General features: G+C 44.2%; 3 protein-coding genes and 1 non-coding gene across 7 annotated transcripts in view; 1 reads left to right on the forward strand and 3 right to left on the reverse strand.

Moving 5' to 3' along the window:
• Positions 1-36,950: 36,950 nt before the first annotated feature.
• Positions 36,951-200,037, reverse strand: Vps13c (vacuolar protein sorting 13 homolog C). 4 transcript variants are annotated; one of them, XM_004662513.2, is made up of 85 exons: positions 199,904-200,037; positions 186,055-186,098; positions 182,871-182,913; positions 179,714-179,809; positions 179,058-179,159; positions 175,317-175,379; positions 170,636-170,701; positions 170,257-170,366; positions 168,042-168,101; positions 166,681-166,740; positions 164,485-164,565; positions 163,213-163,270; positions 161,487-161,614; positions 159,683-159,789; positions 158,734-158,905; positions 157,477-157,539; positions 155,012-155,138; positions 154,211-154,305; positions 149,407-149,549; positions 148,461-148,653; positions 146,103-146,217; positions 145,170-145,306; positions 144,114-144,243; positions 140,647-140,764; positions 138,262-138,391; positions 137,385-137,463; positions 136,552-136,691; positions 133,887-134,040; positions 132,187-132,266; positions 131,022-131,081; positions 129,265-129,424; positions 128,339-128,455; positions 127,026-127,129; positions 126,686-126,853; positions 125,950-126,254; positions 123,838-123,985; positions 122,284-122,392; positions 117,952-118,085; positions 116,475-116,631; positions 114,694-114,773; positions 113,817-113,876; positions 112,999-113,155; positions 110,280-110,396; positions 107,790-107,893; positions 107,247-107,414; positions 106,084-106,388; positions 104,775-104,922; positions 102,196-102,346; positions 99,922-100,031; positions 97,591-97,760; positions 94,437-94,684; positions 92,334-92,563; positions 91,030-91,122; positions 88,758-89,123; positions 88,363-88,449; positions 87,689-87,838; positions 87,284-87,548; positions 86,155-86,315; positions 84,404-84,525; positions 83,171-83,465; positions 81,193-81,582; positions 79,503-79,607; positions 77,651-77,815; positions 75,685-75,813; positions 75,326-75,459; positions 73,819-73,945; positions 71,423-71,658; positions 66,663-66,804; positions 65,271-65,411; positions 63,740-63,821; positions 63,566-63,635; positions 62,436-62,547; positions 62,225-62,338; positions 60,324-60,463; positions 57,910-57,991; positions 56,995-57,108; positions 56,069-56,144; positions 55,205-55,368; positions 54,909-54,954; positions 52,821-52,944; positions 52,269-52,383; positions 46,731-46,819; positions 41,495-41,618; positions 39,477-39,560; positions 36,951-38,871 (listed from the first exon to the last, which is right to left on the reverse strand). In XM_004662513.2, the coding sequence occupies exons 1-85, from the start codon at positions 200,001-200,003 to the stop codon at positions 38,770-38,772; spliced, it is 11,250 nt and encodes a 3,749-aa protein (XP_004662570.2). In that variant the 5' UTR covers positions 200,004-200,037; the 3' UTR covers positions 36,951-38,769. The 4 variants fall into 4 exon arrangements, with proteins under 4 accessions (XP_004662570.2, XP_004662571.2, XP_004662572.2 ...); XM_004662514.2 differs by lacking the exons at positions 170,636-170,701; positions 175,317-175,379; XM_004662515.2 differs by lacking the exons at positions 36,951-38,871; positions 39,477-39,560; positions 41,495-41,618; positions 46,731-46,819 and adding an exon at positions 47,441-51,410.
• Positions 168,404-168,510, reverse strand: LOC123464162. Its single transcript, XR_006639403.1, has one exon. It is a non-coding gene; the product is annotated as a U6 spliceosomal RNA (small nuclear RNA).
• Positions 200,038-208,826: 8,789 nt separating the features above from the next.
• Positions 208,827-209,840, forward strand: LOC101599872 (C2 calcium-dependent domain-containing protein 4A). Its single transcript, XM_012949641.2, has one exon. The coding sequence runs from the start codon at positions 208,827-208,829 to the stop codon at positions 209,838-209,840; it is 1,014 nt and encodes a 337-aa protein (XP_012805095.2).
• A 78,080-nt stretch (positions 209,841-287,920) lies between these two features.
• Positions 287,921-288,358, reverse strand: part of LOC123463938 (C2 calcium-dependent domain-containing protein 4B-like) — a 1,268-nt gene continuing 830 nt past the window's right edge. Inside the window, 2 exon segments of the mRNA XM_045159949.1 lie at positions 287,921-288,106; positions 288,108-288,358. The exon segment at positions 288,108-288,358 is cut by the window's right edge and continues 161 nt beyond it. Of these exon segments, the coding sequence (XP_045015884.1) occupies positions 287,921-288,106; positions 288,108-288,358 (437 nt within the window).

Raw genomic sequence — 288,358 nt, forward strand, 5'->3', positions numbered from 1 at the left:
CTGCAGACTGGGGAAATCTGAAGTCACAACTTTAGCTAAAATGAGAGCATGCAGCGTGAAAAAGACAACTGCATTAGGCTAGCATCCTTGAGTGTAAATCAGCCAGTGAGATTTGCTGTTCACAAATCAAAGATGTGTGAGAGAGAGCAGGAAAGGAGAAATGAGACCCGAGGAGAAAGGACAGGCCATGGTGGCCTTAGATCAAAAGCTAAGTTAAGAAGCACCTAAGGGGGCTGGAGAGATGGCTTAGCGGTTAAGCGCTTGCCTGTGAAGCCTAAGGACCCCGGTTCGAGGCTCAGTTCCCCAGGTCCCACGTTAGCCAGATGCACAAGGGGGTGCACGCGTCTGGAGTTCGTTTGCAGTGGCTGGAAGCCCTGGCGCGCCCATTCTCTCTCTCTCCCTCTATCTGTCTTTCTCTCTGTGTCTGTCGCTCTCAAATAAAAATAAATAAAAAATGAACAAAAAAAAAAAAACATAAAGAAGCACCTGAGGGCTGGAGAGATGGCTTAGCAGTTAAGCACTTGCCTTTGAAGCCTAAGGACCCAGGTTCAAGGCTCGATTCCCCAGGACCCACGTTAGCGAGATGCACAAGGGGGCGCACGCATCTGGAGTTCTTTTGCAGTGGCTGGAGGCCCTGGCGCGCCCATTCTCTCTCTCTCTTTCTGTCTGTCTCAAATAAATAAATAAAAATAAACAAAAAAATCAAAAAGAAAGAAAGAAGTATTGGCATTCAGGTCAGGCTCTGCCCAGTGGTTTTGTCTATGGGAAACAGCAGATGACGTGGTGAGAAAGCCTAACTTTGGACTCAGATGGGCCTCTTGTTTCACCTGCCCACTGTCCAGGAGACACCCGGACCTCGTCCATTCAGCTTCCCAGCCCACAGCCAGCCCCGTGGACAGCTGCTCAGGAAAGCAGAGCCCACAACTCACTCATGACTTCTTTTGCATTGTATTCTTTTCTCTAGATTCCAGGGAGGGGGAGCACTGTGCAACCATTGTCAGAGAGAGACAGTCTCCACAAGATCAGGAGCTTTCACACCAAGCCAACACACTTTCACACACAAGCCAAGAAGTGTCATACCGCCAACCGGGCCAGTAGTGGAAGTGCTAAGGTCACCTTAATGATAGGGAGACTCTCTCTGGGATGGAGATGCGTGCCCAAGAACTCCATTGCACAGCCTCCTGACCCACAAGAGAAGAAGCCCAGTGGAATATATCAGATAATACATTATGCATCCATGTATCCTATGGTTTGCCATCTGTGGCCTAGCCAGGCAGTAGAAAGTATATATATACACATATACATATCTCAGAGGCTTGGGAACTCTCGCCTGGATCAGAGACCAGGGTGAGTTTTCTACTTGGCCGTGTTCTGCATTTCATATAAAGCCCAATCTATTTCAGGTGTCGCTGAAAATTCAGGGGAAAGAACACAGGGACAAGAGTCCCAGGATTTAAACTGGCCTCACTTCAGCAACGCCTGCTAAATGATCTCATACCAACTCTTCTGCATATTCATAGCTTGTCGATGTGCAGAGGTCTCTGATACCCAAGGAAAAGGAAAAGGAGGTAAGAGAGCAAAAAGAAAAGAAAAGCTTCCTTGGGAAGCAGATTCTCATAATGTGTCCTTACTGAGTATGTCCGTAATAAAAATAAATAAAGAGGGCTGGAAGGGTGGCTTAGTGGTTAAGGTGTTTGCATGCAAAGCCAAAGAACTCAGGTTCGATTCCCCAGGGCCCACATTAGCCAGATGCACAAGAGGGCCCACGCATCTGGAGTTCGTTTACAGTGGCTAGAGGCCCTGGGGTGCCCATTCTCTCTCTCTCTCTTTCTCTCTCTCTCCTCCCTCCCTTTTCCACTTTCAAATAAATATAAATATAAAATAAAGTAAATAAATAAACATAAAGAAAGAGGGAGCTTTCTTCACACGGGCCCCTGGAGACCTTCAGCCTCTATCCTCTAATGTGTGACTTTGTACCATCCCTGCCCATCACTTCCTTGCCCAGCTAGGAATGGTATGGTCTGGAGATTGAATACATTACTCAGAAAACAAGACAGCCTCCCGAGACCAACGAGTGGTATTTAGGTATTTAGCTTGTGGCTAGAATGACAAGACAGATCCCCTAAGCAGGGGTGGGCAAGAGCTGTGGCTTGATTTCTTAAATAAATACAATGTACTATATATATATATATATATATATATATATATATATATATTTTTTTTTTTTTTTTTTTTTTAATAAAAAGGCAGCTGGGCGTGGTGGCACACACCTTTAACCCCAGCACTTAGGAGGCAGAGGTAGGAGGATTGCCGTGAGTTCAAGGCCACCCTGAGACTCCATAGTGAATTCCGAGTCAGCCTGGGCTAGAGTGAGACCCTACTGGGGGAGGGGGTGGAAGGCAGCGCTGAGCTGGTGCCTCCTGCAGGATCTCAGTCACTTGTGGGCCCCCGGGCAGATTTGATGGGCTGTGAGTTACTGTCAACATTTATCTGTGATAGCCGTGAGCCATCGTGAGGTTTAATGCACTGTTCAAATAATTTCTGATAATCCTAACTGCTCCGCAAACAGCCCTCTAATCAAAACAGAGAACATTCCCATCTCTACAGAAGGTTTGAGCGTGCCCTTCCCTCATGACCTCCCCAGCGCAAGAGGCCTCCCTGCTCTGTAGGGCGACATGGCATTCGCCCGCTGTAGACCTGTCGTATCTGGGGAGTCACAGAGCATGACCTACCTGCCTTCTTGTGCACAGCAAGGCATTCTGTAGACGCCAACGCGCCATTGCGTGTATCCGTAACCATTCTTCTTCGTACTCTAGGCTGAAGGCTGCCCCCAGAGTGCCCGCAATTCTAATGCCCAGCACAAAGGTATTTGGAGGTGAGTCTCTGAGGTGATAAGGTCGCAGTGGAAAACCTTTCACTTCATGAAAGTGATTGGTACCTTTATAAGAGACCCCAGAGAGGTCCCTTAGCCCTGCCGCAAACAAGAACCCGGTGACGTGGCTGGACCAGGGAGAAAGTTTGATGGGTAAAGTGCTTACCTCGTAAGCAAGAGGATCTGGGCTCAACGCCTGGTATCCACATAAAAATGCCAGGCATGGTGGTGTCTGCATGTCAACCCCAGAACTAGGGAGGTGGAGACAGGTGGATCCCTGGGGCTCCCTCAGGCCAACAATAATAAAATAATAAACCCCAAACAAACAGAAAAACAGCCAATGTTGTTCTCTGGTCTCAACATACATACACATACACATATGCACCCACAAAGAGAGAGAAAGTGGTTGGTTGTGAACCATGAAGTGGGGCCCTGAGCAGTCACCAGGTATGAAGCACCCCACTTTTAGACTCCCCAGACTCCAGAATTATGGGAAACAGGTTTGTCCGTAAGCCTCTGGTATACAGAATTTTACTATCACACACCAGACAGAGGATGACAGAGACATCCGGCTGGGCCACCCCGCCACTCACAAAGCATCCACGTTTGATGATCCTAAGCAAATGGAACCCCGGGCTCCCCATGAGCGGCGGTGACCGTCATGGAGGGGTCTGAGCCACCCCGCCCTCTGGGAAGCCCTAGAGCTTTACTTTCTGTCCCTTCTGTCACCGTCCTCCAAGTCATCCAAGAGCTTGACCATTTGGCTTTGTTTGGTTTTGGTTTGGTCTGGTTTTGAAAGGTAGAATCTCGCTCTAGCCCAGGCTGACCTGGAATTCACCGTGTCCCCTCGGGGTGGCCCCAAACTCACAGAGGTCCTCCTCCCTGTGCCTCCCTGGTGCTGGGATCTCCAGTGAGACAAGCAGACTCCACAGCGAGTGATTTCCTTAGCTGCAGGGAAGAGGAGGCGACGGGCCACGGTGGGCAGGTTTCCCAGTGACCCCAAGTCTCTGCTAACTTCTCCTCCCTCTCACGTTGTCTGCACACCTCAGTAGCAAGCCCACGCAGGGTTCACTGGGGGAATATGCTCCTCCAAAGCAGTTTTTAAACAATCACATTGTATGCTAACTCTTAAGAGGAAAAAGAAAAAAGAAGGGGGAAAAAAAAAAAAGAGGGAGAAAGAAAAGAGCTCCCTGCAGGTACGCCATCCTAGCCTGAGCCTCCACGACAGAATTTCATAATTAGGAAATGCAGTGTCATTTCCGAATGTCACCGCACCTTTGAGACACGGTATCAAACGGCGGGCTGAATATTTGATACCCGATTGATTTCAGATTTCGAGTCAACTGCAGGAAAATAATGAGCTGCCACTGTCCTGAGGTGCTGAGCTCAGGTGCAGAGTGGGTGGAGGGAGAGCCCTGGAAGGGACGCTTCCCAAGGCACAGCTGAGGGGCTGCTGGGCTTGGGGGGACGGGGACCCTGCCACCTCCTGTGACAAGGTGTTTCCTGGAGACATTATTGTAGAGCTCAGCCTTTATTCTCTGTTTGTTTAAATGAGTTACTTAGTGTGTGTGTGTGTGTGTGTGTGTGTGTGTGTGTGTGTGTGTGTGTCCTATGGGGGACGGCAGGGGAAGACGTCAGGTGTCCGCTATTGGCCTTTCGCTTCCCTTCCTTGATTCAAGTGTCTCTCGCCAACCCTGGAGTTTGAGCAGTGAGCCCCAGTGACTCCTATCCCTGTCTCCCTGGGCTCTGCGGTTACAGGCGCGTGTGGCTAGGCTAGGGTTCACCCTGCGGGTGCTGGGGATCAAGCTCCTGTCCTTACGCTCTTACAGCAAGCGTCCTTGCCCACTGGGCCATCTACTCTGCCCAACAGCCTGCACTGCCCTCGCCTCCACCCCTCCGTCGTCCCTAGCAGCATCGATGCCGGAAGTCCAACGGGCCACGGCCGGGACTAGAAGAGGCTGCCGGTGTCTCCGTCCCCTATCGGACACACACGCTTGTGATTCTTTTCGCTTTTGACTGGTGGTGGCCCCACTTCTGCAGTTCACCATCACCATCAGTCTCTTCCACTTCTCACCCCGCATGCAAGCGGTTCTTACCTGAAAAGGGACAGTCATTACCTTCAGTGGTTCCTGCCATAGTCAACATCCACCACACCTGGCTTATTTTTAAGTGGGTTCTGGGCCCCAAACTCAGGTCCTCAGGCCTGTGAGACAAGCACTTGATTAAGCCATCTCCCCAGCCTAAAGGACTGTAATGCCACACCTGGCATAGCATCTCAGCTGTTGGCACCCATCCAGTGCAAGGCCCATCGTGCCCCTGGCCAGAGCCTCTGTCTCGTGAGAGCCTGGCCACATCTTCCTCCTCACGTCACCCTCTTAGAGTCTGCGTCCCCTGCTCCGTGAAGGGCCCGGCTCCTCCAGTCTCCACACTCACCCTCACCATTTCTCGGCTCGCTCGGAGCTGAATGTTCATGTTCCCTGAGTCGTTAGCCAAGCACTTGGCGCCAGCGTTAGACAGCACGGGCTCCAGGGCGTGATCCTACAGCACATCACCGGGCGCCTGTGGTTGGAGGCAGGGCATTACAAACACGCTGCGGGCACGAGCTGGTGAGCCACGACACTCGTGATTCATTGTCACCATCGAGTCCACACTCGCTCTGTGAAACCCGCGCGGGCAGCGCAGGCTCTGCACAAAGGCCCCGGGGGAAAGCCAGATGCGCTGTCTGAAAGGCTGAGCGGAATTCAATTAAGCCCCAGGCTCTCCCCTCGGTGACCTGTCTTCTCCAGCCTCCTCTTCTCTTCCACGCTCCACCACCTCGTTCAAGTCACACCAACATGAAAATGTTTCTTGTATTTTATTTTTCGAGGTAGAGTCTCACTCTAGCCCGAGCTGGCCTTGAACTCACAGCAGTCCCGCTGCCTCTGCCTCCCGAGTGTTGGGATTAAAGGCATGCGCCGCTGCCTAGCTATTGTTTCTTGTAATTTTTTTTTTTTTTTTTTTTTGAGTATCAAGTTCTGGATTATCTCCACAGACTTTTGTGGTGCACGTCACTGTAAGAGCCATAGAGGACTGGACGGGAGGCCGCAGGGCAGAGGGCAGCAAATGGCTTGTTAGCACTTCCTGTGCAGAGGCTCAGCTGTCGTGGTCCCGCGGCACCGAGCGTCCAGCGAGGGTGGAGAGCTAGCTCTAGCAGTTCTCGGCTTGGGAATCTACATAGCTTCCATGACTCGAAACTCACTTTCCTTCCCTGCAGGTCAGCAATTCTGTCCTTAGCTCACCTGACTTTAGCAACACTAGGCAGGGCCCAAGCCAGACTGTCAAAAAATGATAATAAAATGCCTGGCGAGGTGGCGCACGCCTTTAATCCCAGCACTCGGGAGGCAGAGGTAGGAGGATCGCCATGAGTTCAAGGCCACCCTGAGAAGACACAGTGAATTCCAGGTCAGCCTGAGCTAGTGTGAGACCCTACCTCCAAAATCCAAAATAAATATGAAAAATAAAAACTCATCTCTACAATAGCTTTAGCCATCAGGGGAAATGTAAATCAAAATCAAAACTACATCAAGATTCTTACTCTAGTCAAAATGGCTATTATGAAGAAAGCAGGGCTGGAGAGTTGGCTTAGTGGCTAAGGCACTTGCCTGCAAAGCCCAAGGACCCATGGGCAACCCTCCAGGTCCAGGTGACACAAGTGTGCAGGGCCGCACATACGCACAAGGAGGCGCACATGTCTGGAGTTCTATTGCAGTGGCTGGAGGCCCTAGCATGCCAATTCTCACTCACTAGCTCACTCTTGCTCTTGCTCTCTCTCATCAAAAAAAGAAGGAGGGGGGAGAAAGAAAAGAAAAAGAAAAAAAAGAAAAGAAAATCAAAAGGGACTAGCTGGGGAGATGGCTGAGCAGGTAAAGTGCTTGCTGCACAAATATGAAGACCCAAGTTCAGTTTCCCAGCACCCATCTAAAATTCCTGGGACTTGCTGGCTACTGAGAGGCCCCGTCTCATTAAAGCCAGACGTAGTGGCACACTCCTCCTTTGGTACCAAAACTTGGGAGGCCGAGTTAGGAGGATCACAGTGAGTTTGAGGCCACCCTGAGACTACATAGTGAATTCCAGGTCAGCCTGGACTAGAGTGAGAGCCTGCCTCATAAAACCAAAAAAAAAAAAACAAAAGCAAATGTTGGTAAGGATGGGGAGGAGGGACGGTCTTTTTTTTTTTTTTAATTTCATTTATTTACTTGAGAGCAACAGACACAGAGAGAAAGACAGATAGAGGGAGAGAGAGAGAATGGGCGCGCCAGGGCTTCCAGCCTCTGCAAACGAACTCCAGACGCGTGCGCCCCCTTGTGCATCTGGCTAACGTGGGACCTGGGGAACCGAGCCTCGAACCGGGGTCCTTAGGCTTCACAGGCAAGCGCTTAACCGCTACGCCATCTCTCCAGCCCGGGACGGTCTTTATATGCTGCTCGTGGGCACGTGAACGAGTGCGGCCGCTGTGGAAATTGGTGTAACGGCTCCTCAGAGAGAATATGAACAGAATGACTGCACGGTCCAGCTGTACCGCTCCTGGCCCAGACCGAAGGACCCTGAGTGAGCACGCCATAGAAATCCCTACACATCCATGTTTGTTCCGCTACCTCTCACAATAGCCAAAATATGCGACCATCCTAGGTGCCCAGCAGTGACTAAATAAAATGTGCTGTGTGTGCACAGAGATTCGGCCATATCAAGGGATGAGATCACAGCATTGGCGGGAAAAGGGATGGAAATGGGGCTTATTGCATTAAACAAAATGAGCCAGGCTCAGAAAGATAAACATCCTATGCTGTCCATCCTACGTGGGATCCAGATTTTAAAGAGAGATGTGAAAGCAGAAGGAAGACCATTCAGGAAGAGGAAGAGACATCGGAGAGTTGCTAATGGGAGGGTGAACACGATCAAAGTTCATTATACATATGTGTGTATGAAAATGTCACACTGTAAGCCTAATATGTTGTACAATTAATATATACTAATGAAAAAGAGGGGGCAAAAAAGAACAGTCTCTTCAGACTTCAGATGAAAAGAGAGGGTAAATAAAAGGGGTACATTTTCTGTTCTAATTTCCTCTGTAATAAAACCTGGTGAGGTTTCTACTCAACAATTCCTACAAAATATAGATGCCTCTTCTGTTGCCTTTTTTTCTTTTTTTTCATCTTGTCACCTTGTCTCTGTTAATCTCTGGGATCCTACACATGTTTCCTGGGACTGTTTACTTATGTAAATGTAAATATGTGGGCGAAAGGTTTGGCAAGGATGGCATGATCCTCACAAGATCTTTCTGAAATGTCACCAAGAGATTTCTTAAAAACCAACCGAGTGATGGTTGCACGTCTTACCTGGTAACTACCGACCCCTCTCCCACAGAGGCGGTCCCTCAGGAAGACGCAGATGGGGACGAAGGGACACGAAAGGGTAACCCAGTGGGAATATGAGCAATTTACAATATGTTCTTATGTCCAAGTTCCCAATAATTTTCATTAAATTTTTTTTCTTTTTTTTTTTTTTTTTGGTTTTTTGAGGCAGGGTTTCACTGTAGCTCAGGCTGTCCTGGAATTAACCCTGTAGTCTCAGCATGGCCTCTAACTCACAGCAATTCCCCTACCTCTGCCTCCCAAATGCTGGAATTAAAGGTGTACGCCACCATGCCGGGGTCATTAAATATTTTTATTTACTTATTTGCAAACAGAGAGAGAGAAAGAGGAAGAGAGAGAAAGAAAGAGGAAGAGAGAGGGAGAGAGAGAGAGAGAGAGAAAGAGCCACACCAAGGCCTCTTGCCATTGCAAATAAACTCCAGACATATGCACTGGTTTGTGAACCCGGATTTATGTGGGTCCTGGGGAATCAAACTCAGGCTGTCAGGCTTTGCAAGTAAGCACCTTAACCTCTGAGCCATCTTTCCAGTCCCAGTAATTTTTTAAGTGATGAGGAATATTATTTTTGAGTATGAATATGTAGTTAAGGCTTCTCTTACCACAGTAAACACCCCCGAAATAAAGGAATTGAGAAACAGGTAATCAATCACAAAGTGTGTAGAATTCTATCTGAACATATTTGAAAAATTAATATATGATAAAAGCAGTATTTCAACTCACAGGAAAATGAGATATCCCTCTCAAAGAAAACAAAGTTAGACATCTGCCTTCTGAGGGATAAAAGATCTAAGTGTTTTAAAGCATAAATTTATTAGAATACAATGGAGAATAGTTTGATAACATTATAAGGAAGAGCTCTTCCTCAGGGAGGGCAAGCTGAAATGAGTTAATAGGTTTAACCACAATAAATTTCAAATCATACTTGTAAAAGCAGAGGAGAACAACCGGGTCTAATGCTCAAATTGTTTCTATGCCTCACGCAAAAATACTTGTAATTTTGTAATATATATATATATATATATATATATATATGTATGTATGTATATATATATAAATGTTATGTTATGTTATATATATGTTATGTAAAAATGCTAAGTAGAAATGTGAACAGAAGAAAGCCATGTGACTATAAGCAGATAAAAGCAGATCAAGTTCCTGGCGAAATGATGATCAGTGAGAGACACCCTAAAACATCACAATAGCACTTTACACGCATAGCCTGCCCATAAAATTACGATTAACTTCTACGAAGGGCCCAGGTGTGGAGACAGGAAGTACCCCGCCTAGTAGTGGCACAGGTGTGGGGAGATGGCGTGGAAAAGTGCACCTTGGGTATCAGTGTTGCAGCGCAGCTGAGGTCTGATTTTGACAATTCCAAAAACGCACTCAATAGGAAGGTTGCTTACAGAAAGGCCTGGAATTCATGCTTGGGGGTGGAGAGGCAGCTCAGCAGTGAGAGGGGCTGAGAAGGCTTCAGATTGCCTGAGTGTGGCTCCCCAGCCCGTGTCCACAATCCCAGTCCTATGAGGGGTGAAGACCAGAGAATCGCCGCGACTCACTCGCTGACAAAAATGCTGAAAATGGGAGTTCCGAGTTGAGTGAGAGACTCTGTCTTAAGGAAACAGTGGGTGAGAAAACGGGGGGGAGGACTCTGGCGTGACCTGTTCTCTCCCGGCTTCCACACAGGGTGCATCCACCTGCACACACCCCTGCATACACTGCCGAGAGAGAGGGTCGTTGCAGGACTGGGAGATGGGGGAAAGTCAGTGAAATGCTTGCCATGAAAAGATGAGATTTCCAGTGCCCACATGAAGGTGGGATGTGGCTGCATGGACCAGTAACCCCAGTACTGGGAAAGCAGGGACGAGAGATTCCCTGGGACTCACTGGCTAGCGAATTTAGCCGAATCTGTGATCTCCAACATTCACTAAGAAAGACCACATCAAAACACTTAGGTGGGGCTGGAGAGATGGCTTAGCGGTTAAGCGCTTGCCTGTGAAGCCTAAGGACCCCGGTTTGAGGCTCGGTTCCCCAGGTCCCACGTTAGCCAGATGCACAAGGGGGCGCACACGTCTGGAGTTCGTTTGCAGAGGCTGGAAGCCCTGGCGCGCCCATTCTCTCTCTCTTTCCCTCTATCTGTCTTTCTCTCTGTGTCTGTCACTCTCAAATAAATAAATAAAAAATATTAAAAAAAAAAAACTTAAAAAAAAAACACTTAGGTGGATGAGTGACTGAGAAACACCTGCATTGACCACCAGCCTCCACATGCCTGCACACATGTGCACCCACACACACGTATGAACACACATATATACATGCATATCACACACACACACACACACACACACACATGCAAAAGAAGCCATTATGATAGCAAAATAATGATGATACCAGTATAAGAATGGCAGAAAAATAGTGCAGCATTCTACACAGAATTCTATACAAAAGCTTAAAAATCGGACCAGTAGCTCTTGTAATTACCATTGCATTGCCGGGACAAAACCTGACCAGAAATGGCTGGTGGGAGGAAAGGAGTCATTTCCGTTTGCAAGGGACAATCTTCATGATGGCAGGGGACAGCATGGCATGAGCAGAGGGTGGACATCACCTCGGCCACAGCAGGTGGACAACAGCAGCAGGAGGGTGAGCCAAGCTCTCACAAGGGGGAGCTGGGCGATGACACCCCTAAGCCCGCCCCCAACAACACACCTCCTCCAGCAAGACTCCACCTCCACGTTGTCACCAGCTGGGGGCCAAGCGTTCAGAACACTGCTGTGGGCGGAGCCTTATGACCACCGGATCAGGTGAGAGAGAGGAGCCTCCTCACTTGAACTCATGTGATCCTAACCCAACCTGACACGGATGGTAAGATTATAGGACTTTTTTTTTTTTACTTTTTGGTGTCCTTCTATATTTTTCAAATGCTTGAAAATCAAATAAAATTTCTTATGCCATCACCTGGGGTTCGAAAGAGAGGGTGGTTTTTGAGCATTATTCTGTGCTGTGGCCTGGACAGTTTCATCCTTGTGATAGCCTGATGTTGCTTTCCAAATTCCGCTCTTTCCTGCCTGGAAGTGAACCAGTCTCCCCCCTTTCTCCAGAGCCACTCGTGGTCTGATTTACCTCTTGGCTCACCTTGCAGCTCTTCCTTAGCACCATGTTCCCCATGTCTCACGTGCCAGAGGGAACGTGGGGGGCCCCTGGTGGGGCTGGAACCTGCGGCAGGACCACGTCAAAGGTGCCCTTTGGGGAGCCAGCCAGCCTCCAGACCACTGTGCCGGCTGCATTCCAGGCCTCAGTGAACCAACCTCTCACGCTTGGCTCCTGCGTCTGCCCCAGGCACTAAGATGACCAGCTGCCCAAGGTTTTCCCCATTTTAGCACCCAAAGCTGCACATCCCAGAAACTCTCTTAGCTTTATGTCTGCCGAAGCAGTCTGTGGTGAGGCTTTTGGATACCTGTGGGGTGTTTGGTCTGGGCTAAGCACGGGGGACTCACAGATAATTGCAGAACACTCCAAAGCCGCAAGCCCTCCCTACCCTGTCGATAAGGCTCGTGAAGAGCCCACCCTCCCCGGAGCAGAGCGGCGCCCCAACAACAGACCTGCGGAGAACTGAGCTTTAGAGCTTCCAGGGCTCTGGATGGCACAGCCCCAGCCATCGCGCCCCAGCTTCTCCTAGCCAGGTTCCTGCCCCCCCTCCACCCTCCTCAGAGCTCTCTTCTGGGCTTAGCTCCCCGATGTCTCCTTTGGTACCTGCTAAGTTCTCAGAAGCACAGTCTCCCATCAAATCAGCCCCTAGAATCAAACAAGGCTGAGGATGCTGGGGCCACCTGAATAGGCCCAAAGTTCTAGAAGTCTTGGAGCATCATCTTGAGGGGATGGCGTGGCTAATTGGTGTTTGGTGCCAGACTTTCAGCTGGTCCAGACAGGCCTCCCCCTTGTAAACACACTTCATTCTTTAGACACCTTTCTGGAACCAGCTATTTTTAAATTTTATTTTAAAATAAATTTTGTTTGTTTATTTACTTATTTGAGAGAGAGGCAGAGAGAGAAAGAGATAGAGAGAATGGGCACGCTGGAGCCACTAGCCGCTGCCAAGGAACTCCAGACAAATGTGCCACCTTGTGCATCTGGCTTTTTGTGGAGACTGGGAAATTGGACCTGGATCCTTTGGCTTGGCTGGCAAGCACCTCAAGTGCTATGCCATCTCTCTTGCCCTCTTTTGTTTTGTTTTGAGGCAAGGTCTCATGTAGCCCAGGCTGACCTCAAATCAAGGAGAACCTTGAACCTCTGATCCCCCTGCCTCTGCCTCCCAAGTGCTGGGATTACAAGCATGTGCCACTCTCTGGTTTGTTTATGGGGTGTGGGGTTCGAACCCAGGGTTTTGTGCAGGCTAGACAAACACTTTGCCAACTGAGCCACGCCCCCAGGCCCAGACTAGCTTTTTTTGATGAGCAACCGCCCCTCGGAAGCTTGGCAGCACCCTCCCGCCCCTCACCTCATCTCCTGCATTGGTCTTCTCTCTGGTCCTCCTCTGGCCCCCTCGGCAGGGCTTCTCCACCCCATCAGTCACTAGGGCCACCTGGTGGCAGCTTCCAGCCACGGAATGCCCATGCTAGGCTCCAATCCCTCCAAATGCTTAAACCTCAATCTCACAAGAGGGAGGGCACTCTGCTCAGCTGACCCTAATGTCCAGCCAGGAACAATCCCGTGGCCACGAGCCGCACTGCCTGGTTACCCAGGAACTCTCCCAGTGTGGTAGGTAGAACACCAGCGGCGCAGTGGCTCAGCCTTGTCGCCTGGATGACCACCGGAAACACTGTCCCCACTTTTGCAAAATGTTGCCAGTGGCAGCGTTTGCCACAGGAGGTTCTGGAAGAAGGAATGCAGGCAAGATCACATAGCATGACGCCCGGCGCACGCTACCCACACCGTATTAGCTATCAGCCGCTTTCCCTTTCCTATGAGACCCTGCGCGGCGGCTGGGCGTCCGGCGAGGGCTGGGGGAGCGCAGAGCCTGCGGGGTTGGGGGGGGGGGACACGGAACCATGAGAAAAGGAGGGAGGGGCGGGGGCCCAGCTCCCGCTGAAGTCGCAGCTCTGGCTCAAGGGTGCAGCTGGCACTGGTGTGTCACCTGTTGGGGTCATTTTTCCTCCCTGGCTCCCCGATTCTTCAGGGTAACAGGATTCTGCTCCCGTCTGTAACCAGAGTTGGGGAGATATGCGGATCCATGCCTTCACAGAGGGCACTGTCAGCACGCCCAGGTTGGTGGGGAGTTCTCATTCCTGGTGGGTGAAGTCATTGCCACAAGCAAAGAAGGAACCAGAACTTGGTCTGCCAGGGACCAAAAGGCACCAGGCCAGCTCTGAGCTCAGTTTAATTTTACCAGCCACAAATTTTCTTCAATGTTGCCCAACCCGTTATGGACACTTGATGAATATCAAACAAAGGAATAACAAATCCTGGTCTTTGCCTTGCGGAGTCTCCCTTGAATACCAGCCAGGGCCGCCCTAGGCCTCTGAAAGAAACCTGCCCATCTCCTTGGCTGTCCAGCACCCCACCCAAGGGTGGAGAGGTCACAGGCTACAGTAGTCTGATCTCACTCTCCCTGGAAGCCCATGGCTCTGCAGAAGTGGGGCAGGGCCTCAGGCAGGAAGTACAGGGCAAAGACCGGGCAATGGCCAGAGATGGTGCCACATGCGACTGTCTCCATCCACAGCTAGCCCACGCTGCCCGCTCCCTCCCACCAGCCCAGCGCCTCCTCCGGCTCCACCTCTATCTAGACCCGATTGCCCCAAAACTCTCCCAGGTGTGGTCAAGTGCGTGCCTGTAGGGGAATGCCGGCCCCCTGGGTCCTCATTACCTGCATCCAGATTTATCTCACCTGTCCTTTCCTACAGCTGGTTGTGGCTACCTCGGAAAGCAGATGAAGATGGGGAGGTACGGAGGCCCTCAGTGGCTCAATGTATGCTTCCTAGGCACAAGGCCCTGGGTTCCATTCCCAACGCCACTACACATCAAAAAGAAAAGAAAACGGTGTATGATTCTATCCTAGGCACAGTAGCATGGCTCACAGCCTGAAACACTGGGGAAACTGAGGCAGGAGGGAATCTCTGGAGCCCGGGAGTTCCCAGCCAGCTTGGGCAACATCCAGAGACCTGTTGGCAGCCAGCTGTGTATCACTGATCCCCTGTTGAAACCTGGATTCCTCTACTAAAAACGAAAACATCTGGGAGCTGGAGAGATGGCTCAGCAGCTAAAGGCTCTTGCTTTAACAACCTAGGTTCAGTTCCCCAGTTCTCATCTGACATCAGACGCACAAAGTGGCCTATGCATCTGCAGTTCAAGAGGACCTGGTGTGCCCACACCGTCCAAAATAAAATATTGGAAAATAGGATCCTCTGAAAAAAATTTTTTTCCTCCTAATTTTCCTGGTCCGAATGTTTACAAGAGTTCGTTGATAGGTGACATATGTCAGTTTAAATACAGACACTGAAGGAGAAAAGATGTCCTAAAGTGCTGATGACAGTATCTTCCTGTTTTGTAACGTGTGTCACATACAAACGCTGAAATGTGCACACACACCAGGCTATAATCTCAAACCTGAGAAAGCAAATATTAACCATGTCTACCATATATATATATATATATATATATATATATATATATATATATATATATATATATATATATATATATATATAATCTATCTCAGAGGCCCTTCCAATGCCCCGGATGTGCTTGAAAACTGTTTCCACATTGCAATCTAACCTTCCATGTCTGAGTCTAGCTAAGGGCTCAAAGGTTACTTAAAACTATACTGTCTGCACTCTGCAGGGATGGAGGGAAGGAGCAAAGGAAGGAGGGGAGAGAGGGAGAAAGAACGAGCGAAAATTAGAGAGGGGCAGAAAGGCGATAGTCTTACAGTCCACAAAAGGGAGCCAGGACAGGTTGGAGCTGGCCCAGCATCTCCTAACGGGCTCTGGGGGTGCATTTAACTGAGGCCCTCCTTTTTCAGGATCCAGCAGCCCTCGCCGTGCTCCCCCCTGACGTGGGTAACTACTCGTTTCCACAAACACGGAGTCTGCTGTTACCAAAAAACTCTTTCGCTTTACAGGTGAGCGACCCTTCCGTCCTGGGAGGCGAGTTGGAAGCTGAAGTCACTGCGCCACCCTGTGGCCAACACGAGAACCGCACGCCTGATGCAGAACCAGCGAGGGGAGGGGAGGGGAGGGCGGACATGGGGACAAGGAGCTCTCCAGCCACAGACTTTTTTCTTTCTTTTTTTTAATCCATAATAGACACAAGCACCTCCTAAAACGCTCCATGGTCGCTCTATCTGGACTGGAAATGGCCTGATTTCACACAATAGCACACAAGTGCTCATGTGTTCAAAGGGACAGATTCCTCCTCTATTTCTGCCAGTTTTTTTTGTCGTATGAAAGTGTGTGGTTAGAAGCCACCCTCGGGTTTGTTCATTTCATCCTCCCGCCTCAAGGAAGGACGCTCTCAACCCATCCAAGCAAAAAAGAAAAAAAAAAATCGCTGTCATTTTATGGAGTGTCTGCAGGGGCCATCGGGGACTCTGATCACCCACACCTGTGTGCTCCAAGGTCATGCATCAGGACTTTGCTAAAAAGTCAACCCCAAATTCCCACCGCGGCCAAGACCTGAAGGCAATGCAATTACTGCTGAGGCAGGGGATGTGAGTTCAAGTCCAAATTCTCAGCTCTCCCTTGCTCTCTGGGCTTTATTGTTCCATCTGTGAAGTGGGAGGGACAATCGTCATTCTTCCCGCCCATGCCCCACATGCCTAGGAGAAGCAAATGGCCTGACATATGCAGAAATGCATTGCGGGAACACCTCTCCTGAAGGGGTCTTCGGGTGTTTCATGGGCCTAACTCACCACCCAAGGCCAGGGCCTCAAGAATGCAAGGGCGAACGGAAGGGTAGGACTGCTTATAACCCAAAGTCTTCCAGACACAAAATGGCCTGGATAACCATGACTTCGCAGTGCCTGGCACTACCTACACAAGACCATCTTAATAGGAGGAAAAGATGATGATGTCAAAATAAAAGAGACTGATTTGAGAGGGGGAGAGGATGAGTGGATTTGTGAAGGAGAAAGTGGGGGAAGGGAAGGAATTATTGTGGTTTATTGTCTATACTTATGGAAGTTGTCAATAAAAATAAAAGTCTGAAAAAAATCAGAAAACAGAACGAAGCTCGCCATTGTTAGGGGGCAGCCAGCATCTCACGGCTGGAGAAACAGAGCGGACTGGGAGTGAGGCCACTTTCTCCAGAGCCAGTGTGACCCCCCAAAACCAATCCCACTGCGGAACCAGAGGAGCCAGGGGGCCCTGTGGCAAAGCTGACCCCGGATCAGGAAGGCCTCTCTCCGGGTCTGGTTTGCCAATATTCCCCTATGCCTCCCACCAGGACATGGGTGCTTGACGGGGTTGACAATCTGGCTTTCAGGAAACGTCCCAGAGCCCTCGGGCCCATTAAAAATCCACTCTGCGACATCCTTTTGAAAGCGAGAGGCTCATGATTGAAAAGGTTTCGAGGTGCTGAAGTTCCTAACCCTGCATTCTCTCGCTGAGAATTACTTCCTGGGGGAACCCCTGGACCCCAAGCCGGACCCAGAATCCTCCGGGGGCTGTGGTTGGTGGGAAACCGCGTGTCCCAGGCCCACGCCGCGCGGGGCAGAAAGGATGCGCCTGGCTGCGGAGCGGCCACGGCGGGAGGCGCGCGCCCTCTCCTGGACGGCCTGGGAACGACAGTGTGGAGCGAGGCAGCTCCAGAAAGGGCTTTTTCCCCTTGGTTTTCTTTCCCCAGCTGCGGGATTGCCAACACACAGCTGCCTCCACGTGGACTGGCGGGCGAGCAGCCCAGGCCTCCGACAATCCAGCCAGGGAATGACCTTCAATTCACAACAAATCGCAGGAACTCTGGAAATTTTTCTGAACAGCAGCTCTCTTGCATCTCCAAAAACAACAATGAAGATTTTTTTTGGGGGGGGGGTAGTGAGAGGGGGAACCTCGCTTCCTTAATGCATTTCACACATGACTCTCCTGGTTCAGGCACTTCCAAGTCTGGGCATCAAACTCAGAGCCTTTTCAAAGAGGAGGTCTGAAAGCAAGACTAATACTGGCGTTTACAAAAAAAAAAAAAAGCTTCTCACTTCATTTGCAGAGCTTTTTATTTTTATGATTATTATATGAAATCCGTTTTGCTGCATGCATCCATTGTCTAAACCAGGTTGCACAAAGGCTCGGGGCAGATGGACAGGGTCCTGTCTTGTTGGCATGCTGGAGGTGGGCTACACCCTCCTGTCACCTACAAATTGTCTTTAATATAGAATTACTTAAGCATTATATAAGGGTTCTTATTATTGGTTATGACACACTGTTTGTAACGAATGTTCCTGTGGTTTCAGACACTGAATCAACCTATTCAGGAAGAATGTAGATATTTAACAGGAATGTTGAGTCAAAAAAAAATTTTTTTTGAGGCAAGTCCAACAGACTGGCCTTTTTTAAATGCAAGAGCAAGAGAAAGAGAGAGTTGGCGCACCAGGGCCTCCAGCCACCGTAATCGAACTCCAGGCGCCTGCGCCACCTCGTGCGCATGTGCGACGCTGCTCGCTTGCAGCATGCGCATACTTTGCTCTTACAAAACTGTATTTATTGAGGGCTGGAGAGATGGCTTAGCAGTTAAGGTGCTTGCCTGCGAAGCCTAAGGACTCATGTTCGACTCTCCAGGTCCCACCTAAGCCAGATGCACAGGTGGCACAGGCTCAAGGTCGCACATGCGCACAAGGGGGGCGCAGGTCTGGATTGCAGGGACTGGAGGGCGACACACCAATCCCCTCTCACACTGGCTCTCTCTCACTCTTGCATTTAAAAGAAAGGCAGTCTGTTGGGCTTACCTCAAAAAATAAAAATAAAGAGAAAAGGGAAAACACATCAGAGGATGCTGGCCAAATAGAAATATACATATATATACATTGATCACAAAACTTCAAATCAGAAATGTCAGATGAAAGTAAATGCCTCAGAGGAAAAGGAGAGATGGCAGACATGCAGCCAACCAAGTTTTCAAACAAAGGCGTCACATGGGTGTGAACAGAGCCTCTTGTGCAAAGCTCAGGAGTACATTTGGCAGCTTTTAAAAAATATTTTATTTATTTATTTGCAAGCAGAGAAACACACAGAGAGAAAGAGAGAATGGGCACACCAGGGCCTCCAACCACTGCAATCACACTCCAGATGCGTGCACCACTTTGTGCATCTGGCTTCACATGGGGACTGGGGAATCAAACCTGGATCATTAGGCGTTGTAGGCAAACGCCTTAATGGCTGAGCCATCTCTCCAGCCCACATTTGGCATGTTTAAGACCAAGATCAAAATGGTGCACAGAACAGTGGTAAGTAATCCCAAAGAGAAAAAGCATCATTTTTACCAAAAGTACAGCTTTTGACCCACAGATATGAAAATACAAATGGACATTCTCAAAAAAAAAATAAGGAAGGAAGGAAGGAAGGAAGGGAGGGAGGGAGGGAGGGAGGGAGGGAGGAAGGAAGGAAGGAGGGAGGGAAGGAAGGAAGGAAAAGACTTGGCTTTTCTGAAGTAAAATGCTAGCGTTTGCTGAGACATAATAAATAATGTATAAAATAACTTCAAATGATTAATTAATTTTAAACTTCACCTTTTTCTAACATTAAATGCCTCCAGTCCCAGGGCCTGGTGCTTGGTCTAGAAAGAATTTAGTTAGCATTTCTAAACTGTCAGTGTAAGAATCTCTACAAGAGACACGCATGATTATTTTCATTCGAGAAGCCGATTCAGCGTTTATAAGAGGCAACGAAATCCACCAACGCCCCGTCCACTTTTCTTCTTGCGTTATCAGCCCAGGCTTCTCAGCTTAACTGCGATGTGCGGCTGCAGAGTGTTTCAGCTAATGATTGTGCATATTTACATGTCATTCATGTGTCCATGTGCGGGCTTACTGCAAAAGAATGAAATAAAAGGAAGTGTATCTTCCAGGTTTCAAGAACAATCGCAACTGCAACGTTTGGTGAGACCTAGGTTTGTCCCCCGAAACCAGATGACCCAGGTAAGCAGACCAGAGACTGGGGACTGCTGGGGCCCCAGCCTGGCACGGTGTTTGGCAAATGGCTGGCTGTCACGAAACATTTCTGTGGTTGGCTTGTGATGACTTCTAAGTTAGAAGTCTGATCACTAGAGAGGCTTACAAAACCAACAGCTCTAAGGTGACAACTTGGGCTTTTTCGTGACGGCTCTAAAGACTTACCCTCCTCGAGGAATAGAACATCCTTCAAAATCAGCTCGGTTCTCACTGGGGACCCTGTAGCAGTTGCCTTCTCACTGCTCGAACCACACACCAGACTTGAAGCAAGTTATGGAGGGGACGAGTTTATTTACAGCTTACAAGTTCAAGGGGAAGTTTTTTAAAATATTATTTATTTATTTGAGAGAAAGAAGGAGCGAGGGAGAGGGAGAACGAGCACGCCAGGGCCTCCAGCCACTGCGAATGAACTCCAGATGCATGTACCCCCTTGTGCATCTGGCTTATGTGGGTCCTGGAGAATCGAACCAGGATCATTTGACTTTGTAGGCAAATGCCTTAACCACTACACCATCTCTCCAGCATTCAAGGGGAAGTTTTGCCATGGCAGAGGAAGCAGGGCAGAAGACAGCTGTCACATCTTCACATCAGCAGACAGCGAGTGGAATGTGAGCTGAGTGAAGTGGGACTGGACTAGAACACCCCACAGCCTTCCCCCCACTGACACACCTGCTCCAGAAAGGCCCCACCTTCCAAAAGCTCCACAGCCTTCCTGAATAGCGCCCCCTGCTGGGAGCCAAGCAACCAAACACATGAGGCTGTGGGAACATTGTACCTTCAAACCACCCCAGACCCTGGGGCTCCTCTCCTCGGCCTGCACAGCAGGGGCCTCGTTGTGCGCCCGCCTGCTGGGATAACCATGTCTCTTTTGTGCCCCCAAGTGGTGAGCCAACTGTCACATTCTCCAGGCAAACCTGACACTGGGCGTCTGGATGCCAATGCAAGTGAGCTCTGAGTCCAGTAGCTGGGAAGGAGGCAAGCTGGAAAGGGGTCTGGGAAATGAATGGTTTTTCATTTATTTTTTCATTTATTTGAGAGAGAGAGAGAGAGAGTTAGAGAAAGAAGGAGGGAGAGAGAGAGAGAGAGAAAAGGAGCACGCCAGAGCCTTCAGCTGCTGCAAACAAACTCCAGACACATGTGCCACCTTGTTCATCTGGCTTACATGGATCCTGGGGAATCAAACCTGGATCCTCTGGCTTTGCAAGCAAGCACCTTATCCTCTAAGCCATCCCTCCTGCCCTGAGCAATACTTTAATTTAAGCTAAGATTGATAGCACCCTTGTAAGAATCGGGAGACACAAGACAGAAAGACTTCATTATGATCATGGGATATGTTTACTCTTCCAGAAGTTGTCAACAAAAACGTCTAAAAAAATAAAGATTTTATTGATGACACAACCTATGTTATGCAATAGCGCTAGCTAAATGTAGATATTTAAAAGGAATGCTTTTAAATCAAAAACCAGTGCCACTGTTACCTCATGTTTGGTTCCCCTAACATTAAGCACTGTCAGACACTTTGACACACATAATCTTATTTAATGCTCCTAACACCTCCACTGAGTTGGATTATTATCCTTATTTACCATTAAGGAAATGAGACAGCTACAAAATGATTGGTCCAGGGGGCTACACGGTATGCCTGGAGGCTCCCCTCAAGGAAGTCGGGGTGCACAGGAGAAAGAGAGACCTGTGATCCTTTACTAGGTCCACACTGGTTTCCCTTGGAGGGGTTGTAGCTGGTGTTGTAAAGCAAGAAGAAAGATACGAGCTCCAGGAAGTCACACCGTGACTGTGAGGAATTTACTGTGACCCACGCATAGCCCAGCCAAGCAGGCTGCCGCCTGGTTGGCCAGAGGGACGGGAGAACAGTCGTATAAGGCCTCCACGGGGATGGAGCCCAAGAAAAGGCCTGGGCTGGGGTGTGCGCCAACTAGAGACCATGCCGCAGGTGAGCGAGCCCTGCTTCTGTATAAGAAAGCTGTTAAACCCCTCTCTGCAGCAGGGCAGAAGGAAAGTGAAATAAATGTAAGAGTTCTCGCTAGGGGACGAGACGGGAAACTCACAAGGTGAGATCAGAGCCTTTGCCTCCAGCCTGGCCTTGACAGTTGTAGTGCGGGGATCTTTCTCCAATTTTCAGCCCCACAAAAACAAGAGCCACTCTATGAGCTGTCATAAGCAGACTGTCATAGAATCCCTTGGTGGACTAGGGAGATGGCTCCGTGGGTAACATGCTGGCCTTGTAATCATGGGGACCTGAGTCTGATGTCCAGTCGCCACATATATGCTGGGCATCGTGGCTGGCTCTTGCCTGTGATCCCCGCGCTGTGGACGTGGAGACACAAGGGTCCCTACACCTCGCTGGGCAGCCAATTCGAACCTTCACTGATGAGCGCCAGGCCAATGAGAGACACTGTCTCACAGAAAGGGGCACAGCGTATGCTCACATACAAACACCCATATCCACACCATTCTCACATACACACACACACACAGTGTATCTGAGAATAACATGTCGCTGCATGCTCTCACATACAAACACACATATGCACACCATTCACACACACACACACACACACACAAGTCCTTCCATGCAGTGGTACTCCATACATCTCCCCCAGAAGAGTAAAGCCGTGCCAGGCTCCCCAGAGAACAAAGGAGAAGGGGCATCTCTTCTAGGAGGGCACATCATCTTGGTATTTTGTTTTGACAAAAACAGAGTCAAAAGAAAACATTTCTTTTGGTTTATTCATGGTAGGGTCTCGCTCTAGCCCAGGCTGACCTGGAATTTACTACGTAATCTCAGGCTGGCCTCGAACTCACAACGATCCTCTTACCTCTCCCTCCCGAGTGCTGGGATTAAAGGCGTGCGCCACCATGCCCGGCTAAAAGAAAACATTTCTCAAAGCAATAAGCTAACTGCCCAGAGCTCTGATGCTTTTAATATTAGTTAATTAATTAGATTAGCCCTGAGTCATGCTGGCTTTCAGCTATCTGGACCTCACAAGAGGAAGGCTTCCAATGCAAGCGTTTGTTAGTTGCCACATTGTGCTCGTCTGTTGACGCTCACCGGGAGTCTGCAGAAGGACAGCGCTTCCTGAGTCCAAACCAACTTCCCGCCGTCGAGAGAACCCAGTCTGGAAACACGACTTCAGCCCGAGAAGCTCATGAGCACGATCGCCAGTCTCTCAGCCCATCAGTGAAATCTAGGAGCCAATTAATAGCAGTCTCACATTCCCTTCCAAGCATCCTCACTTACCATAGAAGGAGCCATTGATAATCATACAGCATAGGAGAGATGAATCAGCTTGATCTAATTCATTAAGGTGGGACCCCTTGAGCCCTGGCAGACCAGACTTTGAAGGCCTAGTTTAAGTGACTAAAACCGTGTGTACTTGAGAGTCACGGAACCGACCTGCCTCGGATATTCCCTCAGAAACTGTATGTTGTGCTGTGCTGACAGCATTTCTATCTGGGAGGGGAAATGCCATGTTGTGCGTGGTTATGCCACACCAGACTTCTCAGCGTCCTCTTGGGTAGGACCCTAGATGCCCTAGGACTTGGTTTACCCTTCTGCGACATGAGGGGCCTCGTCTCTGAAGTCCCCCATTCCTCAGAGCCCGTGGTTCCCCATCAGACATCAGGATCAAACCCCCAACAGTTCGCTGGGGGATTTACAAATTTCAAAATCCTCTAATATCAAAAGTGTCAAAAAAAAAAAAAAAAAAAACTCAACAGTGTCTGGGGCAACTCAGTTTCTCCAGAGGAAAAAACAAAGAAAATCCATCCTGCTGTCTGGCTTCTGGGCATGACTGGCCGGCTGAGCAAAGTGTGAGTGAAGAGGGAAGCTCTGGGGAAGGGAGTGCTCCCACACCTGAACGCTGGTCTTTGCTAAGCGCCACCCATTTCTGGTCACTTTTCCCATGAGCCCTTGAACTACCTGTCTCACTAATACAGAAATTCCCTGGGCTGATTTCTCGGAAGAGCTGAGTGCCACTCTGAGATGATTAATTTCGATTGTCGACTTGATGGGATCGAGAATCACCTGGAAAGGCATATCTGGGCATATCTGAGGGAGAGTTGCTAGACTCAGTTAACTGAGGAAGGCACCCTCACCCTGACTGTAGGTGGCACCACTTTAAGAGCTGGGGGTTCCTGGACTGTATAAAAAAAGAGAAAGTGATGGGCTGGAGAGATGGCTTAGCGGTTAAGCACTTGCCTGTGAAGCCTAAGGACCCCGGTTTGAGGCTTGGTTCCCCAGGACCCACGTTAGCCAGATGCACAAGGGGGGGGCACACTCATCTGGAGTTCGTTTGCAGTGGCTGGAGGCCCTGGCGTGCCCATTCTCGCTCTCTTGCTCTTTATCTGCCTTCTCTCTCTCTTTCTTTGTCTGTCACTCTCAAAAACATAAATGAAAATTTAAAAAAGAGAAAATGAGCTGAACATAGGCAGTCATCTCTGTCTCTCTCTCTGTCTCTCTTTATCTGCCTTTCTCTCTCTCTCTTTCTTTGTCACTCTCAAATAAATAAATGAAAATAAACAAAAAAGAGAGAGAAAGTGAGGGGAACATAGGCAGTCATCTCTGTCTCTCTCTCTCTCTGCTTTCTGAGTGTGGACGCAATGTGGCCAGCTGCTTCATGTTCCTGCCACCAAGTCTTCCCTGCCATGATGGACTGGATCCCTTGAACTGTGAGCTGAAATAAATCTTTTCTCCCTTAACTTGAGTCTTGTCACATTTTGTCTCAGCAGCAAGAAAGTAAGCAACGTACCCCCACCCTGACCCACTCACCCCACCCTCCTTCCTTCCTCTCGCACTTCCCAGCCTGGGAGAGGTGCGGGCACATCTTCCAACGGTTCGTTTAAAGACTATTGGTCAACCCGCCTTTTGAGTTCCACCCTACCGTGGCTTTCAACCGGCCTCCGAAAGCGGCTGCTGAACACCTTCCCTGTCATAGCCTTTTGGTGTCTCCCCAACTCACTTGCTAAGTCAACTGCCCCTCTCTCTGCCCTGCCTGGCAGAGGTGTGCCTCCCCACCTTGTGCGTGAGTGGGCCATGGGAAAGGGGCACACACAAACAGGGCACAAGCTATTGATCAGCCCCACACCTCCAGGACGCGCCCCTCCACCTCTCCCTCCCTGCCCTTCACTTCTCATCAGCACCTGCACACGTACACCTCCCAGCCTAGGCCCTTCCTGCCTCCCTCCCATCATTCTTTCTCCAGGGAGAAAAGGGGGAGCTAAGCGGGGAGAACCCTGGCCAGCTTGTCACTCACTTGGAACAAGGGGAGAGGAAGGGGTGACTCCAGAGCCTTCCCTTGGCTATGGTGAAACAGGAAGTTCTGCATATTTTCTTTCTCTCTCTCTCTCTCTCTCTCTCTCTCTCTCTCTCTCTCTCCTCTCTGCTATTTTCCTTCCTCTTCTCCCTCCTATCTTTTCTCCTCTCACCTGCCCTTTTAAATATTAAACATTCCTAAACAGGAAGCATGGACAGTAATCCCATGAATTTACCACTTAGACTTAACGGATGTCAACAACTTGCCATCCTTGCCAACAATCTGGCTCTCTTATTAGATTTAATGAACAAGTCTTTGCAGATAAAACTGAAACCTCTCCCTCTCCCACCCCATTCCGTCTCTCAGTCTCTCACTTTCCCTTCTCAGAAATAATCACTTTCCTTAAGTTGGCATACATACACTTTTCACGTGTGCCTCATGTATTATGTGCCTTAAATTTGCATGAGCTATATTTGAACATGAACTATTTTGGCAATTGGTACATTTACCTCAAGATTTTTAGACTTTCTCTACTCCTTTAAAATCAGCGCTACATGATTTATAATGTCCTGTATAATGTAAAGGTGGTGGAAAATAGTTGCTGCATTGTTTAGACATCATGACCACAGAGAAGTCTGCACACATTCACTTAGGACAAATGCACATTTTGCCCTCCTGCATTTTTCCCTGCCAGTGGGTGAGATAGGCTGCTGCAGAACTTGGCTACACAAGGTGTTGCACAAGGGAGCCGATCTCTCTGTATACAGAGATGGGAGGCCACACACAGGCAGATGTATAGAGTTTAGTATTCACAGTGAACACACTATTTTAGGGTTCTCTTAAGTTTTTTGGTCCACTGCTGTAGATAGCTGTCACATTTTTGAAAAAAAAAATGTTTTTTCTTTTGGTTTTTCGAGGTAGGGTCTCACTCTTGCCCAGGCTGACCTGGAATTCACTATGTAGTCTCAGGGTGGCCTCAAACTCACAGTGATCCTCCTACCTTTGCCTCCCAAGTGCTGGGATTAAAGGTGTGTGCCACCACGCCTGATAAAAATTTTTAATATTATTTGAGAGAGAGAAAGAGGGGAAGACAGAGAGAGAAAAAGAGAGAGAAGACATTCCAGGGTCTCTAGCCACTGCAGATGACCTCCAGATGCATGCATGCACCATCTTGTTCATCTGGTTTACATGGGTCTTCAGGAATCAAACCTGGGTCCTTGGGCTTCACAGACAAGTGTCTCAGCTGCTAAGCCATCTCTCCAGCCCACATTTTTTTTTTTTTTTTGCTTTGATCTAGACTTTTCAGTGATCATACACTTCTTAAGTCTCCTGTTGCCACATGCCTCAGGTGTCCCTGGGCCGCGCACCTCCTGGGCACGTGTGCGCACCCAGGACTCAGCAGATGGGAGTGTTGGAAACCACAGTTTCAGGGCGTCTACCTCCCCATGGTGGTGTTCCGCTGCTCACAGCATTCAGAGAGACACTGGCCATTCTCAAATCTCCATTTCGGCCAAGCTGAGAACATAAGATTGCAGGGCAGCCTGTTGGCTCAATGGACATGTCCTGCAATTATCTTGAGATATGCTTGTCTGTGAGTTGCCTGTTCATAGCCCTTGCCCGTTTTCCTGTTGAAATGTTTTCATATTGAGGTAAGGAGTTCCTCATATATCCCAGATAGTAGCTCTCTGCCCGTCGTGACTCATCCCTCTTTCATAGCCTCTCCTCACACAGACAACTCTAGTTCCTTGACCACAGAGAGAGCACCCCCCATACATTTTTAGAGTCCATTGTAGCCAAAAGGCCAAGAAGCAATCCCCATATGCTTTTAAGTAAGTACTGCTTTGGATGAAGGTCTCTTTTTAATTAATTTTTTTAATTTTTAAAATTATTTTTATTTATTTGAGAGTGACAGACAGAAAGAGGCAGAGAGAGAGAGAGAATGGGCGTACCAGGGCCTCCAGCCACTGCAAACGAACTCCAGACGCATGCACCCCCTTGTACATCTGGCTAACGTGGGTCCTGGGGAATCGAGCCTCCAACCTGGGTCCTTAGGCTTCACAGGCAAGCAATCAACCACTAAGCCATCTCTCCAGCCCGCATTTAGGTCTTTAACACACCCGGTATTTATGCTATTGTGTAGCGTAAGGAAGAAACTCAGCTTTTCTTTTTGCCATGTGAATGCAGAAATTCCTTCTCCAAGCAACATTCACCTGCTGACTGGAAACACAAGAAGCCAAGTCTCACGGTGACGGTCAGCCACAGACAAGCACCGGGCCAGTGACCCCCGTGGCAGCCCACCCCGCCTCTCCTAGTTCCATGAGGCCTTCCTTTTGTAAGAAGGGTCTCACTTTGTGGCATAGCATGGCCTCAACTCATAAGCCCTGTCTTAGCTCCCAGACTACAGATCACAGGCGTGTGACACCACACTCAGGTGAACTGCCGACAAGCCTGGTTAAGTCGTCACGTCGGGTTTTCCCCTCCTCTCACCCTGGGCAGTCACAAAACTCTCTGTAGGTGTAGATGTAACTATTCTGAGTACTTTATATAAGAGGAATCCTACAAGACTGCGACCTGCCAGGTGTGGTGGCCATACCTGTAATCTTAGCATTTGGGAGGCTGAAACAGGATTGTGAATTCAAAGCCACCCTGGGCTGCATAGTGAAATCCTATCTCAAAAATCACATTGAAAAAAATGTGACAGCATTTTCAGTCCTGCTTCCTTCAAGCAGCCTATAGTTTTTTTATGTTCACCCATTTGTACTACTTCATTCCTGTTCACAGCTGAATATTATTTCAGTGTACGGTGTGTTTAGCCTTTCGCTGCTTCGTAAGACATTTATGGTATTGGGCCCTTTGGTTATTATGAATAAGGCAGATAAGACTGACAAGTTTAGGGCTAGAGAATTGGCTTAGTGGTTAAGGTGTTTGCCTGCAAAGCCTAAGGATCCAGGATTGATTGCCCAGTATCCACATAAAGCCAGATGCACAAGGTGGCATGTGCATCTGGAATTTGTTTGCAGTGGCTGGAGGTCCTGCCATGCCCATATTCGCTCTTGCTCTCTCTCTCTCTCTCTCTCAGCCTCATTCCCTCTATCTCTCTCAAATAAATAAATTAAATATAGTTTTAAAAAAAGACTGATGGGGGCTGGAGAGATGGCTTAGCGGTTAAGCGCTTGCCTGTGAAGCCTAAGGACCCCGGTTCGAGGCTCGGTTCCCCAGGTCCCACGTTAGCCAGATGCACAAGGGGGCGCACGCATCTGGAGTTCATTTGCAGAGGCTGGAAGCCCTGGCACGCCCATTCTCTCTTTCTCCCTCTATCTGTCTTTCTCTCTGTGTCTGTCGCTCTCAAATAAATAAAAAATTAAAAAAAAAAAAAGACTGATGGGCTGGAGAGTTGTCTTAGTGGTTAAGGCATCTGTCTGCAAAGCCTAAGGACCCAGGTTTGATTCCCTAGTACCCATGTAAGCCAGATACACAAGGTGGTGCATGTATCTGGAGTTGGTTTGCAGTGACTGGAGACCCTGGTGCACTCATTTTCTTCCTCTCTCCCTCTCTCTGTAACAAATAAAAAATGCTTTAAAACATTTTTTTAAAGACTGACAAATTTAATGTCACTTCAGAGGATAAATGAACTAGAGTATGTCAAACACTTAGAATAGTATCTGAGACTGAAATACTACGAACCAAATATTTTACTTACTATTCTTTCATTTCTTATTTTTTAGAGAAAGAATTGACACACCAGGGTTTCAGCCACTGAGATCGAACTCCAGACACGCCACCTAGTGGGCATGTGCTTGTCTCACCTTTGTGCCTCTAGCTTACGTGGGATCTGAAGCGTCAAACATGGGTCTTCAGGCTTCGCAGGCAAGCGCCTTAACCCCTAAGCCATCTCTCCAGCCGTACTTACTATTCTTATTACACAAATATCATAGTGTTACTGGTTTCTGTTTCATTCTAGTTATCTATTTCTCAGCAAAAAGTCACATGTCAATATCTAGTTTCTAGTAGTCCTTAAAATCTATAAAAGTAGAATAGAAGATAGTTTCTATTTAATGTTATTCCTAAAACAATTTTTGACTTTTCACTCTTCCACCTGAGCTTTTGGGATAGCTTGTCGAGATCCATGAGTGAATGGGGTGTTGACTAAAATTGCATAGGACTGATAGGTAAATTTGACTATTATGAGCTTTTAGGGAAATATCATCTATGAACATTGTATAACTTAATGTTTAAGAAAATGTAAACTTTGTTTCAATGTCCTATAATTTTCTCCAAAAGACGTCTGATTGTTTTGACAACAGCTTTTTACACGTCTTTGCTGCTACTGTTTATGTCTGCTAGCATTCACCAGCACATTTATTCCCATTCTGTTGTTGTTGTTGTTTGTTTGTTTACTGGTGGGGAGGCTTTTCGAGGTAGCATCTCACTCTAGCTCAGACTGACCTGGAATTCTCTATGTAGTCTCAGGGTGATCTCGCTTGAACTCACGGCGATCCTCCTACCTCTGCCTCCCAAGTGCTGGGATTAAAGGCGTGCGCCGCCATGCTGGGCTCCCCATTACTTTTTATATTACATTCCTACTCTCTTGGTTCTATTTCTTTTTCTGTTTCATGTGCATATGTGTATGCACACATGCATGCATACTAGCGTCTCTTGCCACTGCAAACAACTGCCTGCCTGTCTCTAGAGGGTGGCTAGAGGCTAACCCCATGCCATCAGCTCTGCAAGCATCTTTAACCACTGAGCCATCTCCCCAACCCTTCTGTTTTTCCGTGTGAGGGGGGTAGGGGTGTGTGTGTGTGTGTGTGTGTGTGTGTGTGTGTGTGTTTGTTTTGTTTTTCAAGGTAGGGTCTTACTCTAGCTCAGGCTGACCTGGAATTCACTATGCAATCTCAGGATGGCCTGGAACTCTCGGCGATCCTCCTACCTCTGCCTCCCGAGTGCTGGGATTAAAGGCATGTGTCACTACACCCAGCTCAACCCTTCTATTTTGCTTCTCGAAGGACATCATTCAGTAGTTTTCTTTAAAAAAAAAATGTTTTATTTCTTTGAAAGCAGAGGCAGACAGACAAAGAGAGAAAGAGAGGGAGATAGAGACAGAGAAGGAGGGAGGGAGGGAGAGAATGGGGTCACCATGGCCTCTCGCCACTGCAAATGAATTCCAGATGCCATGTGCCACTTTGTGCATCTGGCTTTATGTGGGTCCTGGGGAATCGAACCCTGGTCATTAGGCTTTGCAGGCAAGCGCCTCAACTGCTGAGCCGTCTTTCCAGCAGTCATCAGTAGTTGTACAAGAGGTCGTCAGGGACTGGCAAACTTCCCTGTGATAACTGGGAATAACCCTCATTCTGGAGTGATGGTGGCTTGGCCGATGAAAGGCAAACAGTCAGTTGCTCTCTCAGTCATCTTCCGCTGGCTCCTGGTGTGACTGAGAAGTCCGTAGTTGGGCTAGAGAGATGGCTTAGCAGTTATGGCACTTGCCCGTGACGCCTAAGGTTTGATTCCCCAGTACCCATGTAAGCCAGACACACAAGGTAGCACATGTGTGGAGTTTGTTTGCAGTGGCTGGAAGCCCTGCTGCACCCATTCTCCCTCTCTCTCTCTCTCTCTCTCTCTGCTCCTCTCTCAAATAAATAAAAAATATATTTTTAAATATTTCACTTATTTATTAGAGAGAGAAAGAGGGAGAGAGAATGGGCACATTAGGACCTCCAGCCACTGCAGATGACTCCAGACATACGCACCACCTTGTCCATCTGGCTTAGGTGTGTCCTGGGGAGTCAAACCTGGGTCCTTTGGCTTTGCAGGCAAGTACTTTGGTCACTAAGCCATCTTTCTAGCCCTCAAATAAATATTTTTCTAAACAAAATTCCCGTAGACAACCCTAATCATCGGTCCTTTTTCAGTAATCTCTCTGTTCTCCTTGTTTTTCAGTTGTGCTTATGTTGATGATGCAACCCAAGATCTCTTGAATTTTTATCTATCCAATTCTGGGTTCACCTTGTGTTCCATATCAAATCGTGTCTTCTATAAATTCTGCAAATTATCATCTCTGAGCTCCCAGGATTAGAACATGGATTAGACTGCTAGACATTCTCAGCTCTTACATCACCTCATTTGTGTCCCATGTTTCTTTCTCTGTACTGCGGGTCAAGACATGTGTTAAGTTGGGTCTACTTTCCAGTTCACAAAGCCTTACTTCTACTGTGTATAATCCATGACTGCCCAGTAGCTTTTTTATTTGTATTTTTCATTTCTAGAATTTTTTTGGTTCTCATTCAAATCTGACTATTCGTTTAAAACATGATTGTCATATCCTTTTAAAGCTTATCTATTTGATTTTTTTTTTTTTTTTGAGGGAGGGACTTTTCAAGGTAGGGTCTCACCCTAGCCCAGGCTGATCTGGAATTCACTCTGTAGTCTCAGGGTGGCCTCGAACTCATGGTGATCCTTCTACCTCTGCCTCCCAAGTGCTGGGACTAAAGGCATGCTCCACCATGCCTGGTTTATTTGATATTTTTACTGGCTGGTTCCTGGCTTAATTTCCTGGCATCCTGGCACCTCTGAGTCTGGGTCACCTGCTCAGGGTGGCTCAGGCTAGTTTCCTCATCTGCAGTGTGTGTGAGTTGCAGGAGGCAAGTATGGCCTGGGCTGGGGGTTGTCCTCAGCAAGTAGTCTTGCCGTTCCCTTTACTGGGTACCCTACTAATATCACTGTTCCCAAATTTTCCATGACTGTGTTTGCTTGGGATCTCCAATACCACATGGATATGAACTAAATCCACAAAGCCACAGGGAGGGTAAAAGTGATTCTTCTCATGGGAGACATTCTTTCTCGGAATCCAGACAAACAGCTCTCTTTGAAATGCCCCCATGCCAGTGAAAATGCTTCTTGTTCCCCACTTTCCTATAAAAGAATCTCTGGTAAGTTTCTACTCCTGACCTCATTGGGGTCCAAGGTATCATCTTTAACATTCAGTGCTTTGAAATGAAGAAACTTGGTAAATCCTCCATCACTCTAAGTTATAAGAGCCACAACACATTTATTGATACACTTTAACTTCCTCTCACTTTGTGGCCTGTAAGATTTCTTAGATCCCTGGGAGGTAGGTCACCTAGTCATTTCAAAGAAGGCTGTGTTCTACCAGGTGTTTCTAGGTGCTTTGTAAGAAGACTGTCTTTAGCGATCTAGCTGTTCACATCACCATAACAATCTGTTTTGGTTTCAAAGTTTCCTTGCTTTAAGCAGTGCCGGACTTTACATTATTTATTTTTATTCTCACACTTTATACTTCATCTACTATTACTGCAGTTCTGAACTGGGCATCTAGGTCTCAACGGACTGGGAGTTCCAGATCCCTATCCGTATGGTCAAGGGCATAGCACAGGGGAAATCGCCCAATATTCCCTAAGATTTGTATGCATGTACATGGATTTCTGAAAAGGGGTGTACCTAACTGCGGTAGACTAGGCTTCCTACCATCCATGAGCTATCTGGTCCTCACGTCTTCTTATTGCAAGATACTTGCTAGCTTGTATTTCCACCCTGTCTTCATGGGACTCGTGGCAAACCCAGCGTCTGTGTTGTGTAACACACGAAAGTCTGGAACACTGAGATATGAGGCTGTGTTGGTATCACATGAGGAACCCACACGCACTCTATGAAAACATAGGCATTGGTCCCGTTGTGATAAAAGATCAGGTAAAGTCAAGGCCCAGAGAACATGAACCTTCTCTGTGGAAGGATGTAACTTCAGGGAGCTTTCTCAAGAAAGAACGGGGTCAGATAAGGACATCTGAACACATGCATGAACAGTTATTGTATAGCAAATTCTCCTCTTTTCACTCCAGCTAAAGATTAAAAGAGAAAAGATGCCTTAATAACTAAGAACACATGCCTAATGTCTAGGAAAATTGCGAGAAAGAGGGAATAAAATCTGTTTCAAGAGGGCTGGAGAGAAGGCGTAGTGGTTAAGGCATTTGCCTGCAAAGCCAAAGGATCCTGGTTCGTTTCTCCAGGACCCACATAAACCAGATGCACAAGGGGGAGCATGCATCTGGAGTTTGTTTGCAGTGGCTGAAGGCCCTGGCGTGCCCACTGTCTCTCTCTCACTTTCTACCTCTTTCTCTTTCAAATAAATAAATATTTTTTTTAAAAAAATCTGTTTCAAGGGCTTAGTGATTAAGCATTTGTCTGCAAAGCCAAAGGACTCAGGTTCAATTCCCCAGGATGCACATAAGCCAGATGCACAAGGGGGTGCATGCATCTGGAGTTTGCTTGCAGTGGCTGGGGCCCTGGCACGCCCATTCTCTCTCTCCCTGCCCCCCCCCTCAAGTAAATAAAGTAAAAAAAAAAATCTGCTTCAAGAAACACACCCCACACTTTGAAAATAATCGTAGTCATTTTATCAATATTTGTAAAACCCTGTGGGGTTTGCAGAAAGTCATTTGCTGCCAAGTTCTTAGTTTCAGGTGAAGACACAGGATGAAAGAGTAAAAGGGGGTTTCTGCTTTTCCTAGTGACACTACCTCACAATTCACTTAGTAAGAGTCATAAAGGGGTAGCTTATTATGTCTATAGTAATGGAAGCTACAGGGTTAATTGATGATGATGGTGGTGGAGCCATTTTGCTTTACACAAGTAACTGTGTTGAGTGGAGACAGTTACTAGTGCTAGGGAACCGACAGGAAGTACAAGGCTGCCCAAGGGCCTCTCTGCCTCAGTTGGTTCAAGCAATACTTGTGCAGATCAGTGCGCCCGAGGGGGACACGCCCGAGTTTTTGGAGAGAAGGAAGTCACTGGGTATATAAGATGGCCTGAAGTTATGTCTAGCGCTGGTTTAGGTGGGGAGAGATGAGAACCTAAAGACTTACATGCTTCCTGGGTGGGTGGGAGCCACGAGGCCAGCCTTCCGTTCTATTCGGGAGTGCTCCTACATGATGTGAAGCTGAGTTTGGTAGATGGATGAAAGCCACAGAAAATGCACGGATGCTGAATATAAGGGTTTCCCAGCTGTGAACTAGTATAAATCTGTAAAATAAAGGCCCTAAATTACTTTTCTTATTGCTTGTGACAGAAGCCACTTCAGGGAGGAGAGGTTTGCTTTGGCCAAGAGTTGAGAGTCATCAGAGAAAGAAGACAAGATGGCTGGACAGCTGTCTGCGGTGATGGGAGGGTGAGAAGGCCGCTTCTCACATTTTTGTGAATCAGGAAACAGGAAGAAAAAAAAAAAAAAAAAAAAGCTTGGGCGGGCGCCACACTTGGCTTTAACCTTCAAGGCCTGCCCCCAGTGATTCAATCCTGCTAGCTGGGCCTCAGTTCCAAAGGTTCCACAACCTCCCCAAACAGCGCCACCAGTGGGGGACTGGGTGTTCAAATACCCACTGGGTGCTCACACTCAGGGTGTCACAGCCCCCCCATCTGATTTATTTTCTCAAACATGAGTGAAAGTAATTAAAATTAACCCAGTCGACATTAAATAAGCATTATTAGGGCTTCTGAGGAGGTCATTTCACGAGCTCAACAGTAACTGAGCTCTGCTCTTAGGGTGGCACGGGAGGTAAGTTCTATCACCACTGCAGTGATGGGTAATCAGTCTTTATAACCCTTACAAAACCGTGTCTTCAAGCGCCCGTTAGCTATCTGGATGGCAACAACGGCCATGCACGAGCTCCACTCTGTTTATTTGGGGTCATGTCGTCTAGTTAGGCCTTCACGTAGGAATCTTTCACGCGAGCAAGCAGTTGTCTCCTGTCGGCAGTAATTCCAGACACAATTCTAAACGTCCCCTAGGCATCATCATTATGCCAGAAACTCTCAGGAGTATGACTCCGTTATCTTGAGGGGAGAAAATGCCATTAGTAAGATTCCTCAAAAGACCAGAATCCAGGAAATCGTTATTAAAAAGGCCAAGCGCTCAGATATTAATTCACTAATTCATGCCCTATTTTTTTTCTCTTTACTATTTTTGAGACCATGAACCACCACTTGGAGTTGAATGAAGGAGGGAAGAGTTGATCAGAAGCATCAAAGTAGGCTAAGCCTTTCTAGCAGGACTGCACAGGGACGGGCCATGGGCCGCCTCCAGGACAGCTGCTTAACTTAAGTCATCAATAATGGCTCAACTCATGTGTGAGAGCAGCCTCTGGTGAAGCCAGGCCTTTCCAGCTGCCATTGAGAGCTCCACCGCGTGTTTGCCACACTGCCAGTCCACAGTGCCACGCACCACGCTTTCAATCACCACTTCTCTGGCACACATGTTCCTGTGTCTTCTTATTAAGAGCATACTTTGTGGATACATCGTGTGTTGGGACCACCTTTTCCCTCCTCTCTGACCCTGTTCTGTCCTGCCTGGTGAGGTTGCTGCTATTCCCCATGGGGTTGTGCGTTATTTATTGTGGGGGGCGAGGTCAGTTATTGGGGGGAGGCGGTGCTTCTGGGCACGACATCCCAACCTGTGGCTCTTACACTCTTTCCGCCCCCTCTTCCGCAGAATTCCCTGAGCCTTGCGGGGGGGGGGGGGGGGGGGGGGGGGGGGCAGGGTTCAAGCCTACGTCGGTGACGCTTTCTGGTCCATCTCCAGGGAAGTCACTGAATCTTCAAGAATCTTCAAGTTTCAAAGATTAACTGCTGTGGAACTAAAGTAACATGTTCATTACCATCTTAGCGAATGCTATCAACCTAGACTATATCATCACTATTGGAATTATTTCCTCACTGGCGGTCAATTTTAAAAATCCTTTCATCTGGCATAACATATTTAGTTGGCTTAAACCACTTTGCATTTCTCCCTGAGTGTCAAATCAAGTGGCAGATGTGCCCTATATGTTGACCTTAATATGAAAACAATCTGCCAGCCTGTGACATATGCGACATCACGGTCTGGAGAAGGAGTTCTAACATGCCTCAGTTTCTCTAGTATTCTGATTCTGCTAGAATTTGAGAAGCCAAGTTTAATAAACAGAGACTTCTGAGGGCACAGAGATCTACAACCCTGGGGCCAGGTGTGTTTAAGAACACAGACGTCTGAGCTCAGGAGAGGCAACGGCACTGCTGACCCACGTGGGTGCATCAGCGAGACCTGGGCCCGTATGCCAGCCACAGGCACCAGTTGCTACGGACAGGCGCGCTGACACCGAGCAGGGTAACATGAAGAACCTTGCGCTGGTTCATTTCAGATGTCACTGCCAAATGACTATCGAACATATGGATCATCTTTTGGTTTTAGGAAAGGGAATGTAGGCCTCTAGCACGTGAGAACAAAACTATGACCAAGTCGTTCTAAAGGCTTTTTCCTCGGGTCAAAGGGACACATGACGCTGGTATCTGGAGTATCGCAGACTTGTGGGTGACAACAGCTTCAGGAATGAGCTCGGGAAGAAGGCACCGTTCTTCCGCTGAAGTCTGGGCACCGAGCAGAACAGAGCTGCCTACTGCAGCAAGGCCCAGGCTCTCTGCAGTCAGCACACAGAAGCTCCTCTTGCAAGAAATCATGGTCACCCTTGGGTGAGGCCCCACCCCTTGAAAGGGCTTCTCCCCGGAGGATGGATGGCCATAGCTCCGGCTCTACACATGACAGGCATGACTCTGAGAGTCCATCTTTTCATCCTGGTTGTGCCTTAGAAAGACACATGGAACTTTGTTTAAAGAGCCCAAGGCACTGAAGACGTCAGTACCCTCTCCTGCGTACTTCAAGATCAAACACCACCAAGGCATGATGCGTCTGTAAGGAAGCTGAGCCTAGACGGGGCTTTCACACAGCCTGGGAGCTGGTCTTCAGTTGTTTGTTCTCCTTGCCCTCGATGCTTCTGTCTGCTACAGCCCCGTGAGCGTCCTCTTCCTGCAGGACTGAGGGCACCAGGAAGGAAGAGCGGAGGGGATCGTTGCGAGAGCACGGCAGAGGCCTCAACTCCAACTCAGCCACCAGTGCCTCAGGACCATGAGGTGATGCATTTGGAGCCCGGCGGCAGGGCCTGCGCTGCATTTCTGCCACACAGAGGTCTGGGCCAAGGACCTCCAGTGGGGGAATAGCCTCAGCAGCCTTGGGGACAAGCTTTCCTTAGCCAGCATCTTTTAATCCTCTTCTCATTGTGATGAGATCGGAAGAGGAAAAGGGAATAAAAAGCAGTCCAAGCCAACGTAAAGAGTATTTATTGCAAACCACGGTTTTCACACACCCAGACACTGTGCCGAAGTTTATTTCTCAGTAGTTCCTGTGCGAGTAACTGACTCTGAAACCATTTTTAAAAACACCGCAGATTTTATTACATGTTATCAAATGGGTCACTCCTGTCCCAGAAAATTGTAACAAATACAAATGTTACAAGTTTTTGTGAAGGCTCATTTGTAAGTGAACAGGAAAAATGAGTTCATAGATTTCCACCATTTTTCTTAGCTCAATGTTTTGTACATTTATTTTTATCACAAACCATAGTGAAATATAATTTCTTAAATGTAGAAAGCTCTGCCTCTACTTATGATTTGTATTAAAAATATAATCAAATACCACAAATTCTTGATTCAGTTTTTAAAACACAAAAAAATGATATACTTGCTATGCAATGTTTTATAATGCTTCTTTTAATAGACTACAATCAGTAATGTAGAAATTGGGTTTAAAATTACAAGTTTTATATGGGCCACTTTTCTCCACAGAAATGAATAAAGAATGCCATTTTAAAAGGCAATGGTGACCAGAAATGAATCATATAGGGCATTAGCTGCTGCATTCTCTTCTTAGACTAAACATGAAGCGCACCAGGAAACTTGGGAGGTTGTGAGGTCTTAACACAAGAGTCTCACCCACCACCACCCGGAGAGAAGCCGAGCAGAGGCAGCACGAGGCCATCCTCAGCTCATGGCCCAGTCAGTATCTGAAGTCAATGCCCTGAGTCAATCTAAAGAGGAGAGGAACCAACTGAGCTTCAAGGGGCAGCACATTCTCGGCGCGCAGGAGAGGGGCAAGGACCGGTGCCGTGTACCGAGTCGGCTCCGCTCACATGGCTGCTCCTCAAAGCCCACCCGGTGCCTCTTTTCCAATGCCGTGCTGTATGTAATACCTGTGTGATGCAGCAACCAGAGACTTCTCATGCTTCCAAATGAGCTCTTAACATACAAATATAGGTTGGCATTAGAATAAAATATTAATTTCTGACGCCCTTACAGTCTTCTCACTTCTAAAAGCCAATCTCTGTGGATATAAAAATATTGTATTTTACATATTTCTGAGTCCTGCAAAATGTAAAGTGCAATCTTTTCATCTGTCAGCAAGTTGTAGCTGTGCCATGTGAGCGCCTCGTGACAGAGCATGTAAATAACTCCGCCGTTCCAGGGGCGCCGCCTCAGCCTCGCACACAGTCAGTGGGGCTGTTCTCAGCTCCTCATTGTCCATGCTTCCTCTAAAAGAGTGAAAGCAGCAGCACTGTCACCTGCCTCACCAGGACAGCAAGGCTGTCATGACAGGAAAACAGAGAGCATGCCATCTCTCCACTAGTGGCTTTTCTTCCATCACCGGGTTTAACAAAATTGTTCTCTCAGCTCAGTGACTGAACAGCTGCCCAGCACCTGACTGGCTAGGGCCTCTCAAGGAGTGCACCCACTCTCCCCTCTACCACCAGTGAAGACCTGGTTAAGCACAAGCCCACGGCTTCACCAGTTAGCATTAATGCAAACATCCCATGAGAATGGAAGTGATATTTCTTCGGAGGTCTGCCCCGCTCAGGTGCAGTGTAGCGGCGGACAGCTGACATACACAAAGTCACAAAATCTAAGGTCAAAACTAAGAGGAACCAGGTATGGTGCACACCTTTAATCCCAGCACACAGGAGGCAGAGGTAGGAGGACTGCTGAGTTCGAGACCAGCCTGAGACAACATAGTGAATTCCGGTTCAGCCTGGGCTAGAATGAGACTCTACCTCAAAAAACCAAACCAAAACAAACCAAAACAAAAAACTTAAAGAAGAAAACAAGGAAACTGCAATAGTAGCTGAGAAAACTAGAACCACAACTTTCTTGGCAATTTCTCGGTTTTCGCCGGCAGCAGACTTGCCAGACCTGGGCTTATGATGGCACTTGGGGCCTGGGACGCTTCAAGGAAGACTGTTTCATCAGTTTTTGCTGCTGTCTCATCGACTGCGCATCCTCAATGGCATTAAATGCTCTCTGTAAGGCAAGATGTGTGTTAAGATTTGGAAAGACAAGCTCTGGCTCTACTGGTGGGAGAAAGGGAGGGCAGCAGGAACTGGAGTTCTGTACATGGGAGCACTAGCTAAGGGCGAAGCTGCCATCTGCACATCACACATCCACAGTGCAGGCTCTGACCCTTCTCCCTTGTGAGGCTATCCATGATGTAAAGCACACGCGTCGGTGAAAAGTTATAAGTGGAAAAAGCTTTTGTGAGAAACAATGGCCATCATCAGTCCTGGTTCAGTTATTAAGCCAATCATTCAAGAGAAGGCATGGTGATAATTAAAAACGGTTGTCATATACAAGTCTGCATTACTCAAGTAACCAACACTATGGGTCCCTCTGAACTGAAACAAACAAACAAAAAAGACTTTGGAAAGACATGGTCTTTGTGGTATTTTTCCATGCTATAGGCCTACAGTCCCTTGTCCAAAATCTTGAAAGCTCTGAAATAGCCATTGTTAACCAGCTTAATTAGTAATAACTGTATCAATAATACATAAGCCAATTACTGTTGGCTGAAAAAGAGTCTTGGTTGCCAGCCTTGAGGAGGAGGGTTTTACAAAGACCAGTTTGTTTACCTTGGCTGTGGTGGGGTCCTTCAGGTAAACTTTCCGGAGACAGCCTGGGTTGGCATTATCTTTTTTGTGGAATAGCCCCTGCTCCTGTTGCACAAGAAAGGATTTGGGGGAAGAAAATAAAACTGTGCCTTTAATTAGATGCTTAAATGTCAGCTGTACTTTATCACTGATACACTACTGGGATCAACATGTTCAAGTACAGTGGAAATGCACTGTCATGGTGTAAGGTGGAGTCTAAGTGTGAACTGACAAGATTCATGAATCTGAGTGAGTATTCACATGTATGAAATAATGGCTGTCTGTGGCCATCACCAACAGCCTACAGAAATGACACTTGATAACTCAGCACATCTGACCAATCAAAACGCACGTCCTAGCCAGGCGTGGTGCTGCACACCTTTAACCCCAGCACCTGGGAGGCAGAGGTAGGAGGATCGCCATGAGTTCAAGGCCACCCTGAGACTACATAGTCAATTCCAGGTCAGCCTGAGCTAGAGTGAAACCCTACCTTGGAAAACCAGAAATATATTAAAAAAAAAAAATAGCATTTCCTCCGCTGACAGGTGAAATCTTATATAATATAAAATACATGGAATCAATTCTCATCACTGCTGTGCAAGAACAGGGGCACCTGAGGAAACTGAAATCTACATGCAGAGACACAGCCTGTCCTAGCTTGAAAACTAGTTTCAGTGCTCCACCTCGAAATCATCTATAAGATACAAAGGTTAGGGTGACATAGCAGCTGTTTTCCTTTATAAATTTTCAATGAAAAGGACACTAATATTAAAGGACAATCATTTAAAGCCTATTTAAATCTATATAGTACATGCTTTTCAGAAAGTTTTGATAAAGGGGACAGTATCATTTTTATTTAGGAAAAACAAAGATACTGTAACAATTACCATGTGTAGAAAGACAATTTTGTAGATCTCTTTAAAGGAATGAAAATACATTTGTAATACTTAACATGACAGACCTATGCATCAAAAGCAAGAGAGTCTGAGAACCAAACAAAATATGAGGTGCCACTTCTGCTCATTACTATGTAATTAAAAGTTCTCAGGCTGGAGAGATGGCTTAGTGGTTACAGCACTTGCCTACAAAGCCAAAGAACCAAGGTTCAATTCCCCAGGTCCCATGTGAGCCATATGCACAAGGTGGTAAATGTGTATGGAGATCGTTTTCATTAGCTGGAGGCCCTGGTGTGCCTTTTCTCTCCCTCTCTCTCAAATAAATAAATAAATAAGTTCTTACTTAGAAAATAATGGGAAGAGATGCCATGAGAGCATATCCTTATTTAAAGTATATTAGCAGGGCTGGAGAGATGGCTCAGTAAGAGGCACTTGCCTGTGAAGCCTAAGAACCCATGTTCAACTCTCCAGACCCCACATAAGCCAGATGCACAGAGGTGAGGCAAGCACAAGAATGCAAATGCCCACTAGTGACTCAAGTGTCTGGAGTGCGGTGGTACTGGCTGAGGCCCTGGCACTCCAATTATCCCCCCACCCCTGTCGCTCTCTCTAAAATAACTAAAATTAAAAGTAAAAAAATAAAATGTATTAGAAGTCTATAAATGTGCAATATCAGAAGACAGATCGCTAGATCTACTATTTATACTTACTAAAGCACTCGATCTAACAGAGGCTATTTCATAGAAATGCCTAAGATTATAGCAAAATAAGAACCATATTAAAAACATAACAATAATTACCAAAAAAAAAAAAACCCCTGCTATACACTAGTGTTTAATTTCAACCACAAAGGAGCTTCCACTAGATGAGCGTCCCAATTCTTCTGGCAGATGAGCTGACGCAGGACTCTAAGCAGCACTCAGGGGCTGTCCAGTCAGCGGTGTGGAAGCTGGCTGCAGCAGTGGGCGTGGTCAGTTCAATGATAATGACGGTGAGGACCTGGATTCTACAGGACTCCGCACAGGGAGCTGTATGACAGGGAACACTGGCTTCCACTCGTCTACTGAATTCTTGGCTCTAAAGGTATGATCCCTATTTTCTTACCTTAACTGAAAGCTTTAGGAGGTTGTCATCAACACTTGGAGGTAACACGAAGTCTTCAAAGGGACACTGCCAGTCTATGGACATGTGGCCTAGGATTTCAACTTCCTTTACATATAGCACTCGCCTATTTGGCAAAAAGAAAAAACACACACAAACACACACACACACACACACACACACACACACACACACACACACACACACAGTCAGTGATGAGACAGGTCATTACTCTCTCCACACCTCTCCTGGGCAACATAGGTAGGATACATTTAGTAAATCACAAAAATTGGCACAAAAATAAGCTTCCCATTAAAACAAGAACTCCAGGTAACTGTCAAGGAAAAGCACCCGAGACTCCTGACAGCTGACAAAGGAGACACTCAGAACTTCCCTTCTGCCAGTCTTGCAGAATTCAGGACAGCTCGGAATTTTGGTTTTGTTTTGAAGGTGGCCATAAACATAAAGGGAAATCATCTTGAAACACAAGTGCGCAAGCAGGCTGGGAAGCAATAAAAGCAGAAGTCTCTGAAAACAGTTTACCTGGATTATTAATTGCTCTTAAATCAAGTCACTTATGCCTTCCTGTCAACAAAGAATGTGTAGGAAATGTCACAAACATTCATTGTCAGCGAAGACTCACTTTGGATCTACTAATAAACATCAGATTCGAACACCTTAATAGTAGTGTAGGGCTAGAGAGCTGACTTAGTGGTTAAGGCGCTTGCTTGTGAAGCCTAAGGACCCAGGTTTGACTCCCTAGGATCCATGTGAACCAGATGCACAAGGTGGGGCATGTGTCTGGAGTTGTCTGCAGTGGCCGAAGGCCCTAGCGTGCCCATTCACTCTCTTGCTATTTTCTGTCTGCCTCTTTCTCTTTCCCTCTCATGCAAATAAATAAGAATAAAATTTAACAGTAGTGTATTATGTTTCCTCAATAGCAATTTAAAACAATGAGATAAACCCCAGAGGACATGTATATTGATTTCCAGTCAGTGGTCAGATCATTATGGATACAACCACACTTGATCTTGAGTCACCAAGACTGTTGGTGGGACTGTTCGTTCATCACTACCTAGGGTGCGGGGAAGAGAGGGAGCAGGAAGGAGCAGTCTCTGCTTGAAAGGGACTCAACACCTCGAAGGAGATGAACCTGCAAACCAATGCCACAGCACGGGGTTGGGAAGGTGCTGCCCATGCAAGAATGAGGGTCTAGACAGGTCACCCACAGAAAAGCCGCGTGTGGTGGCATTTGCTTGTAGTTGCAAGGCTGGGAGGTAGAGACAGAGAGATCCCTGGGGCTTGCTGGCAGGCAGTCTAGCTGAATTGGTGAACTCTGAGCTCAGTAAGAGAGCCGTCTCAAAAGACAAGTGGCCAGTGACTGAGGAAGATCTCAGGCACTGACTGGCCCCTGACCTCCCGCATGTTCACACATGTGCATGTGGCTGGCCCTACGTACACAGCCCCCGCAAATTCAGAGCGCTGGAGAAAGGGCAGGCTGTACTGGCCAAGTGGGATAGTTGAGTTTCAGAAGGAAAGTGTTCTCTGTGAATGGGCGGTGACACTTCAGGGGACAAGAAGGGCACGCTGAAGCACACAGGGACAGACTCTCACTACACACAAAGGCTGTCCCTGAACTCAGTTTGTAGCCCACACAGGACTTGAATTGCAGTCCTTCTGACTGTCTTCCACGCAGCTGGGGTAGCAGGCCTGCACAAGTGGGCCTGGCAAAAAGGAAGACCCATTTAAATAATGTGAGGTCCGTGGCTGGAGGACCAAATACACACCCTGGGCAGAAAGCCAGCTCAATGCCAGATCTTAGAGGGGTATTTATTTGTTGTTGTCTTAAGAAATTATGACACCTACGCCCAAGCTGCAGGAAGCTACATGGTTCAATTTCTTATTGTGGTCATTATTCTTCCAACAAACAGAGGGGGAACCTCCAGGACTCTAGGCAGCATTAAGATGGAAACTACTATGAAGCCCAACCAGAAAACAAAGGCAGCCTGAGCTGCGACCGTGGCTGTAAACAGACACAAAACAGGGCCAGACTTCAGGTGGTGGGGATGCAGGCTTGAATGAACCCGGTGACTACCAGTGTGGAAAATACTAAAGCAATAAAGGTTACATATCCCTAGTATTGAGTCACCTTAAAAGTATGTACTTTTTAAAGGAATCCACCCACTGACATGGTCAGCTAAGCACAATACAAGTAATTATTATTTTGGGCTAATCTAAGGGAAACTAAAGGTACAAGCATAATGAGCAGTTACTGCCTCAAAGAAGCTTTACATTCGCATGTTAACTAAGAGCGCAGTCAGAGCATCAGTCGGTCCTCGCCCAGGACTAGTTGACCCTCTCTCTCCATAGACTTATTTCTAAGTTTGAATTCTGCATTCAGCTTTTCTTTTTTTCTTGTGGGTGTCTCTTTATAGCTTTGAAATTACAAACTGCAATCCATTTTCAAGATATATACAAAACACAAAAGCCAATTTTCTTCAGCCTACTCCACAGCCCCAATTCCTTTCGGAGACCCGGCAGACAGACTTGGGGAACACACGCCTTCCGGGCTAGGAGGGCGCACAAGGCACAGAGCGCTGCGGCCGGTCAGCACCGCTACACGCTTTGCTCCTCCTCCTTGGTGCTTGTGGCGAGACAGAACCCCACCACGAGCCAGGCCACTATGACGTGTCTCGGGTCCGTGCACGCTGCTTCAGCCTAGCCCCTGCTTATGCCTTCTAGCACACCTGTGTGCACGTGGAGTAGGTCCACCGTATAGAAGACCCGTGGCGGTGCTGAGGGCGTCTGTTGGCACTATTGATGGCTGGGTAGCAATGCCAAGGGTCACAGCCCTCGGTGCCCTCCCTGCGCCCACACACGCAGTTCTGTCAAAGACATGCCCATAGGATGATGTCTCTGTCTCTGTGCGACATCTGCTTTAAAGGCCTCTCTGGGCATGTCTGTGTCACCATTTCAATGTAATAATGGAATGTTAGTAGTGAGAAGTGTTCTGAACAGTACCTGTATCACGAAGAAAAGTGCAGTATGATGGCTGCTCAAAGAATTCCATACCACACCAATCATTACATCTGCACTTTCTTCAGTGCCTGGGGCAAGGCTGCCACTTGATGCGTGTGTGCCAGATAGATAAAGACACACCAACTAAACATAGGCAGAACCTGGAAGGGTCCCTATACCCCCATTCCTAACGCTGACATCAGGTCTAACAATGGTTAGGGGATTAAGATTCCATTTGATCTCACAGTCTGCACCTCAGATCTAAAAGTAGGGATGTTTCATTAAAGTTTCCTAGTTTGCAAGTGCAAGATGATTGGAAATCCTTCCTTCACTACTGAAGCGTCCTGAAGAACTTCATGAGATGGACACAGAAAACACAGGACTGAAGCACGAACGTCAGCCGGCAGGGTGCAGGCACCTTTGCGTCCGTTTGAGTTCTAAAGTGCCAACGTGCCAAATGTACTCCACTTGCACGCCCGCCCTCCAGAGAGCTTGTCGTCAGCAGGCAGCTGAGCACAGGACCACAGCCATCTGTGATCAGCTTAGCATGGAGCGTTTATTCCACACACCGTTTGAAACGCAGCCATTTTCCCCTAAGACCCAGAGGTGACCAGAGCCAGTTTAGAACCACTGACCTTGGAAATAAACAGATGGAAGGGAAGACCAAAGAGAGACCTAAGCCTTCTTCCTTCAAGGTGTCTGTGGTCCATAATCCTCTAAAACAAGGCTGTCTAGCTTCTGCCTATCTCCCCTAAGGCTATTTCTAAGGCCATGAGTTTCTCAGAAACTCCTTCAGCACTTCCAGTCTACGCAAGGTCTCTTTAGGCTCCCCCTCCTGCGGCATGAACACAAACGTCTTGCAACTCTCCTTAGGAATTCCACTTTCTGTTTAACTTGCTTGACTTATACTCGGGTAGCCTCCTATCTCACACTGACACTCATCTTGCCCACCTTCCTCAGGGAAGTGAACGGCCCATCAAAGGCTGCTCTAGTCTGGAGCATACTGCCATGGCCTCCGGGATGGCACTGAGCTCACTGCTAAGGTATCTTCATGTGGAAATCTTGAAGCCGTGTGCCCGGTGCTTTCACCTCGAAGGGTGACTATGTCGTCTTAACACCTAGTCGCCTCTGTGACTTTCCTTCGATCAACCACAAGGCGACCACAGGGACTGATGAGACTGCCGGGAACAGCTGCATGGCACTCCTGAGCCTCCTCTGCTGCCGGTCAGCAAGCGCAGAGGCCTGGGCTCCCCGCAAGCATCCGCAAGCCGGCAGCCCAGCTGGCTTCCACCCCAGCTGCACAACACGCTGTCTCCAAGTCTTGCGTTTCTACTCTGCATATGCCTGACACTGAGGCTGGAGCTCGCGAGTGTGCATGAGCAGCACCAGACACTGCGGTGACCCAAGGTGTGGGGCAGGGGCACCCAGGCCACAGCGGAAGGAGAACACTGTGACGACGGAAGCCTGCAGGCAGCCCCACCAGCAGAGGCAGTGCCCGCCCTCACGCGGCTCCTGTCTTCCCACAGTTCAGGCGTGCATCAAGCCTGGAAGCATCAGTCTCACTGTGGGTTCTCACTTCCTTCCCATGCGGGCATATTCATATGTCGTGGTGGGGGGCTGGGGCGGGGGCCGTAGTCGTGGGAGAGTGTGTGCCCAGCATGCGCAAGGCCCTGGGTTCAATTTTGTGAACCCAGACAGACAGAGGGATGCCGTCGTGAGGAATCCAAAGCAGATGTTGCCTACGTGCTTTGCCTTAATCCTACAAGATAGCATTTAGAAGGTTCTGAAAGTTATTCAACCACAACTGGAAGTAAGTGTGTTCCCCGGGTAAATTCCAGGACATTGGTAATCTCGTACAAACCCTTTCCTCTGAAAAAGCATCAGCTGCGTCCAAACACACAGAGGGAAGTGGCGAGCGCACACGGGAATGATTGTCCTTTCACGAGTCACCCCAAGCGCAGCTGCAGAAGGAAAGTGACTGGCGGTCGCCGTCCACAGGGGACGCGCGGTGTGTGCAGGGAGGGGCCTCCCTCGCCACCCGCTGCCACACGGGAGCTGGCCCTGAGCCAGCCTCTTAACAGGGGTCTCAGGAAACGACCAAATCGGCACTGCAATTCCATGAACACGAGCGCCTCCCCTCAAGTGCAGCTGTCCAAGTCCTCTGCCCCACGCGCATCACCCGGCTAAGGCAGGTGTGGAGGAGCAGAGCTCCGGTCAGTACCTGCTCGTGACCATAAGGACTGTCTTCCTGCTTCCAGGAACCAGACAGTGGAATTGGTACGTCTCGCCCTCCAGCTTCTTGATATGATTCTGAAAATGAAGCAAGAGTCAAGATTTAGGACATAAGTATATATAAACTCAAGTAATATTTGTAAAATAGCTAATTATAATCATATTAGGAAAAGATGTGTTAGAAAGAAAAAGCTGGAGATTTACATATTGTTATGCGAAGTAAGTAAGAATACATTATGTTTATAAATTAACTGCCACTGTTGCCTTAAAATAAAAACATGTATTAAATGCTTACCAAGTGATCTTCTGATAAATACATTTTGTTCTGCAGTGACTTAAAAATTTAAAAATATCTACATTAAGGAGCATGTGAATATATGTTAATATAAAATTGATACATAAACATATCAGGGCTTCTTAAACAGGGCACAGGACAAGGACTTCGGGATGGGTCTATGAACAGCCCAGTACAGGGTACAAATTTTGAAGTAGTGGTTCTGATGGCTTTTTCAGAAGGTAGTTCATATTTTTCCTTAGATTTCCTTGAGGAGTCTGTGATCCCTCCCTCTCAAAAGACCCAACCACTGATTTATACAGAGCATGTATTACATGTATTACACACATGATAAAATTCCAAGCCAGCTGATGTTGACTGTTTTTAAGTATCTGGTCAGATAGAATAAACATAAGTTGAAAAAATAGCACTTATATATGAACTTATATTTCTGACAAACAAGAAGCTGTCACTAATACAAATACAAAGAACTAGCATTTCAAAACAGCTGGCATGATTTATTTCTAAAGACAAATACAAGCCAAAATAATGCAAATATAAAGTGTAGCACAGTAAAATATTCTCTTTTTCAAGTATCTTAAAAACTATTGATTTGAATTAGTAAACACATATTAAAAACAAGTTTTTTTATAACAAATGTCAATGGAAGAGAATTATTAATATCTATAATGCATGATTAAAGATCAAATAGTATATAAAAATAAAATGCAGACAGGCATGCTGGATGAATAAGACCACTGCATTTTATAACTCAGAACACACCACCAGTCTTTTTAAAGGATGACATAACCAGTGTAATCATAAGCGTAGAAAGTAGACTTGATGCCATTATTTCAAGGCTTAAATACTGGGGACAGAACCCACATTTCTGGAAGACGTTGGTCTGTGGTCATCCTTTACAACCACACAAAGCTATGATCATGGAAGAGAACTCCCTTCAGAACTGAGGTCTCTTCTTTAGAATGTCTCAGAGAACATCACAGTTTTTACAGCAATGGTCAACTGTTTCACAGCTCGCCTGTGTAAATCAGCTAAAATCGTCTGCCATCAATGCCTCAATTCTTCAGAGAAAGGGGGAAAATAATATAATAATGCACTGAATAATTTAGTGCAGTTATCATTAGCTTGAAGTTTAAATGCATCACAGTGTTTACATTAGAGCTTCAAGCAGACTACTTCCTACTTCTTTTCTTGGATGCAGTTTTGCCCTGTGTGCACTTTGTCAGCAATTAGGCTATGTGCTTTGGCCCCTAACAGCTGCTCAGGTATGACTTCTCACTAGGACATACTCTGAAGCCCCTTCAGAGCCACAAACCCACTACACCCCGAAATTCGAGTTAAGGTATCCAGTCACTGATGGCAGAAGCGGACCACATTAGTAATACTCCCTTCCCAAACTCAGCTTCAGGAACGAAACAATACATTACGAAAGTCCTTTACCCATTGTTTCTTTTTTCTCCAAATCAATTGTAAGGAAGTAGCACAAGTTATAGAAAAGCAAAGTGTAGAGTGATATTTATCACAGAATTACTACTGCCAAAGTAAAATAACAGAAACTAATGTCAGAAATTGAGAATAGTCAAATATACCAAAGGAAGTTACTTCGACAGGGGATAATGCAAGAGTTAAAAAGCAAATGAAACATTTCTATGCATGGAAAACTGTTTAAACAGAAAAGGCCAAGGATATCATTTTATATCTAATATGATCTTAAGACTCTGAACCAAAATAAATATTAAATAAAACTAGGTACATGTACATAAATATACATGCATATACATATGTACAGTGTAACAGTAATTATCCAAAGAGGACAAACAGATTATTTCCTAAGAAGACACAGCATATGATTCAGGAATTTTCAAAGTGAAAGAGTAGAGAACGTGGAGAAATACTTGTAAGGGGGAAAAATGGGGACGAATAACTCCAGATTCAGCATTTGGAGCGCAGCACTATTACATGAGTCAGAGAGCTATCAATTGACGCTCCGGTACTCGGAGCTACTTACACATTTAGTTACATTTGGTCTCTTTAGGAAAGAAATGTTTAGCTATGTAGAAGAGCCTCATCAATATGTACTTCTTACCCAACTAACGGGCTGAGCGAGCAAGATGAGCAAGAGGTGACACAACCTACATTCCTCACCAGTGCCCGACACTTGTACATTCTGCTTGTCTAGCAATCATAACAGTATATTAAAAGTTTAAAGGGTTGTCTGATATATTCATAAAAACGAACAAAGCAGACAATATGACTACATCTAGCTAAAGTAAGTTTCTCCAAGTTTTGTGTTTACTGACATACAATTATAAAAAGGAGAAATCACAAGACAAAGTAACACAAGGAGCTAAGAACAACAGGCAAACAATTAGAAAAAAAAATCTCAAGTTATATGTAGGATGTGTCCAAGAAAACTAAAAATTACAACTTTTACCCAAGAATCTTTGGAAGGACAATTAGTGACACTGTTGCAGTGCACTGTAAGATGAATGGTTGTGCTTGACTCTCACAGAAAACTGTCCAAGTTGTGGCGGTTTTGCCTATCCTCAAAAATCTAGGTACAAGAAAAGCTTCCTAGCTATTATTTATAGGTTTTGCTATACTTGGTCCCATAAGCACAGAAGTCTTGTTCTGTTTTGATTACCTGGGAGAGGAACAGGATAGGGCTTGAACCCAGGACCTTGTGGATTCTAGGCAATACCCCGCCTGAGCTACATCCCATCCCAAGGACAGAAACCACTTCTTTATATCCGTTCAGTGCAGTCTGGTATTTGTGTGCCTTTTCTTTTAAAGGCTTGTTTTAAATGCAAATCACTCAATTATTTTGATAACTACTCTTTATTTGTTTTGTTTTGTGAGGTAGAGTCTCACTCTGGCTCAGGCTGACCTGGAATTCACTATGGGGTCTCAGGATGCCCTCGAACTCACAGCACTCCTCCTACCTCTGCCTCCCTAGTGCTGGGATTAAAGGCGTGTGCCATCACGTCTGGCTTGATAACTACACTTTAAAAATATTAACCCAACAGACCAGCCATGACCATCCCAATGAATTCACTGTCTTTAAATATACAAGACAATGCAAATCAAGTCAGTGCTTTGGCTCCAATTTTAGGGAGAATGTAAAAGCTGTGAATTAAGATATTGTTAAATCATCAAATTAAGTATTTCCATTTTCTAAGAAGAAATTAAAATACAACTTATTGTGAAAATTAACTATGGGGGTACTAAATTCAAAATGGTAATTGATAATTATTTTTGTTCTCGTTATAGATGATTCGAAAGGATAAAAACCATAAAGTTGGTTTTACAACAAAAAAAGGTGTTGTGCCTTCAACTACCACATCAATAATTCGGCTGATCACAGGCTCTGCCTCTACTCACAGTAAGGAAAGGCAGCTACTGTGAAGCTAGCACAGCCAACAGGGGGGCTCGACGCTGGGAAGCACTGATGCTACAGACCTGAAACGCATGCAGCACAGCAATAAAATCACGGCTGCCTACCCAGCGACTGCACTCAAGGTTAAGAAAGAAAAGACAAGGGAATTTCTGAGCGCAGGAGTTCAAATGGCGGAGTGCTTGCCTCGCACGCATGGAGCCCTGGATCTCACCCCCGCAGCACGGAGCCAGGCGGCAGGACGCGCCTGTGACCCAGTGCCTCAGAGGAGGAGGCGGGACGACTGCGAGCTCAAGGTCGGCCATCCTCAGGTACAGAGTGAGTTTGAGGCCAACCTGGACTACAGAGACCCTTTCAGAAGAGAGAAAAGAAACGAAGAAAGGCCAAGGATAGAGGGTGGGATAAGTTTTCCTCCAAATCATATGCCAGCTCTCACCTCAGGTCTAAGGACAGACAGGGCCTGATATACCAGTAATACAAACATATGCACAAGATTAATAGTCCCTTAACTTGGGTAAATTTGGAGGAGATAGGTTGAGTAGAAATCTATGTAATTCTATTGTCAAAATTCTCAAGCATAAGATATTCACTACATTGGACATTAGTGACTTTTTTAACTTTACTTGAAATATACATGAATATTCTGTAACAAAATTAAAATTTCCAAAATCACAGTAAAAGCATCTTCTCTGAGTCTACTATCCTTTCATCTACAAAATGGAGAAGCACTGATGTCCTGCACCCTGAATCATTCGTCCCTGTGTCCCCAAGTGTGGAATTATCAGATACTACCATTTTTACTTGTGGTCAAGACACTACTATGACAAATTCGGGTGAGAGTGAGAGTTATAAAGAAACGCTCATTAAAATTGACTCTCAGTCTACATCACACACAGTCAGTTAATACCACAGCTGGTTTGAGTTTTAAGGATGAAATCAAGCAGTATAGGAAACATTTACTCTTGTATTTCCAGTTCTTGCTGTGCAGGCAGAAAAAGAAAGAAAATAAAGTTAGAAGCATGCAAAAATGGTAAAATGTAATTATATACAATAAAAACCAAAGGCTAAGAATAATTTTGAGTCATCTTTATCATAAAGTCAAGGTAGAAAAATATTAATAAATTTCTACTAGGGGAAAACCAGTCAAGGGGAAATAGCAACTTTCATATGTACACATTAAATATAATAAAGATAAACAAAAATATGCATTGCAGTCTTTAATGTTTAGCAAGATTATAACAGAACATTGTCTTTTTCCCTCTCCTCTGGTTCTGTTTACCTGAATAAATCTAGATTTCAGAAATAGTGAAAATAAACTAATGTGGCTGGAAGCAGAGGAGCAGTGAAGGGCTCAGAATTAGCTACAAGGCCGACGCCAGAATGAGCCCCACTAACTAGCCGGCCGGTGCAGAGAGGAGCCCCAACTTCAATTTCCGCCTCCTCTGCACAGAAAAGACTTCACTCCTGGGCAAGAAAACCTCCCAGTGACTTTGGTTTTGCATGTCACTTCTGCTAAAATACAAAACCAACACATGACTTAACTCTCTTAGAGAAACCACCCACAACCCTTCAAAGAAGGCCATAATCACGAGCCTTAAGAACCACTCACGAGCCGGCCGTGGTGGCGCACGCCTTTCATCCCAACACTGGGGAGGCAGAGGTAGGAGGATCACGGTGAGTTCAAGGCCATCCTGAAACTACATCGTGACTTTCAGGTCAGCCTGTGCTACAGTGAAACCCTACCTCAGTACACCAAAAGGAAAAATAAAAAGAACCACTCATGAAATCCTGGCCCTAGAAATCAACCTTCCCTCCTGACCTTGAAGAACAGTGTTTACCTCAAATAAGTCATAGCCCTCGGATTCCTGCCTGTCGTACGGGCGAATGATGCCGTCTTCGTGGATCAGGCGAGGCGGACGGAGGCTACACACTTCCTCAGTTGACTCTGCCACCCTGAGTACGGCAGCAGAAGAGGAAGAAAACATGTGAGGATCTTCAAAACCAAGCAAACATGTATGCTGATTAATTCATAACATCTAATAGCAATTAGATGCTTCAAATAATTTGTCCAAAGTAAGGCACAAAGTCTGTCTGACTCCAAACCTCCACCCTTTTCTTTAAGAAAAGCCACATAGAAAAAAGAATCTAGGTCACCGCCTTTTCTGCCTTGGTGACTAGCAGTGCCCAGGGTAGGGACAAGTGTTTACTGGAATGAAAGGAAAGGAGCCATAGGCGCCTTTTTGTTGGCATTTCTAGTGGTTCCACTTTGTACAGTGTCCACAGCTTCCCATGGGACTCGCGAGCGTGAACAGCAAAGCACCCAGGCCGCCCCCCAACCCAGTATTCCGAACAACAGCCTGCCTCCTCTCCCCCAGCACACGGGCACCTACCTCTGAATGCCGTGGAAGGTGCTACTGGCCATGTCTATGATCCCGCCTGTCGGACGAGCCACCGCACCCACAAGCCCCATTCCAATGCCTTTAAAGAAGCCAGCAGCTCCCTCCTTTCTGGCACCTTTAGAAAACCGAAGACAATGGTAAGTGAGTCTGAACTCAACACAAGCCCAAGTGCTTGCTGTCTTAAGGAGGTGAATTTTTATCTTAAATTCAATTGTAACATCATGGTTCTCAGTGTGTTAAATGCAAACTCCAGGGCCTCACCCCATCTACTGAATCAGAAGCTATGGGTATGAGGCCGCAGCCTGTGTTTTCGTAGGCACTCCAGGTAATCCAGGTCTGAGAAACACTGGTCTAGGGTTTCATAGGTACTTGGGCCTAAAAGTCTAAGAACTGACCAGAAAACGCACTATCTTATCACAACCATTGAGGTCTTTAAAAATAAGTTAAGTTTACTGAAAAACTGTTGACAGATCATAAAATTTACCCATTTTGTTTATAACAAATGTAATTTTTAGTATATTCAGAGTCATACAAATAGCATCATAATCAATTTTAGAAAACACACATGATCTATGAAAGACATCTTGTGTCCATCATTAATCATCTGCTCACCTGACCCTACCCAGTTCACCTACCCTCCTTTCTGTTCCCTTTCAGACAATCACCTAGAAAGGCTTCCACGGTCTTGTCTGCTGTGGACCTTTTATGCACATAGAGCCAGTCAGTGAGAGGTCCATTAGGATGGACCTTTGGGCTTTTGTTTGTTTTTTCAAGGTAGGGTCTCACTCTAGCCCAGTCTGACCTGAATTCACTATGAAGTCTCAGGCTGGCCTCAAGTTCACAGTGATCCTCCCACCTCAGTCTCCTGCATGCTCGGATTAAAGGTGTGTGCCACCATGCCCAGCAAAGAAAGAAAAAGAATGGGCATGCCTGGGCCTCTAGCTGCTGCAAACAAACTCCAGATGCACGTGCCACTTTGTGTGCTGGCTTTTCACAGGCACTGGGGAAGTGAACTCAGATCTTTAGGCTTTACAGGCAAGCACCTTAACTGCTGAGCCATTTCTTCAGGTCAGGGGACTGGAGCTTTTTAAGTTAGTGCCATGTTGTCAAAGTTCTTCCATCTGTGACGTGTGGTGCGACTCGCCTGTCTCTGCCTGATGACTACGTAACACCCCGTGCAGGAATGCTCACAGCTTACTGCTCGTGCAGCAGGTCCCAGGCAGTTAGAAGTTCCCATTGCTACAGTGAATGACAAGGCTATGAACACTCACATGAGGTGCACGAATACCGGTTTTCAATGTTTTAGACAATCTACCTGCCCACAGAATTGCCGAGCCACATGGGAGCTGCCTGTTTAACCTTGCGGGGCACAGCCAGCACCCTCTCGTCCATGTGGCTGCACTTACTTCCTTCTGTGCTCTACAGTTTTGCTCCTACGTGTAGGTATGTAATCCATTTTGAGCTAATTGTTATAGATAGGGAAGGTGGGGGTTCAATGTCATCCCGCACATGCAGCTTTCCCGGAGGCTCAGAACCATCTGTTGAAAGACGATTCTTTGCCTCTGGACTTACCTTGACATCCTTTGCAAAGACCCACTACCGTGCTGGCAAGGAAGGGTTACTACGGGATTCCCGGTGGTGCCCCACTGATCTGCATGTCTGCCTTCATGCCAGCGTGTGTCTTAAAGACTTCTCTAGCTTTACGCTGTAATACGTTTTAAAGGGTTGGGAAATTTAAGTCCTCCAGCACTGTCTTGCCTTTGGAGGTTGCTTCTGGTGTTTTAGGTCTCTTGAAATTGCATGTAAATCTTAGATTCAGCTGGTCAGTTTCTGCAAAGAAGTCAGCTGGGTTTTGATAGGGACTGCACTGAGAAGCATATGCCTTTTCATGTGATTAGAAAATGCAATAACCCAAGTCAACTGCTACTGCAGCCAGTTTTCTGATGGCCTTGATGACAATAGCATCCCTGTCTGCCTTCCGAAGGAAGCACACAGGACTGCACATGTGACAGCGCTGGCAACCCCGCAACCAAATGCTGGACCATGCACTCTGCGAGGAGAGCAGCGTCCCCAACCTACCTTCCATAGGCTTCGTTATGATTCCCGTCACCCCGCCAACAACTCCCTGAAAGAGAAAGCACCCATGAAGTCTGCGATGGACACAAGAAGCGTAGTATCAAACCAACCACTAGGTGTATCCACAAGCACACTAGAGATGTTTTAGAAGACTTATTGACAGCATGACCCACTTGCAATAATTTTATAAATACTAAACCATAAAGGATTGGTGGGAGACAGGGCAGAAAAGCAGGTGACAAAGGTGACAATCCACTCTCAGCTCCATGTAAAACAGCTGCGCTCAGCAGGAGACGTACTCTTAAGAAGCCCTTTCCTCCTCGGGCCAGACTGTCTCCAAAGTCTTTGGGCTGCCGACCCATCTCTTCTCTTCTCTTCTGCTGGTACTCCTTGTCCATCGTAATGGCTGCCAGACCTTTCCCAACAGAGCCAGTGATTCGAGACACAACGCCTGCTGCGCCACCTGCAAAGTCAGGCACATGGGTCCTTCAGGAAGCCTATCACACATACACTCAGCATGCAGACATGCCAACCAGTACTTAAAATTCCTCTGCATGCACAAGAATGCAGAAATGTACATTTTGGCATCTATCAAGAAGAGTCAAAGAACTACTTCAAGAACATTCATTAACTATACAAAGACATGCTAAAAACCAGGAGGCAATGTGTTTTCAAAAAGAATATTAGGGGGACTAGAGGGATGGCTTAGCAGTGAAGGCGTTTGCCTGCAAAGTCAAAGGACCCAGGTTCCATTCCCCAGGACCCACGTTAGCCAGATGCACAAGGGGGCACATGCATCTGGAGTTCATCTGCAAGTGGCTGGAGGCCCTGGCATACCCATTCTGTGTCTGTCTCTCTCCCTCTTTCTCTGTCAAATAATAAATAGAATATTAGGGGGGTGGAGAAGTGACTTAGTGGTTAAGGCACTTGCCAGCAAAGTCTAAGGACCCAGGTTCCATTCCCCAGTACCCACACTAGCTAGATGCGCATAGTGGCATACGTGTCTGAAGCTTGTTTGCAATGGCTCGAGGCACCCCCACTTTTTCTCCCCCTCTCTCAAGTAACAAACAAATAGAAAATTATTAGGAAAGTAAACTTCTATGGTATATCATCACTTGTTTTCATACACAATCCTTCTATCCGTGTATGTAAGGGATACACACCTACTGTGTGTCCAAAGAGACTTCTCACTCCAATCACCAGTCCTTCAGCAAATTCCTCAGGGCCCTGAACAGCACCCTAATGCCAAAACAACAAAGGTTATCACGTAAATCCTAATAGATTTAAGGCTTTTAATATAATGTTTCAGAATGCCCATGAGGACGAAGAATGCACACAAATCTATAGGCTAGGAAGGAAGAAACAGAAGTGGGAGTTGGATAACAGCTCCAGCAGGCAGCTCAGTCACTGCTGACGACTCATGACTCCTTCCCCAGCAGAAGAAGAGCTCTGACAGTCTTTAATCTCCCTGGCACCCCAAATACTCTCGAAGCCACATTAAATCCTGGAGAACACTCACATACTTTATTGTCCACACAAGCACTAGAAGTCCTCATCTGATAGTAAAACAATTTTCAGTGTCATCTCAAGTGTTTTTAAATAAAAATACAGAAATTAGTTATTATCTACATATTATTCACCTCCTATATAAACCTAAAATAAAAATTATTATTTGTCACTGTGGTGGTTTGATTCAGGTGTCCCCCATAAACTTAGGTGTTCTGAATGCTAGATTCCCAGCTGATGGAGATTTGGGAATTAATGCCTCCTGGAGGGAGTGTATTGTTGGGGGCAGGCTTATGTGTGTTATAGCCAGTTTCCCCTTGCCAGTGTTTGGCACACTCTCCTGTTGCTATGGTCCACCTTATGTAGGCCAGAGGGTGATGTCCACCCTCTGCTCATGTTGTCGTTTTCCCCTGCCATCGTGGAGCTTCCCCTCGATCCTATAAGCCAAAATAAATCTCTTTTTTCTCACAAGCTGCTCTTGATTGGGTGATTTCTACCAGGAATGCAAAACTGACTGCAACAGTCACTAAAAGTAAGACACTTGCTTTACATATCTGTCTTGAGTCAAGAACGAAGCTAGTACCTGGAAGGGCTCATAGAACAGTGCTTCAACTCCCTCAGACAGGCCTCTGACTAATCCAAATGGGTTGCCAAGCACATCTAAGCCCAATACAAGGACATACATCTGTTTCAAGAACTGAAAAAGAAAAAAAAAAAAAGTAAATTAAGTCTTTTACAAAACTGCTGAAAGAAACAACATCACGAGGCAATGGGATAAATGATGTGGGTTTGTAAGAGTGTGAGAGGCGACCAGCAAACAAGCCCTCTATGACCTGTGCGCCAGGACCTTCCAAATCAAGGTGGCACTAAGTCTGTGGAACGTTCTGGCATTTAGCAGAAGAGTGACCTCGAACACATCACAGGTCATAGCCTTGGCCTTCTCATCTATAAAACACAAGGTCCCATCAACCTTGCATGGAAGACTACGCATACTAAATAAATATATGATTCAAAACTTAGGTGTTTATATTATTACCCTATCATCACTAATAAATTAGACAGGGAGTAATTAGTAACTCTGACCAAAAAAAGGGGAGGGATTTGTCCCTATTTGGACATACAGTATTTAAAAGTATGTACTTTAAAATGCTTAAAAAGTATATAAAAGATGGTAAACTATAGAAACAGAAATTAATCACTGGTGAAAACCACTAAGAAACACGGGGCCTGCTGGCACTAGCCTATACCCCAGCACTTGGAAGGTGGGGGAAGGATCCGGAATTCACACGGTCTTGGCTATCAAGCAAGTCTGAGGATAGCTTGGCCGATCTGAGGCTTGTCTTCAGAAAGCAAACAACAACAAAAGAAATCGACTGCACAATGAGATTACAAAATGAAGTGATTTACTTAAACTTTCCCATGCAAGACACCACCTCTGCTTTGTTGTGATACTTTATAAAATATATTCCAGATAGGAATATACTGTGATAGGAATTACCTGTTCGCTGTAATGCCTAACAACACTCCACATGAGCTGATCGCGCCTGTAAAACTGATAGCGAATTTCATAATAAGCAAGCCTGGGAGGAAAACAAAGAAAAGATTTAAGATACTAAGATTATATTCTGAATCAACAGAAACTTAAAATTTCAGTACTAGCTACTTCTAACAGTTACTTTCCCAACAATTAACTCTGTATCTGCTACATATATTTGCTTTGAAAATAGTGTTCTCACGTAGGATTTTCAGAGATACATAAAGAGTAAAACAGCTGTAAAACATGAGCCACAGGACTAGAGAGTATGGCCAAGTGTAAAACACTTGCCCAGCACAGACGAGGCCCTGGCTGTGGCCCTAGCACCAGGCACACGCACAAAAGCCAACCACACTCCCACGACACAGTAAGACATTTAAGGTTTTTTTTTTCTTTTTGTTTCCATCTTTAAATTTGTTCTTTTCTTCTCTATGCAACTATGAAATACTTAAAACATTTTGTATCCAACTTTTAAATTCAACATTATGGATTAAGTATTTTATCTTTTTACTCAAACTTCCATGAAGCCATTTGAATAGGTGTGTGACATTCCATCACGTGGGAGAGTCACAGAGAACAAGTCTTTGTTGCAAGCATGTCCACTGCTTGCTATAATAATTGGTGCTATCATGAACATTAAATGTAGCTTCTTGGTTGCATGGCAAGGTTGGTTTTTGGACTGAATTCCACCCCCCCACACACACACACACAAAGGATTACCAAATGAAAGGCAACAAAAACACTTGGGTTTGATGTAAGTATACAGCTTTCCATTCACACCAGCCATATTTTAAAAAGTGCTCATGGGCTGGAGAGATGGCTTAACAGTTAAGCGCTTGCCTGTGAAGCCTAAGGACCCTGGTTCGAGGCTTGATTCCCCAGGACCCACATTAGCCAGATGCACAAGGGGGTGAACGCATCTGGAGTTCGTTTGCAGTGGCTGGAGGCCCTGGTGCCCCATTCTCTCTCTGTCTGCCTTTCTCTCTCTGTTGCTCTCAAATAAACAAATAAAAACAAATAAAAAAAAATTAAGAAGTGCTCATTTCTTATACTCATACTTATAAAAAATCACTCTCTATAGGAGGACTATTAATAATTTAAAATACTTGCTTTGATTTATATATATTCCCTGATAAATAATAAAGCTGAGCATTTTAATATGTACCAGCCATTTTTTAGTTTTCCTTTTTTTTCAGTTATCTGAGATATTGCCACTGGAATCTTCAGGCTTTTCTGATTATTGATGGTTAATGTCGATTTCCCTATCATGTTTATTACTAATTTCCTCTGATTTTGTTTTTAGTTGGTCCCACTAAATATGCTATGAGGTGCATTAGGTTCTGTGTTGGTTTTGTCCTGTTTCCAGTGCTGGGATCAAACCCAGAACCCCATACACCTGCCAAGTGCCCTTCCCCTGAGCTACAAACTCAGCCCGAGAGTTTTAATTTTATGCAGCCACATCTATCCTGTATTTCCCACCAGGGCTTTTCACATTGCTTTTCAACTCAGTAAGACTCTATTCAGAGATCTGATAATAACTTCTTTTCTTTAAGTCTCTCAATTTGAATTTATATTTTAGTCCCCATTTCCTCCTTAAATTAGTAGTATACATGTGAAATGAAAATAATCTTAAAAGATGTTTTTGCTGCTGAGCATTCACATTTAAAAGAAAAATATGTCAACTGACACACAAGTAGTTTACCAAGCAAAATAATGGGGAAGTGCTCATTTTTATCCAATCACCTATGGACCCAATTATGCTATAACTATACCAATAGCTATCAAATGACAACATGACCACTGTGGCAGCAATCAGAGCACTGTCCAGGAAACTTCTAAAGGGCTCCAGCTTCCACAGACCTTCCCATCCAAAGCTCAACCACATACTCTAATAGCTTTTTTTGCTGAACATACAATTCAACTAATAGTTAATAAAGTGTATATGTCTGGCACACTTAAATATCTCATGGTAAATACTGAAGGAATTCTCATTTTTATATCTTGATATATGACTACATGTAAACCCCTACCTATTTCTAAATATAACTCACTAGTAAACATGACCAAGTCATAATCTACCACATTAAAATACTTAGTGCTTGTTCTGTATTCACATAAATGACCAAAGAAAACAGGACTCTCCTCACTGTCAAGAGCAAAGTAGGCATACTCCGTGAGGGCAGCCAGGACAGGCTGGACCATGCGAGCAGGAGGAGTTATCTGTTTCCTAAGCTTATCGGGAGCAAACCGAGAGAAGACACATCAGCACGGGCGTTCTAACTGGAATTACAAAGTGAAGGGTGAAGGAATTCTATAGTTCAAAACATGCACAGACTATTCTTAAAAAGCGTCCCAGCATGCTCTAGCAGAAGTCTTACTTGAATATGAGGTCATCCACGTCGGTCAGAGTAGCACCTATGCTCTTCAACAACAGGTTGACAGAATGAATTGCAACCATTTCCTGTTTCTCTTTGTCTGATTCATCACCGCCAGAACCCAAAGACAGACTCAAATGCAACTGAAAAAAAAATAACATTCAATAAATGAAAGCTCAAATAAGAACTTACAAACACATAGACCAGATCTTCTAAGACAACCAATGCACCCTTTCATTAGTGCCCTAGTATAACATTACACAGAACAACCCACTTGCTCATTGTTTTATGATAAAATATAGATCAGTCTGATCCAAAAATGGGGTTCTATTTTCATTCTAAGTATATAAATGCCACTGTGTTCATATGGAGGAGACTAATACCTTTTACAAACATGGAATAACCATTTAAAAGGAAAAATATACCAACTGGCACACAAGTAGTCTACCAAGCAAAATAATAGAGAAGTGCTTATTTTTATTCCATCACCTATGGACACAATTATGCTATAACTACACCAATAGCTATCAAATGACAACATGACAATTGTGGCAGCAATCAGAGCACTGTCCAGGAAACTTCTGAAGGGCTCCAGCTTCCACAGACCTTCCCATCCAAAGCTCAACCATGAGACTGAGTCGTGGTTTGTTTTGTGCAGGATGAACATTGGTGCAATGATGAATGGAGATGTCAGCAGAAGGTAATTCAACATGTGTACACAGGGCACGCCACTCTCTTGTCTCATTCTGTATTTCCAAGGCACGTTTCCTAACTAACACAGAGCTCAGGTAGAGTGGACATGGGGCAAGGGCAAAGAAACCTGATTCTCACTCTTCTCTAAAGTGGACTTGTACTCATGTATGGTTGGGATGCTGGGATGAGGAAACAAGCTCAGGGGGATAGCGTTCCTGCTTCCCTAGGGGGCTAAGGAAAGAACCGGTTCATAATGGGCAGTGCTCAACTTCTGGGTACAAAATCTACACAGTGCCCAAGACCAAGAAGGGGCAAATCACCAGTATCTAATCACCACGGGTCTATAAACACCATGAAATCATCTTAGGCCTCTATGCCAAGGCTGAAGTAGACTTTCAGTAAATCTTAGTTGAAGGAAATGTTTAATTCTGTAAGAAACTCATTCTCACAACTAGAAGGAAAATGTATATAATTTACCATATAAAGCAGTATCAATTTTAAACTTGATACTATAGAAATAAGATATCACCAAATATATAAATTTAAAAATAGTAATTCTATTTTATAAGTCGTCTTCTTTAGCTGAGTAGATTGCTAAATGTAAATGAAACTACCATGTTGTAAACAGTTCCTAAGAAGGTAAAGGATCATCAATATTCTAAATAGTACTGAATTATAAATCGCCCACTATTACACAAGTTTAGAGCATCTTGGTTGACGACATTAGTAAAATTCCTAGGCAGTCACCTTCCCCTGTTGAAAGCTAAAAAGAACCACCAGAGAGGGAAAAGGGAATGGGTACATAAAGTACAAAATCAGGGAAGTGAAAAAGACCCAATTTCCCACTCCCTTAGTTACTATCAAATGTGGGGAGAGGAGGGGAGAAGCCCATGCACTGGGTAGCCCTGACTTCAGCGTTTTCAGACTCTGGCGAGGCTGTTTCGCAACATTCAGAGGGCAGAGATGTTAGAGTGACACCAGCAAGCACGTCGATGCTTAATTAAGAAATCCCTTTGTCAGCTTCCTCCTGGAGTGAAAGGGTTGTTAATTTAAGACTACAGAGCGTACTCTGATGCGTCCATTCTCTGTGGGAATTATGGCTGGCATGTTTCAGAGAGCTACCTTAATTATTGCCATTAATCAAACAAAATTCCCACCAAACATTCCATGCAATGGTCACACTAATTTTTTAAATAATCATCATAACAAACCTTAACAGGAGAAATATGAAAATGTTCGAAGAAACTAAGCGTGGACATGTCAGTCATGGACGTCTCCATTAATTCTGTGTTGAGAGCATCAATATCTTGTTGGATTAACTTCACCTGAAAAAAGAACCCCACATAAATAAAGCATTAATTTTTTTTCTCTGCTACAACCATTAGCTCAAAATGGCTGATTTAATTTTTTTATTTTTATTACCCGCTTTTTTTCAGCTTCAGGGTCAGTTGTTGGGGTAAACAGTGCCAAAATAGCTCCAAGAAACCCCTGATCAACTTTAAAGGCCATTTCCTGAATGAGAACCATAAAGTACCTATGGAAAAAAGTAACATGGAAAAAGAGTTTCCATCGAAACTGGTAATTTTTGATGTTAAGACTTTAGTTTTATTCAGAAGCCACGGCAGGTTACTTCTTCGTGTCTTAAGGTCACATTACAAGACCACAGCCTGCTTGGTCGGAAGCGCTTTCCCTGTGGTGGCAGCTTCACCTGAGGAAGCGCTTCTGTGTCAGCACTTCAAGTCCCCACGCCCCCGTGACCGTGGCATGGCACAGGCCACGCGTGACGCGATGTGTCTGTCGTGTGTCATCTGCGTTCTAAAGTTCACAGCAATTGCTAAATTCTAAAGAACACAGCTCATAAATACAGGATTCATCTGTATTTCACCATTTTATGTTCTAACTGGAATTAAGTGAAGGGTGAAGGAATTCTATAGTTCAAAACATGTACAGACTATTCTTAAAATAACTATAAACATTAATAGATCAATATGCTCATTGGGAAAATAATTTGTATACAGGTCACTTTCAAAAAACTAAAATGGGGGGCTGGAGAGATGGCTTAGCGGTTAAGCGCTTGCCTATGAAGCTTAAGGACCCAGGTTCAAGGCTCGATTCCCCAGGACCCACGTTAGCCAGATGCACAAGGGGGCACACGCGTCTGGAGTTCGTTTGCAGTGGCTGGAAGCCCTGGCACACTCTCTCTCTCTCTCTCTCTCTCTCTCTCTCTCTCTCTCTTTGTGTGTGTGTTTCTGTCGCTCTCAAATAAAAATTTAAAAAAAGTAAATAGGGCTGGAGAGATGGCTTAGTGGTTAAAGCGCTTTCCTGCAAAACCTAAGGACCCAGGTTCGATTCCCCAGGACCCATGTAAGCCAGATGCACAAGGTGGCACATGTGTCTGGAGTTCATTTGCTGTAGCTAGAGGCCCTAATACACTCATTCATTCATTCTCTCTATCTTTCTCTCTCTAAATAAATAAATAAATATTTTTAAAAATAAAATATATTTTCAAAATTTTACTTTCCTTTGTATAAAGAGTGGGAATCTTTACTTACTTGAACTGTAAGATTTTACTGTATTCATTAAATCTCGTGATCACACTTATATCAATGAAAGGTTTGGGCTCTGAAGAAAAGAATAAAGTTAAGAAGTCAAGCCTTATACCAAGTCAAACAAATACCTCCAAACATGTCCAAATAAGGTATATCTACATTTCTTTTATTTTTTACCTGAATCCAAAGCAACAGATTTTGGAGGGGCCACAGGATGAAAGACGACAGGGAACATTGTGCCTGGTAACTGATTATCTACCTGGAGGAAAAAAAAAAATGCAATGGGTTTGAAACAAGCCTGACTTCAGCTTTTGGCCTCTGTGCTGATAGCACTCTTGCCAACATGGTGAACGTCTGTAAAACCTGCCGGACTTTCTGCAAGAAGTGCAGTGAGCACCAGCCCCCCAAAGTAACCCAGAACAAGAGGGGAAAGGACTCTATGCTCAGGAAAAGCAGCGTTATGACAGGAAGCAGAATGGCAATGTGGGCAGAAAAGTCTACATTCTAGAAAAAAGCTAAAATGACAAGGAGACTGTGCTGAGGCTGGAGTGTGTTGAGTCCAACAGTAGATCCAAGAGAGTGCTGGCTACCGAGAGAGGCAAGCACTCTGACACGGGAGAGATAAAAAGAGAAAGGGCCAAGTGATCCAGTTTTAAGCCAATTTTGCTACAAAGACAATAAAATGAGATTATATTCACTTGGGGAAAAAAGTACTACTTTCATAAAGACGTAGTTTCTATGGAGACGATGCCCCTGAAGCTGCACACGAGACATGCAGGGGCTTTCCAGGCCAGATGACCATGCTTCGTCGCAAGCACAAACGGTTCCCTCATAACCGCACCGACAGAGGCAGCGCGTCAAGTGCAATGCACAGACTTATATTTCCTGAGAGATGTGGGATCCGTGGTTTATATAAAATGTAAGTAGACCATGAGCATGAAATCAGAGGGTAGCTGAAGAGAATAAAACGGCCTAAATAATACTTGATGTAGAGGGAGGAGGGGAAGGAATGGGGGCAGAGGCAAATACCCCAAAACAAAGCTTCAACCAGGCCCTACTGTTTTCCACATTAGAATGACAATGGACAATCTTAGTTGGGAATCTCAAGGCAAATTGGAAGGAATATTTAAAAATAACAATTTCAGTGTAAGAGAACACCCTTAGCAGGCTAATGGGTCAAACAGTAATCTCAATAGTGACAAGGACCTTGGAACTGGTTTATGAATCCATAAGATATATGTGAGAAAGTGAAGATATATAAACAAAAAGAAGAGAGACCTTTTTTTAAAAAAAAAAATTGGACTGTTGGGGATTGAACCTAGACCCCCAAGCATGTTCCACACATACCACCTGAGCCAGATGCCAGCTTCATGCCTGGTATCCCAAAGACGCCAACTAATATAACTCACAGTCTTATAAAAACCCAAAGAAAGGAAGAGAAGAAAGTGGAAAGGAAGAGGGAAAGAAGGAGGGCGGGGAAATTTCATTTCTGATTTTCACAAAGTAGTCAAAATCTCTATTAAGGACAGTACTGTAGCCGGGCGTGGTGGCGCACGCCTTTAATCCCACCACTCGGGAGGCAGAGGTAGGAGGATTGCCATGAGTTCAAGGCCACCCTGAGATTACAGAGTTAATTACAGGTCAGCCTGGACCAGAGTGAGACCCTTCCTCGAAAAAACAACAACAAAAAAAAGGGTACTACTCTTACCTGAAGCCAGCACAGCCTGGCCCTTAGACTTCTCTGGTGAGGAGATTGCTTAAATTCAATCTGAACGCCTGACAGAAAACCTCGTCTAACCGGGCACCGAATGGGAAGGCGCATTTCCATTGGATCTTTATCAAAATTGACCTGGGGGTGGGGGGACCAAACATGAGAAACAGTACAACTGTGAGAGGGTTAGGATTTGTTGTTGTTGTTGTTTGTTTTTTGTGATGAGCTTCCAACTGCACAGCAGTACCCCACTTAAAATATCTGTTTACTCAGGACACTGAAAGAATATGATCATTATGGATTAATAAAGAGCTATCTTTTTTCTGTTTTCTTTTTCCCTTTTTACTTTGGAGACAGGGTCTGTAATAGAGGATGGCCTAAAACTCATGGCAATCCTCCTGTCTCAGCCTCCCAAGTGCTAGGATTACAGACATGAACCACCACACCTGACTAGAAGAACAATTTTAAGATTATCTACAACAGATCTATAAAGCAGACGCACTGCTTAACAGTTCCTGGAAAACAGGAATTCTGGAAGCTTCCCATTTTACAAACTGTACCTCAAATGCTTTATGTAAAAACCTTCACAGTAGCAGTCGCTTCCAGATAATTCTTAAGCAAGCTTGGTTTTATAATTAAGGCTTTGATGCCTTGTTTATATATGATGCTAATGGTATAGGACTGTCTTAAGCCCAGCCAGTGCAGATGGGTGCAGGTAAGGAACACTAACTGGAGACCAGTACAGGCGCAACCCTTGGACACAGGCCGAGAATGGCTCAAGTGCATGACAGAGGTACAGCATGCTACTATTGCATTAAAGCTGCTGGAGCCTCTAAAAGTTCAGCTTGCATGAGCCTGTGGTGAGTGGTGAGCATGCCTGTAGCGGACCCCTAGGCGCATTCCACCAGCAGTGATGAGCTGAGAGCTCAGCTGCATGAGCCTGTGCTGAGCGTGCCTTTAAGTGGACACCTAGGCACATTCCACAACCACTCAACCACACTGATGGGCTGAGCAAAGTTCATCATGAAATGCCAGGGCGTATTAACCAATATAAAGGCATTATTTGGAATACAAGAAATTACTTCAATAAACAATTATAATTTCTCCACAACTTGCTGAAAGCAAGTTCCATAAGGCTAATCAGCAAATAAAATACAGTGTAAAAATAAGGGAATCAGGCTTAAATTCTGTTTCCAAGTATACCACTTAGTAACGCTGTATTTTAAATAAAATATACTAATAATCTTCTTATAAATAATTTACTTTTAAGTTAGTTTCTGCACATTGGACATTGAAATTTCACTTATTCCCACTACCCAACAACCAACAAAATATACCTAAAACACTGCAAAACATAAAACTACAAAACTCCCAACAATTTTGCTTTACCTCGAAATTGCTGTCTAGCTTAATCCAGCCACGGTCTCGTGATGCCTGGTGTTTCTGATAAGCCTGTTCCAGTAAGAGGATCTGCTTCTGATGAAAAGGCTTCCACTTCTGTTTTGGTTTCATCTCCCAAATAATACCAGAACTAAAATAATTCAGACAGGAAACTGAATTAGAAATACACACTTAATTCTGTGGCACAGTTACTGAATGAACTCTTTCAATCTCCTGTGGAGACGATGTTGGATACAAAAGATTTTCAAAATAGAAAAACTTTTATCTGTTTGAAAGGTATGTGAAGACTGGGTGCTGGAGAGACAGCTCAATCAGTGAACACTTGCTTCATGAATACAAGGACCTTAGTTCAATCCCCATAAAAAAGCTGGGCATGCACCATCATGAAAACAAATGATCATAAATGTTGGCGGGGATGTGGAAAAAAGGAACCCTTCTACACTGCTGGTGGGAATGCAATCTGGTCCAGCCATTGTGGAAAACAGTGTGGAGGTTCCTAAAACAGCTAAATATTGATCTACCATATGACCCAGCTATAGCACTCCTAGGCATATATCCAAAGGACTCATCTCATTTCCTTAGAAGTTCATGCTCAACCATGTTTATTGCTGCTCAATTTATAATAGCTGGGAAATGGAACCAGCCTAGATGTCCCTCAACAGATGAATGGATAATGAAGATGTGGTACATTTATACAATGGAGTTCTATTCAGCGGTAAAGAAAAATGAAGTTATGAAATTTGCAGAAAAATGGATGGACCTGGAAAGTATTATACTAAGTGAGGTAACCCAGGCCCAGAAAGCCAAGCACCACATGTTCTCTCTCCTATGTGGATCCTAGCTACAGATGATTGGGCTTCTGCGTGAGAATGAAAATACTTAGTAGCAGAGTCCAGTAAGGTAAAAAGGAGACATAAAGGGTAGAGAAAGGAAGGGAGGAGGATACTTAATAGGTTGATATTGTATATATGTAATTACAATGATTGTAATGGGGAGGTAATATGATGGAGAATGGAATTTCAAATGGGAAAGTGTGGGGGTAGGGAGGGAGGGAGGGAATTACCATGGGATATATTTTATAATCATGGAAAATGTTAATAAAAATTTTTAATTAAAAAAAAAAAGCTGGGCATGGTAAAGTGTACTTTCAATATTGCACTGGAAAGGTAGAGACAGGTGGATCCCTGAGGTTCCCTAGCCAGCCAGTCTAGTGGTCCAGTGAAAGACCCTGCCTCAAAAATAGGGGCAGTACATGAAGCATGACACCCAAGCCTGTCTTCTGGGCTCCACACGCACACTTGTGTGCATACATGTGCATATGAACATACAGAATTTTGATAGGGCAAAGGGGCCTGGGAAAACGGCTCAGCAGGTAGGAGCGCATGCTGCATAAGCATGGGGGCCCGAGTTCAATCCCCTAGCCATACATGGCCATCCCTTCCTGTAACCCCAGCATTGCGGGGGAAGAGAGAGGAGGGTCGCTGGAGCTCACTGACCAGCCAGTCTAATGGCAAACTCCAGGCTCAGTGAATCTGTCCCAGAGAAATAAGGTGGAAGAACAATAGCAGAGGACACCTGACACCCTTCTCTGACCACCACACATGTGCCCGGGGATAACCGCACCCACACACCCACACACACACACACACCCCAAAAATGTAAGTGGGGTTAAGGATGAAATACATTTGTATCATACATTCTTACTCAAGAGTTTAATTTTTACTAAAGGGCCACCAGAAGTTTAGGTTTTGTGGGCTGAGACAAAATAGGGCTATTATATAGGTACTTAAGACAGCAAGAGAGAAAACAACGTGAATAAAAATTTTAACCAATCAAGGCTGGAGAGATGGCTTAGCGGTTAAGGTGCTTGTTGGCAAAGCCACAGGACGCAGGTTCAATTCTCCAGTACCCACGTAAAGCCAGATACAAAAAGTGGCACATGCGTCTGTAATTTGTTTGCAGTAGCTAGAGGCTCTGGTGTACCCATTCTCTCTATCTGCCTCTTTCATCTCTCAAGTAAATAAATGAAATTAAAAAAATTTAACTGATAAAATGAAAATATAAAACCTATGTACAATTTAAAAAACATTAATCTACTAGTATGAAAAACATACTTGTGGAGATGACAGGACCTAGCTAGTGTTCCGAATATTCCACACCTACTGCCATACCCATCTACTGATACAAACTGTGTTACACATCTTCAAAATGTCACTTCAGGGCTGGAGAGATGGCTTAGTGGTTAAGTGCTTGCCTGTGAAGCCTAAGGACCCTGGTTTGAGGCTCGATTCCCCAGGACCCACTTTAGCCAGATGCACAAGCGTCTGGAGTTCGTTTGCAGTGGCTGGAGGACCATTCTCTCTATTTGCCTTTCTCACTCTGTCTGTCGCTCTCAAATAAATAAATAAAATATGAACAAAAAGTTTTTTAAAAAATGTCACTTCATGCAGACAGTGCTGCCAAATGCTGACATCAATCTATGCAATACAGAATTATCTAAAGGAAATTATTTTGTAGTTATCTTATCCACTGCTGGGAGACATTTATAAAACTCCACTGAGTTATTCTCTGGGATAGGCTGTGTAGAAATGTCTCAGTTGGACAGTTCGAGCTGTGACATCTGCATGAAGGTCATAAAAATGCTGCGAAACTGAAGAGTGAAATCATGAGCAGGGTGGTGGTGGCACACACTTTTAATCCTAGCCGAGGTAGGAGGATTGCTGTGAGATCAATGACAGCCTGGGACTACAGAGTGAGTTCCAAATCAGTTTGGGCTAGGGTGAGACCCTACCTCCAAAAAAATAAAACCAAAACAAAACAAAGAAAAAAGAGTAAAATTATGTCACTTACAAGAACGGATGAAACTGGAGATCATAATGTTAAGTGAAATGAGCCAGAGAATCTGAATTTAAATACATATGTGACGTGACGGTTGAGGGGAAAGTAGGGAGAGATCAGTAGGAAAGAGTGTGAAGGAAGAGGAAGGTACTGGGGAGGTGAACATGATTAAGTGCAAAGATACATATACACACATATATGTGTATTTATTTGTGTGTGTGAAATGTTATGATCAAACTCATTATTTTGTACACCAAATAAAAAATAAATTTAAAAAATAGAACAGGAAAACAATCTAGACAGGTGAGAAAAAAAAAAAAAAAAAAACACATTCTGAGCCGGGCGTGGTGGCGCACGCCTTTAATCCCAGCACTCAGGAGGCAGAGGTAGGAGGATTGCCATGAGTTCAAAGCCACTCTGAGATGACAGAGTTAATTCCAGGTCAGCCTGAACCAGAGGGAGACCCTACCTCGAAAAACCAAAAAAAAAAAAACACATTCTGTTGGCAGACATGTGAAGGATAAAATGTTCAATATAATAAGCCATCAGAGAATTGAAAATTAAAAGAATGAGCTACTACTTCATGTTCAGGAGTTTATGAAGGAGAAAGGGAGGGGTGAAAAGGCACAAAACAGGGGACTTTTTTGAAGGAATGAAATCACTCTTTATGATACCATACTGGTGGGCACACATTATTAGTTTTCAGACTCACAGAATGTACAATTCAAAGAGTGAACTTTAACATAAAGCAGGGACTTTAAACAATACTGTTATCAGTATTAGCTTATCACCATAATATGCACTAGATTACTGTAAGATGTTAATGAGAAAGGAAATCATGAAATATGGATATACAGAAATTCTGTATTTAATTTTCTCTACATATTAAGCTTTTAAAAATTTATTTATTTATTATCTTTATTTATTTATTTTGATTTTATAAGGTAGGGTCTCACTGTAGTCCAGGCTGACCTGGAATTCACTATGTAGTCTCAGGGTGGCCTCGAACTCACAGTGATCCTCCTATCTCTGCCTCCCAAGTGCTGGGATTAAAGGTGTGTGCCACCACACCTAGCAAGAATTATATTATTGATTTATTATTTTAAAAAGTATTATGCCTAAGGACCCAGGTTCAATTCTCCAGTACCCACATAAGCCACATGCACAAGGGGACACATGTGTCTGCAGATTGTTGGCAGTGACTAGAGGCCCTGTTGTGTCCATTCTCTCTCTAGCTGCCTCCTTCTCGCTAATAAACAAAATATTTTAAAAATAATAAATAAATTTATTTTTTAATTATGTAACTGACTCATGCTTCCTTTTAAATCTAGATGTTATTGAGTGAACCATGCCTAAAAAGTAAGCAGCTCATTTAGACAAATTTTACAAGTTTCCCTATAAAGATCAGTCTGATAAACAGAATAGCATATGTAATATTAAAAATGTTGATTTATATGACAAAAGTAATGTCTACCTTTAGCTTAAAAATCCTACATAAGATGAAGTATAAAACCAAGAGAATATGTTACTAATGAAAACATAAATATTAATGACATATATACATATAATTTATAGAACTCTTAGGAGCTGGGAAAAGCATACTACATTCTTTAATTTTTCTTTCTTTAACATATAATTTTCAATACATTATATGCTAGTTATATTTGCTATCTCATTCATAAGCCTCTAAGTAATATGTATGTATACATACATGTACATGCATAGGTATATAATCTCCAAATATTTTCCTTATACAGGTATACACAAAACCAAAGAAAAGAATTGGTCTCACAAGTTCTAAACAACAAACCACAAGAAGTTATATGCTCATCTCCTATTGCTGCCTTCATGTGATAAGGAAATCCATGCCTTTTAAAGATCTGTGGCATCCGAGCTTCCTTCTCACGCACCTGGTGATGCCGACATAGGACACTTCCTGCTTGTTGTCGTTGTTAACCAGGGAGAGCCCGAGACTGTGCAGAGACAAGGCCATCTCCTGATCAGCCTGCTCCATTTCTTCTGCCTGCAGGGCTCTGGAGACTACAGCAACGTCATCTGTGAACAGCAGGACTCTCTGGCGTCCGTCTAGGAAGGACACCCAGTGTATCTGGATATTGGCATCATAAGGAAACTGTCCACATTCATCCTGGGGAAGAGGAAGACTCTGCATTAAACCTGTGTATACCTTTCCCTACTTAAAGTCAAGTGCTGGGAAATACTGCAAAAGCTTTAAAAGCATGACTAAAGAGGGAAAACTCTCAAATGGACATAGTGGTATAATTTATGTTAAAACAAACTATTTTTTTCTAAGAATTTCGATTAAGAGAGTTTCATGTTGTGTCCCGTGCTGTGATCTACCCGGCCAGTGCTCACTGGGCTCGAGCAGGAGCGTGAGGACTGCAAGATGACTGCGTGTCTCCAAGCCAGAGAACAGAAGCGGGCAGACAAAAGTGATTCAGGCAAAACTAACTGGCCGATTTTCATGTTCTAACGACTTTGAATACAGAAATATTTCCAAAAGTCATGATACCAACTAGTCAAAATAAACTGAGCAGGATATACGAAGTGAAATGAATGCCAGGAAACCGTGTTCGCCTCCCCAGGTCCCACGTAAGAGAGACACACAAGGTGATGTATGCCCAAGGTTGTGTGTGTGAAAGAGGTAGAGACAGACAGAGAGAACAGGTACACCAGGGCCACAGCAAACAAACTCCAGACGCATTGCCACCTTTGTGCCTCTTGCTTACATGGGACCTGGAGAATCAAACCTGGGTCCTTAGGCTTCACAGGACAGTGCCTTAACCGCTAAGCCATCTCTCCAGCCCCTGTATTTATTGTGAAGTGTTCTTATGAAGCTCATGTTCCTTGTTCCTGTTTACACAGACTAAACTGAGGAAAGACCTGTCTGGTGCTTGTCCTTGTGTGGCCATTCTTCACACTCCCTTGTCAGGCCACTTAGGCCCGGGCTAAGCTCTCTTTCTACATCCTCTTAGTAGACAAAGAAATGGGCAACTTCCTTGCCTCTACACCGTTTGGAAACCGTAGCAGACTACCTGCTACCTGAGCCTGAACGATCTACTTTTGCTCACGTCTGATGTGCAGCACCACAGAGAGCAACACTGCAGTCTGGATCCCTGGGTGTCTGGATCTGCTCGGCACAGACCGCTTCCCCCGGGTCGTGGAGACCTCCTGGAAGATGTGACTGCGGAGCAGTGTCAGACGACAGCACAGGTGCTCCTGGGGGAAGAGCTGAACACCTGAGCCAGGGGTAAGGTGTGTCAGGCAGCTGAAGCCTGTCTCCCCAGGGACACCTCCAAGGACACCTCCAAGTGCTGTCACGGGGAGACCACCCCAAGAACCTCATGCCACAAGAGCCTCAACCTCACTTTCAAAGACTGAGTATATCTTTCTCTTTTATACGCATCTAAGAGAAACATGGAGAGATGTTCCAGCCATTGTTGGCCAGTTACCATTGTAAAGCAAAAGTGAAGAGAGCCCATTTTAGCACTTTCAGACAAGGGGAGCTGACGCCCCGTGATCGCTTCCATCACAGAACATATCCTTCCAAGATCTCAGTGGTGTATTACCAATGCTAAGTTGATTCTTGCATTAAGTGGGAGGCTAGGAGATGAGTTTAAACTGGATAATTTAGCTACCTTTTTTGTCCAATAAATATTAAATTTATTATGAGAGGTAATTTACACAATTTCAAATTCCACTGCCTAGTAAAACATACAATCTTGCTTAGGAAAACATGTTCATTTGAGCCTCACCACTAACAGAAGTGTAGATTTGTTCAAAATAAAGTGTTTTTACAAAAGAAAAAAGTAAAAAAAAATAAATGAAAATAAAATAAATAAATAAAGTGTTTTTGTTCACTTAATCTTAAAATTCCTTACTTAAAAAAAGTAGAAAGTTTTTTTAACTGGTTTTTTTTTTTTTTTTTTAAGTTTTTTGAGGTAGGGTCTCACTCTGGTCCAGGCTGACCTGGAATTAACTCTGTCATCTCAGGGTGGCCTTGAACTCATGGCAATCCTCCTACCTCTGCCTCCCGAGTGCTGGGATTAAAGGCGTGCGCCACCACACCCGGCTTAACTGGTTTTTAACTGGACAAGGTGGAACAAACCTATTTTATAAACTGCAAAGAAATTATTGTGATTCAACTATGACAAAAGACCTACGTGAACTGTTTGCAATCTAAAGTTCAAAATATTTATTCTGAAAACACAACCCATTCACCCTCAGTTCTGAGAAGACCAGGTGACGCTCACCACCACTCACCCACACAGAATGCCTCAAACAGTACCTTCAACAGATCGTGTTCCCCAAGACTAGTTGCGTATCTCCACGTGAGCTTCCTGGTGCCAGTGGGATCTGCCCAGGCGAAGAGTCGAGCTTGTTGTGGCAGCAATATCATTTCTTCCTGTGACCCGCTGAAACACAGAGACAGAGATGAGATTAGAAAGCCTTGGCCTTGAGAAACCTGGACTTACAGACCACTGAGGAGAATGGCCCAAAAGTCCTACAAAAGTTCTTAGTTAATAAACCACAATGTGGATGAAAAATAAGCACCCTAAAATGCCCCACAAATTTATGTTTGAAGCTTAGGGAGATGGAAACAACAGAAGAGCACTGTTCCGAAAACTTTGGTGTGCTCTGAGTTGATGCAGGCAGAGACTTTCCGTGATGTGGACGCGTCCCCTGCGTCCTGTGTGACATGTCCACGGACAGCCAATACCGAAGCGGCAGAACTTCAGTTACTACTCGTCTTCCAAGGGTTAATCAAACGCAATGCTTAGGCTGCATTATGGCTCTCAAAAAGAAAAGGAGGCGTCCACACCATATCGACTCAAAGTGTAGCCTGAGGACTTGCAGCTTTACCTGGGGGCTTGTTGAAAATATGAATCCTGAGCCCCATTCTAAACCCACAGAATCAAAATCTGAACCTTAACAAGAGTCTCAGCAGATTTTAAAACCCATCCCTGAAGTACAGGAAGAATTAGCACGTATTAGCACAAAATCCATGCCAGGGCGAGGGTGAGGGAATAATTCCAACTAGGGAAACCATGAATGCAGATGTTTAAACTACCTTCTCTTCTTCCTCCTTCCTCTTCCTTTTCAGTACTGGGGACTGAACACAGGGCCTCACACTTACTAAACACAAGTGCCCTACCACTGAGCTGTATCAAGAGCCTTTGTGGCATTTTGTTTTTTAGAGAGGTGGCTTTGAACTTGCAGTCCTCTTGCCTTAGCCTCCCAAAGAGCTAGGATTAAAGGCTTGTACCGCCAATCTGGCTTAAAACTGCTTCCTATTCTCTAACGCGGTAAGGAGGTCAATAGATCCCCATCACCCAGCACTGTGGACCCAGCATCCCTCCACTTGGCGTCTCCTCCTTCAGCCTTCTACTAGCCCTGCCTGGAAACCAGACATGGATGTCTAGGGAGAGGGGCACTCAGCATCACCAGACAGAAAGGGAGACGCTGCTTAACCAGGCAGTCATCGTTTGCATTCTGAAACTTACAGAGCTCCCCACACCACATGTGTGTGAGTCTGCTGCCAGGTTCTCTGGCAGGACACCTGACTGAAGCGGCCTGAGATGACAATGGTACCTCTGTCCCACTTGAATGTCCATAAATTCTGCTGCAGAAATACTGATGTGCTAGATTCAAACTTTGCCCAGGTACTGGTAACAACAAACAAGTGTTTCTTGTCTCCTTTCTAAAACCTGAATGCAAAACCCAGGTGTTTCCCAGCAGGGCTGTGAATCAGTGAAGCCCATCTGAACTTCCCACGTCCCCTTTCCCAAACCTACCTCTGTTTATAGGAGAGGATGTCCCACGGCGTGTGGTTCATTATCAGGGCTGGGGCAGCGCCTTCGTGGTAATCGGAAAACGTTATGACAGTTGAGTGCTCAGCAGTGTTTACATTCACTAAGATACCTCCATTCTGTGTTGTTGTTGTTGTTTTTTTGTGGGGGGGGGGGGAGAAAAGGGACATTTAACATATTTGTTTAATCTCACTTGTATACTGAATTTCAGTTATGAAAACATAAAAGCTTTGGTTTTTGAAGTTCTTACTGGCTCTGACTTCTTAAAAATATGCATTAGCGTTAAACATGCACACAGCAGCACCTAACAGAGAAACACTGGAATTTACAATATGAACACTTACCAGATCTTCTAAGCTCAGTAAAGTGCCGTTATCTTGTCGATTATAAAAGAATGGCCTGGAAGATCCTTCAAAGCCCACCACTCTCACACAAAGCTTGCCTGACAAATTTTCAGGCCAAAATGGAAGGCACTAGAAACATAAAAGTTAGTATCAGCCTTGAAACCCTATTGTGGCAAAAAAAAAAAGACACAGGCTAGAAACACACTAGCTAATTAAGTTTCCAGTGTACATCCAATCCTGATGCAATGTCTTCACAGGTCTTTAAATGTTCTCTACACCTCATAGAAATTGTTGACTGACTGGGTATGGCAGCATTTACAGGCGGACCCAGGAGGACCTCAAGCTTGAGGCCAGCCAGGGTTACACTGTGAGATCCTGCCTCAAAAAAACTGGCAACATAATTACTTATGAAACCAAAGAAAAATCATCAGAATATAAATGTATTCATCTATATATAGTTATATAATTTCATATAAGAAATTAAAGAACCTGTTAAAAAAGCTTCAAATAACTTGCACACTTAGAAACTATAATCTTCGCCACATTTGCTTTTGTGCCTCGCTGATTCCACTTCACTGATGCACAGAGACCTTGCACACAGTGCCTCACTCTAGAATGTGGCAGAGGACAGCCATATGGACCTTGCTGTGGTCCTGACACCAAGACCAACTGCCTCACCTCATCAGACCATGGACTTCTGGGAGCTTCTGTCTCCCTACCTACAAGGCTAGGGTCTTACTTCCTGGTATAATACCAAATGTCCTAAATAACAGTAGATTTTTGTGGGCTATATTGAAGAATGAAAGCATGATTTTCAACTGTCCTGGAAGTCAGCTGCTTCGGGTGAAAACACAAAGTCAAGATGGCATACTACTTATCTTTGTACCTCACCTCGTCCCTCCTCGCTCCCTCATTCTCTTCACCTTTGCAAATCTTACTGATAAAACTGCTTAATTGAAATCTCACCTCTTCAGTGAAACCTGATGCTTTGATCTAGACCACTAATGTGAACCAAGTCAAAAACCAATGACCTTAATGACCCTGGAAAAGGAGGAACCTCTATTTTCTTTTCAGGGAAGTGAGAGGGTTGAACTCCAGTTTAATTTTCTTTTCTTTTTTCTTTTTTTTTTTTTTTTTTGTTTTTGTTTCAGGGTAGGGTCTCACTCTAGCTCAAGCTCTCCTAGAATTCACTATGTAGTCTCAGGGTGGCCTTGAACTCATGGCGATCCTCCTACCTCTCCCTCCGGAGTGCTAGGATTAAAGAGAATGCCACCACGCCTGGCTCCAGTTTAATTTTCAAGGAAATTTGCAGGTCATTTATTCAGAGATTCAACAACCACCTATTACCTGGCATATATTGTCTTTTTCCTCATGTGCTAATTTTTAGACAACTTAGGCCCTGCCAGTAAGATTATAGTTTATTGGGTATAGGTAATGATCTTGACCATTAAAATGATACACGGTGCATTATCTCTATGTACTTTTGTACAGCACATGTCTATATTTTAGTCATACAGAAAGAACCAGAAAAGGACTGTTAACCATCTTGATTGGGCTAGTGGTAAGTATTCTCAAAAATTTTCCTCTTCAAACATATACTTACAAATTTCAAAGATGGCTGTCATTTTTTTATTTTTTTCTGATTTTTGAAAGACAGACAGAATGGGCAGGCCAGGACCTTCAGCCTGCTGTGAACAAACTCCAGACTCATGCGGCCCCTTGCATGCATGTGCGACATTGTGCACTTGCGTCACTGTGTACCTGGCTACATGGGGCCTGGAGATTAGAACATGAGTTCCTGGGCTTTGCAGGTATGCGTCTTAACTGCTAAGCCATCTCTCCTTGGCTGCCATATTGTAACACAAACATATGCTAGAGTATAACAAAGAGGCATGTAGAATTCATATTAATACCTCCCTATTCAATTGTGTATTTAAGAATGAGTTATATTTTAGGAAAACTTTACCTCTGAAGAAGCAATGTAGTTCCACTTATTGGTTGGTATTGAACCATCAGAAGCAATCTCACCAACTTCTAGCTCCAAGGAGGACTTGTTTGCAATGGTACAAAAGGGAGTCAGAGTGACTATTCGTGAGAGATTAAAACTGCTCATTTTGATGCTGACACCAACCTGTGGAAAGGAAAGAAACAAGCTAACTGTGGAACATGTAATCCAATCTCCATGAAGTAGAGACATACACCATTCTCAGATGGAAAAATATTTTACAGTAAGAACTCAGGCTGGGGAGATGGCTCAATGGTTTAAGGCACTTGACTAAAAACTCTGATGGCCCAGGTTTGACGTCCCAGGACCCAGGCAAAGCCAGATGCACAAAGTGTCACGTGTGTCTGGAGTTCATCTGCAGCAGCAAGTGGTCCTGGCACACCTCCCTTCCTTCTCTCTCACTCTCCCCCCTCATAAATAAAAGTATTTTTTTTAAATTATGAACTCTTAAAGTAACAAGGGGCTGGGAGATAGCTCATCAGTCAATAATGCCTGCATGGAAAGTCTGTCAGCTTAGGTTCAATATCCAAACACCAGATAAAGCCAGATAGAAAAAGTGGCATTAAGTATCTGGTATTTATTTGCAGTAGCAAGAGACACTGTTGCACATGCACACACGTATGCAAATAATTAATTTCACTTATTTATTTGAGAGAGGAAGAGGCAGATACACAGAGAGAATGAGTATACCAGCATCTCCAAACACTGCAAATGAACTCCAGACACGTGCGCCACCTTGTGCTTCTGGCTTATGTGGGTACTGGAGAACCGAACCTGGGTCCTTAGGCTTCACAGCTAAGTGCCTTAACCACTAAGCCATCTCTCCAGCCCAAATAAATATTTTATAAAAGGAATACAAGCTGTATCCAACACTGGTCATCTTCTCACTAAAAGAACAATTTTGGTACTTCAGTTTGGCTAAATAAGAAGCCACTCAAAGAGTATCAATCATAACTCAATGGCAGGACCCTTTGTCTAGTACTTTTTTATTTTTAAATTTTTATTTATTTATATGCAAGCAGAGAGAGAAAGAGAGAGAGAGGGGGAGAAGAGAAGAGAAGAGAAGAGAAGAGAAGAGAAGAGAAGAGAAGAGAAGAGAAGAGAAGAGAAAAGAAAGACAGACAGACAGACAAAGAAAGAGATTAGAATAGGCACGCCAGGGCTTCTAGCCACTCCATCACATGTGCCCCGTGTGTATCTGGCTTACATGGGCCCTAGGGAGCCGAACCTGGGTCTTTTGGTTTTGCAGGCAAGTACCTTAACCACTAAGCCATCTCTCCAGTCCCTTTTTTAGTTTTTAATATTCCAAATGTAAAGATGAATTACAATTAGGAGGCTCAAACTTTCCCTTATAAATAAAGTTCAGATTATTCAAATTTTCAAAGTAGTCAGGTGTAAGGCTTAAGAAATGTTTAAGGTAAGCTGGGCGTGGTGGCGCACGCCTTTAATCCCAGCACTCAGGAGACAGAGGTAGGAGGACTGCCTTGAGTTCGAGGCCACCCTGAGACTCCAGTGAGACCCTACCTCAAAAAAAAAAAAAAAGAAAAAGAAAAAGAAAAGAAATGCTTAAGGGGACATGAATAGGAAGAAGACAGAGTGTGGCATGAATACTTAACAAGGTTTTCACTTCAGTGGATTCAACTCATGTGGCAAGTTCAAGCTCTGATTTGATGACATTGCTCACAGAAGTTTGCAGACCCCCTCCACCTAATCACGAGAGTTCAGATTTCTGTACATCTTAGTAGTCAGTTTGTTTACTAACATGTGGAAAAGGTGAATGGAGCCAAAAGGAATGCATCAAGCAGACACTTACCAGATATTCCATATTGTTGGCGGGGCACTTCACACACCCATAACTTCCCACTGTATCCAACGAGAAACTATTGGACCAGGCACTAGTAGAAATTTTCAATTGTACCTATACCAGAGAACACATGATATAGGAACCCTAAAATACATTAAGTTTACTTGATAAAACAAAATTGTTAGGCGGCCAGAAATTTCCTCGGTATCATGAGACATATTAAAATATCATCACAATCATGCTGCACAGAAAACTGTAGGCAACCACATAACCTAAGTGCATCTGAGGCTTGCCCACTCTCCTGAGTGATGAGTATGGTGTATTTAAAGGCATACAAGAGACCTTGTATTTTTTCAAGTTATAATGCAAAATATTTTCTCATATTGGATTTATGATACAGACAATGACATGGAGATAAAAATTCTTAAGTCTTCTCAAGTACAAGAGAGGCCACTTTACCATTATTCAGAAGACCTTAGGAAGACACTAGGGCACAGCTCCTGTCTTCAGTGAACAGACACTGAATGGAACCGAGCAGGGAAGGGCACACTAGTAACCATTCAGCCACATGGGAGCACAAAGGACTACGACTATGAGAAGGCAGCAAGCTTACCTGTAGCTCTGCCATTTAGAAAAAGTGTTACAGAAGAGATCTAGTGTGCCCTGCAGTAACCTCATCCCTCTGCACCCAACCAGGTCATGGAAAGCGTGAGGATAAGGAGAGGTCACACAGACCCAGGCAACCCCAATACCAATACCACATGCTAGCCCGTACTCTAAGCCATGTTTGTCGGCACCCTCAGACCTCCAGCAGCTGCATCACCTGAGACTGTATTAAGATGCAAATGCTCAGGCTGGTCTGCTACATCAACCCCAGGGACAGGACTCAGCAGTTTAAAACACCTGTTAAGGGGTTCTAATATGTGTGGAAATTTGATAGCCACCACTCTAAGCAATGTGACTGGGATCCTGGATTCCCTTTACATAGTCAGAAAACCTTCACAAGGATGAGGACTAAGCAGAAGGGGAAGAGGGAGTAGCAAATGCAAAAGCCTACAGGGAGAGCAGGTGGTGAGGAGGAACCCAGCCTGAGTCTGAAGAGGAAGGAGGGACCGAGCACGAGGACCAGGCTGCGGCTCTTCTCCCAGAGACACAAGCAGCTGCTCACTTACAGATGCACCAGCAGCAGCAGCGCCGAGGAGCGCATGAACCAAGCTGGTCGACCTACAAGACTGCCGGGACAGAAGCAGGTCTTCAGCCCTGGGGAATGCGAAGCTTGGCCTCAGGTATCTGCTGCTCTTGTCCCTAACATCCACAGACTGTGCACTCCTTCATGTCTCTGGACTTAATTCATACAGCAGCACTTAGCAAATGGCCACGTGTGGTGGTCTGGCAGGTGGGGACTTGCTGGAGGAGGTGCGTCACTGGGGGCAGGCTTTGGGGTGACAGAACCTGGCTCCAAGCCCAGAACTTACACCACTTCCTTTTGCTGCTCTTGTCATGCTTTCCTCGCCATGATGAAACATCCCCTCAACACCATAGGCCAGGCTAAGCCCTTTCCTGCCACAAGATGCTGCTGGTGCTCAGGCCCAGCAGTGAGAAGGTAACTGCTATGCCAAACATGGATCTAGTCTGCCAACTTACCAGATGAGCAAGTTACCTTTTTTCAAGCTTGGTCTATGAACAAGGTCATACATACCTTATTCTTACTAAAAACGTTCTTCTTCTTGAAGGAGAATAGGATGATGTCCCTGAAGTCAGCTGGATGCTTCACGTGAACCTCTTCGGAGCGATACTGGAGAACCCGAGAAGTTTTGTTGATTAACCAATAGGGACTGAAGACAGACAGCTCTACTCGGCTGCCAATCCGCCTGACGTGTACTGACAGGTCGACGGTCATCACTTCGGTGGATTCCGAAGTAAAACACACAAGGAAGAATTCAGGAAGCGTATCACATATGCGGAAATGTCCCGTCCAGTTTTTGCCCAGGTACTTGACCAGCACTAATTCCATGACTTCTCCACTGATGCGCGTGTGGAGAACGTCGGCAGCACTGCCCTCCGCCAGCTCGTGAGTTTCTGCCGTTCCCTAAGCCAGACACAGGAAGTGAAGTTTGCTGAGGAAGTTTATTAACCCGGTGAAACAGCAAAACTGATGCTTTGCAAAATGCTAACTAGCCTACCACAAGAGGGTAACCAGCAAATCTAAGTGTGTTTATTATATGTTGTAAGTTTCCAGTGAGGACTCAAAGGAAAACACTCCACATAGCCATGGGCACAGCTGTCTTCTGGCCACTAACAGTCAGAATTTTAAGAAAAAAAATCATGTTGGTGCCACGGCTCAAAGGCTGGACTGGGGAAGCACAGCTGGGCTGGAGAAGCCTCAGTGGTTCTTGGAAGCACAGCTGACGTCCATCAGAACTGTGTCATGAAATGAGTCACTTACGTGACTGGGGTCCAGTTTCATCCATGCTGTGGCTCGTGGTTCCCATAGGAACAAAACAAGGAAGCGATAGACAGCTATTCTAACAGGGTATGTAGGTGAGGTAGCAGTACTTTCAAAAAGGTTAACAGGAATGTATAGATTAGGCTGCTTACTGAAATCATTTTTGTATAAACACTTAGTTTAGTTAATTAATTTATGTCTCCAAAGTTCATTAGTAAATCATGGTTAAATAAAGAAAAGGAGTAATTTTGGTTCAAAACACTTTGCATTTTAAACCATAGAAAGTTTTTTGGTTTTGTTTTTGATTTTTTTTTTTTTTTTTTGGTTTTTGGAGATAGAGTCTTACTCTAGTCCAGGTCACTACATAGTCTCAGGGTGGCTCAAACTCATGGCGATCCTCCTACCTCTGCCTCCCAAGTGCTGGGATTAAAGGCATGTGCCACCACGCCCAGCTCAAAAGTTAAATTTTTAAAAAATATTTATAACCCTGCTACTAGAAAATGAGACTTATTTTTTCTTAAGATACATGGTAATTTATTTCCAGGAAGACCTTGTATCAAAGGATAACACTAACCTTAAAGTAAAAACTACAATAAACCAGGCGTGGTGGCGCACACCTTTAATCCCAGCACTCGGGAGGCAGAGATAGGAGGAGTGCTGAGAGTTTGAGGTCAGTCTTAGACTACGTAGTGAATTCCAGGTCAGCCTGGGCTAGGGTGAGACCCTACCTTGGAAAAAACAAAATAATAATAATAAATAAATAAAACAAAAACTACAATAAAATATTTTCTCATTTGCTTTTTCTCTCCTCTTTAATAGGGTTCCACTTATTAATAAAGAGATGGTTAAGGCTCTTCATTTTGGGCAGGTAAAGCACAAAAAGGAACAGGAATCAAGGAGGCAGGACTTCTGGGTTTTATTCCAGCAACATCACTGACCAGGGGAGGGACTTTGGATCACTCAGTAAACATTCTCTGTGACTCAGTTTCCATTGGTAAAAGGGCCTGAAGAAAAGCTGCTACAGGACACTGTCAAATCATGCTAATACACAAAGCACACAGTACGATGTCTAGTACATAACAGGTGCTGTGCTAACCCTCACTATAGTAAACACTACGAAAGTATTGTAAGTATGCTGTATTTTCAATGTTTTCAATGACCTTAACTAAAAACAGCACAAAATAGAACTAGAATTCACTTTGTGTAAAAGTCAAAAAATGCAAAATATTACCTCAAGTAAGTATCTTAGAGAATAGGGGAGAAGATTCCGCAAAGTGAGAGAAGGGTAAAGATGAATAATGTAGGCCGGATCCCAGTCTTCTCCATGGGCGCTGATATAGTTTAACTCATCAGGCAGAGCGACAGTGCCCACGATGAGCGGCAGGAAGTTGACCTCCACGGCAGGACACTGCAGCATGCACCGGACTTCCGCACTCCGGTGCAGCTCCTCCTTCCAGGAGATGTAGGTGGTGGACTCTCGGTACTGACGCTCTAATGCGCCGGCTGGCTGCACAAACAACTGACATCTACGGAAAGTGTTCAGGGACAGCGTGAGCGTGAGGGGTAGAACCTCAGAAAACCTTGCTGGTCCTAGGAAAGTAGGTGTGGTTCTTATCTCAACACGTGAGACAGACAACCATGACTGATAAGTCGAGAAGCTTGCCAGAGAAGCAGGTGACACACCTGCTTCACAGAAGAAATTCTTGGGGGGAGGCAGATACACCGTGTAAACAAGGACAACTTAAGAGATTTTCATTTCAGGGCTGGAGAGATGGCTTAGCAGTTAAGGCACTTCCTGCAAAGCCCAAGTACCTTGGTTCGATTCCCCCATACCCATGCAAGCCAGATGCACAAGGTGGCACATGCATCTGGAGTTTGTGTGCAGTGGCTAGAAGCCCTGGCATGCCAATTCTCTCTCTTTCTCTGCATCTTCTCTCAAATAAATAAAAATAAAAATATTTTTATAAAGACTTTCATTTCAATTACAAAAGCAATCTAATAAATAGATATCTTAGAAAATTCTAGAGTATCAAATATCATAAGGAGTTTTCTTCTGACAAGTTCAATGACAGTATAAATGTATTTCTGTACAAATGAATAAAACTGTACATGGCTTAAAACTGACTTTTACATAGCTCTGGATAATAAAAAAGTAAAGTTACTTTTTTTTGAATATGAAACCCCAACTTCTAAGAGTTTAAAATATACACATTTTCTTTTACATTTTGTTTTTATTATAAGCATCAACCCATATTAAGTGTACAAATTAGTATGTTGCACTATGGTATTTTCATACTCCACGCACTGTGCCCATCCACACTTCTTTTCTCCATCCTCTGGCCCCTCGCCCTCCAGTGCCCGTCCCAGCCCATAGAAGTCCTCTCGCTACACCACACCCACCTCTGCTAGGCTCTAGTGACTCTCATTCCACTTGGCAGCTTAACCCACCCCAAGAAGTGCCTACCTGTATGAATCTAAGGGGACATGGAATTCCTCTTCCGGCCTGGCAATTCCAATGCGCTCCAACAGCTTAACATTCTTAACAAATTTATAGATGATAAAAGGAATGGAGAAATGGTTTTTAATCTGTTGAGAAAACAGACATACAACTGCTTCTTAAAAATTACACATGACTCCAGGAGGCAGAGATAGGCGGATCGCTGTGAGTTCAAGGCCACCCTGAGACTACACAGTGAATTCCAGGTCAGCCTGGGCTAGAGTGAGACCCTAACTCAGAAAACCAAAAAAAGAAAAAGAAAATTACACATGACTCAAGGCCATCCTGAGAATACATAGGGAATTCCAGGTCGGCCTGGACTAGAATAAAACGCTACCTACCTCAAAAAAACAAAAAGTAAAAAATAAAAATCAATTACACATGGGCTGAAGAGATGGCCTATCGGTTAAGGCACTTATCTACAAAGCCAAAGGACTCAAGTTCAATTCCCCAGGACCCACATGAAGCCAGATGCACAAGGGGGAGCATGCGTCTGGAGTTTGTTGGTAGTGGCTGGAGGACCTAGCTCGCCCAGTATCCCCTCCCCCAATAAATAAATAAATGACTTATTTATTTGACAGAGGAAGAGAGAGAGAATGGGCACACCAGGGCCTCCAGCCACTGCAGACTCCAGACATGTGCGGCATCTTGTGCATCTGGCTAACGTGGGTCTTGAGGAATTGAACCTGTGTCCTTTGGCTTTGTAGGCAAGTGTCTTAACTGCTAAGCATGTCTCCAGCCCATAAATAAATTTTTTTAAAAAGGAAAATGTTTTTTAAAAATTATAAATACATTAAAAAGAAAAGCATAAGTACATAATTACTTCAGATCTAAAAAGTTTCCACTGGCAAATACTAAGGATATATTATGTGTGACATATGAATATTAACCTTAATACAGAAGTAACAGCTAAAAATCACTGTTATGCTCACACAATTTACACATTACATCCTTACGTGTTCGTTTATAATACTATTCATCACATATTCATTGTTCTAGAAGATTTCAGAATATTTTCTCTATGACATCCTTTCACCATGCATCATGTGACAAAACAGAAAGGAGTAACACACAGGAAATGCTTTCTGGATTATAGCTGATATGCACAGAATTAATAGCAATCTAAGAGTGCAATGTACAAATTCTGAAATCTCTACAGTTTTACCAGATATTACAGGCTAGAAGAAATTCTCTTTGGCTGATCATGTGCTGACACATACTGAAACCTATAACAATGTATAGAAAAGCTAAAATGTCTGACAAAACCTTAACGCAGAAAAGAAAATATTTATACAGATTAAAATGCTACATTTTTATTTCAGAGTAGGCCAGTCCAACAGATCATTCCAATATTCTGTGTACACGTGAAAACTACAATCTCAAGTGACGCATAAGGAGCCCGGGGTTCTATCCCACTGGAAACCAATCACAATGACAATATGCCTCGGGTCTGCATCTTTAGAAGGACATACCAAGAATTTCTCATAAATTTTAAACCTAGAAAATAACAAAAATGAACTCGAAAATAACAAAACTTATACCGGACTTTGAAAATACATAATATTACAAAAGTAAGTTAGATAGCAGAAGCACCATCAGCGTATGCACTGCTGAATGACCAGTGTTGTCGTTAAAAGTTTGCCATATCCCTGTGCTTGGCTAAAGGACTTAAAACCCTGCCTGCTGTAGACAGGGCCCCAAGTTCCCTTAGAGCATACCTGCAGAGGTGAGCGCAGGGTGACAACTTTACTCCCTTCGGTTGCATCAATCTGCACCAACACTGAGTCACAGCGACTGGCACTGGGGTTCCGTACGTTGTACAGTCGCCGTCCAGGGCGGGCAACGGGAATATTTGCCACTTCCGTATACCCATATGGCACTGAGAACATGAAAAGAAATCCAAATATTTATGACAGTGTCTTTTATGTTAGGAAAATAGTAGCTCGAAATAATAATAAGGGTATTTTCTCTCATTATTAGAAATTCAAAATGGTTTGCCTAAAATACTTGGATTAATAAAAAGCAATTGCTGCCAGGCGTGGTGGTGCACACCTTTAATCCCAGCACTTGGGAGGCAGAGGCAGAAGTATCACCATGAGTTCAAGGCCACTCTGAGACTCCATAGTGAATTCCAGGTCAGCCTGGACTAGAATGAAATCCTACCTTGAAAAACCAAAATAAATAAATAAATAAATAAATAAATAAATAAATAATGAACAAATAAAAAGGCAGGGTTGGAGAGATGGCTTAGTGCTTAAGCGCTTGCCTATGAAGCCTAAGGAACCTGGTTCAAGGCTCAATTCCCCAGGACCCACGTAAGCCACATGCATCTGGAGGTTTTTGCAGTGGCTGGAGGCCCTGGTGCACCCACTCTCTCTGACCCTCTCTATGCCTCTTTTTGTCTGTCTCTCTCAAATAAATAAATACAAATATTTTTTAGAAGCAATTACTGATATAAAACTTTTGACCTAAGCAATGGGGAGGAGTAAACTTGTTAAAACAATCCCCTCACCATAAGACACACCTACTTCCTTTTACAATTTACAATAGTATCATGACTGTATTTTAGAATTTCCAAATAGCGTTATTTTCTCTCCTCAATAAATTTTCATCCTTTTGAAACCTACTACATACTATTTAAGGGCACAGAAATAATCTAATTTTGTAGGGTGCTTCTTAAAATAATCAAGTTTAGCAGAAAACAAGAGATGAGCTATCAGCTATTTATCCCAAGCCTTGAGAAACGCTGTCTGCCGAGAATGCTGCAACAACATGATTTTACACATTTTATCAGAACTGTGGGGAGAGCACGTCCTTGGTGCGCTCATGAGGACGAACCCGGCGTACCAAAGCTGAGCGTGAGGAGGGAGCTCTCCTGGCGGCTCAGGACGGACAGCTTCCCTTGCTGCGACGGCTCCACGCTGGCGTAATCCAGCTCCAAACTCTGGCCAGCGTCCACATCAGAAACATCACTTTTCTCAGGGGTACCCGTGATCCTCAGCTTGCGACTGGGCTGCACCTTCACGGGAATGCCCATGGCATTTCTCACCGTGAAAGGAGCCCTGTCTTTCAGAGAGTAGTCGAACGTGGAGGCGGTGCCCTCGGAGAAGCCCTGCGGAGGAGACACCCACAGGACAGCACTGCAAACTCCATCCAGGAGTGCACACATGCTGACACCCATTTTGGTGGAAAAAGCGATCCCCGTTTCGTTCTTAAATGCCACATGAAATATTCCAAACAGGTCAAACATACTTTTGCTAAATTGCTGAAGACACTGAGACAACTTTTCGAGACTGTGATGTTCATGGTGTCTCCGGAGGAAATGTGAACTGCCATCCGTGCCTCAGGAATGCAGTCATCGCCAGGCATCAGACTTTTGTCCTGCGTTGGGTTCTTCTTGACCTAGGAGGATAAATGCCAAAAGCAAGCCCCAGCTAAGAACCACATTGAAAATCACAGCAGTGATGGAGTTTCTTAGACTGGCTGCTTTACACTGGGGCTCCTCAAAGTCTCCCTGTGGAAAATATTCAGAGTGCCCCTGTGACACAGTGTAGCTCAGCCACCTTTCTTCCAGGCCCTTGTCACCCATGTGGCAGCACTTTGATGCCATGGAAGCCTTGGGACATCCGTCTCCCATGCACAGATACTCAGAGCACAGCTGAGCCCCTCAGTGCTGACTGCCCTCCCCCCTTTGGTGGTGATTCAGCTCTATAACCTGCTGAAGTATCACATTCTTGAAAACTCTAGTACATACTTAGGGAAAAAAGAATAAAGGGGTGTGACGATGGGCTGGTGTTACTGTGAAGAGTCCTGACCCTCAGGGAGCCCGTCATGAGGCACTGCAGGGCACATCCTGGGACTGCTGAGCTAGAAAGGCGGCGTGAGCACTAACACCACAAGGCGCAGGCATTGTATTTACTCCTTACGTTCAGCCTCAAGTTCCACGGCTTCTTCCCCTCCACTCTTTCAATCAGGGGCTCCCACACAGCATGGGTTTCATTGTAATAGTGAACCTGAAAGGTGGAGAAGTATGGTAAATTTTTTGTTCACCTTTAATCGAGCAGTTCTGCCACCAGTAGAAAAAAATAGCAAAAGGCTACTACTGTTCTGTGAAAAGCAACATATGAAATCCACCCAAAGAAGCACAAGATAAAGTACAGTTCTCTTTCCCTCTTATTTACTGCCACAAATTACTTAGTAAGAGATTCCTTAAGAACTAACACACTTAACACGCCATCTGCTCGCTCCTGCTCCCGCCAGGCCCCAGCGACAAGCCCGTCTGCTCCTGCCTGTCCTTCAGTGCCTCGGCGCACAGCCGTACCTCCAGGGTCATGTCAGCGGCGGCAGCCATCAGAGAGGTCCAGTTTTTAATATTTCCTGAAAACGTGGCCTCTGCCAACAGTAAGGGCACAGTTCGGTGGCCCAGACCACACTCTAAGGTGACTTGAATGGACTCTACAGCCACAGCACAGTTTTCCTCTGTCGGTGGACGGTCAACCTCACTGAAGTTTTCAGTGATCTCTGTCGCCACATCCACACCAAGAAACCACGAGTTATAGTTGCTGAGAGACCTGACACCCCAGAGGTCCTCCGGGTCCTTAGCAGAAGCTTTCCCTTCATCTTCCTTTGGCTTTGGTGACATAGCAGCCATGATTGTCATCACAGTATTAAGAATTATAGGTGAAATCTTTAGAAAGGAAGGAAAAATGTGTTTAGAAAAGATTCTTTTTCAAGTAAGAATACCTATGTGCTTTCAAAAAGCTAAATATTAACTAGGTAAAATTTAAATACAACCAAGGAGAATGTGTGTGTGCATGTGTGTGTACGCACGCACGTGTGTATGCGTGTGTTTCTTTTCCCCTTAGCGATATAAACCCCTCGCACATGCTCCAGCAAACACACGCGTGCCCTAGCACTGGAAGCGAGAGCCACAGTCTCCCTCATTCTCCTACATGTGCCTTTTTTTTTTTTTTTTTTCTGAAAGCAAGAGCCATGTATTCCCAAAACATTATACAGGGCATCTTTGTATATAATAAAAGTTGAAAAGATAAATTGAATGAATAAATAATGTGCAAACATGCAATGTTGACCTAGTAATTTAACCCTAGTTCCTTGGAAAAATACATGCAAAGGGGATTTCCCTCAGTTAGTACTTCAGGCCTTTCAAAAGGGTTTACCAATATCAAACATCATCTGAGGCTATCCGGTATGTTTTAAATTCAGAAAAACCTATGTTGTTATTTACATAATGTTTCAAATGAAATCAGCTTAAACCTTAGTTCAATTACAAGTAAAGCTGCTATCATTATTGGCACAAAACCACCTCACATTCTTTCATAGTTTGGAAAGAAAAAAATTGATTTCAGGAAGTATTCTACATTTTTCATTTGTGCCTGGGCACAAGTCATTCCTTAAAAATCTGAGTGCAGGCTGTAGGGATGGCTAAGTGGTTTAGGCACTTGATTACGAAGTAAAGGCCAGGATTCAATTCCCCAGAATCCCTTTAAAGCCAGATGCAAAAAGTGGCACATGCATCTGGAGTTTATTTACAGTGACAGAAGGTCCTGCTGAGCCCCTTCTCTCTCTGTCTTTCTGTCTCTCTCTCTGTCTGTCCCTCTTCCTCTCTCTGCTTGCAAATAAATAAAACTATATATGTTTAAATCTGAATGCCACTGGGGAATACTGCATTGCCAACATTTTACACATGGGGGGAGGGTGAATTCCAATAACTTATCTCTAAAACACATCAAATTTTAAAAGCCAAATTTAATATTTAATTACACAGCTACCACATTAAGTCACGTTCCCAGCACATAAGCTGGGGACGTCATTCAGCTGGTGGACAATGTTCCCCCAGGCTCACTCCTTAGCACCACATAAACCAGGTACGAGAGCATGAGCCTATAATCCCAGCACTCAGGAGATGGATGCAGAAAAACCAGGAGTTCAAGGTCATCCCTGGCTGTACAGTAGATTCAAAGCCAGCCTAAGCCACAAGAAACCCCGTCTTTATCAAGTAAAATAAAAACATAAGTACAAATAATGCAATAGCAACCTCATCTCTCTATCCTTCCTTTCCTACTTAATCTCTGTTCACCCCTTGAACTTTCAACCCCCAACACACATACAAATGTAACAGAAATAAACCCTCCTCACTTGTACATATAAAAAGTATTCTTTGGGGGCTGGAAAGATGACTCAGCAGGTAAAGGTGGTTGCTTGCAAAGTAAGCCACAGTTCAGTTTCCCAGTACTCATGTAAAGCCAGATGCACAAAACTGTGCATGCATCTGAAATTCCTTTGAGCAGTAAGAGGCCCTGGTGCACCCATATTCCTTCTCTCTCTCTACCTCTTTTTTCCTTGTAAAAAAAATTAAAATTAATTTTAAAATTTTAAATACTTTTAAAAAACAATACAAATAAGCATTTCTTTTAATGAAAGCAAGCTTTAATTTTGGAGATACTCTAATTATTAAACATGTGATCATTAATGCTTTTTCACGAGACATCAACAATATTGTTTCAGTCACTGCAAATATATGATATGGTTATAAGAATTAAAAAAGTCACCTAAAGAATATGATAAGCACTAACCTTAATTATAAATTCTTTAACCATAATATTTATGTTTTGTTTTCCTGAGGCCCATGTACATTTTTCCATAGATAACGAGCAGGGCTGTAAGACCTAGAAACGAAAAATTAAATTGACATTTCCTTATAAATAGATCCATTACGTATATCAAGGTAATTATATATAACTATAAGCATAAGCACCATGTCTTGAGATCTGTAGCCTAGCACTAAAGTCAAAACGAGTTTTGTATGAATCTCTTGAGGGAACTCTCTTGCCCGGAGAAAGCTGTGAGCATTGTTAAAGGACTTTAAGCACTTCTCATGAATCACTTCAGTCCAAACAGTAAGAAATGACGCACAAGGCATCTCCTGTTGTTTATACATTTTAAAATGATGCCTTGCATAAATTATTTTTGAGATAACTATAAAAATGAGAAAACATCTATGGTGAAGTAGATAAATGAACAGTTGTGACAGGCTAGTCTTACATACCATAGAAGACCTTATCTAGAACCAATTTCTTCAAACCTGATGATTAAAACTATGAAGTCTATATCTTATGTATCATTATATATCATCAAAGTTATAAAATAAGCTAACCCATGGACTAAGTGGGGTAGTGACTATGGTATGGCTATTATGTTTCAAAGATGGGATGAGTTTTCTGTGGAACAATCACTATCAGGTTTCTTGGACAAGTCAAATGCTGACCTGTCACAGTCTATTTCATGATAAAGTGCAGGTGACACCTAGACTACATTTCTTCATGCAAACCACTTACCTCATGAGTTTTTTTAATTCATAAAATACTGCAAGTGAGTCAAATATTGTGTTTCTTTTACCATAAAATTATCATTGGAACATTAAAAAGTAATTGGTATAAGTAAGTTAACAAACTAAAATCATAGTTTCAACAATAATGTAAAAACATGATTTAAGTTGACTTAATGAACAGAACACAACCACCTATTTTTGGTCATGTAATTCCAGTTGAAATTTTTTTTCATACAAAGTTTACCTGTTTAGTTTTTTTTTTAATTTGCTCACTGGGTATCCATTAAGAAACAAAGAAACAGCTGAAAAAATATTAAGTTTCAGTAAAAATTCAAAAGCTGTGCAAGAGGACTGGTACGATACAAAGAAAACTCCTCTGCAGGTGGCTCCTAGCTCTGTCATGGTCATGACTAACACACCAAACGTCTTGGGGACTTAAGCCCAAGTGTACAGAGAGTAACTGTGAGGTCTCCAGGGCTGCCCCATTCCAGGAGGCCAGGAGCCAGCCCTCTACCATCCTCTGTGAAGAGGACGCGTGGGACTCCTTACTGTGGTAGTGTTGTTCTCCCTCCTCTCTCTGAGGAAAGGGCAGGCGAGCACTTTCAGGTCTCTCACAGAAGCTTCCATCATCTGCTCCAGCCTGGACGTTGACAGCGAGAGGTTACACTGGAAGGAGGCTGTCAGCGCAGGAGCGTCGGCCTTCGTCAGGTTGGCAACAAATACCACTTCCGGGTCTGTGATCACAGCCTTCAATGTCATATTCGGCCTCACAGGATCATCTGAAGAAACAATAGAGACAGAAAATACTTCAAGATAATCTTCACTGACTAAGTATTATCTACAAGTTGCTAAGTTCATCACAATATTTTCCCATTATTGTGAAATTAGTAATAACTCATCAATAATAATTTAATGATTACCAACAAATGCTGAATGTTCAATAAAATGCAACCTGAAATCTTTCCAAAGAAAATCATTCTCATTAAATATCACAGATTATCTGGTTTTGAAGGTCTTCTGGGCAGAATGAAGGCAGTTGTGGATTTAAGTACATAATGCACTGTGCTAGCTGTGACAACAAGGAGAGAACTGTAGAGAGAGAAGTCCCCAGGAGGAAAACAGAGACTCAAGGAGACGATCCCTTCCCTTGTTGGCATCAGTGTCTGCAGAGTGCAACAGTATATGTAAGCACATGATGCGCTGTGTTGAGCTACAGTGAAAAGGAGCAGAACCACAGAGAGAGAAGTCCCTGGGACAGGAATAGACTGAGGGACATGATCCATTCACTTGTTGACATCAGTGTCTGCAGTATAGATCTGCAGTATACATTTATTCAGGATATTCATGAATACAAAGATATATTACTATTTAAAAATTATTATAGGTAAATGAGAAATAATATTCTGACCTTGCCAATAAAAATTATTTTTCCGGGCTGGAGAAATGGCTTAGTGGTTAAACGCTTGCCTGTGAAGCCTAAGGAGCCCGGTCCGAGGCTCAATTCCCCAGGACCCACGTTAGCAAGATGCACAAGGGAGCCGGGCGTGGTGGCGCACGCCTTTAATCCCAGCACTCGGGAGGCAGAGGTAGGAGGATTGCTATGAGTTCAAGGCCACCCTGAGACTCCATAGTGAATTCCAGGTCAGCCTGGGCTACAGTGAGACCCTACCTCGAAAAAAAACCAAAAAAAAAAAAAAAGATGCACAAGGGGGCACACGCGTCTGGAGTTCGTTTTTAGCAGCTGGGGGCCCTGGAGCACCCATTCTCTCTCTATCTATCTTCCTCTTTGTCTCTCTGTTACTCTCAAATAAATAAAATAAACAAAAAAAAATTTTTTTTAAATTATTTTTCCAGTCTTGTTTGTTTTGTATTAGAGACAAAAAAAAGCCTCCCTCAAATGATTGTAACTTAACATAGAAAATCACCAATCTACTTGGTAATATGGGAATATAAAAAGTAAAGATGGCTGGAGGGATGGCTTAGTGCATTTGCCTACAAAGCCAAAGACCCAAGTTCGATCCCCCCAGGACCCACATTAGCCAGATGCACAAGGGGGCAGACACATCTGAAGTTCGTTTTCAGTGGCTGGAGGCCCTGGTGCGCCTATTCTCTCTCTCCCTCTCTCTCTCCCCCTCCCTCTTTCTCTGTCAAATAAATAAATAAAATAAACTATTAAAAACAACTAAAGAGTTGAAATGGCTTTAGCATCCCCCTGGGCAAGACATTTGCCAAGTCTTCCTGAGACAGTAATGAGTTAGGATGTCCAGGTGAGTCACGCTGTGTCCTCCCGTGTCCACAACTTCTCCTTCTGTCTTTTCAACTGCTCTTCAATGTGAGCACATTCTGTAAAGTCTTTTCTTTACCTAAAACGTTCCCCTTCTATAGAGCAGGTGATGAACCACTGACCCAGGACTGCTCCATGTCTGGATGGGTTAAGACTGAGTGGTACTGTCAGGGCCAGAGTAGTTTCTGGGCCCCTGGTCCAAGGTACTTCCACTGTACCTCTCTGAAAAATGTTTCTGTACTGAAGTTTTACACAGAACCGCATATGTCAAAAAGCCTAACCCGACTTTCTCCAGTTCTCTTCTGCCTTGTGTGTTAGTTTCGCTCAAGTGGATCAGCTGCGCTCTGGGACAGGTACATTCTGCTCACCTTTCTCCGCCTTGCCTCTCCCTGTGGCAGTGTGCCTGGTTGGGATCTGTATTTCTTTTGCCATGGTTTCTGGACTCTGGGGCACAGCTTTGAGGAAGAAATCTGCCACGGTCATCAGGAACTCCACGCTGGCGCACACATACAGCTTGTCAAGCACAGCGCTGACCTGACGTCCACTTGCATCCTGTCTGTAACTTACATCAATCATAGAACTGCTGCCATCTTGATCACTCTTTTTGTCAATCATCCTGAAAAACACATAGACCACTCGTTGTTTTATTGTTATTAATGAAACAAGAGGTAGAACTGTGCCTAGACAATTTAACAATCTTTTACCTTTCTGTTTCTAATCTAACAGAACATAAATCAGTGATAATTAAAATCTAGTTACCCAATTAGCAACCAAGATATGGTCCCATAATATCCAAAGGAAGAGTCATGTGATCAGTGATTATACGATATTTTATAAATACAACGCAACACTAGAAAAACACATGTGGCTGGAAACCTATTTAGGTGTTTAGTAAAACCCAAATGTAGACCATCAAAATGTAAGACAACCTCTTTACTAAATAAACCCTCCTTACAAAAATGTATCTATATAATTTGATTCCCAAAGCACTCGATGCCCAGATCAACACATGTCTGTCAGTTCCTGCAACGCTGTTGCTCATCCATTGTCGCCTGTGCTGAGAACATTAGGACAACTTGCTGATGAACACATTCATGCCTCACTACTGCCACAGAGCAGTGGGGAGCCAGCGACCCTGACATAACCTCTGCAACATACAGACTGGCTGCAGGCTAGCCTCTCTTATTCGCTTCTCAGAAAAACACAGGACTCAGCAGCATCCAGTAAATACCCAATGGAGTCCAAGTGTAAGTAGCAAGTTTTTCTGCAAATATTACATTCATGTGAGAAAATAACAGAAGCATAATTAAGCCTCTGAAGTTACATATTGCCACACTTTAAAACAGACTGATAGAAATTCATCTTTCAAAATGTTTTCATAATGTGACCTATTGTTATTAAAAATTGCAGTAATGTTTTAAAACCTAGCAAGGGACTTCCAGTTAAGATGGCAGCTTAGGAACCATACCAAAGCAGCCTAGTGGAGAAAAAGCCAAAGAATACCCAGCAAAATACACACTTTTACTAAAAAGTGAGGTGTATAAGAAATTAAAACGGCAGCAGAGAAGTAGGAGAGATCCAGGGCATCCAGAGCCCACACAGGAAGGCCTAAGTGGCCCCAGCAGCGGCGGCTTTGGCTCCAGCAGAAGCTGCTCCAGCATTGGCAGCGTTGCCTCCAGCAGCGGCGGCTCCAGCAGCGGCAGTGCCAGGTCTGTGGGGCCACAGCTGCCAGGCTCAGCTTGCCCCCCAGGAAAAGCCAGTGCCCACCTCCAGAAAACAGAACAGTGGCCCAGCGATCCAGCCAGCCAACTTGAAGCCATAGGACACCAAAGAGGGACACATAACTGAGACCAAATTCATCCAAAATAACTGGGATTGCACCAGGGAAGGGGCTCACTTGGTCACAAGCTGACTTGGAACCCTCAGCAGACCAGAAATCTTAACCTCTTTGTTGATAGAGGATCTGGTCGTTATAATACCTACTCTTGCAAATACTTGGTGCTGTCTTTCATTGAATGTATACATTGTGTAGTTATATTTTAGAATCTATCTGTATTTTGTTCCACTCAGCCTACTTGAATACTCCCATAGCAGGCAAATTCAACCCCTAGGAACATCTTTGTAGATACTCTGAGAGTGTTAAGAGCCATACCTAACACCTTAAGCTCCTACCCTGAAGATATATAACATCAAATCAATTGATACAGCTAAGAATACCCAGCTAGCTAGAAAATCCAAGCATTAACTTAACCCAAGATGCAAAAATATATATGTTATAACACAAGAAACACTAAAAATCAAGACAATATAAATCCACCTAACAGTATTAATGCATCAGAAATGACCTCCAGTGAGAACGAGTTAGAGGAAATGCCTGAGAAAGATTTCAAAAGAATGATTGTATGTTCAAAGAAGTCAAAGAACAAATCAAAGGAATCAAAGAGGAAATCAAAGGAATCAAAGACGACACAGGACACCGATTTAATGAAATAAAGAAGTCAATACAAGACATAAATAAGGAAATAGAAGTAATAAAGAAAAACCAGTCAGAATTACTAGCAATGAAGAATACAGTTAATGAAACAAAAAACTCTGGAGAGAATCTTACCAGTAGGATGTCTGAAGGAGAGGACAGAATATCTAAGCTAGAAGACCAGGTGGCAGATCTAATACAGTCCAACAAAGAGAAAGACAAACTAATAGAAAAGTATGAATGGGAATTTCAAGATATTTGGGACACTATGAAAAGATCAAACATAAGAATTCAGAGCACAGAAGAAGAATTTCACTCCAAAGGCATAGTAGACATCTTCAACAAAATCATAGAAGAAAACTTCCCCCAAATTGGGAAAGAGGTACCAATGCAGATACAGAAAGCCTTCAGAACCCCAGCCAGACAAAACCTGGAAAGAACCTCTCCTCGCCATATTATAACCAAACTACCAAACACATAATCCAAAGAAAAAATATTGAAAGCAGTTAGAGAAAAATCAAGTTACCTACAAAGGCAAGCCTATCAGGATTACAGCAGATTACTCAACACAAACTTTAAAAGCCAAAAGGGCTTGGAGTGATGTATTCCAAATTCTGAAAGATAAAAACTGTCAACCAAAGTTACTTTACCCTGCAAAGCTATCCATTCAAATAGATTGAGAAATAAGGACATTCCATGACAAAAGCAGGATAAAGGAGTATTTAAAACCTAGACTTTTAAAAAAAAGTAAAGTTCTGCCTGCTGGAAACAAGTGTGAAAAGTGTATTAGCAACACATTACCCTTGAGGACTTAATGACGAAAACTCTGACATTCTCTGACTGCTGTTTTTAAGATGTTCCTCCATCTTATTAATAAATTTCTCTTACACTTTAAAGCAGCCAAGTCTGATAAAAAGCACTTCTTCATATAACTCAAGTCAGGGAACATGACCAAAGCCAGAGATGTCTGTTGATGACCATACACCTAGCAAAGTCAGGCGCACCATGTCAACCTGAACTGTGGTCCAGCGAACACCTGTGGGACAAACCTGGAGCTTGCTCTCTCAATTCCTTCTCTGAGGTCATCAAGCGTGCAAGTCTTAAGTTTAAGGCTGACATCCATTGAGCCGTCCTTGAACATCCTCCCTGCAGACACCATCAGATGTAGTCTGAGCTCTCCGAGACGGAAGCTCTCATTATGAAATGAAAGTTCCGGGTCCTGTGGCACAGTTTTAAGCAAAATAAACAATTATCTCTAAATATTACATAATTACTTTCACATACGTTTCTGCAATCAAAGCTTAAAGGTAAATTAACTCACAAATCTTAAAATGAGTTCTAGGAAACTAGGGAGCTAGCCTGTTCAGTAAAATGCCTGCCTTACAGGCATGAGGACCTGAGTTCAATCCCCAGAACCCATGCTAAAAAAAATAACAAAATTAAAAAAAAAATTTTTTTTAAACCAGTCATTGGTAGCACACCAGAATAACTGTAGATATTTTCTGGCCTCCACATGTGTATATTAAATCACATGGAACACAGTACTACACATGTCTGTGAATACATATGTGCAAATGTGTAATCCTTGGCACACTGGTTAGACCTTTCTATTTTCTCTCATTACAGACATTATGGGGGCATCCAAATTGGGTCTGAATGTGATTATTACTGGCAAACTTTTTGTGGTTTGGTTAGGGAAGGGTGTGTGTGTGTGTGTGTGTGTGTGTGTGTGTGTGTGTATACATGTATTTGTTTTGAGACAGGGTCTCATGTAATCCAGGCAGGCCTCTATCTGATTCACTTATGTAGCCAAGGTTGGCCCTGAACTTCTGACCATTCTACTGCCACTTCCTAAGTGCTAGGATTACAGGCATGTGCTACCATACCAAGTTTATTACTATTGACAAATGTTGAATACTTTACTTACAAAGATAAAAGTAATTCACAAACTTTTTAACCATTGACAGAAATGCCCTACAGTACACTGGAGAAGGCAAACAGACTATTTCCTAACAGTTACTAGTGCAGACAATTAGGAGCCAATGGAAGCTTGCACAGTGTAACCCTGAATGTCTCTAAGCAGAATGCCATGCTGTAAGTGGCCACCTGAGAATCACTCGGGAAGTGAACGTGTGCTGATGCCTAGGACAAATGAAAGGAAGCCATCACAGCACAGCATGAGCTATGAAAAGTTGGAAATAAAGCAGTGAGAAATGGCAACACGGACGATGTCCCCTCAGAGAAGAAACCGACAGTACTCAGCACTGAAAGAAGCAGAGGGCAGCAGAATTCTAAGGCTGGGGAAGTGGCAGACCGTGGTCCTCAAGTGACAGGAGGAGTGCCTTAACTTGTATTTTCTACACGGACATTGTCTGGTGTTTGCATTAAGATCAACATCAGAACTTTGGGCAGTTTATCGCACAAATTATAGGTATTATATGAAAGCATAAATGTATAAACAATATACAAGTGCCAGAAAATATGAAGTATGAATCAGCATATGCAAATGAAAACTAACAACAGATACAACACCTGTAATAAATACAGGTCATGGGTGTTAATATATGCCATAATTTACATATGAATATTTATTTATTAAAAGATAATAATAAAATGTAACTTTCTAAAGTACTATTGATACATTATTTAGTTTTATTCATTGTGCCCCCAGGCCTGGGTTCTTCAATTCTGTGACTGAATTTCCTATTATAAATTTATTACATATTATATAAGACTTATATATGACTCTTATTTGTTCAATAAAAACACAATTAAGGGTTGGAGAGATGGCTTTGCAGTTAAAGTGCTTGCCTATGATGCCTAAGGACTCAGATTCACTTCCCCAGGACCTTCGTCAGCCAGATGCACGAGGTGGTGCATGCATCTGGAGATCGTTGGCAGTGGCCGGAGGACCTAGTGTACATGTTTGTTCTCTCTCTCTCCCTCCTTCCCCCTCCCCTTCTCTATCTGGCTCTTTCTCTCCCAAATAAATGAATATTTAAAAACACAATTAATCATTATGTATTGTGTATTAAAAATAACCATCAAAGGCTCCAAAGCTACTATTATTCTTCTTAAATTGTTCTACCTACTGATGTTCAAAATTGAACACATAATCAGTCACTCATCTACACAATTCCTCTGTTAATGGTAGATACAAATGCATTTTGGTGCTGATGTTCCCTGGAAAGAAACCCTGAATGATTTTCCTTAGCTAGGAAAACTAGCAAAGTGAAAGCTGAGGATAGGACCAACCATATTTTTCAGAATTTTATAGATATAATAAAAATTTTAACAAACATAGCAAAAAATGCTAATATTCAAAAGTGAAGTATCAATAGCTTAAGATTTATATCTAGTAAAAGAAACAGATTACATACCTGATTGACATCATTGTTATAAAGGATAATGGAAAGAGAGTCAAAGTGGAAGTCGAACTGAAGTGTGACCTCCTGGTCCATGGAAGGCTTTGGGTCTCTCAGATCTTGTTCTGATGGTTCAAACATGAACATCATAAAGCATCCAGGTAGGGTTAGTATTTCATACACCAATGATGATTTTTTACTCTGAACTTTTGTCATACTTTCTATCACATTTATATAACAAATTGTGAGGTGGTAAAAATGGCAGTGGTCACTCTTAAGTATTGAGGATAGTGTCAGAGGTGGAATAGAGGTCTTGTAAAGAGAATCACGACGATGTTCTCAATGTCCCTCCAAAGTAAGACCATTTACTGCAATTTCTAATTACCACAGCACTTTATTCCCAACTGGTTCAGTCATCTTCAAGAGATCATGACAGAAAAGTCAAATACTGCATCACACATGAGACAACTGGAAAAACCTTCTCCCAGTCGTAGATACTTTTGAGCATCTTTAATTCATCTCCTTTGTAAGAAGACCAGAATATAACCCACTAGTAGAGCCAAACCAAGCTCATCAGGCTCAGGGTGGAGCCTCGGAAAACTGACGTCTCTTATCTTGAGACAGACAGGGCAGGCAATATGGGTCCTGTGTTCAGTCCCTCTGATCAAGTGACTTGATAATCCTTTCAGAGACTGTTTCTATTTGCAGGTCATCATATAGAATGGTTGGCCCTTCAAGTTATTAGAAAAACAAGGATTCTCTAAATTAGAAAATCTTGAGGTTTTACTCAATTATTTCTGAAAATAATTTGTCTTCCATTTTCCACCATCTTTGCAGCTTGCATCTGAACACACACTTTTCCCAGATGCCACACTAACCATACAGTGAGAACCAGAAACACAGCCTCATCATGACTGGTGTAACAAGATCATTATTCACCAACATCGGCCTGACACTTGTCTCTGCACAGCTCTGGACTCACAGTAACAACAGCTTACTTTTCTAGCATTTGTCTATATCACAATACAAACCCACACTGGGGGAGACATGGACTTCATCAAGCTTATAAAACCACTGCATACCCGACAGTCACACCTGTCCATGCCAAAGCATGCCTGGCTTACTAGCAGAAGAAAGCATGTTGGTGCCACATTAACTAAGAGTCTGTCAATTAAGCCACGGCCTGGGAGCATTACAGAGCCACAAGTAAGAGCCTGAAACCACTGGTTTTAAGGGCAAAATGCTCACATTCTTTTGGTCATGTAAATACTACTGTCTCTAGTAACACCTGATACCAGTGAAGATGAAACCAAAATTAGTAGGGCACAACCGCAGGCATAGCGCTCAGTTCTCTGAGACAGGAGCATCATGGGATTTCAGCCAGCCTGGGCTACGAAGTGAAACCTGCCTCAAAGAGGAAGGGAGGGAGGAAGGGGAAATTATATTTCATATAATCTGCTTAAGAAAGCAAAAAAGAGCCTCAAAATTTAAAAACATATTTGTAATGGCTGATCAGATCAGAAGCCAAGAGGCATGCCTCTCAGGCAGGGTTTTGTTTGGTTTTTCTTTGGGGGGGGGGGCATGTCTGGGAACTGAGGGAGAAAGACCATCCAAGGGCGGACAGCCCTTCTGGTGGCTATACATAAAGATTCCAGGACAAGGGGAAAGTGGGGGGAGGGAGGGTATTATCATGTGATGTTTCTTATAATCATTGTTGTTAAAAAAAATTGAAAAGAAAAAAAAAGATAATAAATTTTAAAAAAAAGAGAGATTCCAGGAAGAAACATCCTTTTTGCCAGGCTGCCCTGGATCCTTGCTAGGAGTGCCTGCACCCAGCTGCTAACATCCTGCACTGACAACAGAACTTAACTCCGTCACCTCCAACATGGACAGAGGATTCATGGCCTCCACCAATCCCCTAGACCCCCCATGCCAGACCAGCACGGCTGAAGCGTCCCGCCTCACAGAGCTAACAGCCACCAGGCTCCCGGCCCCCAGCCTGCACACACAGCAGCCACTGTTGGACTGCCCAGCTGTGCTGTCAAAGATGATCTAATAAATCCCCTGCATACATAATTCTCTCAGTTCTGTTCCTCTAGAGAACCCCGACACATCCCGTGATAGGCAGTGGGAACGTGTTCGTGTGGGAGCTGCGGCTCCCACAGATTTTCCACGGGGAACATACAAGACTAGGTAAGTCCATCAAACACTGTGTTAGGCAGCTGAAACACTACTGAAGATGGCAGACTATCGGTTTTCAGTAATGGACACAACAGTTCATCTGTATACCTTTGAGGCAGTCGGGCCCACTCTGAGTGTCTTTCTTCACTCTTACAGCTTCCTGTGCCAACTGGGTAGGACTGGGCTGTGACGAAGCCTCCCCAAGGTTCTCCAGCAAGATCTTCATTAGCACTGTCAGGTCATCTTCACTGAGAGCAACCTGGGAGTCATCAATAATTTGTTAACAATAGTAAGAATAGAAATACTACTACTATGTCTTAATTTACAGCTTCGCAAATTCCCTAACGGCTCTTCTATCTCGAGGTGGCACATAATCTGGACCACAAGTATCAGCAGAGGAGCTTTTCACCTTCTCCAGGTGAAGCATGGTGCCCGGGGTCCGGCCACAGCCAAGCCTCGGCCTCTGGAGCCCCGACCCTTGCGGTCTGAGCTGGGACTAAGCCACTGCGTTCCTGGGCCTCACTTTCATCTCCACTCGGTTCCGCTCGCTTCTCAGCCAGAACCGCAGCCCCTCCAGCATCACTTACTTCCCTTTAAACTCAACACAGGGAGGATGTGCTCAGCTTCTTGTCTCTACCAAAAAGGAATGCAAAGAGTTTGTGTCTGTGCAGCTGCATGCTCAGTGTGCACATCTGGCTGTAACTTTCAGAGCCCAACACAGCCCAGGAAGGCAGCATCTTGTTCATGTTTTACTACACAAGGGAGTGTAGGAAAGAAACCAGAAAGGCAAGAGCTCCGAGTCAGGCAGTCGTGCACCAGCTCTGCCTGTCCCAAGCGCACAGCCATTACTAGCGTCCTTAACAAATGGCTCGTTGTATCTCTAGGAGAAGAAAGGAAGCGTCCTCCTGAGAGGCTGAAGGACGCGAGGCAGGTAGAGCCAACAGCCATAAACTCAGGGCTCTTTCAAGAATTCACCTCTGAACAACAAGGTACCCTGTGTCCAAAAACTGCTTACTCTCCTGTCTCAATGAAAACAGGGAAATATGTAACAACAGCCAACATGGACTATTTGCTTACTGCACACCTCTGCCCTCTGTTACCAGAGTGTGACAGTCGCATCTTAAATCTCCCTGGGGCATCCATTTCCACCTGTGACAGCAACCAAGATATTAGACCTGCCTGAACAGCAGTGGACTTCCCCACTTCACTTGCTAAGGATTAAAAATAGTAACTGTAAGCCGGGCGTGGTGGGGCACACCTTTAATCCCAGCACTCAGGAGGCAGAGGTAGGAGAATCACTGTGAGTTCAAGGCCACCCTGAGACTACATAGTGAATTCCAGGTCAGCCTGGACTAGAGTGAGGCCTGACCTTGAAAAACTAAAACTAAAACTAAAAAAATTATTATAATAATAATAATAATTGTAAGCCAGGCATGGTGGCACACACCTTTAATCCCAGCACTCGGGAGGCAGAGGTAGGAGGATCGCCATGAGTTCAAGGCCACCCTGAGACTACATAGTAAATTCCAGGTCAGCCTGGGATAGAAAGTAAGACCCTACCTTAAAAAAACAAAAGAAAAAAAAGGAACTGTATCATGTATTAGTGGACCTTCTGTAAGTGTTAAAGACACTTCAGAAAGGCAGCACCAGAGTTCTTTAAGGACAGTCAAACTGCCTACAGGAAACAACTTCTTGCTGTCACCTGCTTGCTATCCTTTCCAGCTATAACCAGGAGCAGGAAAAGTTCATAGACCAACACTGCACCATCAAAACTTCTGCCAAATAAACAGACTTGCCTTTCAAGTAAATGTATCTAAATAAGGAAGGGTTTCTACGCACCTCATAAATATGTGCAGCGTGTCAATAAGAAAATCCGAAACTTAAGGCTGGAGAGATTGCTCAGTGGTTAAGTCACTTGGCTGTGAAGCCTAAGAACTCATATTCACATCCCCAGGTCCCAACATAGCCGTAAGCACAGTGACACAAGAGCGCGATGTCACACATGCACATAAGGGGGCACACGCATCCGGAGTTTGTTCACAGTGGCTGAAGGGCCAGGCACGCCCATTCTCTCTCTCTCTCTGTCTCAAAAATAATAAAAAAATCCTAAATTTAGAAAAGATATGACTAAAGTATTTTGAATGAGGTATCTGAATCTCAAGTAGAATTCTTTTACAATTTCCATTAAGAATTTATTAGAATATTTAAAAATTAAGAAAAATATATTCAGTAGACCTCCATAAGTTTCATTTCAGACTTCTTGCTGGCTTCCCCAAATGTCTAATTAAAATGAAATACAGAAAATGTGAAACTAGGATGATCTGAACTGTAGTTAAGGATCCCTTTTTAAAAAAATAAATTATTTGAGAGAGAAAGAGGCAGAATCAGAGAGAAAGAGAGAGAGAGAGAGAGAGAGAGAGAGAGAGAGAGAGAGAGGGGAAGAATATGGGTGTGCCAGGGCCTCCAGCCAATGCAAATGAACTCCAGACACATGTGCCACCTGTGTATCTGGCTTATGGGGGTCCTGGGCAATCAATCAAACCTGGGTCCTTCTGATTTGCAGGATAGCACCTTAACCACTATGCCATCTCTCCAGCCCCAAATTCCTTTTTTATATACCCTATAAACTGCACTAATATCAATGACAAAAACCCATTTTATTTTCATATTTAATAACAGACACATACCTGCATAGGTTTCAGTTTTCCTTTTATTTCCATGCCTGGAATTTGCACATACCATGTTGCTGATAAATTCCGTTGTATGGACAAAAGCATATTGACTGGTTTTAAAATTTCAATATCATTCTGTGGCAAGCCAGCTTGCAAAATAGTTCTGAAAGAGTAACATGAATGCATTAAAAATAACTATGCACAGTGCATACCTTTAATCCCAGCACTAGGGAGGCAGAGGTAGGAGGATCACTGTGAGTTTGAAGCCACCCAGATACTACATAGTGAATTCCAGGTCAGCCTAAGCTAGAGTGAGACCCTACCTCAAAACAAAACAAACAAACAAACAAAAAAAGTACGTATTTTCAAATTGACATTTTAAAATGAGGACTCCTAATTTATATGTTTCCAAACTGTTTTCCTAAACATCTGGGAGCTGTTACCAGAATTATTTTAAACATATACTTTTCAGAAATCAATCCAAGTCTTGGTTGATCTGCAGAATTATCTAAAAATGTAATAACACTTTCAAAGATGCTCTTGCTGTTATCTGACTATTGCATTATTCACACTGCCTTCCACCAAAACTGCTTGGTTATTAACAGCACTCTGCCATACAATTGTCATACTTTCCTAAACGTGACTGGAATCTTAGCTCTTAACGTGGTATTAGTATTTCTCGGCACTCTGGGTAGGGGACGGGCATGTATCAGCCTTGAACGTTAAAGTAAAGGCACAGCACGAGAGCCTCAACTAGCTTTCTGACAAGTACGTCTGCTCCTCAACACGGCCAACACATTCCCTTCAGACACTTCCCTGAAAAGCCCTACATTGGGCAAGGTTTAGGAATGAGATGTATTAAATCTTACTATGAGTTAGGACGTTTCCTCCAATCTACCCAAAAAACATAGCTATGTATAAAATAAAATTAAGAGAGAAATAAACTTTTATTAAGCAAACTATAAGTATGTTTTTTAGGTGGAGTCTAACTATTTCACTCAGGCTAATCTCAAAGCTGTGACCCAAATGATGCCGCCCACTGCCTGGCACCCCAAAGGCCTGAGAGCAGTGCCATGGCTGCAGAGCAGCCCTCGTGTGGCTCAACTTCACCACAGTTCGTCTTCTTAGAAGGGGATATCACAAGGGCAGTAAGAAAGACCACCGCTCCTACAAAACCCACCACTAACCACCAACCAAGGTCCATGATTGCTAGAAATGTGGAATGAGAGTCATAAATGACCAGAATAAGAAATAACTCAGGCAAAAAAATATCTATGAAAACACTAGTTCTAGTCAGTACTGTGCAATTAACTACATACTGTACCTGGACAGCTTCAACTGAGTAAGCTGGACTTTCATTTTATCAAGGACAGGGGGGAGGGAATACTGTTCCATAGGAACCAAGCTAAATGCATTTTCAACTCTGATTAGACCCAGATCTGCTATGACTGCATTTGGGGACACTGAAGACTGGGGAATGACAATGACAGGTGCTTTCAGATAGATGTCCATCAGGAGTCGGTAGCTCTTCTGCGCCAGGTCCTTCATGCTGGAAGCAGCTCTCTCCGCAGCCTGTGCTGTGGCTGCACTCAAGGTTTCTTTAGCAGTTTGGAAATTGTTGAGAAAGTTCTGTAAGGAAAGAGCGATACAGTTAGAGAGCTCCCCACAAAGGCCACGCATTTTAAAAGAAAAGCTAAATGAAAGAGGAGAAAGCTGGGCGAAGTGGTATGAAGGCCTTCAATCCCAACAATTGGGAGGCTGAGGTAGGGGGATCTCCATGAGTTCAAGGACAGCCTAGCTACAGACTGAGTTCTAGGTCCATCTGGAATAAAGTAAGACCCTGCTCACTCTAGGAAGAGCTCTGTAACTTTCACTCACAGTTTTTCAGACTCATTTGACTTCTGTAATATATTTTCCTCACAGCTGTTTATAAATCTTTATCTTTTTTGGTTTTATTATGATATTTTCATACATATGTATCATTTTACTTTGTTCCCACTCACCACCTAACTGCCCACCTCCATTTTCCCCTTTCCCCTCATGCTGGGCCCTTTCTTTGCCCTAAATAGTTCCCCCTTCTGCTTTTGTAACACACATATTCCAATACCCGTCTTACAGCCCATTAGGAGCTATTCCTCCCCTCCACACCATGTCTATGATCATGGCATGCGTGTCTGTGTCGCTCTTCTCTTTCTGCTTCCTGTCAGCCTTGAGGGACGTAGCTCTCTCCCACCACCTGCTCTCCATCCAGAGGGTCTGCTCACCACAAACCCAAAGCAAGGGAGCCAAGCAACCATGGACTTCTTAAACCATGAGTCCAAATAAAATTCTCTCCTTTTTAAGTTGCTTATCTCAAGTATTTTGTCACAGTGATGGAAGGCTGACAAAGATAACCTATTTGTGAAGATTTTCACTACCTAGGTTCAGGTGTGTAAGCAAAATACTTAGGCCTCAATTGGAAATAAATACATATAAAAATATACTTACCAAAAGAGACATGAAGAATTTATGAACATAAACGATTTGAATACATCCCACTTTGAGACTCAGTCTGCCATCTACTTTAGACATATCAGTGTAGGCCTGCCCTTCTGTTGCACCTGGATACAGAGTCATCTGGAACCTGAAGACTTCATCTCCCAAAATGGAGACGGCCTAAGAATGAGACCATTGCCTATTACACCAAAAGAATGTCAGAATCCTCATCACTGGATCACAAACTTCATTAACACTGAATGTTCATATATGAAAAACAACATACAAATTTAAATTTCAATATTAGCTACAAACATTTTACTTGATAATATGCTTTCCTATTTCTGTAAAGTCACTGTATTAGTGGTAAGTAACTATCACTGAGCTGCTCAGAAGCAGCTTTTCCAAGTCAGTGCACAGCATCATCAGCTCCCATTGTAACAAGCCGTGTAACGTGTGTCAGACAATGGGAAAATGCATGCTGAACAAACAAAACCGCGGCATGTCCAATCCAAATAATAAACTAAGCTCAACCCAGACATCTGCGGTAATCACCTGCTTGTGGAGGGACAGGACATCCGCGTTCCTGACGATGATGTTCTCTAGTCTGGCGAACACGTCAGTCTGCCGGGGTGTCACAGAAACGGAGGCGTCCATCCCTAATGGGGACACGGTACACAGCAGCATCTGTGAGTTTAAGTTCAACAATGTACCACCCGCATGCAGAGTGGATATAACCTACTACTGGACATCTATCTCAGTCAGCTTCCATGGATGCAGGAGGTCTAACACCTTCAAGTACTATACACATCTCATATATGAAAGTTGGGAAATTTTTTTAAACTACTCAGTTTCAAAAAGTTAGTGAAATAAATAAAACAGTATCATATCCATTAGCAAAATCAGAAGCACTCATTTAACATTTGGTATTTTTAGTATTTTTCAATACCACCTCAAACACTGATTATTAGAATTATTGCTCCAATAACTAGAAATAAATGAACATTATCTTATGGGTTGTGCTGGTTTGATTCAGGTGTCCCCCATAAACTTAGGTGTTCTGAATGCTAGGTTCCCAGCTGATGGATATTTAGGAATTAATGCCTCCTGGAGGGAGTGTATTGTTGGGGGCGGGCTTATGGGTGTTTTAGCCAGTTTCCCCTTGCCAGTGTTTGGCACACTCTCCTGTTGCTATTGTCTACCTTATGTTGGCCAGGGCGTGATGTCGCCTTCTGCTTGTGCCATCGTTTTCCCCTGCCACCATGGAGCTTCCCCTCGAGCCTGTAAACCAAAGTAAACCTCTTCTTCCCAGAAGCTGCTCTTGGTTGGGTGATTTCTATCAGCAATGTGGACCTGATTGCAACATGGGTAAAAACAACTATTTCTACAACAAACTATACTTACAGTCTTCTAAGGTGTCTGTTCAAAGTAACTGATATTCTCACAAGACTGCAGGCATGATGATTGCTAAAAGTGCTCCTCTTCCCAGGGAGATTGGCCCTAGAGAAGAGCAGTGAGGAGCCCGAGCACCACACCTAGCCCCCTAAAACATATCTGCAGGAGTACGTGCTCAATGGTGCTCAACTTTCTAACCTTGGTAACAACTGCTTACTATGTGTCAGGCGCTTGTCCATACATGTGTAAATGCACAAACCTAATCCTCACAACAAACCAAACAATAACTGTTACGATCTTCATTTTGTACAAGTGGGGTAGAAAGGCAAGTTAACGTTGTTCAAGGTTAGCCAGTGTCAGGAATTGAACCATGGAAGCTGTCCAGAACTTGTGGTATAACCTGAACCATTATAAATACAATGTTTTATTCTTTCATCATGGTGAGGATAAGAAAAGAGCAAAATGCTGTTTACAAACTTATTTTCTTTACTAACTATGCACAAAAGGGAAAGCCAAAAAAAAAAAATGTTAAGCAGCTAACTATACACAAAAGACAAGGGAAAGCAAAAAAATCTCTTTAAGCAGTAATAGGGACAGTCTCCATGCTGCGTTAGGAGCATATAAACGCAGACGCCTCTCTCCCCTACTCTCTTTCTGTACAAATGATTGCAACCCAGCACTGTCTTAATGTTTTCTCTTCATTTACCTTATAGATGTGCACTAAGCTTTGTCAAATGACTTCATGATATCTATTAAGACGTTTTTACCAGTTTATCATTAAATATGATTGACTTACTAGATTCTTTTTTTTTTAAAGTCACAATGATTTACTTGGAAGTTGTCAGGCCAAATGATGAACACAGTGCATTGGGCTGTCCACTAGATGGCAGACGTGCATCAGCTAGTATTTGTCAAGCACCTTCAAAATAACTTCTACGTTATTTTTCACTAATTATTAACTAATAACGTCACCTAGAGGAACCTTCACTACAAAAAATAAGTAGTTCCACTCTCCAGACCCCATGTAAGCCAGATGCACAAGGTGACGTAAGCACAAGGTCGCACGTGCACACAAGTTGGCACACCTGGAGTTTAACTGCAGTGGCTGAGGCTCTAACACCAATTCTCTCTCTCTTTCTTGTTTTCTCTCTCTCTTTCCTCCCTCTCTCTGGTTTTTACTATTAGATATGGACATATTTTGTATGTAAACATCACATGTCAGTACCATCTTTTCCCTCCTCCCTGTTCCTTTTCTGAAGAGGCCTTCCTCATTGGGGATACAAGTCAACCCCATGGAGATTGTGGGTCATGCATTATGGGGCAGCAGTCAGTTATGGGGGAGAGGAAATTGATATTTTTTACTCTGTGACATTCGTCTCTCAGTTTCAAGTTGCATTATTCTGAACGTGCAACCACAATAATAAGAGACTGAGCCCAGATATACCTGAATATTGGAAATGCCTAAGGCACATCTAATCAGCAGTGGATCGTAACAAGTTTACTTCTAGCATCTCAAAGGATATTTGTTATGACTTTGCATAAATCTTCAATGTAAATAAGCCAAAAGATGACTCCTCAGCATAGATGCTCATCTTGCTAGAAGCTAATGAAAGGAAACAGAAGGGCGCATGCCACAGGACGATTACTCACCTCGTATTTTAATATCTGCTATGTTACTCCTCTGATCACAGACCGAGACATGAAACACATTTAATTCAGCTGTGACCTTCAAGTCAAACGCGTCCTCTCTGTGACTGGTACTGGATGCTGAAAAGTAACAGAAACCTGTGATTGGTGAGAGGCACAGATGATGCAACACAAAATAATATCAAATTTACTAAAAGAAATCCATACAATGTATCCAAAGAACCAAAAAGGTTGCTGTTAAGATAACGTAAAATAGGTATGGATTTTAACTTAATTTTCAAATGTCACTCAGACAAAACCTAGCATACTCCCCCACCCCCCACACACACACTTCAGTAGCTGCCATTAACTAAATCAAACTGCCCTATAATTTGTTTTGCCTTTTGGGAAAAACAAGGAAACCCTCTATATTCGAATTCTAGAATTTGATTAGTCAAAAATTTTTATTCTGAACTACTCATATCACAATATTAGATCCTGAATAATCAATGAACATTGAAGCAGTGATGTTAAGTTCCTAACATCCACATTATATGCCACGGCGCATATATATAAATCAATATACATCTAAAGCAGCCTAAGTGTAGACTACATGACTCCACAGACAATTCTTAAGTAGATTCACTTTGAAATGCACACTTTACAAACATAAACACTATGTGTACAAGAACAATTGAGCTAGTCCAGGTGGCACATCCCAACAGTCCCAGCACTTAGGAAGCTGAAGCAAAGGGATCCTAGTTAGTGTGAGACCAGCCGGAGCTCAGAGTGAGCTCAAGACCAGTCTCGGCTATGTAGCAAGACCCTGTTAAAAAAAAAAAGAAAGAAAGAAAGAAAGAAAGAATCACAATTGAATGAATATCCTTAAATTACTTTAGTGTAGATACGGATTAATTAAAAGTACATCTTCCTACAAAAGTATCTTACCTGCAGGAAACAGACACTTCCTGAAAAACTGAAAAAGGACGGGGTATATCAGTCCTTAATTCCAAAAACAAGTTGTTTTCTTTTTTAACGTTTAATGTTGGATAAGCAAACCATGAAGGCAAAATGCACAGAAAAACCAGAACACTGTCTCTTTGGATTAATATTACTCAAAGAACTTAAACACTGATTTTTCACTTATGTAACCATGTCATAAGTATGTCACAGATACATTACAGGAACAAAAGGCAAACACTACTCTAAGGATTAATGTGTCAAGCATCTTGAAAACAAAGAAGAAATGGGTGTGGTAGCCCAAACCTGCAAAGTTCCAGCCTTTGGGAGGCTGAGGCAAGGAGGATCAGGAATTTGCAGCCAGCATGGGATATATAGTGAGATACTTCCTCAAGAGAAAAACAGGTAAAACTCTGCTACTCTAGTATACAACAAAATAATGTTTCTGTTGGACTGTTTTAAATGATCATATCGTTACATGAGATCTAATAATACTGACAACTTTACACTTAAATTATCAGGAATACAGCTATTATTCAAACTGGTAATAATCTGAAAAAAATAAATTACTAGACAGCTATGTCCATGGTATATTTAAAAATAATTAAATAGGGCTGGAGAGATGGCTTAGAGGTTAAGTGCTTGCCTGTGAAGCCTAAGGACCCCGGTTCGAGGCTCGGTTCCCCAGGACCCACGTGAGCCAGACGCACAAGGGGGCGCACGCGTCTGGAGTTCGTTTGCAGTGGCTGAAAGCCCATTCTCTCTCCCTCCCCCCCCCGTCACTCTCAAATAAATAAAAATAAACAAAAAATAATTTAAAATAATTAAATAATACTTGGATTAAAAACAGTCACATGTTCTAAATTCACTCAAGATACTTTATTCCTAATATTTTATAATACAAATCATGTGTGACAAATACGTGTGTGTGACTGAAATGCAAATGTGGTTAGAAATCAGGCTGTCAACCCAATACTGTGTAACTAAACATAACTGTATTTGTTTTGCAACTTCTTTTCTCACTTTTACTCAGCTGAAGATTAAAGAGGTGTCAGTGTAAATACACTTCTATTTTACGTAAGAGCTACAGTGTAACCACCTGTAAGTACATAACTTCTAAACACCTTTGTTTAAAACTCTTCAATAACTTCAGGCTGGAGAGATGGCTCAGCAGTTAAGGAGCTTGCCTTCAAGACCTAATGACCTGGGTTTGATTCCCTAGGACCCATGTAAAGCCAGATGCACAAAGTGGTGCATGCATCTGGAGTTTGTTTGCAGAGCCTGGAGGTCCCAGTAAGGCCATTTTCTTTTCTGTTTCTCTCCTCTCTCTCTCTCTCTCTGATTGCAAATAAATAAAAATATTTTTTAAAAATTCTTCAATATGGGCTGGAGAGATGGCTTAGCAGTTAAGCATTTGCCTGTGAAGCCTAAGGACCCTGGTTTGAGGCTCGATTCCCCAGGACCCACGTTAGCCAGATGCACAAGGGGGCGCACGCATCTGGAGTTCATTTGCAGTGGCTGGAGGCCCTGGCACACCCATTCTCTCTGTTTCTCTGCTGTTTTCTCTCTCTGTCTGTTGCTCTCAAATAAATAAATAAAAATAAAAAATATTTTTAAAAAATTCTTCAATAACTTGTCCTATAATCCTGTCATGATAAAATCTGCCTCTTGCTGAAGCTAACCAAATCTGTTCACTAGGTGAGTATCAGGGAGGTATTTATTTTATCTTTAAAATGTGAGTTAGCATATGAGAAGTGTTAAACTAAGACACAAAAGTGAATACCAGCTTTGACGGCAGAACTCCTGGACACAAGTGGTTTCAGCTCGGACTCCTTCTCAGAAGAGGACCTTTCAGAGGACGGAGTAGCAGATGACAAAAAGTTCATAAGGGAAAGCAAAGCTTCCAGATGAAGCACCAGGTCCAGGGATGAGAATGAGACCTAGCAGAGGGAACATTGAGAGGCACACATCAGACACGAGAGTGTGCGTTCACTGCAACGTACGCAGCTAGCACAGAAGGGTTCAATTGAGGCTCTGTCTCACACTTTTAAGGAAAGATTCTCTATTTTAACATTCCTTTTAATTACTACTACAATACTATACAATGTCATAGTAATTACCAGGCAGTAAGCACATACTCTGCCAAAACCTAGCACAAACGTTAATTTGAACTTCAATAGAACTCGATGAGTTCTGGCCAAGAACAGGAAGCACCCTAGATTGGGTACATGCACTCAAGTGGACTGAAGAAACGTCCATGCTAGCCCATGCTTTATCCTTTTTGTTAATCTTAGTTTAATCCTAAAGCCAATACTTAATTTCAACACTTAATGTCAACACCAGGCTAGATAACTATCATAGACTAAAATGAACAAAATTTCTTTCAAATGGACATTTGTATAATGACAAGTAATTTACATTTGAAAAACAATCTTTTCAAATTTTCTAAGACATCTATTTAAATTCTTTACCCATTTATATTATGTCTATTATAACTGCCACCCTTACTCTAATTTTAGAACTCCTATCTACAATGGAAATGGCCATCCAGCCATATTACTCATTACTACCCAGTTCTACAATATATTCTAGAAGACTTACCTTTAGTTTCTGTTTGGTATTTTCATGAATGGTTTTAAAATCTGGTCCATCACTGTCTGCCTAGAAATAGAGGATAATGACATTTCACACACTGAAGACACTGTTTTCACCTTTTCAAAGTCTATGATAAAAATAGTGTAAGCAGCTGGGCAGTGCACGTGGGAGGCTTGGGTAGGAAGACTGCTGAGAGTGTAAGGCCAATCTAAAGCTACAGAATGAATTCCAGGTCAGTGTGAACTTAGAGTGACACCTTAACTAAAACAATAAACAACAAATAGTATAAATACATTTCTTTTTTATGCAGAAGTAGGTTTCTAACTTCTTTTTAGAAAGAGAGAGAGAACTGGTGTGCCAGGGCCTCAGTCACTGCACTCCAGACTCTTGTGCCACCTAGTGGGCATGTGCGACCTTGAGCTTGCCTCACCTTTGTGCATCTGGCTTATGTGGGACCTGGAGAGTAGAACATGGGTCCGTAGGCTTCGCAGGCAAGCACCTTAACAACTAAGCCATCTCTCCAGCCCAAGTACATTTCTTATAAAGAACATAGTAAAAAAAGAAAAAAATACTGACAACATAAGCATGTGTCATTCATTCTATTGCTGCAAAAATTCAAGGTCCTTCTTCTACTCTGGAAGGAATGTTAGTGCACAGAGATCAGGGAGAGTCATGCATCCGTCTAGCCACATAGGCAGGCAGGGAGAACTTAACCCTAGACACCACAACTTCACTGTGAAAAGCATGAAAACACACAGGATTATCATCCAACTCAGAACGAAAGCTTTCATTCAGGGAGGCAGTAGCAATGTAAATGTGAAGGCACTGCAATAGATCACTTCACATGTCACGCAGTAAGGAAGCCAAGAGAGCAGGCAGGTACCTTGGTCAGCAGCATTCTCAGCAGGGGTTCATCAGTCACATTGGAGCAGCTCACAGTGTGGAGAGGCTCCCCTTTAGAGTCTAAAAAAGACAGAGAAGGCTGACTGTCACATCTCTTCAACACTTCAAACATCTTTTAAAATAGGACTACCCAGTTTCACAGACATGTTTATCATATAATTGTATAGAGGTAAAACAAACTATACTGCTTCATAATCATATGTCAGTAAGCCTGGCTTCAAAAAAGAGAAAGAAAACATGAAACTCCATAAAATTAAAAACAAAAAAAAGCAAAAAGCACTGGCCAGTTAAACAGCTAATACATTGAGGTGTTTCTAGGATTAATCTCATGTGAACAAACAATGATGTATTACAGAATAAAACAAAAAAATCCATCAAAAGTTGGGACCATTCTCAATACAGATTCACCTTTTAAAAATTATTCTACTAAGTACTTATAAACTTTAACTTCACAAGTCTCAGTTGGATAGCTGACAATTTACAAAGTAAATGCTGCAAGTCCAGGGTACCCAGGAACAACTTAGAACTTATCTGGAAAGAAACAAGACTTGCAGGTGATATTAAATCCCTCCTTATATCAACTTACATACTATTTAATTTTCATTTTATACATATTAATGTAACTGAAAACAGATTGAAAAGGCATATAACTTGAAAGAAATGAATGAGGGTTAGAGAGATGGCTCAGCAGTTAAGGCAACAGTTTGCAAAGCCTAAGGGCCAGTGTCCAATACTTAGTACCCACGTAAAGCCAGAGGCATAGGTGGCACAATGCATCTGAAATTCGTTTGCAACAGCAGGAGGCTTTGGCATTCCCCCTACCACCCACACACTGTCTGCTTGCAAATAAATAAATATTTAAAATAGGTCAGGAGAGATGGCTTAGGTTAAGGTGCTTGCCAGCAAAGTCAAAGGACCCAGGATTGCTTCTCCTGTACTCACGTGAAGCCAGATGCACAAGATAGCATGCACCCAGTGTTCATTTGCAGTGCTGGTGACCTTGGTATGCACAGTCACCTCTCTCTGTCTCTCAAGTAAATAAATAAAAATAAATTTAAAAAAAATTAAATAGGGGCTGGGACAGATGGCTCAGCAGTTAAAGTGCATGTCTGCAAAGCCTAACTACCTGGGTTCGATTCCCCAGCACCCATGTAAAGCCAAATGCACAAAGTGCAGCATGCATCTGGAGTTTGTCTGCAGCAGCTAGAGCCTCTGGTTCACCCATTCTCATCCATTCTCTTTCCCTCTCTCTCTTCATTTTTTTTTAATTTAAAATAAATAAATACAAATGGCCGGGCGTGGTGGTGCACGCCTTTAATCCCAGTACTCGGGAGGCAGAGGTAGGAGGATTGCTGTGAGTTTGAGGCCACCCTGAGACTACACAGTGAATTTCAGGTCGGCCTGAACTAGAAGTGAAACCCTACCTTGAAAAACCAAAAAAAAAATAAAAATAAAAAAATAAATACAAATGGATAAAATGAATGTAATCCAGGTTCCCTAATAAATTATGACATTTTTTACTTGCATACTAGGGACTTGGTCTCCTGCACTCATGGCATGGCTGTAATAAAACGTGCCTGCTATACATACGCAAGTGTTAGACACAGACGTGGAAGATGCATGTTCTATTTTTTATAAACTTTCTACTTAAGTATGTATTTTTTCAATCTTAATTTGTTGGAATTAGTATCATAAATTTTACCTAAATAACCAAGGTGATACAGTGTGTTTAATGTTGATTTAAGACAACTTCACACTTACCAGTGAAGTCAAAACATCGCATGCTAATTTTTTTAAGATAAGCCTTAGCAGTCATGTCATAGGTCTTCACTTTGGTTTCCATTCCAAGGTGCAGGATACTTAGCTCGTGTAAAGGTGTTCCTTGCTTTTCTGCTTTCTTCATTAAAGTAAGCACCACCTAAAAGAATAAGTTCACCAAAATGAACACAATCTACTCCATTAACATGCAATGAAGGAAAAAGTCCAGAATTTAATAACTACCCACAGTGATGGCAATGCGAACATATTTATGCCTGAAGAATTGCCCAGTGTTCATTAGCTCAGAAGGCTTCTGAAGCAGCATCACTATTTTCTAGTGGTCTTCAAAGGCAAAGTACAAAAAGGAAAGGAAGTGTGTGGCCTGATCCCCAGAGGTTCATTTGACAGAAGGCTTGTCTGAGGGCGGCAGCTGCTTAGGCCCTTCCCTACCATCCACACAGGCTCCAGAAGGCCCAACCTGAGCACGTGGGCACAGAAAGGGGAGCACCTGCGCACTTGGAGCTCAGAGCCCAGCTCTGACGCGGGCGTGGCTGAGCAAAGGAGGAGTCTACTTACTTAGCGCAGGAAGCTGTAAATGGGAAGCGGGTGGGAGTAATACAACTTTCTTTCTTTCTTTTATTTTGTTGTTGTTTTTCAAGGTAGGGTCTCGCTCTAGCCCAGGCTGCTTGGAATTCACTGTGTCATCTCAGCAATCCTCCTACCTATGCCATCTGAGTAGTGGGATTAAAGGCATGCACCATCACACCCAGCTACGGAGTAATACAACTTTCTAAAAATGGAGAATTCTACTTTTTCGTGTTGTGTGTTTTTTTTTTTTTTTTTTTTTTTTTTTGAGGTCAGGTTTCACTCTGATCCCGGCTGACCTGGAATTCACTATGTAGTCTCAGGGTGGCCTCAAACTCACCATGATCCTCCTACCTCTGCCTCCCAAGTGCTGGCATTAAAGGTGTGTGCCACCACGCCCAGCTAGAATTTACCTTTTATTCTATGAGAGCTGCTAATATTCGCAAAGGAGTTCTCTATCACCGTTCTCCTCCACTGCCATTCTTATGTGAGTATACAAAGCAAGTCCATTCCACCGAAAAGCAACACACAGAAAATGCTGTTTTCTTTATGAAGCCCTGTATGTCCCACGTACAACTCAGCCTTAATGTGTGCGCATGTGCACGTGCATGGCTTATGCCAGAACCTCTTGCCACTGCAAATGACTGTCAGATCACTGTGCCACTCTTTTGCATTTGGCTTTGTTTGAGGAGTGGCTAGGGATCTGAACCCGGCAGGTTTTGCAAACAATAAACTTTAACAGTTGAGCCATCTTCTTAGCCCCTAAACTTTCACAAAGACCCTTGCTTTATGTAATAGTCAAAGGTTTTCTCAAACATATCAATTATTTGTACACTTATCTTAATAGAATTCTGTTATTCACCTGATTTTACAAAGACAGATGAAAATTACACACCTCTTTAATTTCAAATTTTAGAAGTACATTAATGATATCTACAGATCTGATTTCTTCCACTCCAGCTGCTACAGTATCTTGGGAAGGACGCACATCTTGTGTCACAGAACTTTCACGAGGCTCTTTAATTTCACCTAAAGATGTTTAAAAAAAAATTCATTCACTTCTATTCACACATTTCCTTTGCAAATACTTACTGGGGACAAGTATGACAACTCTGGACCTGGTAAAGGCATCGGACATCCGCAAATGAACAGCTCTGGCTTTAAGAAAGCTCATGGTTTAGTAAAAAAGAAATACAAATGGAGTAAGTAGGCCATACCTATGTACACGAGGCAGGCAAATATTAACGGGCTCTATATCAAATGCACAGAAAACAAAGAGCTGGGCCTAATCCAAGGAAAGAAGGGAGTAGCAAAGGTGTCAGTTAAGCAGAGCTGGAGGACACTCACCAAGGAGGAGTCACTCCACCAACAACTAAGTGTGGGAGCTCACCCAGCTATGACGGGTCTTGCAAATAGAAAGGACTTTGACCTAGTTAAATCAAGAGGGATGGCACGGGATCAAGCTGGACAAGAAAAAAGGAGAGGGACTCTCATGCTACACTAAGACATCAAGGGAAAGCTCTGCAAATAGGGTTCTGTTCTCAAACTCATGCAATCAGAAACACTATGAAGTTGTCTTATAATCGGTAACTACACAACCACAGTTAGCAGCTCTCATCGTTATGTGTGGACCTGTGTGCCAGGCTGTGGGAAGAGCTACACATGAACTGCCTCACTCAATTCTGAAAACAGCCTTCATGTTCCTCGTTCTGCAGATGAGCACATTACGGGCTGAGGCAGACTCAATACCTTGCCCAGTGTCACAAAGACTGAGGGTGACGGAGTCGGGACTCGTCCGCCTGACTACACAGCCTTCACTCTGAGCACATCCCTCCTTCAGCACGCCAATGCAGCGCCTCACTTGACCACCAACACAGCACACCAGAGCCCTGAAGAGTGGCCCTCCCCTGAGGCCCCTGTGGGAAGACCACTGCTCCTAATTTGGGTAAATAAATGCATAGAACAATGTTTCTTATCCGCCATCTTATTTCAGCACTGTCCCAAGCAGAGTATGAGTCAGGGACACTATCCTAGAAAATACTTTACTTTTCCAAAAAAAATTCCTAGATACATAAATATTTCTTCAGTGGAAAACAAAGAGCATGGATCATTTTTAAAGACCCTACATAATGAATTTATTGAAAATAAATTCTATTAATGAGAACACATATCAAGAAATTAAAAAGAAAATCCAAAGACAGGAAGAAGGTATTTCCACATGTATACAAATACATACAGCTAACACATACAAGAATGAATTAAGCAAAACTCCCATATACCAATAAAAAGGATAAACACCCCAATAAAATGGCAGTGGTGATTTGGTTTGGATAGTCATGTCTCAAAAGAGAATACTCAGGTGGCCAGGAAGCGTCTGAGAAGATGTTCACCTATGTCCCTACCCAGGGGACGAGCACCACAGGAAGAGCGCTGGCCCGCAGTGTCACAGTGCCACGTCAGGGAGAAGACAAACGAACTGCAGGCCTCACACTGCCACTAGGAAAGCACACTGGTGCAGCCACTGTGAAAACTGCTTGAAGACTTTGGCATCCATTCCTGAAGCTATAAAACTTTACAGATGGCTCAGTAACTCCCCTCTGAGTTTGTATCTAAAACAGTCCAGCTGTCCTCTTTCTCTGAGGGGACATTCCAAGACCCCAGGCTGATGCCTGCCACCAGAAATTTTGGAGTCCATATACCCTAAAATTTTCCCTATACACATATACCTATAATAATGTTAGTTGTAAATAAGGTGCAGCAATAGAACCAGCAATAATAATGACATAAGGAGGTTACAACAATGTACTATAACAACAGTGCAAACAATCAGTTCCTATTACTCTTGTACTTTGCGTCATTATTAAGTAAAATTGGGCTTCCTTGAACACAGCACTATGGCATTACACTGGTCAGTCTGATGACCGAGATGGCCCCAAGTGGTTCATAGAGCACAGACAAGCCCGGCAGGTTGGAATGACATTTGTAGCCCACGAGTTATTTATCCTTATACTTTTTCATTTACAAACCATACTGACCACAGGTGACTGAAACCATGGAATGTAAGCCCAGAGGCAGGGTCCACACGCCAGCAGACACAGGCAGCAGCAGCATTCACAACAACTGAGTCACAATGGGCAAAACCTGAACAACCGAGACATCCGTCAGAGCTAAGACGGACAAGACGACAGATCAATTCAGGTAACTTAATGCAAGAATAAAAAGACAAAAACAACTATTATGGACAACGAAATGACTGAATCTCACCAATGTCATAAGGAAGCCAAGGCACAAAAGAGCAAATGTTTCACGGCTCCATTTATACAGAACTGACAAAGACGTGAAATCAATCTGCCTACAGGGTCACAAGTCAGAAGGACGGTGGCCTGTGAGTGGAGGGCGGGGCAGGGTTTGGTACTGCCGGGAAGAGGCGACAGACAGAAGCCTGCGAGGTGCTGGGGACGTGATCATGTTGACCGCACACGTGCCTTCAAAAATCACTGTGGTATACACTTTGCTTTGTGTACATGTAGGTCACAGCATAGTAAAATCAACAATGAAAACATACAAGGAAATATTTTCTACTTGGCAAATGGCCAAAAACTTCTAACACGTCCGTATAGAAAAACACCATCATAGGGAGTCCATAATTAACAAAAGGGCAATCAGAAAATCTACCAAAAAGTTAAAAATAATTTATTACAACACTTACTGATTTAATTAACTGTTACAATTTAATTTATTAAAACATTTACTGATTTAATTAGCTGTTCTCTAAATTTAAATTAATAAAGACTACATAGCCTTTCACTGGTGTTACCCTATAGATATACATGAAAAGTACATGTGTAAGGCTATCCAATGTAGCATGGTCAAGACTGAGATGTTGAAAACAACCTGCAATGCCAATTAAGTGGAGATTTGCTGAGGAAATTATTATGCGTCAACAGAACCTAATACCAGGAACCCATAAAAACAGAGGACAATCTCTCTCTGTCTCTTTGTTTGTCGCTCTCAAATAAATTTAAAAACAACAAAAAACAGAGGAGGAGATCCATACACAGCACATACCTGACATAAAATAGCTAATTCACGAGAAATCAGCAAAGGACTTTAAATACACACACACACACACACACACACACACACACACACACACACACACGCACACGGGCTGCCATTTGCTTAAAAGATAAGAGGCACACGTGCATGTGCATGGTCCACTCAGCATGCATACATACAGATGCACATACATAACAGCTTACAAAGGCATCTGATCAGTATCGTTAAGTCAGAAGGGCCACAATCATTTAAATTCTCTGGCATGTTTATTGCAGGGCAATGTTTACTATCCTTGAAAAATGGTGACTTATCAACAACTTCCATTAGCTATTTTACTACTAAGCCTTAATTATCTTTCCCATCTTTTGTTTTGTTTTTAGTGGATGTGTGGTGTGTGCATGCGTATGTCCCACGCAGCACACCAAGCAAGCACTGTATGGAAAGTGCTGGCCTGCGCTAGTCAGAGTGAGACAGTGAGTGTCCGTTTTATCACTTTCACCTGTTCTTGCTTGAGTCTGAGTCTTCGATCTCAGAGCTTGCCGGTTTTCATGAGCTCTGGAAATTCCCAGCTCTCTGCAAGTTTCTAGGGTTACTGATGTTTGGGTGCTAAGGACTGAATTCTGGCAGTCTCTCATGCCTCCTCAGGCCCTTCAGCCTGCACAGGCGGTACTCTCTGGCACCTGCACCCTTGTACCAAGCCTACTGAACCTGGCATGAAAACTAGGTAAGGCTGTGCTGCCACAGCTTGTGTCTTTAAGTGTTTTTGTATTGAACATACAAATTCAGTAATAACCACAGAAATCCACCACCGATTGATAGCCATCCTTCACAATGGCCTTCTCCCAACTTACATACATCAAAAGCAAACAGTAACTGTTTATTTAGCTAAAGTGTACCAACAGTCTACAACTAACTTCACTCACTAACATCTTTCTATATTCTAGGAATGCAAATCACAATTCATGACTATAGACTTGTCTATTTGTGTTTATTTTTTGTCTCATGCTGGGGATGTAGGTCAGTGGTACAGTATACATACCTTTAACATGTGCGTGACCTTAGCTGCCATCCTCAGCACCACAAAGTAAAAAATTACCATCTGTTTATTGTATGTTAAATTATAAATAAATAGACACGTGCCTCAGGCCACCTGCTGTCGGCCTCTTACCTATCTCTTGTATTCTTGGTTTCACTGGATCCAAGTGGTCAGTAGCTTCACCGAGATTTTCTGCTAGTATTTTGAATAAAAGATTAAGATCTTCTTGGTTTAGACTAACCTGGTGAAACAGATGGTTTAAAAAAAGATATATATCATTTGAAAATGAAATTTTAAAATAGAAATGCCCAGTAATGAAACAGGAGAATCCTAGTATCTAAAAAGTTACACGATCACTACCCACTCAAATATTTCACTACTTATTTCAACATTTTTATTTTCAAAATATTGTCTAGAAAAAAATATGACTTATAAGCCAGTATTACTACACTGACTTGTTTTTACTGAAATTTTTTTTTGGTTTTTTTGAGGTAGGGTCTCACTGTAGTCCAGGCTGACCTGAAATTCACTAAGGAGTCTCAGGGTGGCCTCGAACTCACGGCGATCCTCCTACCTCTGCCTCCCAAGTGCTGGGATTAAAGGTGTGCGCCACCACACCCGGCTTTACTGAAATTTAATTGTGAACAATCTGCTCACTTTTAAAGTATCAAATTCTGAAAGTATATAAAATTTACTTTAAAAAAATTATTTTTAAGAGACAGACAGGCCAGGCGTGGTGGCGCACGCCTTTAATCCCAGCACTTGGGAGGCAGAGGTAGCAGGATCACCATGAGTTCGAGGCCACCCTGAGTCTCCATAGTGAATTCCAGGTCAGCCTGGGCCAGAGCGAGACCCTACCACAAAAAAAAAAAAAAAAAAAAAGAGAGAGAGAGAGAGACAGACAGAGGGAAAGAGAGAGAGAAAGACAGAGGGAGAGAGAAACAACTGGCACACCAGAGCCTTAGCCACTACAACTGAACTCCAGACTCATGAGCCACCTAGTATGTATGATCATGTGCTTGCCTCCCCTTTGTGCATCTGGCTAACATGGGATCTAGAGAGTTGAACATGGGTCCTTAGGCTTTGCAGGCAAGCACCTTAACCACTAAGCCATCTCTTCAGCCACAAAATTCACTTTTGAATGTTTTTATTTTTACTTATTTGTAAGCAGGGGCTGGGGATAGAAGAAAGGGCCCCTTGGCACAGTAAACTTAACTCCAGATACATGTGCAATTTTGTGCATCTGGCTTTGTATGAGTACTGGGGAAGTGAACCCAGGGCTGTCAGACTTTGTAAGCAAGTGCCTTTAACCAATAACCCATCTCGCCAGCCACAAATTCACGTTCTATGTTTTAAATAAAGAATAGGCATTTTCCTCACTACTACAGCTATCAGCTAAGGACTTAGATGTCCCTAAAAGTATCTGTTCATATACAGCGTAAGAGGGGATCTGATATGACAATAATAATTTCCAGAGATGTCTACACTGCATATGAATAGCAGATTTTAAAGTTAAACACTTAAATGGAGATTAAATTCTACTAAAGAGTAATGACCTTGCCAGACAATGTCTCACTGAAACTTGTTGGATTCAGTAAAATCATGTACATTTGATCTGGACTCAGACTGAACAAGTCTTCAGTGTAAAATTTTAATAATGAAATTTCATTTTATTCATGTACTTACATTCATTGAATCAAGACATCCTTTAATTTCAACAACAGGCACCTTATAGTACCAATTTGCAGCTAGATTTCGATTTACAGAAAACTCCAAGTTAATTGGGTGCAATATCTGAATATCAGGATGGGAGATGCCTGGCTGGATCACTGTCCTGGAGAAAAGTGGAAATGACATGGATGCGCAATCACAGGCAGGAATGAACGACAGCATTAAAATCAAGAAATGCTACTTTAATGCTTACTTGAAACAATGCTACAGCTTGAGTGTTTTCAAAACTGAATTTGTAATGAACTTAATCTACAACCCACCAACAAGGACACATTAAAACAGTGATGAATAAGGAATCATTAAGAAAACCTTTTCTTTAAACCACAGATAGGTGGAGAACTGAACATTTTTAAAAACAAATTCACACAGTTGCAGAGATGCAAGAAATCATCAAATACAGTTATTCAAGGGATAGTGCAGTTTGAGCCACATTATGATGCCTCAGTCAACGACCACCACACGCACCTCGTTGCTCTCCCAAGACAACGGAGCTGGACACATCCTGTTACTTAGGGGATGCTGAACCTGCCATGCAGTCGTAGTGCAATATGTGACTCGTTCCTGTCATGTGTGTAACGTGTAACGGCACACACGATTGTGTGTGGTGCATAATACTTCCTCGGAGAACGTGCTTCCCTCTCAAGTCTCGTGTATATAACAAACGTTACTGGTTGGTGTTCATTTCTGCACATTCTCATTTGGGACTGTACTCTACTTACATGAGAAGTTTACCATAAAAATCTGTCATCTTACACTGGCAGCAGACTCATACAACCTGTGTGCACCTTGATTACGTCACAGAGCACACTGACTGGTCTACATATCTATGTTACTGTAAGAACACCCTGTGACGTCTCGGCGCAGTCCTCAAAGAAGATGTCCACTGTTACGTGAGGCATGACAGTATATAGACTGCTACTTGGACCACAGAAAACAGCAGTGCGGGCTGGCAAGATGGCTACATCAGTAAAGAGCTTGTCACACAAGCATGAGGGCCCAAGTTCAGGTGCCCAAAACCCACGTATATGCCAAGTGGGCATAGCAGCCCACCTATTAATCCTAGCACTTAGGAGGCAGAAACAGGACCCCCTGAGCATGCTGACTAGCTACAGTAGCCAGGTCAGTCAGCTGTGGTTAAAGAGAGACCCTGTCTCAAAATGAAAAGGTGGGACGTGAAAGAGGGACGCTTGATGTCAACCTCTGGCCTCCATTTGCATGCACACATGTGTGCATACAACTCCCCACCACACACACACACACACACACACACACACACACACACACACAAAGAGAAAATAATATTCAGAAAGTTCTCCTCCAGCACTATTTTCTTGACTTGGTTGATAATCATCTCTTTTATCCTGGATAATTAAATCTCCTTTGATGGCTTGTGAATCTTTTTGAGTCATCAGGTGCCACACAGCATTAGCACTGAGGACATAGTACGCCTACGGGACACACAGCTCCACCAAGCCACAGGGCGGCGCTCCTGCCGGGAGCTGCTCCAAGCCACTGCGCTCCTCACCACCGCCCCGCCCAGAGCGCTGAACAGAGGGGTGAAGAACTGCTTGTGAGTACAGAAGTCCCCTCAGTAATACAGGACACAAATAAAGGACCTGTGTGGCTCTGCATGGAGTGGTTACAGTAACCGACCTCACCCGAATACTGACTGTACCATAAACAGCATCCCAATATTAACTTCCAGAATTTAATCCTATTATGTTTAATATATGAAATTAAGGGTCTTTGTTTTTAGCAAACACATACTTAAGTATTTTAGGAGCAAAGGATCAAGGAGTCTACTTTCAGATGGCTTAGCAAAACTGATTAAAATCATAACAGATTAAAGTAAATGATAAACTGGTGAATCTACACACAGAATGTGTGCACAACCTCAAAGTACTATTTTTATACTTTTTCCATAGGGTTGAAAATTACCAAAATAAAAGGCTGATTTAAAAGCTGGTTCTTTGTAATAGAAACTCGTGTGGTATGAAGTTCTTGGTCACAAAGTATCACAGAAAGACGAGCACAACACTTCAGGCGATGACCACGGCTCGCACATACCTAGAAAGTTTCAGCTGTGTGAGCCGCACGTCCATTCGATCGATCACTGGAGGACTGGAGGTGTCTTCACCCGACACCAGGCTGAACTGGTTCTGAACTTTGATTAATCCAAGATCCACCACGATGGCGCTGGTGGAGCTGGAAGACTGCGGGATGACGACAACCGGAGCCTTCAAATCAACGCAGACCGAAACACGAAAACTCCGCCGTGCGAGATCCTTCACGCTCGTGGCGGCCTTTTCCGCAGCCTGGGCAGTGGCCGCGCTCACAGCCTCCTTGGCCGTCTGGAAATTGTTCAGGAAGTTCTATGGACAAGTGCACAAGAAAGTCAAAGAGAAAAACAGGCACATCTGTAAACAACATCATGTTTATACACATGCTAATTTTTTCCACTAGATGACTTTAAGTTGAACCCTATTTTTGTAAAGTCAGAGAGGAATCACTGACCATCCACAGTTATATAGTTATGAGAGTCACTAAGGAAAGCAGGGGCTATATGTTTTATAAATTTAGCACACAAGATTTTGACTTCTGTAAGTTCTAGAAAAAATAATTTTGGTCCTAGGCAAAAACCCTTCAGCGACTCAGATTTCCAATATGAGAGAGGGTTTGGCCTCTATACTCACATGGAAGCATGAGGCGTACTGAGCACAATGACCACCTAGAGCCTCCAGTTTACAACAGAACACTTATTGGTGGCTAAGTTGAAATCTAAACACATAAAGAGCAATTTTACCAAAAGTGACATAAGGAACTTCTGAAGATAGACGATCTGAATGCAGCCCACACTCAGTGACACCACACCATCCACTTTGGACATGTCAGAGTAAGAGTCCCCTTCGGTAGCATCTGGATAGAGATCCAGGTTAAAACGAAAAACTTCATTTCCCATGATTGACACAGCCTGGAAAACAGATGTGAATGTGGTTCATCCAGCAAAGTCATTACCTTGTTCAGAAAAGACGTGTATATAAACCATTACAGGAAGGTTTCCTTAAGTATGTTAGATTTTTTTAATAAAACAGAATGTCATATGCAATAATAAAAATTCTAAATATGTATTCGTTGGTACCTACTTTTTTATGAATTGTTTTAGGATCAACGTCGGTGACAATAATATTTTCCAGCCTGGCAAAAAGAGATTGCTTTCTTGACTGAAGAGAAAGGGAGGAATCAAGGCCTGAAAGAAAAAGTATACGAGTATTATTCTACAGATAGAAGATATTTATTTTTACTATATGTTATTTGAGGTTATTATTTTTTAAAATATAAGAATGACTGAACTCCCAATTGATAAATGTTATAATAGTAGATATGTTCAGTTTTATAAACACCAAGCATATAAATTAATTAAAATATAATTATATGAATTATCAGACCTCTGAGATAAAACGTATCCTATGGAGAGGTCACCTAAGGTGAGTAAATGGAAAGTGGCGAGGTCAGTCCCTTATACACAGCCATTCACATGGAGCTACGAATGCTTCATAGATCAAATTCAGACAAGGAGCTTTACTACCAGTTCGAAAAAGATAAAGAAAAACATTAGCATTTTGGTTTGTAAATCCATAAGGAATTTCATTAATCTGGGGCTGGAGGGATGGATGGCTTAGTGGTTAAGGTGCTCACCAGCAAAGCCAAAGGACACAGATTCGATTCCCCAGGACCCACATAAGCCAGAGGCACAAGGTGGCACATGCGTCTGGAGTTCGTCTACAGTGACTGGGGGCCCTGGTGTGCACATCCTCTCTGTCTGTCTCTCTCTCTTTCTCTTTCTCTCTAAAATAAATAAATTAATATTTTAAAAATTCTAAACATTAAAAAAAAGAAGTTAATTAATCTGGTATCACTGTAATCTGGTATTACCAGAGTACAATAAATTGATTTTAAAAAAAAAAGTGCTCAGTGAGTTTTTGCAGCTTCTGCCTAAACAACACAACAACACACTCAGGGGTCTTCTTCATTAAAGTCTGCTGCAGGGCTGGGAGGCAGCTTGGTGACTGAGTGCATGCCTGCATGCTGGAGTTAATCGGTTACACCACAAACACATGACAGTAAAAGCCAAACATGTTCATGGACCGCCACCTAACGCTGAGCTGACAGCCCTCACGGCCCGTAAGCAGCATCCCACACTGACACTGGACCCTTCCACCATGAAACAGCGCAAAAGGGCCACAGCACAGGTGTGTGGTTTCACTTGACGGCAAGATGCTGGACATCTGTCCCCCCGAGGACAGCCCCGTCCGCCTGCATCCTGCCAGCTGTCTCCCGATTACAGCCCTCGGTGCCCACTCTCCAACAGGGCCAGGGAAGAGGGGCAGGCGGGGAGGGGAGGGGATAAGCAAAACTTTATTTTTAAATGAGTAATAAATACTATAAGAATGATTACCTTGTATCTTGATTTCCGCAATATTGCTCTTCTCATCACCAACAGTAACACAGAAGGCATTAAATTTGGCCAACAGCCTAAAGCCAATAATGTCACTGTCTTTAGAGGGTGCCATCACTGAAAATAAAACAAAATCCTATCACAGTGCATCCTACTCATCCAAATTCTGTAAGTTCCTTCCTTCTATCAAACAGACCATATTCTATTCATACACGAGGGTGTGTGTGTGTGAGTGCATGTGCGTGTGTGTGTGTGTGTGATCACTATGTATCCCAGACTGGCCTGAAATCCATGATTCTCCTGTCTCAGCCTCCCAAGAGCTGAGATCAGAAGTATGCGCCACCACACCCAACTCAATCCCCTTTCTGTATTAGTTGCCTGAGCACAATGTAAGTTTAAGGAAAGGACAGCAGAGGGTGTGATGGTATTTAAATTACTGAATTGACTGTGCTCTCAGAGCCTCATTAGCTCTAGGCTTCAAAACCCTTCCTAACAAGAAACATGAAAGTCTTTTCCACACACTTATGGTTTGAATCTCAAAGGCCCAGCACAGGTTATATGTTGAAGGTCTGGTTGCCCGGTGGTGGGTTTTTCAGACTGGGACCATGAAGACTAATTTCAACAGGTCTGTCCGTTAGGGTGCACACCCTGATGGATTACTGGGAGGCAGTGGAGACTCAAGATGGAAGAGGCAGATAACTGCGGAGCAGGTCTTATCTACAGCCTCCCTCCCTCTCCCCTCCCCCTCTGTGCCTTCTGCCCACCAGGAGGTGACACTGTGCTTCCTGCACCCTCCTGGTCACAACACTCAGGCCCAGAAACAACAGAACTAAGTGACCATGGATTGAAACCACGAGCGAAAATGAACCCTCCCTCCGCGCTGTTTTCCCTGGCTTCAGTCACCAGGGAGAGCGGCGGCCGCTCACCTCTCTGCAGAGCTGAGTGCTTCTGCTTCTCAGCTGAAGGCCGCACCTCCTTCGTAACACCCATCCTCTGATCCTCGGATGGGACGATGGTGGCCAAGTAGTTAAGAGAAGAGAGAAGAGCTTGTGTTTGTAGCAACAGATTTAAGGAAGAAAAGGCCACCTACAGGAGTTTTAAAAAGGTATGATTAGTTCTCTCTGACCAACTGCAACCTGTGGTCTCCACAGTGAACCCAAAGGCTGCCAGCCACGCTGGCATCTGCTCTCTGCAGCTGGGAACTGGAGGAAGGTGCCACTCCCTGAGGCAAGGACAATGTATGGAGGGCAATGGACAACACCAACACGCTCAAGAGTTCTTGAGAGCATCAAACTGGCGAAGTTACTCCACTCTCAAGCAACATGGTCGTAACACCACCCATGCCAATCACGGCGATCCTCATACTCCACCCACGCATGGCTCCTGGGCCGTCAATGGGCTATTATGATTGGATAAGACCAGTGAGTCCAAACATGCACCTCCAGAACCACTGTGCTTTGACTTCCGGACCGTGGCATGTAAGCAGAAAGAGCACAGTTACAAGTGAGCTCTAGGTGAGAAATGACCTACTGAACACATACAGCATATGTGACCTGGGGGGGGGGGGGCCCACTACTGCTCTTAAAAGCAATGTACTGATTGTCTTTAAAAAAGATAACAAGGGCTGGAGAGATGGCTTAGCGGTTAAGCGCTTGCCTGTGAAGCCTAAGGACCCCGGTTCGAGGCTCAGTTCCCAAGGTCCCACGTTAGCCAGATGCACAAGGGGGTGCACGCATCTGGAGTTTGTTTGCAGAGGCTGGAGGCCCAGGCGCACCCATTCTCTCTCTCTCCCTCTATCTGTCTTTCTCTCTGTGTCTGTCGCTCTCAAATAAATAAATAAATAAATAAATTTTAAAAAAAGATAATACAAACTGTTTCCAAGAATGTGTTCCCTGAGAATAAGTTAAAACAAACATCTGTTTGTAGAAGAGAGCCTTTAATTTCTTCAAAATGAAGCAAATATTAAAGCAATAATAAGGAAGGCTCACAGTAGCATAGCAAGAAGTCCCAACTCTCCAGAGTGTGAACTTAACTGCTCCCTTATTTTCTTTTCAATGAAACCCACAAGTACTATTTGCCTCTTCATCCCCACACCGAAGCCTAAGTGGCGCTGGCTTCAAAAGCACCGAGCATCTCCTGGTGCTTTCTGCACTTTCTCACTCCCGTGTCACTGGGTGGCATCTCCATTGGTGTGCTCAGAATTCTGTTAATTCTTCATAAATCTAAGTTCCCTTGACCACTGCACATAATCCTGGAACGACCTTAACACTCAGGATGCAGGGTTGGAGAGATGGCTTAGTGGTTAAAGTGTTTGCCTGCAAAGCCAAAGAATCCCAGTTCAACTCTCCAGGACCCACATCAGCCAGATGCACAAGGGGGCGCATGTGTCTGAAGTTCACTTGCAGCGGTTAGAGGCCCTGGTATGCCCATTCTCTCTCCCTCTCTCTGCCTCTTTCTCTCAAATAAATCAGTAAATAAAATATTAAAAATAAACAAATATATATTTTTTTAAAAATCAGGATGCAATGCAGAAAGTCCCAACAGTGGCTTCTCTGAGCCAAGCAGGCAGGAGGTGGTTTTGGGTCACGTGCCAAGGAGTCCAGCCAGTGTTCCTCAAAAGACATCAGAAACTCCCAGAGTAGTATTTACAAACAGAATATATTCCTTTAATAAAACTTCTCACCTTAAGAGTTTGTTCAGTTTTTTCAAACTTAGTCTGAAAACTAGGTCCATTCTTATCAACCTGAAAAAAAAGTTCCAAGGAAGAAATTAGCCAAAGAAAACAAGAACTTATAATCTCTTACTTACATTTAGTTAAAATGTGTTTTATGTACACCATAGATCGCTTTAATTTTAAGATTACATTCAAAACATTTATTCACCAGAACAGTGCAAAGGTGTTCTCCTCAAGCCCGGGGTAACATTCATTCACTACAGGGAATCGAGGGGTCGGCAGCAGAAAGACAAATTCTGAAGGTCAGAGGGTGTAAAGACATCCATCCATCCATCCATCCATCCCCACATGTCTGAGCCCCTCGACAGTATGTGTCTCCAAAGAATCCTCAATTCTTTACAAACCCAATCTCTGTAGAGAGCTCAGAGTGAATGAGGTCTTCATACCAACTCAGAAAACCCACTTCCCCTTCTGTCTACACAAAGGGCCGACTTCTGAACCCTGGGGACAGAGTAAACCCAAACTGAAAAGATGGCCCTCCTGTGAGCAGCGTGCCCCCCTGGCCAGTTTCCCTGCTGCTCTGCACCCACGCTGTTCCGTGCTTTTCCTTAGACAATACATCCATCATCATTACATTTTAATTATTATTTGCTTGACAATCTCTCCCTTCTAGTCTATCATCTCAACAAGGAAATCACTTGTCTTTAGGCCAAGAGCCTAACAGCGCAAACATTCAACAGCACCCGCAGACGGAGGGCAGAGGCCTGCATGCGGAGCCTGGTCTGCTGAGAGGGTAGAGCCAGCAGCTCCACTCGGACATAGCTGGAATGCTTTCCCAATCCTGGCAGCTCTCTGTAGAACCTCCTCTAACTTTGCTTTTGTGATGTGGTGTACTCAGCCAAATGCCAGCCATTTTTATGAGTGCAGATGTGAAAATGCCCTGGAGACACAAGCAGTGCCTGCTTCACACCAGTGTCCACCTCTGTGGATGAGAAGTTTAGTGACTCTGTAATATCCCTGAACATAAGTAAAAGGACAGATGGGAAGAAAACAGCAGCTTTCCCTTAATTGAGAACTGGCATCCAAAACCACTGCAGGCACACTGGCGTGGTCTTCCTCCCAGAGAGCAGCAGTCTGCAGTACTCCAACACACACCACAGCCCCTGGAGCTCACCTTAATGTACTCCACTTTTAAAAGGTCTAAACCAGGCTTGTCAGAAGAGCTAATCAAGTGAACGGGCTTCTTTTTGGATCCTAGATTAAGTAAAGAGGAGAAAGGTTTTCAAATAAACTACCTTGGTAAAATTCTAGAACTTTCTAGGTGTCTTTTACTTTGTAAAACTTACCAGTGAAGGTTTAAAAGAATACTTATGTATCTTTTCATGGTTATTAAGCACTAAAGCTATCACTCTAAGGACATAGCCAATTTAAAATTCTTACCTTAGGCATTCAACTCACTTAAAACCACATGCACTTATTTTCACTGACTTCATATTTGTGCTCAAAAATAGTGAAAGCTTAGTCTCTGGGTATTGTTAGGACCGCTTGTGTATGTCCAGGCCGCAGGATGGACCACGGTGTAAATACCAGGAAGTAATCATGCTCGTTCTTCTCTAGACTGACTAAAAGCAATGCAACTTCTGCTCTACCCAGAGCCTGACAAGAGTCTGGACTGGAACAATTTGTAATGTACTGCTATAATTTAAAATTATACTTAAAAACATTTTATATACCTTTGATAAATAGGTTTCCTATGTTTAGACACAGGGCAAAAAAAAAATTTACACAGCAAAGACATTTTTTTAAAGAAGAACACTTAAAGTTCTCTTTTCACAAATGGCTCCCACCTCTGATGCCAGCACCTAGGAGGCTGAAGCAGGAGGATCATATTGGAGTACAAGACCAGCCTGAGCTACAGCGAGATCCGGGCCACTCTGCACTACACTATAGAGTGAGTCCGTTTCAAAGCAATCAAAATTTGTCCCTCAGTAAACCTTTTTAGCTCAAGAATTAAAGGTGCTCCAAAATGCCTTGTGTGTCCTAAGATGGAGATGTACAGGGGTCTGCCTCCATGAGTAGGGGAGGGTCTTGTCACGGGTCCTAAGTCTTGCTCTTGAGACAAGTCAAAAATTTCCCATTACCTCCAAGGTCTTAAGCAATACCTGAGAAAATTTACTGTTTACATTTTTCCCTCAAGACAGTAATATAAGTTCTATCTAAAGGTATGGGCTATGAAAATCAATAATAAACATTATTTTTCTTCTAAAATCAGGTTTGTTTCAGTTTCAGCTATTTTCAAAAAACATTAGGCAAACAACTGGGGAGTTTTAATAACTACAGATTAATTCACTCCTTCATGCCTCAAATACCTGCGCACACAGGTATACACTGAAATAAGCACGACTCCTTTATAACGGGTAGCTTTGCAGCCTGCTAGCTGTATTTCTATGAGCGTGCTTCCTGCGGTACATGATTAACAGTACAGAAGGTCAGGGCCTGGTATCACAAGTCCACCCTGAGCCCCAGCGCTGCCCTTCATGACATAAGGCACTCGGGTAGCCTTTCTTTGCCTGGAAGATGGGAAAATACTTCCGGTTATCGTGAGAGTTTTCACAGACACTGAAGCACTAGATCATGGTAGTTAAGGCTATTAGATACCAGGGTAAGACTTGCAGGATTCCAATCACGCTTCAAAGAACCCCCTAGTTGTTTGAGCGTGGGTGAATACTCAATCTACTCATGAAGTACATGCACGCTGAAGACAGTAACACTGTCCATACCACAGCATCCATCACTGTTTATTACGGTCGTGCGCTTCAGACATGCAAGGTGCTCCTTGTATTCACAGCAACTATGTGTTTCCATGGCTATTACCTTTAATGTCATAGTAATCCAAGCTGATTTTCCTTAAATAAGAAACTGCATTTAAGTCAAATGTCCTCACTGTAGCTTCCATTCCCAACTGAGAAACATTAAAAACAAGAATTGTATTCTCTTCTTTCTGCTGTTTAGTAAACTCCAAAATCACCTAGAAGAATAAACACAATCCATGAAAAGTTGCTGATAAGCCTATGTCCTCCATAAAATATCAAAAATAAACCCTTCTCCACACACCTCAGAGGAAAAGAGTGGAGACTTTGCTCATATTCCCACACCACCAACTTAAATAAGGTTTTGAATTATCATCTTCAATTCTACCACCAAGAATGTAAATAACAGGGCTGGAGGGATGGCTTAGCAGTTAAGGCGCTTGCCTGCAAAGCCAAAGGACCTCGGTTTGATTCCCCAGGACCCACGTAAGCCAGATGCACAAGGAGGCAGGCACATGCAGTTCATGTGCAGTGGCTGAAGGCCCTGGTGTGCCTATCTGCCTTTCTTTCTCTCTCTCTTTCTCATAATAAGTATTTTTTAAAAGGTGAAAGGTGAGAACCAACACTCAAGGTTGTCCACTGACCTCTACACACATCTATATTATTCATATATACAAATGCACAAACACATTAAAAGGAAGAAAAAAAGAAAAACTGATGGATTCTTCCTTAATATGAGTTTTTCAAGATAAAACTCATGCCTAGTGTTAACAGAAGCAATCCCATTAAGGTAAAAGATGAGAATGGTCATTTTCACCCTAGTATTTAAATTAATTATGGAAATAAAAGCACAACATTTAGACAATTAGAAAAACATAGGTGTAGAAATATTTAAAAGATACGCAGGATATGGTGTTGGTTTGAGCAGTGCTAGAGAAGGAAGAGAAGTGACCTCCGGACGTGGAAGATGGGGATGAGGACACCCCAAAACTACGGACCAACAGGTAAAACGAAAGAAAGAGAAATAGAAGAGAAGGAAATAGTACTCGAAACAAATACCAATACTAAGATCTGCGCACGGGATTCAAAGCTGACATTGTCTGACATCGTGTTTTAGGATAAACTGTCTCTTTGGAATAAAGAAGTGAATAAGGAACATCTCACATCTTTCATGCCTCATTATTAAAGTACTATAAAGTCTTTGTAGAAAAATTAGAATATATGTAAACAGAGGCTGGAGAAATAGCTTAGCAGTTAAGGTGTTTGCTTGCAAAGCCAAAGGACCCAGGTTTGTTTCCCCAGGATCCACGTATGTCAAATACACAAGGGGGCGCACGCATCTGGAGTTCCTCTGCAGTGGCTGGAAGCCCTAGCATGCCCATTCTCTTCCTCCCTTCCTCCCTCTCTCTCTGCATCTTTCCCTCTCTCCAATAAATAAATACTATATGGAAGCAAACAAAGATAAAATCTGTAATACTATCAACCAGAAATGAATACTCTCTTTTATTTTATTTTTTTTTAAAAAAGTACATATAAGCCAAGCGTGGTGCCACACACCTCCATCTCAGCAGTGAGGAGGCAGAGTTAGGAGGAGCATTGTGAGTACAAGGCCAGCCTGGGGCTACAGAGTGAGCTCCAGGTCAGCCTGGGATAGGGTCAGACCCTGCCTCAAAAAGATAAAAGAAATAAAAGCCAAAGGATCCCAGTTAGATTCCCCAGAACCCACGTTAACCAGATGCACAAGGGGGCACACATGTCTAGAGTTCATTTGCAGTGGCTGGAGGCCCTGGTGTGTCCATTCTCTCTCTCCCTCTCTCTCTCCCTCTTTCTCTCTCTCACTCTCTCAAAGAATAAACTTTTTTAAAAAAGTAAAGAAATAAAATATGCACATACAGCTTTAAGTGGGAGCATAATGCCCCAAATAATAATACATTGTGAATATCTTTCCTAGTTTCTCTTTACTACATGACATTTTTTGCTTTTTAACACAACCAGATCTGTTCTGATCTAAGGCCTCACACGTACTAAGCAAGCACTAAACTATATTCCCAGGCCCTTTATTTAAATTTTTCTGTTTTAAAATAAATGTTTTGTTAAGTTGAACAGGCTTGCCTTCACCTCGCTCTGTAGCCCAAGAAGGGCTGGAAATTTTAATTCTATGCCCAACTTCTTGATAACTTTTAATGGGTCTAAGAATCATGTTGGAAATTTCGTTAATTTATTCTTTTCCAAATTAGAAACATGATAATGAGTAGTATTAGCTCAATAAAATGAAAGTTAGAAGCCGGGCGTGGTGGTACGTGTCCCAGCCCTCGGGAGGCAGAGGCAGGATGATCGCTGTGAGTTCATGGCCACCCTGAGACTCCATAGTGAATTCCAGGTCAGCCTGGGCTAGAGTGAGACCCTACAGTGAAAAACCAAAAATAAAAAAGAGGAAGTCAGGCCAGACGTGGTCTCATCACTGAAGATACAAGGCAGGAGGACTGCAAAAAGTTCAAAGCCAGCTTGCCTTACAGAGTGAGGCCATGGCCAGCTGGGCTGTGAACAAGACCCTGTCTAAAGAAAAGGAGAGGGATAAGGAACAATGAAATATTTCTAAAAGAAAGAAAAGGAGAGGGAAATCAAGGTGAGAAGTGTGTCAGTGTGCCTGTGTCAGCTAGGAGGGGACAAGTTAAGTTCCAAGCTAAGCAAGCAATGCAGGCGATAGACAAGAACTCAGAAACACCTACTTCCTTAATCTCAAAGTTGACTAGAAAGTTAATAAGCTCCTCATGTGGGGCTTCTGCAGCTCTCTTCAGCTCCGATCCTTTCAGGCTTCTAGCAATCTGCGGATCTCCTTCTTCAGCATCAAAATACTCATCATCAGACTCTGCAAGAAAAGACACATCTGACCTCAGACAGCGCCACTGAGAACTTGCACAAGATACTCGAGCCTAAAGCTCCCTGAAATAAAATTCATTTATACTTATTATCTTCATAGCAGACCTGAAATATTTCCAGCGTTTTTTTTTTTTTTTTTTTTTGAAGTTCTAAACTGATTCTAGCTGGCATGTGATAATAAAATTTAAAATCAAGTAACTCTTACTATCTTATCGTCAACGATTCTGACTTAGTTCATTCATTCAATATCCAATATTTATTGGACATCTTCTACCATGTACCACAGTGTGCCAGCAAATACAGACACCAACATAGGGAGGGCTTGTCCTTGGTCTTGGACATGACCTTGTCCTTATGACACTTACATTTGCTAATCTAGCTCGAAAAGACAAAAGACCAGTTAGACCCGGATAGAAAAAAGGATCTTAGAGCAAAAAAAACAAAGAATTATTTAGAATCAGTGAATACTGTCAAACCCTCCTGGACAAAGTCTTTGTTTATCCAATGAAGAAACTTGAGCATTAATAACCAAGTGGCCAAAGGGCACAATGCTTGTTGGAGCACAACCACAACCAGTAAGTGATGACAACGCTTCAAATTTCTCTCTCTCTGAAAAATCTTATCTCTACATAACAATTTATAGGCTTGTAATCTAAAAGGAAAAATATTTTACAATTCTCACCTGATTCTACACCATCTAGCAAAAGTGAAGTACCAAGCAGACCTTTTGTCCCATCTGAAATAATGTGAACTGAGGATACCTAGCAAAGAATTCAAAAAGATTCTTTAAAATACATATTAAGAGGATTAAGCATCACACATGAGAGAATCTTCAAAGTATAAAATAATTGCCTACATTTACAAAGATGATCTAGCAGATAGACTGTTCATCACTGCAATTCATAAGTAACAATGTGAATGCACATTTAACACAGGCCCCTGGAAAATGTCATCACCGTAGGATGAATTTCTCAAATTTCATTTCCAAGTAAATGGAAATTCAACATTTCTTTTATACTACAAAGATCATTCCAATTAAAGTGACCTAAAACCTTCAAATCTAACAAATAAGGACATATTTAACTTGCAAAATTATTTTAAAGATTTATATTTCTAGAGCTGGAGAGATGGCTCAGAAGTTAAAGCTGCTTGCTTGTAAAGCCTGATGACCTGGGTTCAATTCCCCAGGGCCCACATAAGCCAGAAAAAAAGTGGCATATGAAGTTGGAGTTTATATGCAGTGGCAAGAGTTCCTGGTCCATACTGTCTGACTCTCCCTTCCTCCCTGACCTCTACTTGAAAATAAATAAGTGTTTTAAAAGGATTTATAGTTCTAGTTTTATACAAAGCACATTTTTAAAAATTGAAAGAGATTTTCCTTTGATTTCTATGCTTTTGATCCCTTCAGTGATAAAGCCTGCTCTAAAACAGCCTTCCCACCACTACTGTACAACTGTCTGAAAATCAACCTAACTTTTTTTTCCCCCTGAGGAGGCAAGGGTCTCACTCTTGCCTATGCTAGATCCTCCTACCTCAGCATCCCGCATGGAACCACTTACCTGTTTCTCTGGGGGCTGTGCAGAGGATTTCTGTGGCAAAGGTACACTGTCAATCAAGCACAGAGCATCCTTCATCTTCTGGTCAGAAATTTGGACATGCATCAGAGGAAGTCCGCCTGACACTTTAAATCTAAAAACACAATTTACCTGTGAGGCTTCAAGGTAAGCGTAAGTACATCATACAGGGAATGAGAACAGACTACATGATAAAGCCAAAGAATCACTGGGCATGCTTTAATAACCTCACACAACACTATCAGGAAAGGGAAGTTCTCTGTAAGTCATTTCCAGATAACTTAGATATATCCTTCTCAAACAGTTAAACCCTTCTAAGGTGATTAATTTTCACTAAAAATCCTTTCAAACCTAATATTCTACCTTTAGAACAAAAACACTAAATAGACTTCATTTCCTGACGACAAGGACTCCCCACTATTGACACTGAAAGGTGTCTACCCCATCTCTCTCCTTATCTTGCTTTGCTTTCTTTACAGATAGCACTTGGAAGCCACTGGCTTGTCACATGTGTGCATATTTCATGTCTCCTCTGATTGAAATGTAAGCTCCATGAGGTCCTCTGCTATACTGCTAAGTCACCAGCCTGCTTTTATTTATTCATTTCTTTTGCGGGGTGGATGTTCAAGGTAGGGTCTCACTTTAGCCCAAGCTGACCTGGAATTCACTGAACTCAGTGATCCTCTTACCTCTGCCGCCCAAGTGCTGGGATTAAAGATGTGCTCCAACCACGCCTGGCTCACCAGTCTGCTTTTATTGATCACTTCTGACAACTGCTTTCCTCGACTTTCCTAATGTAACTGCCTCACGTTGGTCTCCTTAACTCTGGCACTGCTAATGGTAGCTGACAAAGCTAGTTTAGATTGTCTCTGGCTTCCTAAGCTGTCAGCAGCTCAAGTTGACAGACATCTAACTGCTGCAGGTTAGTGGAACCCAGTGGCACAGTATTCATTAAAGGTAAATGAATGGCACCAGGGCCTATATTAGAGAAAGAAAAGTGAACTTTTGCAAGAAACTTTCTCGTGTCAATTACTTCTCTATTTTCTTCCAGTGTGTAAGCCTGATCTCTACTCTTTGGATAGAATTTTCTTCTGCATATGTGGAGTTGCATTAGCTACTTATCTCTCACTTCCTAAAGTGGAAGCTATGGTCATTGATTAGCTATCTTTCTTCACTGTGTGTGTGTGGTGTGCATGTGTGTGTGCTCACAAGCGCGCAGACGTGGAGTCCAGAGGCCCAGTGTCTCTCTATGTCATGTCACCTGACTGACTAGGGCCAGGGCTCTCACCGAACTCAGGGCTCACTGACTAGCCAGTTCCTCCATCCCAACTCAACGCATTTTCGAGATGGCCAGAATTTTCCTACGCCAAAACATGGAAAGTAGATACTAATGTTCCTCATGAGATAAAGCTCAGAACAAACCATTTGCCAACCAAGTCCAACAATCTTTGTAAAAGATTAATACACTGTTCTGGTAACACAAGATTGTTAAGAGCCACCACATAAAGAGTGTGGAAGACCAATGGACGTGACATTCAGGAAACAACATGAATGAATCTCAAAGCAATCATATTGAAACAAACCAAAAACAAAAGCTGAAACTGAAACTCTATGGGTCCGTTCATGTGAAATTCTACCAAATAGTCAATGTCAAAAAACAGACCAACCAGGTATGGTGTTGCACACCTTTAGTCCGAGCACTTGGGAGGCAGAGGTAGAAAGATTACTATGAGTTTAAGGCCACTCTGACATTCCAGGTCAGCCTGGGCTAGAGCAAGACTCTATCCCCAAAAAACAAATAAATAAATAAATAAAGTAAAACAATAAATAAACAGACGGATGCTGTCCAGGGACTGGGGGGAAGGGAGTCAAGTAGGGCAGGGAGGAGAAAGGAAAGGTGCAAGGAAACTTGGAGGTAAGGCACATGAAGACACAGAGCCATCAAAACCCGCCAAAGCACACAACATGCTCAGTTATACCTATGTCTTGCATAGGTACCTACTAAATTCAAAATCCAGTTATTATTTTATATTCCCTTAGCCTTTTCTTGGGAAGTTACAATTTGGTGACCAAAAGAACTTCTAATTATTTGTGAACTTTTTATTTCATTAATATTGAACCTTAAATTTCATGAACCACTGAAAAACCACAGATCATCCATTTTTACACAATGTAAAATTACAAGTAAGAATTCTGAGATAAGAGATGACACAACATTCCAATAACTATTTTCATTACAATGTCTTTCTACTACAAGGTATAACTGTCTTTATTTTTCTCACATATCTTTGCTTCCTTAAAATTCAGTAACTGACAAAGATACAGAGGTCACCTTGGTAATTTCTCATACAAAAGACACTCATACATTACCTGGCCATTCTAACATCCTTTTCCACCATTGCCTTGGCCAGCTCGACATGAATATCCATGGGCTGTAAGATATGCATGCTTGATGGATGCTGAAACCGACACTTTTTCCAGTTTTCCTCTTTACAAAAAAATTTAGAATATTAACTGTTTCAAAATTTATTAGATCTTCTGTGCAAAATCACTATATGATATTAGAAAATTCTTAAAAATTCAATGCACTCCAATTTCCACTTCTTTTACCCATAGATACTTTAATAAAAGCTGACAGAAGTCAAAAACGGTATCAGAACATTGTACATATATTACATCTATCATTTCAAAACAAACAGAATAAAACCACAAATGTATTACTTTGATTCTATAGTTAGTAATCAAAGTGGTGCTTTATAGTGAAAAGAGATAGGGCAAAAAGAGGGAAAAAGGGCTGGAGAGATGGCTTAGTGGTTGAGCGCTTGCCTGTGAAGCCTAAGAACCCCGGTTCGAGGCTCGGTTCCCCAGGTCCCACGTTAGCCAGATGCACAAGGGGGCGCACGCGTCTGGAGTTCGTTGGCAGAGGCTGGAAGCCCTGGCGCGCCCATTCTCTCTCTCCCCCTCTATCTGTCTTTCTCTCTGTGTCTGTCGCTCTCAAATAAATAAATAAAAATTTTAAAAAAAAGAGGGAAAAAAAAGTTTTCTGGCTCCTAAATACAACAATTATAGCAGTTTAGCACAGAATCGCATGGCAAAAGTGAGTTTTGTCAAACAAGACTTTATGACAACTTGTGTCATGATCAACTCTTCCAAATGTAGATTCCCCATGGCTACCAGCCTCCTCTGCAGATCTTTACTCACAGCTACAACAAAAGGGCTTGTGCTTCAGGTCATTATTCACAAGTACATACAAAGACAAGGCACTTTTAGTGGTCTATGTAAGTACTCTCCTTCAGGAAAGTGGCAGAGCCTACGTAGAACATTCTGTTGATGCCTAAATAGCTCTCATCACTCTTATTACATGTAATAGGGATACTGCAGAGATGGTGTCCTCTATTGACCCACCACAAAGCGATATATTCAAAGACACACCGCTACTGTGTATCCTAGCCACAAATGTTTAGACTTTTGGAACCAAAACTCAGTATGAAAGGCCAGTAAGCTAGAAAAAGACTATAATGGTGGAAAAAGGAAGGGCTTAAGGGAATGGTATTGTATATACGTAAGTAGAAGAACAGATTACAGGGATTAGAATGGCCTAAGTGAGGCCAGGGGAAGAGATTGAGTGAAAGAAGGGGAAGGGAGGTTATATCAAAATTTAGGATATTCTGAATATGAAAGCCTACTTTTTTAGATAATGGCACAACCAGAAGCCATAGATTGTTACCAGAAAATTGTCAGTGCCACGGATGAGATACCTTGCAGTGAGTTGTTGGCCAGGGAGGTCCCTGTTGCCTCTAAAACATTACAGGCTACTTCACAGTCCCTTGGTTTCCCACGAAAAACAGACGGTAAGGCCTATTGTTGAAGACTCCACATGCCTGGGTGGCAGGGTCACTGAGAAATCAAGCTGGGGCTGAGTTGAAAATCTCTCTGTAGACCAGCCGACTGAAAGCTAGAAAAGGCTGCACTGCATGCAGCCCTATGGGAGACAGAAGTCATCAGCAGTGAAAACTGGATACTAGAAGCCTTAAATTTGGCCAGGCAGGCCAAATGACCAAAAAGATGTAATAGTGTCATGTCTGCTCTGGGTAAAACCAACTGTTCTCTAATTGGACTGGAGACCCACTCTGTGGGAGGGAATACATGCCTGGTATTGAAAACCTAATTAAAAGCATAAGGCAGGAGAGGTCATGAGCCTTAGGGGTATAAAGCCAGCTCTTGTCTGGTTAAATGCATATATTATGCTCACCAAACTGCCCTGTAAGCACTACACTTAATGTTCATATTCATATATAAATGCTACTCTCACTTTTGGTTAGAGAAACATTTCTTTTCAGATGATGGTGACCACTGGGATGACCCAAAAGGCAACACAGTGTTGAGAAGAAGTGATGGAAAAGTGTTCAGCACTGAAACACCTCTATCACACCCTCTGAGGCTCTGGGTCCATTGCAAAATAGGTGGCAGAAAGAATGTAAGAGCCAAAGGAAGGGTACGACGCCATACAATCAACAATCAAGACAGATATTGGCCTCGATATCCATGACCTCGCAGTGCCTAGAAATACCTTCACAAGACCTTCATAATAGGAGAAAAAGACGATGACACCAAAATAAAAGACAGAGTAATGGAGAGGGAGGGGATATGATGGAGAGTGGAGCTGTAAAGGGGGAAGTGGGATGGGAGGGAATTATCATTGTAAGTATATAGAAGTTGTCAATAAAAAAAAATTATACATTAAAAAAAAAGTAAAAGAGGGCCAGAGAGATGGCTTAGCAGTTAAGTGCTTGCCTGTGAAGCCTAAGGACCCCGGTTCAAGGCTCAATTCCCCAGGACCACATCAGCCAGATGCACAAGGAGGCACACACGTCTGAAGTTCATCTGCAGTGGCTGGAGGCCCTGGCGCGCCCATTCTCTCTATCTGCCTCTCTCTGTCTGGTGCTCTCAAATAAGTAAATAAAAAATAAACAAAAAAAGTAAAAGAGCAGTACAGAACCTCCCCCCCCAAAAAACAAAAGAAAAACAAAGAAGTACAATGGACCAAAACTCTGTACTTCAGCAGTAGAAAGAAAGTATCAAAGCTTTGGGTAAATGTATTAGTCTTAGAATTTTAAGAGTGTATTTACAGGCTACCATTTATTCTTCAGAAAAAAAAGTGTCTTAGATTTCAGGTGTCAAATTATTTACACCTATATGATAAGCTATCTTTAGGGTATGACCCAAGTTTAAACAAAAAATGCATTTGTGTTTCAACATTCCTCATATATGTACTTTGAAAACCACTGCATACAAAACCTTGGGTGCATCTGCATTTGGACTATTACACATCACATGAAAGCAGATGGTGGAATTCTTTACTTAAGGCCTTACAGGAGCACTGAGAAAATTTCATATTTTGGATTAGGGAAGCTCAGTCTATAATAGTTTGTATATAGATATTTCCCAGATATCTATAAAAATGACTGAGCTAAAATAGAAATTTCATCGTAAGGCAGTAAGGGAAAATACGAAACATTCCAAGAGCATTAGGACAGAAGAAGTGGAAGGAACTGAACTTCCATTTTTGTTCCCAGCAGTTTTGGTCATGACATAGACAAGAACTGTGAACACGCCTGCGCTCAGTGGTGCCTGACAGAAATGACCACTTTTCTGTCACTACTTTAACTGTGAGGATGTTTGCACTGAGAAGCTCCTCCTGGCCTTTCTGAAGTGACCAGCAGGATAAGTGTGTAAAACGGTCGTTCAGGTTGACATCCGTGAAGAAATATAGACAGGTACACTACCAACACTACGCAGCCCAACCTCAACATCACGAGCCAGAAGCAGTGGCTTACCTGCCTTGGCAAAGAGCAGCTGCACACTCTTGACTTCCACATCAAACCTGTTGTATGCTTTGTCCATTATTTCTTCCAGAGAGGAATTACCTGTCTTCTGTAAAGCTTGGTCTTGGTCTTTACTGTTGAGCTAAAAATGGAAGGAGAAAAAATGTTCATATGATAGTAAATTGTGGGGGGGGGGGGCGCACACATGCACACACACATACTTTAGTTGTCCTTTCATAAAATCTACCTGAAGTGAGATTGCCTTTAATGAGTGCACAATTTACTCAACTTATTGATAACTCTTTATAAACAGTTTCTTAAGAACGATCTACTGTAGCACACACTTCGGTTAGGCTTGATACCAGGGATGGGACACATTTTCATTAACTGAACCACTACATAGCAGAAGGCCTCACATAACCTGTCTGGAAATGTGGCTCTTCCTCTTCCTGGCTCTCAGGAGGTATTGCCACAGATGACTCAGCTCCCTCCTGCCCACCTTGAACTGTTCACCATAACAATAGGTTTGAATCCTTCCCCTCACTAGACCATGAAAGCAACTGAAGCCACTGGAATTCAGTGCCAACCTCCACTTCATTTTCCCAATTCCCAGTGTGAGCCAGGATGAGTTCAGTAATATGATTTTAAATTTCTACCTCTTTCCAGACTCTTGGACTCCATGAAATGCAAAATCCAAAGTCTTGCTCTAATTAGCTACTGACAGCAGTTAAATATATATATTGATATGTATTCAATTTTCTGTTGCCAAAATATACAAATGACAAACAACACTAAAATTAACCTCTGTAAACCATGATTACTAAGACCTCTTCTCTGTAACCAAAAAAAAGAAATAATCCATCAAGTCCTCAAAGTATAGGAAATTCCAGAGACATTTTATTTTGTTTAACAAGCCATGCAATATGCATAAAATACTCTACACATGGCCTGAAAAATAAGTCAAAATCTAGCTTAAGGGAACTCTGAGGAAAAAAAAGTAGGAAGACACCAGATAGCCAATTACTAAGCTTATCAAAGGTAAAAAGAAAAAAGTACATATATACCTACCTGAAATGTACCAAAATCTAAAATTAGAAGATTGGACTTTTTGTGGTGAAAACCTGTCTGCGGAATTATTAGATAAGAAGGCTTTAGGTGTATCCTTAAATCAAGGACTTTTCGAGTTTCAATAATATGTGTCAGTCCTACAAAACCAACAGAGAAAAGAAAAAAGGTTATATGGTCAAAATGAAGTACTATTAGCAAAAAGACTAAGAATTTTACTTGAAGTTTTAAGGATGAAGGTTGGTTCTTGTCACAAATTACACCCACAAGTCAGCATGTAAAATAAAGATTGGATGAAGCCACGGCTGGATAGATGGCTTAGTGGTTAAGACACTTGCCTGGGAAGCCTGAGGACCCAGGTTCAATTCCCCAGCACCCATGTAACAAGATGGCACATGCATCTGGAGTTGATTTGCAGTGGTAAAAGACCCTGGTGTACCCATCCCCTCCCCTCAATCTGCCCCCCCCTCAGATAAATAAATAATGTGGTTTTTTTTTAAAAAAAAAAAAACTAGATAAAGCCAATGGAAAATAATCACACCATAGCATAACACAACAAACCCAAGACAGCGTATATCCTATTTAGGCATAGAATGATTTACAATTTCCAGGGTTCAACTTTAAAAGCAATCAGGAAAGCAGGGTGAACAGCTGTGAGAACTGGGATGGAGGGACGTTGCCTACCTCCAGCTCACTTCATTTCAAAGCAAAGGTTCTTGAAGGTAATGCACCTAGAACCATCTGCACCCCAGATTACGCTTTCTCTTTCTGTCTGGAAAGTATGTCTGATGCTGACTCAGCCATATCAACTCTACAATAAGCCCAAATTTACAGCAGAAAGGAAGTGACTACACCATCTTAAGGAAAATGTTTACGTTAGAACAGACAGCACATTTCAAGTTTGGTTGGTGCTTACACAGACACCTGAGGCCATACCTGCAGCTGTTCTCTCTTTAATTTCTTCCAGCTTCAGCAATGTGGCTGATGTGATTTGCTCAAGATCCAAACCCTTATTTGACTGAAAAAACTCAACCACAGCGTTGATGGTTTTCTGCACAAGAATTTTAAGACACAGCACCCATTACATAAATTCTATATTACAAATGTTAAAGATTCACCTCCATCCTGAACAGTTGTGGCTTTGAACTGAGGAGTTAAAAGTACTCTGTCCTACTGCATCTCCTTCTGAGGAAGAAGCCAGGAATAAGGAGCAGCCAGGTGAGCTCATGGGAGGCAGCAAACCTGCACACATCACTAAGGTGTACATATCATTACGTGTCCATGTCAATACAATGTGCACCTCAATACAGTGTGCAAATCATTGCAATGTACGTATCACTGCATGTACACATCACTGCAGTGTACATATCATTACTCATCCATGTCAATACAAAATGCATATCAATACAGTGTGCAAATCACTGCAGCATACATATCACCACATGTATACACCACTGCAGTGCACATATCATTATGTGTCCATGTCAATACAATGTGTATATCAATAGTGTACATATCACTGCATGTACATATCACTACAGTGCACATATCATTACCTGTCCATGTCAATACAGTGGTAGATATATTCTATGCGAAATGTGTCAGTAGAAACCAATATTAGTTCTAGTTTTAGCCTCCGTTTAGCCAGAAGGTAAAACTGCAGTCCTCAACAGCATTTTAGGTTGATTTCTTGCACTCTTAAGTTTAGAGAAGAAATAAAGAGTATTTTATAAGATGAATAATGTACTGGAGATCAGCTGAATAACAGTGGAATTGGACTAGACACCACTGATGCACAGACTCAAAAATGGTGATGATGGCAAATCTAGTTATGTATGTTCCAGTGCAGCTCTCTACCGTAAGGTAAAACAAGTGAGGTGAAGTGAGGCTGACCCCTAACTAACATGGAGCAGTGAGCTGGGCCAGAGACAGCTTGCTGGTTCCCTGAGGAAAAAGAGTAAACAGACTGGATAAAAAGTGAGGCCACGGATACAGAACCTGAGCACACATTTTCATTTACATGTAAGCCCAGGTTTGCCCCATGAAACAAGCATCTCCTTTCATCACTTGTAAGGCTCTCAGAGCTGGCTACAAAAACGGAAAGCCAAATGAGACCAAACAAATAGGAAATGGAACAGGAAGTCAGTGTGGGTTTGGAGCAGGGATACAATAAACTTGGGTTTTTGTTTAATGCAGAATGTTTTAATTTAAAATAGAAGCAAGTAAAGCTGAGTGCAGAAAAATACCTACAGTGTATGATGAATCAAAATTTAATGGCTCCAATTAGAAAGTGATCTGTTTCCCCATAACAGACATGCCATTATCGCACTTATTGGCTCATTTGTCCTGGCTGGCCAAATTTAAGACTGGAGGCCCGCTCCATGGGAGAGAATACATCCCTTATACTGAAAACCTACAACAGGGGTAGTAATGAGCCCTAGGGGTGTAACACCTGCTGGTGTCTGGCTAAATGTACATACTATGTTCACCAAATTGCCTAGTAAGCACTTCTCTTAATGTTCATACCCATATATTAATGCTACTCTCACTTTTGTTTACAGAACCTTCTCTTTTCAGATGACAGTAACCTTGGGATGACTCAGAAGGCATCACAGTGCTGAGAAGAAGTGACAGAAGAGTGTTCAGCACTGCAACATCTCTTATTACACCTTCCAAGGCTCAGGGTCCACTGCAGAAGAGCCAAAAGAAGGATAGGACTCCTGACAAAGTGCTCCTCCAAACACAAAATGGCCTGGAAATCCATGTCTTCATGGTGCCTGACACTACCTACACAAGACCATCATAATAGGAGGAAAAGATGATGACATCAAAATAAAAGAGAGACTGATTGAGAGGAGGAGGGGATATGATGGAGAATGGAGGTTCAAAGGGGAAAGTGTGGGGGGGAATTACCATAAGATATTGTTTACAATTATGGAAGATGTCAATTAAAAAAAATAAAATAAGATCCGGACAAGGTGACACACGCCTTTAATCCCAGCACTTGGGAGGAAGAGGTAGGTGGACTGTCATGAGTTCAAGGCCATCCTGAGACTGCATAATGAGTTCCAGGTCAGCCTGGACTAGAGTGAGACCCTACCTCAAAAAACAAACAAAAAACAAAAAAACTAAATTGATGACAAAAAATTTAATGGTTCAACATGTTCTGCTTGTGAAACAGGCAAAACCTGTTAGGAAACTTACTTCTAATAGATGCTAAATATGAAAATGAAAAACTCACAAAACCATGAATAAAAGACAAAGTTGTTTAGCAGCTTTTGCCCCTGCACTTACGGCATCATAGATGACCTCCACGGGCTGGGACCGCACCAGCAGAGTCTGGTCAGCAGAGCTATTCTCGGGATTGGTTTCAAACTCAATGTTAAGCAAGGATGATGCGGTGTCACCAATTGAAGCCACAAGGGATGGCACAGTGTCTTGCTGTTTCAGCCCTGTGATATACCAGTGCTCTAACTTCGCTTCTATCCTGCAATCCAATGGAGACAAAGCAGGCAATGTGACGGGTTGAACTGCACACAGTACGTTAAAAACTCCTTTGAGATCCAGCCTATGCCTGTTACCTAGAGTTAAAATCCATCTACCTGACACTGGCATCCATCTGTTTTTGTTGCTATTATTGTTTAATTAACTTCATTTTCACTGTTCATATGAAAAACCCTCCTCTGTCCATCCCAGCACACACAGTTCTGCCCTCTACAGCGGGTGAAAGCTCCTAGCAGATAAGCTCATCTCCCTGGCACCACGCCACCTTCACTGCCCTCCAGCTCCCTCATCCCTCTGAGGAAAACCTGGCGTTGTCTCTGTTCACACAGCCAGAGCCTCCCCCAGGCTCAGCTCTTCTCTCTACAACTGAGTCTCAACTGCGTAACTACAGGTCCTTAATTTCACAGCTTCTCGCTGTCTGGTATGTTAAATAGTTCTAGAATTACTGACCTTTTGCCTATCCTCTCTTCTCAAACACAGCATAAACGTCTTGAAAATGGAAAGATGAACTCATGCATGGCTGCCCTAGTCCAGAAACTATAATAAAATGCTACCTAATAAGTATTCATGGAGGAAAGGAAGAAAGGTAGAGCAAATAGTGAATTATATGTTTCCATAATAAAATGAAGCAAACAGAAGACAAAAGAAAGCTAACAGTATTTTTAATGCTAAATAAAATTATGTATCTTAAGCCTAAAACCATAAATAAAAATAAAAATTAGTTTTAAAAACTTACTTGAGGGCTTGTGCTCCTGGTCGCTGAGAAACTTGGGTGCCCAAGCCAATTATCTGAATTTTTAGTATTTCTGGAATATTTGCATTTTCTCTTATTATAATAGATGTGCTTACTAACTTCAGGGTCATTATATGGGCAACATACTGAAGAGAAAGAATGAATGAAAATTGTTAGTTACAATAACTTTATTTTTAAGTTTGTTTTTAATTAAGTATAGTGAATTATAAAGTGACCCAACAGAACATAATCAGTCTTGGAATCCATATGTTCACCATATATAAAGAACATTAGAAAAGCCAACTTAATCACTTACTCAAATAAGACATTTGGAAAAGATCTGAAAATGTATTTCTCTTGTCTTTAAAGGTAATCCTGAAACAGTGACAAAACATTTGGTGACAGAAAATTCAACTGAGAAGCTTTCAATAAAGCAAGTATTTCAGAACAATCCTCTGGCTGAGGAAAATAAAACCTACATACAGTATCTATTTAGTGGCAGTAGAGATTTCACAAAACACAGACAGAAACACAGATAGAAAGAAAGACCAGTAGAAAGAAACGCACTCAGGCAAGTGCGCACTCAGATCTCCTGACCCAAAGGGGGTGCGCTCCCCTACAGGTACCGGAAACTTTAAGCAGAGGCAGGCTGGAGACTGAAATGAGGCTCACCAGGCAGAAAATGGAAGCAATACCCTACCCACAGGGTAATGGTACTGACAAAACTCCCTCTCCTGAGGAGGACCCAGAAATAAACAGCTAGAGATCACCAGAAGTGATTCAGATGAAGAATGAAAAAAGAGCTTGGGATATAGAATGAACCACAGATGTGAGATGCTCTGACATTACAAGTCTCAGAAGAAGAGAAGATGGTAGAAGAGGAACTCTGAAGTCATAAGTTTCCCAAATGGATGAGACCTCATGATGGCCAATGACTTCAAACCACATAAAGAAAATCTAGGGCTGGAGAGATGGCTTAGCGGTTAAGTGCTTACCTGTGAAGCCTTAGGACCCGGTTCGAGGTCAATTCCCCAGGACCCACATTACCAGATGCACAAGGGGGTGCTCATGTCTGGAGCAGTGGCTGGAAGCCCTGGCACTCCCATTCTCTCTCCCCCTCTCTCCCTCGCCCTTCCCCCACCCCCACCCCCACCCCCGCCTCTTTCTCTGTCTGTCGCTCTCAAATAAAAAAAAAAATAAACAAAAAAAAAACAAAGTCTATAGTAAAGAAACTGTCTAAACACACACAAAAGATATGGTTGAAAGAACCTTCAAGGTGATCCCTAAGCTGAACTTAAATACACAAGAAGACTGTAGCCAAACAGTAATGGTCACAAACTCAAAACCCTTAAGTAACAACAGAAACACCCTAGAATTCTGAACATGGGTAAAAGGTGTTCTTCAAGAATGAGGAGAAAAAGCTATTTTCAGTAAGACAAAATTTAAGAAAACTTACTACATGCAGAACATCATTATTCGGGTGAAAGGGAAAAAGGATGGATGGTCAGAGACATAAATCAATGATGTGATACATGAACTGTCCAATTTGCTGAACCTGCATTCTTCCCCAAATTATTCCAGACCCAACATTATCACCAACAAAATCACAGCATGTTCTGAGAGCACCTGCGACTCTACAAAGTATATGTGAGTTTAAAAGTTTGTCAAAGTACCCTTTAAAATAATGAAAGGCTGAGGATGTAGCTCAATGGTGCAGTGCTTGCCTAGCATGCATGAGGACCTGGGTTCAATCCCCAGTACAGCAGGCAGCAAGGAAAGAAAGAAGGGGAGGGAGGAAGAGAAAGAGAAAGAAAGAGGAGAAGGGGGAAGGAAGAAGAAGGAAGAGGACCCAACCAATGGCCTTACTACAAGATCTACAAAGCTGTGGTAGCTTGGATGGACAGACCAGCACTCACTGAAACAGAGGGAGTCCAAAAATGTACCACACACACAGCCAATTCACTGTCAACAAAGGAGAAACTCAATGTGACAGGAAAACACAAAAACCTTTTACAATTTTATTCAGAAAACTAATGGGTAAATGGAAAACAATGAACCTTGCTCTCTATGCCACTCTAAACATAAAAATTAATTTAACATTGATGTAAGGCTAAATATAAAACAAAGAACACCATAAAATTTCTAGAAAAAAAAACAAAGTAGAATATATTTGGAACTGTGAGGTTGAATCTGTGATTGCCAACCACAAAATTAAAAAATAAATATTCAATATTAATTTTTTCTAATAAGCAGCCACCATCAATCAATCACTAGGTAAGGACTAGAGAGATGGCATAGTGCTTATGGCACTTACCTAGAAAGCGAAAGGACCCAGGTTCGATTCCCCAGGACCCATGTTAGCCAGATGCACAAGGGGGCTCACACATCTGGAGTTTGTTTGCAGTACCTGGAGACTCTGGCATGGCCATTCTCTCTCTCTCTCTACCTGCCTTTCTCTGTCTCTCTCTCAAATAAATAAATAAATATAATCAATAGGTAAGCTGGGCACAGTGACTTACTCCTATAATTTCAGCAATAGAAAAGCTGAGGTAGGAGGACCACCATAAGTTCGACACCAGTCCCAGCTAAAGTGACATTTTGTCTCAAAACAAACAAAAAATAAGAATAAAAACATCAAGAAGAAACAGAATGAGTGGTGTACATATGCACAAATCACAGCATTCTGTATTTTTATATAGACACATGACGAGATTTACATGCAAGAAACGTAAGGAACAAGCAACATGGAAGGACACCAGTCAGACAACACCGTAAGGACAGATGAAGAAGAGAGGCTCACGGCCATCGGTTATGAGGGACGTGCAAATCAACGCTTTAGCGGAAGAGCATGTCATGCCCATGTATGATGTACAATGACCAGAGTTAAACAGTGTGAGGACAGGAGTGGCCCTATTATTTTTAACAGACTTACAGTGGTTTTTATGTTATGCATACATGTAACCTATCACCTAACATTAAAATAAAAATACCTATCCACCAAAAAATGTCATGAAGAAAATGAAAGTGCACACTATGCCTGGGAGAGGACCACATATGAATGACAAGCTACACTGCACTAGAAAATGCTCCCCATGCAGCTAACCAGTAAAGAAGACACAAAGAAGCCCTCAGATAAATAAATAAACAAAACAGTAGGAAGCCAGGTGTAGTGGCGCACTCCTTTAACCCCAGGACTTGGGAAGCTGAGGTAGAGGATCACTGTGAGTTTGAGGCCACCCTGAGACTCCATAGTGAATTCCAGGTCAGCCTGGGCCAGAGTGAGACCCTACCTCGAAAAGAAAAAAAAAAAAAAAACACACAGGAAAAAGGCAAGAGTAAAGAGACTCCAGGGCCATGTTAGGAGAGAGTGCTGAAAGGCCAGCAGATGGTGAGGTAGTGCAAACCTCTTTAGCTGTCCAGAAAATGCAAATTAAAGCCACATGCCACTTAGCCTGGCTAAGCGTAAAGGCTGGGGAGGGCGGCAGCTCAGCGGTGCTGGCTGGCCTGAAAGAGCACACGGGCTGCAGTCCTGGCAGCCAGGGAGACAGAGGCAGGAAGACCCAGAGCTTAGGGCCAACCTGAGCTACATACCAAACACCTAGCTCCAGGTCAGCCTGAAGTACACAGTGAGACAGGTCAAGGGGGGGGGGGGAGGAACTGGAAACAACGACATGAGCAACAGCACACCTCCTGTACTGCTGACTGAGACATCTTCTCACACTGGAAACAGGGGAGCAAATTGAGAGACCAAATATAACCACTTTAAGTAAAAAAAAAAAAAAAAAGGCCCAGGCCTGGCTTAGAGAACTAGCTGGCCAATGTGCTGACCTTTTGCTTCTGTAAACTTTGCTTGCTCAATTGCAGCTTTTCCCCTAAAGTTTCTGAGGACTCTCCACTTCAAGGACAATGGAGATGACTTCATCTGCCTGGAGCGCCCCTAGCTCCTGCCCCCAACTTTGCCCGCTGAAACTCCAAGCCAATCAGAACTGTTTAAATCAACCAATCATGTATCTATCCCCTACTTCTTTGTTCGAATTCCTATATGAACCCCTTCCCCCCCCCCAAAAAAGGGGCTCTCTCCGTCACTACTGCTGTGCCTGACTGTAGGGACGGAGCCCAGGCCTAGGCTTGCAATAAAGAAACCTGCTGCTTTTACATTTGAGTGTCTCGGCTTCTGTGCCAGTTCTCTGGGTGACTGGGGGTCTTGGCTCCTGGTCAGGGGTCTTGGCACAACACAAATCAATGCCCTTGATCAAAGGCGCAGGGGAGTGTTGATGCATCAAATGATGGAACCCAGGCAGCAATGAAGAGGAGTAAAATGCACTACTGACGGCAACCGCAGATGGGTCTTAGAACATGGCCAGATAACAGTAAGAACTGCAGATCAGGAACAGAAAGACAAATCATGAACAACAAAAAGGGTGTCCACTGTTAAAATCAAAAGGAAGTCAAAGAAATGGCTAAGAAACAAAAGTCTGGTTATCTCTGGGAGGAGGTAGGGTCCTAAGACGGTGACGCTATTCCAGATCGTAACACTGACAATGACCCCATGCCTCTTCCGCCTCAACCATCTCTCTGGCTTTCTTCTCCCTTCCTAAGCCCCACGAGTATGTTTCAAAAGCTAGTTTAACACTGGACAGGCTCTAAGGAGGCTATACTTCCATTCACCAAAATAAATGAAGAACTGTACCCCGACTGGCAGCACGGACCGATTCAAGAGAGCAGCAGACGCTCTGCACAGCGGTCGGACTTCGACCGTTACTCACGTAAGCGGAGCGGAGCGCACAGTGGAGTGACTGACACCCACCTGCTTGGGCAAAGCTAAGTTGTAGCTACTCTCGCTGTACCCAATGGCAGTGAAGAGCTTGTCCTTCTCCTCCGGGGTCATAAGGTCATCGATAGCTGTGGGGAAAAGACAATCACTTAGGAAACTATTGTTTCAGTTTACAGATGCAATCAAAACGTTCACAGAAAAACAGTTCAGGGACAAACACTACAGCAAAGTCAACCAGATAATTTCCTCTAATATGCAACTTTAGCTTCTTGAAAAGAAAAAGGAACATCCTATGTTTGAGGCTTACATTAAGAATAGACGAAAGCTGGCGAGATGGCTCAGAGGTTAAGGTGCTTGCCTGCAAAGCCTGGGGTCCCAGGTTCGATTCCCCAGTACCCAAGTAAGCCAGATGTACACGGTAGTGGCTGGAGGCCCTGGCACACCCATTCTCTCCCTCCCCTCTCTGCTTCTTTCTCTCTCAAATAAAGTAAATAAATATATTTTTTAAGTGGATGAAGAGACACCATTAAGGAAATTCAATTCTCATACGTTAGAATCTTAAAATTCCCTAACAAATCCAAAGCTCAACTTGTCATTAAATAGCCATGTAAAATTTGACAACAAGGAATTCGAAATGAGAACTCTAAACATAAGACATTTGAAACTTTACAGAAGTAATTTTCCTTGTCAAAGTTTTATTTTAGTCAGGCAATCAAACAGGGATGAAATTCACATGCCATATTTGCTTATACTTTCCTATACAGTACAGGCTGACATCATTTATGTAGTTTGTTTCTTATCAATGAACAACAAATTTCCCTGCTTGGAACTTACTCTCAGGAATCAATGAATCATCATCTTTTTTCTTGGACTCTTTCTTTCCCCAGAACCCACTAAACCAGCCGCGTTTCTCGCCTGTGTCCGCAGACTTTTTCCTTAATTTTTGCCCAGATCGAATCACCTAAAAAACAAAAATTTTAAAAATTATTCAGAATCAATTCACTTAATTTTAATAAGACATTAGGGTAAAAGAAGCAAAGTAGCCAAATTTTATCAAATGATACATTATAGGCTTTTGGGGGGTTTTGTTGTTATTGTTGTTTTTTGTTTGTTTTTCAAGGTAGGATCTCACTGTAGCTCAGGCTGACCTGGCATTCACTCTGGAGTCTCAGGGTGGCCTTGAACTCATGGTAATCCTCCTACCTCTGCCTCCCCAAGTGCTGGGATTAAAGGTGTGCGCCACCACGCCCGGCTGCACAATATAATTTGACTGATTCAGTCCCCTAATAATTTACTTCCTACTCCTACTGACAGCATCTATGAGAGGATACTTTTCATCTGCAGTATAGTTAAGGTTTCAAGTGAAGGTTCTCTACAATTACAATATGTATACTTCTTTTAAATTTTTTTAATTATTTTACTTATTTACTTGAAAGTGACAGAGAGAGACAGAATGGGTGCACCAGGGCCTCCAGCCACTGCAAATGAACTCCAGACGTGATCGCCCCCTTATGCCCCTGGCTAACGTGGGTCCTGGAGGATTGAGCCTCGAACCTGGGCCCTTAGGCTTCACAGGCAAGTGCTTAACTGCTAAGCTATCTCTCCAGCCCAACTATGCACACTTTCAAGGAAGCACCACAACTGCAGACTGACAAATAGCTGTTCTTTAAAGAAAGGTGCTTCTACACCCAGCTTACCCAGTCCAGAAGTCTCGTGTCACCTTGGAAGGAAGGAAGGAAGGAAGGAAGGAAGGAAGGAAGGAAGGAAGGAAGGAAGGAAGGAAGGAAGGAAGGAAGGAAGGAAGAAAGGAAGGAAGGAAGGAGATAAAAACAGCCCTGGAGGGCTAGGGAGATGGCTTAGTGGTTAAGGTTTTGCCTGCAAAGACAAAGGACCCAGGTTCGATTCCCCAGGACCCACATTAGTCAGATGCACAAGGGGACGCATGCATCTGGAGTTCATTTGCAGTGTGGCTGGAGGCCCTGGTGTGCCCATTCTCTCCTTCTTCCTCTCTTCCTCTCTCAAAAATAAATAAATAAAGACAAAATATTAAAAAAAAAAAAAAAACAGCACTGGAGTCTCGTTTCATGCTCCTTCCTCGACTGAGCCTGGTATGTTTCTATTGCTCCTTCTCTTTGCCCACTTTTCAGAAAGAAAAGACAGATGATGAAATAAAGGATTAAGTAACTTAGATTCTACCTTTTCATTTCCTGAGTAAGGAAACTTGAATAATCTTCCAACTCTGAATTTAAAGTATTTAAAATTGACAGTGAATTTCTAACATTCAGATTCCATGTACAATAAAGGGAACTTAAAAATCAAGAATTAAATTCCATGAGGAAAGAAAAGGCGTGGCTGCTGATATGCAGAATAAGCACGGGAAATACAAGTCCCCTGGGGTACGCCCGCGTGAGCGCCAGCATCCCGGCTCCGCTTGAATGAGGAAAGGGAAAAGCAAGACCGCAGCTCAGCCAGCAAGAGGTTCTGAAAGAACCTTGGCCTGGCCCAGCACACAATAACCCAGTCTTGAAAGAGTGAGTGTTTTATGACAATGCCCTGGGGGATTGCACAGTGCTGCCAGAGCTCAGATCACCTAGATGACAATGAGGATGTTTCCTTCCACCCTGGCACAGGCGGCACTCATGCCAAGGGCAGCCACCTCGGAGACTGAGCGCCTTGGGAAACGTGTGTCACCTAAGCCTGGCTTACAGCTTTGAAGAAATCCTCCCAGGTCTCTCAGGGGAACTGCAGGCTTAATACTTGCTCAGATTCTTGAACTTACTCTAATTACGTGTGTAATAAGACATGACTAGCGTGTAATAGGGAGTTGTGTCTGTCTTGCTCACTTCTGTACAGTAATACAAATGATAATGAGGAGGAAGAAAAACGTCACTTTTTCGCTCACGTTGTCACTTTACCGAGGGCCCAGGCACACAAGACCCTAAGCGCATCAAGTGAGTCACAGTGTGCTCCCCACAATCACTGCAGGGTGCAGGTGCTGCGAGTTCATATTTTATACATGAGAAAGCTGGGACACAAATCAAATAGGCAGCAAACTGGGATTGGCTACATCCAGTCAGTCGTGCCTCTGGCTCACACCAACCATGCCCAGAATGACAGGACCTTAATGGAGACTGGCTATGTGGGTGTGTGATTTCTAGAGACTAAATTGAGCAATAAAAGCCAATTCTTATTCGTGTCTTGATAAATCTCAGTCACTTCCCACAAAGAAGTCTTGTCCTAGGCTTACAGAAGTGATATCAACATGCTGAAACATAAAATCAGCTAATAAAGATGATTACCTCGACTTGTGCTTGCTGCCTTACTAAAATTATGTTAAAAACATCCAGAGTCTTCTCCAAGTCCTGCAAAACAAAGAGACAGCAGGAAACAAGGAAAACAGTCATTAGATGACACCACCACCTCTGTGGCTCCCAGACCATCTCATCCAGCCCACAATACCTGCAATGAGCTAAAACACACACTAGGCTTTTCTATTGTCAAATGTTTTTCACAGGAATGTTTTCCGAGAAAGTAAATCCTTCTTAAATGCAGTATGAAAATGAGACCTTCTCTGTGAGATCATCACAGTTTGTGAATATCCTAACTGCCAGAAACAAGAATGCTCAGGAAAGGGACGTTCTTCCGAGCCGTGTGCCATCCTCACTCTCCCCTAGTCTGCATGACTGCTCAGCCACAGTACTCAGCAAGTGGACTTGCTTTAGGTATTGTCTTTACAAATCTCACTCTTGGGCTGGAGAGATGGCTTAGCAGTTAAGCACTTGCCTGTGAAGACTAAGGACCCCGGTTCGAGGCTCGATTCTCCAGGACCCACGTTAGCCAGATGCACAAGGGGGCGCGCACATCTGGAGTTCGTTTGCAGTGGCTGGAGGCCCTGGCGCACCCTTTCTTTCTTTCTCCCTCTCTCCCCACCCTCTCTCTCTCTCTCTCTCCCCCCCCCACCTTTTTCTCTGTCACTCTCAAATAAATAAATAAAAATAAACAAAAAAACTTTTTCTTAATCTCACTCTCCCGTAGTCTACATGACTGCTCAGCCACTCAGGAAGGGGACTTGCTTTAGGAACTGTCTTACAGATCTCTCTCCCCCCTAGTCTGCATTGCAAACACACTCTTAAAGGCACCATTACAAAACACAGAAAAGTTAAAGAGTGCAAATGTACAGGTCAACTGCAGACTGAAGAAGCTGGGGTGGGGCTTCACACTGACGAGGTGACTTGCGTTCCAGCTGATGCGTGTATTTTTCTCCACGTGTCTCTCAGCTCTGTAAGACAGTTTTCTCTCCATTTGTACAGGAGAATGAGCACATGCTTGAGAGATGAGGAAACTCTGTCCATGATCCAAACACTCAGAAAATACCCCAGTCCCGCATGTTAGGACCTGTGTCTTCCAAGCGTGCTGTTCAGGTGGCTGTCACGTACTTTGGAATAGCAGGAATTCTCCACACCCTACATTCTCTACGCCAGGAACCAGCGACAAGCGCCCAATAGACCTTGAGCAGATGGTATCAAGCAACTCTCACCAGCAAATGCAAAACATACCTGAATTTCCTTCTGCAATTCTTCTGAGACCTTGGTCTGCGTTAACTTGGTTTTGTAAGCAGTTTTGTAAGTCTTCAGTAACTGCCTGTGCTTTTGCATGTGGCTCCATGACCACATCTGTGTGCGTCTTCTTATGTGAACTTCAAGAACAGAATCGATTGCATACTTCCACCTGGAATCAAATATCATTATGGACACATGAATGAACAAAAGCTTTTAAGAAAAAAAAGAGAAAACACTTCTGACAAGTCCTGCCCTGTCACGCTGTCACACCTGTTGGGGGTCCTGCCCTGTCACACTGTCACACCTGTTGGGTGGTCCTGCCCTGTCACGCTGTCACATTTGTTAGGGTCCTGCACTGTTGTAAGTTTTGTTCTTCTTTACAGTAAGAGTCCAACAGTAACACTGCAGAATCCAGTTTTTTGACCAACAAATGAAATGAGGAAACACTCCAGGACAAGGCTTTGCTAAAGCAAAGCTTACAAAGGCACAAAATGACCCTCTGGGAAACAGTAGGCCATGCTATATGCCACACAGTAAATGGCAAATCCCAGATCCACAAGGGCTCCTATGATTATGTTGACTAGTGGAGTCATGGCTGTAATACTGTGTGAGGCTCACACACGAAGAACTCACCAGAGGATGCATTTCTGAGAACCTAAGTCTATTGTTAAGTGACATGGCTACAGGCCATAAGGTTGTAACACTGAGTTCACACGGAGGACTAACAAGACTTGTTTTTAAATGCTCAAATGCTTGAACACAAAGTTAAAAGCTTGGGAATTTAAAAACAAACTGTAACAGGATACATTCATTTTAAAAAGTGATATGGACATATAAAAGGTATCAATCTTTTTTTTAATAGTCTGGACTACCTGGCTTTAAAAGTCTGTGAACTCTGACAGCATGTGACTGTGTATTTACGTATTTCTAATAAGCTTGGACTTACCACTGCCGACCATTGGTGTGAAGTGGAAGATAAGGCTTGTATTTCCTGTAAGGGGCATTTCTGACCATATAATCCACTGACTCCAGAAGGTCAATCATACTCAGGTACTATTGAAACAAAACAAAACTGTGCTTGTTACACAGAGCACATGACTTTATTCTATTGTTCACTATTGTCACTAAGATTCTTAATTCCCTGATAATTCAATAATATACTATTTTTATTAAACTTGAAATGAGTTACAAACTGACACAATTTTTATGTTCCACTAAAAAAGAAAACAGTGTTGCCAAACAAACTATCACATTACCAATAATGCCTATCCTATTTTTAGATATGCTAAAATGTGCAATAGATGTATATGATAGAATGATGCCATATTGGGTCTGTAAATGCCAACATGTACCATGTATGTTCTGAAACTACGTATTTTCCTCTGGACCACTGTTTTAGCAGTAGCTGCACATACACTGATTTTAAATTGTCCAGAAAATGACTGTGGAACTAACGCAAGATAAAGTGCCCACTTTACCTGCACCACCTCCACTGTGTGCAGACCTCACAATGGTCCAAACGAAGAGAAACACACACAGAGGAAGGAGGACTCGGGCTAGGGATATGGCCCGTGGAGCTTTCTCCAAAGTTTCCTTAATGTGATTTTATCTAAGAGTTATGTAGAAATGTAATGGCTATCCGGCATATGAAATGTGTCTAAACTAACATGTACTATAATATGAAATATAGCCCAGATTTCAAAGAACGAAGGGAGAAAAAGATATAAAGTATCGTATTACAATATATTTTAATATTTTAAAATAATGTTGTTACAATGTTAGGTTAAACAAACTAAGGTATTAAAGTTACTTTTAAGCCAGGTGTGGGGGCACGCATTTATAACCCTAGCCTTCAAAAAGCTAAGGCAGAAGGATTGTTGCAAGCTCAAGGCCAGTCTGAGCTACAAAGGCATTCCAGGCCAGTCAGAAATAAGTAAGAAGGACTGGAGATATGGCTTGGTGGTTACAGTGTTTGCCTGCAAAGCCAAAGGACCTTGGTTTGATTCCCTAGGACCCACATAAGCCAGGTGCACAAGATGGCACATGCATCTGGAGATCGTTTGCAATGGCTGGAGGCCCCGGAGTGTTCATTCTCTCTCTCTCTGTCTCTTTTCCTCTCTCATTCTCTCAAATAAATAAAATAAAATACTTAAAAAAAAAAAAAAGAAATAAACAAGAAGACCCTACCTCCCTTCCTACCCCCCAAAAAGAGTGAATTTTACCATTCTTTTTGCTTTACTAATGGAACTAACAGGAAATTTAAAATTACAAAAGCAATTTGCCCTCCACTTACTGGACCACACTAGGCTAAAAGCTCAGTGAGCTGCATCTCGTGCCTTCCTCTTAGTACAGCTGTGCACGTCTGCTATCTAAACTCTCTGGGCATACCACCGCACTTGAGAAACAAGAAAAAAAACCAACAGAGTTGCTGTAGAAATAAAGAAACAATATTTGACAACTGCTGCTATTAAAAACTTAAAAGGGAAAACAGTGAATTCATCCACCAGTAACTGTGAATGAAAAGGAAATAATAGCATCTGCTACCGTTTGATAAGATTAAGTACCATTTATGAGAAGATCAGAATATAAGAAAATATTTGACATTCACTTTTTTTCAAGACTTTCTTTCAAAGACTCCAACCTCAGCATACTGAACCAAAAGTAGTTCCAGGGCATCAGTGAAGGAGTGAAGTAGAGGAGAGACCAGACACAACTCAAGGCTCATCAATGCCAGAAATGCCCCGACTCACCTGCGGCCTGGTCAGTTCAATGGCAATGTTCTGCACTTCAATGTTCCCGTCAAGTTTGGGCGTTCTGAGCTCTGTCTCTGCATAAGGATTCATGTAGAACTTTGCAGAGGCTGAGACTGGCTGGAAAACTTATATCACATGGGAAGGTATTAGGTAAGTTTACATGCTTTTACATTTGAACAACTATTACTTAAGAGAACACAGTTACTCTGCAGGTTAAAAAATGATCCAAAGTACATGTCACAAAACCATTACCCAAAACTCAGTAAACATGGCTTCTCTGGGGAACACCAACTTTCCACCTGACCATCTCAAGTGCTATCTCCACGGAGGACACAGGAGTCCTACCTTTCCAGGTAAGAAGTGAACAAAAGAGAGATAATCCTTGTATAAAGTCTGCCTTCTCTTTGATTTCAAATGATTTGATTATCAAAGGAAGAAAATAAATCTAATTTGTCTTATTCATTGGCACAATTTAGAAACAGGGCCATAACTAAAATCACCCTAGGGGGAAAAAACACCACTTTACAGTTATCACAATGATGTCACATGTGTCATCTAAAGAGTCCACAAAGAAAACATGCTTGGGGCTGGACAGATGGCTCAGCAGTTAAGGTGCTTTCTGGCAAAGTCTAAGGACCCAGGTTCGATTCCCTAGCACCCACATAAAGCCAGATGCAGTAGGCAGCACAAGCATCTGGAGTCTGTCTGCAGCAGCTGGAGGCCCTGGTGCACCCATTCTCATTCTCTTGCTCTCCGTGTCTCCCTCTCTCTCTCCCCCCCTTGCAAATGAATAAAATAAATAGAAAGAAAACATGTTTGAGGTGTAGTCATGGTGTACACAGGTCTGCTTTAGAAGATGACTGTGCTAAGCAGGGTGGCCAGTTTTAACCATGAATAGTATGAAAACTCCGTAAATGCACCACCTCATCATTGTAATTTACAAACGGTTTAACTGATATCTAGGTTCTTTATAAATGCCTAAGAATGACATTTCATATTTTTATCAATGGAAGTAAATGATTTCACAAACTGAAGCCACTTCAAATTTTTGCTAACATTAAATGGTCTATGAGTAAGTGTCATCCAGCAGCAGTTAGCTATAAAGGGCATGAAAATGGAACCGAGAACCACGGCAGTGTGGAATAAGGAGAGAGCTTAGGACGACCACTGCGAGAAACAAGCTGAAGGTGTCGTGGTCATGCGTCGTGGGGCAGGACTGACGCACGGAAGATGCCTGGCACCGATGATGGGGCAGGCTGCCTGGCTAACAGACCTAGCTTGGAAACAGAGGAGAGGCTGCCAAAAACAGAAGGGTTCACTTAAAAATATGGCCAGGAAGACTGCTTCTTACTACTGCAATAGTGCAAGCTTGGGGTGACCTGAATGCCAAGATTCTAGAGATTTCCAAAGAAATGAAGGGGGAGAGAGGAGGGAGAAAGAAGGGGACCTAAGCCCTAAGCAGAGACCCGAAGGAAGCAAAGGGCACAGGAGGCAGCTGTGGCTGCTCGGCCCGTCTCTGCTCTTCTCCAGCAGCAGCAGGTTACAATCTAGCCCAAGTAGTTACGCTCTAAGCCTAAGCGCTTACATGCCCAAGTACTATAAAGTTAAGGTACCAAATAATACATTATGTGTTAAATAATAAAACTATGGGAAAAAAGTTTGTTAAAATATATAATTCCATGTTTCTTCTTAGAAGATGAAGTCAACTTTCACTAGTACTTACTGTACTGATGGTTTGGAGGTATATTACTGCTGGTAAGAATTTCACATTTCAACTGATCCTAAGTAACCAAAAAAAAAAACTATGTGAGAATGAAAAAATACACATATTCAGCAAAACACAAAAACACCCTTGGCTGTTATATCAATATCTTTATTACTCTCTGTGTGACTTTTTTAGAATGTGCTGAGCAAAAATTGACAGGTAAATTTCTTCAGAATAAAGATACAGGAAGCATTAAATATCTAGAAACATCATATTATGTTCCTCTCTATGAAAACTAAACCACAAATACATATACACCCACAGATTTCTACTCAAAGACCAAGAATTTGCTACAGTATCTTTCTGAGAAATAGTACAAAATCTTGAAATTTATGCAATTCAGAAAGTACAACTAGTCTGCCATTCTCCTCTGAGTGAAGAAACAATACTGCGCTTTCCTCAGCACGCTGCAGCATGGGCTTCATCTCCCACCGCGCAGGACATCATCACCACAGATGGCTACAACACTTGCAAGAAGACTGATGCTCTAGATCCGAACAGGATCCTCATTCTTCAGAACTCATCATTCTCGTACAAAATTACATAATGAGAATGCTATCACGATCAACATAAAAGACGTAAGTGAAGTTTTAACTGAACAGTTTCCCATATCAAAACATCTTCAAAATCATAAGTGCTTTTTTGAAGACACATAATGGATTTCAAAGAAACATTTCTGGGATACCCAGTGTGGTCCTCTGGCCTTCACTTGTACTTGCACGTATGTGCAGTTTCAACCTACACACACACACACACACACACACACAGACATGCACGCACCTACACACTGACATTAATAAAAAGTAAAATCTTCGCTGGAGAGATGTCTCAGCGTTAAAGCACTAGCCTGCAAAACCTAATGGGCAGAGTCTAATTCCCCAGTACCCATGTAAAGCCAGAGGCAAAAAGTGGTGCATGCATCTGGGATTCATTTGCAGCGGTTACAGGCCCTGGTGCTCCCATTCTCTCTGTCTCTCACTGCTTGCAAATAAATAAATGAAAAAAAAAAATTGAGTAAAAACTGGGCTGGATAGATGGTTCAGTGGTTAAAGGTGCATGCTTGCAAAGCCTGACAGCACAAATCAAAAAAAAAAGGTTTTTTTTTTCACACTTCTACTTTGGTGAAATGCAAATTAAACAAATAACTAATACCTTCTCTCAGTGAGGACCTCTCTTACGAATCACATCTAGGAAGTGTAGTTAGTGTCTGTAAGTATAAATGGGAATTACCAAGATGTGTTCCCTTGACCCATGATAAGACAGACAGCAGTTCACATTCCAGTAGGCAGTAAGACTGTCAAGTCTCATAAGCTACAAAGAGAAACAAGAAACACAGAAGTTACAGATATATAAAAAGCGCTACTCTCATGTTCACAGATACAAAATTATCCAACTAAAATGCTGACCTTTAAAGGACAAAAAATAATGCAAAAATAAAGGACAATGTATCCATTCAGCTTTTAATTCAGATATGCTAAATGCTGAGAGCACTTCCAAGAGCTTTAGTCATTCAGTTATCTATCTTTATTGAGAATTCAGAATTTACCAGACTCAGCAAATGTTTGCTTGGGTAACAAAGATGTGACTCCCTCAACAGAAACCAACGGCTGCTCCCAGGGGAGGGGAGGCAGGAGAGGAGTCTATGACTGACAAAGTGGGGGAGCCCCGACCGAGCAAGGCCACTGTGCAGGCCATATCTGAAGCGCTGTGAAGTGGGAGTTTACTGTAAGGCGTAGTATAGCGTGTTAATCAGCCACCTTATTTGATCAAAGAATATGTTTTCTAGAGCGTGTAATACTGTCACAATCACTCTGTCTTTTACACAATCCCACTTGGGAAATGTTCATTTTTATGCAGTCTCTTCATGTGGCAGCTAAACACAGTGGGAGAGCAGCCACTGACAGTCACATGGCAAGATGCAGAGCCAACACTAGACACTGCACTTCTTTTCATCCCTGATTTGTTTTATTTTTTATTTACTTACTTACTGGGTTTTCAAAGTAGAGAACGAGTTAGATATTTAACGTTAATTGAGATCTCACGTAGGCGTATTCTACTCTCGCATTAATCTGCCTCCCACAGCGCCCTAGCTCTGCCAAGGGTGAGGTCGAGTCTGTGAGGACACTCAGCACTCGGCACATACTTCTGTCTGCTTTGTGAAGCCAGGTTTGTAAAAACTCAGTCAGTATCAAATACTCTAATTTGTGTCATACGATGTATGCTGTATTTTAAAATTCATATATGAGTTATTTAATAAACTGACTAAAAGACAATCTACTTAAAATACAAAATTTAGCCTTTTATATGCAGGAGGGGTCCATACACTGATTACCTCGAACCCTGACTGGACAAAATTTAAGACACAACAACCCTGAATACATTAGATTTTTTAAAAATAGTAGATCACCACTTTGGTGAACCACTTTGTTAGAAATATCCACTCCTGCCGGGCATGGTGGCACACACCTTTAATCCCAGCACTTAGGAGGCAGAGGTAGGAGGATTGCCTTGAGTTACAGGCCATCCTGAGAGTGCATAGCAAGTTCCAGGTCAGCCTGGACCAGAGCAAGACCCTACCTCAAACCAACAAAAAAAAAAAAAAAAAGGAAGGAAAGAAAGAAACAAAATACCCACTCCTGCCTCCACGTGCTCTTCTGACGTTACACACGGTCAAAGGTTGCTCCTCAGTCAGTTCATTTACTATAAGCATAAGTGCTCGTACTTTATTGCACTCTTTCCCAAAGCTTTTGAAGCCCAGAGGTGTTGAATTTGGTATATCTTCAACATACAATGTATTAATACACTGACCTTTCATGGTTTATAAGTGTAAAGACACCTACTTACAGGAACATGAAAATTATCTCCACAAAAGAAATTTATATGAAAAGTTGGCTTTTCATGCCGGGCAAGGTGGCACACACCTCTAATCCCAGCACTGGAGAGGCAGACATACGAGGATTGCCGTGAGTTCGAGGGCACCCTGAGACTCCATGGTGAATTCCAGCATCAGCCTGGGCTAGAGACCCTACCTCAAAAAAAAAAAGGGCTGGAGAGATGGCTTAGCGGTTAAGCGCTCGCCTGTGAAGCCTAAGGACCCCGGTTCAAGGCTCGGTTCCCCAGGTCCCACGTTAGCCAGATACACAAGGGGGTGCACGCGTCTGGAGTTCGTTTGCAGAGGCTGGAAGCCCTGGCGCGCCCATTCTCTCTCTCTCCCTCTATCTGTCTTTCTCTCTGTGTCTGTCGCTCTCAAATAAATAAATAAATAAATAAACCAAAAAAGTTGGCTTTTCAAAATACAAAAAGAGGAGTCTAACTTTTCATTCACAGTAACAGCACATTCTGCTCCATTAAGGTCTCTTCAAGGAAGCATATCATGTTTACACCTAAGAACTTAACAGAAGTTTTACTCTAATTATAATGGAATACCTTATATATAATTTTTTCAGCTTCATTTAATACACATGGAGTCCAATGTTCATTTGTAGTCTGAAATATAAGGGAGAATAAACATCACGAAGTGGCATATATATCATATAACACCATACAGACAGTGACTAAATATTTGGGGGGAAAAGGAATCCAGCCAGTGCTGGCTAATATTAGCTGTGTCTGTACATATTTTTAACGCAAAAGCAAAAGAGCCATGATAAATCGAACTGAGGAGGTCCTAATTCAACTGTGCTCCTTCATCCAGAAAAACCATTGGGCTACTACAAGTCTGAAGCGTGGAAGACCTGGGTGTGAGTGAAAGCAGAGCCAGCGGGGGCTCTGAGGAAGGCACGCGTTCCTAAGCACAACAGTCACTGGCAAGCGGGACGCAAGCCGAGCAAGAGATCACAGCGCCGCCCGGTGCTCAGCGAGGCCAGACGCTGACTTCAGACAGCAAAAGCATCACAGAAAGAGCTTCGGCCCGAGCAGAGCCACAGTAAGGTGGCTGGGAGACAGAGGAGGTGGGAAGGAAGGGTGGCCCAGGTAGGAAGCTCTCAACAAGAGCCGGGAAAAATGAGGAGGAGAACAGTGGTTCTGGAGCCTGGGTGGGGTGCGGACAGTTATGAAGAGCCTTCCTCTTGGGGACACGGGACATGAGATCCTGATCAGACTTGAAAGAGAACCTTAGCTTTCAAATTTAGATTGTGACTGGAAAGATGGAAGAGCAGTATCTTTCTCGACTGCTCTCCATCTTATTCCTTCTGGTGGGGTCTCTCACTGACCCACAGCCCACTGGGTTGGCTACACTTGCTGGCCATGTTAGCTATCTGTAACACACACACACACACACACATATACATGTTAGCTGCTTGAAACACAAATGTATGCACGTTTTCTATCTGAAACACATACATGAACATGTTGACTATAACACACACACGTACACGTTAGCTGTCTGAAACACAAATACACGCACATTTTCTATCTGTATGAACATGTCAGCTATCTGTCACACACACATACACACACGCATGTACGCGTTAAACATCTGAAGACCACACTCAATTGTGCCAAGTGTGAATACGGGTCACTACAGAAATTCATCTGTCTTTAATTCCCTGTATGTCTAAGATACTGTTGTTATTCCTTCCAAATTGCACAACATTTGTTATATGGAAACAACAAAAAATTAAAGTAATTATAAAGTAAAATAACAGGATCACTAAAAATGTTGAGCTCCTAAAAAAAACTGTGGCAAGAGAGTTCATCAAAAATAAAATAGCTACCCATCGTAGGAATCATTTATTTTAGGCACATCACAGATTTGACTTCAGAAAGTTTACAAATTGCAACATTACCAGTAGACTAAATTCTCCCAGTGTGACACCAAATGAAAGAGGCCTCTCTGGATCAGTGACCTACCAAAGAAGAAAGGGGACATAAGCAACAAGGAGCACGTACATCCCACCCTCTAATACACACAAAAGGGGACCCATCTACAAGGAAGTCACATCACCCAACTGGGTTCAAAGGACTGAAGGGAGTAGGTGGCAGTAAGTTATGGGTAGGATAAATGTCTCTGCATATCATGGCCCAACATGTGGCTCTGACATTCTTTCCAGCCCCTCTTCTGCAAAATTTCCCTGAGCCATGTTGGGTTCATTTTTGGTCTGCTTCAGTGATGAGGTGTTGGGGGCTCTGGGTCTCTGGCTCTCTGATTAAAAATATGGAACGCTTCATGAATTTGCATGTCATCCTTGTGCAGGGGCCATGCTAATCTTCTCTATATCGTTCCAATTTTAGTAGATGTGCTGCCAAAGCAAGCACCAAACAGAGATTCCTGCTCGGGAAGATGTCGTTAGGGGTTTCTTACTGATTCTCAGATTGACCAGTTCTAATTACAGATGTACAGAGTACGAACGGGGTTATTTCTACACATGTACAACCTGTGGGAGAATCACGTACAGGTAATGAGCTTACATATCACTCACATGCTTTTCACTTCTTTATGGTGATAGTCTTTTTTTTTTTCTTTTTAAATTTTTATTAACATTTTCCATGATTATAAAATATATCCCATGGTAATTCCCTCCCTCCCCACCCCCACACTTTCCCATTTGAAATTCCATTCCCCATCATATTACCTCCCCATTACAATCATTGTAATTACATATATACAGTATCAACCTATTAAGTATCCTCCTCCCTTCCTTTCTCCACCCTTTATGTCTCCTTTTTATATGGTGATAGTCTTTAGAACCTCTCACGGCCGCTCTGAAAGATTCCTGGTTAAGAACTACTGTGACAGTGCCGTTCAACACAGCGCCAGAACTGCTTCCTTCTCTCTGAAGCTTACCTACTGTCCACTCTTCCTCCTGCCCACAACTTCTGATGACCACCACTCTCCTCTCTTTCTGAGCCTGACATTTTAGATACCACACACTTAAGTGAGATCAGGCAGTATTTGTCTCTCTGAGACTGGCATATTTCACTGAACATAATAATGGCCAGTTCCATCCAAGCAACTGCAAGTGACTGAACTGGCTGTGTTCACGTTGAGTAGTATCTTATCATGAATACAGACATTTTTGATATACACTATTTCTTGGGTTTATTATAAACAAGAATACTGATGAGTTAAGAAAAGTTTATTAATAAAATTCACTTTAATAACTTCATAAAGCCAAAGGGAAAGTAAGCCTGAGAAAACTTTTCTGGAAGCACGGCATGTCTTATTGCACATTGCTTCAGGAGAACCTAGGGGAGGGAAGGAAAGTCTCCATGTGTCACTTTGCTTTTCTTTCACTCAAGCCAGGCAAATTCAAGACAAAAAGGAATTCTATATCTATTTTAGAAGACACAGAACATTTCTGCTTGCCTAGGTAAATGATAAAATTCAAGTTTTCTCAAAAATGTTTTACACTTTTATTCACTTTTGTTTGGTTGGTTTTGTTCTTCGAGACAAGGTCTCTCTGTGGTCCAGGCAGGCCTTGCACTTGAGGCAATCCTCCTGGCTCTGCCTCCAGAGTGTTGAAATGATAGATGAAAACCACCATGCTCAACTGTGTGTTTGAAATAATGTGTAATAATTTAAATATACGCTGCATTTTAACTACATTAATGTCATCTCTTTAGATTTGGGGTGAAGTTTGGTTTCTCACTCATGGTAAAAACCTGTGGCTGGTTCAACCCATCTCTGTGGACTGTTGAGGAAACTGAATTAGTTATTACAGAATTACCAGACCCCCTTTTCTGCCAACTACCATCATCAATATTGATCACTTTTTAAAATGAGCTTTTGTCAATATAAAAAGAAAATTAGCTCCCTAAAATTATACCTTAATGATGAAATAAATAATAGAGAACATCCCATGGGGTGATTTTATACTATGTCTATCCATGAACCCGCCCAACTAACACAGACTGACATAAAAGGGTGTTCTTGTAGCACGCTCACATTGAAACAAAAATCAGTCTTGGATTTAAATTGGGTAAAAACAATCCAGAAATGGACGATCAAGAATATCATAAAATATACATTTAGCTATCAACTTAAAAATGAAAATGACTTACATCATCCTCATATTTAATATGGATATTTGTAATTTTTACTTGTACATTTTTTATTACTTGAGTCGCCAATTTTTCCAAAAACGTATCCTTTTTTGCTTCTTTAGGCTTATCTATAAAAAAATAGAAAAATATAAGTTTAGCAGTTGCAATTCTTACATAACTCATAACCAATGACAAAGGAGAGCTAAGGCACTACTCACTGGAAATTATACCTGTTCTCGGGTCTTTATTTATTTATTTTGGACTTTAATATATAGTTCCAACATGAAATTTATTTTTGATGTTAAACTGTAAGCTAACATCAATTTTACCTTCCAACACAGAAACCGAGTGGCAATGTGCGCGAAGAACACAGGGCATAAATACTACTTTTACCTACCTTTGCAGCGGTCAAGACCTTTGAAACGTTTCTTAAAATGTTTTTTGTGCTTTTTACGCTTACGTCCTTCTCAGTGGAAGCATTTTAGTGAGAAAAGGATAAAATTCAAGTTAGCAGACAAGAGGACAGAAAAGAAAATAAGAGAACTCTTCCTCATAGCAAAGCTTGGTATAGCCCACCTTACCTTAGTCTAAGCTGACAAGCACACATTCACAAACTGTCTTAGTCTAGAGAAGCATTCTTCAGAAAAGAATAACCTTTCATCTAGAGGATAACTTGGCTGGTGCAATTACATAAAAACTGTATGAAATACCTACTCTCAATGCCTTTTTCATATTTATGACTTTACAATATAAAGATTCACTTTAATCTCAATGTTACAAAAATATTGGAAATGTAATAAAAACAATGTAAAACTTTCAGGTGTTGATCAAAGCGTGGTAGAGACATAGGCGTGCATATGGAATGAAAAGGGTAGGTGCTGAGGACCTCTCTGGATGACACCCTGCACAAGCAAGATTAGTTAACGACATCACACATCACAAAACATAGTGGGGCAAAATATACACCGAGTGGTGTATTCAATTAGTTGAGTAATTCCTCTTTTATTTAGTAGTTGGCATTTTGGCATTATCCAACACTTTTTGTTACCCAATATCCAAACTTCAGTCAACTGCCAACCAACAGCCTGCAGTCTTTACTCCGGAGGCAGGCCCTCACGATCTCGGCCTGGCCTCCATCCACCTCAGGCTTCTTGGCTTCTTCTGAAAGACTAACCAAGCCTGTCGCCCCATGTTCAAGGCCACTTGAACGCTCTCTGTGCGTCAATCACGTGTCTGCACGACACGGCCTTCGCGCTCTGCCCGCTCCTTGGTCCTGTCCTGCCTCTTGCCGCGCTCCCCTGCACTGGAACTAGAAATGCTAAGCGTGGTTTTCTGAAAGCAGGCATAGCGTCCAATGCCTAGAGCCTCCCTACACGCACCTCTTGTACACTTGAGTTGTGTAAACTCTTTGGTTACTTACTGAGAACCTTCTAGAAGGCTTCACCACTGCCTGGGGGAATCTTTTTACACCTGCTCTAAGCAGCCCTGGGCCTGTACCTTACTCAGGACTCTATCAAACAGCACTGGCACTGTGTCTGTCTGCTGTCTACACAAACCTTCTGCCATCAGACAGGAGGCATCACGTGGCAGGGAGCTTCCTCGAGACAGGGATTTGTATCTGACCACAAAGTACACTCTATTTGTCTGTTCAAATGAGTCAAAAAATTCACATTTGCATATTAAAATATGTAAATGTGTATATATTTGAGAGAAAATGTTTTAACTTTTCCTTTGTTCTTCCTTGGTATTTGCCAAGCTGCTCTCCAAAATTAGGAAACAAACTCTGAATATAAGAATAAACTCTAAAGCCAGGTGTGGTGGTGCACGCCTTTAACCCCAGCACTTGGGAGGCAGAAGTAGGAGGACTGCAGTGAATTTGAGGCCACCCTGATACTACATACTGAATTCCAGGTCAGCCTGGACTAGAGTGAGACCCTACCTCAAAAAAAAAAAAAAAGAATAAACTCAATTAAATATCAAGAGGAAAATATTTAGCAAACATAAAAGAACCTAGCTGACATATACACTAGTGTTTAACACAGGATCAGTTGCTGATCCTATTTCACTCACAAATCAAACATATACACACTGAGTTCTCAAAGAAGACCATTTAAAAATAAAGGAGGGGATGGAGAGATGGCTTAGTGGTTAAGGCACATGCCTATAAAGCCTAAGGACCCAGGTTCAATTCACCAGTACCCACATAAGCCAGATGCACAAGGGAATGCATGCATCTGGAGTTCGTTTGCAGTGGCAGGAGGCCCTGACATGCCCATTATCTCTCTCTCTCTCTATCTGCCTCTTTCTCTGTCTGTCACTCTTAAATAAATAATTTAAAAAACTTAAAGAAAAAGAATTTTAAAAGGGGGTAGGAGAAATGGCTTGGTGGTTAAGGCATTTGTGAAGCCTAAGGATCCTGGTTCAATTCCTCAGTACCCACATAATCTAGATGCACAAGGTGACATATGCATCTGGAGTTTGTTTGCAATGATGAGAGGCACTGGCATGCCCATTCTCATATTCTCAATATCTATCTATCTATCTCTATCTCTCTCTCTCTCTGTCAAAATAAATAAATAAACTGGGAATGGTGGCAAACACCTTTAATCCCAGCACTCGGGAGGCAGAGGTAGGAGGATCGTTGAGTTTGAGGCCATTCTTGAGACTACATAGTGAATTCCAAGCCAGTCTGGACTACAGTGAGACCCTACCTTGGAAAACCAAAACAATAATAATAATTAATATAATACTTTTCTTAAAAAATAAAAAACTGGCTGTATTTCCAAATTAAAAGCTGTAGTAAAGAGCCGCATGACTTCACAAATCCCTTTGATGTCTGCCTTAGTAGAAAGCAGCTGGGCGCACATGTCTGCTCTGCCTTCACTTAGCTGGATATGCTGTTTTGTTGAAGTGTATGATGAAAATGTGACTTTGAAGCAGGTATGCAATTAGAAAACAGAGGAGTGTTTTCTTGGCCAGTTTGTGTAATTATGGGTACGACACCCCTATATGGTGTGAGGGTGGTCCTTAAGCTCAGTTGCATCATACAATCTGAAATCTTAATGAAGCGTTCATTTAAATTATAGTCAATTGATCCGCCTTGCACTTGAAGTGGACCTTTCACACACATAAAAATGCAGCCAATCCAGGTGTGGTGGCGCATGCCTTTAAACCCAGCACTCGGTAGGCAGAGGTAGGAGGATCACCTTGAGTTTAAGGCCAGCCTGAGACTCCATAGTGAATTCCAGGTCAGCCTGGGCCAGAGTGAGACCATACCTCGGAAAACCAAAACAAACAAACAAACAAAAAAGAAAAAGCAACAGGTTCAGCCTGTCCTTGGGGCAGTGGCCTCCTTGGTCACACAGGAATGCTGGGGGTGGGCGTTCTTTTCTGCTGTGGGGACATCAAGGAGCCGTGCTCCAGAGCTGGTGTGGATCAGATAAAAGCAGCATGCTGGCCGCTTCTGTGTTCCAGGGAGTGGGCGGTGGAGAAGAACACAGCGCCGGCGCAGCGGGGACCTGCCCAGAGCAGGCCAAGGCAGCCCACGAGCCGCTGCTTTCGCACCACGTGTAAGCAGCAACTCAGTGAACGGTAAATGACTTACTTTTGTTTTGAAAAAAAATCCCAACTTGGTGAGACCCACTGCTCTAAATTAAAAAAAAAACAAAACTGACACCGACTGAAGAAAGAATATACCTTCAGAAACCAAAGAAAGGAAACATTAGTTCTAGCTAGCAGAACTAACAGTTTGTTGTTCACCAACAAAATGAACTATTCTCGCTTCAGCATCACCAAAACTGTGGAGCGTACTTTTTACCCAGGCCAATTAATGCATCTTTAAGAAACGAAACCGAGTCCCTTCATCTTCCCTGTATTATGATACTGCTGCTCTTCACGAGGCGCACTGATTTTGTGCAGCAGTGCAGTGGAACTCGCGTACGTCTTAGAGGTAGGGCGCCCTGGAAGAATCAGAGCACAAGGCAGCTGGAAGAGCACGCAGACCTGGGTCTCTTACAGCCTGCAAAGCTCCCTCGTACGCCACGAGAGCCCCTCTGCTGGGTGAAGGAGCACACTAGCACAGCCAGGCAACTTGCTGAAGGGTAGTGCAATTGGGAAAACGCCTCCAGCGCATGCTTGCTTAGTGCTCTGACTCTGCCACAGAAGGAATTCCACCTGACGAAATGAACACAAGCTTCTAGCTGCAGAATTCAAACTTGATGCTTACTGATCAGAACTTGAGATGCAGACCCTATGTACCATTTACTCAAAACAGACCTTAAGTGTGATTAAATTAATATAATAAGATCCTACAAAATAACGGACCCACTACATTCAATAAATCTAATCCTTTAAAAATCTCAAAAATTCCCAGCACTCAGGAGGCAGAGGTAGGAGAATCGCCGTGAGTTCAAGGCTACCCTGAGAGTACATAGTGAATTCCAGGTTAGCCTGGGCTAGAGCGAGACCCTACCTCAAGAAACCAAAAAACAAAAAGAAAAAAGAAAGAAATCATTATTGCATTTGGTAGGCTTCCTGGTGTACAAAAGCATCTACTGTCAGCCCTGAAGCAAATGGCCTTTGTCTTGCCTTTGTGAAGCCCCCATTCCAATACAGTGACGGGACAGCGCCCCAAGACACGGGGGAGCATGGCAGAAGATCACCGAGCGCATCCGCCACACAGGCTCTGAATAAAGCATTACAGAAACATCCCACTTTGTTGCTTGATATGAGTTTGAAAATCACTGCTTTAAGACAGAAAAGTGCCCAGCTGAGAAACTACCATTGTACTGGCAAACTAAAACCAAAGGGCAGCCCGCATTTCACAGTTCTGTGCAGAGCAAACGGGGAGCTTCACGAGCGCAGCGAGCCGCGCTTGCTGACCCACGAGCCCAGAGCTTGTGTCCACAACACACACCATCCAGTCAATGGAGAAATGGCTGCAGAAGGGAGGGCAAGGGAAATGATGGCAGAGGGGACAACATGAATTACATTTCCATATTTTTCTAAAGGGTGACACACCACCGTATCAATTCTGCTGAGAGCACAAGCATTAAATGAAATTAACCATGCATACCCACCAGGCTTGACGTCCTTGCAAACCAAGTGTTCCAAGCCATATATGAACTCTCCTGAATGGGCACCTGCAGTCCCACGGCAGCAGTAACCAAAATGCAAAGCATTTAAAACTCCTTTAGTTGACATGAGAATGCACATAGCTTAACTCCAAAGACTTAGAAATCCAGTAGCAGAGTAAGTGAAATAATCACAGTGACTCCATTTCCATTCTCTCAACCTAAGAATTTTATTTTAATAATATTCAAACGATTAAAAAATTTAACAAGTGAAGTAAGGCAGGCAAATATCTATTATGGCTAATGCCTCACTGAAATCTCTGATGAATTTTCAAACAAACAAAAATCTGTTGTTTTGGTTCTCTTTTTGCTTGCCATTTTGTCCACTTTTCAGAAAATACTGTGCAACTAACACTCATCTTAAAGTCATTTTAAAGATGTATGCCTGCTGGGTGCTTGATATCCATTCCCATTAATGATGACCACACAGCACCATCGGCCATCTCCCTCCCCAAATCTGGGTGAGCCCAGACACCACCTCAAGGTTAGCCTCCCCAGCTCTGATCAGCTGCTCCCGAGGTTTCAAAGCTTACTAACTCGCACTCTGCTGACTACGGAGTCAAACTCACTACTACTGCTCATGGTTAAGAGCACGGGAGCTGGGGCAGGACTGGGGTCAAATCCCATGCCCTTCTTTTTCTTGTTTGATCTAGAACCATATTTAACTGTCAGCTCAACTAAGCACCCATACCATAGGTGGTGACTATTAAGTGAGGTAATTCACAGAAAATATGCAGAAGGGTAGCCGGTGACTCATGAATCTTCAGTGAATGCCAAATTATCATCATCATCATCATCATCATCATCATCATCATCAAGTCGTTCAAATCTCCTTAAATTGACCTAAGTGTTCTTTCTCACCTGACATCCATCTAGTCTACCAAACTCTGAGACTTCCAGCTATTCCCCACAAAGGCTCTCCATAGCCTCCTCTACCTAGAACATCCTTTCTCCTTTCTGCGTTCATTACACCCAGGTGTAATACACAATTTCACATTGTCTAACCAGAGGATGAATGCAATATGTTCACCCTGCATGTCCTAGACCACTTTTCTAATGCATGTGCACGTGTGTTCATGCTCACACAGGTGCATGGTTATTATCAGAATTATACTCAAAGCTACTAAATGTGTCCAGCAAACAAGGAGATAACTGAAAAAAAGAAAAAAGAAAAAAAATAGGCAAGGAACCCAGAGAACAGTTAATTATATACATAGGAAAAATGAGGACCAGTTGGAGGGAAAATGTATGTAGCAAGCCTTAAAAGGGGGCGGGCACACTGGAGAGATGGTTCAGAGGCTAAGGCACTTGCCTACAAAGCCTAGCAGCCCAGATTTGATTCCCCAGTACCCACATAAAGCCAGATGCACAAAATGATGCATGCATCTGGAGTTTGTCCTGGAGTACCCATTCTGTGTGTGTGTGTGTGTGTGTGTGTGTGTGTGTGTGTGTGTGTGTCTGTCTGTCTTTCTCTGCTTGAAAATAAAAAGTTAAAAAAAAAAAAAAACTAGACATCTAGACATTTGCAGAGCACTTGCCTCACATGTACAAGGTTCTGGGTTCACTACCCAGCACTGCAAAATAAAATAAAGCAACACAAAACAGTACAAACGGAGAATTCTAGGGGGATAAAGGCACAGTTAGAGAGGACCAAGACAGATGAAAGCCTGCCAGAAAAAAATATATACCAGGAATTGAGAACAAACAAACTTCATGTTTCATGAAAAAAAAAAAAGTGACTTCCATAAGAGTAAGTCCTAAGTAATGTCTTATTTAGGAACTAGGAAGTAAGAGGATGCAAATACAGCTAAAAACTAAAATTACCTTGAAGGAATGGGGTCTGAAAGCTACCAAGTATGGAACAGGGGACTGTCCTTTATCTTAAGTGCTTCTTGAAAGTGTATTTGATTATTTAGTGTTGGTATGACTTAATAAAATTATATATAGATATATAGATATAAATTTTACTTATTAGAGGGAGCGAGGGATCATGGGCCCACCAGAGCTTGTAGCCACTGCAAATGAACTCCAGACACAGGCTCGCACCACCTTGTGTGTCTGGCTTTATGTGGATACTACGGAATAGAATCTAGGCCTGTGTCTTTGCTGGCAAGTGCCTTAACCGCTAAGCCATCTCTCCAGCCCAAAATTAAAAATTTAAATACAGAAATTAATACTTCGAACACATCTGACCTTACAATGAACCTTTTTCCCTTCACTTCATGATACCCTTCCCAAGTACAGAAAGCAAAGCCACTCCAACAAAACAAAAGTAGAAAAATGTGAGCTTGTTTACAGGTAAGAAAGAGAAAAGGGAAAAATATGTAGGCTTTTCAATATTCTTCCATTACGGCAGCCTCTGTATTTTTAATAGCATTAGTAACTTCTGATTTTTAAAACTCACTATTCCTTCACTATAAAAACATACTCAGAACAAAAAGAATAGAATAGTGGTAATGACCTCCAATAAACAGGATATTGGTTTCTGTTGTTATTTGAGACAGGGTCTCACACTGCTATCCAGACTGGCCCCAAAGTCCTGCGCTGAAGCCACACAGCCCTCGGCAGCCTGGGCACTGGGACTACAAACACCTCACCCAGCTGGGCAGTCATTTTTAAAACAGATTTCTTATTAATTCAATTAAGTCACCAGCTGAGGCTAAAAAATTAAAATGCAACTAACTTGTATTCATATTTAAATATGATTCACTATTAACTCGTTTTTTCTAATATATTATGTGCCCTATCTTTGAGAGAAAACATCTTCCTTCCTCATTGGAATATGTTCAAATACCACCAAATGATGCCAAAATGAAGCAAAACAGTAGTAACTTAGCCCTCCATCAGCAACTGGGAGGAAAATGAGACAAGCAAGCTGGGTGCTTGGCAAAGGCCTTCAGCTCGGCACTTTGCTCACGACTGCTCCTGTCCCAGTCAGCTCCTGCTCTACAACCAAATCCAAATTGTACGATGAACACAGAAGTCTAAACTTGAAGTAAGGTGTGGCCCTGAAGAAAAGAACTGTTCTGATCACCTGGAGAAGCATGAAGAGAGGCGGAGGCCTGGGTTAGAGCCTCGTCCTCGCTCTCACGCTACAGGAGCACTTTACCACCTCACCTTTCAAGAACTCGCTTAACACGCATGCGTGCACGCACACACTCAGTACTTGGTCACGCCAGAGCAGGAGCTGACATAATCTGGGACCTTCCCTTCAGTGGTGCAGTGCAACTGACCAGCAAGCACAGTAGGGAATCAAAGCCGGCAGTGAGAGCAACTGCCGAGCACCGGCAACCAACCACTCCCCATGTGAGTCAGGGCAGAACTTTGACATGCTAAGATTCTTTGGAACTGCACCTTAAGTAAACCTGTGATGACACCCTCAGTAATTACAGCTAAAGGGCTGGAGAGATGGCTTAGTGGTTAAGGCACTTGCCTGCAAAGCCAAAGGACCCAGGTTCAATATCCCAGGACCCACAGAAGCCAGATGCATAAGGTAGCACACGTTTCTGGAGTTCGTTTGCAGTGGCTGGAGGCCCTGGCGTGCCCATTCTCTCCCTCTCTCTCTTCCTCTCTCTCTGCCTATTTCTGTATCTCTCTCACACACAAATAAATGAAATAAAATATTTAAATTTAAAACAAAATCTAACTAAAACCCAGGCATATCTAAACATCTAAAACACACTATACCTTTCTCTGCTGCTTTCTGTAGGGCTTCTTCAATTCTGGAAAGTTCTTTTTGTTTAATATCCTGCAAGGATTTTTCTTCTTTCTCAGCATCATATTTAACACCTAAAAATGTAGTGAATTCACACACAAAAAAAAATGAGGTCAGTAAACAGATGGGAAAGGCTCAGTCTCATGACAATTGTGTGACATGAGTTATTTTTAAGTCCTATCTGCAAATACTGATTGTGCAAAGGTTTACACACAAATGATTCCTATGTATAAAACATGTAAACATACAAAATATATCAAAAAGAAAGAAGGCAAACAAATTACAAGGAGAAGAGAAGCTAGCAAAAAGGGAAAGACAAGAAAAGATTGCGTAGATAAGGAAAAGAGAAAAACAGAGCAGACAAAAAAATACATCAGATGTTAAACTTATTTCAATTCATCCCTCATAGATTTTTTATTCTTTTCAAAAATAATATCAAAGTATTTTAGACACAAATGTGGCCAGTGACATGCGTACATATTTTAAATGGATGTAGGCTAGTTGCATGTGTGTGTGTATGATTAGTTTGTGTGTGTTATCTTTGACTTGCTCACTATGTTATATGAGACTACGTAGCCCCGTGACAATGTAGTCTCCTCTGGATGTTACCGAACTGGTCACAACGTACTGGCTCCAGGGACGACAAGCAGGTACAATCCCTCCAGGGAGGCAACAACTGCTTCTCCATACAGGTTCTTCCAGGGGATCTTCAACGTTAATTTATCTAAAGAAACACAATTCCAGTCTTAAACCCTTACTTGACTGCTAAGAAGATATAAATTTTTAATTTTTCAAGGAGAAAAGGCATAAAATGTCAAGGCACTTAGTATGTGTATCATTCAGAAAAAAATGAAAGCCTCCAACATTAAAGCTTACGAAGGCCCGGCGTGGTAGCGCACGCCATTAGTCCCAGCAAATCAGGAGGCAGAGGTAGGAGGATCGTTGTGAGTTCAAGGCCACCCTGAGACTACACGGTGAATTCCAGGTTGGCCTGGGCCAGAGTGAGACTCTGCCTCAAAAAAAAAAAAAGAAAGGAAAGAAAAGCTCACAAAGGTCTTTTCCACATAACGCCACCACGGATGCGGACATTCAAATGGCGCTGTTCAAACCTTGTGCAACGATCTTGTTTACTGTCATAAAACCTTAAGGTAAATGAGGCAGCGACTATTGCAATTTTGAAAACGGAGGCTCAGTCCCAGAGAGGGAATCCACCGCGAAGGCGCAGCGGCACAACCTGCGAGGATGCGGGAGCCACAGCCCGGCACGTGGCGCCCAAACCGTGCCAACAGCTGAGCCGCCGCTTCCACAGCTGGAGCGCCCCGTGTGCGCGTGCCCCGGACGGCACAGCGACACCAGGAGGAGCGCCCTTCACTGCGCACCCAGACGGCAGGCCCAACTGCTACAGGTGTTAGGGACAGCACAGAAGACACGCCCGCTGCTACAACAAGTGTTATGCTAGCTAATGTCAACACTGGTATGCAACACGGGCTGGTCATATTTCAAGTGTGCACTTACAAACCACTTGGAAGCAGAACACATTCTCTGAGTTAGAAACAATGGTATTAAGCTGGGCATGGTGGCACAGACCTACCATCCCAGCACTTGGGAGGTGGAGAAGCAAGAGATCAGTTAATTATATTACCGTCTACTTTTTTGGGGTGTATGTGGTACTGGGGATTGAACCCAGAGGCCTAAAAATAATAAGCAAGTACCTTACCACTGAGCTGTACACTCAGCCCTAAGCTCCATTTTCCCTTTTTATTTAGACACACAGTTGTCACTAAGTTACCCAGGTTGTCCCTGAACTTGTCCTACAGCCCAGGCAGGCCTTAAACTTGTGATCCTCCTGCCTCGTGAGATGATAAATTTTAAATTTAAGTAAAAGGGTAACCCAGAGATACCCACAAACATGCCTAACTCTTGAGAAATCAAATAATCCTGGAATTTAGCCACACTGACTGATAGGTTGTGTGAAACATTTGAACCTGAGTGGAAATTTAATAACCAATATAAATATTCCACAAACCAAAATACAGAGGATAAAGTATAAAAATAAAGAAAACAGACTTGCATCCTGGCTCTCACATAATTCAACAAGTAGCCCTGGAGAACTATTAAATCCTTGTGATAGTTTAAAAGCAAAGAGAGCCAATTTTGGAACATTACAAAACCCTCTTCAAGGGCTGGAGTGATGGTTTAGCGGTTAAGGAACTTGCCAGCGAACCCTAAGGACCTAGGCTCAATTCCCCAGCACCCGTGTAAACTAGATGCACAACGTGGTACATGTGTCTGGATTTCATCTTCAGTGGTTAGAGGTTGTGGCATGCCCATTCTCTCCCTTCCTTCCTTCCTCCCTCCCTCAATTAAATAAATTTTAAAAAGAAAACCCTTTCAAAATATAAATCTACTTGTGAGAACATAGTGAACAATGCAAATTACTGAAACTCTGCCAATACATGGAGAATATAGCTTCAATCTGTATCTTCTAGAAGACATGGCCATATTCATCCTTCCTCTCCCAGATACTTGGACACCCACAGCAAGTTCAAAGGTGAAAGGATGAGGAAATGGCTGTGATGTCTACCCTCCAGGATTAACACAAAGTGTGCAATGGTCCCTCTAGAACCACAGCCAGCCAGCACTACCCAACAAACAAAAAGATGTATGGTACAGAGGGGCCTTCCATCTCAGGGAATGTCTCCTACTTCAAGTGACAAGAACAGAGTACTGTTCCTTTACATTAAAAGGACACATATGGGCTGGGGAAATGGCTTAGTGGTTAGGGTATTTGCCTGTGATTCCCCAGGACCCATATAAGCTAAATATACAGGGGCACATGCATCTGGAATTCATTTGCAGTGGCTAGAGGCCTTGGCGTGCCCATTCTCTTTCTCTCTATCTGCCTCTTCCTCTCTCTCTCTCCCTCAAGTAAATAAAATATTAAAAGGTAGGGCTAGTGAAATGGTTTAGTGATTAAGCGCTTGCCTGTGAAGCCTAAGGACCCCAGTTCGAGGCTTGATTCCCCAGGACCCACATTAGCCAGATGCACAAGGGGCAAACGCGTCTGGAGTTCGTTCACAGTGGCTGGAGGCCCTGGTGTGCCCATTCTTTCTCCCTCCCTCCCTCTCTCTGTCATTCTCAAATAAATTGCCTTGAGTTTGAGGTCACCCTGAGACTACATAGTAAATTCCAAATCAGCCTGGGCTATAGTAAGACCCTACCTCAGTAAAACCAAACAATAAAAAAATAAATAAAATGGAGATATATACTGTACAAAGCACTATAATTTGAAGGATACAGATACAGTCCAAATACCCTTCCATTGAATTTTCTACATTTTTGTCAAAAAAAGAAATGCATAAGTATTATATATAATATACATTAGGTTTAGAACTCTGAAATTCACACAAGCCAAAAAAAATTCTCAAGCTTTTGTTAAAGCAGAGATTTCTTAGATTAAAAAACATAAGCAGGGCTGGAGAGATGGCTTAGCGGTTAAGCGCTTGCCTGTGAAGCCTAAGGACCCCAGTTCAAGGCTCGATTCCCCAGGACCCACGTTAGCCAGATGTACAAGAGGGCGCATGCTCATCTGGAGTTCATTTGCAGTGGCTGGAGACGCTGGAATGCCCATTCTCTCTTTCTCTCTCTCTCTCTCTATCTGCCTCTTTCTCTCTGTGTGTCACTCTCAAATACATAAAACAAACCAAAAAAATAAATAAATAAAAGCATAAGCAAAAAAAGAAAATTAAAGTACCAAATAATCAAATGAAGAGTAAATTACTTACCAATTTGGCCAGCCTTGACTTTAAAAGGTACATCCAATTCACTCTTCAGAAGAAAGAAATGCAAAGGACATCTTTAAGCACCCCCAAAAATCACTTATATACCCTTACATCACAGAAAAACAAATTTTCTACATTTGTAAAATGGCTATAAAGGTTTTCACTAAATGATTTTGCAGAAAGAATCCACAGAACAAAATTATGGAGAGGAAAAATTGTGAAAAGCATATAAAGAGCATAACTAGATCAACTGGTTGTTCCAATAATCAAGTCAAAAGGTAGGTCCACGACTGTGCACACTTGGGTCCTGCTGACTTGAAATGCTAGAAGAGGGAAAGAACAGAGTCCCTTCGCATAAATTAGCGGAAAACAATCATTCTTCCTCAAATGTAATACTTAGTAACTATATAAAATAATTTAAAATAAAAGTTACATTCCCAATATATTATTTACTTAACACTTCCTTTAAATATGTCTCACATACCAACCTGCAATAAATTTTCATTTATCTGGATTCCAAAATACTAGGAAGTTTAAATGACTTATAAACAAGTGCCTTTAACTGCTGAGCCATCTCCACGGCTCTCAAATAACTTTAGAATTCATAAAGTGCTAAACAGTAACTCAGACCTCCAAAGAGAACCTGAATCTTTTTTTTTTTTTTTTTGGTTTTTTTTTTGAGGTAGGGTCTCACTCTAGCCCAGGCTGACCTGGAATTCACTATGTAGTCTCAGGGTGGCCTTGAACTCACGGCGATCCTCCTACCTCTGCCTCCCAAGTGCTGGGATTAAAGGCGTGCGCCACCACGCCCGGCCCAGAACCTGAATCTTTAGAACTTTCTGATGGATATGAACTTAATATATATGACTACTATGAAATACTAGTCATATTAAATAAATATATTTTACAAAAATCTGGACACAAAACTACCATACTTTAGGTTATAATTAACTAAAATCATTTCTCTGATCACCTAATTATCCAAACATTCTAAATGCACAAGAATTGAACAAAATACTAACTTTTTTGATAAAAGTTTTCCTTTTTTGAACCAAAAAAGCTGTAATAAGTAAATGACTACCCTCCAGGAGGACAGGAAAACTAAATTCTAAATGATTCACCCTATAAATGTGGTCTTAAAATCATTTTCACACTAATTAAATATAAAGAACCTATATCAAAGTAAAACCTCAGGCCAGAATATAGAGCAGTAGTAGAGAGTCTGCCTAACACATGCAGGGGCCCAGGTTTAGTCCACAGAACCACAAAAAAAAAAAAAAAAAATTAATAAATTGAGTAAACCTCTAAAGGAGGTTACTGTGAATTAATGAAGAACATAAATTACAAAATACTTTGTTCTACTTAATTTTAAGCAAAATTCAAAGAGCAGGGCTAGAGAGATGGCTTAGCGATTAAGGCATGTGCCTGTGAAGCCAAAGGACCCAGGTTCAATTCCCCAGGACCCACATAAGCCAGATGCACAAGGAGCACTTACACCTGGAATTCGTTTGCAGAGGCTAAAAGCCCTGGCATGCACATTCTCTCCCTGTCTGTCTGTCTGTCTCTCTCTGCTCGTGAATAAATAAAATTTTTAAAAAATTCAAAGAGTTCCGCCTATTCTACTATGGGATGGTCGTCACTCATGCTGGGGTGCTTTGGGGTCTCCACACTCCTCCAACCATGATTTCAGGACACTGAGACAGCTTCTAGAAAGGTCCATGGTGAGAAATGGAGGCCTCCAGCCAGCAACCACGAATAAAGTTAGAACAAGTCCTCCCACCTGCTGATGACTACAAAACTGTCCCTCCGCCCAGCCTCCCCAGCCTGAGAGAGCCTCAGCCACAAACACCCACCTGCTTAATCCACACTAAAATCCTGACCCTCAGAAACATAGGGGATAATAGATACTTGTTTGAAATTGAAAGAAAAAAATCAAATTGGGCTAATCCAGGGCTCAATTTGTTTTCAAAGTATATTAGATAAATATCCTGTCACCATAACTTGATTCATACTTATTTTCTCATAAAATATTCACCTAAATTGAGGAAAATAAGCTTTTTTGTAATCTCTAACAATGGAATCTAAGTTCTAGATCTTTAAATAAAATTCTGAAAGTTGTGGCCTGTTATGAAAGGATAGGGAAAGAAAACTTAAAACTACTTTGAGCATCTAGCACAGGTCAGACTTTATTTCTCAGTGCAGTCAAGCCTCAAAGACACAGATGTGGCACTACATCATAATCAGCTCTGATTCAAAGGTTATAAACCAACATGCAAAGAAACTTGAACTCAGAAATATGAAATTTTGGCATCTGCCTACAATCTGAGCATCTGGGAGGTAGAGGCAAGAGGATCAGTAATTTAATGCTACATAGCAACTTTGAGGCCAGTCTGAGTACGAGATCGTATCTCAAAACATACATGGAGCTAGGGAGATGATTAAAGGTGTCTGCGTGCAAAGCCTGGCAGGCCAAGTTCAATCCCCCCATGGACAGCCAAATGAAAAGCAGCACACCAATGTGCCATGTGCTTGTAGTGGCAAGAGGACACACACACACACACACACACAGACACACACACAGACACACACAAAATACCATACACATACACAATCTGAAACTTTACCTAACAGACAAATATTCCACGTGACTTCATAAACTTAACTTCAGCATAATAAGCTAGCTATAAGCTAAGGAGGGTGAGTGTTGTTCAATTTTAGCTCAATAGTAAATGATGCAAATTACTTATTAAAGCTACAGTAATATATCCTTTTTTTAAGGCTTAATATTACCATAGTAGAAGGTTAGCCTCTCAATATATACTTCCAAAAAAATACAATTACTCATTAGATAATTTGTTAAAATCAATCCCTTCTTTGCCTGAAAAAAATTATAAAAACCTGAAGAAAAATATTTCTCTAAGAAAAATGTAGACTCAAAGCTATATAATCAAATTAAGTCATGGAAAAACATTCCATTTTCTAAAATATACTAATTCTGATCACTGGGGAAAAAAAAATCTAAATCTTTAATCTTATACTTTTCAACAGCAAATAGTTAAATAAGTAATCCTGACTCTAGTGACTCAATCACTTTATCTGGTACCTGGTACCAGATGCCTAGTAACCAAACGTTTCTAAGAGCTCACCAAATTAACTGAGTTATTAAGCAGAGTTAAAAAAAACTTACCAGAGCATTTTCTTTTATCTGCAGATTATCTAAAGCCACATTACCTGTAGAGAAGAAAAAGAAAAATGTAACATTAATACACCTACTAGCAGAACACAGTACCCAACACTAAGAATTCAGAGCCAGAGCACGTGGGAATGAAAGAACCCAAGACCTAAGTGTCCAGCAGGAGGCAGAAGCCAGAACGCACCTGAAACACGGAGCAAGGTAACAGAGGAAGTGTCCACATGATATTAAGCTTTGTTTTTAAGAAACACCTAAGTTGGTGCAGTTTGAAAAGCACGTGTGTGCAAAAAGCACCATCAAGCCAGAGCAGACAGTGTGTACGAGGCGCCATGCTGCCCGTGACATGAAAACGTCTGTTTCTATGCAGATGCAGCTTTAAACTTCTCTAAAATAAACTGTCATAAAAGGAAGAGATGCAGGCAAGAAACTTCACAGATAGGCAAAAAAAATTCCTACATTATGATAGCTGAGAAAAGAATAAATAGAGGTAGTCACACAGTACACTGAAGAAAAATCAAAACCTAAAATAACTGGGTGTGGCAGTGCACACCTGTGATTCCTGCATTTGGGAGACAGAGTCAAGAGAAGGATGGCTTAGTGGTTAAGGCGTTTGCCTGCAAAGCTAAAGGACCCTGGTTTGATTTACCAGGACCCATATTAGCCAGATGCACAAGGGGGCGCATGCATCTGGAGTTCATTTACAGTGGCTGGAGGTCCAGGCGCACCCATTCTCTACCCCCCCCCTTCTCTATCAAATAAATAAATAAAAATAAAATGTTAAAACAAGAATCACCATGAGTTTGAGGCCAGCTTACACTATACATTACTTTATACATACATGCATGCATGCATGCATACATACAATCTAAAATAAAGCAGTAACCTTAGCAGTGTCAGGGAAGTCATAGTAATTTTGGAGGAAGAACTGAAAGGAGGTTACTGCTGCTCAAATAAGAATTAATCACAGAAGACTGTTGAACAATTTGGGGAAATCCTTAAGTACTGTGTGCTCTGAAATTACAGATAGTAGAAACATGTTTCAGGGTTTGATTTTGTTTTCGCACGAATGCCTCTGCTCGAGCCGACAGAAGGCATGTGCAGAGATGCCCATGTCCATTTGAAGGCACTCAAAGTAACCAACAAGCTCTCAGGTCTGTAGGGAGACTTTCACACCCGCCCAGAGCTCGGACTGCGCCAGCCAGCGGCCTTCAGCTAGTGCGTCCATTGTCACCTGGAGCACTCAGAAGTCATCTGCACTAGAGATGATGTCCTCACAGCAGCTGTCCAACGATGACACAATGTGCATAATATCCCAGTATGACACGGGGCTGTTTCTACTACAGTGAACTTTGGTGCTACGATGAAGCAAGAGGTGAGAAATACTGAGCGCTGCCAGCCTAATAACAACGTTGCACGTAGAAAGCCTGGCAGCAGTACTAGGTGGTGGCGCTAAGGACAGCTTTTTTATTAAGTGTCCTCAGTGTTTGCTAGCTTTTATAATAACCAGATATTATTTTGTGTGAAATTACTTTGGAAATTATAAGGGAAATGAGAAAAATAAAACACTGGTATAACCTCTATATTTAATAGTAGTTTTTCCCACTAAGTTGCTGTCTTACTTTCAGACACAAACGCAGCAAACAGCTCTGGACTTCGGCTCCCGGAGTCTAACAACACAACACACGCCTTCCTCACTAAACACTACAAACGTGACTGAACAAAGTGACCATGGCAATGGCCTCGCACAAGGATTTGCACTCAGGGAGGAGCCACCAGCCGGACCCAAAGGCAAAGGAGGAAAAGCCGCAGCTTTCAGATGGCCGCCTGCCCTGGAGGGTGAAAGTGTCATGCCATGCTTCACCCGCACACGGGGCCCGCTGGCCTCAGCCCGACGGCCCGTGTGCTGGCAAGAGCAGTGCAGCTGCCACGCTTTCATTCCCGCCCTTCCTAGGAACCCCAAACTTCCATCCAGGTGACTAGCGCGGCATTACGAGGGAGACAGAGCCCACCGAAAAACCAACCCTTTTACATTTAACTGAGTACTGAAGAAGAGACGGAATTCTCCTTTAAGAAATGGCAACAACACAATGGGTGGCACGTCTGCCATGGTGGAAACCAGATGCCCTCTAAGTGGACTGGAGGCCCGCTCCATGGGAGGGATACATCCCTGATACTGAAAGCCTAAAACAGGGGTAGTCATGAGCCCTAGGGGTGTAACGTCTGCTGATGTCTGGCTAAACGGATATACTATGCTCACCAAACTGCCCAGTAAGCACTTCTGTTAATGTTCATACCCTTATATTAATGCTACTCTCACTTTTGGTAGAGAACCTTCTCTTTTCAGAGGCAGTGACCTTGGGATGACTCAGAAGGCATCATGGTGCTGGAAAGAAGTGACAGGAGTGCTCAGTACTGCGATATCTCTATCACACCTTCCAAGGCTCGGGGTCTAATGTGGAAGAGGTGGCAGAAAAAATGGAAGAGGCAAAGGAAGGGTAGGACTCCTTACAACGTGCTCCTCCAGACACAAAATGGCCTGGATATCCATGACCTCACAGTGCCTGACACTACCTACACAAGAGCATAATAAGAGGAGGAAAAGATGATGACATCAAAGTAAAAGAGAGACTGATTGAGATAGGGTGGGGATATGATGGACAATGGAGTTTCAAAGGGGAAAGTGGAGGGATGAAAGGTATTACCATGCGATTTTTTTTATAATCACAGAAGTTGTTAACAAAAATTTGAAAAAAAAAAAAGGCAAAAACAACAACCCCTAGAACCTGCAGCCCCAATGCATACAACCCCACACTCACAACCCCAACACATACAAGCCCCCACATGCAACTGCAACACATACAACCCCCGTATACAATCCCCCACATACAGCCCCAAGACATACAAACCCCACATACAACTGCCACACATTCAACCCACATCTGTAACTCCCACATACTACCCCAACACATACAAGCCCCCACATGCAACTGCAACACACACAACTTCCATCTTTAACCCCCCCAAACAGCCCCAAGACATATAACCCCCACAAACAACACCCCACCTACAACCCTGACACATACAACCCCCTACATACAACTCCCGACACAACTCCTCAAACACAAGCCATGACACATACAGCCCTGGACACATACAAGCAACTGCTGGAGCTGGATCACGAGGGACAGTTTCAGAAAAACGCCACAGGAAGTTTCAGACAAAGTAAAGGGTAAATATTTGTACATCATCTTAAAGAGAAGGAGAGAAATAGGGCAGGGTGACTCACAACTGCAGACGGGCACGCTGGACTCTGTCAGCCAGGCAAGCAAGGAAGCTGCCACACCACCAGGCGCTCAGCCCCAAGTCCAGCTGCAGCTGCGAAGCTGGGAAGTGGTCTTGGGATGGGACTGGCAGGCCTGGGACAGGCCTGGGGGTGTGGAGAAGGAGCAGGCACAACAAACCTGCTTCACGGAGACCCCACCCACACTATGCTCGGCACTGACCTACAAACACCTTACATGGGCACTCACTGCTGGAAAAGCATCCAGGAAGGTTCAAAACAAAGTTTCAAGGATCTCTGAACACGCAGTCCTAAGAGGTAGGAGGATCAGTGTGAGTTCGAGGCTACCCTGAGACTACATAGTGAATTCCAGGCCAGCCTGGGCTAAAGTGAAACCCTACCTCGGAGGGGGGGGGGAGAAGTAAAAGCACTGAGGATACAGCTCAGCTGGCAGAGGGCTTGGGGGCATGCACAAAGCCCTGGGCTCAGTTCCAGGAACTGCAATAACCTGGAACAGTAACACACAATTGTAACCCCAGAAATCTGGAGGTGGAAGCCAGAGATCAGAAGTTCTTGGTCATCTCTGACTATATAACAGGTATGAGGCCAGTCCAGGCTATGTAAATTTTTTTTTAAAAAATCAAAAAGAAAGGCCAGGTTGGGTAGCTTGTGCTTAATTTTAAGCCTTGCACAGGAGAGACTGAAGCAAGCAGGTCATGAGTTCAAAGCCAACCTGGGTTACATAGTGGGTTCAAGACAGCCTGGGCTACAGAGTAAGGCCTACTCTGAAACAAACAAAAAATCAAAAAGGGAGGGAGAGAGTTAAATACTTCTAATCAGAAATAACCTCTCCATATTTTCACAGTTTAGGTTATATCTTTCTTACAGTATCATTCACAGAAATCCCCAGTCTAATTATGAACCCCTTACTGACTTCCCTGATAACAGGTCTCAACAATGCTGGCTAAATTGCATTATAATACATGAACTACTGGGACAGAAGCCACTACCGTGAAGGTAACTAACATTTCAGAAAACATTTTCAGTTGTTAGATTACTGGAGCCTCATGGGAGGCAGGATGGATACAGCAAGGAAGGAAAATGGAGGCTTTGTGAGGTTAAATGACTGGCCTGAGAATACCACGGCCGCCTAGGAAGTCTGGCAGAGCCACTGCCCAAATCATCAACGCTGTCTTCACAACGCCTCACTTTCTTCCACATGGCAGAACAGAAAGGGTACAGGACTTCAGTTATGTACTCCCTTTGTGCTATAAAAACGATACAAAAAATTCAAAACTGAAAGAGGAACTGGCATTAGCACAAGAGTCTAAGGACTACACTGGGGGCATGACCAGCAGAAAGGGACGGCACCCTGGAGGGAGCTGTGGGGAGATGCGCCGCAAGACGGCCAGTCACTTTACGGTCTTGTTTAAACATTTTCCTTTCAGAACAGAAATTCCCAAGTTATATTTTAGAATTATTCCTGGACCATACAGATCTTTCAGTCTCACTCCATTCACTTTTCCTATGAAGACCGTGAAGTTTACAGTGACGGAGAGGTTTGCCCAAGGTTATACAAGTACTTTCTGATGACACTAAGAATAGATCTATGTCTCCTGACTTGGGTCAGTTCTTAATATAAAACATAAAGATTAATCCAAAACTGTGATTTCACACAGCAACCAACAAAGCAAGATGCCAGGCCCTGATCTAGCAGTGAGGAGAGAATACACAGTGCCCCTTACTTTTAAGATCTCAGTTACATAGTGATTAATTACATAAGCATGCGTCATTTACTTGAAATATTTAAGGACATTTATCTCCCAAGGAAATGAGCTAAATTACTAGTTTTTAAAAGGATGAATCCAGGGCTGGAGAAATGGCTTAGCAGTTAAGGAAATTGTCCGCAAAGCCTAAAAACCCAGGTTCAATTCCCCAGAACCCACATAAGCCACATGCACATGGTGGGGCATGTATTTAGAGCTCATTTTTAGTGGCTAGAAGCCCTGGCATGCCCACTCTCTCTCTCACTCTTTCTTGCTCTGTAATAAATTTATAAATAAAAGATAAAGCATGAATCCAATTTATTTTAACAATTCATGGTTTAGTAAATACTGAAGAAAATATGGTATCAACAGAGTTCATGAAATCTAGCTATCTGATTCCAAATTAGCAAATCTAGGATGCTTTAATGAGGATCTGTAACCATTTCCCGCTGAAATAAATCCTGGCAAAGGGTACTGGAAGGCTGAGGTGTCAATGCAGAACGCTCCCCTTTCAACAGCCCCACAGACGCTGGAGTCCACACAGTGCAGCAATGTGGAGCACCAACTTTCAGCTCCGCTAGTAGAGGAGTGAGCTTTTCATTAATGATGCTATTTAAATGCATGAAAGGAGCTGGTCCGGTTCCCATTGCTGGTAGAAATCAGGGGACCAAGAGCAGCTTCTGGGAAAAAGATGGCATGAACAGAGGGTGGACATCACCCCCTGGCCAACATAAGGTGGACAATAGCAACAGGAGAGTGTATCAAGCACTGACTTGGGGAAACCGGCTTTAAGACCATAAGCCCGCCCCCAACAGTAAACTCACTCCAGAAGGCATTAATTCCCAAATATCCATCAGCTGGGAACCTAGCATTCAGAACTCCGAAGTTTATGGGGGACACCTGAAACAAGCCACCACATTCCGCCCCTGGCCCCCATAAACTGATAATCTTACATGATCTAAAATACAATGCATTCATCTAACTTTAAAAGACCCATAGTTTTTATCAATTCCAATGATGTTCATACATCCCCATAGTCCAACATCTTTTTTTTTTTTTTTTTTTTTTGAGAGTGACAGAGAGAGAAAGAGGCAGAAGAGGAAAGTGGGTGTGCCAGGGCTCCTAGCCACTGCAAACAAACTCCAGGCGCATGCGCCCCCTTGTGCACCTGGCTAATGTGGGTCCTGGGGAATCAAGCCTTGAATCGGGGTCATTAGGCTTCACAGGTAAGCGCTCAACTGCTAAGTCATCTCTCCAGCCCTCCAACATCTTTTAACTGAGCCATAATACCAAAAAATAACCTCAAAAAAACCATAATGGCACAGAATAAATATTCACACTGCAAAAGATGGCATTGGGCATAGCAAAGAAACATTCAACGAATACAAGATTTAAAACAACCAGGGCAAACATCAAACTCTGTAGCTTCAAGTCCAACAACTCTAGCCAGTGAGAAATCTCCAAGTCCAATAATTCTAACCAGCAACAAGTCTCTGGCATTCCAATTCTGCCCCTCCAGCTAGGCTACTCACAGTCCTGGAAAACTTCATCAGGGCCGGCAGCTCTCCTTAGCAGCCATCTCGTGGTCCCAGAATCTCCACTGGGTCTCCACTGCAAGGCCACAGTTCATCCTCATGGTCCCAAGGGGTCTCCATGCAGGCATCCTGCAAAACCTGCTTCACACTGGCCATGGCCATTTCCAAAACGCAAGACCGTGTTGCAAACTTAGTGATCCTCTCTGCATTTCTTATATTCCACAATACCAGGTAGGGTGCCAATTTGTTCATCCAGGGGGAATAAAGCAGACTTTGAAGAACAGGACTCTCCTTGAGCACTCAAGCCCCTTCAAAAGAATCAACATTCTTCCTGTTGTCCCAGCACAGGTCAGCTAGCCCAGTCTCAAAGGTTGTAATCGCTCAGTTACAGCTGAACAGGCTCCTAAGTTTATGGGGGACACGTGAATCAAACCACCACACACACTATTAACTGTTTCCTACATAATTCCTACAGGACAAGCTAATAAGAAACATTGCCTCCACTATACCAAACCTGGGCTAGGAGAAAAGAACTTGAAAAACCAAAACTCCTTGGGTGGGTTTAGAAGCATAGATACCACTATGTTTTATGTACTGAGGCAAAAGAAAGCAAAAATAAAACTAAATTGAAAAATTAGATTTTTGGCCTGGGATATGGCTCAGTAGTTAAAGGTACTTGCTTATAACACCTGTTAGTCTGGGTTCAAATCCATGCAAAGCTGGATGGGCATTTGTTTGCAGGGGCAAGAGACCCTGTTGTGCGTACATGCACGCATGCACATATGCAAATAGTATTTTTTAAATATTTTTATTTATTTGCAAGGAGAGAAAAGGAGATAATAACCGAATAAACATGGGCATGCAGGGCCTCCTGCCAGAGTATGTGCATCTTTGTGCATCTAGCTTTAAATGGGTGCTGAGGAACAAAACCCAGGCGGTCAGGCTTGCAGGCAAGCGCTTTAACAGTGGAGCCATCTCTCCAGCCCGTTTTTTTTTTTAGTCAGCTTTTTTTATTTTTCATTCAAGCTACCCTACAGCTACCTGTTAAAGACAATGTCATGTGTTAGGTGTGAATTCACAAGAGCAGTGGGTACCTTAAACTTCACGCACCCTGTCATATTTCAGGACTATGACTCTTTACCCGCCAGCTGTACTGCTGGACGTGGACGACGGCTTCTCATCGAACCAACAGCTCAAGTCACAGGTGCTTACAGCCAGAGGAGAAGACAGGCCAAGCTCACCCCTCTCATTGCCAGATAAGAAACAAATGGCTACCCATCAAGAGCCTGCCTAAAAAATGCACAAACAAACCACCCCACCTAGAGCGTGCGCGATCAAACCTGAGCCCCAGAGCCCTCACCTTCGCTGCGAGTCCAGTGCTCATTCGCCCTGCTCGCGCTGCTCTGCTCCAGCAGGAGTGGAGCCGTCACAATCTAAAACCCAGAATCCCAAACCTGTTGAGTAATGTGTTGCCACAACTGGAAAATGCCACACCTCACCTCGTGGGACACACTGCAGCCAAAACAAAGTACACTAAAAATAACTGTAGAAAATTACATTCACGCTATAAATTACACAAGGTAGATATGACATCAATATGAATTTGGCAAAGAGAGGTGAGAATGATCCCCAAGCAGTTACGTTATGCACATATTCCATTATTCCAGAATAATTCTGGAATAGGGACACTGCACCTGGAGCTGTCAGCTGACAACGAAGTGTCAGGGATGGGGAAGGCCAAGACAGCAAAGAGCACAGGCAGAGGGAGGCTGGCCTGGAGAGCGCGAACTCCACATGCACTCGCCCGTTCCGGTCACCAGTCAGCTCCTACACTGAACACTTCGTGGCCAAGCGCTCCTTCCGCTTGCCAAGGGGAAGTGTGTTCCTGCTCTTCTACAAGTCAGATTGACACAGATTCAATGCTGCAACAATACAGCTTATCCCAAATTGCAAAACATATGATATTTCAACATACCTTTTCAAAAACATGTTACTCTGAAAACAATTATATCCTAGACACACCACAAATAGCTGAGGGCTATGTAATTTATCTCCTGGTACCAGTTTGTAGGGAAACAAAAACATAGATAAACCTCTTTATCTGTCCAAGTAACACATGCCCATCAGGCACTTCTCTCAACCTTTGAAAAGCAGCCTTAGGAACTGCAGGCAGACAATACAAGCACTGCTAAGTATACATTCAAATGCAAAAAGTTAGTTTTTTTTTTTTTTACTTTATTTTTTTATTGTCCTCTTTAAGAAACTTGTTTGGGGGCTGGAGAGATGGAGCAGTTACGGCATTTGCCTGCAAAGCCAAAGAGACCTAGGTTCGATTCTCCAGGTCCCACGTAAACCACATGTACATAGCAGCACATGCGTCTGGAGTTCATTTGCAGTGGCTAGAGGCCCTGGCATGACCATTCTCACTCCCTCTCTTCTCCTCTCTCCCTCTCTCTGTCTCTAATAAATAAACAAATATAAAATTTTTAAAAAGAAAGAAATGCGTTTGGGGCCATGCATGGTGGCGCTCATGCCTTTAATGCTAACTCTGGGGAGTCCAAGGTATGGAGATTGCTGTGAGTTTGAGGCCACCCTGGGATTACATAGTGAATTTCAGGTCAGCCTGGACTAGAGCAAGACCATACCTCAAAAAAAAAACAAAACAATGGAAAATACAAAATGTTGAGATATATAATGTTAGTACAACACAAATTATCATACTGTAGAATATCAAATCTCAAAAGTTTGAAGCTAAAAGAGTGTACTGGATCTCGTCTGATGTAAGAAGATACATACTTAGGAAAATAAAACACAGTAAGCTGTTCTCATTCACTCAGATAGGTTTACTGCCACTATTACAGCACAACAGTAACAATGACACAGGATTTCACCGTTTCTCGCACAGCCCATGTTAAAGGCTAGGAAGCTGGGCTGGGTAGACGACTTAGCTGGCAAAGCTGAAGGGCCCAGGTTCGATTCCCCAGTACCCATGTAAGCCAGAGGCACAAAGTGGTGCATGCGTCTAGAGCTCATCTGCAGCAGCTGGAAGCCCTGGCACACCCATTCTCCCCCTCCCGCCCCCTCTCATTTTCTGTCACTTCCTCCTGCCTCTCAAATAAAAACATAAAATAAAAAAGACTAGGAAATGGAGGATTAGAGAATTAAAATACTTCTCCAGGACCCTACAACTAGTAAATAATTAGGGCCTTGTTTTTTGGACAAGAGTAAATTTTTAAAAGGCACTAGGCCTGAACTACTTTTAAATATACAGAGGAATTACTCTGCATTTAAAAGCAAACCTTTCAAGAATAAGATCAAACCAACATTTCAGCGTTCTTTTTGTTTTCGGTGTTATTTTGGTTGCTTGAATTTAAAATCAATTTGCATCGTATACATGTGGGTGCTAGACTTCCCAATCATTCTTACCATCCTTTCATGCTACACTTTTACCTTTAGTATAGATTTCATTACAAATGCCTATATATACATCAACACATGCACAGTACAAACTTTCCCAAATTATGTAAACATAATTTCATTCTTAAAACTCCCTAGAGCCAACTAAGCAAAGACTATGCATTTTTATTGACATGATACTTTTCAGTCACTTATGTTATCTGTTTTGCTCAAGTTAGAAATTTCGTAAGTGTGAACACACTTTCCCTAAGTCCTTTCTTACTCTCTAGTAAAATTTGTCGGTCCAGAAGATATCCCTGTGTGCAAAAGACAACCTCAGTTTTCTCCTCAGAGCAGTTTTCCAATTAACACTTGAAACTGGATTATTCTTCAGTACAAAGAACATACACAGAATGTTTCTAGCAGTATACCCTAGCCCTGGGGTCTGCCCAACACATGCCAGAAGCATATCTCTGCCCTCAGTGTGACAACCAAAAACATCTTAGACATAGCCCAATATCCAATCACCCCTACGGAACAAAGTTACACACACATACAAGCACGCACCATTGAAAGCTGCTGCCTTAAACTAGTCAAACACACCTATTAAGAACTATTAACTTAGTTTATGTCCAGGAAATAGGGAGATCAGGTATGTGAAATTTCTAAAGGAAAAATTCTTCCCTTTCTGAAGACTTGAATTTTCAAAACTTGAAAAGCCAAACCAAACATGTTAACCTTACCTGCTAACGCAAATACAGTTGTTGATTTTTGTTTTGTTTTGTTTTGTCTTGTTTTTCAAGGTAGGGTCTCACTCTAGCCCAGGCTGACCTGGAATTCACTATGTAGTCTCAGGGCAGTCTCGAACTCATGGAGATCCACTCTACTTTGTCTCCCATATGCTGAGATTAAAAGTATGTGCCACCATGCCTGGCTTGCAAATACAGTTTTCAAATAGAACTGCACTAAAATCTCCAGTTCTTTTCAAACCTTACCAACAACATGGTTGTCATAAATATCAATAATTTTATTAAATTAAAATTATTTTTTAATTTAATGTTTTAATCTAAAAAGTTTAAAACAAATTTCTTCATTGCTGTTTTCAAAATGAAGTAATAATTAAGATTAAGGGCAGTTAGGATTCGAAAGATAATATATTGAGCAACAACTTTAAAAGCACATGATTTCTGGCAAACACAAAAATAACCCAGTACAAAAAAAAAACAAAAAACCCAGTGCAACTTTCTAGAAGCTCAGCTGTGGGCCAGCAACACTGCAGGAATAACTGAGTGTTCACTGGACAGTGAAAGAAATGGATTTATTTGCTTGGGCATAGTATACACAGTTAATGCAGACTGGCAGAATATTTTAATCTAAAACAAATATCAGATGGGACTGATGGCACATTTCAGTGCCAAGAGCACACAGAAAGGCCTGAAGCTTGCTCCCTACAGCCACAAAATCAATTCAATTAAAGCAAAAAAATACGATGAAAGGAAATAGAAGCTCTATTCCTAGATTTAACTAAAAGACAAAACAAGGGGAAGGGTGACATAAATTACAGCACTTTAAAGTAAGTTGTAAGTTTACAAAATTTTCAGGCAGTATATGCATGGTCAAAATAAATGAAGCCGGCATGGTGACACACACCTTCAATCCCAGCACTCGGGAGGCAGGGGTAGGAGGATCACCGTGTGTTCAAGGCCACCAGGAGACTACATAGTGAATTCCAGGTTAGCCTGGGCTAGAGTGAAATCTTACCTCAAAAAAATAAAATAAATAAATAAAATAAAATAAATGAAGCTATTTGCAGTTGGAATTACAGAATGCTGGCACTGGAAAGCCTTTCAAACAGCATCTTTCCCAATGTCTTAAAGATGTAAGGAAGGCTTGGTGGTGAAACAATCTTCAATTGTATCCAGATGTTTTATTTCACTAAAAAGACAAAGACAGGCTGGGGAAGTGGTTCCGTAGTTAAGGGTGCCTACTTATAAAGCCTGCTGGCCTGGGTTCAAGTCCCCAGCCACCCATGTAAAGCCAAAAAGGGACCACAGCCCACCTACACATGGCCCCTACTCACACACGTCAATAAATACAGCACAATATCACCACTACTTAAAATCGGAGTAATAGTTACATGGCCGTATCACTTTGTCAGGTATGATTTAAACTTTTTTGAATGTCAAAAAAGTTTCTTTAGGGGACTGGAGAGATGGCTTAGCGGTGAAGCACTTGCATGTGAAGCCTAAGGACCCTAGTTCGAGGCTCAATTCTCCAGGATCCATGTTAGCCAGATGCACAAGGTGGCACATGCATCTGGAGTGGTTCATTTGCAATGGCTACAAGCCCTGGCATACCCATTTTCTCCCTCCCTCTCTTCTCCCCCCCTGCTTCTTTGTCTGTCGCTGTCAAATAAATGAATAAATAAAACACACAAAAAAATAAAAATAAAAAGTTTCTCTAGGAAGGTTTAATGAAGAAGAAACAAAGGCCCCAGTAAGGTAAATGGCTTGTTCAACCCAGCACACCATGAGGCTTGGAACTCAGCACTTTGCGCATCTTCTAGCCCAGGCGTTTTTCATTCCAAATGCTTACTGTCTCTAAGGACTGGCTGGTATTATCACTGGCAATGTTCTGAGGAGACACAGACACTCTGCAGATAACATCAGACCTTTACCTCCTTTAACGTTCCTTTACCTCCTTCTCTTTAGCGTGGGGGGATGGGTAAACCAAGCATGTATTTGTGGGCAAACCAGAAGGAACCAGGAGGCTACACAAAACAGGTTCCTCTGCAATTCAGGGCAACCCGCAGGTTCTATAACTTCACTTTTTGCTGTAAGTATGTGGACCTAGCAGTTAAGGTGTACCTGCAAAGCCAAAGGACCTCGGTGGTGCATGCATCTGAAGTTTGTTTGCAGTGGCTGGAGGCCCTGGTGCACCCATTTATGTTTTCTCTCTCTCTCTCCCTCCCACTTCCTCCCCCCTCTTTCTCTCCTGCTGTCTCTCTCATAAATAAGGTGTTCCCAATATTCTCAAACCTTGAACACTTAATGCATGCAAAAAAAAAAAAAAATTTAAGCTGTCTTTATCTTGCAGGGCTGTAAACAAAAGTCAGCCTTAAGTAGTAAAGTAAGCGAGGCAAGTGCACTAATTAATAATTAAGCTTGGTGAAGAATACACAACTTATACTACTCCACATCCACTTTGATAGTCTCTAGGATAAAAAAAAAAAAAAAAAAAAAAAAAAAAAAACTTGGCAGACATTCCTGGACATGCACCCAAGGCAGACAGCTAACTAATGACGACAAGAATGCCTGGTCTAAGTTTCTGTCGATGGCTTCAAAACAAAACTGGAGGTGCTCTTCTTCGTGAGGAAGAGGTCAGTGCTAAGGAATGATTAGTCACTTTCTGGGGAGCTGGAGACAGGAAGAGCGGAGAGTGCCTGGGGACACGCCTTTCTCCATCATCATCTTCGCGATCCCCCGTCCCTCCCGGTCCCGGCTGTCCGGAGAGGGAGCAGGAGGCCAGGTCGTGGGGCGATGCCATGCTACCGGGAAGACCTGGGTGTCACTTCCCGGGGCGCGCACCACCGCGCAGCCGTGCGCACGCTCACCCAGGCAAGGGGGGGGGGGGAGCAAAAAAAGACGTTTCTGAATTTTTTTGGAGGGGGCTGTTTATTTTCAATGGCGGGGCGGGAGTGGGGGGCCTCGGGGCATCCTCCAGGCCCCGGGGCGGGGTAGGGTGAGGGGCGCCCTGCACCCGCCGGCGGCGGGGAGGAGCCGCGGGGTGTCAGCCCCCGCAGGGCCCGGGACACGCGACGCGGGCCCCCGCCTCAGCCCCACGGCCCGCCGCGGCGCCGCGCTTACCGCCCCAGATCCCCAGCTTGAGCTGAGACTTGTTCAGGTTCTCCACGTAGTCGCCCAGGAAGCGGTTCAGCAGGTCCGCGACCACCGACTCCAAGACCATGGCTGAGGGGAGCGGCCCCGGGCGGCGGGAGCGCGAGCCGGCGAGGGCGGGCGGAGCCGGAGCGGCGCGGCGCTGTGGGCGGGGCCCGCCGCGTGACTGACGGCCGCCGGGCCCCGCCCCTTCCGCCCGCCGCCAGCGCGCAGGCGCGGGGAGACGCCGGCCCTCCCTCCCCCTCTCCTCCCCCGCCCCTCCGCCGCGTGGGCGTCGCGGTGCCCACCGCCCCTTCGCAGGGACAGCTGCCGGACGCGCCGCCCTGCGTCCTTGCCCGCTAGATAGCTGTGAGGCCTTCACCTGCCTTCCTTCTCTTCCTTCTTACCTCCCTCCCTTCCTGCCATGTGTGACAGGGTCGCAGGTAGCCCAGGCTGGCCTCGAACTGGCTTGATAAGCTGAAGGTGACCTTGAACTTCTGATACTGAGAGCTGGGGTAGACATGGGCCACCATGCCTAGTTTTTTTGTTGTTGGTGGGTTTTTTTGTTGGGTGTTTTTTGGGGGGATTGGTTTTTCCAAGGTAGGGTCTCCCTCCAGCCTAGGCAGAAAGGTGTGACCCCACCGCCCTGGCCTACCATACCCAATTTTATGCGGTGCTGGGATGGCACCTGGTGCCTGCCAGACAGGTGCTCTGAGACACATCCCCAGGGCCCTAAGCTTCTCTTTTGCGTTTTGAATATACACTTGCGTCGTGGCGCCCGCCTTTAATCCCAGCACTTGGGAGGCAGAGGTAGGAGGATTGCCGGGAGTTCTAGGCCACTTTGAGACTACATACTGAATTCTAGGTCAGCCTGGACTAGAGTGAGACCTTATCTCGAAAAAAAAAAAAAAAGCAGGAAGAAGGTATAAAAGCACATCGCGGTGGCAAATAGCAATGAACCTGAGTATGTGTTCCTTTCGAAACTCATCCTCCTCCAACATTCACTCGAAATTTAGACCAGATAGTAATACTCTTTTCCCCTTTTTCTTTTGAATACCCTACTGGGAAATAAGTAAAATTTGTTATTATTTATTTATTTATGTATTTGAGAGAGAAAGGCAGACAGAGAATAGGCATGCCAGGGTTCTCTATCTGCCTCTCAAGTACATTAATAATAATAATAATAATTTAAGGGCTGGAGAGATGGCTGGAGTTTAAAAATTTTTTTAATTAATTTTATTTATTTATTTCAAAGAGAGAAAGAAAGAGGCAGATAGAGAGAATGGACACACTAGAGCCTCTAGCCACTGCAAGTGAACTCCAGACATATGTGCCACCTTGTGCATCTGGCTTTATATGGGTCCTGGGGAATTGAACCTGGGTCCTTTGGCTTTGCAGGCAAGCACCTTAACCACCGTGCCATCTTTCCAGCCCTAAAATTTTTCTGGTTTGTTTTTTCGAGGCTGGCCTGGAATTCATGCTGTGGTCTCTGGGTGGCCTTGTACTCACCGCACTCCTCCTGTCTCTGCCTCTGGAGCACTGAAAGGCGTGCACCGCCAAGCCCTGCAAGAAACTAGTTTTCATGTGCCTCCAGGAATGTTCTAGATCTCCCAGATTTCTGTAAAAATCCATACATGTGCAGTCCCATATTAAAACAAGCATAATTAGCCAGGTGTGGTGGCTCACGCCTTTAGTCCCAGAACGGAGAAGGCTGAGGTAGGAGGATTGCCATGAGATGAAGGCCATGCTCGGGCTACACAGTGACTTCCAGGTCAACATAGGCTAGAGTGAGAACATAGCTAGAGGGAGGGGCGAAGCAAGCACAATTAATGCCAAGGAACACCACTGCACCAAAATACAGCTCTACGGAAGAAAGAAACTGGATGCAGAGGCCAACTGAAGCAAACCAGCAATCTAGTAATTAAGTTCTCAGCCTCGTGTTTGCTGAGGAATTCAAAGAGCAACAAAGGTAATTACAAAACCAAGCTGCAATGAGGAATTGAGCAACACATGAAAGAAAGAGAGTGAAGTGGGAAGAAGGGGGTCAGTGGGAGAGTAGTAGACAGACAAGAAAGGGAAAAGGAGGTGAATAAGATCAAGATACATTATGGAGCTGGTGAGATGATTTAGCAGTCAAGGCACTTCCCTGCAAAGCCAGAGGACCCAGGTTCGATTCCCTGGAACCCACATAAGCCAGATGCACAAGGGGGCGCATGTGCACAGCTGGCACATGCATCTGGAATTTATTTGAAGTGGCTAAGGCCCTGGCGTGCCAATTCTCTCTCCCTCTCACTCTCTCATAATTTTTTTCTTTAAAGAAGCAAATTAGGGCTGGAGGGATAGCTTAGCAGATAAGGCATTTCCCTGCAAAGCCAAAGGACCCAGGTTCAATTCCCCAGGACCCACGTTAGCCAGATGCACAAGGGGGCGCATGTGTCGAGTTGATTTTCAGTGGCTGGAGGCCTTGGCACACCCACTTGCTCTCTCTCTCTCTCTCCCCCTCCCTCTTTCTCTGTGAAATAAATACATTTTTAAAGAAATAGCAAATTAGGGCTGAGTATGGTGGCGCACACCTTCAATGCCAGCACTTGGGAGGCAGGGGTTAGAGGATCACTGTGAGTTCAAGGCCACCCTGAGACTACATAGTGAAATCCAGGTCAGTCTGGGCTAGAGTGAAACACTACCTTGAAAAACTAAAAAAAAAAAGGGAAGGGAGCTGGCCAAATGGCTCAGCAGTTAAGGTGATTGCCTACAAAGCCTAAAGACCCTGGCTCAATTCCCCCATGCCCACATACAGCCAGATGCACAAAGTAGTGCATACATCTGGAGTTCATTTGCAGCAACTGGAGGCCCTGGCATGCCCATTCTATCTCTTTGTCTCTCTTCTGTCTATCCCTCTCTGCTTGCAAATAAATAAATAAAAGTTCTTAAAATATAAAAAAGTAAATTATAGCTAGAGAAATGGCTAGTGGTTAAAGGTGTTTGCTTGCAAAGCCTCATGGACCAGGTTTTATTCCCTAGCACTCATGTAGATCCAGATATACAAAGTAGCGCATGAATCTAGAGTTTGCTTGCAATGGCAAAAGGCCCTGGTGTTCTCTCTCTCCCCTCTCTCTCTTTCTCTCTCTCTGCAACTAAATAAAAAAAAATATATTGTTGAACAAAGGAAATTAACAACTATCAAACTTTTTTTTTCTTTTTTGTTTTTTGAGATAGGGTCTCACTGTAGCCCAGGCTGACCTGGAATTCACTATGTAGTCTCAGGGTGGCCTCGAACTCTCAGTGATCCTCCTACCTTTGCCTCTTGAGTGCTGGCATTAAAGGTGTGTGCCACCATGTCTGGCTTTTAAAAATGTTTTTAAAACAGAACTTTTCCCTTCCTATTACCCAGCACCTCACCCAGTCCCCAACTAGAGAAAAATAAATATAAGTGACAACTGTAAAAACCTAGAAAGGGGCTGGAGAGATGGCTTGGCAGTTAAGCGCTTGCCTGTGAAGCCTAAGGATCCCGGTTCAAGGCTCGGTTCCCCAGGTCCCACGTTAGCCAGATGCACAAGGGGGCGCACGTGTCTGGAGTTCGTTTGCAGAGGCTGGAAGCCCTGGCACGCCCATTCTCTCTCTCTCCTATCTGTCTTTCTCTCTGTGTCTGTTGCTCTCAAATAAATAATTAATTAATTTGAAAAAAAAACTTAAGCAGGTGGAAGATGGAACAGCATGGCATGGTATGAGTGCCAAAGAGAAGCAGTAAGAACATTTGATTAAGCCAGCCACCTCAGCTGATTACTAGAAACACTGTGTGCCAGAAAGAGCTGAGGGACGGGCCCAGTGCTCCTGAAGTTGGTGACTGCCAGGGCTGCAACCTCCGGGTCCACACTCCTCTTTCTGTGTTCTTTCTGGCACTATATTAGATGTGTAAGTCAGAACAGAACATCGGTTCTTATTGGTTGTACACTCTTGAAACCCATCCGCCTCTGTACCATTTTGCAGATCTTTTTATTTTTTAAATATTTTTATTTACATGTACAGGGAGAGAGAGAGAGAGATGAAGATAGGAAAGAAGGAAGCCTTGGCCTCCTGCCACTGCAAACAATCTCCAGATGCATGTGCCACTCTGTGCATCTGGCTTTATGTGGGTAGATGGGAATTGAACCCAGTCTGCAGATTTTGCAAGCAAGTGCCTTTAACCACTGAAACACCTCCCCAGCATTATTTATTTATTTATTTATTTTTGAGGCAAGCCCAACAGACTGGCCTTTTTTTAAAATTTTTTTTGTTTATTTTTACTTATTTGAGAGCGACAGAAAAAGAGAGAAAGAGGCAGATAGAGAGAGAGAATGGGCGTGCCAGGGCCTCCAGCCACTGCAAACCAAACTCCAGACGCATGCGCCCCCTTGTGCATCTGGCTAACGTGGGTCCTGGAGAATTGAGCCTCGAACCGGGGTCCTCAGGCTTCACAGGCAAGAGCTTAACCACTAAGCCATCTCTCCAGCCCCAGACTGGCCTTTTTTAAAAAGAGAGAGACAGAATTGTCACATCAGGGCCTCCAGCCACTGTAATCAAACTCCAGACATGTGCGCCACCTTGTGCAAATGTATGACCTTGCACATGCATCACCTTGTATGTCTGGCTTACATGGGATTTGGGGAGTTGAACATGGCTTCTCAGGCAAGCACCTTAAGTGCTAAGCCATCTCTCCAGCCCCTATTTATTATTTTTGACAGACATAGTAATTATGTATTTTTTTAAATTTATTTATTTATTTATTTATTTGAGAGCAACAGACACAGAGAGAAAGACAGATAGAGGGAGAGAGAGGGAATGGGCGCGCCAGGGCTTCCAGCCTCTGCAAACGAACTCCAGATGCGTGCGCCCCCTTGTGCATCTGGCTAACGTGGGTCCTGGGGAACCGAGCCTCGAACCGGGGTCCTTAGGCTTCACAGGCAAGCGCTTAACCGCTAAGCCATCTCTCCAGCCCGTAATTATGTATTTTTACTAGACACGATGTGATGTTTTGATTCATGGATACATTGAGTGATGTTCTGATCAGCCTAATTAACATAGCCATCACTAAACTTTTACTGTGTTATGATAAGTGCATTCAAAGTCCTCTCTTGAGTACTTTCAGATATGATGCAATATTGTTAACTATATTCAACCTATTTGTGCCATAGGACACTACAACTTAACCTTCCTACCTAACATTGGACTCTTGCCTCCCTCCTGCACAGGTCTGCTTTTAAATGTTCCAGCTGCAATGCTGTATCACCTGTGGTCACTTCACAGGACTGTTATCTACCTCTGCCACTGTGTATCCCTACGGCTGTAGATAGGAGCTCACCAGTCTTCCTTCCTCTGAGTAGATTTCTGTGTTCTATCTAGGCACTTGGCCTGACCTGATTACACTGATCTCACCAAGTACTGGATGGCTCATGCTTCCGTGTTAAGTAAAACATAAGGCTTACTGTGGTCACAGAGAATAAGGCCTGCAAGGGCATATCTTGGGTTGTTTTTAAGAAACATTATACAGGAAACACTTGGAAGGTGTTACTAAAGGAAATTAATTGTTAAAAAAAATAAAAATAAGTCTGCTTTGCTTGGCTGGGCAGAGAAATGTTTTTAAAGGAATCTCTGTATGAACCAGCTAATCCCTGGCTAAGTAAACATGCACGGCATTGTGAACAACAGTGAGTGAACTGGGTGTGAGCCAGCACTCGCTGCCCGCTCACTGAGCTCCTATATATCTTCAACCCTCACAAGGCTTGTGTGGTAGGTAGCACCACCTGCACTTTACAATGTGAGCTCAAATAGGTTCGTGAACTTGACTCGTGACTTCTGAGCAAGCATTGTACCCACCATTTTCCCCAAGGGCTGCCAGGGCTCGCACAGAACCAATGGCATCTTGTCTCTACAGAAAAGTTGAGTCTGAACATGTGCACGTGGCCTTCAAGTAAACGATGTCACAACTATTCTTCCTTAGTTTCAACCCTGGCCCAAGAATTTCAGCCAGGAGCAGAGGTTACAAGATAAAGGACAGAGCAGTCGAGGTCATGGTACACGCAGGAGTCCTCTCCAGTCCTGCCTTCCTGAATACAAAATACAGTTCAGAAGTCTCTTCTCACTCCTGCCGCAGCCACACGGGTTGCAAACATTTCATCCCCATCATTTTCCTAATCTTCTAAGAGCTGTGCATATCTGATATGACCTGGTACAGCCTGGATTCGCCTGCCCAGCATGGTGACCAGAAACCAAGAAACATTCAAGTAGAGCTTTAAACGAATGAATGAACTCGTGTTTTCTGGAACAACAATGTATAGACCAGCTGACTTGTATGCCTTGATCGTCATACGCATTGCCTTTTTTCATCCTACAGCAAGCCTATAGATGGTACTATCATCACTTTTGCTTTTGACATGGACTCAGAAAAGTTAAGTAACTTGCTCTTAGTGAACTACTGTTCTGAAATTTAGATCTTTGATTTTTGACACAATTTTCTTAATTATACGGTGTTCCCACCATCTTTGTCATTCTTACCGCTTCTGTCTTTAGCATTTGTTAGGCTCCATGTGTGGTGCATAATATTTTACATTATATTTACCCCCAACTCGTGTATTACTCATTAGTAGGTACCCCTTCATTTCCTTTTTTTTTTTTTTGGAGGGGGGGTTTTCCAGGTAAGGTCTCACTCTAGCCCAGGCTGACCTGGAATTCACTATGGAGTCTCAGGGTGGCCTCGAACTCACGCCAATCCTCCTACCTCTGCCTCCCGAGTGCTGGGATTAAAGGCATGTGCCACCACGCCCGGCTTCCTTCATTTCCTATTGTTCTGCTACTATAAGTAAGTTGCCTAACTTCTGAAACTTGGGGTTTTGCCTATAAAAGAGGGATGGTCAGAATTCCCTGGGTTTCTGTGGCAAAGAGGCTGTAAATCACCTAGCACAGTGCCCGTTTGTACTGGAAACAAAATACACAGGGCACACCCTCAAGTCAACTTTGCTTGAATTCAGTTTAATTCATTCAACACTATTTGTGAGACAGCATCTTAGAAATATCATATACCCAAACCTGAATGAAAGGCCCCTGGCCTCTTTCAGCCTGAGCTGGCTACAAGAAACTTTCTTACAAAACGAACACGAGTTCTCAAAAAAAGCGAAAGGAGTATTGGGTAGGAAAAGCCTCCAAAGCCAGAGATGGTCAGGTGCCTAAAGGATGATACCAACAGCCAGAATACATGAAGGGGCTGTATCTTCCAAACCAAAAATCAGCACTTGGCTTAAGGAGGTTACGATTTTTTTTAATCGAAGTATGTTAAACATACAATAAAGTGTCCTAATCTTAAGTGTACATTAGATAATTTCTTTACATTTGGATCCACCCTTGTGACCCCACCCAAGTCAAATATGGGATGTTTCCAGCACCCCATAAGAGTTCCCCTAACCCAGAGAGATTTAAAACAATCTTGGAAAAGAGCATGTAAAATTCGAACAAATGCAGAAAGTCAAGAACTGCTGAGGCCAGGCAGCGAGAAGGTTGCATTTGAGAGAGGTTACTGGGTAGGAGGGTCACAAACCCGACTTCGGTCTTCTTTGGAATGGCGACTGCAGAGTGCTTCCGGGCGCTGGAGTTCATTTTGTCCCCTAGTGCTCATAATCATTGCGATACAGTCGAGACTTAATCCTCCTTAGCTCCAGAGGCAACGAACTTGTTCAAGGTTTTGGAGGACTGCAGCTCCAATCCCCACAAGAGCAAGAACAGGGACCGGGATCCGCTCAGCAAATCCAGCCACGTGGCAGAAGGACCGCGGGGGAGGGCCGAGCGTCAGGTTACCAGGCAGCGCCACCAGCCAGTATAAAGGCCCCAGGCCAGCTGTCCTGGAAGACTGGTGCTGAACTCCGCCCCGCGCGCTTTGAATTGCCCAGCGCACCTCGGGTTAGCTGAGCCGGGCACCACAGTGCAGACACCAACTGACTCCGAACCCCAGGTATCTGAATGGGAACCCAGTGTCCTGCTAGTACCCCGAGGGGTCAGGATTGTCTGAGGCTCCTTGGGTCCAAACAGGAGAAGGAGCCACAGATTTCTGGAGGGGATTATATATATAATCTTAGCCGGGAGTGGTGGTGCACGCCTTTAATCCCAGAATTTGAGAAACAGAGAGGTAGATGGATCGCCCCGAGTTCAAGTCCAGCCTGGGAGTACATAAGTGAATTCCAGGTCGGCTAGAGTGAAACCCTGTCTCGAAAAATATTAGATAGATAAATAGATGATAGATGGATGGATGGGTGGATGTAGACTTTAATTGTCACTGAGGACTGCAGTGCAATAGTCCTTTAAGGATTCAGGAAACGGATGCATAAAGCCAAGCGCTCTGGGCACCGAGAACAGAGAGACCAAAGTTAGAATATTTGCAAATCTCTGCCAGGGGCCAGTGAGGGCGGGCGGAGAATAAAGCCACGAGCTCCCACCGGTACATGACAACCAGGTGGAGGCGGAGCAGGAGAAACACGATTGCTTTTCTCACTGGAGAAAAAGTCTACAAGAGGACTGAGAGAGACGCTTTGGCGAATTTGGGGGTGGAGAGTAAGAGAGAACCCTAGGTAGCAAAGGGGGCAGAAACTACTGCTGTTTGACAGGCTGGCTCTGATCACCAGGGTGCATTTGAAAATTTTGTATATTTATTTATTTTTGAGGAAGTGAGAGGGAGGGAGGGAGGATGGGCACGCCAAGGTCTCGAGCAACTGCAAACCTTGTGCATCTGGCTTACGTGGGTCCTGGGGAATCGAACCTGGGTCCCTAGGCTTCGCAGACAAGATCCTTAACCGTTGAACCATCTCTCCACCCCCCTTAACCCTGTGCATTTGTGCATCGTAGGCAGTCACTCTCCAGCCCAAGGTCAGCCGGATTGAGCACCGCCCGACCGATGTGGTGTCTGGAGCGGCTCCTGCGGGACGGGCACGGGCTTCTCCCCGGAAGGGCCCGCCGTGCCAAGACCCGCTCGCCCTCCGCCGCCTGCGCGAACGTGCTCACGCCGGACCGCATCCCGGAGTTCTGCATCCCGCCGCGCATCGAGCCCAGCCTGGCTCTGACGGCTCTCCGGAACTCCTGGGGCGGAGAGGCCGAGCGCGACGATGGGGCGGGCCGCACCGACTGGGACCCGCGCTCGCAGGCCGCGCTCTCGCTGCCGCACCTGCCGCGCGCGCGCACCGCCTACGGCTTCTGCGCGCTGCTCGAGAGCCCGCACACGCGCCGCAAGGAGTCGCTGCTGCTCGGCGGCCCCGGCGCGCCCCGGCCCCGGGCGCACACCTACTGCGGCGCTGCCGACGCTCCGCTCGCGCCCCGGCCCGCCCCGGCCCCGGCCGCCTCCCCGGACGCGCCCCTCGCCCCGAGGCCCCGCGGGCGCCGCCTCCTGCGCGTCGCCGACGGGCTGCTGAGCCGCGCGCTGCGCGTGCGCGGGGCTCCCCGCCGGGCGCGCGCGCGCTCCGTGCCGAGCGGCCACGAGGACGACGTGCGCGCGCCCGCCCCTCCGCCGGCCGACCCGCGGCCCGAGCGCCTGCAGGCCGAGGGCACCGTGAGTCTGGGTCGCGCCGGCGGCGCCCTGCGCCTGGCCGCCGAGTACAGTCCGGCCAGCGGGCGCCTCCGCATCCGGCTGCTCCGTCCCGAGGGCCCGGCCGCCGCCCTCGAGCCCCGCGCCGTCGGCTGCCGCCTCAGCCTGGTGCTGCGGCCGCCGGCCGCCGCGCGCCCCCCGCGCGGCCTCGTGCTCGCGCGCAGCCGCAAGGCCTCCTGGGAGCGGGACTGCTGCTTCGACGGGCTGTCGGAGGACGAGGTGCGCCGCCTGGCCGTGCGCGTCAAGGCCGAGAGCAGGGGCCGCGGGCTGGAGCGCAGGCGCGCGCTGGGCCAGGGCGAGCTGCCGCTGGGCGAGCTGCTGCGGCTCTGAGCGCGGCCCGGGACGCCCCCGCCGCCGCCGACACACGTGTGTGCAAATTAAACCTGTATTCGTTTTTTCAGTCGAACCTTGATTTATATCCAATACTGGTAGAGATGACACCGGATTATGACAGTAAATGGTCTTTATTTATTTATTTTTTTTGTGCAGAGACCTTCAATTTCCTGTCCAGTAAATGGGAGCGTGCTGAGCGGCTGTGTCCCCATGTAGGTAACAATTGCGTGTCCTAGGCATCACACACCAGCGTTGGGAAATAGCAAACGCCATGAAACGTTAAAGTCGCCTCGTTTTAAAGTTTATTCCTTCCAGGGCTGGGGAGATGGGTCAGTGGTTAAGGTCAGCAAGCTTGCCAAAGGGAGTTCCGAGCTTCAGTGCACACGTAAATAAAGCCTGGTTCTAAGGCAATAGGAGGCGGGGTCAGGAACATCCTGAAACTCTTGGGTCATGTACACAGGCCGTCCCTATGACAAACAAGAGAGACCCCGTGTCAAGGTGGAAGATGACCAATACCCACAGGTTGTCCACTGAATATGTATCCACATACACACTTACACACGAACATGCATGCACACAAGGTGGGCTCGAATGTTTATTGACTCGCCAGCACCCATTGAACATTGAGACCCTGGAAAAGAAATGACATCTCCAAGGTCAAGAAAAAGCTATTAGCAGGCACCTCACTTCGTTACTCCTAGCTATATCTTGCTGGAAAAACCACTGCACAAAATGAAAGCATTGAATATTCATTCAGTATCTTTGATAGTGTAATTAAAGGTGATGTGTAAGTAACAATCACAATCGTTCTGCAAGTTTGAACCTGTTTAATTTGTTAACCATTGTTAAAGAGTAAACACTGCTATGCCCATTTTGCCAATGAAGTTACCAAGGCACAGAATAAAGTGTGGTTGGGATTCGAACCTCGGCTACCAGTATTTCACTCGTTAAAAAACACATCTGCTTAAAGTGGCGAGATTCTGCAACTTTTTTCAAATTGTCTCCAAGGTGTTGTCTCCTCACAGTCCACTTTCTTCCGGGAAAGCAAGTTGGTTGAAATGAGTCATGGGTGAAGTCATGCTCAACACATCAGTCAACTACTGAGGAGGAAACTAACTGGCCTCAGAACAACAGAGTCAGGAATCCCAATCTCACTGGCACCAGGTGACCTAACCTGCCTGGGCAGGCAGCCTGGAGTAGACACAAAACAGTGTTCTACCTCTGACTTCTGGTTTGAAGAAAAAAAAATTAAAGATTTGTTATGTTTTAAAAGATGATTTTCCAGGCTGGGGAAATGGCTCAGATGGTGAAGTGCTTTCCTTGCAAGCATGAGGACCCAAGGTCCATCTGTTCCCAGAACCTTTGTTAAAAAAAAAAAAAAAGTCATCAGGGCTGGAGCGATGGCTCAGCAGTTATAGCACTTGCCTGCAAAGCCTAAAAACCTGGGTTCAATTCCCCATTACCCATGTAAAGCCAGATACACCAAGTGGAGCATGCATCTGGAGTTCCTTTGCAGTGGCTGGATCTCTGGCGTGCCCATTCTATCTCTCTGTCTCTCTTCTGCCTATCTCGTTCTGCTTGCAAATAAACGAATAAGTTTTTTTTAAAGCCATCAGTGGTGGTATGATTCCATGCAGCCCTAGAGGTGGGGGGGGAGGGGCAGAGGCAGGCAGAACCCTGAGACTCAGATACCCGCTATCTACCTGGCATATTTCTTCCCTTCTGATTCATATAGAGAAAGATTTACCCTAACGGTTCCGAATTCAGAAATGTTTTCTGCTTTCACTCAACTTGTTGGCAGTTTTAACTGCGGGTGCTCATGAAAAATCAGATTTAGGGACCGAGGAAATGGCTCTGTTGGTAAAATACTTACCATGCAGGCATCATGAAGACCTGATTTTGGATACTCAGCACCCATATAAAAGCCAGACAAGGTTTATGTGCCTGTGAGCCCAGTGCTGGGGAGGCAGAGACAGGAGGGTCCCTTTGGCTTACTACTAGCCAGTCAGCTAAATTGGTGAGTCCCAGTAGATTAGTGAGAGACCCTACCTCAAAAACAAAAAAAAATAATTGAGAGCAATTGAGGAACACAGTGGTGACCTTTGGCCTCAATTGGGTATGAGCTCACACATGCTTACACACATGTACACCCACACATATGAACACACAAGTGCATCACACACCTACACATACCAAAAAAATTGCTATTTAGGAAGGAATTTCCATTGCTCAATCATAAACTGAATCCAGGTTATTTTGGTGGAAATTTACAACTGTGGCCACTGAAAATTCACTGGCTCTATCAATAGCATCCAGTAGCTTGCAGTGGTTGACCGTGAGGGATGACGCAGCAGGAGTTCACATCTAACTTGTGCTCTTTAAAAAAAAAAAATTTATATATATATATATATATATATATATATGTACATTTATATGTAATTTTTATTTATCTATTTATTTGACAGAGAAAGAGGGAGAGAGAGAGAGAGAATGGGCGCGCCAGGGCCTCCAGCCACAGCAAATGAACTCCAGACACATGCACCCCCTTGTGCATCTGGCTAACATGAGTCCTGGGGAGTCAAACCTGGGTCCTTTGGCATTGCAGGCAAACACCTTAGCCACTAAGCCATCCCTCCAGCCCATATATTTTTACTTATTTATTTGAGAGAGAGAATATGGGTGCACCAGGGCCTCTTGCCACTGCAAATGAATTCCAGATACATGCACCACTTTGTGTCTGGCTTTACATGTGTATCGGGGAATCAAACCCACCAGCAAGCTTTATAAGCAAGTGTCTTTAACCACGTAGCCATCTCTCCAGTCCTAACTTGTGCTCTTTCATCCATTCACTATTTATTCAACCCTCAAGCTAATTATTATTTTTTAAACATATTTTTTTTTATTTATTTGACAGAGAGAATGGGTGCACCAGGGCCTCCAGCCACTGCAAAGGAACTCCAGACGCATGCGCCCCTTTGTACATCTGGCTTACGTGGGTCCTGGATAATTGAAACAGGATCCTTTGGCTTTGTAGGCAAATGCCTTAACTGCTAAGCCATCTCTCCAGCCAAGCCAATTATTTTTAATATAGTATAACTTTCTTCATAACATTGGAGTTCCCTTAGGAGAAAAATTACGTAAACAATTTAGGTATGTAAAGTATTGCTGTGGGTTTTTTTTCTCCTCTATCTTCAAACAAAAGTGAATCGCATTGGTAGCTGAAATGGCAAGCCCTTATTCTAGAAAACGTTGCAATCACTATTGTTACTGGATGGCATGCACACCATCCCATTAAGCACGTTTTTACCCATGAAGATGAAGCAGCATGTGTCAGGTTCACACATTTTATATGAAGTAATAGTGCATACTTCCAACTAGAATCACCATTATTACTGTCCAGCATGGTGGCGCACACCTTTAATTCCACCACTCAGCAGTGAGAGGTAGGAGGACCGCTGTGAGTTCTAAGCTAGCCTGAGACTACATAGTGAATTCCAGGTCAGCCCGGGCTAGAGCGGAGACCCTTCCTCAAAAAATCATGGCTGATCATATCATCTAAGTCACTAATCAAAAAGACTTTTTAAGGACTGAAATATAATATAATAAAAACTCATTAAATCATGGGATTTCAAATTTGAAAATAACTTTAGATGTCATTATGTACAAATCAACATATGTCTTAAGAGTGAATGTGAGTGGGAAATTTTAGATTACCCCAAATCACATAATTAGTAAACAAGCTGGGGGCTGAAGATGTGGCTCAGTGGCTAAAGCAGTTGCCTGCAAAGCCTAATGACCAGTACCCCAGAACCCAGGTAAAGCCAGATGCACAAAGTGGTGCATGTGCCCGGAGTTCATTTGCAGCTGCTGGAGGCCCCGACATGCCCATTCTCTCTGTGTGTTTCTCTTCTCCCCATCTCTCTCTGCTTGCAAATACATAAACAAATATCTCTAAAAAGAGCTGGAACTAGGGCGAATTCAATTCCCATTTTGTTCTTAAGCCACATGAACCACTGCTTCCAAAATAGGAGGGCCATTTGTGCATAAAGTATTTTACAAAAGTAAGTTAATATGAATTGTTTGCATTTAAGAAAGCCTATTTGTAATCCCTACATGTTGATGCCATCAGCCTTTCCTGGGGGTAAATATAAATTTGGTTCACACTTGCTGCCCTCTAGTGGAGTCCTGGTGAATCTTGTCAGTGGTCCCTCTCACCTTACCAGACCATCCCAGGTGAAGAAAGCCCAATGTGATGCCAAAACCCAATGTTTAGAGTGCTTGCTAGCTAAGCCTGCCAGCTCAGGTTCAATTCCCAAGCTCCCCCTGCAAGCCAGAGGCAGAAAGTGACACAGGTGTGTCTGTTCATTTGCAGCAGCAAGAGGTCCTAGCACACCCACACCCACATACACATGCAAATGAATGATGCTTTTGTTGTTGTTTTGAAGCAGTGTCTCATTTAGCCCAGTTTAACCTCGTGGAACTGGCTACATAGCTGAGGATGGAATTGGAGTCCTTATCCCCCTGCCTCCACCTCCTCGGGACGCGGAAACACAGGCATACGCCACCATGACCCACCCTGAACCCACTGTTCTTGAAGATGTTTCCCTCTACTAGTTTGCAGGGAGATCCGCATTACAACACAACCAAGCAGAGCTGAGAAAGGGTGTGAAAATAACTTTTCATAAAAGGAAAAGGCAGAGCATGGTGGCACATGCCTAGAATCCCAAGCATTCTTGGGAGGCAGAATCAAGAGAATTCCTACAAGTTCAATAACCGCCTGGTCTACATAGAGAGACCTCGCCCAGTACTTTGATATCCTTGGGAGACTGATTTCAGGATCCCTAGGAATGCCAAAATCTGAAGATGCTCAAAGTCTACGATTTGAGGGGTTTTGGCTTGTGCTCCCATAAAACCACCACTCCCCGCAGGATGCTGTACCCATCGCTCACTCCTAACAGCTTCTTCATGCTCCTTAGTACGCTTTCTCTCTCCCTCCCTCTCTCCCTCTCTCTCTCTCTCTCTCTCTTTCTCTCTCTCTCTCCACACCTGCCATCTCCCATCCCCAAGCAACTGCTGATTTTCCTGTTACTACAAATTGGTTTGCAATTCACAGCATTTCATGTGGAAAGGTGCTCACTGAGCATGGCTGTCCTGAGGTGTAGCCACGTTACTCTCCAAACCACTGGTCCCTTTATGCTGCTGAATGGGTGACTAAGGACAAAGCCACCGTTCGGTGATCCACTCACGCATTTGTGAGAGAGAGGACAGGCACACCACGGCCTCTTGCAGCCCTTCATGCACCTGGCTTTACGTGGGTTCCCAAGGCCCTAAGACTTTATAAGCAAGCACTTTTAAGTGCTCAGCTATTTCTCCGGCCCTGTTTTCTATTTCTTTTTCTTTTTGATCTTAAACTTTATTTTTATTTATTTGACAGAGAGAGTGAGAAAGGGTGCACCAGGGCCTGCAACCATTATAATAGAACTGCAGACGCGTGCGCCCCCTTGTGGGCATGTGCAACCTCGTGTGCTTGTGTCACTGTGTGTCTGGCTTACCTGGGACATGGAGAGTCGAACATGGGTCCTTAGGCTTCACAGGCAAGCAACTGCGAAGCTATCTCTCTAGCCCTTGTTTTGCCTTTTTATTTTATTTTATTTTTTTCAAAGTAGGGCCTTGCTCTAGCCCAGGGTGGCCTGAAATTCACTATGTAGTCTCAGGGTGGCTTCAAACTCGTAGTGATCATTCTACCTCTTGCCTCCTGAGTGCTGGGATTAAAGTATGCACTACCACACCTGACTGGAAGTTTTTAAAAACTGCTTTATTGATAATTTTCATACATGTACATAGAATATTTTAATCATAATTCCCTTCTGTGACCTTCTTTTGTCTTCAAACATCTGTCCCTCTGCCACTGGAACCCTTCTTTCCAACTTGTAAAGGGAAGTTTTTAAAAGCAAAGTGAGAGGGATTGTATGAGATATTTTGAAATGATAAACCTTGAATCCAAGAGAGGCAGTTCACTATTCAACAGACAGTTGTTGAGCAATGTCCTCACAGAAGTGTGTGTTTGTGTTTAAGGCCTGGTGAGACCATTATGCAAGATTATGATTCTGAAAGTGTTTTGTGAATTAATTGTTATCAGGCAACTCTGCACATTTCTTCCTTTACAACTTTCTTCTTTCTTTTTTCTTTTTAAATATTATTTATTTATTTCACATAGAGAGAGAGAGAGAGAAAGAGAGAGAATGGGTATACCAGAGCCTCCAACTATTGCAAATGAACTCCAGATGCATGCATCATCACCTTTGTGTATCTGCTTTACGTGGTTCCTGGGGAATCAAACCTGGGTCCTTTGGCTTTGCAAACAAGCGCCTTAACTGCTTAGGCATCCCTCCAACCTCTTCTTTCCTTTTTTTAAACTTTATTTTATTGGTTAGAGACAAAGAAAGGGACAAAGGCAGATAGAGAGAGAGAAAATGGGTGCCCCCGGGCCTTCAGCCACTGCAAACAACTCCAGACATTGCCTGCAAAGCCCAAGGACCCAGGTATAATTTTCCAGTACCCATATAAAGCCAGATGAACAAGGAGGTGTGTTCGTCTGGAGTTAGCTTGCAGTGGCCAGAGGCTCTGGGGAACTCATTTTCTCTATCTCTTTCTCCTCTTCCTTTGTCTGCATCTCTCTCATAAAGAAATAAATAAAATATTTTTAAAAACTAAAGAAGGGCTGGAGAGATGGCTTAGTGGTTAATGTGCTTGCTGGCCAAGCTAAAGGATTCAGGTCAGTTCGTCAGGACCCACGTAAAGCCAGATGTACAAAGTGGTGCATACGGCTGGAGTTCATTTGCAGCGGCTAGATGCCTTGACACATCCATTCTGTCGCTGTCTCTGTCTCTCTCTTTTCTCTCTCTCAAATAAATAAATAAAATAATTTTACTTTTAAAAATAAAATATTTTTAAAAAACTAATGAAGATTTTAAAAAAGACCCATCATAGAGCAATATTTAATTCTATGAGAGTCGACTGAAGAACAATTCTACCCCTAGAGACAAGTGCAAATAGAGTGGGAACTTAGAGACTCGGTTTTCTCCAAGAAGGGTTAACAGAGATGCCCACTGGCAAGATGCTGACAATTCCACCCTTCCTTTCTGAATTGCCCTGCAGCTGGCATAGCAGAAACATGAGCTCCCTGGTGACATCAGCACTGGGGCCGGCTGCAGAAGCCACTTCTAACCGTCCTGAGTCCAAGGCACCAGTCTCTCCACAAATCAGGATTGGATGGTGGGCCTGGGCCCTCTGCAGCAACTTCGCGCACTGACTGTGCATAGTGCTTGTTCTTTCTGGAAGCCCACGTGGCTGTTGTACATTTGTTTTTCAAAGAAGAGCTTAAATTTAAAATAAGAAAGATGAGGGCTGGAGAGATGGTTTAGTGGTTAAAGCACTTGCCTGCAAAGCCAAAGGACCCTGGTTCAATTTCCCAGGACCCACGTAAGCCAGATGCACAAGGAGGCACATGTGTCTGGAGTTCGTTTGCAGTGGCTGGAGGCCCTGGTGCGCCCATTCTCTCCCTCCTTCCCTCTCTCTCTCGCTCTTTCTCTCTCTCTCTGTCTCTCTCTTTCTCTCTGTCAAATAAATAAAATATAAAATAAGACAGATGAGCACTTCAGATCTCAGTTGTTCTTTAGTATCTGTGACTTTGGGTCACACCAGTTAGACTTTCTAAGTACCACTTTTTTTTTAATATTTTTTGTTCATATTTTATTTATTTATTTGAGAGCGACAGACACAGAGAGAAAGACAGATAGAGGGAGAGAGAGAGAATGGGCGCGCCAGGGCTTCCAGCCTCTGCAAATGAACTCCAGACGTGTGCGCCCCCTTGTGCATCTGGCTAACGTGGGACCTGGGGAACCGAGCCTCAAACCGGGGTCCATAGGCTTCACAGGCAAGCGCTTAACCGCTAAGCCATCTCTCCAGCCCAAAGTACCACTTTTTCATGAGCGAAAAACATTACCTACCACATGCAATTTTAAAACTATTTTTATTTATTTATTTAAGAGAGAGAGAGAAACAGACAGAAAGATGGTGAGTATGGCACGACAGGGCCTCCTACCGCTGCAAACGAATTCCACTGTGTGCATTTGGCTTTACATGGGTCTTGGGGAATTAAATCTGAGCCATCAGGCTTTCCAAATAAACACCCTTAACCACTTAGCCATCTCTCCATCCCCCATATTAATTATGAAACTCATCAATATCCATATATCTTTTAAAACAGGAATTCCCCATAGGTGGTCTTTCAGTTAACTAGTTAACTAGTAATTAACTAGTATAGAGATTCAGCCTGTAGTTTGTTGTGTTGGAAACATTTTTAAATAATATTTTAGGGCTGGAGAGATGGCTTAGTGGTGAAGGCACTTGACTGTGAAGCCTCAGGACACAGGTTCAGTTCCCTAGTACCCACATAAGCCAGAAGAACAAGGTGGGAAATACATCTGGAGTTCGTTTACAGTGGTTAGAGGCCCTTGTGTACCCATTCTTTCTCTCTCTCTCTCCCTCTCTCTCTCTCTCTCTGCTTCCTTCTCATTCTATCTCTCTCAAATAAATAAATTAATTTTTTTTAATTTTTTTTAATTTATTTATTTGAGAGCGACAGACACAGAGAGAAAGACAGATAGAGGGAGAGAGAGAGAATGGGCGCGCCAGGGCTTCCAGCCTCTGGTAACGAACTCCAGACACGTGCGCCCCCTTGTGCATCTGGCTAACATGGGACCTGGGGAACCGAGCCTCGAACCGGGGTCCTTAGGCTTCACAGGCAAGCGCTTAACCGCTAAGCCATCTCTCCAGCCCTAAATAAATTAATTTTAAAAAGGTTCCTTACAAGACAATTTCTCTCAGAGGCTCTATAAACTTCTGACACTACCCTTCTGGCATTTCTCCACCTACTCAACTTTGCATGGAAAAGTACAATGAGATTATAAAAGTTCTAGGCCAGATAGACTCATAAAGTTAAATTAGTCCCCTAATCTAGATACAAATCAAGGGTTATAATGCAGGAGTTTCCTAAATAGTAGAAAACAAGTAAAACATTGCTATAGGATTTACAACGGTGTGAGACATTGTTATGTACTTCAGATATCTTCCAGGGAATTCAATCAAGTGTGCAACCACCAGGTGGGAAAAACATTCTTTTTTTTTTGAGGTAGGGTCTCTCTCTAGCCCAGGCTGACCTAGAATTCACTATGTAGTCTCAGGGTGGCCTTTAGCTCACAGCAATCCTCCTACCTCTGCCTCCCAAGTGCTGGGATTAAAGGTGTGTGCCACCACACCCGGCCTAAAACATTCTTAACATAAGCAGGGCAGAAAGAAAGGGGGGGAAAAGGAGGGAAGAGAGGAAGGAAAAAGGAAGCAAAAAGAGAGAAAAAGAAGGGACAGAGGGGGAGGGAATGAGTATAAATTATCCAGGCATATATAAAAAGTGCAATTAGAAAAAAACACTACATAAAACAGTTTTAGAAATTTTCTTTAAAAGTCACCTTAGGGACTGGAGAGATGGCTCAGCAGTTAAGATGCTTGCTTGCAAAGCCTAATGGCCAGATTTGATTCCCTAGTACCCACATAAAACCAGATGCACAAAGTAGTATCTGTATCTGGAGTTCCTTTGCAATGGTTAGAGGCCCTGACACACCTATGCTCTCTCTCTGTCTATTGCTCTCTGCTTACTGATAAATAAAAATGAAAGAAAAAGTCACCTTAAATTGAGACTCAAAACTGTAGACTAATGGTGAAAAATAGACTTTAGAAATTTTTCTGTTTTTCTTTTGCTGTTCTTGTTTATACAGGGTTCTAGCTATGGTCTCTGATGGCAGGTTAGTTACTATACAGCCCGATCTGACCTTGAAATCAAAGCAGTTCTGCCTCAAACTGCTGAGTGCTTGGTATTATAGGCAGGTACCACCAGATTCCACTTGGAAATTTGTTAAGCAGCGTTCTTGCACAGGCCCAACTCCGAATTAAAAGCGAGCTTTGTTCCCTCCTTTTACAAATGCTCTAAGTACATATAGTGGGATTTTATCAGGAAAAAAAATAGCAATATAAAGTGTCAATTTAAAAAATATGCAATATGTAGTTAGACATTCCCACAGCTTTATAAAGCAAACTAAACAAGAGCTAGGACAGTTGATGAAACCTAGACAAAGCAACCCAGAGTCCCTTTCTTCTGTGGGATCTATGCTGAGCTGACTAGTTTTGATCACAACACGATCGGATTCAGAAGTTCAAGGGCTGGGGCGAGAGCGCGTGTCTCGTCAGCACGCAGGCCTGAGACTGCCTGAGCTTGAGTCCCCAGCACCACGTAAACAGCTGAGGATGGGCACACGTGTCTGTAAGCCGGTTCTGTGGGAGCAGAGAGTAGACAGTCACTCGGGCTCCCTGACCTATCGTCGTAGCTCCAGGTAGAGGAAAAGGTTCAGTCTCAGGGAAAGACACGGGTGAGTGATGGGGACCCCGGGCATTCTCCTCTGATCACCCATGTGCTCCACGGACAAGACAGATTATCAGAGCAGTGCACCACAGGACTCTCCACGGGTTCTTCCTGGAACATATACACTTTTGCTTTCACATAAACATGAAGAGGTTCGAGCAAGGTCTGCGAATATAAGAAACCTGCTGCCTGTGAAAGTCCACCTTTTCATTCAGGACCAATCCTTAGCCTCACTGCCTTGAAGCAAAGGAGAAAACATGGTGAATTTATGAAGCATTTAAATATGTCTGCGCTAGTTTCTCTTTGCTGTGACAAAGTATGGAACAGAAGCAACTTAAGGGAGGAGCAGTTTATGTTGGCCCACTGTGCAGAGGCGCAGTCTGTCATGGTGGGGCAGGCATGCTGGCTGAAGCAGCTCGTCTTGGTGGTAAGAGCTTCTGTAGTGGCTCATTCACATCGTCTCATGGAAGAAGGAGAACCCCAGGCTGGAGAGATGGCTTAGTGGTTAAGGCACTTGCCTGCAAAGCCAAAGAATTCAGGTTTGATTCCCCAGTACCCATGTAGAATTGGATGCACAAAGTGGCACATGCTTCTGGAGTTCATCGCAGGAGCCAGAGGCCCTGGTAGGCCTATTCTCACTCTCTCTCTCTGTCTCTCTCCTTATCTCTCTCTACACGTCAAATAAATAAATAAAACATCTTTTAAAAAGAGTAAAACTGCAGGGCATGGTGGTGCATGCCTTTAATCCCAGCACTCGGGAGGCAGAGGTAGGGAGGATCGCCATGGGTTAGAGGCCATCCTGAGACTATACAGTGAATTCCAGGTCAGCCTGGGCTAGAGTGAGACCCTACATCAAAAAGCCAAAAGAAAAGAAAAAAAAAGAAGAAGAAGAAGAAGAAAGAGAACCCAGGACAGTCTATTCATCAAGGCCCACCCCTGTAACCTACATCCACCCACTAGATCCCACATCCCTAAGCTTCCACAGACTCCCAAAATAGCACCACCACCTGGGGAGCAAGTGTTCAAACACACAATAAGCCTCTGGGAGCCTTTTCTATTGAAACCATAACAATATCTTACCACCTATAATAAACTCCTATTGCAAACAGAAAGTGCTATAGATTTTCTACATTCTAAGTGCTTAACTACTTAGGAATTATTGTTATTTTCTTTATTCTTATTTATTTTATTTTATTTTTGGTTTTTCGAGGTAAGGTCTTCTAGCCCAGGTTGATCTGGAATTCACTATGTAGCCTCAGGCTGGCCTTGAACTCATGGCGAGCCTCCTACCTGCACTACCTGAGTGCTAGGATTAAAGGTGTGTGCCATTATGCCTGGCTTCTTTTTTTTTTTAAATAAAAACTTTATTAAAAAATTATATAATCCCTCCCACCAACATTCTTTGTTCCCACTCCCCAACTCTTCTATACTGAACCCCCTTCTTTCCTACCATTTCTTCTTCTATTTTTTAAAAATTTATTTGAGAGAGAGAAAATGGTAGAGAGAAAGAGAGAGAAGGGAGAGAGAGAGAGAGAGAGAATGGGCACACCAGGGCCTCCAGCCTCTGCAAATGAACTCCAGATGCGTGTGCCACCTGTGCATCTGGCTTACGCAGGTCCTGGGGTATCGAACCTAGGTTCTTGGGCTTAGCAGGCAAAGCACTCTGACCACTAAGCCATCTCTTCAACCTTCTCTTTTATAGTAATGGGTTTTCCCCTCCCCCATCATCATCTGTGATAACCTGATGATCAGCCTAACATTTATGCAGGGTTCTTTGCCAGTTAAGACCCCCAATGACTTCTCTCCCCCAGCAGGCATGTGCATAGCACTATGGCCACTGGTCAGCAGGGAGGAGGTTTTGTCCTTATATTCTTTCTTCTTGTTTTCTTTTTTAATTTTTTTTTTTTTAGATTTTCTCTTTCTTTTTCTTTTTTCAAGGTAGGGTCTTGCTCTAGCCCAAGCAGGCTGACCTGGAATTCACTATGTGGTCTCAGGGTGGCCTCAAACTCACGCAATCCTCCTACCTCTGCCTCCCGAGTGCTGGGATTAAAGGCATGCACCAGCACACCCAGCTTGGGTTTTCTCTTTTTAACATTTTATTTTTATTTATTTGAGAGAGAGAAAGAGGTATATATATAGAGAGAGAGAATGGGCACACCAGGACCTCCAGTCACTGCAAACAAACTCCAGACACATGCACCACCTTGTGCATTTGGCTTATATGGGTCCCAAGGAATTGAACCTGGGTCATTTGGCTTCACAGGCAAGAGCCTTAACCATTAGATCATCTTTCCAGCCCTATTCTTATATTCGTATCTACTACTATGGCAGTCTTAATCTCACAACTTGAATCTCTATATTCAGTGAAGGAGATTCCCAGGTCTGAGTTTCTGTAACTCTGGAAGTGTTTGTGGCCAGAGCAAGAAAACAAACAAACAAACAAACAAACAAAAAAGAACTTGTGGGCTAAAGAGCTGCCTCAGAAGTTGAAGTCGCTTGCTTGCAAAGTTTGATGGCCCAGATTCAGTTCCCCAGCGCTCACGGAAAGCTGGATGCACCAAGTGGCGCATGCATCTGGAGTCCATTTGCAGTAGTAAGAAGCCCTGGTGCATCCATTTCCTCCCCACGCCTGCTCACCAACAATAAGTAAAATTTTTATAACTTAAACAAGAATAACGCTTGTATGCTTAGATTTCTCCCACTTCGTAGAAGTAGCAGCCCACCCCAGGGCATGACCTTCAACTTGTCACTGGGTTAATGCTGAGTGAGATGTTAGTGCAACCTACTTGAAAGCTGAGAGGAAGGACCACGCAGCTGGGCGACATGCCAGGAGTCCCGGGGATTATTTTCTTGGGCAGGGTGAGAACATTTTGGGTCCTGGCTTAGGCAAGTCTCCCTGTTCCTTTTCATAACACATGACCAGTTATTCTTAGTGGCTCACACTGGTGCAATGTCTGCCAGCCTGAGAAGACACTGTTCACATGATCCAACCATCCTTTCTCCACGCACACGACAAAATCATGCTGATCCACAAAACACGCAGGTGGCCACCCAGGAACTTCACCTCTGGGGCAATCAGTAACCGTGGTGAAGCAATGGTCACTCCTAGATGATCTCTCCTGTCACTTTGCCTGAACGAGGACCAGAAGGCAGACCCAAGAATAAACACATTTATACCAGCATAAGAAAGGTTGAATTGTTCTAGGGTCAGCGTAATAAGAGGCTGGTTTCAAACCTGCTCCATTGACCAACACCATGTTTTTGTAAGCCACCCAACCAGGATCCAGTAGTTCATAAACACATCTCTGAGCGCCAGCCAATCAACAGAGAGCTCAGAGAGTCACGCCCACTTCTGCAGCGAAAGCAACAACTGGACCATCTCCAAGTTCTCCCTTGCCTGAGCGCTGTGCCTCCTCTCAGCTTCGCCTGGCATTAGCCAACTGTCCTGCTCAGAGATCTCCGTCTTACTACAGGGAACAAATTCAGCTTTGCTCTGTGGTTTGAAATTTCAGGGCCTGAGTGGTGGTCTAATCTTTCTTGAGTCTAGTTATGAGAGCTGCAAATAAGTTATGACAGTGACAGTTTCTCCCACAGGGCTAGAAGGAATGTGACATCAATTGGCGCTCAAGAGGTGACTCAGAAATGAGTGATTCCGGGTGAGCCACGAGCTTGTAAGCTAGTGGCTAAATGAAAGAGTGTGCTTAACTTATAATCAGCCTTCTTCCAGGCCTTGGTAGGGTAGACAGCAAGGAACAAGACAGATGAGACCGCAGTGCTCTCAGGGACTACATTCTAGTTACAGTGGGAGACAAATAACAATTAAAAAAATAGACCAAAGGGCTGGAGAGACGGCTCAGCAGTTAAGGAGCTTGCCTGCAAAGCCTAACGACCTGGGTTTGATTCCCCAGTACCCATGTAAAGTCAGAGGCACAAAGTAGCACATGTATCTGGAGTTCATTTGCAGTGGCTAAAGGCCTTGGTGCACCCATTCTCTTTCTCTTTTTGCCTGCAAAAAAAAAAAAAAAAATTAGACCAATAAGATACCTTTGGGTCTGATAAGCAACATGAGGATAATACAGTGGGGGGAGGTGCCACAGATTATAGCTAGAGAGGCTATCTTGGCAGACAAAGATTATCTAAGGCTGCTCAGACCAACCTACCAGTGCGGGCTGAGGCTACAGCGGCTGGCAGTGCCCTGATCACTCACCCTAGAAGGATCATTTATCCTCGGCCCTGCCAGGCTACCCACTCCTGATCCACAAACTCTCACTGAGATGAGCATTAGCTACATCTTTGAGGACATTGTTTTTTCTTTCTTCTTCCAGTTTATTTAAAAGTCAGAAATAATCCCAAAAAAGCAGGGCATAGGGGGCTGGGGGAAATGGCTTAGTGGTTAAGGCATTTGCCTGTGAAGCCTAAGGATCCTGGTTCCATTCCCCAGGACCCACGTAAGCCAGATGCACAAGGGGGTGCATGCGTCTGGAGTTCATTTGCAGTGGCTAGAGGACCTGGTGCACCTAATCTGTCTTTCTCTCTGCCTCTTCCTCCGTCTCCTCTCAAATAAATAAATAAATAAAATATTAAGTTCTGTATAAATTATTTAAAATAAAAGCAGGGCATAGCAGCACCCACCATTAGTCCCAGCACTTGGTCAGCTGAGGTAGGAAGGTCACTGTGAGTTTGAGACCAGCCTGGGACTTTAGAATGAGTTCCAGATCAGCCTGGGCTAGAGTGAAACTCTGCCTTGAAAAAAAAAAAGCGCACAAGGTGAATCTATGACTTGGCCCAACTGTTCTCCCCTCTCACAATCGTGGGCCCGCAGCAGCTCTGTTTACCTGCACAAAAGCATTCTATCATGGATGGGGCGGGTCTCACACGCTTCCGCCCCTTCCTGGCTGATATTGGCAAGAAATGCTGGCCAGGGGAGGGCGAGTCATTTTCTCAATGGTGAAGCCACAAGTAAGATGCCCATGTGCCAAAAAGTAGCCACCCTTCTTCATTCATGAGCATGAACGGAACCCTAGTTAAACTCAGTGAGTCTCCCCCCCCCCCTCACACACACACACACACACACACACACACACACACACACACACACATGCACACACAAAGAAAGTAGGGGCTGGGAAAAGGGGGTTCTTCAGAGATTAGAAGGGGTAAGTGAGGATAACGAAGGTGAATATTAGAATACATGTATAAGCTGGGCGTGGTGGCACACACGTCTTTAATCCCAGCACTCAGGAGGCAGAGGTAGGAGGATTGCCATGAGTTCGAGGCCACCCTGAGACTACTTACTGAATTCCAGGTCAGCCTGGGCTAGAGTGAGACCCTACCTTGAAACCCCCCCCCAAAAGAAACATGTATATATGCATGCAATTGCCAAGAATAAGTTTAAAGGGCACAAAAATGTAATGGGGGAAAACACCTGCTGAGGAGGAAAACACGGAACAGGTGGTGATGTTTACCGCCTTTGTCCAGCCACCTTTGCATATGTGAGAAACTGCTTGCGAAATTTCTAGGAACTGGGTGTTGCCAGAAGAAGAAGAAGGAAAAAAAATATATATGTATGGAACACTAATTACTAGTAATAACAGCCTCAATAAGCCCAGTCACACCTGAGCTAGAAATAGAAACCCCAGCTTATCATAGCCTCGCAAGCCTGCCGTGGAGGTAATGAGAGCCGGGGGGCGCGGCCGGGCCTTTGGACAGCACAGTTCCTGTTACCCTTTCTCTGCGGGGAAAGTCCTGATTAGAGCGATTGTGAAGCATCCGCATCTCTGAGGCAAGCGCCAGGATCCCAGAGCTGATAGCACAATGGGGAAAGTACTTTATGGGGAAGGACGAGTGGGAAACAGGGTGGAGGCCATGAGTCAGGAGAGGCTTGTGTGGCTCTCTGGACACGGGAAATGCAGAGGCACAGACCAGGGCAGAAGCAGGCAGTGAGAACTGAGTCCAGGGACTAGTCTCCCTCACTCACACAGCTGCTTCGGTGGACCTCTGGCGTTCCCCAAGGCTTCTCAAAGAAAGCAGAGTTTCAACACGTGGGTCAATGGCCTGCAATTCTACTTTATTTTTTTTTTTTTTCCTGTTCTAAATCCTGGCACCAGGGAAGCTCGGCAGGCTTCACTGTGTTTGTTTTCAGCCCAAACATTTGAACTTTGGATAATCAGAAACATTTGGCCTTATAAGTTATTACTGGTGTCTAGCCCAAGCCCACCTCCACACCAGCTGTCTTGGCTTTGAGGACAGACGGGGCTATCCTGGCTGTCATGGTCCCTGGTACGCCTGTGTTCCTGCCCCTTCTCTGGGTGGCAGAAAGGTATGAGCATTCCTTTGAGACCTCAAGGCACAGATCTTTCTGTGGTAGACACACCCTCTCGGTTATGATCACAAGGCGTATTGCATAGAGTGAGTTCTCAAGAGGAAAAACGTTGCATTGAGTCTATGCCAATAACCACACACACACACACACACACACACACACACACAATATGAGAGGCAGCAAAGCAGCTCGAGAGACTGAGGCTTGTGTCTGGCCTCTGTGGCCAAAACTGACAGGCAGCTGCAGTGGTATTATCTGAAGAGCCAGAGTCCTCACCTGCCTGAGCGATCTGCCTCCAGAGGCTTCATTTCTGCAATGATCCAAATTTAAACCAGGATAACAAACAGGATTGATCTCATCTACCAAAAAGCGATCAATTAGTAAAGGGTATGTGTGTGTTGGGGGGGGGGGCAATGTTTGAAGTCAGAGAAGCTGTCTCCAGGTTCAATTTCAACAACCAGAGGACCGTAATTGATTAGTAATGCCTACCATGGGCATAGACTGTTGTCGTCTGGTATTCTCATCTGAAGCCTTCCTTTTTACATGAAAAGGCTTTCGATTTAGTAAAGCACCAGTTAGACCACAGACATGAACAGCTGGAAGTGCCCGTAATGAAGCCAGTTGAACATCCATCCCAATGCTCTGTATGTGTCGAGGGGAAATTGTAATTATTTATTTATTTTATTATTTCATGAGCGAGAAAGGAAGAGGAGGAGAATTGGCATGCTAGGGTCTCTCACCACTGCTATCAAACTCCATGTGCATGCGCCACCTTGTGCAGCTGGCTTATGTGGGTCCTGGGGAAGTAAACCTCGGTTCTGAGGCTTTGCCGGCAAGTGCCTTAACCACTAAGCCATCTCTCCAGCCCTAACTTGAACTTTTAAAAAAATTATTTATTTTCAAGCAGAGAGAGAGAGAAACAGACAGAGAGGGCATGCAAGGGCCTCTAGCCACTGCAAAAGAACTCCAGACGCATGACCCACTTTGTGCATCTGGCTTTACATGGGTACTGGGGAATTGAATCCAGATGAACAGGCTTTGCAAGCAAGTGTCTTTAACCACTGAACCATATCTCCAGCCCATACATTACATTTCTGAAGTATGTAGTTGCATGTAGCCTGACCCAAATCTGCTTAATTAGGAGATAATTTTCAGAGAACAGCTCCTGCTACTATTTCTTTAAAAAAAAAAAATGTGTGTGTGTGTGTGCATGCCTACGCACATGCCAGGGCCTTTTGCCACTACAAATACTTAGATGTTTGTGGCTCTTTTTGTGTGTGGCTCATTTAGGCAGCTTGGGAATTGAACCTGGGCCAATTCCCAAGCAAGCACCTTTAACCACTGAGCCATCTTCCAAGAATGCTATTTGGTTATTAATAAGGTTATGTAGTCACGTGTGGCATAGTTAATCTAATTCATGTGTAAGGGTTGGTGTGGGAGAACCAACATCTGTTGTTTTTGTCTGGTTAGCATCCTGACCTCTCTTCTGTGACAGCACCGTTCCTTCTGAGGTTTTATTAAAGTAGAAGGTTTCCCTCTAGCCCAGGCTGACCTGAAATTCACTATGTAGTCTCAGGGTGGCCTTGAACTCACAGCGATCCTCCTAGTTTGGTCTCCCAAGTGCTAGGATTAAAGATGTGCTCCAACACGCTGATCCTGCTGTCATATTTTATTCTCATAACTACTCCAGATTTGTTTGTTTTTGAGGTCTTTCCACTCTAGCTCAGGCTGACCTGGAATTCACTATGGAGTCTCAGGGTGGCCTCCAACTCATGGCCATCCTCCTACCTCTGCCTCCCGAGTGCTGGGATTAAAGGCGTGCGCCACCACGCCCGGCCACTCCAGAGTTTTTATAGGTACAGTTAAAGCACCTGCTCTAAAGTGAAGGTTTATGAGGCACAGTGAGGTCAAGCAAATGTCCAAAGTCACAAGGCCAGTGGGTAGTAAAGTCAGCGAGCAGTCTTCACCACAACTAGGGCTCGGATGGGACAATTGCACCAGTGCCAGTTCGGTGAACCAGTGAGTTTATTGGGGTTACACGCCAAGCATGGGGAGGGGTTATTTATAGGAATGTGTAGCCCCCAGAGCAGCCACTTTGATGGGGCTTCCTGTGTCAAGATTACTCCCCAGATGCTCCTCCCTCAGCCTCAGGAGGAGGGAAGATTTACAGAGCTTGCCGAACCCAGAGCAGTCACACCCTCAATGGCTTCCTCGTGGCCACTTAAAGGAGCTTCTTGTCCTAGTCCTTAAATATGGACACCCCAAAGCAGCACTACAGCGGGACTCACTAAGTTAAGATTACCCCCTCCCCCCGTGCTCCTCACTCAGTCTCGGGGTGAGTATGAGACCCCAAAGCTGCACCTCAACGGGGCTCAGTATATCAGGACGACCCCCACGGATGTCCTCCCTCAGCCTCGGGGTGACAGTTTACTTACAGAGCATGGAGACTCCAAAGAAACTTCTTCCGTGGAGCTCTTTGCCCCTGAGCATCTACCCTCTGTATTCTCTGTCTCCCACTGAGGACCAGAGACCTTGGTGTCATTGCCTACAACTGGTGCAAGAGGCGCCTGAAGCTCAGGTGGGGTTTGATGACCCTCCCCCTTCCTCCTCTGGTGACTTGTCCTGGCTTCTTTAGATAAAAGCTGGCCTTAGTTGTTTACTGCTTTCAATGCAGAGGAATTTTGCTATTAAACACCAGGTTTCCGAGCAGAGAGAGAGAGAAAAATAAGATGGCAGACACTGAGGAGACTCAAAAAAAATGATCAAAGCTGAACATAGAAGGCTCTCAAGAGCTGAACACCAAAGGAGACATTTCTAGTACATCCCACTCTCCCAGTGAACATTGCAAAGGGTTGGCAGGGATGGAAGAGCCTCAGGGTGGAAAGGTATACTTTAGGGCACTTTTCTCCACACATGAACTGGTGCATTCATGACCTCACAGCCCTTGTGGTTACCCACAAAAGACCTGCCCAGTTTCCTAGCCCATCACCATGTTCACACAGAGGATTTAGAAAGACAAAAGGAATGAAACCTCAAAACAGAGGAAGGACTAATGGGAAAGAGGAGGGTGCTCCTTGGAAAGTGGGCGGGTGGGACAAAAGAGAGTAAAGGGATGGGAAGATGATCAAATTACAGAATGCTCATGTATTAAAGTTCTCAAAAAATATTTTTAAGAGCTGGAGAGATGACTCAGCCATTAAAGGCACTTGCTTGCAAAGCCTAGTGGCCTAGGTTCGAGTCCCCAGTACCCACATCAAGTCAGATGAGGACAGTGGCACATGCATCTGAGTTCATTTGCAGCAGCAAGAGTTCCTTGGTGGGCCCTTCCATCCTGCCTCTCCTTTTTCTCTCTCAAATAAGATATTTAATTAATTTATTTAGTTAGTTAGTTATTTTGGTTTTTCGAGGTAGGGTCTCACTCTGGCTCAGGCTGACCTGGAATTCACTCTGTAGTCTCAGGGTGACCTCGAACTCATGGATATCCTCTTACTTCTGCCTCCTGAGTGCTGGGATTAAAGGCGTGTGCCACCATGCCCGGATAAAAATGTTTTTGAAAGAGAAACAGACAGGGATTCATGCCACTTCCATGAAGCCCAGTACATTCCATAGGCCATAATGGCCACCCAGTGTCTCTGACCTTTTTGCTTGAGAGCATTTTACCAAGTGATTAAAGCAAGAGACAGTGTATGGTTAAACATCTAGATTCAAATCCTAACCCAGCCTCCTCCTGGCAGTCTGAACTCAATGCCCTCATTTTGAGAAGGAAGGTTAAAAAAATCTAATGCTGTTCCCTTAATACGTGCAATACATTCAGAGCAGAGTCTGTTACAGGAGAAACTTCTATGAGAGCATTAGCTGCTATTATCTTGACACCCACTTTACCTCCCCAGGTAGTTTAAGGTCTGTCAGCAGCAGCTTAGGCCCCATGCATAATATTGAAAGGCTATTGTAGGGCTGGGGAAATGGCTTAGTGGATAAGGTGTTTGCCTGTGAAGCCAAGGGACCCTGGTTCGATTCCCCAGGACCCATGTAAGACAGATGCACAAGGGGACACATGCATCTGGAGTTCATTTGCAGTGGCTGGAGGCCCTGACATGCCCATTTTTTCTTTCTCTCTATCTGCATCTTTCTCTATCTCTCAAATATATATATATAGGTTTTTCGAGGTAGAGTCTCACTCTAGCTCAGGCTGACCTGGAATTCACTATGGAGTCTCAGGGTGGCCTTGAACTCTTGGCAATCCTCCTACCTGTGCCTCCCAAGGGCTGGGATTAAAGGCATGTGCCACCACACTTGGCCTTAAATAAAATATTTTTTTTTAAAAAGGCTATTGTAATGCAGGATGTAGGTGCCTGTGAGTTAAATACTTGCAGGTAAAGTTTGCCACATATAAGTTCAGAAGTCAAAAATGCTCATATGGAAGTTTGCTTCTTGCACCCTCAATCAAAACCACCTGTGTCAGCAGGAAACCAGCACCCAATTCTGGGCAGCTTCCCACCCCTGGCTCAGCATTTGGAAACCTGACACCTGCCCAGTCTGCCCAGCAACCACTTTGGCAGGAGGTGTGGGGAGGAGCAGGAAAGGTAGGAGGTGGGAGGGAAATGTGAGCTCTGAGAAAACACTTGTCTTTCAAAATATCACCAGCAGAAGGAGGCGTCACATCCAGCTGACATTTCCATTTTATTGAACAGATGCAAACAAACAGTTGGGTGAGGGCTTAGGGCTTTATTGAATCATGTGAATTGCCCTTGGGGCTTTACTTTAGTGAAATCACAGACCTCACCAGGCTTAAGCTACTAGAATCATCTGCGAGCCAGCTAGCTTCCTTTGGAGACCTGCCATAGGTAAATCCCTTCTGTGGGAGGTTACATTCTGGTGCCTAGGGCTGCTATCTTTTTTTTTTTTTTTTTTTGGCGTGTGTGTGTGTGTGTGTGTGTGTGTGTGTGTGTACACGCTGTGCACGTGTGTGGCCGTCAGAGGAGAATATCCAGTGTCCTTGGTTGTTTCTCTTTGAGATGGAGTCTCTCCTTCAACCTGAGCTCAAATCCCCAGCACTCAGGTATAAAAGCCAGGCATGGCCGTACTCACCTGAAATCCTAGCACTGGGGAGGTGGAAACAGAATCAGCAGAGCTTGCTGGCTAGACTGTCCAGGTTCAGTGGTTGACCTATCTAAAAGCAAACAAACAAACAAACCAAAACAAGGTGCACAGAGGTGGTGTTACCTTTAATCCCAGGACTCAGGAGGCAGAGGAGGGAGGATCACTGTAAGTTTGAGGCTAGCCTGAGACTACCTACTGAATTCCAGGTCAACCTGACCTAGAGTGAGACCCTACCTTGAAAAACAAAATAAATAAATGAATAAATAAATAAAATAGATACCAAAACCAGACAAAGACAGGACAAAAAATATTTACAGACCAATCTCACTCATGAACATAGATGCAAAAATTCCCAATAAAATGTTAGCAAACAATGCAAGCATATATCAAAAGAGATTATTCACCCCGACCAAGTAGGCTTTATTCCAGAGATTCAGGGATGGTTCAACATATATAAATCGATAATTGTAATGTACCATATAAATGGACTGAAAGAAAAAATCATGTGATCATCTTGATAGGTACAGAAAAGGCTTTGACAAAATCCAACATCCCTTCATGGTAAAAGACCTACAGAAACTGAGAATAGAAGGAACATACTTCTGCATAATAAAAGCTATTTATGACAAAACTATAGCCAACATAATGCTAAATGGGGAAAAACTTGAAGCTTTTCCATGAAAATCAGGAACAAGACAAAAATGTCCACTGCTCACACTTTAATTTAATATAGTACTAGAAGTCTTTCTTTCCCCTTTATTTAAGAGAGGGAGAAATACACTGGTATAGAGAGAGAAAGAGAATGGGCATACCAGGGCCTCCAGCCACTGCAAGCAAACTCCAGATATGTTTGCCCCCTTGTGCATCTGGCTTATATGGGTCCTGGGAAATTGAACCTGGGACAACCTGGGGCAATTTCCTTAACCACTAAGCCATCTCTCTAGCCCTGAAAGTCTTCAATAAGGCAAGAGACGCACATAAAAGGGACACAAATTGGAAAGGGAGAGATTAAATTATTATTATTTGCAGATGACATGATTCTATACATAAAGAACCCTAAAGACGCTACCAGCAAACTGTTAGAGTTGAAAAACACTTTCAGCAATGTAGCAGGATACAAAATAAGCACACAGAAATCAGTAGCCTTCCTATATGCTAACAACAAACATGCTGAGGGTAAAATTAGGGAATCGCTCCCATTCTACAATTGCCTCAAAAAAATAACAAAGTACCTTGGAATAAACCTAACCAAGGGCCGGGCGTGGTGGCGCACGCCTTTAATCCCAGCACTCAGGAGGCAGAGGTAGGAGGATTGCCATGAGTTTGAGGCCACCCTGAGACTCCATAGTGAATTTCAGGTCAGCCTGGGCTAGAGTGAGACCCTACCTCGAAAAACAAAACAAACAAAAAAAACCTAACCAAGGAAGTGAAGGATTTCTGCAATGAAAACTTTAAAACACTCAAGACAGAAATTGCAGAAGACACTAGAAATGGAAAGACATCCCATGTTCTTGATTGGAAGAATCAATATTGTGAAAATGGCAAACTTACCAAAAGCAATCTACATATTTAATGCAATCCCCATCACAATTCCAATGGCTTTCTTCATGGAAATGTTTTTTAAAAATCCTAAAATTCATTTGGAAGCACAAAAAAAAAACAAACAAACCCTGGAATAGCCAAAACAATTTTGAGCAACAAAAATAAGGCTGGTAGTATCACCATACTGTATTTCAAGCTATACTACAGAGCCATAGTAACAAAAACAGCATAGTACTGGCACAAAAACAGGCACGTAGATCAATGGAGCAAAACAAAGGACTCAGATATAAGTCCTGGTAAGCTACAACCACCTGATTTTCAATAAAAAGGCCAAAAAAAAAAAAAAAAAACCCTCACTAAAGATAAGACAGCCTCTTCAACAAATGGTGCTGGGAAAACTGGATATCTATATGTAGAAGGATGAAAATAGATCATTATCTCACTCCTTATATAAGAATTAAGTCCAAATGGACTAACGACCTTAAAATCAGACCCAAAACTCTGAAACTGCTATAGCACTCCTAGGCACATATCCTAAGGACTTCTACTGCCTTAGAGACACGTGCTCAACCATGTTTATTGCCACTCTATTCACAGTAGCTAGGAAGTGGAACGAACCTAGATGTCCCTCCACTGATGAGTGGATAATGACGATGTTGCACATTTATATAATAGAGTTCTATTTGTGGTAAAGAAAAATGAAATTATGAATTTTTCAGGGAAATGGACAGATCTGCAAAGGATTATATTTAGTGAGGTAGCCCAGGCCCAGAAAGCCAAGTGTCACATGTTCTCTCTCATATGTGGATCCCAGCTACAAATATTTGGACTTGAGAGTTTGAATAAAACTCGACAGCAGAGGCCAGTAAGCTAGAAAGGGGCTATAAGGGAGGGAGAAGAGGGGAGGATTTAAGGGGATGATATTGTATATATGTAAGTAGATGAACATATTACTGGGAGTGGAAAGTCCTAAGTGAGGTCAGGAGAAGAGATTGAGTAAAGGCAGGATGGGAGCGGGCAGTTAATCAAAATCTAAGAGGGTATGAATAAGCTGTGTGAAAACATAACTTTTTGGACCATGGCACACCCAGAAGCTATAAATTCTTACTAGAAAAATTTCAGTGCCAGGGATGGGATACCTTCCAGTGAATTGTTGGCCAGAAATGCCCCTGATGCCCCCAAAACATTACAGGCCATTGCCAAGGCTCTTGGTTTCCCTCCAGAAATAGATGGTAATAGCCTATTGCTGAAGACTCCACGTGCTTGGGCTGCAAGGTCACTGAGAAATCCTTCAGGAGCTGAGCTGAAAACCTCCTCCCTGTAGACCAGCTGACAGAAAGCTGGGAAAAGCTACACTGCATGCGTCTCTATGGGAGAGAGAGAAGTCATCAGTGGAGATAAACAACAGTGGACACTATTAAGCCTTAAGTTTGGTCAGCCAGGCTAAATGAGCTAACAGGTGCAGGAGTGGCATGTCTGTTATGGGGGAAACCAACCTCTCTGTAGTCGGAGGGACTACATGCCTGGTACTTAACACCTGTGACGGGGAGATCATAAGCCCTAGGGGTGTAATGCCTGCTGGTGCCTGCATAAATGCATATATTATGATCATCAAACTTCCCAGGAAGCATGTCTCTTAATGTTCATACCCATATATTAATGCTCACTTTCACAGGACTGGGTGACAGGCATGTGTGGCCATGTCTGGCTTTTTATTCTGGCGCCGAGGATTAAAGTCAGGTACTTAAATCCTCATACTAAACCTGCTGAGTTGTTTCCCCAGCTCAATCATTAGTAATTTTATAACTCCTTATTTTCAACTGCTTAAGCTATGGTAATTTGCTAAACATTCTCTACCTACAGAGTTCCTTAAATAGCTTTTGCTGGTTTTCTTGGGATGAGAGAAACATTCCACCACAGATACGGTGAAACAAGTGGTCAGAAATAAAATTTGTAGGGCTGGAGAGAGGGCTAAGTGGTTAAGGTGATTGCCTGTAAAGCCTAATGACCCAGTTTCCATTCCCCAGTACCCATGTAAAGTCAGATGCACAAGGTGGTGCATGCATCTGGAGTTTGTTTGCAATGGCTAGAAACCCTGGTATGCCCATTCTCTCAGTCTCTCACTCACTCTTTCTCTCTCTTTGCAAATAAATAAATAGAATTTGTAAAGAATATGGTCTGACCTCATAGTGCCTGACATTACTGACACAAGATCATCATAAGAGGAGGAAAAGATCATGACATCAAAATAAAAGAGAGACTGATTGAGATGGGGAGGGGATATGATGGAGAATGGAATTTCAAAGGGCAAAGTGGGGGGAAGGGTATTACCATGGGATATTTTTTATAATCATGGAAAATGTTAATAAAAAGTGAGAAAAAAAAAAGAAAAGAAAAGAAGGTAGAAGAAAAAAAAAAGAATATGGTCTGAGATGCTGGGGGGATTGATTGGCGATTAAAGACACTTGCTTACAAACCTGCCAGCCCAGGCTCGATTCCCTAGTACCCACATAAAGCTGGATGGGCATTCATTTGTAACAGCTAGAGACTCTAGTATAGCCACCACCACCATACCCATACATGCAGATCAATAAAAATTTAAAAGACAAGAGTGTGGAGACATTAGGGAGGTGGCTTGGTGGATAAAGCACTTGCTGTGTAACTCTTTAAGTACCTGAGTGTGGATCCTCAGACCTGGCATAAACTCTGGAAGCCATGGTAGGTTTCTGTATTCCCAGTTAGTATATTCGCCGATTATTTGGCATATTTAAGTGTAAACACTACAAAAATAAGGATTATATTAAATATAAGAACCTTATTGTGTTTCCTTAAGTTAATTTTTTTCTGATTTTTATTTATTTATTTATTACAGATGGAGAGAAAATATGGGTGCACCAGGACCTCTAGCCACTGCAAACAAACTCCAGATGCCCGTGCCACCTTGTGCATCTGGCTTATGTGGGACCTGGAGAATTGAACCTGGGTCCCTAGGCTTCACAGGCAGGCACTTTAACCACTTAGCCATCTCTCCAGCCCTCCTTAAATTAACTTTAATTTTTGTTTATTTGTAAGTAGGAAAAGAGCATATGGGCACACCAGGGACTCCAGCTGCTGCAAACAAACTCCAGATGCATGTGTCACTGTGCATCTGGCTTTATGTGGGCCCTAGGGAATCAAACACAGGTCATCAGGCTTTGCAGGCAAGTGCTTTGACCACTGTGCCATCACTCCAGCCCCCCTCTTAAGTTAATTTTAAATTTATGAATAGTAGTTTTTTGGTTCAAGGTTCTGGAAGCTGGATCCCACTTCTCTAGCATCCTGTCAACTGGGAACCCAGCACTTCACATCCCCCCCAACTCAACTCAGTCCACACCTGCACCCCTCACCACCCCAACAAACCTTGCTGGAGTGTCAGTTTCTCTGGAGATGGGTCTGTAAGCTGGGCTCTGGGCTCCAGTGGTGGTCCCTGGGCCATGCCTCCCTGCGGCTCTGCCAACCCAACTTCCTCCACATATCTGTAACTTCTGATCCAAGAGCCACGCTGTCACCTTGTCCTCTGGCCAGCTATGTTGTTCCACCAGGCCCCTGCATCTGTCACCCCAATGCCACACCTAACCCTGCAGAGGAGTAGTGGCCAGTGTTCTCAATCAATTTTTAAATTTTTAAAGAATGATGAGAAAACTAGTATGGAAACCATACATTTATTTGAGGGCTACTTACTATTTTTCCATATCACTGTGTTAATGATGCTCAGTGTCTACTCCAGAGTCTCCTGAAGGTTTGTTCTTTTTCAGAAAAAAAAAAAATTTTAATTTGTATTTATTTATGTGAGAGAGGGAGGGGGGCATGCAGTGCCTCCAGCCACTGCAAATGAACTCCAGACACGTGTCCCCTTGTGCATCTGGCTTACTAGGGTCCTGGGGAATCGAACCAGGGTCCTTTGGCTTTTCAGGCAAACACCTTAACCACTGAGCCATCCTTCCAGCCCCAGAAAAATATTTTAAATACTTATTTATTTGAAAGATGTAGAGAGGGCTGGAGAGATGGCTTAGCGGTTAAGCGCTTGCCTGTGAAGCCTAAGGACCCCGGTTCGAGGCTCGGTTCCCCAGGTCCCACGTTAGCCAGATGCACAAGGGGGCGCACGTGTCTGGAGTTCACTTGCAGAGGCTGGAAGCCCTGGCGCGCCCATTCTCTCTGTCTCCCTCTATCTGTCTTTCTCTCTGTGTCTGTCGCTCTCAAATAAATAAATAATTAAAAAAAAAAAGAAAGAAAGATGTAGAGAAAGATGCATACAGAAAGAGAGAGAATGAGAATGGGCAAGTCAGGGCCTCTAGCCAATGCAAACAACTCTAATGCATGTGTCACCTTGTGCATCTGGCTTTACATGGGTACTGGGGAATCTAACCTGGGTCTTTTGGCATTGCCGGCAAGTATCTAATCACTATACCATCTCTTCAACCCTAGAAGATATTTTAATTCTCTGTCACCCATTAAAATATATATATGGCTAGAGATATGACTTAGTGGTTAAGGTTCTTGCCTACAAAACCTAAGGACCCAGGTTCAATTCCCCAGTATCTATGTAAGCCAGATAAACAAGGTGGCACATGTGTCTGGAGTTTGTTTGCAGTGACTGGAGGCCCTGGTAGCTTGTGGGAAAAAGAAGTTTATTTTGGCTTACAGGCTCGAGGGGAAACCCCACAATGGCAGGGAAAACGATGGCATGAGCAGAGGGTGGACATCACCCCCTGACCAACATAAGGTGGACCATAGCAACAGAAGAGTGTGCCAAACACTGGCAAGAGGAAGCTGGCTGTAACACCCATAAGCCCACTCCCAACAAAACACCGCCTCCAGGAGACATAAATTCCCAATCTCCATCAGCTGGGAACCTAGCATTCAGAACTCCTAAGTCTATGGAGGACACCTGAATCAAACCACCACAGAATATATGCTCTCCAAAGACTCTTTTCCACATACATCAGTGTGAGTGTGAGAGGATGCACGTGTTCACATGTGGGGGTAGAAGCCAGAGGACCACATCAGGAGTAGTTCCTCTCAGGAGCCATCCACCTGGGCGAGGCGGGAGCAAGGTCTCTCATTAAATGGGAACTTGACAAGTAGGTGACATTGTCTGGCTAGCAAGCTGCCAGAAATGTGCCTAGCTCCATCTCCCCAGAATGTGTCACCATGCCCAGCTTTGTTTTTTTTTTTTTCAAGGTAGGGTCTCACTCTAGCTCAGGTTGACCTGGAATTCGCTGTCATCTCAGGGTGACCTCGAACTCACGGTGGTGATCCTCCTACCTCTGCCTCCCGAGTGCTGGGATTAAAGGTGATTGTCACCACGCCCGGCTTTTTTTTTTTTTAATGTAGGCTCTGGGGATCAAACTCAAGTCCCCATACTTGCAAAGCAAGCCCTTTACTGCCTGAACCATCTCCTCAGCTCCAAAGGCCCTTTAAGTCTTAGAGATTGGGTTGGACACACGGTGACAGCCCTTGATCGCCCTGCAGGACGGAAGTTGTACTTTCCACAACGGGTCACTCCTCAGTCCATGTCATCACACAGGCAGTCGTGGACACGGCCCCTATAAATAGGTCCTAGTTCATTAGCGAGATGTCAGGCTTCCCCTTCTTCCCACTATGCCAGTATGTTGTTTATTTTGGTCTCTTACCCCACTTCAATTAAGGCTGTTTCCTGCTTTCTCTTATCACAGACAAATAACCCTGGGCGGCTGTTACGCATCCTCACCATTGGGTCCTCCCGGGTACCATGGCCTTTCCCCTTTCCCTGGCATTTGGAATATTGAGTTGCTTCTTATCTGGGGCCCCGTTCCTTTATTATATACGTGTATAGCCACCCGGACAGCTCTTGGCGTCTCCCCATGCAATTGTGCCTTGCCATCCACATGTTGGAAGGAATGTATCATTACCGCTCTTATTTTATTTCTTTATTGTGGTTGTAACATTATTTTGATGTTTTTCATTTTCATGTGTGGGGCTGGAGAGACGGCTTTGTGGTTAAGGCATTTGCCTGCAAAGCCTAAGGACTCAGGTTCAATTACCCAGAACCCATGTAAGCCAGATGCACAAGGTGCCACATGCGTCTGCAATTTGTTTGCAGTGACTAGAGGCCCTGGCGTCCCCATTATCTCTACCTGCCTTTCTCTTTCTCTCTCTCTCTCTAATAAATAATGAAATAAAATGTTAATTGTTCTGTGTGTGTATGATATATGTGTAAGGGTACATGCATGGCACAGCATATGTGTGGAGATCTGAGGACAACTTTGGGTATTTGTCCTTTTCTTTTTTTTTAATTTTTTTGTTCATTTTTTATTTATTTATTTGAGAGTGACAGAGAGAGAGAGAGAGAGAGAGAGAGATTGAGAACGGGCACGCCAGGGCTTCCAGCCACTGCAAACGAACTCCAGATGTCTGCGCCCCCTTGTGCATCTGGCTAACGTGGGTCCTGGGGAACTAAGCCTCGAACCGGGGTCCTTAGGCTTCACAGGCGAGCGCTTAACCACTAAGCCATCTCTCCAGCCCTGTTTGTCCTTTTCTTTCACCTTTTATTCTTTTTTGTATTAAAAAAAATTATTTTTCTTATTTTTTAATTTATTTGGTTGGGAGAGAGAAAGAGAGAGACAGAGAATGGGCATAACAGGCTCAGCTGCTGCAAAATCTCCAGAAACACGTGCCACCTCGTGCATCTGGCTTATGTGGGTTCTGGGGAATTGAACCTGGGTCCTTTGGTTTTGTAGGCAAGAGCCTTAACCACTAAGCCATCTCTCCAGCCCTCCTTTCACCTTTTAAAAATATTTTATTTTTTTATTTATTTTTGAGAGAGAGGGGGAGAGGATGGGTGTGCCAGGGCCTCCAGCCACTACAAATAAACTCTTGACACAAAGCACCACCTTGTACACCTGGCTTACGTGGGTACTGGGGGATTGAACCTGGGTCCTGTGGCTTTGCAAACAAGTGCCTTAAATGCTAAACCATCTCTCCAGTCCAGCACTGGTTATTCTAAAATCAAAATGTCAGTCAATTCTGGAAAATATTGAAGGTGAACACCATTATGCAGTATCAAATATTCAACCAAGGTTCAAGTCTGTTTTTTGTCTGCACGTGTGTGACATGTGTGGTGTGGTATATGTATAATGTACGCACATGTGTATGCAGATGCTGTGCCCCATGAGCATACGTGCAGAGGCTACAGGAGAACACTGGGTGCCCCCTATTACCCACCGCACACCAGCCAAACAAAAAGTGTCCTCAAGAGCTTTCTGTATTTTTCTTTGCCATACCCCAAGTAAGGAGCATATTTACACCATAGTACTTTCATGTATGAATCTAAAAGTTGGTGAGATGATTTCTTGTCCTTATGATGAGCCCTGATATCTTTTTTTTTTTTTTTTTTTTTTTTGGTTTTTCGAGGTATGGTCTCACTCTGGCCCAGGCTCACCTGGAATTCACTATGTAGTCTCAGGGTGGCCTTGAGCTCACAGTGATCCTCCTACCCCTGGATCCCAAGTGCTAGGATTAAAGGTGTGCACCACCACACCCGGCTTAAACCCCAATATCTTTTTATCCTATGTGATCCCATTATGTTTTACTTTCAAGAAAGTCCCGACTATAACCCAATATGCCTCCTGTGAGTGGAAATTTCCCACTGCTTAGATTCTTTTTTCAAATGTGATTACAAGGAAGTCGGCCAGCTTCATTGACGTCAGAGGAAGTCAGGCAGCCACGGGCAACTGAAGGGGAAGTGACTGCTCTCCAGGAGTGTAACGTGAGCTAAACCCCGACCACGGCTGCGTTCAGTGGGTCTTACCACCTTTGGGCAGCTTCTGAACAGTCCCACTGCCCCTAGGGCTGGTATCTGATGGTGTCATGCGCCCCACCTTCTCTGTTTGCGACCCCCAGGGAGGGTCACTGATCTTTCTATTTTGAGCTGCAAAGGTAGTGTCTGCATCCTGAGGTTATTTCTGAGCTGTCTAATTACCATTGACTGCTTTGATGCACTCGGTAGGGAGGCACTTAGTGAAGTCACATTAGAAAATGAGCTGCTCAAATATTGAATCAGCTGTGCATGGAATCCAACTGCGGGCGGAGTACCTTCTGGATAGAGTTCTAGCGCCTCAGCTGCAAGTTGCTCCAGGTTACAGGGCTCCTGCCAAACGTGAAAAGGTTGGATTTGGGAGACAATCTCCAAAACGGCTTCCCTGCTGAGGAAGAAAGCTCAGCACTGAGAACATTGCCTTGCCTGTTCTGGACAGTTTGCTAGGACTTCACGGATCTTTAATTTAACATGCTCAGAGGGAAAGGTGCCTACTCTGTACCAAACATGTAAGAAGCATTTATAAAGATTAAAATAGTGGGGCTGGAGGGATTGCTTAGTGGTTAGGGAGTTTGCCTGCAAAGCCAAAGGATCCCTGTTCGATTCCCCAGCACCCACGTTAGCCAGATGCACAAGGGGCCACACGCATCTGGAGTTTGTTTGCAGTGGCTGGAGGCCCTGGCACACCCACTCTCTCCCTCTCTCTCTCTCTCTGCCCCTCTTTCTCTGTCAAATAAATAAAATGAAATAAGAAACATTTTTTTAAAAAGATTAAAGCCGGGCATGGTGGCACACGCCTTTAATCCCAGCACTCGGGAGGCAGAGGTAGGAGGATTGCCGTGAGTTCGAGGCCACCCTGAGACTACAGAATGAATTCCAGGTTGGCCTGGGCTAGAGTGAGACCCACCTCAAAAAAACAAAAACAAAACAAAACAAAAAAATATTAAAATAGGGGCAGGGTGATGGCTCAGTGGTTAAAGGCACTTGCTTGCAAAGCTTGCCAGCTGGGGTTCAACTCTCCAGTACCCACACAGAGCCAGATGCACAAAGCAGTACATGCATCTGGAGTTCACTTGCAATGGTGAGAGGCCCTGGTGTGCCCATTCTGTGCCTCCCCCCAAAAATTATATTATAAAATCATCTTTCTATAAAGAGTAGAGGTGTACTGAGTATTTAATCATACACACACACACACACACACACACACACATGTCTTAGGCCAGGCATGGTGGCCCACACCTTTAATCCCAGCACTCAGGAGGCTGAGGGAAGCACATTGCCATAAGTTTGAGGCCAGCCTATGCTAAAGTGAGACCTGCTTCAAAAGCACCAAGCAAAATAAATGTTTTGCTGACTTCCTGGATCTTGTGATGCTTGTTAGTATTTACCAGTTCTTTCCAGTTTGTTATGACTTCTTGTTCAAGTTAAATATATACATCTGACCAGGTGCAATGGTGCATGACTTTAATTCCAGTACTAGGTAGGCAGAGGGAGGAGGATCACTGAGTTCGAGCCCACCCTGCATAGTGAGTTCCAGGTCAGCCTAGGCTAGAGCAAGACCTTACCTTGAAAAATCAACAACAAAAAAAATTTTCTTGAATATAATCTCCAGCTGGGCGTGGTGGAGCATGCCTTTAATCCCAGCACTTGGGAGGCAGAGGTAGGAGGATCTCTGTGAGTTCGAGGCCACCCTGAGACTACAGAGCGAATTCCAGGTCAGCCAGGGCTAGAGTGAGACCCTACCTCAAAAAACACAAACAAATATATATATATACACATACATACATATAATCTCCATCTGCTCTTACCTTTGTATTTGCAAAATGTGTTTGTTTTGTTCACTTGCTTCATGACAGCAGCGAAATTATGTACACTATAGACCTAGTGAAGCCCGCATCCTTCCTTGGGCTCTGCCTCCAGGCAGGGGCCGACTTTCTCTTAGAGCCTTAAGCTGACATCTTATGGTCACAGCATTTCCTGACCATAGATCCTCACACCACGAACTCAGAGAGGAGAAGGTCTCAATGGCCTTGCAGTCCCAGTGCAAGTCACAAGTTCACTCTTTGTGGGATGCCCTGGATCAACAACCCTTCAGGGAAGGCTTACGTTGAGAGCTGAACCATCCGGGTCCAGGTCCATTGCTATGGCTGGAGGGAGGGTTGATCCCATAATCGCTGTGTAACTAAGAATAAAGGAGGAGCAAATGCTCACAGAGCATTTCAAGTACTTGGTGGGGGAAGGAGGGAGATAATGCTGGACAGAAAAATAAGAAATGTTTCAGGGCTGGTGTGATAGCTTAGTGGTTAAGGCACCTGCCTGAGAAGCCAAAGGACCCAGGTTTGATTCCCCAGTACCCACATAAAGCAAAAAGTGGCATATGCATTTGGAGTTCGTTTGCAATGGCTGGAGGCCCTGGCATGTCTTTCTCTCTCCTTATTTCTCCCTTAAATAAGTTAACTAATTAAATTGAATAAAAAGCAAAGATTAAAAAAAAAGAAGTGCCTGGCTTGGTACGGGGGACAGAGATAGGAGGATTGCCATGAGTTTGAGACCAACCTAAGACTACAGAGTGATTTCCAGGTCAGCCTGAGCTAGAGTGAAACCCTACCTTGAAAAAGCAAAAAAATAAAATAAAATAAAATAAAATAAGATAAAATAAAATAAAAACAGCGTCTCAGCATGTCTTGTTTATGTAGTGCTGAGGATGGAACCCAGGGCTTCGTGCATGCTAGGCAAACACTCTACCGTTGAGATGCACCTCCAGACCCTTGCTCCTATAACTTTTGTTACAACGGCTGAGCTGCCTCCGTTGGGTGATAGACCCCGACTTTGTCACTGTCTTCATTATTGTTAATGCTTCACATGAAACTGCCTGGGTCCTGGGGCCTTTTGTGAGACACGAATTGTGAAAGTTACCTATTGTCCGACCCAGATCCTACCGACGTCCCGATGCGCTGAGGCGTGGGGCGCAGGTGTCTGTGACTGTCACCACCTAGGAGCTGCCTCCGAAGTCACAGCGCAGCCCTCAGCAGAGCGGTCACAGGTAACGATCGGAGAAGAATCTGCGCTCAGGTTACACCTCTGCCTAAAAATAGCCCATCCTCAAGCTACCTCTCCAAGCCAGGTGCGGGCAGCGGCTGGGCTCTGCTTAAACTCTCTTGCCCTGTGTGCTGCCCGCTCAAGGCAAGTTTGCTGTTCTGGATGGATATGCCATGTGTTCCATGACTGAGCCCAGGATTAGCCTCTGTGCCAGCTCATAAAAAGTCAGCCCACTCATGCTGTCAAGAGCTGGTGCCCAGCAGCGACCCCGGGCACCGATGAAAGAAGGCGTCTTCCGGCTCATGAGTGTGACCGCATGGCCACAGCCAGCCAGTGGCACCAACGAGCCACGCGTAGGGTATCGAAACACATACTGCGAATACAAAGTCATTTCTAGTTCCTTCGAGGAAATGCATCCCTAGAGTGCCAATAAGCGTCACGTGTGGGTTCTGTGACCCCGTGAGTCACTCGGACACTTAACTATTTACAGGCACTTGGCTTTCACTTGTGTGACGTGAGCAAGCGCCTCTGAGGTCCTTTCATGCTGGGGCGTCATGAATGCTGGCAAGTACTCAATCGTCTGCGCCACATTCCCAGCCCCTGTGTGTCTCAGTCTCGTTACAATGACAGGGTCCCTCCCTACTGCATTAATTCCAGCTGGACTGTCCTTACCCCCTCCCATCCTCTACCTGGGGCCTTTCACGTAGTAGGCAAGCACCCTACAACTGAGCTACATCACCAGTTTTCCTCTCTTTCTCTCTCTTTCTTCTGTCTTGCAATGTTGAGATCGAGTCTCACTAAGCTGCCCAGTCAGGGCTTGAACTTGTAGTTGGAATGACAGGCCTGTACAATCAGGCTCAGCTAGCCTTATTTTTCCAGAAATCTATCACCTCATGTGAGAATTTATTTTTTTTTTAAGTTTATTTATTTGCAAGGAGGAGAGAGCGAGCGAGTGGGAGAATGGGTGCACCAGGGCCTTTAGCCACTGCAATCAAACTCCTGATGTATGCACTGCTTTATGCATCTGGCTTTACGTGGGTGCTGGGGAATTGAACTTGGGTCACTAGCCATGGTAGGCAAGCAACTTAACTGCTGATCCATCTCTCCAGCCTGGTGAATTTATTTTTTAAATAATCTCAGCAATATGTTACATCTCTGAATGAGATCATCTTTCTTCTCTTTTCTTAGAGTTTGGGTCTTCTGAGGAGGAGATGGACTGAGCCTGCACAAGCTCTTGGGAGGGTTCCTGTGAGGGAGAGGGAGTAGGGGAAGCCGGGGAGGTGGAGTACAGGTCGGCCACCCCACAGGAGAAGGGGAAGGAGGGCCACCTGCGGAGGAAGAGCCTCAGACTATGACACACAGTTCCAAGAACATGTCAGCCAGCGTGCGTTTAGTCTGTGAGGGCGCCCATAACAAAAGACCGCAAACTGGGTGACCTGAACAAGAGAAGTTTGTTTTCTCACAGTTCTGACAGCTCCAAGTCCAAGAGCAAAGTAGTGGTGAGGTGTTGTTTTTATTTTATTTTTTTAATACGGCCTTTGTCCTTGGAATAGCGATGGTCATTTTTCCCCATGTGTTTACGTGACCTTTCTCTTTGTGCGTGCCTGTGTCCTAGACTCATCTTCTCATAAGGACAATGGCCCTGGGCTGGGGAGATGGCTCAGCAGTTAAAGTCACTTGCTTGAAAAGCCTGCTGGCCTGATGTGTGAGTTCCCAGTACCCACATGCAGCCAGATGCAAAAAGTGGTGCACGCATCCTGAGTTTGTTTGCAGCACCAAGGGGCCCTCGTGCACCCACCAACCCCACCCACCCCCTCTCCCTTAAATAATTAATTTTTTAAAAAGCCACTAGTCTTATGGGATTAGAACCCACCTACAAATTAGTAACCTCTTGAAAGACTGTATTGGGGTTCTCTAGAAAAACCAATAGAATGAATGCATGTTATAAAGGGGATTTATTCGAGTGGTTTACATGATATAGTCCAACAAGGGCCATCCAGAGCCTGGGAGCCGCTCAGTCCATGCGGCCGGATGCCTCAGCAGTCCCAGTCGGGCACTAAAGGCCTAGAAGATTCCTGGGGAGCCGCTGGACTTCGGTCCCCAGTGAAGGCCAAAGAAGCTGGGTTCCATGTCAGAGAAGGGCGGCAGCAACAGACGCACTCACGAGAGGTGGGCAGGGAAAAGGGGCCTCACTTTCTCCCAGAACCTCTTGAAATACAGGTTGCCATGGAAAGGTGTGCCTACTGCGGGCGAAGGTCTCCCTTCGGTTATTGCTTCCTGAAAATGCCCACACGGACCTGCCCAAGAAGAGAGTCTCTCATGTGAGTCCTGATCTGATTGAGTTTGACAGTACAGATTTGACCTTTAGAAAGAACCTCTCCCTGAATACAGTTACATTCCACAGTCTGGGGGTAACTGTCGCTCTCAAATAAATAAATTTAAAAAAATTTTTAAAAATTTAAAAAAAAGAATACTTTTATTCAGAAATTATGGGTGTGCCAGAGCCTCATATTGCAAATGAACTCCAGATACATGCACCACTTTGTGTATCTGGCTTTACAGGGCCACAAGGGAACTGAATCAGGGCCAGCAGGTTTTCTTTTGAAAGAAATATTTATTTATTTGAGAGAGAGAGAATGAATGGGCACGCCAGGGCCTCTAACCACTGCAAATGAATTCCAGACACATGTGCCACCTTGTGCATCTGGTTTATGCGGGTACTGGGAAATCGAACCTGGGTCCTTTGGCTTCGCAGGCAAGCACCCTAACCACTAAGTCATCTCTCCAACTCAGATTTTTTTTTTAATTTTTATTAACATTTTCCATGATTATAAAATATATCCCATGGTAATTCCCTCCCTCCCCACCCCCACACTTTCCCATTTGAAATTCCATTCTCCATCATATTACCTCCCGGGGTAACCATTTCAACATAATGCTTATTATACACAGCAGGTGGGTAAAATGGCCTCAAACTCAAGTTGTCTATCAGAGATGCCCTGCCCCTTAGAGTAATGACCGAACTTTTAAAAAAAGTTAATTTATTTATGTATTTCTTTATGTGTGAGAGAGAAAGAGGCAGAGAGAGAGAATGGGCACCCCAGGGCTTCCAGCCACTGCAAACTTACTCCAGATGCATGTAACCCCTTGTGCATCTGGCTAATGTGGGTCCTGGAGAGTTGAACCGGGATCCTTTGGCTTCGCAGGCAAGTGCCTTAACCACTAAGCCATCTCTCCAGCCCCAATGACCAAACTTGTAAAAAATATATATTCATATTTAGAGTTGGAGAGATGGCTTAATGGTTAAGGTACTTGCCTGTGAAATCAAAGGATCCAGGTTCAGTTTCCCAGTGCCCATGTAAAGCCAGATGCACAAGATGGTGCATGCAGCTGGAGTTTGTTTGCAGTGGCTAGAGGTCTTGGTGCACCCACTTTCTCTCTCTCTATCTGCCTCTTTCTCTCTCCCTCTTAAATAAATAAATAAAATATTTAAATAAGTAAAATATTTCTATTTATTTATTTGAGATAGAGAGAGAGTGGGCATGCCTGAGACCTCCTGCTGCTACAAACAAACTCCAGGTACATGTGCCACTTTGTATACCTGGCATTACATGGGTACTGGTATATCACACCCAGGCCATCGCTCTTTGTAAATAAGAATCTTTAACCATTGAGCAATCTCTTCAGGCCCAACAGTAGAGACTGTTCTAGAATCCCCAATTAGGTCAGCATCTGCCAAGAAGCAGCCCATATTGTGTGAACAGTGTGGATTTAAAGGGGTCACAGCGGGGCTGGCAGTGAATCATCTTTCTACCCATCCAGGGAACACTGAGCAACACGTTTCCATGGTCACGACATCCAGGCTTCGCCTACTAATCGGCTCAAAAAATAAACTGGCCACTTACTAAGCATAAGGAGAACCCATACACATCAATGTCAGTTATATTATGTGCTGACTTCAGTTTTTATTATGCTTTTCTGGGCTCCACTTTGGTTGGAGACAGCTAGGCCAGAAGATTGGTGTGAAGGAAGGCATAAAATGGGACAGCCTCCCCAACACCAGGCTATCTTCATAAGCTTTGGGCCCGGGGTAACAGCCATATAGCATCACCGAGCCCTGGTTAAATTGCTAAGTCGAACCAGCTGGACATAAGGAGTCAGGCTATGTATGAGTAATAAATACAGCTTTCACACACACATACAGACATTGGAATTCACCATGTTCTCCTGTGTGCTTCCCAGCCAGGGATCTTATCTACGCTTCTTCAGGCCCAAACTAAGACAAGTGCCCAAGCTCAGGTTATAGGGATGCACTGCAGAGACCAAATCTACAACCTCAGCGATCTGATTCTGTAATCCATGCTCTCTTGCCCTACACTTCCCTTGCTGGCTGTCCCTCCTGGCTGTGTACCATGGCAGGCACCATCTCTTCTAGGTGGAGCAGGAAGGAGAGAGCCTGTGTCCTCCCATGAATGTGTACGGCACGGAAAGGACCAGGTTTTCTGTCCCAATGCTCCTTTCATAGGACAGATCGCTTTGAGTGAGTTAGCATCTCAACTGCTCCATTTCCTCATTTTTTTTTATGATACTGTAGGTGATGACTTGTATTTTCAATTAAATTATTTTCTCTGCACAGAACAAAAATTTCCTCATCAAAACCATTGAGGAGGGCTGGAGGGACGGCTTAGCTGCAAAGCCAAAGGACCCAGGTTCAATTCCCCAGGACCCACGTTAGCCAGATGCACAAGGAGGCGCACGTGTATGGAGTTTGTTTGCAGTGGCTGGAGGCCCTGGCGTGCCCATTCTCTCTCTCTCTCTTTCTCTTTCTATCTCTCCTTTCCCATCTTCCTCTGTTAAATAAATAAAAATAACATATTAAGAAAACATTGAGGAACTCAGAAAACTTCAGTTCCCACTGTCCTTGAAGCTCCCCATTTCTACCCCATTTGTGACACCCGAAGCTCCCATAGGCTCCAGTATCCACTCAGAGGATCTAATACCATGGTGTTCCACTTCCTTCCAGAAGCACGATCTGATGGACGCCAAGCCCCACAGTGGAAACGAAAGCCTTTGTCTCTTGTTGAAGTTATCCTCATCAACAACAGGATCATTTAAGTCATGCTTAGGGGGTGTCCCCTTGCGCAATGGCAGCCCCAGCTAGAAGAGCAATAGAGGCAGGGAAGAGCTGTCACCATATTGAGTAGGAATCACTCGTCTTCTGATAAGTTAAGTTTTGTTCTGGACCTAGTCTACATAAGAGCTATACTTCTTACTTTATTAATATCAGTTGGTTTTAAATGTACACACGTAACCTTTGCTCATCCTAACCTGAAAAAGTATTAATAAGCAGATGTTTTGAACTTGAGACATTTAATGCTAGTTAAATTTCCTGTCACTTTCAGTACCTTCTGTTGTCAATGCTATTGTTTTTTTTTTTTTTTTTTTTTTTTTTAATTTTGGTTGTCCAGTGTCAGGAAAACTCTGTCACACAGATAAGTAACTCTTAATGACGCCTGTCCAGCAGTCCTTTGGTTGGCCTCAGGAGACACCTTAGTGAAATTGTTAAGGCTTGAGAGACGATGTTACATATCTGTATGTATAAGGTGTGTGTGTGTGTGAAAAGTTGACAGAAAGAGGCAGTCAGAAATCACAGTGAAAGCTTACCTATAACATTTTCACATGAAATGTGCTTGGTACAGACTCGGCTTTGCTGCCAAGGAGAAGCTGTCTGTGATGGATGTGCCAGGCAGATGCATCAGAGCTTGGCGTGGCCTGTGAGCTGGCGGGCTGTGCAGGAGCTCCGTTAGTGCATCCACACGCAGCCCTGAGTTTAAAGGCCAGTGAGCAGTGGCAGCTTTTTCGGTCGTTACACGTTTACAAAATATCCCATAGCTGCACAAGGGAGCTGTCCAGCAGGGCTCCTTCCCGGGCCGTCCCATGAGTTCATGAGGAGATCAAATGGATGTGTTCCCAGATGCTAACGGCAAAAGTGAAGATATAAGCTACCTGGTAATTCTCCTTGTCTCCCATTATAGATTAATGACACTTTCAGTTGCAACTGGACTCAAGGATTTGTACATCTTCTGAAATATCCCTGCAGGAGAGTTTGACAGCCTCGGATTCTCCCGAATTCCATCTTGATTCACAAGGAGAAACCAAGCCAGACACGCACAGTGGCCAGGAGTTTGGGGTGCTTGGCCCATTTCTGACAGAATAAAGCCCTCAGCCTCCACGGTCAAAGCTCTGGCCACTACCCAAAGCACCCAGAGAGTCAGGGGAGTGGCAGATATCAGGACGAACTCTTCCCCCATGTGGCACCGGAAAGTCCTAGAATGACCAGTGTGACCTTTGAAACAACCTGTGCTAGAGAGGTCAGAAAAACAAAGGTTTGGTTTGGTTGTTTTAGAAAGAGTAAAGTCAGGGCTGGGAAGATGGCTCAGTTGAGAAAGTACTTTCTATGCAAGCATGAGGACCTCATTTTAATCTCCAGCACTCACAATCCAGGTCATTTGCCTGTAATCCCAGCACTGGGGGAGGCGGAGGCAGAGGCAGGAGGATTACCTAGAATCTCTGGCTAGCTAGGTTAGCTGAGTGGGTGAACACTAGGTTCCGTGATAGGCTCTGTCTCAAAAAATAAAGTACAGGGCTGGAGAGATAGATGGCTTAGCAGTTAAGGTGCTTGCTTGCAAAGCCTCAGGACCCATGCTCAACTCTCCAGATCCCACGTAAGCCAGATACACAAAGGTGAGGCAAGTGCAAGGTCCCACATATCCACTAGGTGGCGCAAGCATCTGGAGTCAGATTGCAGTGGCTGAGGCCCTGGTGCACTATTTCTCTCTCTCTGTCTCTAAAAAAATAAAAGTACAGAGAGACTAAGGAAGATGCCTGCTATCAATCTCTGGCCTACACACACACACACACACACACACACACACACGAACAGGTGGACACACCTGTGTACACATCATGCATACATACACACAGGCAAAAATAAAAAAAAAAAAAAGAGTAACGCCGAGGCAATGCGTCACACTCAGGCGGCCTGGCGAAGCGCCTCTCTCCCTGTCTATGGGGAGGGAAGAGCACCCGGTGAATTGAGGCACAAGCAGGTGGGTTTTGAACCTGAGCCAGCAGGAGGAGCACCAGTGAGCCACAGAACAGCAGTCTCTCCACCTACCAGACCGTTGCAACAGCTACTCCAAGTACTGGCCCAAGGCCAGCTGTTATTGATTTCAGCAATAAAGCCACATGTTCCAAAGCTCATCTGTTTTGGGCCATAAATGACAAAAAGAGCTATTACAGAATATGAGACGTGTCCCTCGGTTCGGAGCGATGTCTCCGGCATCAGTGCTTGTCGGGCCCTCACCAGTGATTCACTGGGGGCAGCAGAATTTCTGAGTCACTGGCAGCCATGCACTCACATTTCTCTCGTCACTCCTGTGTGCTCTTCCCTGCTGGCACCACACATTACTCACGCTTTCCTCCGGATGTGTTAATACAAATGTCACGGGTGGGCTGTGCTTTTTCTCCACTAAACAAAGATGTAGTAACTATGGGACGAAAACAAAAGGCATTTCCAGTGCTGGGGTTGCCGTGTGTTTCGAGAGATAAGCCCACAGTTAACTAACCATGACACAAAGGAATTATCACTTTAAACATTTTTTAATTAATTAATTAATTTGAGAGAGAGAGAGGCAGGCAGATACAGAGAGAGAATGGGTGCACCAGGGTCTCCAGCCACTGCAAATTAATTCCAGATGCACGTGCTGCTTGTGTACCTGGCTTATGTGGGTTCTGGGGAATCAAACCTGGGTACTTAGGTTTTGTAAGCAAGCACCTTAACCGCTAAGCCATTTCTCCAGCCCAGTGATCAAATTGTTTTTCAAAGTTTTATTAACAACTTCCATGATTAGAAACAATATCCCATGGTAATACCCTCCCTCCCCCCCCACTTTCCCCTTTGAAACTCCACTCTCCATCATATCCTCTCCCCCTCTCTATCAGTCTCTCTTTTATTTTAACGTCATGATCTTTTCCTCCTCTTATTATAGTCTTGTGTAGGTAGTGTCAGGCGCTGTGAGGTCATGGATATCCAGGCCATTTTGTGCCAGGTGGGGAGCATGTACAAATTTTTAATGAACTAATAAATTCCTCTTCCCACTCAAATGGAGTGTGTGTGTGTGTGTGTGTGTGTGTGCCTGAGATCAGAGGACAGCCTGAGGCATTGTTTCCTCAAGCCCCATGCACCTCTTTTCAAAGACAAGATCTCTCCAGTTTGGAACTGACCTGCAAACCTAGACTGGCTGGCCAGTGAGCCCCGGGGATGCCCTTGTCTCTCTGCCTGCCCGCTCTGAAATTTCAAACACGTGTTACCATGGCCAACTTCCATTTTTGCTTATGGCATGTAGGTGTGTCTGTGATATGGCATGTATGCCGTGGCATGTGTGGTGCATGCACACGTATGTGCCCTTGCCGCACCCCATGCATTAGCCTGTGTTGCTTGGTGAAAAACCATCAGGATGGCCCGCTCCATCCCTCTGCTGTCTGCTCTCATTTGAGCAGGATCTCTTACTGATGCCTAAAATTGCGGGTTTTTTTTTTTTTTTTTTTTGTGAGCCAGGTGATCCCCTGTTCTTTGCCCACTTTCGAGGAACTGGGGCTGCAAGTGCACGTGGCCTTGCCTACTTGTTTTTGTTGGATATTCAAACTCGGGTGGCAAAGTAAGCCCTTCACTGACTGGACTACTTTCTCGTATCCTGGAGGGTGATTTTATGTCTTCATGGGCAAGGAGTTTTTGCTACACTCTATATCACCCCACAAAGAAGACTTCAACCATTCATGAACTTTGGACCATTCATGTAGCACTAATCGATGTGACCCCCCCCCGCTAAGGGTGGAGGGACCCCCTAAACTTACACCTCAATTTCATGTCTTCTTTCTTCGTTATTTCAAAAGACCGTCTTGAAAAGGAGTGCATATTTTTCCAAGGCATTGCTAAGCGCACAAGCTATGAATGTTGTAAGCTTATCTCTCGCTGTCTACACAGCGATGAAGATGGGGTGTGTGGGAAGGGCAAGAAACTTGACAAACATAGCTGCCACCAGCAGAAAGGTGGTTAGAATGTGAAGACCTATGCGCTTGTGACCAGGAGAGACAGAGCTGGTATACTTACACTCTCACTGCTGGGACAGAACACTAGACCACGCACCACACTGAGCATGGTGGTGCCTGCTTTAATCCCAGCCACGGGAAGGAGGATCGCCAAGAGCTTGAGGCCATCCTGAGACTACATAGTGAATTCCAGGTGAGCCTGGGCTACCTCAAAAAACAAAGCAAGGGCTGGGGGACATGGCTTGGCAGTTAAGGTATTTGTCCACAAAGCCAAAAGGTGCAGGTTCAATTCCCCAGGACCCACGTAGGCCAAATGCACAAGGTGGCGTATGTGTCTGGCTGGAGCCCTGGTGCACCCATTCTCAATCTCTCTCTCTCTCTCTCTCCCTTCCTCCATCCCTATCTCAAATAAATACAGAAAAAGAAAAATTATAAAGAGGTGTGCATCATCACGCTCGGCAATAAACAAACAAACAAATAAATAAAATAAAAACACTGGACCAGCCGAGTGTGATGGCACACATCTGTAACCCCAGCGCTTGGAGGCAGAGGTAGGAGGGTCACTGTGAGTTCGAGGCCACCCTGAGACTCCATAGTGAATTCCAGGTCAGGCTGGGGTGGAGTGAGACCCTACCTCGAAAAATGAAAACAAACAAACAAAAAAAACGGAACCCAAACCAGCCAATGGAAGGAAAGGGTTTATATTTTGGCTTATAGTCTCAAGGGGAGGCTTCCTGTTGTCAGGGGACGGCAATGGCATGACCACAGGCTACACGACACCTCTGCCGCAGCAGGTAAGGAGGGTCTGGAGTCCAGCATCCCAAAGTCCCCATCCAGAAACACCCTGTGTTGGGTTTCATAGTCACCCCAGAGATGATTCTATTAAGGTTCACATCCTTCCTGGGGCCCCCGTGGCTGTAGGAAGCAGCAGGGAACCCTTTCACCTTGCCCAGCTTAAGTGACACCTTTTTTCTCCTAATACACTGGCGCCTTTAGACTACAGGGTTACTATTTTGGTTTCATCCCCTCTCAGGCCTCTCCTGAGCACGTCAGTTATAGGAACATTGTGCCACGGTCACCTTCTGCTGTCCTGAAACACCCACCTGACTTCTTTCTCTCTGCTCACTCATGACACCGGTGACTCAGAAATCTCTGGTTCTCCTGACAATTCTCATCCCGGCTATTGTGACTGACTTCCTGTTAGTGTCTTGTTCTTGTTTTTACCTGCACAGGGATTAGGTTGACCGAGCTTTTAGCAAAAGTAGATCTAGAAAACCCTGGACTCTGTCAAATGGTTTTGATTTTTTTTTTTTTGGCTTGGTTTTCTTGGACAAAGCAAGACAATAATATCATAATATAACGAAGGTGGATGGAGTGTGACGGGAAGAAGATAAGACGCTTCCTCCTTCCCTCTGATCAGTGCAGAGCTGAGCTTGCTGGCTAGGGCATAATCCACACACTATTAAAAAGTTCCCTCTGGGCTGGAGAGATGGCTGAGCAGTTAAGTGCTTGCCTGTGAAGCTTAAGGACCCCAGTTTGAGGCTTGGTTCCCCAGGACCCACGTTAGCCAGATGCACAGGGGAGCACATGCATCGGGAGTTCACTTGTAGTGGCTGGAGGCCCTGGCACCCATCCTCTCTATCTGCCTCTTTCTCTCTCTGTCTGTCACTCTCAAATAAAGAAATAAAAATAATAAACAAAAAAAGTTTTAAAGTCCCCCTTGGAAAAGGGCACTCACTGTCCAACAGCTCTTAATATGTTCACAGAGTTGTGTAACTATAAGGCCTATAAAATTCCAGAGCATTTTAATCACCCCCATAAAGCAATGCTGTGCCCACAAGCAGCCCTCCCTATACTCTTTCCTGTGTGCTGACGCCATCTGGGCTTGTTTGCTTCTCCTCACCTATCCTTCTCCCCTCGCCTCCCCCAGCAGCCCAGCCTCCCAGCTGTTAGCAGCAGGTCACCAGACAAGTTCCTCTGGCTAAACTCAAGGCCAAGGTCAATGCTGTTTAACTGACCATAAAGGTTGCTCCCGGGGCTACTGAGGAGATGGCTCAGCAGGGAAGAGTGCGTGCAGTGCAAGCAGGAGAGGCTGAGTTTGATCCCCAGCACCCATGTAAAAAGCTGGGCGTGGGGCTCGAGAGATGGTTCAGAGGTGAAGGCGCTTGTCTGCAGAGCCTAATGGCCTGGGCTAGAGTCCCCAGCACCCATGTAAAGCCAGGTGCACAAAGTGGTGCATGTACCTGGAGTCTTTTTGCAGTAGCAGGAGGCCCCCCCTCTCTCCTTGCAAATAAATAAATATTTTTTAAAGCTTCCATGGTCATGCACATCTGTAACCCCAGTCCTCTGGGGGACAAATACAAAAGAATCACTGGGGCTCTCTGATCATCCAATCTGGCCCATTAAATGGCAGATTCAATGCGCGGCTCTATCTCAAGGAAACCATGTGGATAAGAGATAGAAGACGTCTAATGTTCTCCTCTGGCCTCCTTGCACGTGCACACGGGGCATGCATATCTACACACGCATGCATATGCCATACACAAACCGCAGCACACATATACCATATCACACATATTACACATATTACACACACACACATGTACACACACACACTCATGCAAACATGCCAACAAAGTAATAAAATAAGCTGGGCTTGGTGGCACATGCCTTTAATCCCAGCACTTGGGAGGCACAGGTAGGAGGATTGCTATGAGTTCAAGGCCAGAATAGCCTGAGACAGCAATGAATTTCAGGTCAGACTAGAATGAGACCGGATCTTGAACACCTCTATCCAAAAAAGTGATAAAATAAAGGTGACCTGGCTGTCCCCCACAAGATTACGTCCGACTTTGAGGAAGTCCTCCCTCTTTCTTGTCAGATATCCTCAGGGACCTCAACAAATGGGAACGAGACAGAAAGCTGGAAGTATGCCACGCCTCTCACAGTAACCCTGGTCTCCAAGAGCAGTTACACGAGAGAATAGGCTCTGGGGTTGGAGTCATGGCTTAGGACTTAAGGCACTTGCCTGAAAAGTCAAAGGACCAAAGTTCAATTTTCAAGCATCCACGTAAGCCATATGCACAAGGTGGCACATGAGTCTGGAGTTCGTTTGCAGCGGCCCGGAGGCCCGGCCATGCCAGTTCTCTCTCTCGCTCTTGTTCTCAGTAAAGGGAGAATGGGCTTCTCAGAACACCTGAGGTCAGACTGTGAAGTTAGGAACACGGAAACCGACTCACTGGGGCTGAGCATCTGCCCTCCCGTTGCCTCCTGGTTCCCGCTGGGGAGACACGTACTCCCGAGCCCCCAAGTATCAGGAAAAGGAGGGACGTCATGCTGAGCCCCAAGAAGTACAATGTTCAAGGGACGCCACACTGTGGCCCTTGTCTGGGATATGGAGCGCTCGCTTTTCATTCACTGTGTCTCTCCAGCCCTAGGACTCCGCTAGAAACACGATGCTGTGGGGCTAAGAGCTGGTTTCGCCTCATTATTTGTTTTGTAGCATCTCCCGGAACTGAGGAGGCACTGTCTGAACAATTGTGGCATAAATGAAGGCAAGAGACAGAATAGAAATGTGACGAGAAGTCATCACTCGACATGAGGCTGGTATGCCTGTGATCCCACACGTTCCAGAGAAAGCAGGTCACGGGGTGAAGGGTGGCCTGGGCTATATGCTGAGGCCCAATCTACAGAAAAGAATCACAGAGAGAAGGAGAGATCAATGCACAGTATTTTCAGTAATGTGAGCAGCACTGAACATCGACACTTATGTTTCTTTATAAATTATATTTTTGCCACATTATTTTCTTTTTCTTTTTTTTTTTTTAAATTTATTTATTTATTTGAGAGCGACAGACACAGAGAGAAAGATAGAGGAGAGAGAGAGAATGGGCGCGCCAGGGCTTCCAGCCTCTGCAAACGAACTCCAGACGCGTGCGCCCCCTTGTGCATCTGGCTAACATGGGACCTGGGGAACCGAGCCTCGAACCGGGGTCCTTAGGCTTCACAGGCAAGCGCTTAACCGCTAAGCCATCTCTCCAGCCCATTATTTTCTTTTTTAATATTAACTTATTTATTTGAGAGAGAAGAGGCAGATAGAGACAGAGAGAGAATGGGCGCACCAGGACCTCCAGCCATTACAAACGAACTCCAGACACGTGTGCCACCTTGTACCTCTGGTTTACATGCATCTGGGGAATGGAACCTGGCTCCTGAGGCTTCACAGGCAAGTGCCTTAACTGTTGAGCCAGCTCTCCAGCCCTCTGTCACATTTGAAGTGTGCAATTCATGGGCACTTAGCACAACAGGGCCATATTGAGTGAGCCCGGGCCCACACAGGAGAGCTGGCTGCCACTGCTTCCTAGCCGCTCTTCTGTGGTCAGGATTCCACTGTCAGCCCTGTCCCATGGTTTTCCAAAGCGGTTCTAAACTGTTATGCTGCTCCGTAACCGTGCAAACGAGACCACACTCAACCTCATACCGTACCTGTCAATGCACCCGTCCACTCTCCCCAACCCCATACTAATTAACCTTCGTGGCCATCCTTGCCCTGCCCTTCATGCTGATCTCAGCCACAGTCACCAGTCACTCCGCGTGAGTGGTCCGTAAAATGACATTTGTTTCAGCCACATTTCCTGACGGTCCCGGGCGCCCTGCAGGCGCAGTCCTGTTTCACTTCAAAGCCTCCTTGTTGGCACATTAGGCGTCCTACACTGAGTCTTTCCCCAGCAGAAACCTGGTCTCAGCATCTGCAATCACCAGGGCAATCCAAAGTGAGAAGGAGGAAGTGAAGGTTACTGTGAACTAGGCCAGCACCCCTTAATGGTATTGATTCAGTGGCGAATGTAGGTCAGGCGCGGTTTTTGTCATGGCCCACGGCTCGTGAACGTGTTTCCCTTCGTCCCTGCCAGAGAAAGCGAAAGCACACCTCTGTAACCGAGGCTGCCCAGTATATGCGTAACAGGTCGGATGACCTACTTGGCTCTGGGTCTCACTGGCCACCCTTGGGGCATCTGGGTAGTTGGCCCATGGCCGCTGAGGGTTTTCGGGACAAAGGGCCCTTTATCCTCCTCTTTGCCGGAGTGTATTTAACACCAGAAGAATGAGGGTAAGCAAACTTGACTTTAAGGCTATGACGTCAAGAAAGGTCAGGCATCAGTTTGGTCTTGCAGGTGGCTTCACACGGGCTTGGGCCACCTGGAGTCCGTTCACCCAGTGTCACCCCGAGTCTCTCGACATTAGCCGTATACACATATGAGGAAAGTCCCAGAGACCAGGAGGTTTATGTGCCCCTCAGATGAGTATGAAAACTCACCAGGTCCTGAAAATGGGAGCGTGGCAAAGATAACCTTGGGCTCTTCGATGTCATACAGCAGTCACGGCACTGATAGGGGAGTGACAGGAAGCAAGGCAGGTGGTTGCTGTGGTGGTTCATGTAGGTGTCCCCCATCAACTTCTGCTCTGAATGACTGACCCCCAGCTGACGGCAGTTTGGGAACCTTGCTGGGGGCAGCTGTGTTGTGGGTGGGCTTATAGGCATTATGGCATTATTGCCAGCTTCCCCTTGTCAGTTGTTTAGCACACTCTCGCTGCTGTTGTCCACCTGAAGTTGGCCAGGAAGTGATGTCCATCCTCTGCTCATGCCGCTGTTTCCCCTGCCATCATGGAGCTTCTCCACGACTCTGTAAGCCAAAATAAACCCTTTCCTCCAGCAGACTGCTTTGGGTCAGGTGCTCTCTTCTGGCGACACAAGGGTGACTGTGACAGTTGCTATACCTGGTATGAATGCTTTCAAGGGTCCCTTTCAAGCTCTACCCTTCCGACTTGTTACACACTCACACAGACCTCCGTGGTACAAGAGTTGTGAATGCACATCATGCAGGGCCAGGGTGTGTGCATTTTCTAGAACCCAGTGTTGTGCAAACTGCATTGCACGGATCGACGCAGAGCACCCTTGCAACCACGCAAGGGGCCGTGAGGTTCATATCCGCATCATGAGGACATCTGGGGCTCAGGGAAACCGAACAGCTTCCAAGGCCATGTGGCTTTAGTGGCGCTATCAGGATTTGCACTGTGAGTGTTTCTTCCCCCAGAAGCTGTGTACTCCTATACTTCATTTGGATAGCCAGAGATCTCTGCTTCACCTGAAGACTAATTTCATGTCTGTAGGAGGGGGAAAAGCATATTCCAGAGACAGGAAATTGCTTGGATTTTGTTCTGATAGACAATGATTTGTAACCTTAGGTAAGAGAGGCCAGTACAAATATTGACTTTTCCTGAGCCACTGATAATGTGGAGAAACTGCTTGAAATGCACACATCCCTGGGAAAATTTAGCCACGGTCATCTTTACACCAGTGCTAGGGAGCCAATGAAGTGGGGATATTTTAGGTAAAATGAAGCAGGAAGTTAAGAAGGGCCTGTCTGTCAAAGCTTGCTCTCCCCTGAGCTGATGGCCTGGTCTTTTAGATGTTGGTCATCGCCTGCCAGCCTCTGCCCTCTCTGGTCCACCCTGTGTCACTCAGCCAATGGTCTTCTCTCATTGCTCCGAGCCTGTTAAGGCCAAGTAGACTTGTCCACTCGTTGCACAACTGCCAGGCCCCGTTCACAAACCCAATCTCTGAACCACTCTTCTAGGCTTCAGTTGGAAACAGTGCTCCAATCCGCAGAATCCAGCCCAGTTCCGCAGTTAGTAGAGTGCAACTAGGTCCTCAAATTAAGTTGACCAACAGGTGGAGCATGAGACCCAGTCATGTGTCCTCTCACTGGAACCCGAGCAGCTTCCACCAGTTAGAAAAGGGCATTCCCCTTTTTTATTTATGTGTGTGTGTGAGAGAGAGAGAAGAGAAAGAGAGAGAGAGAGAGAATGAGCACACCAGGGTCACTTGCTACTGCAAATGAACTCCAGACACATGCACCACTTGGTGCATCTGGCTTTATGTGGGTACTGGGGAAGCAAATCCAGGCTGGCAGGATTTGTAAGCAAGCAACTTTAACCACTGAGCAATCTTTTCAGGCCAGCAAATGGCATTTGACACTGATGAAGAACCTATATACAATTCACAAAGATGGTCATTTCTCTTGCATCTTTACTTATTCCTTTTAAGTTTTTAAAATTTATTTGAGAGAGGGGGAAGGAGAGAGACAGAGAGAGAGAGAGAGAGAGAAGAAGAAGCAGACTGAGAGAATGGTGTGCTAGGACCTCCAACCACTGCAGACAAACTCCAGAGGCGTATGCACCACCTTTTGCATCTGGCTTATGTAGGTACTGGGGGACCGAACCTGGAACCTTAGGCTTTGCAGGCAAGTACCTTAACCGCTAAGCCATCTCTCCAGCCCCCATCTTTACTTATTCTTATCCTCTATTCACTTCTGCCTATCCAAGACTAATCTTTATGTCACAAAAGCTCTGGGTCTCATCTTTGCTTTCCTCCTATGAAAGAGGCAACAAAATAATTTCCAATTATTTATTAAATACATTACTGAAGGGACGGGGAGATGGCTCAGCTGGAGAGTGCACAAGAATGAGTTGCTGGATCCCAGGCACACACGTAAAACTTGAGCACAGTGATGTGTGCCTGCAATCCCAGTGTTGGCAAGGCAGCGTTGAGGATCCCTTGGCTTGCTGGCTAGCTAGTCTAGTCAAATCTGTGAGCTCCAGGTTCACTGAGTGACCCTGTCTCAAAAAAACAAGGTGGCAAGCTATTAAGGAAGACACCTGATGTTGACCTCTGGCCTACACCTGAATCTGCACACATGTGCATGAACATTCTCATACGCACAAGCATGCCACCATACCCACGAACATGCATACACACACATTTTAAAAAGAATAAATATGCCAATGGAACCTCCTTGGAGAGAGTAAGACATTGCACATAAGCCATAGGTTCTGAGGGTAGTTGATAATTTGTGTCTTGAGGCAGGTCTGGGAGCAGTTGCTGGAGTTGTAATTGAAGCTGTTTTCATTGTTAAGACTGTGAGGAGGAATTGCCCCTCAGTCTTAAACCTTTAAAGACACTACTTTATGTTAGGCATGCTGGCTCATGCCTAAATCCCAAGAAAAGGCTGAGGTAGGAGGGTGATCATGTGTTCAAGGCCAGCTTGGGCTACAGAGTGAGTTCCAGGTCAGTCTGGGCAAGAATGAGACTCTGCTTCAAAAGATAAAGATAATTCACAATGAGGTGAAGGAAACTATGTCAAATCTTTTCCCTCTTCTGAAACAAAACCAACGAGAGAAACCCCAAAACGTCCCTTTTCCTGCCTCTTCTTATGGCTACCACTGGTCTCTTTCCCTCCTCATCCCGTGTCTCCCTGGAGCGTGCTCAGCTTCCTACGGCTCCTGCCGTCATATAACAGGATACCTGGCTTTTATGTAGTTTGGGTCCATTCTAGTGGCAACACAGACAACCAACATATAAAAAACAAACCAGGGCTGGGGAGATGGCTCGGCAGTTCAGGTGCTTGCCTGCAAAGCCTAATGACCAAGGTTTGACTCCCTGTATCCACGTAAAGCCAGATGCACAGTGGCACATGCATCTGGAGTTCGTTTGCAGCAGCTGGAGGCCCTGGTGTGTCCATTCACTCTCTTTGTCTCTCTCTCTCTCTCTCTGCTTGTAAATAAATAAATAAGGCCAGGTGTGGTGGCGCACGCCTTTAATCCCAGCACTCAGGAGGCAGAGGTAGGAGGATCTCTGTGAGTTCAAGGCCACCCTAAAACTACATAGTGAATTCTAGGTCAGCCTAGACCAGAGTGAGACCCTACCTCGGAAAACCAAAATAAATAAATAAATAAATAATTAGAATATATTTTTTAAAAACAACAACAAAAATCAACCAGGCATGGTGGCTCAGTATTTGCAGGCTGAGGCCAGACAGGGCCACAGAGTAAGATCCCATCTCAAAACAAACAAAATACCGACGTTTGCCTTCTTGCTGTCTTCTGCTACCCCTTGGCCTAAAGAGCTGGGGGAGAGGGTGAGACACCCATGTGATCCCAACCAGCTATGCTAGCCATCAGACAGCAGGTCCCGGAGGTAAGGGGCGGCTTCTGCCTTGCATCCGGGGTTCCCAGCACTGGCAAGCCTCCAGGAGCACTTAGCGCAGGTCCCACCGCAGAACATTGCTAAGTCAGGCTCTTCCTTTGTGGCGAGCTTACCTGGGTGTAACTCATTATTACCAGAAGTGCCTGGCAAGCTTTCAGCCGTGCTCCATCCCAGCCCATCAATCATACTCACTGCCCTCTTTTACATCATCCTCTCACACCATAATAAAATGTTTACGCTTGTAAGCCCAAGAGACTACTCATTTATTCTGGTGATTCTATATATAAAAAGAGGGAGCCTACTCTTATGAAGTATTAAGCTAATAAATCCCTAGATCCAATGGGAAGGTCCAAATTTTCATGTGACAATATCATCCTATGGATTCAAGCAAACCAGAAATGAAGTCTCTTTAGGAAAGGATTGCTAGTTGTCTTAATAAAATTTAACAAATATGATCCATCCTTCCCTGCGAGTTAAAAAATCATGCCTAGAGCTGGAGAGATAGCTTAGCAGTTAAGGGGCTTTCCTGCAAAGCCTAAGGACCCAGGTTCGATTCCCAAGTAAGTCAGATGCACCTAGTGGTGCCTGCTTCTGAAGATTGTTTGCAGTGGCTAAAGGCCTTGGCACACCCATTCTCTCCTTCTGTCTTTCTATCTCTCTCTCTCTCTCATATACATAAATAAAAATAAGAGAAGCCAGGCATCATGGCACATGCCTTTAATCCCGACACTTGGGAGGCAGAAGTAGGAGGACAGACATGAGTCCTAGGCCTCCCTGAGACTACATAGTAAATTCCAGGTCAGCCTGGGCTAGAGTGAGACTCTACCTTAAAAAACCAAACAAATAAATATAAAATATTTTTAAAATACCATGACTATTATAAACCCCATCTTTAACTATGGAGGGCTCTGTTTTCTTTCTTTCTTTCTTTCTTTCTTTCTTTCATTTTTTTTTTTTTTTTTTTTTTTTTTGAGGTAGAGTCTTGCTTTAGCCCAGGCTGAGCTGGAATTCACTATGTAGTCTCAGGGTGGCCTTGAACTCTCTGCCTCCCTAGGGCTGGGATTAAAGGCATGCGCCACCATGTCTGACATGTTTTCATTTCTTTTTTTTTTTTTTTTAATTTTTATTTGAGAGTGACAGACACAGAGAGAAAGACAGATAGAGGGAGAGAGAGAGAATGGGCGCGCCAGGGCTTCCAGCCTCTGCAAACGAACTCCAGATGCGTGCGCCCCCTTGTGCATCTGGCTAACGTGGGACCCGGGGAACCGAGCCTCGAACCGGGGTCCTTAGGCTTCACAGGCAGGCGCTTAACCGCTAAGCCATCTCTCCAGCCCCATGTTTTCATTTCTTAAAGGTTCTTTGATACCTTTCTTTTTGGCGTGTGTGTGTGTGTGTGTGTGTGTGTGTGTGTGTGTGTGCTATATACACCTGTATTGACTGATGCAGTGCCCTGTGCCCATGCTTGAAGATGCCAGAGAAGGAAACCCCATGGCATCGCTTACCTGCTTTTTCCATGACATAGAATGCCTCACTGATTCCAGACTTGGCCATTTTTTTGCAAGTCCCAACAATTCTCTGGTCTCTGCTCCCCAACAGGACTTGGGTTTCAGCCACTTATGGCTAAGGCTCAGCTGCGTGCATCGGTGCTGAGGAATTGAACCTGTGTGGCCTCAAGGCCCACAGGCCTGTTTGTGTGGGAAGCACTCTTAACTGCTGTGTGCTCCCTAGCCCCTGATACTTAACTTTAGCCCACTAATATTATGCTGTTTCTGCTCCTAAAGTTTTCTATTGCATTTTGGTAGGATAAATGCCCATTTATTGTTATTTTGGGCAAAAGTATGCTATCTTCCATGAGAACTTTAGAGTTGAGTAGTTTTACTATTAGCTATTCTTTTGAAACCAGTAGACCAAATCAGTGAGGATGAATTGGACTTTATGCTATTCTAATATAGGCAATAACTGGATATTTAAGAAGCCATAAAATTATCTATGCTATTATATATTTTTTTAATTTATTTATTTATTTGAGAGCGACAGACACAGAGAGAAAGACAGAGAGAGGGAGAGAGAGAGAATGGGCGCGCCAGGGCTTCCAGCCTCTGCAAACGAACTCCAGACGCGTGCGCCCCCTTGTGCATCTGGCTAACGTGGGACCTGGGGAACCAAGCCTTGAACCGGGGTCCTTAGGCTTCACAGGCAAGCGCTTAACCGCTAAGCCATCTCTCCAGCCCTATGCTATTATATTTATCAAGGTACTTTCTATTTAAAAATATTTTATTTTTACTAATTTATTTGACAGAAAAAGAGGAAGAGAGAGAGAGAATGAATGGGCACACCAGGGCCTTCAGCCACTGCAAACGAACTCCAGACATGTGTGCCCACTTGCGCATCTGGCTAACGTGGGTCCTGGGGAATCGAACCTTGGTCCTTTGGCTTTTCAGGCAAATGCCTTAACTGTTAAGCAATCCCTCCAGTCCTATCAAGGTGCTTTCAGTGTAAATAAGAGGCTAATGTACATGTAAAATCATACAAGCACTTAAAGAAAGCGTAGCGAATTCCTCTGTTAAATAGTAAGCTGGAGAATTTTAGTCTGGTTCAAAATCCAGACACAGTAAGACAAGAAAGACTATTGATAAAGCTGACTAGCTGAAGAATTTTACTGAGAAAAAGCACAAAAAAAAAAAAAAAACCCAGTAGATGCATAACTAGGAAAATATGTTATCAACTTACATCCCAAGTAAAGAGTTTCTACATTTACAATACAGGGCTACTAAAAGTAAGGTAGAGACAGATGGCCCTACGGAAAAATAAGAACAAAAGAAAGCACTGTAGACATTGGCTCCCCGAATACCACAAGCTCCTGTTGCCAGGGCAAGTCCGAGGCCATCGCTTACACTGGTTTAGGGAGACCCCCCTCCAACCAAGGTTCTAAAGTGGCGTGGAGTGACAGCGTTGCGTGGAAAGTTGGGGGCTGTGTGGAGGGAGGTCTTCCCACGAGGGGCGGGGAGCAGCTGTGCTCAACAGGAGGAAGGCCCGCGGCGCCAGGGGAATTCAGTCATGATGTCGTAGTGGGAGCCACCAGGTGAGGATTGTGAAGAGAGGGATTCAGAATCTCAGAATGTGAACCGTCTCGGGGTGTGGACCCTTTCTATTGCCAGAATTTTGTCTATTTTGCTAGTCTTTTAAAAACTCACCACAATCCAGCCCTGAATTTTTTCACTATATATATTAAAATACATTTTATCTTTTACTAATTGCCTTTTTATTATCCCCTTCCTTTTGCTATCTATCCTGTTTTAAGGAACGTCCTTAGTTATAGTCTCAATATTTACCTTTCTGCCAGCCTATGACATGTATGTACTCAATATGGTAAACTCCCTTCCAGTCCTATTTTGACTGGACCCATGCTTTCGACTTGTGGAGTCTCTGTACTGTCATTTAATTTTAGATATGGGCTAATTCCTATGACTTAAAAAATATTTTATTTCTACTTATATTTGTGAGACAAGGTTCACTATCTAGCCCAGTTTAGCCTTGAACTGGAGTTCCTTCAGCCTAAGCTTTCCAAATACTGGGATTATGGGCATGCACCACCACACCTGGCTCTATTTTTTTTAAATATTTATTTATTTATGAGAGAGAGAGAGAGAGGAAGAGGCAGATGGAGAGAGAATGGGCATGCCAGAGCTTCTAGCCACTGCAAATGAACTCCAGACACAAGCGCCCCCTTGTGCATCTGGCTTTACATGGGTCCTGTGAATCAAACTGGGGTCCTTAGCTTTTGCAGGCAAGTGTTTAACTGCTGAGCCATCTCTCCAGCACTCCCTGGTTTTCTTGAACACGAAAAGGTCCGGAGTAGGCTGACATGCAAGAGGCTTCCTGGAGGAACCACTTAGATTAATGACCCAAAGTCAGTCCATCCATACATTTATTATGCATTCTGCAACTGCCTTTGGAAACTCTACCTGGTGCCAAGCACCAAGTGAAATAAAAGTAGAAATAAAAGACGCTGGTCCTGACTTCAGTCTTGGCAGGACAGATATACAGCGCATGCTCATGCAAAGCCTTTCAGGGGCTCAGGAGGAAGCATCGGCTCCCCCTGGGTGCAGAAAGGGTTCATAGCAGTTCAGGGTTATAAACGCGAAATCCAACAGGCTTAGGAGAGGGAGGAGGCGTGGAGGCACAAAAAGGCACCTGTAAGATCAGAGAATGACGGGGAGTGGAAAGCCTGTGGCAGAGAGGGCAGGTGTGAGGTTGGTAAAAGCTGGGCTGGTTACCTCCTAAAGCGTTTTGACCTGGATCCAGAGCAGAGGTCAGCGGGGAGGGTGTAGGATGTGTGTCTGGGCTCTTCTGTGCCTGGAGCCCTGGGGAGCCATCCCCTGATTAGCAAACGCACTTAGCTCATTCAGGAAGAGGTGCTGGCCCCCTCCTCATTTTGTCTTAGAACAGAAAGCGAACAGGAGGGACAGCACCCCTGCAGGGTCCTTGTGACCTCCCGAGTGTCCTCCTCTGCTCTGGGTGTCCTTTCTCTCTCTGGACCTTACCGCAATCACCGGGAGACATTGGGGATTTTCCTCTATGATAAAAACACTTCAGTTTTGCTTAGTGCCAGCACTTGCCAGGTCTCAAAGTCTAGAGCCATCATAAACAAGGTCCGGATAGATAACTGCTGTGAGTTCCTGCTCCCCTTAAACTAACAAAAACACCCTTATCTCCCAACCAAAAAAGAAAAAAAAAATTATATATTCCCACCATCATCCAATGACACCAGCTTCCTATTTTTCGTGGCCTGCTGCCCTTTCTTCTTCATTGCCCCCTTCTGGTTTCCTAGCAACATCTAACATCCTTTAATATCGCCCACAGCCTGGGCAGCAGGGCCCAGTTGGCACTACCCAGGCGCATGGAAGACACAAAGCTTTGGAGGGAGACGTGAAGGGGGCATAGCAGAGTTCCTCGGCTTTCACCAAGAGCCAGAGGCATTTAGGAGGCTGGTCTGGGTGCCCAACCCGGTGCCTTCTCTAAACAAACACTTCAGACCTCCGACAGTCCCTGTGGGTCACACATTTCAGTGTTTACAAAGGAAGCAGCTTCGTGTTCATTGCCTCTCGTCATCTTCCAATAAAGCTTCCAGGATCTCATTTTGTTTTTAACTCCCCTTCTTACATTATCTAATTTTGCTCTTAAACTTTATGCTATGGGGAAATAAAATGAAAAGGAAAGCATGTCTTACCAGAACCTTTGGTATATAGCTAAAATGTTTTGGGAAACCTAGTCATGCAGAGATGGCACCAGAGATAGGGTGGAGAATCAGAAATGTTATTCATGTCGACATGGACTCAGGGGAATAACTTCAGAGGTTTTATAAACAATATGGCATCTGACATCATCTTGAATTCCTAACACTATTGGTGGGTCACAAGTTTCTAAAGTTACATGAATTTGGGGCACAAACAGAAAATTCCTTAGTAATCAGTCAGTGGGTGGTAATTACAGATGTAGAACCGAAAGCTGCTTGTTCAGGGGTGTCTGTGCCGGCGGCTGCACTGACCAGGTAACATACAAGCAGGGGAGCTGCAAAGCTAGGGAGGGGGCTCGGGCCCACGCCGGCTCCCTGGCAAAGGCTCGTACAGTAAGTAGCAACTGTGTTTTAGAGGGTCCTCTGGGCCTGGTTTCTTTGTTAAATTTCTCTGACCACAAAGGCAAGTTGAATAGGAAAGTTTATAGATATGGGTACTTAGATTAAGAAATCATAGAGATCTTAAATAATTTAATGATACCCTTGAAGGACTTAAAATAAGAAGAGCCAGAACCCGGAAGCAGTAGACGGCAAGATATAGTAAAGAACTGGACAGAAGTTCATGAAATGGAGACTAAATGAACAATACATAGAATCAATCAAAGAATCTGTTCTTTGAAAAAAACATAAATTATGGACATCTCTTAACCAAACTAAATAAGAGATAGAGATGACCCAAATTAATAAACTTACAGGTGGAAAAGAAGAGGTTGCTACAGATTTCAGTGAAATACAGAGAATCATAAGGAAGAGCTTTAAAAGCACAAACATATCTACAATAATTAAAGACTGAAAAAGCTTCACAACGAAGAAAAGTTTAGGACCGGCTGAACTACAAACTTTGAGCAAACCTTTAGAGAACTAGTATCAACCCTCTTTAAACTGTTCAATAGAAAGAAAATTGAGGGGGCTGGCAAGGTGACTCCGTGGCTAAATACACTTGTTTGCAAAGCTGGAAGGCCCGGTTCACATCTTTGGTATCCACATCAAAGCCAGATGCACAAAGTAGGGCATGCATCTGAAATTTCATTACAGTGGGCAGGAGACTCTGCTGCCCCCATCTCGCTCTCTGTCCTTCCCTCACATTCTCTATCTCTCTCAAATAAATAAATAAGAGGAACACTATCAAATTCACTCAGTGAAACCAGCACGGCTAAGGACACAACAAAGAGAACAATAGACCAACTTTCCTGAGGAACATACATGTAACATTTTTCAATGAACTTATCATAAATTGAACTTAAGAACACATCAAGATAATCATACACAATGACCAAGTTCATTTCATTTCAGAGACACATGTGCCACTATGTGCATTTTTAAAATAAATTTTATTTATTTGAAAGAAAGAGAGAGTGAGCTGGAGAAATAGTTTAGCAGTTAAGGTGTTTGCCTACAAAGCCAAAGGACCCACGTTCTATTCCCCAGGACCCATGTAAGCCAGATGCACAAGGTAGCACATGTGTCTGGAGTTCATTTGCAGTGCCTGGAGGCCCTGGTGCGCCCATTCTCTCTCTCTATGCCTCTTTCTGTTTGTCAAATAAATAAACAAAAATTAAAAATATTTTAAAAAAGAAAGAGAGAGAGAGAAATAGGCAGATAGAGAGAATGGGCATGCCAGGACCTCCAGCCACTGTAAATGAACACGCCCCCTTGTGCGTCTGGCTTACGTGGGTCCTGAAGAATCAAACCTGGGTCCTTTGGCTTTGCAGGCTAATGCCTTATCTATTAAGCCATCTCTCCAGCCCCCCTTTACTTTTTTGATGATGGTAATGACTATTGAGTTTAGATCATCTGAACAACTATTTTTATTCTGATCAACAGACATCTCCTTTCATCTTATTCAGCATTTAAACAATTCATGCCAAGCCCTGAATTCCTTATCCAATCACCAACCTCCCTTTGGTAAACATGGCGACAGGAGCCCGTGGCAGGCATTTCATATTCAAACCACAACACCCCCCAACACCGCTGAACAGTCATGTCATCAGGATTCTTGCAAACATTTGTGGTCCCAAAAGTTTCACAAGGATACTGTTTGTAAAATAGTAAAAGGAAGTAGAATTGTGATAGGGTTATCAAGGTACTTAGAAAAGACTCAATAGCAACCAATAGCAACAGAACCTTGTTTTCTCTGAACAAACAGAAATGTGGCTCAAGAAACCTGTTATCAAGACTTGATAAACCGTTTTTTTCTGTTAAAACATGTGCCTTGTAACATCCACTCTTGCATCAGTATTTATTCTCAGTGTCAATAGTGAAGTGGAAATGTCAACATCGTATCTGAAGACTGGGTTCTGGTTGCAGTCTATCAGATATTTCTTTGGAATCTTTCTTTGGTCTTATTTTTAACACCAGATAAATAATATTTATTTTTTAAATGGGATAGAACAAAGTCAAAGGATAGGGCAGCAATTAGGTTGATTTTTTTTTAGTTATTTTATTTTTAAAAAGTAAAATTAAGTTTGGCAAGGGACTATTTTTCCTACACTTTTTAAAACTGGTCTCAGAGGCCCCTAATAACAGTTGGTACAAAAGAGAATAAGCAAACCACATGTAAAATACCCTTAAAGGGCTGGAGAGATGGGTCAGCAGTTAAGACACTTGCCTGCAAAGCCTAATGACCTGGGTTCAATTCCCCAGTACCCACATAAAGCCAGATGCACAACATGACGCATGTATCTAGAGTTCATTTGCAGTGTCTAAAGGTCCCAGTATGTGCTCTTTCTCCCTCTCTTTCTCTCTCTCTCTCTCTCTGTCTCTCTCTGTCTCTGTGCTTACAAATAAATAAATCAAAAAATAAATTTAAAAAACCTTAAAATATCAGCATTACAAAACCAGATGTGGTGGGACACCCATACCACACTGCACTGGGGAGGTAGAGGCAGGAGGAACAAGAATTCAATGTCATCCATCTTTGGCTATGTAATGAATTCAAGGTCACCCTGCACTACCTGAGACCATGTCCCAAATATAACTAAATACGAATGTAAGGGTGATCTGGTCATGACATCTGTCATTTCATTGATTGCCAGGGTCGATTTGGCTCATCTGGCTGGCTAGGTGGGTGTCCCCTTCCTCCCTCACCACTCCATGGTTGCTCCTCCCAAAGAGGACAACTTTCCTTGAAGAGAGGAGAACTGGTTTTTGGCCACGAGTATATGAGTCGCTATCCTCATGTGCCAGAACCTCTAAACAAGCTCTCAAATAAACACTAGACAAACATCAGTATTTTGTACATAATATCAGGGTATAGAACTGGGCATGGTGGTGGCCTACACCTTTAATCCCAGCATTAGGAAGGCAGAGGTAAACAGATCCCCATGACTTTGATGCCAGCCAGAGATTACATAGTGAATTCCAGGTCAGTCTGGGCTAGAGCAAGACCCTACCTTGAAAAAACACTTTAAAAAAAAACGTTACACAAACATCAGGGTATAGCAGCCCTTCCTATAAGTAGAAAAACCAATAATTATAACTCTCACACAATTTTGTCTCTAATTGATCTTCTTGAAAAGTATCTTTAGGGGTGGAGAGATTGCTTAGTGGTTAAGGCACTTGCCTATGAAGCCTAGGGATCCAGGTCCCACATAAGCCAAATGGACAAGGTGGCGTCTGCATGTGGAGTTTGTTTCCAGGGGCTAGAGGCCCTGGTGGGCCCATCCTCTCTCTCTCTCCCTCTCTCTGTCTCTAATAAGTAAAAACTTTTTAAAAAGTCTCTTTAGCTGGGCACAGGGGTGTGTACTTGTAACCCCGGTGATGAGAAGCTGCAGGCAGGGCAACTGTGAAGTCAAAGCCAGATTAGGCCCTACAGCAAGACTCTGACTGAAAAAGTAAAGGAAGAGGGCTGGAGAGATTGCCCCGTGGTTAAAGGCACTTGGTTGCAGAGCCTGTGGTTCTGGCTGTGATTCCCAAGTACCCATTTAAAGCCAGATGCACAAAGGAGCACAGAGTAGTGGTGAAAAGCCCTGGTGTGCCCATTCTCCCCCCCCCCACTCTCTCTCTTTCTCCCTCTCTCTCTCCTCACAAATACATAAATTTAAAAAAAAATTTAATACTTGCAAAATACATCCTGATCATGTCAGAGCTCTGCTTGGACCTTATGCCTCGGAACTGAGTCAACTCCAACCTTCTTTCCCACCATTACCATGATGTTGGCCTGACCTCAGTGTGTCCCCAGGACTCACACCCATCATGGGATTCCTTCTGCACACCACCCCTGGGTGCCCACCAATTTCTTTCCATCTCTTCTCTCTGGCTGGGGCTCCTACCGTGCCTCAGGGAAAGGTCAGCACCAAGCTCTCTGACCTTCCTGGGTGCAATGGGGACTCAACTTCTCTCAGGTGATTTTTTTAAAATTTTTTAAAATTTTTATTTATTTATTTGAGAGCGACAGACACAGAGAGAAAGACAGATAGAGGGAGAGAGAGAGAATGGGCGTGCCAGGGCTTCCAGCCTCTGCAAACGAACTCCAGATGCGTGCGCCCCCTTGTGCATCTGGCTAACGTGGGACCTGGGGAACCGAGCCTCGAACCGGGGTCCTTAGGCTTCACAGGCAAGCGCTTAACCGCTAAGCCATCTCTCCAGCCCTCTCAGGTGATTTTAACTGGGTCAAGCTAAAAGTCTATGTACCCCCACCACACACACATACACACACACACACCCCTTTCAGTAGCAAAGAAGTCCTGGGTGGAACTTGGGGGTGGAAAGAGAGGGTCTTGGGGGGGGGGGCTTGAGTTCTTGAGTGTGGGATTTTTAGAAATTGTTGACCTGAAATGAAAGGCATGTGCACATAACTATATTTTGGAGGCCTGAGAAGTGGCATGGTACTTATGATCCCTCCTCTAGAAAAGTTCAGACCCCTGAGGATCTGTGTCAGGGAAGAGCAAGGTAATTCTAAAGTGTTCTTTATTAATCCCCCTGACTTGTTCACGCACGCAGACATTTCTCATCCCCAGTGAGGCCCCCAAACCTTCCTTCTAGTTCCCTGATGATTCTCTTCATATTTCCAACATAGGAAACCAGAAGAAAGCTTCTCATATAACAAACTACCTTGAAAGGCATTTTTTAAAAACATTTATTTATGAGAGAAACAAAGAGGCAGAGAGAGAGAGAGAGAGAGAGAGAGAGAGAGAATGGGCATGCCAGGGTCTCTAGCCATTGTAAATTAACTCTGGATCCATGTGCCACCTTGTGCATCTGGCTTACCATGGGTGCTGGGAAATCAAACCTGGGTCCCTACTCTTTGCAGGCAAGTAACTTAACCACAGAACCATCTCCCCAGTCCCTAGAAATGTATTAATTTTTTCAGTCTTTGTAAATTTAGGGAAATAGGAACCTATCAATCCATGACCTACCAAAAGATGAGTGGAGTCACTGATGGTCAAAGGTGTGCACTGTGGTCTCTGCCCTTCGATCTTCTCAGGGCTGATGGGACACAGATAAGCGAGACTCGTGGTGTTATAGAAATTTGGGGTGTCCTCTGCTGATGTACCAACACAGCAATAATTAGGGTTGTTGTCCCCAGATTCTTACCTTATGAATTTGATGAATAAAGTCCACAGACCAGGGAATAAGGTTCAGAAAGATTTTATTCTAGCTTAGAACATTAGGGAGGGAGAGTTTTAAGCGAAGGGGGTGCCTGGAGAGATGGCTTAACCATTAAGGCATTTGCCCGCAAAGCCAAAGAATTCCGTTTTGATTCCCCAGGACCCATGTAAGCCAGATGCACAAGGGGGCGCATGCATCTGAAGTTTGTTTGCAGTGGCTGAAGGCCCTGGTGTAGCCATTCTCTTTCTCTTTCTCTCTCTCTCTCTCTCTCTCTCTCTCTCAAATCAAAAAATTAAAAATAAATTTTTAAAAAAGGGTGGAGTTGGGGGAGCCTAAACCCAAAACATAGGAGAAGGAAGCAAAGCAGAGCTCTCACCAGGGAGGTACGAGGGGGCCCACCTCGAGGCTAAGGTTGGGGCTTTTATGAGCACCATGGGCAGGGAGCTAGTTTAGAGAGTCCAGTCCTGATGTCAGGTGTTTGGGGTCAGGTTTCTAGAAAAGGACAATCTTCCCAGAAATCTTTTGTTGTTGTTTTGTTTTTAATATTTTATTATTATTTATTTATTTGACAGAGAAAGAGGGAGAGAGAGAGAAAAAAAATGGGCACACCAGAGCCTCCAGCCACTATAAATAAACTCCAGACGCATGTGCCCCCTTGTGCATCTGGCTAACATGGGTCCTGGGGAATCGAACCTGGGTCCTTTGGCTCTGCAGGCAAATACCTTAACTGCTAAGCCAACCCCCCAGCCCTTGGTTTTGTTTTTTGAGGTAGGATCTCACTTACTCGACCTCAGGTTGTCCTGGAAGTCACTATGGAGTCTCAGGGTGGCCTTGAATTCATGGTGATCTTCCTCCCTCTGCCTCCTGAGTGCTGGCCCAGAAATCTTAATTCTGGAGAAGGGTCTTCTCCGAAGGGAGTAGAAGGACTCCTTAAGGGGCAGAGATAAGGAAAGACCAGACCCTTCTAATGTTTCTGACCTGTAGTATGGTGTATTGGCCTGGATTTTTCCCCTACAGGCCCAAGGTCAATTCCTGCACTTAGTCAAAGAGAAAGCTATTCACTTTGGAGTCCTGTCACCCCTAAACAGCCTTAATCTTGTTACCATGCAATTCAAGCCCCCGGGTACTGAGACTCGAGGACCCAGTCTGCACCCTGGTCTAGGTTCACCCAAACTCCCAGCTCTCAAACCTCACTTTCATCAGATGCACATCAGACCAGACATGCGCTGTGCAGTTTAGAGTCAGGTCCGCTTAGTGGCTAGTGGAGCCCAGGTCTAATGGAATGACTGCTGGTCCCTAGTGTTTCTTTTTTTAAGATCATCTTTTTTCAAGATAAGGTCTCGCGTAGCCCAGGCTGACCTCAAACTCATGGCGATCCTCCTACCTCTGTCTACCAAGTTCTGGAATTAAAGGTGTGCACTTCCACACCTGGCTCCCTCGTCTTTATCTAGAGTACCCCGACTCTTTATTTGTGTGTGTGTGTGCGTGTGCGTGTGTGTGTGTATGTGTGTGCGTCCTTGTGTGGGTGAAGGTGTGAATACCCACGTGCTTGTGTGAGCAGAGGCCAGAGGAGAGCCTCAGGTGTCTTTCCTTAGGCACCTTCCGCCGTTTCTTGACACAGGTCCTCTCATTGTCCTGGAGCTCAACACCTGGGCAACACTGGCTGGCCAGCAAGCCCCCGGGATCTGCCTGTCTGCACCTGCCAGCACTGGGATTATAAGTGCCCACTACCATGCCCAAAACTGTTTTATAATTTTTTTGTTTTATTTATTTATTTATTCATTAGATACAGAGGGAGAGAGAGAATGAGTGCACCAGGGCCTCTAGCCACTGCAAAGGAACTCCAGATGCATGCGCCGTGGTGTGCATCTGGCTAACATGGGATCTGCAGAATCGAACCTGGCCCCGTACGGTCCATAGGCTTCCTAGGCAAGTGCCTTAACTGCCATCTCTCCAGCCCCAGGGTTTTTTTTTTGGGGGGGGTTGGATTTTCAAGGTAAGGTCTCTCTCTAGGCCAGGCTGACCTGGAACTCACAGCGACCCTCCTACCTGTGCCTTCCACGTGCTGACATTAAAGGTGTGCGCCACCACACCCGGCCTCCAGAGTAGCTTTTCACGTGGGTTCTGGGGGTTGTGCTCAGGTCCTCAGGCTTTCGTGACCGAGTTATCTCCCCATTTCATTGCGTGCATTTTGCCCATTCTTAGACCTAGCCGCTCCCATCACTCCCAACCTCTTTCTTTTTTTTTTTAATTTTTTATTTATTTATTTGAGAGCAACAGACACAGAGAGAAAGACAGATAGAGGGAGAGAGAAAGAATGGGCACACCAGGGCTTCCAGCTACTGCAAACGAACTCCAGACGCGTGCGCCCCCTTGTGCATCTGGCTAACGTGGGACCTGGGGAACCGAGCCTCGAACCGGGGTCCTTAGGCTTCACAGGCAAGCGCTTAACCGCTAAGCCATCTCTCCAGCCCCCCAACCTCTTTCTTACTCAAAGCACCCACTGATTTTCCTAAATTCCCGTGCCCCCCACATAGATTTCCAGTTGGTGCTCTCTTCAGACTGGCGAGCCATGCTCCCTAGAGTGTTTTGCAAAATCCAAAGGTGATTAGAACCATAGAGCAGCCATTGAGACTGAAAGTCTTCCCTATGGACCACAGCAGCTGCCAGCTGCTGTCCTCAAAGTCACGCCACCTTGTCGGAAACTAAGCCAGACCCTGGCTCATGTGACCCAACCCTCGACTTCCGCCAGCCACCTGCTTCTCCTGAAGCTGCCGCTCTGATCAAAGTTCAAGCCAGCTGTAAGGCTGACAAGCGGCCGCATTGCTGAGAAACAACTGGTTATCAAATTAACTGTGATCTTCACACCTGTAAGGCCAAATCAATTCACAAGAATTTTTAGAAAGCAAATGGTTTCACTTTGCTTTATGACCCTTGTGATATTTGAAATCACATGATTTTAAATACCTGATTCTTGATATCATAAAAGCTTTCTGTCCGGCAGGATACCTGGGTAAAATGTGTTCTTGTGTTTTGGGCCTAAGGTAACTCAGCAATGGCATACTTAAACAAAGAGAACTCAGTTGTTTTTTGGGGTTTTTTTTTGTTTTGTGTGTGTCTGTGTGTGTGTGTGTGTGTGTTGTTGTTGTTGTTGTTGTTGTTGTTGTTGTTCTTTTCTTTCTTTTTCTTTTTCTTTTTGGAGACTAGGCCTCATATAGCCCAGGCTGGCCTCAAACTTGATATGTATCCCAGGATGACCTTGAACTTCTAATACTCCTGCCTGTACCTTCAGAGTGTTGGAATTATAGGCATGTGTCCACGACAGGTAGTGATACTAGGGAAGGAACCAAGGCTTTATTTTATTTTTATTATTATTTATTTATTTATTTATTTTTGGTTTTTCAAGGTAGGGTCTCACTCTGGCCCAGGCTGACCTGGAATTCACTATGGAGTCTCAGGGTGGCCTTGAACTCACGGTGATCCTCCTACCTCTGCCTCCCTAGTGCTGGGATTAAAGGCGTGCGCCACCACACCTGGCTTGAACCAAGGCTTTACGCGTGCTGAAAGTCACTCTATCTACTGAGCCGCACCCCCAGCCTGAGTGTAAACTCACTCGGTTCAGTTTTCCCCACACCTCTTTCAAGAAGGGCTGTCTGGACCAAGTGTCGCTGCCAAGAATGATGTTCCCTGCCAAGTAATCCAGTGGTCTTCATTTTTGTCCCTGTCCTCATGAGCTGGTCTCCCTGTGGATGGTCATGGTCCTGCAATGTTCTCTTTTTCAGGTCTCCTCCTATGCTCCTTCCGATTCTTTTGCCAGACAGTGATGGATTGCCAACTCATGCTCAGCCATTCCTGAGTCCCTCTGGGTGTGGGGTGGGGTGGGGGCATGAAGGAAGTGTATATTTTCGTAGCCTCCCAGAGCACTCTGGCACTGTGTGCTCTCCCCAAGTCCACAGGCTGGAGCTCCAACTCGGCCATCAGGATCTTCCTGTGCAGATCCAAGAGAAGGCCCTTCTTTTATTGGCATTTGGGGGGTCACCAATGTAATCAGAAATTCAAAAGAAATGGAACACCATTCACCACAGCCAAAAAAGTGAAACCAACCTCAGGGTCTGACAACAGGTGAATGGATAAAAGACAGCGTGGAACATGCGCGTCCCAGAGTATATTGCTCAGCTATAAAACAACTTGGATGGAAGTAGAGATTATTATGTCAAGTAAAAGAAACCACAGAAAGATGACTATGTAAGGTCTTGCTGACATGTAGAATATACAAAAGTTGATGGTAGGGGCTAGAGAAATGACTCCGCGGTTAAGGTGCTTGCCTGCAAAGCCAAAGGACCCAGGTTTGATTCCCCAGAACCCACGTAAGACAGATGCACAAGGTGGTACATATATCTGGAGTTTGTTTAGAGCAGCTAGAAGCCCTGGAGGGCCGATTCTCTCCTTCCCTCCCTCCATTCCCCCCTCAAATAAATACAAATAAAATATTTTTTAAAATATTTTTATTTTTATTTATTTGAGGGGAGGGAGAGAATGTGTGCACCGTGTCCTCCAGCCAGTGCAAATGAACTCCAGATGCTTGCACCACCATGTGCATCTGGCTTATGTGGGTCCTGGGGAATCGAACCTGGGTCCTTTGGCTTTGAGGTAAACATCTTAACCACTAAGCCATCTCTCCAGCCCACAAATAAAATATTTTAATAACTTTTTTCAAAGATTTATTTTTATTTATTAGAGACAGAGAGTAAGAGAGAGAGAGAGAGGGAGGGAGGGAGAATGGGTATGCTAGGGCCTCTATAGCCACTGGAAATGAACTCCAGATGCATGTGCCACATGTGCATTTGGCTTATGTGGCACCTGGAGAATTAAACCTGGGTCCTTAGGCTTCACAGACATGCACCTTAACTACTAAGCCATCTCTCTAGCCCAGTAAAAATTTTTTAAACTAATCAATTTAAAATTTAAAAGAAAGGAATTTTCAGATACATAGCTGTATTTCTTTGCCTCCTTAAGCAGTTGAACAGAAATCACCTGACTACATGGTTATCCAGGAGGAAGTGTCTGTGGGCTGATGCCCACTACGTGTGAAGTACTACTCGAGGGACAGGGAAGGCAGAAGTAAGCAAAAAGAGGCATGGAAAACAGGTTCTAATGTGTCAAGACAGACAAAAGAAAAAGCAGGTTGCATTTCACACTGGAAACCAAGCTTATTTTGAGTCTTACATCCAAACAACCCATGAAATATTAAACTTTCCCTCAAACAAGACATACCTGAAAGCTGCATCAGTTTTAAGGCAATTCTCACGATATAAGAGTTACTCATTCCTAGGATTATACCCCAGGTTGCTTTCCAGCACATTGAAAGGTATGAAGATTGCCTCTTTTAATACAATATGCAGAATTATCCAGGGTAAGTAGTTTGCTTATTATGTGCCAGGTTCTTTGGATATATTCACTTTAATTCTCAGTACAGGTCTGGGTAAGATATTATTATTGTCAACCCACTTTGCAAGTGAGAAACCTGAAGCTTGTGGAATTCAAGCAAATACCCTGAAGTCACACAGGTATTTATTTATTTGAGATTGAGAAAGAGGCAGAGAGAGAGAGAGAGAGAGAGAGAGAGAGAGAGAGAAAGAGAACACATGCCAGGGCCTCCTGCCACTGAAAATAAACTCCAGACACATATGCCACTTTGTGCAACACGGATCTACATGGGTACTGGGGAATTGAACTCAGGCCATCAGGCTTTGCAAGCAAGTGACTTTAACTACTGAGTCATCTTTCTAGCACAGACAAAACTTTTGTCCTTGATATTTCAGAGTGTGGATAAGTTGAGGCGTTAGAGCATGTTGATTTTGGAAGAAGACAAGGTTAGTTAAAGCTAAAATATGGACCAAGTAGACATAAAACCTGTCAGAAATCATCATAGACACACCCTCAAGCTCAGGGACCCTTGCAGGAGAGGTGACAGGAAGAATGTATGAGCCACGGGAAGGGAAGGACAGCTCACAACGCTGAGCTCTAGCCAAAGAGTGGCCGTGGTATTCATGACCTCGCCGTGGATGATACTAACTTCACAGGACTTGCATAACAGGAAGGGAGAAAAGGATGGCATCTAAACAGAACGGAGAACGGTTGGGAGGAAGAGATTCAGTGGAGCGGAGACTTAGAAGGGAGAAAATAGGCGTGGCCAGAAGGGGTTTATGATCATGGTATATTGCCTATGTTTATGGAAGTTGACAATAAAAAGTTTTAAAAAGAGAAACTGTGACAGAGGAAGGCGTATGAATAGAACTCACTTTGCAAACGTTCAATTCCCATACAATCTTCTGGGAGTAAATCTCGGTGCGCGTGTCGGGGCAGATAGGGAAGGGAGCCCAATGTAACTAATCTGAAAGCATCTAGGCTGGTCCTCACTGGGCATTCCACCCTCCCTTTCACTGAAGCTGGGCGTGCGTAGACCTGGCTGTCTCCAGTAAGCCAGGCTTTCAGGAAACTTCTCTTGTCATCCCTCAGCCTCCCCTCTTTTTCTCCTCTTCTCCTTTCCCTTTCTGGACTTTTATTTGTTGGAACAAAAGTAACACTGTGACCTTGACCGCACTACAGGGAATGGAAATGCAAAGAACAGAACTGATTAAACTATTTGGGGTTTCTTGTCATGTGGTTTGCAAAGAAACCACAACATCAGATGTTCCATTCACAGCTCTGAAAGTTTTCCTTGGTTTCTGTCTCAAGCTGGCTGTGTCAGAAACCACTGTCATTTGTCCCCTTTCTTTTTATTTGCTTTATTCTTTTAAAAAATATTTTATTTGATATATATTTTTTGAGAACGAAAGAAAGAAAGAGAATGGACATGCCAGGGCCTCTAGCCACTACAAATGAACTCCAGATACATGCACCGCCATCTGGCTTATGTGGGTCCTGGGGAATCTAACCTTGGTTCTTAGGTTTCTCAGGCAAATGGCTTAACCAGTAAGCCATCTCTCCAGCCCCATTTTCTTTTTACGTTTTTTCTTATTTATTGGCAAAGAGCAAGAGAGAGAGAGAGAGGGAGAGAGAGAACATGCCAAGGCCTCTAGCCACTGCAAACTACAGACAAATGCACCATTTTGTGCATCTGGCTTTACGTGGGTACTGGGGAATCGAACCAGTCATTAGGTTGTTAGGATTGGCAAGCAAACACCTTAACTACTGAACCATCACTCCAGCCCCATTTGTTCCCTTCCTAAGCATATATGTACTTTAAAAAAAAGTGCTGAACATGAGCTGGGAAGACGGCGGCTAGCTGGACTAGCCAAATCACTGAGCCCTGGGTTCAAGCGAGACACCTTGCTTTAAGTAAGTAAAGTAGAAGATGGGCTGGAGAGGTGGCTCAGCAGTTAAGGTACTTGCTTGCAAAGCCTGATGGCCCTGATTTGATTCTCCAGTACCCAAATAAAGCCAGAAGCACAGGGTGGCATATGCATCTGGAGTTCTTTTGCAGTGGCTAGAGGCCCTGGTATGCCCATTCTCTCTCTCTCTCTCTCTCTCTCTCTCTTTCTCTTTCCTTGCCAATAAATAAATAAATAAAATATTTCCTTTAAAAAAAAAAAGGTATAGCCTTCTCCTCTGACTTGAAGGTTGCTTCTCGCTCAGGAGTCATACAGGCCACTGTCCTGTTTCTCAGAGGACCTCTCTTCAGTGGTAAAAGTTCCAGCCCCTTCCACAGGGCTCTCCCTCACTGACTTCTCTCCACTTGCGCTGAGGAGGTGCATTAAGTAATTCCTCTCATTGCTGTAACTAATTGCTGTCAAGAAGCAACTTAAGGAAGAAAGGGTCACTTTGGCTTACAGTGACTAGCGACACATCCCATCCCACCAGGGACAGCTCGGTAGCAGGAGGTCAGCTTACAGCCAGAATGAGGACGTGGAGGGAGAGCGGGAAACGGGGCCAGCCTATAAAACTTCAAGACTGCCCACAGTCACCCACTTCCTCCAGCAAGCCTCCACCTCCTAAGCATTCCGCACCCTTTCCAAACTTCACCACTGGCTGAAGAAGACGTGCTCAATGTCACTTGCCTATGGGAGTCATTTTATATTCAAACTACAAAAAAGCGATTAGCTTGGCACACCCCTAAGGGTTCATGGTCTTTTATCTATGGGGCACATCCTCCATAAACAAGGCTCCGCCCCTCACCTGTCGCACTGGTTCCCTCTAGCAGCTGAAGTCCTTGTGCAGCATTACTCTGCCCCCTTCCCCCAGCACCTAGCAGCATGAAGTGCTGATGGCAATGACTGGGCAGCTCATGGAGATGCCCCTTCCTCACTTCCGATGCTGCCAGAACCACTCACTCATGTAATGAAGGTCTTCGGGACCCACACAGCAATGGCTTCAGGGCTACAGCACTGATGGCCTATGTGAAATTCACCTGGGCATCTCCACACCTGCTCAGGAGCAGGCAAAACAGAGCAAGAATTACCTTGTCCTGAACCTGGAAGGTGAGTCTGGGACAGGGTCAGGGGACAGAGCAGAGCCAGTGTTAGGCAGGTGTGTGTTATCTGATTAAGGCTGGGAATAGGCCACACTTCATGTATTAATTTATTTTTTTAATTTTTATTTATTTATTATTTATTTATTTGAGAGTGACAGAGAGAAAGAGGCAGATAGAGACAGAGAGAGAGAGAGAGAATGGGCGCGCCAGGGCCTCCAGCCACTGCAGACAAACTCCAGATGCGTACGCCCCCCTTGTGCATCTAGCTAATGTGGGTCCTAGGGAATTGAGCCTCGAACCAGGGTCTTTAGGCTTCACATCCCTCCAGCCCTCATGTATTAAGTTATATGATCATATATAATCTCCCACAATAGATGGTATTACATATCTACTACAGGGCACAGAGAATGAAAGTAACTCCGGGGCTGGAGAGATGGAACAGCAGTTAAGGCTCTTGCTTGCAAAAGCCGAAAACCTGGGTTTGATTTCCCAGGACCCATGTAAGCCAGATGCACAAGATGGCACATGCATCTGGAGTTCATTTGCAATGGCTAAAAGCCCTGGCTTGCTCATTCTCATTCTCTCTCTCTCATCTCTGACTCTGTCTCTTCTCATTTCTCTCTCTCTCTCTCTCTCTCTGCTTGCAAATAAATAAATATTTAAAAGCTACATTACAGGAGCTAGGGAGATGGCTCAAGGAATAATGCTAGACGTGTAAGCATAAGGACCTGGATTCAGATCCCCAGCATCAGTGCTCTGTTTTGCCTGCTCCTGAGCAGGTGTGGAGATGCCCAGGTGAATTTCACATAGGCCATCAGTGCTGTAGCCCTGAAGCCATTGCTGTGTGGGTCCTGAAGACCTTCATTACATGAGTGAGTGGTTCTGGCAGCATCAGAAGTGAGGAAAGGGCATCTCCATGAGCTGCCCAGTCGTTGCCATCAGCACTTCATGCTGCTAGGTGCTGGAGGAAGGGGGCAGAGTAATGCTGCACAAGGACTTCAGCTGCTAGAGGGAACCAGTGCGACAGGTGAGGGGCGGAGTCTGGTTTATGGAGGATGTGCCTCATAGATAAAAGACCGTGAACCCTTAGGGGTGTGCCATGCTAATCGCTTTTTTGTAGTTTGAATATAAATATAAATCTGGGTGCTGGGGTGTATACCTGCAATCCGGACACTGAGGAGACAGAGACAGGAGGATGCCCTAAGGCTCGCTGACCAGTTAGTCTAAAAGAATTGGTGAAGCTGACAGAAAGCTGGAAGAAGCCATTCTGCATGCAGTTCAATGGGAGAGAGAGAAGTCACCAGTGAAGACACTCAATAGTGGACACTACAAATCTTAAATTTGGCCAGCCAGGCCAAATGAGCTAATGGGTGCAATAGTGGCATGTCTGTCATGGTGGAAACCAACTGCCTTCTAACTGGACTGAAGGCCCACTCCATGGGAGAGAATACATCCCTGATACTGAAAACTTAAAACAGGGTTAGTCATGAGCCCTAGGGGTGTAACACCTGCTATTGTCTGGCTAAATGTATATACTATGCTCACCAAACTGCCGAGTAAATGTTCATACCCTTATATTAATGCTACTCTCACTTTTGGTAGAGAACCTTCTCTTTTCAGAGGCAGTGACCTTGGGATGACTCAGAAGGCACCATGGTGCTGGGAAGAAGTGACAGGAGTGCTCAGCACTGAAACATCTCTATCACACCTTCCAAGGCTCAGGGTCTAATGCGGAAGTGGCAGAAAAAATGGAAGAGGCAAAGGAAGGGTAGGACTCCTTACAACGTGCTCCTCCAGACACAAAATGGCCTGGATATCCATGACCTCACAGTGCCTGACACTACCTACACAAGACCAGCATAATAGGAGGAAAAGATCATGACATCAAAATAAAAAAAGAGACTGATTAAGAGGGGGAGGGGATATGGTGGAGAGTTTCAAAGGGGAAAGTGGAGGGAGGGAGGGCATTACCATGGGATACTGTTTACAATCGTGGAAGTTGTTAATAAAAAAAGTAAAGAAAAAGAAAACAAACAAACAACAACAAAAAAGGAATTGGTGAGTTCCAGGCAGGTTCAGTGAGAGACCCTGCTTCACAAAGTTAAGGTGGATAGTGTTTATTGAAGACACCCAATATTGACCTTTGGCCTTGATTTCACACACACACATGCACGTATGTGCACCCCCACACACACGTGTTCATACATATGAACACACAATACACACATACACACACACATACAAGCTAGTTCACAAACAGAAAATTACGACAGAAACAAATATGGGAGCGTGCTATCATTTGAAAAGTCTGGTGAGGCACAGAGGAGGTAGCGTAGTGTCCAGCAAACGTTCTAAAGTCTGGATTATTTAAAAATAGAAGTAGGGGGCTGGAGGGATGGCTTAGCAGTTAAGGCATTTGCCTGCAAAGCCAAAGGACCCTGGTTAGATTACCCAGGACCCACGTTAGCCAGATGCACAAGGGGCACACGCTTCTGGAGTTCGTTTGCAGTGGCTGGAGGCCCTGGTGCACCCACTCTCTGTCCCTCTTTCTCTGTCAAATAAATAATTAAAATATTTTAAAAAATAGAAGTAGGGCTGGAGAGATGGCTTAGCGGTTAAGGCGTTTGACTGAAGCCTAAGGATCCAGGTTCGAATCCCCAGATCCCATGTGAGCCAGATGCACATGGTGGCACAGGTATCTGGGCTTTGCAGCAGCTAGAGGGCCTGGCACACCCATCATGCTCTCACTGTCTCTCATATGCTCTCTCACTCTATCTCAAATAAACAAATAGAATATTAGAAATAAAAATAGAAGTAAAAAGAGTGGTGATGGTGAAGAGTACAGTTTGAACTGGCAGGGTAAGGAGCAAATGCAGACTCTCCACGTGACTAGAAGGAGGAAGACGGAGGCTCAAGGCCGCGCATGCGTGCTTCTCACAGACAGGCCGCTGTCTGCTGAGACAGAAATGGGAGAGCTCAGCCCATTTCCGCATCACGAGCTGTTGGCAAGAGCAAGATAAATCCTACCCTTTTGCCAAATAAAACGCGGACTTCCCCTGGAAAGGCCTGGCCCCGTGAAGACAGGCCATCAAGGCCCGCATGGTCCTGAGCGGTGCAGAGCTGGTTGCAGCGATGGCTGGGTTTTTGGAAGCACACATCGGCCACGCTGCTGTTCCTCTGCCGGGAACGTGGCAGATGGGCTGCGAAGGGAGCTACCGGGGGAGTGGAAAGAGGCTGCGCCTGGTGTTTGTGTCACTTAGTGCACTCACCCAGACATGTTCCTAGAGGACTGCCCTTTGTACAGACTTGAGAGAGAGCCACAGAGGCGCTTGTGCCATCCTGCAGAATTACACGCGCGCGCACACACAGCCTGCAGCACATTTACAAGGTCTGCTACTGGGAATCCTATTACAATTAAGGGCAATTACCGCCTCTCTCTCTTCCCATCTTTAGACACATTAAAAAAAATAAAAAGCAAAGCTCCAGGAAATTAAACATTGAACCCAAGGTCGTACAAGGCCTGTACTTGAAGCAGGTCTGTTCTTTCTCTTCTTATTTTATAAACATTACTTGTATGTGTGTGTTAAGGGCCACTTGCCACTACCAACAAACACCAGATGAACCACTTTGTGTCTGGATTTTATGTGGGTGCTGGGGAAGCCAACCTGGACAATGAGACTTAGCAAACAAGCGCCTTTAACCACTGAGACATCTCCTCAGCCCTATTTTTATTATTTTATATTAAACTGAAACAAACCTTTGGCTCCACATTCTTTTCAATTTAGAGCTTTTTAAACCCCTCCCTTCTTATCAAAATCTTCAGTCAGTACCTACCTTCCATCCAACTTTAGATACATTTTAGCCTGGTTCTTGTCAATCCTGAACTCACAGAATTTCTCTTGTCTGCCACTGACCTTCTTCAGACAATGCCAACCAGCATGCCTGTGCTGGCATTTCTCTTGACCTGGACAAGATTGTTTAAGCGGTCCATCCTTCTTGGATCCCATTCCTATCCGGGCTTCCATACTACCCCGTTCACTTGGTGTCCCCTCTGCCCTTAGTGATTCCCTGTCTATTCCATGTTCCCGCATGCTCTTGTCTACGGGGTCTCTGAGAGTTGAGAGCCTCAACCTTCTTCCTGTCTCTTCCACCCGCGGTTTGTTTATTGAGTGTCTAACACAGGCTGCACATTGCTTCAGGCATCAGAGATAAAGCAATGAATAAGTGAACAGCCCCTGCCTCTATAAAACACACATTATCATGAAAATAAAAATGAGCAAATAACAATAAAGTAGCTGTGTAATGTGATATCCGGTAGTAATAGTGCTCCGAAGGAAAATAAAGAAGGATAAATGCATAATGATGATTACTGTTCAGCCATTTGTAGACAGAGTGACCAGCCAGGGACCTTTTGAGGAGCTAATATTTCATCTGATGAGAGGAGAATGTGAAAGGAAGAAGTCAGTGGTGACTTCCCTATTAAGATAAGGACGTGTGGTGGCCCACATCTTTAGTCCCAACACTCAGGAGGCTGAGGTAGGAGGATCCCTGTGAGTTCAAGTTTATCTTGGGTCTACAGAGTGAGTTTCAGGTCAGCCTGGGGTAGAGTGAGACCCTGCCTTGAAAACAAAACAAAATGATAAGAAGAGAAGATACAGGGCGGGGGGAGGGGACAAAGAGTACTGAATTAGATCTATACATACACCCTGCTAAGGGACTCAGTTGTAGTGAGGTGCTATTTAGCTCTACTGAGCTGTGAATGTTTCCTTCTTCATGTCTCAGGGAAGCTTCCAGACACTCTGCTTCTGACAACATCCATCACTTTCCAGGGCAGATGGGATGTGGCCTTTCTTAGTTTGTTTTCATGATAGCTCTGTGATTTGTAGTGAGAAGGGATGGCTGTTCTTGCTGCTGCCTCCCCCTCCGGCTCCCGCACCCATCGTCCTCCCTCTCAGCTGGTCATCTGTATTGTCAGCTCTAGTCCAGGACCACAGAGAAACAACTAGTAAGGAAGAGAAGGCCTTTGTTTTTGGATGTTCCTGAGCACCTGCTCCACAGTGCAGGTCCAGCCTCTTTGGCCATGGTATCACACTCAAGGGTCGTTTGGCGAGGAGCCCTGTGAGGCAGGTGTCACGCCAGTTCGCTGATGAGGCAAAGGGGGACTTGGGCCAGACTGTCTTCCACTCCACTGCACATTCCAGTACAACTTGGGTGTGTGTAGCCAAGGGTGAATCCATGGGCATCAACAGGTTCCGGTGGGCTCAGGTATATTTGTTGAATCAACTAATGAAAATGAATTAGATTCAGAAGCTGTTGGAACCCAGTGTTCGAGAAATGACAATCTGTGAAATCCAATTGCAAAGCTAATCACTATATGACTGAGCTGCATAGCTAGGCAGGAAAAAATGCTGGTAAATATCAATTTGTTCATATAGACAGGAAAGATTTCCCCCTGCTTCTCTGGACAAGGAAGAGGCGCCAAGAGTACCTAGTCCCCAACATCCAGGGATGTCCAACCTTTTGATGTGACCTACAAATGTGCTGGACCGCAATTTTAGGTGTCCTGGGACTTATGCCACCTCACCCCCACATATTGAACATGCCTGAAAGACCCTCAAATGTCGTCATTCTCTTCTCGTAGTTTATAAAGAATTCACTTCCCTAGCCATCCTGAGTGTCCTAATAATAAAAGAGGATCTGTAATGTGTGTGCCTAAGAACTCAAATGCCATCTATGAAACCTCACAATTTGAATGAATGTTTTAAAAATATTTATTTATTTGAGAGAAAGAGACAGAGCAAGAGAGAGAGAGAGAGAATGGATACGCCAGGGCCTCATGCAACAGCAAAGTCAAGACACTTTGTGCATCTGGCTTATGTGGATCCTGGGAATCGAACCTAGGTCCTTTGGCTTTGCAGGCAAGTGTCTTAACCACTGAGCCATCTCTCCAGTCCTTGAATGAATATTTTTTGTTATAAAACAATTTAGAGGTCACATGAAGAAAGAAGAAAGGGAAACCACACACCCCCCAAAAAATGGGTGTGCTTCCTTCTCTCTCTTTAGATCCAAGTCAATCCTTTTTCTCTGACTGTAAAAATAAGTGTGGAAAACAGTCAGGTGTAGGGACCATAGGAGAGGGAGTCCTGACTTTTTCCTTCTCTACCAAACCACGATGGTAAGGGTAAAGGCCGAGGAACAAATGCAAGGCGTCATAAACAGAATAAATAAATAAATAAATAACGTTTAATTTGCACACACGTGTGTCGGCGGCGGCGGGGCGTCCCGGGCCGGGCTCAGAGCCGCAGCAGCTCGCCCAGCGGCAGCTCGCCCTGGCCCAGCGCGCGCCTGCGCTCCAGCCCGCGGCCCCTGCTCTCGGCGTGCACGCGCACGGCCAGGCGGCGCAGCTGCTCCTCCGAGAGCCCGTCGAAGCAGCAGTCCCGCTCCCAGGAGGCCTTGCGGCTGCGCGCGAGCACGAGGCCGCGCGGGGGGGCGCGCGGCGGCCGGCGGCCGCAGCACCAGGCTGAGGCGGCAGCCGACGGCGCGGGGCTCGAGGGCGGCGGCCGGGCCCTCGGCGCGCAGCAGGCGGATGCGGAGGCGCCCGCGGCGCGGACAGTACTCGGCGGCCAGGCGCAGGGCGTCGCCGGCGCGGCCCAGGGGCACGGTGCCCTCGGCCTGCAGGCGCTCGGGCCGCGGGTCGGCCGGCGGAGGGGCGGGCGCGCGCACGTCGTCCT

Source organism: Jaculus jaculus, chromosome 10, assembly GCF_020740685.1.
Source record: "Jaculus jaculus isolate mJacJac1 chromosome 10, mJacJac1.mat.Y.cur, whole genome shotgun sequence".
Classification (NCBI taxonomy): Eukaryota; Metazoa; Chordata; class Mammalia; order Rodentia; family Dipodidae; genus Jaculus; species Jaculus jaculus.

Excerpts from the sequence above, each read along its gene's own strand:
- Vps13c (XM_004662513.2), bottom strand. The coding sequence starts at position 200,003 with ATGGTCTTGGAGTCGGTGGTCGCGGACCTGCTGAACCGCTTCCTGGGC. Across the intron at positions 83,466-84,403 it reads GTCCCCTTAGATTCATACAG|ATGTCAGTTGTTTGTGCAGC; the intron begins GTAGGCACTTCT and ends CACTTTCCGTAG. Across the intron at positions 75,814-77,650 it reads ACTACATTGCTTCTTCAGAG|TGCCTTCCATTTTGGCCTGA; the intron begins GTAAAGTTTTCC and ends TTATGTTTCTAG.
- LOC101599872 (XM_012949641.2), top strand. The coding sequence starts at position 208,827 with ATGTGGTGTCTGGAGCGGCTCCTGCGGGACGGGCACGGGCTTCTCCCC.